The sequence below is a fragment of the Trifolium pratense genome, linkage group LG3 (genome assembly GCF_020283565.1).
Source record: "Trifolium pratense cultivar HEN17-A07 linkage group LG3, ARS_RC_1.1, whole genome shotgun sequence".
Lineage (NCBI taxonomy): Eukaryota > Viridiplantae > Streptophyta > Magnoliopsida > Fabales > Fabaceae > Trifolium > Trifolium pratense.
In genome coordinates this window covers 14970592-15255871 of record NC_060061.1, presented here as the reverse complement: position 1 = coordinate 15255871, position 285280 = coordinate 14970592, and the positions used below count along the sequence as shown (strand labels likewise).

Here is a 285280-nt window from a genome sequence, read left to right as displayed (position 1 = left end):
CCGCCTAAGTTTTCTCACTTCTTGACCTCCTCATACTCTGCTTCGGGTGCCTGTTCACCACCGCTTTGAGAACCTCCATCAGAAGGACCACCGCCTGAACCACCTGACATATGTTGTCCAATCTTGGACACAGCTTTGTTTGCGGCATCAAGCTTTGCCTTAATCTCATCAGCACTGTCACCTGCCATCGCCTTTCTCAAATCTGAAACCGCATCTTCGATCTCTTTTGCGACTTCACTAGGAATTTTTTCTCTATATTCTCCCAAGCTCTTTTCAATACTATAGATTGATGTATCAGCACTATTTCTGATATCTATCAATGCTTTCCTTTCCTGATCTCTCTGAGCATGCAACTCTGCCTCTCTAACCATTTTGTCAATCTCATCATCTGAGAGTCCTCCTGATGAGCGAATGGTGATTTGTTGTTCTTTTCCAGTGGACTTGTCTTTGGCAGAGACAGTAACAATACCATTGGCATCTATGTCAAAGGTGACTTCAATCTGAGGTAAACCTCTTGGGGCAGGAGGAATGCCAACAAGGTCAAATTCTCCAAGACTTTTGTTGTCTGCAGCCATTTCCCGCTCACCTTGAAGTACCTTGATACCCACTTGAGTCTGATTGTCAGCTGCTGTCGAAAACACCTGAAACAATAATGTCAAAATTTAGAATATACTTGTTACATTAAACATATCTGAATGGGATAAACATCTGATATCATAGAACTGGCTAAAACAAAAAAGGAGAAATTTGGTTATTTGCATTGGTTCTCATCTTTACCCCTGGAAGGGTGTTTTATCTGAAATGATAAAACTGGCTAAAACAAAAGAGAAATTAAATTAAATTTTTTGTTGTTGGGCGGGGGAATTTAATTAAGCAAATAATTGTGTTTTTTCAATGCTACATCACAGTCATCACTTTTGAAAGACCAAATTCACTTCCAGAATCTGGCAAGTAGAAAACAATGTCTGGAGTAAGTGCAATTAAGTACCTGACTCTTTTTGGTAGGAATTGTTGTGTTGCGGGTGATCAATCTTGTAAAGATACCACCCAAAGTCTCAATACCGAGAGATAGAGGAGTGACGTCTAGAAGCAAGAGCTCTTTAACATCTCCACGAAGGATACCACCCTGAATAGCTGCTCCCATGGCAACAGCCTCATCAGGATTTACTCCTTTGCTAGGACTCTTTCCAAAGATATCTGAAACCACCTGCTGGACTTTTGGTACACGAGTCATCCCTCCAACAAGAAGAACCTCATCAACATCCTTGATAGATATGTTAGCATCCTTCAAGCAGCTCTTACATGGTGCCTTGGTCCTTTCAATCAGGTTATTTACCAAAGCCTCAAACTTGGATCTAGTTAACGTGATGTTCAAATGTTTTGCACCAGATGCATCAGCAGTGATGAAAGGAAGATTTATTTCAGTTTGTGAAGTTGAAGAAAGTTCAATTTTCGCTTTCTCAGCAGCTTCTCGAAGCCTCTGCAAGGCAAGCTTATCCTTTGCAAGGTCAATATTCTCAGTTCTTTTGAATTCGCTCACTAGAAAGTCCAACAATGCATTATCAAAATCTTCTCCTCCTAAGAAAGTGTCACCATTGGTTGCTTTCACCTGAACAAATATGTTATCATCCATCATTTCCATTACTGTTCCCAACAATATAATAAAAAAGATGGAAGCAAAGAAGGAATAAGTGTTCATACCTCGAAAACACCATTAGAAATTTCTAAAATGGACACATCAAATGTTCCACCTCCGAGATCAAAAACTGCAATGAGACCCTCCTTGTTGTTCATCCCATATGAAAGTGCAGCTGCAGTGGGCTCGTTAATAATTCTCAGGACATCAAGACCGGCAATTCTGCCAGCATCTTTTGTTGCTTGCCTCTGAGCATCATTGAAGTAAGCTGGAACAGTAACTACAGCTTTAGAAACAGTCTTTCCGAGGTATGCCTCAGCAGTTTCCTTCATCTTGGTGAGAACAAAAGCACCAATTTGACTAGGCGAATACTTCTGTCCATTTACTTCAACCCACGCGTCTCCATTGGGTGCCTTAACAATATTGTAGGGTACCATTTTCATCTCCTTCTGTGTTTGAGGATCATCAAATCGCCTACCAATCAAACGTTTGGTGCCAAAAAGAGTATTTGTTGGGTTCGTCACACTCTGACGCTTGGCTGGTGTACCAACAAGAAGCTCTCCTTTCTGGTTGTAGGCAACCACTGATGGTGTTGTACGAGCTCCTTCAGAGTTCTCAATAACTTTTGCATTCTGAGAAGGGCATATAAATATTTAGTCCAGGAAAAAACCATGACCGAAAACCATGTCCGAAAACAATCAAGAGAATTAGAGCCTTACCTTTCCCTCCATAACAGAAACACATGAATTGGTAGTACCCAAATCAATTCCAATAACATCATTACCAGCTGGCTTAGAACTGTAGTACATAAGCAAAGCAATTTTACAATAAGCAAATATGATTCAAAATTGGAACTAACATATTGTACAGAACAACGACAAAACAAGGCACCTGAAAGGTCGAGCCAAACTTCCCCATTTTTGAGCTGCATATGATGTCTTGGTGTTGCCTGTCAACTGCACAACCACGCAAAAGCAAAAAAGAAAATTATCTTCTGAATAATGTTAAACCACATATAAAGACCAAAACAAGTCTAACAACAAACAACTATTCTATGAATGATTCCATGAAATCATAAATCATTAAATTATTCATATATTTACTACTACCCACAAATGGATAATCAATTCTAAAATTGTCAATAATGAAAAAACTAGACTATAACATAGTAATAAAGCAAATTGCAGAGATAATCCAGCAAAACTACATGACCTAATAATCAGCAACACAGAAAGTGATGGGCCAAATAAATAAGCAGTAAAATACTAAAATCTCAAAACAACCAAAATCCAAATATTGCAAGCGAGTTACTTCTTCAATATGAATAAATTGTAAAAAGCACCATAATCACACAGATTAGAGAATCTTATCTCAATCCATAGAAAACTTTTTTTCAATCTCAGATCTTAAAAACCAAATATGTGAAAAGTAGAAAACTTTCTTTCATCACATAAACCATAGATTGATTCGCTAACTCAACAAACATGAAAAAGACAACAAAGTTAAAAGGGAAGAAAGAGTGAAATTGGAAGTGGAAATCAAGTATGTACCGATCTGAAGGCAGAGACAGATGAAGAAGCAACGTCACGGCGTTGAAGAGCACGGCGGAGTAAGGCGGCCATGGTGAATCGGAGGAGAGAGAGAGAGAGAGAAGGAGGGGTTTTGTTTAGGGTTTTAGGGTTTTGGTAGTGACGAAATGTTAAATATGTGGTGGTGGATGATATATTGAGGAATGTATTCGTGTTCAATAAGGCAGCATAGAGTACATTATTTTACTTTTTTTCTTTTCGTTTTTTCTAACAGAATATTGCAGTGTGTGCTAAAAATCATGAGAATTTCTAGCTTTAGTTTGGACTTTGGACCAAACCAAATACTGTAATAATAATAAATATAAATATAAAAGTTAAATAAATTTTAGTTTTTTGTACCCAAAAAAATTTAGTTTTAAAAATTATCAATTTTTTTTAATGAAAAAAAGTGGCGTTCAATCGTTTCGACAATGCAACTCAAGTGATTTTTAAGATGTCACGAGCGATTGACAGTTGGGAGAAAACAAACATGACTAGTATAACTCAACAAAGAGATACTATTTTTATTGGCTAGAAGCAACCTCGAGATGGTTGGTTCAAGCTCAACTGTGATGGCACACACAAAAGTTCAATCAATCTTCTAGGTTGTGGAGGTCTTCTTTGAAACAGTAGCGGTGTTCGTCTTGTTAGTCATGTCCACAAAGTTGAAACATGTGATGCGCTACATGCGGAGATGTGGGGCATGTATTTTGGTATGGATTTGGCTTTGACACGTGAAATTAGGCACCTTCAAGTAAGTTGATAGTGACTTAGAGGTGTTAATCAATATGATAACAGGAAACTGCACCATTAACGGAAACATTCCTACCTTGATTCGACGTATTCGTGATCTAAAAATATATGAATTGTCAAGTTCATATCAACTATACTTGGTGTGAAGGAAACAAATTGGCTAACTAACTTAGTCTATCTTTAAACTATTTGATGTATGTGTTTTGGATGCTCCTCCTATAAATCTTCAAATGCTCCTTTTTATGACAAATATGGTGTGGACCTCGAAATGTTCCTTTAACTTTGTAATTTTCCTCTTTTATTCTTAGAGCTCTGCCACCTTTTTATACAAAAAAAAAAAAGCTAAATTTTAAAAAATTTAAAATTGTTTATCTATCTTTGCACTTTTATTTTTTTGAATAATTTATTTTAGCCATGTTTAGAATTTTTTTGTTTACATTAGCCATGTTTAGAATGTTTCTTACAAAACTTTATAATTTTTTAAAACGAAGAAAAATTAAATATGAAATTTTAAAATTTCAAAATTAAAGTTACAAATTTTTTGACTTGTGTAAATCAAATTTTTAGTGCTTTTCTTAAGAACTTTATATAATATTCAAAAACAAACACTGATTTAACAACATAATTAAAACTCCATGCATAATTTTATTTGTATGGACAAAAAATAAAATTTAGTAATTTTTTAAGGACCAAAATGTTTGTTTTTATCGTAGATCAAGGAAACAAATTTATTTAACCCTAAGAATAAATAAATACATAAATTTGATTACAAAAACATGTGACCTAAAATAGTCCTACTACTAGGTATTTCCTATAAATATATATTCATATTATAGGTAAGATACATCAATTATTCAATAGATCTAAAAATATATTTATTTTTTCATATTATGGACTGAATGGAATACTACCGAATTCACAAAAAAGAAAAAAATAATATACTTCGTCCCAAAATATAAGTAAAAGATGATTGAAGAAAGTTGATGCATTTGATTAAAAATTTGACAATTATAAAAATGAAGATAATTAACTTATACTTTCTACCTACTTACCTCGTCTTAGAATTTTAAATATTTGTTAAGTATTATATATTCCACCACCATATTATAATTTCTCAAAAAGAAAGTTCTAAAATAGTATATTTTTCACCAACATAGTATGACATAAGTGGTGGATATTTGAGTCCCTTAATCATTTGATGGTGGCTTCTCGACCGGTACGAATGGAGAAACATTTGTTGGGAGAGGTCAACCCTTAAATAAATCTTGCAACTGCGCATGGAGGATACATTTGGTTTTAAAAAAATAGTATATATATGTTTTTTGTTAGCAATTGTAAGCAGGACACATTAATTCCTTGAATCTAGTGCATATTTGAATTTATGATGAAATAAATCAACAGAATCACGTCTAGCCAGCCACCGCAATGCCAAACTCACTCTCATTCAAATATATATACTAGTATATATTAACGTAAAAAGATAAAATAATATTAGACAAAAAATGTAATTAAACTCTGTCTCTCTGAATTTGAGCATACTAATAAAAGAAATGAGGGCCAAATTAGTTTCTACTTCAATCCAAGCTAAATTAACCATATCTGCCCTTTTGTACTTGAACTCTAATCCTGTTCAATTTTCCTATAAATTAATTTAAAAATTAAATTAAATATTTAGGATTTTTTTCCCAAAATATACCCCTACCCCCCTCTTATTTCCCGTAATACCCCTCTCTCAAAATTATTTCCCGTAATACACCTCTCAGGAGACAAAATCTGACGACGCAGCAAGGGGGGAAGGGTAGCGCCATTCAGAATGGCTCCATTGCCTTTGGGTAGCGCCATTCTGAATGGCTCCATTGACCAAGGCTAATTTTTTTTGTCTTTTTTCTGTCGGGTCTGCATGCGCATGGGAGGGAGAGAATAACCGGGATAGTAAGTATTTTCTAAATTTTCATTGAAACGTTGAGTTCCCGGTGATTCAAATAGTTCGTCGTCGAAAATGAAAATACCGCGTAAATGAAAATTTTGCGAAAATGAAAATTCCGCGTAAATGAAAATTCCGCGAAATTTTTATTTTCGCAGAATTTTCATTTACGACGACCAACCATTTGAATCACCGGGAACTCAACGTTTCAATGAAAATTTAGAGTAAATGAAAATTCCGCGAAAATGAAAATTCCGCGTAAATTAAAATTCCGCGAAATTTTCATTTTCGCAGAATTTTTATTTACAACGACCAACCATTTGAATTACCGGGAACTCAACGTTTCAATGAAAATTTAGAGTAAATGAAAATTCCGCGAAAATGAAAATTTCGCGTAAATGAAAATTCCGCGAAATTTTCATTTACGCAGAATTTTCATTTTCGCAGAATTTTCATTTACGACGACCAACCATTTGAATCACCGGGAACTCAACGTTTCAATGAAAATTTAGAAAATGCTCACTATCCCGGTTATTCTCTCCCTCCCATGCGCATGCAGACCCGACAGGAAAAAGACAAAAAAAATTAGCCTTGGTCAATGGAGCCATTCAGAATGGCGCTACCCAAAGGCAATGGAGCCATTCTGAATGGCGCTACCCTTCTCACCCTGCTGCGTCGTCAGATTTTGTCTCCTGAGAGGTGTATTACGGGAAATAATTTTGAGAGGGGGGTATTACGGGAAATAAGAGGAGGGTAGGGGTATATTTTGGGAAAAAATTCAATATTTAGTGGATAAAATCAAGATGATAGCTGTGGTTTGTTGAGAAGTTTATGCCAAAGGAAAAAGTTGTTAACATTGAGAATATTAGAATTTGGGAGACCTATACTCACCCACAAAAGCTAGTTTGAGAGTTGTGGGACTTCTAACACACCCCTTACATAACAAGTTGGAAAACTGTTGCAAAAAAAAAACTTTACTTATAAGCACCCTAACAACAGAGTAGAGAGTAGAGATTAAATATGGAGAACAACAGAGACACTGAAACAGGACATGTTAAGGAAGAAGAAGATGAAGAGTCACCAATCGAGGAAGTCCGGTTAACGGTAACAAACACCGACGACTCAACACTTCCTGTATGGACATTTCGTATGTGGTTTCTAGGTCTTCTCTCATGCTGTCTCCTTTCATTTCTCAACCAATTTTTCGCCTACCGATCGGAGTCACTCGTCATAACTCAAATCACGGTGCAAGTAGCCACACAGCCCACACTCCCACTCGGTCGTCTGTCTCATGGCGGCCGTGTTACCTTCAAAGACGTTCAAGATACCGGGATTTGGGTCAAAGCTGTTTTCGCTTGATCCTGGTCCGTTTAACATGAAGGAACATGTCCTTATTACTATATTTGCGAATGCTTGGTCTGCTTTTGGGTCTGGTTCACCTTATGCTGTTGGTATATTGTGAATATAATTAAGGCTTTTTATGGAAGGAGTATATCGTTTTTTGCTGCATGGCTTTTGATTATTACTACTCAGGTTTTGGGTTATGGATGGGCTGGTTTGCTTAGGAAGTATGTTGTTGAACCTGCTCATATGTGGTGGCCTAGCACCCTTGTCAAAGTCTCTCTGTGTAGGTAAATTAATAAACATACATTATTTCAATTTTCTATAGTATTCATTTTGTAGATTAATTTGCATGTGCTTTGGTTTTTGTATTGTTCATAGTAATGTGATACTAGTGTACATATAATTTATAAATATTTTATCATGTTTTTTACAATGCTTTGGTTTTGTATGGGTATCTCAACTTGCAACTATGATGACTAATGTTTGTTTGAGTCAACTATAAAATTACACTTTTTAACCAACACACCATATAACACAATTGTAAACTAAATGCAAAGATCACATATATAGTCTTTAGAGGCAGATCATCAATCTGCTCCGCGCATGAGAAGAACCCCGTTCCCAAGAAATGAGATCTGATAATCCATAGTTCAACTGCGAAGTAAGTAAAATCTAACACAACACATTTAAAGACCAAATTACAAAGATATCCACAAATGTGTCTTTCATTAATACTTGTTTGGACAAATTGATTAACACAACACATACAAGGAGTGTGTCTTTTATTAATATTTGTTTGGACAAATTGACTAACAACAAATTTGAGTACCCGACTATCTAACTAACGCAAGACATATTTGAGACTCAAATTGATTAAGAAAAGCTACGTTTAAGGATCAAAATAAATATTTTATGTTACCATATTATAAATCTATTAATATTTATTATAAATAATAGTACATTAGTTTTATTATATTCCTATTTTTAGCCCTTATAATAAGTTTTTAGATCTTTTCCTCTTTATAAAATTAAGAGCCTATTTTAGAGTGTCTTATAAAATCAGGAGTGATTCACTACAAGAATCCTCTGCATTGCCTACAAAAAATTTCGTGGGAATAATGTCTATTTTCGTAAGAAATGTAGCATTTCCGACGACATTTCCTACCAAGAGCTTTGTAGGTAAAAAACTGACTATTCCTACCACATTTCCGACAGACTTCGTAGGTAAGGCATTTGTGTCAGTGCCTCCGTGAGTCAGCACATTACCTACCAAGCAGTCAGATTAATTTTTAATAACTGAAATTCACTTTCTTTTTTTTATTTTAAAAAAAACGTAAAAACTTAGTAGACTAATTATATTTACTTTTTGCGTAAAAAAAAAATTAAATTTACTTTTTGTATACAAAATAATTAAAAAAGTTTGTTATATAGTCCGTGTGAAATATGTCTCAAATATTCACACAGAACTAGAACTTTGATACGTAAAAATAAATAAATAATTGTAATAGAATTTTGATACTTCAATATGACCTAATTGGACTAACAAATAAATAAGAAATAGAATTTTGATCATCGGACTCCGGATGTATAGGTAGATCGTAATAACAGTCTCACTGGAAAGCTAGTTTTAATGAAAGGGTCGTGAAATTTGACTAAAACTATCGGTTTTGATTGGAGATTTCGAATTTTATCAATTTGACCGTTCAATATCACATTCATAGGACATGTTCACTCCGAGAGCGTCACCGACCATTTCTTGCATCCGGCCAAAGTTTCCACACTCCGCTTACGCTCCACTGCTCGAAGTGTCGACATTAACATCAAACTTCGATGAGATATATAATGATCTATCTCCTGCGTATATCGTTGACATTAATTCAATTTTTTTTTTTTATCTAACACGCCGTACACATTAATTAAATATATTTTTTCTAACTACGTAATTTTTTTTTAATAAACAACAAGTTTTTTTACTAACTAACATTTTTTTTTAATCAAAAACTATATATGGTATAATGATATTTATATTAAAAAATATTTTTTACCTCCACTTTTTATCAACTAAATTTTTTATGAATAACGATAATATTTTTTTTATCCCAACAATTTCAAATAAATTAGACAAACTAATTTATTTTTTAGTGGTAAGGGTGGTTGCAGCATTGATGATATTCATGACATTTTTTGATTTTTTTTTTAAATAAAACATTTCCTACCAAAATGTTGGTAGGAAAAGACCCTAAAAATATGATGTGTCGTTACAATTTCAATTTATTTTAAAAAATAAAACATTTCCTACCAAAATGTTTGTAGGAAACGTTTCTTGGAACCCATGTACCACAATTCAACGGTCAAAGTACTTGTTATGAATCATGGAATCGAAGGGATAAAGATCATAGATGTCGGCAAGATAGAGTGCATAAGAGTATTCATGAGGAAGATACTCATAGAAATTCATATTGAATGAATATAGATTGATAAAAGAAATCAGTAAAATGTACAATGAAGTAGCTTATTTATAGGACTATTTGGAGTAACTAACTCTCTAACTAACTTTCTAACCTCCTAACTAACTTGGTAACCTATCAACTAACTCTAGTTGATTAACTAACTATCTATATTCTTAACAGCCTCCCTCAAACTCAACATTGGAAAATTTACCAATTTGAGTTTGAATTACAATTATTTTCAACATTTATATTCAACATTTATCATGTGAAAAATTGCAACCTGAAACATAGAAAATTGTAGTGCAAGCACTGCAGTGGCACAAAATGACAGTAAAATCCTACAAGCTATGACACTAAGACTTAAGAGCCCAAAGAAAATTTCCACACTTGTTGTTGGCCTTGTGTGTCACGTAGCTTATACATGCCCAATTCTATTTTGATTCATCCTTCTGCAATGTGTTGCCCCTGCCTTATCTTCCTGTAGTTGAATGTTCACGAACATTGCACAATTGACAGAACAATTGAAGAGAAAATTGGTACAAAATATTGCACTGCACATGACACCTACAATTCGCTGTCATCTTCTTCCCTATACTCACTCAATCTCAATTGAATCTGAATGGAAGGAAAAAAACTGAAAACGAAATGTTATGCAGCAAGGTCCACACCATGGGAGAGTGAAATACAGTAACGAGAAAGGAACCGGGAGCAAAACAAAGAAGAATGAACTGAAACAGAAAAGTGAAACGCGTGTATGCGGTGGAGCACGGCGATATCGATGTACATGAGAGTTCCGCCGGGATCAAACGTCTTCCTCCCTCTATCCTAAGGCATCCACCATAGACGAAACAAAGTTTTGCAAAGGACTCTATAGATCACATAACCAAGAATCACAAATGTTGTTCCGCCGGGATCAAAGACAGTTTTGACGGCGAGAACGGCGATGCTGTATTTATCGTGGCGAGGATCATACATCATATGCGTTGATTCTGGAAAAGGTTCCTTCAATTTCATGATTGCTTCGGAGTATTGAATTTTCGGCACAGAAATGAGATGTTGAATTCTCTGATCTTGCATTTTCCCTTTGCACGCCGATTCAGTTTCATAGACCGATTGAAAACAATTGACTTCTCCGATTTTGACAGATCCTCCCCCTTCAACCAAAGGCTTGATGACAATCTCTGAAGTTGCTAACAAAGATGATGATGCAGAATCAAGATTCTTCGATTTCACATGTTCTTCCAAAGCGGCAAACTTAGATTCTTGGAACGCAGATTCCTCGACAATGCTGCAACATGAATCCGCAAGAATACATGTTATCTTGCCAATCTTGATGGAAAATCCATCAATTGTTGGCTTGATTGGAGTGATCAAAGCAGAATTAAAGGTGGAAGGATCTGAATCACCGAAACTGCCAAAACAGATTTGAACTTCTGCAGAAGAAAGATCTTCATCTTCCTCAATGGCTGAATCGAAATCGGCAGCGGAATCTTCATCTTCATCCCTTGGGTATCGCTCTGATACCATGTTATGAATCATGGAATCGAAGGGATAAAGATCATAGATGTCGGCAAGATAGAGTGCATAAGAGTATTCATGAGGAAGATACTCATAGAAATTCATAATGAATGAATATAGATTGATAAAAGAAATCAGTAAAATGTACAATGAAGTAGCTTATTTATAGGACTATTTGGAGTAACTAACTCTCTAACTAACTTTCTAACCTCCTAACTAACTTGGTAACCTATCAACTAACTCTAGTTGATTAACTAACTATCTATATTCTTAACAGTACTTACCTACAAAAAATCTGGTAGGAAATGTTTCTTGAAAGTCGCGCGACACTGTTCACCTACCAATCCAATTTTTGTAGGAAATGTTAGTAGGAATCACAAGTAGTGATTTGGTGGTTTAATTTTAATCCTTTTAAACATTGTATGCTTATCAACCAACTATGCATTGTTACGAGTGGAACTACACTATGATCCTTAAACAACAATAATTTGAGTTTAGTTTGTGGATGTAAAAAATCTGAGAGGCCTATTAAAGATGACCAACTATATTATAATTAGTTATCGATAAAGTTTGTTGATACTTGACACATTAACATGCATGGTTTAAACTCTTCATACATATCAACATAGCGTGACACAAGTGGTAGATATTTGGGCCTCTTAGCCATTTGGTCCTGGACTCGTCGGTGCGTATGGAGAAACATTTGTTGGGAGAGGTCAACCTCTCAAATGAATCTCAGTTACCCGAGGGGATTAATAGAATATAGCATTTTATCTTCAAATTATTTCAGGTTTATCACTATATGGCAATTATACATTTGTTTGTTTGTTTGTTTGTTGTGTTGACTAAGTTTGTGTATATATTATTGAGCTTATCAAGGGTACATTTTCATACCAATTGTTACCAAAACTTTTTATATATATGTAGGCAGAACTTTGCACGAGAAAGATGATGATCACCACAAATTTTCAAGAGCAAAGTTTTTCTTCATAGCATTAATAATATGCAGTTTTACATGATATATAGTCCCAGGATACTTATTCACAACACTTACAAGCATATCATGGGTATGTTGGGTATTCTCCAAGTCAGTAACAGCTCAACAAATAGGTTCAGGAATGAATGGTTTAGGACTTGGTGTCCTTACACTTGATTGGTCTACTGTTGCTTCATTCCTTTACAGTCCTCTTATCTCACCTTTCTTTGCCATTGTCAATACATTTGTTGGCTATGCCTATGCATTCGTTGTCTATGCTGCGATTCCTATAGCATATTGGGGATTCAATGTGTATGGTGCAAATAAGTTTCCTATTTTCTCATCTGATTTGTTCACAGCACAAGGCCAACAATATAACATATCTGCTATTGTTAATGATAAATTTGAGATTGATCTTGCTAAGTATCACGATCAAGGTCGAATTAATATGAGTATGTTTTTCGCGCTTACTTATGGATTTGGATTCGCCACCATAGCTTCCACCATTACACATGTTGTTTGCTTCTATGGAAGGTATATTGCTTTCTCTAGACTCATCATTACTCAAAGTCAAACTATTTAGTTATGGTTTAATTAATGATGTTTACTTGTTTATTATGTCATGTTATTAGTGAGATTATGGAGCGGTATCGTGCTTCGACAAAGGGCAAAGAAGATATCCACACAAAACTGATGAAAAATTACAAAGACATACCTTCTTGGTGGTTTTATTTGTTGCTAGGAGTAACACTTGTTGCTTCTTTGATGATGTGCATTTTTCTAAATGATCAGATTCAAATGCCTTGGTGGGGACTTGTCTTTGCTTCAGCATTGGCTTTTATATTTACTCTTCCAATTAGCATCATAACTGCTACCACAAACCAGGTTAATATATCTTCAAACTTTTGCATAAAAAGAAACAATTTGATTTAAACTAAATAATCTAATGCTTTTTGTATACAGACGCCGGGGTTGAATATCATCACTGAGTATATCTTTGGTCTCATTTACACTGGAAGACCAATTGCAAATGTATGCTTCAAAACCTACGGTTACATAAGCATGGCTCAGGCAGTATCGTTCCTCAGCGATTTCAAACTTGGACACTACATGAAAATCCCTCCAAGGTCAATGTTCTTGGTGCAGGTATATTTATTCACCTGTTATTGTTGTGTCGGAAAAGTTTTACTACCATTACATTTCTTCCATGTTATCTAATGTACTCCTTGTGTTTAAAAATGTTTAGTTCATTGGGACAGTGCTTGCCGGCACAATCAAATCAACATTGGTGTAGCATGGTGGTTGCTAGAATCTGTCAACAACATATGTCATAAAGATCTTCTCCCCGGAGGCAGTCCATGGACATGTCCTAGCGACCGTGTTTTCTTGCATCAGTTATTTGGGGACTAGTAGGACCTAAGAGGATCTTTGGTTCTCTTGGAGACTACTCGGCAATGAACTGGTTTTTCCTCGGAGGTGCCATAGGGCCAATATTAGTTTGGCTATTGCACAAGGCATTTCCAAAATAGTCATGGATCCCATTGATAAAATCTTCCGGTACTCATAGGAGCAACCGGAATGATGCCACCTGCAACAGCCATGAACTTCAATGCTTGGATGGTAGTTGGAACCATTTTCAACTTCTTTATCTTCCGTTACAGAAATAAATGGTGGCAGTATGTTTTATCCGCAGCACTTGATGCCGGGGTGGCTTTTATGGCTGTAGTGCTTTACTTTGCATTAGGATTAGAAAATGTAAGTCTCAATTGGTGGGGGACTGATGGTGAGCATTGTCCTTTGGCTACTTGCCCAACAGCCAAGGGTATAGTGGTTGATGGTTGCCCCGTCTTTTAGGCTATGTTTGGATTGATGAAATGAGATGAATGGAATGGAAAGAGATGAAATAGAATAATGTTTCAATGTTTGAATTTGAAAAATAATAATAGAATAGAATGAAATAGAATAGGATGAAATGAAATAATAATGTTTCATTTTTATATTTTTATTTATTTATTTATTAGAACTTATAATAATAAAAAATAAGAGATTTTATTAGATTATATTATCAAACAGTCCCAAAAGTTAATGGAATATAAAAACATTTACCAAATAACTTAAACTTTTTTTTTGTTTGTTTTTACCACCGGTTTAATCTGGTTTAGGAGTCAGTTCTGATATCAAGTAGCCCCAGCCCCTTTCGATCGCAGTTGCGAGGAATCGAATTGTAGTCATTCCTACCAAGTTCAGTGTCAATCATCACTGAACCAACTAACAATCGATAGTTAAATTTTATTTTTAAAACTCTCTATATCAACTTTAAGTTTAAAGCAACTTCTAAGTTTGATAAAAGCCCGGACAAACGTAACCTAACTAATTGATCAATTTTTGATAAGATAAACAATTATAATTATTGGCCAACTTATTAGTGAATACCCTTATTAAGAATTAATTGGTCAAATACCATAAATATATCTTTTTTTTTGTACATCCAGGTTTACTGATATGAGTTTACTGGTATAATGTTTTTGTTATAATAAATCCTAGTCTTATGGGATATGCCTAGTTTTCAGGAAGTTTAATTTGCATCTATTTTGTTGGTAGTTAGCATAGCATATAGCATATACCATGGTATCTTTGTACGGCTATTTAAGCCAAATTGAGCATCATTACCCCATAAACATATTATCGAAAAAACATTTTGACTTCCATATATCTCTCTCACACAATATATAAGTAAAGGACTTATAAGTGTCAACCTACTTTTGAAAGCTTAACAACTCCTTTAAATTTAAAATGAAAAACATGAAAAGCCTCTTTTGTTTTTCGATTCTTTTGCTTGTTATCTCGATGAATTTTGGTATAAAATATGATTATTGATTTTTTTTTTTACAAATTAAAGTTTTATGAGTTAGTGATGTTTTTACTAACGATGTTTATGTCCGGTTGGCTATTTATTGCAGGAAATCAAATGATGATGATCGAGGCAAAACCATGCTCAATCGTTAAATCTCATTTCTGTCGTAAATGGGAGGTTTTGATTTGCAAAGCATATTGCAAGATTGAATGCAAAACAATACATGCAACTGGAAAATGTCACGACGATTATTCGTGTAATTGTAATTGTTGTGCTAATTGATGGTATTATTATTACTACTATAATAATAACATTGGGAGTTGGTGTCTAGCGGCAACTTTATGGGTGTGTCTTCTATGGTAGTTTTGAAGTTGAGATGAGTTTTTCTAATTATGAGATTAGAAGTAGACCTCTATTAATTAGTATCTATTTTGATATTTTTAGGTTCCGTTTATATACGACGCCTATGTAGTTTCTCTTTCACCGGTCTATGTTTGTCTTCTGTGAGACCTGATTATTTATAATAACATTGGAAGGTTCCAATTTATTTTTTAAAACAATGAAGGTTCCACATTTTAAAGGTGTAAGATGGTGAACTAATAAATAAAATTGTTTCATTATACCTAGGTTTCCCTCGTTTTTAGTATTTAGTGTTTCTATGTTTATGTTGAATGTTGTAGTTGCGGAGAAGACCTTTTTCTCCAAATATATATTTTTTAATCTCTGGCTTTTTTTGAGAATGAGATTCCGTTAATTTGAATTTGATCCCGAAATAAATCGAACTTGATTTTTTTAAAATAATTCGCTGTTTGCTGGTTAAGCTCATTAACCGATTACAACAATCACTTAATTTTTCACCTTGACCAATTAGAAATCTAGGTGGTTCCCATGCCAAAACAAATCTCTTCCCAATAGGTGAGATTTGTGAGTTGAAGGAGTTGAGAGCTACAATTTTCCGCAATGCCCTTGTCCTTATTTTTGTTGAGGTTTAATATTAAACTATATTTGAATTTTAAATATGAAGGATAAATTTGTATTTTATCATTTTTTGAGTTGGGATATTCTCCATTTTCCCTCTTGATTACTATAGTTTTGAATAGTTTTCAAATATATATTAAATAGTTGGACCATAAAATGTCACATTATTGCATTTATATTCACAAAAGTTTAGTAATGGTAAAAATGGAGAAGATGAAAAATGGAGAGGATCTTGACTTAATTTCTCTCTATCCATTTTTCTATTCATCCAAACAATAAAGAATTTCCACTCAATTTCTCTCTTGTTTCTCTCTTCACTATTTATTTCTTTGGATATCCAACCACAATGTTAATCTTCAAGCAAAAAAAAACCTATTTAATTATTTACAAAATCAAATCTCATGACATATTAATAGCTGAATTGATTTTGAACCTATAAAGTCGTGTACCATTAATAGTGCCACTGAATCTTGACAAAGTTAGTCCCCCATTTTATAATAAAATAAAAGAAAATGAGTTCAACATTTTTTTTCTTTTACAAAAAGAATTTAATTTATATGTACCGTCAGTGTAAAGTTATTTTACACATGCGTCCAATAATATACCGACACATCATGTATGATATTTAAAAACACATAATGTGTCACATTCATTAAATGATGTGGTAGCGCTATGTGTAAACAATTTTTACACTGACAGCGCACAACAATTAAACTCTTTACAAAATGTAAAGATAAAAAATTAGGATACTTTTTTTTTTGTTTTTTTGACCAGGGGTCCATTTTATCTTAACTTTCAACTTTTCACATTTTTTCTTCCATTGGTTCTTCTCCTCCCACACGGTCAAACCCTTTGTTTATTTCTAGCGAGATCAATTCTTATGGCATCGGCGATGATGACAACTGATTTAACCGGAAAAAAATGACGTACAATGTACCAGATTCAAAGATTATTTTTTTTTGTTGACGTTAAGTTTCGTTGTTATTATAACCTTAACATTATATCATCCATACCACAAAATAGTTTTTTTTTTATCGAGTAGCCTAGTGATTGTTGAAACCAAAAATAAGTATATGCGAATTAATTAAGGATGCAAAGTAGAAGATAGCAAGAATAGAAGCCACTCACACACATTATTTAAAGTTGTGAAGTTCACAATAACTGACTGTAGGAAAAACAATTACAGCATGGGTATTAGAGCCTCAAAACTCAACAGAAAATAGACGCCACAGTTCTTCTTGCTCATGCTTTACCTTCTCGACTCTTATCACGCCCAGCATCAATTATCAGGACAGTCTATGGACACATTATGATAACACTACCGTCATTCTCCATATCAGATGAGGAATTGCAAGTGTTCTACAGTCATCGCATCCGCTGTCGCTGCCTCAATATATCCCCTTTTTTTTTTGCCACAAAATGATATATGATCACTTCAAGTGTCACAAGCCATATCGTCACTGATGATTTAAATTCATAAAGGAAGTTAGTAAATTTATCAAATGATATCATTTGAAAGACAGCAAGCCAATATTAGATATTCAAACCTAGAAACCATCATAAGGAACTTGCTGAATCCATTGGTTATACTCATCCATCGTTATTATGAAGGAGCTTGAACTTGCGGAACCTCCTCCGCCATATGCCTTCAAGTAGGAAGTGCAGAAAACTCATTAATGTGTATCAAACTGTTAAAAAAGTAATAAATATGTTAGACTATTGGTTTTATAAATTCAAACTCTACATGCTTTGCCAGATGCTATAACATCTGTCCATTCAGATGCCCTACCAGATGCTGTAACATATGTTTAGTTTTTTTTCTTATGTTTTAACAGTTAGCAGTTAGTTAGTTGCTGGTTGTTGAGTGCAGTTGCACTTGTGTTAGTTAGTTTGTTTTGTACAGTTGTAATTCAGCTAGTTTGATTTGTTATGCAGTTGCTTGTATTTGAAACAATAAACTTAAGATTTTTAGACTCTTTTCCTTTAATCACTTTCATAAAATTACTTTCACATTAGTTCATATTCTTTTTTTCACAATTAATGTTCATTGTTTAGGGTTAAACCCCAACGCAGACAACAAAAAAAAACGTACAACCAACCAGCACACACCTTAGCAACTTCAGAAGTATCAGTAGCACTGTCAGAGCTGCGCATGCACATTTTGAGACTATTTCGTTGCATGTATATGACAGCTCCTATGGACACCTGTCATTGATGAAAATGCCTGGTGGATCAGATTATAGAATTTTACAATTCTTTGACCAAATATATCCTGTTTTTTGGTACATCCATATGAAGTGGTTTACTGATATGAGTTTACTGGTATAATGTTTCTGTTATAATAAATCCTAGTCTTATGGGATATGCCTACTTTGTAGGAAGTTTAATTTGCATCTATTTTGATGGTAGTTAGCATAGCATATAGCATATACCATGGTATCTTTGTACGACTATTTAAGCCAAATTGAGCATCATTACACCATAAACATATTATCGAAAAACATTTTGACTTTCCATATATCTCTCTCACATAATATATACAGGACTTATACTCACAAGTGTCAACCCACTTTTGAAAGCTTAACTTAACAACTCCTTTAAATTTAAAATGAAAAACATGAAAAACCTCTTTTGTTTTTCCATTCTTTTGCTTGTTATCTCGATGAATTTTGGTATATGAAATATTATTATTGATTTTTTTTTTTTGTATAAATTAAAGTTTTATGAGTTAGTGATGTTTTTACTAACGATGTTTATGTCCGATTGACTATTTATTGCAGGAAATCAAATGATGATGATCGAGGCAAAACCATGCTCAATCATTAAATCTCATTTCTGTCGTAAATGGGAGGTTTTGATTTGCAAAGTATATTGCAAGATTGAATGCAATACAGTACATGCAACTGGAAAATGTCACGACGACTATTCGTGTAATTGTAATTGTTGTGCTAATTGATTGATGGTATTATTATTACTACTATAATAATAACATTGGGAGTTAGTGTCTAGCGGCAACTTTATGGGTGTGTCTTCTAATTATGATATTAGAAGTAGACCTCTATTAGTTAATGTCTTTTAAAGTATGAGATTAGTAGTAGATCTCTATTAGTTAGTGTCTATTTTGATATTTTTAGATTCCGTTTATATACGGCGCCTATGTAGTTCCTCTTTCATCAGTCTCTGTTTGTCTTGTGCGAGACCTGATTATTTATAATAACATTGGAAGGTTCCAATTTTTTTTTAAACAATGAGGGTTCCACATTTTAAAGGTGTAAGATGGTGAAATTAATAAATAAAATGGTTGCATTGCACAAGATTTTACGTTTCCCTCATCTACGACATGTTGGATGTTGTATTTGCGGAGAAGACCTTTTCCTCCAATTATTTTTTTTAATCTTTGGTTTTTTAGAGAGTGAGATTCCGTTAATTTGAATTTGATCTCGAATATGTTTATAAATCGAACTCGATTTTTTTAAAATAATTTGTTGTTTGCCGGTGAAGCTCATTAAACCGTTACAACAATCGCTTAATTTTTCAAATTTTAAATAATTCGTTGTTGACTTCAATATAATGTTGAATACCCGCAGGGAAGACATTTTCTCCAAAATTTAACATTGTATATAGTAGAAGCACCTTATTTTTTATGTGATTCAAACACTAACAATCAAAATGTGTCACTTTACAATAACTTTTCACTTGTTGAAATAGGGTTGTTTGGATTAATAGTCTACATTTTACCCAGTGTAAGAACATGTGTCTTGCATGCGCTCTTTAAAATAAAATATAGTGTATTTTATCAAAAAATAAAATAAATATAGTGTAAAGATTTATTTTGGTCCTTAATCTTCGAGAAAAAAAAACCTATTTAATTCTTTACAAAATCAAATCAGGACATATTAATCGCTGAATTATTGAATTGATTTTGATTTTGAACTTATAAAGTCGTGTATCATTAATAGTGTCACCGAAAGTCCCTCATTTTTTTCTTTCTTTCAGCAAAATGAAAAGATAAAAAACTAGGGTACATTTTATCTCAAGTCTCACCTTTTCATATTCTTTCTTCCGTTGGTTCTTCTCCTCCCACACGGCCACACCCATTGTTAATTTCTAGCGAGATCAATTATTATGGCATCGGCGATGATGATGACTAATTTAACCGGAAAAAATGACGTACAAAGTACCGGATTCAAAGATAAAAATAAGTTTCATTGTCATTATAACCTTAATTATAGCATCAACGCTGACATACCACAGAATAGTTTAATTATAGCCTCAATTTTGACCTCTTTGTTTTGGAGCCGGACGAAACATCCCACCCTAGAAAATAGCAAAGGATAGAAGTCACTCAAACACATTATTTAAATATTTTTACCAAAAGTTGTGAAGTTCACAATAACTGACTGTAGGAAAAACAATTACGGCAGGGGTATTAAAACCTAAAAACTCAACAGAAAATAGACGCCACAGGAATGTTATTTCCTTTTCATATATTTGCCACATCTTTTGTCCTTGAAATCAGTCTCCTCAAGATAAATGCCCTGTTCTTCTTGCTCATGTTGTACCTTCTCGACTCTTATCATGTGCAGCATCAACTATCAGGACAGTCTATGGACACACTATGATAACACTACCGTCATTCTCCATATCAGATGAGGAATTCAAGTGTTCTACAGTCACCACATCCGCTGTCGCAGCCTCAATATATCCCTTTTTTTGCCACAAAATGATATATGATCACTTCAAGTGTCACAAGCCATATCGTCACTGATGATTTAAATTCTTAAAGGAAGTGACTAAATTTATCAAATGATATCATTTGAAAGACAGCAAGCCAATATTAGATATTCAAACCTAGAAACCATCATAAGGAACTTGCTGAAATCCATTGGTTATACTCATCCATCCTTATTATGAAGGAGCTTGAACTTGCGGAACCTCCTCCGCCATATGCCTTCAAGTAGGAAGTGCAGAAAACTCATTAATGTGTATCAAACTGTTAAAAAATTAATAAATATGTCAGACACAAAAAAAAAAATTAGAACCAAGCAGCACGCACCTTAGCAACTTCAGAAGTATCAGTAGCACTGTCAGAGCTGCGCAAGCACATTTTGAGATTATTTCGTTGCATGTATATGACCGCTCCTATGGGCCTGTCTCAATGATGAAAATGCCTGATGGATCAGATTATAGAATTTGACAATTCTTTGACCAAATAAAAAATGCACAATATGAATTAGGAGGCAATTATGCCTATAAGAAGTTGCCAGGATAACATTTAGAATCTTCATTTAAACCCTAAGAACAGAATGAGAATACAATCAGAGGAAGAATCAAACAAATAATTGAATTCAACAATCAATATTCTCCGCGTATATACGCCAGCTGAATTTCAAGCCAAAATGCTGACAGGCGATTGGTACTAAACGATTGCATGTTTTTAATGGAAAAGAGCACTCCAGTGTAGGAGACAATCAAATGAATTTCATTTTTCAGAGACACTGGAACTCAGGAGGAACTGTTTTAGGTTATTTTAATTTCAAGGGCCTATGATAAGCGACTGTTTAGGATCGTCTTGAAAACAGGTAAAAGAGGAACTTGACCCTAACCGCGACCTGCCGGTAGAACCAAAGTTATCAAGGAAAAGAGGAACTTGACCCTAACCGCGACCTGCCGGTAGAACCAAAGTTATCAAAGAAAGTGCGACCCTAACCGCGACCTGCCGGTAGAACCAACACTATAAAGTTCTTATCTCAAGAACAATGTTCTTATCACAAGAACAAAGAAAAAGTTCTCACAAGAGAAACTCTCAAATTAGATTATATTCCAAGTTGTCCTTTGAGAAGTACATGATAGTCCTATTTATAACATATCCTTACATAGTAGGATTTATTGTCCACTATCATTCATTCATTATAGACCTTAGAAAATTCCCACTAACTTGCTTATAAATTCCTACTAGCCACTATAATGACTTAGTGCACCACTAGGAAGCATTTAGAAAGGCTAGAAGGAAGCTAAAGGTCATCTAAAAACCTTCTTAATACCAAAAACGAAAATTGCCATAAAAATAAAGAAAATTGGACTTAATTGTTTATTTATTTAGTCCAATATTATTAGACACAAAATAGTCCAATGATGCTTCTCAAGATGTGAATTGGGCTTCAAGTTGGGCTCAAGCATCTTCATCCAATTGTAAGAAATTGAGCCAAGTTGGTTCAGCCTCCGAAGGATATCGATCTTCTTTTTCTTTGATCTTGATGACTAGACTTTGTAAGGCTTGATTCATCCTCATAGTCTTGGACCTAGTCATAGGACCTCCTATCTCATGCAAAGGATCTTTAGATGAGTCGTGTTTCACTCTATGTTTTGGCTTTTTCCCTCTGATAATCTCACCACTCTTGCCTTTTACCACTCAACTTTTCCTTATGAGCTCTTGAGAAAAAAACCTTTGGGATGATTCAACACAACAAGAAACAGCAAGGAATCAAGTACTTAAAATTACTTGAACCAACAAGCAACGATGAGAAGAAAAGTTCAAATCAATGGAGAATAAAACAAATGAAATAGATTGATCAAGAAAAGAACAAGAAAAGTGAGAGTGAAAAAAAAAGTGAAAGTGAAAAAAAGAAAAGTGAGAGCGAAAAAAAAAGTGAGAGTGAAAAAAAGAAAAGTGAGAGTGAAAAGTGGACAATAAATCCTACTATGTAAGGATATGTTATAAATAGGACTATCATGTACTTCTCAAACGACAACTTGGAATATAATCTAATTTGAGAGTTTCTCTTGTGAGAACTTTTTCTTTGTTCTTGTGATAAGAACATTGTTCTTGAGATAAGAACTTTATAGTGTTGGTTCTACCGGCAGGTCGCGGTTAGGGTCGCACTTTCTTTGATAACTTTGGTTCTATCGGCAGGTCGCGGTTAGGGTCAAGTTCCTCTTTTCCTTGATAACTTTGGTTCTACCGGCAGGTCGCGGTTAGGGTCAAGTTCCTCTTTTACCTGTTTTCAAGATGATCCTAAACAGTCGCTTATCAGCCTAGTTATGAGAAGAATTTGCCATTTGTTTTTTGAAATGAAAACAGCTCATGCAAATATAAATAAGGAAGCATATGCTGAATTATGGATCTCTTGGGTCATAAATTATGTATTGCTGGGCCAAATTTGACTTTTCTAGTTTTCCGTTATTGCAAATTGTCACCTTAGTTGTTATGGCAAAAACTTACATGTAATGAATGATTATCCAATCACCATGCTCATGAAAAGTTTGGTCGAGCTACTGGTATATTCAAATTTTAATTAAAATTTTATTACTGCCAGACAACCTAATAAAAAAACACTCTTCTAACAAGATAATAAATATTTGAAATAAATTACCTCACCTCAGACCAATAGCAGCACTTTTCGCACTAAGAAGCATGCCAATTTCATCACTTAAGTTAGAGTTCCCGTCTGCCCGAACTCCCTACACAGTAACCATCGTAACAAAACTTGATTACATGTTTCAACCACAAAATGTGTTGGTGGGTGGGGGAATCAAACTAGTAATCATTAGTTATGCATAAGTACTAAAAAAAGCAGCACGCAGCAGAGAAAGTTCACGGTACAAATTCGAATTTTATTTATTATTATTATTTAGTTAAAACATCACATACTTGTAGTGAACGTCTGACTACATATTATTTTGGGGATAGTTCTTTTCTTTCTTAAACCAAAATTTATCATAGGAAGTGGCAAAAAAAGGAATTTTTTTCCACATTGAGCTCTCCCAAACATACACTAAATAAAAAAATTGCAGCATGTTAAGAAGAAGATATACTAAGATGAATATCTTGAAACATTACCAGGCACTCTCCATAAAATCCTCTACCCAGCCGAACCCTGAAAACCTTTTCCAGCAATTTACTTGCAGCATTCCGACGAGCTGAAATAGATGAATTTCCTTTAGCAATTAAGCCTTCAACGCTCAATTCCAGCAACTGCATAAGGGTTTTTTAAAGGATAGGAAATATTTAGCGGACACCAGAGATAAATTGACAATAATTTACATCATTCAAGGGTAATGAATACATATTTTTTGTTTTTTGGAATGTTACAGTAAGGCATGTAAAAGCAAGGCAGCAACAAAATAGAAAGTTGCTATAGTCTGAAATGTCACTGTACTACTTTATGACAGCGTAATAGAAAGGTTCTGAATTTGTAATAGTCATGCTCATTTCAAATAACCAATCAACTTATGAATTTGTGAGACGTGCCTTCAATGTCAGGATACACAGAGTTCTACAGTAGCTCAAACACAATCATTTTAAACTAGAGAAGAAACTATTTGACTAGGCTTAAGTAAATTACATTCTTTTGAGAAAAAGAAATCATATAGAAACACAAATTTATTACCTTATCCATGGTTTTCATATGGACTTAAATACATGTCCAAATTTTCAATTAGCAACAACGATAATAAGAAAACACATAAGCAGACAAGAGATAATCATACCTGCTTAAACATGTGTGGGTTGGAAATGCAGCTAAACCTTGACCGCCATTCACTCAGTCCAATGTTAAAGGGCTTAATGCCAGGCAAGCTCCACCGGCGAAGATCTCCGTCCTCGATATACTTAAGAATAAGCTCCACACGCCCTATGTCTTTTGGATCCAACAAACATGAAACCAAATCCTAAATGCAATTTAGACATCTTTCTATCTCAGTCATTGTTGAACAAAGATGTTGAAGAATTAAAGCGCATAAAAGAATTTTAATTCTCACTCACATCAGAACTTTTAACATCCTCGTGTTTGTTGGTAAAGTATTCATAAACAGCTCTAGAGCTACTCTTCTCATGGTTAACATTAATCATAATATTCTCAGTACACTCATTTGCAGAAGGGATATTGCTAAGTACTGATTTCCGATGATCAAACCCAATAATCCTAAATAGATAAAAAAAAATACTTACATTAATAAGCAATCAAAAGCACATGAGAAACGACTAAAAAAACAAAATACATATATAACCTACAAAGCACAGACACACTCCTGGTGTCGGACACATGTTAGTGTCACCGACACGACACCGATATACATATGATTACATTGAATTATAGCATTTTCTCGGTGTCTACGTGTCTGTGTCCGTGCTTCATAATATATAACACAAAGTGCAGCTGAGAAAATGAAAAATTGACAATAAAGTAGGAGAACATAAGTATTAAACCTACTTGCAATTTGATTGATGGGAAAGTTTGAAAAGGAATTCCTTTGGAGGAAGAAAGTCAAGCAGATAACATGTCTGAAGGCCTTCAATGCACAAATCTTCAACCCTATATCGTAGTAACAGACATGTAATTTTTTCTAAAGAGATAATTTAAAAACAAAAACTTTCCAATGACCCATTTCATCAATTTAAATTTTTCAAGCACAAAATAAAGTTTTAAGCGCATAAATTAAGATTTGTAGCACCCCCATTAAAAAAAATAGTGAGTTGAAGAATGAAAAACCTGAAAGCGAGGGAGGGAACAGAAGAGAAAGGTAATATAAGTGAAGGGAGATTGTGACGAGTGTGGAAGAGATGAGCAAAGAGAGCAGAAAATGCTCCAGAAAATGAAGGATAATTGTAGAGAACTATGTTGGGAACTTTATGTTCTGAAGCTTTGGCTATGGCTTCCAACGCTGCATCTGAACGTAAGCTCCTATGAAACGGAGAGATTGAGAATGTGGTGTTCCTCCTCCACAGCCCCCGTTTTCCAACAAACCACCATTTCATCTGAATGGGGCGTCGGTCTTTAACGTGGTTGCGACAGTCTTCAATGAGGTGGCACCGAAGTAGAGAGGTTCTGTGTTACGACGGTAGGACGGCGGAGGAAGCGAGAAAGAGGTGGCTGCGATAGCGTCAAATGGTTTCACTTCCTAATTTCACTTTTTTTTTTAGAAAAAATTCACTCGATTTCATTTTCTCATTTGAGAATGAGAGTTGAAGTCATTTTCGTTGACTAGACATAAAAATGATGAATATGCAAAAAAATCACAACATTAAATTAATATTATAAAATAATTTACTCATCATTATAAATAATTTGATAAAATTAAGGAGACTGAAATATTTATATTTTTGGATTTGCATCGTTGACAAACTTAGTCATATCTTTTAAGTTAATACAGGCAAACATTGTATGAAAACGGTAAATCAAACGAATACTGTACGAAAACAGAAAATCAAACATCGTCGCATTGAAACGACAAAATTACAAGGAAATTAGATTAAAGTACATTGAAAAAATATATATAACGGTGATTCCAAGTAAAAAAAAAAAACCAAAACCACCCTTTTTGGATAAAAAAATGAAGAAAATGTTAATATCTCCCTATTTCTTTAAGAAAATCTAATTATATCTTTTTAGTAAATTTTACATGTAAATTTAAATTAATTTTTTTATGTATCAATTTTGTATTAAAAATAAATAATCAAGACCCTAGTAATATCTATCTAGTCTATAAGAAAGTTGATTGTTCTGGAAAACTCCTAATTGTCCTTACTTAAGATGTTGCATGTGTTCAAAGTAAGGGCAATTGGTGTTCAAAAATTTGGTAACTAAACTAAAAGTACATAACTAACCAAGTTATCTAAGCCATATGACATTTTGTGAGTGAAAAAGAAAGGTATCATTGAGATTGGACCAAGTCATCTAAGCTAACCACATGAAAATGACACTTCAAGTTACAAATGAACCATATGACATGTGACATCACTAGTTTTGACTATTTTAACTTCTTCCAATTTCAGTTCCAAATGTATGACACCAAATTTCAAATTCAATTTTTTTTCACTCTCTTCACTTAATCAAAATTATACTATTCAATTGAATGTCTCTAAACAAATATTTTAACTATCGTAAGTGAGACAAATTATCATTGATAAAAAATTCAAAATAATTATCATATGTGAGACAAGTTATAAATAATAAAAATTTTAAAAAAACTATTTTACACGGGATAAATTATAACCGGTGTATAAATTTTAACTATCATATACCAAATAAATTATCACTGATCAAAATTTTAAAATAATTATCAATAGAAGGGAATTTTTGAATAAGTTGTGGTTGCTACCATAAATTCTCAATAGAAGGGATGCATATTAAATGGTCTCTTGTGGCAATACATTGTTCACATATGGAAATTATGTTTGTTTCACAGTCAAGACAAAACTTATGGTGAACTCAAAGTTTTTTTTTTTTTTAAAAAAAACGTATTCATTTTGAAGTTTTAATCTGAGCCATTAAAATAATTATGGATGATGAGAATACTATAACTTCGACCCTGCGGTGCACAGTTCTAATTAGCCTAATATGTAACAAAAAAATTGTAATATTAAAAGGTATTTAAAAAAACTTTATTGTAAGCAAAGAATGCGGGTTTGATTCTGACGGTAGACAAATTTATTTATTTTTTAATTTAAAACTGCAATAAAAAGAGAGGAAAAATGAGCGGGAAAAAAAGTTAGGTTTAGGGTTAGCGTATCGGAATAAGCTTAGAATATATAAGAAAAGATTATAAATGCATTTAATATTAGGTTAACATATTAGGATGGCAAAGGATGCGAGTTCGATTCCCACTATAGACAAATTATTATTATTTTTTATATAAAACTGCAATAAAAAATAGGGAAAATGATTAGGTTTAAGGTTAGCTTATCGGAATAAGCTTATAATACAAGAGATGTGACCATTAAAAATTTTAAAAAATGATCATATGTGAGATAAATTTTAACTAATAAAATTTTCAAAAAGACTATTTTACACGGGATAAGTTACAACTGACATAAATTTTAACCATCATAATCAACAAAAAAAAATTAACTATCATATACGAGATAAACTATCACTGATAATTTTTTTTTAAAAAAAAAACCTATTTTTTACCGGATAAATTATAACTGACATAAATTTGAATTATCGTATACGAGGTAAATTATCACTGATGAAAAATTCAAAATAATTATCATGTGACACAAGTTATAACTAATAGAAATTTCATAAAAAAACTATTTTATACGGGATAAGTTCTAACTAATATAAATTTCAAACTAACTATGATATATGGGGCAATTCTAACCATCATAAATTTTAACTATCATATACGTTGTAAACTATCACTGATAAAAATTTTAAAATAATTATCATGTATAGGACAAATTCTTGCTATTAAAAAGTTCAACATTTTTTGTATCCAAAATTACTATCATACATGAGACAAATTATACTACTGACTCATAATACTGATTAAATAAATTCATTTTTTTCAATTTTAATTAGCAAAATGTAACTGCAGAAAATATCGGTGTAACATTACGACCCGTGCGATAGCACGGGTCTATTACTGGTTATTTTTATAATGAAACACAAGTAAGTTTTATTTTTATAAACAAAAATTTGAAAGCATAACAATCAAAGTATTGTTATTATTTTTACAAAAACAATCAAACTATTTAAAATTTAAGAGATTTATTTGTCAAAAAAGAATTAAAAAGATTTAAGGGAGTCAATTTCGGCTCTTGTACAATCTCAATCCAAATTCGGCCCACTAAACCCAACCGGAGTCTATAAATAGGGTTGTTCCCAGTGGTGGAGCTAGAGTAAAATGTTAGGGGGGCCGCGATGGAGTTTAATTTTTTTTTTCTATGAGGAGCTAAAGATACATAAATAATTAATTTTGGTGGTTTTAAATAACATATCAAATGAAAGAGAAATTAATATAAAATAACACTTTAAGTTCACACATTTATTCAAAATCAAGAGAAACACAAGAAATTAGTTTTGAGAAATTTTTATAGAAAAAGTTAAATTCAATATAGAAATTCATAGACCATTAACATTCGAATAATGTTGTATCGTTTAATAACGTCTAAATTCACAGATAATCATGTAAATGTAAAATTTTAAGCAAATCTAAAATAATTCTGTTTTGTGAAATTTTACATGAATTATCTATAAATAAATAAATGTATGTATTGACCACTTCTTAACCGGAAAAAAAAAAAAAAACCCAATTAAAAGCTAAAACCCATATGTCAAACTTGCATCACAGCTTACAAAAAACCAGTTTGGCTACTCAGCAATGAACTGGTTTTTCCTCGGAGGTGCCATAGCCCATAGGGCCAACACTAGTTTGGCTATTGCACAAGGCATTCCCAAAACAGTCATGGATCCCATTGATAAATCTTCCAGTACTCCTAGGAGCAACCGGAATGATGCCACCTGCAACAGCGATGAACTTCAATGCTTGCATGGTAGTCAGAACCATTTTCAACTTCTTTATCTTTTGTTACAGAAAGAAATGGTGGCAGCGATACAACTATGTTTTATCGGCAGCACTTGATGGGAAAATGTAAGTCTCAATTGGTGGGGGACTGCTGGTGAGCATTGTCCTTTGGCTACTTGCCCAACTGCCAAGGGTATAGTGGTTGATGGTTGCCCCGTCTTTTATGGCTATGTTTGAATTGATGAAATGATATGAAATAGGATGGAAAAGGATGAAATAGAATAATGTATGTTTCATTGTTTGAATTTGAAAAATAATAATGGAATAGAATGAAATAGCATGAAATGGAATAATAATGTTTCATTTTTATATTTTTATTTATTTATTTATTAGAACTTATAATAATAAAAAATAAGAGATTTTATTCGATTATATTATCAAACAGTCCCAAAAGTTAATGGAATATAAAAACTTTTACCAAAAAACTTAAACTTTTTTTTTGTTTGCTTTCATCAACAGTTTAATCTGGTTTGGGAATCAGTTCAGACATCAAGTAGCTTCAACTCCCTTTCGATCACAGTTGCGGGGAATCGAACTGTGGTCCTCCCTACCAAGTTCAACGTCAATCATCACTGAACCAACTAACAATCGATAGTTAAACTTTATTTTTAAAACTCTCTCTATCAACTTTAAGTTTAAAGCAACTTCTAAGTTTGATAAAAGCCCAGGACAAACGTAACCTAACTAATTGATCAACATTTGATAAGATAAACGATTATAATTATTGGTCAACTTATTAGTGAATACCCTTATTAAGAATTAATCGGTCAAATACCAAAAATATATCCTTTTTTTTGTACATCCATATGAAGTGGTTTATTGATATTATAGTTTACTGGTATAATGTTTCTGTTATAATAAATCCTAGTCTTATGGATATTCCTAGTTTGTAGGAAGTTTAATTTACATCTATTTTGTTGGTAGTTAGCATAGCATATAGCATATACCATGGTATCTTTGTACGGCTATTTAAGCCAAATTGAGCATCATTACACCATAAACATATTATCGAAAAACATATTGACTTCCATATATCTCTCTCACACAATATATAAGTAAAGGACTTATAAGTGTCAACCTACTTTTGAAAGCTTAACAACTACTTTAAATTTAAAATGAAAAACATGAAAAGCCTCTTTTGTTTTTCGATTATTTTGCTTGTTATCTCGATGAATTTTGGTATGAAATATGATTATTGATTTTTTTTTTTTTGTACAAATTAAAGTTTTATAAGTTAGTGATGTTTTTACTAACCATGTTTATGCCCGGTTGGCAATTTATTGCAGGAAATCAAATGATGATGATCGAGGCAAAACCATGCTCAATCGTTAAATCTCATTTCTGTCGTAAATGGGAGGTTTTGATTTGCAAAGTATATTGCAAGATTGAATGCAAAACAGTACATGCAACTGGAAAATGTCACGACGACTATTCGTGTAATTGTAATTGTTGTGCTAATTGATGGTATTATTATTACTACTATAATAATAACATTGGGAGTTGGTGTCTAGCAGCAACTTTATGGGTGTATCTTCTATGGTAGTTTTGAAGTTGAGATGAGTCTTTCTAAGTATGAGATTAGAAGTAGACCTCTATTAGTTAGTGTCTTTCTAAGTATGAGATTAGAAGTAGAACTCTATTAGTTAGTATCTATTTTGATATTTTTAGGTTCCGTTTATATACGGCGCCTATGTCGTTTCTTTTTCACCGGTCTATGTTTGTCTTGTGCGAGACCTGGTTATTTATAATAACATTGGAATGTTCCATTTTTTTTAAACAATGAAGGCATTTTAAAGGTGTAAGATGGTGAACTAATAAATAAAATGGTTGCATTGCACAAGATTTTACATTTCCCTCATTTTTAGTATTTTGTGTTATATGTTTATGTTGAATGTTGTACTTGCGGAGAAGACCTTTTCCTCTAATTATTTTTTTAATCTTTGGTTTTCTAGAGAATGAGATTCCGTTAATTTGAATTTGATCCCGAAATAATTAAGTAAATTAATTAAATCTGACTAAAAATTGGTTTACTTATAAATCAAACTTGATTTTTTTAAAATAATTTGTTGTTTGCTGGTGAAGCTCATTAGCCGGTTACAACAATCACTTAATGTTTCAAATTTTAAATAATTTGCTGTTGTCTTTAATATAATGTTGAATATTACCCGCAGGGAAGACATTTTCTCCAAAGTTTAACATTGTATATATGGTCTTTTTGACAAGCCAAAAAAGCTAGCTTATAGCTTATGTCTTATGGCTTATAAGTTAAAAGACCTGTTTGGTAACCGTCTTTCCAAAAAAAGCTTATAACTTATTTTCCACAAGCTATTTCAAGTAGCTTCCGAGCTTATATCTTCTAGCTTATCATTTTTTTTTTTCCAATTTTACCCTTATAATTTTATTTTAAATACATTTTTATCCTTTCAAATTTATTACAATTGAAAACAAAATACGTATGTTATATACCGTATTATTTTTTTACGTTTGTCCCTATTTTTTTCCTGAAACGTTGCTGTAAGTACCCCTATATTATCACCGTTTTATTTTTGAGTGGTGCTATATACAGCGAACCACTTTCTCGCTAAATTTCACGAAATACACTTTTTTTTTTGTTACAACATCAAACACCCTTTAGTTAAATTTTATATTTTTTTTATTAAAAAAAGAGCACCGCTTCACCATACACCACTTATATTTGTATACTATTATAGTCCACTAAAGCTAACACAACAACAACCGCTTGCTGCAAATCTGAGAGGAAGAGTGGTGAAAAGTATTGTGACTAAGGAAGATACAAAAACTCTATTGAGAAACAAATGATTTGAGTGAGTAATAAAGAAAGATCTCAATTGAGTTCATGAGTTTGGGGGAGAAATTTGGAAGAAGAGAGAATCAGAATACACAATATTGCTGGTGGAGTTGAAAGAAGAAAGAGATAAGAAAGAGGAGAGAATCTAAATTAATTAAATTAAATAAGTGTAAATGAGCCAGAAGAGGAATTCATGGAAGGTATGTGATAAAACAACCAATGATAAACTGCCAACTCAATTCGTGAACTATTCGTGAACCATGTTTTCGCTGAAACTAGCATTTTCCTTTATTTTTATACTAGTATTATTGTATCATTACTTTTGATTTATCCTTTTATATATATGTTACTCAGTATAAGAAAATTGCTTGTTATTACCTGTACGTACCTATATTTGTTATAAAAACATAAAAAATGTTAAATAAATTTGTTAGTTATAAAACCTAAAAAATATTTTTTTACGGAATTTGTTTGTTATAAAATGTTTAATCTTTTTTTATAAAATATAATCATTGAAATAAAAATAAATTTAAAACAAAATTCCAAAGAATAAAATTAATTTAATAATATATAAAAGATATATTAAATTAATAAATTTAAATAACTAAATTTGAAGTATCTTAAATATTAAATAAATATAGATTTAATAAAAAAATTACAAGAGGTTTTATTATATATTAAGAATGACCTTTTATGTCATTTTACGTTTATCAGTCAGTTGAACCGCTAATTTTACCAAACACTTCAGTTAGCTTATCAGCCATCAGCTATAAGCTATAAGTTAGCTTATCAGTCAACCGCTATTTTTGCGAAACAAAGTCACAGTAGAAGCACCTTATTTTTTATATGATTCAAACACTAACAATCAAAATGTGTCACAACTAACTTTTCACTTGTTGAAAGGGTTCTTTGGATTAATAGTCTACATTTTACCCAATGGAAGAACATGTGTCTTGCGCTCTTTAAAATAAAATATAGTGTATTTTATCAAAATATAAAATAAATATAGTGTAAGGATTTATTTTGGTCCCTTAACCTTCGAGAAAAAAACCCTATTTAATTCTTTACAAAATCAAATCAGGACATATTAATCGCTGAATCATTGAATTGATTTTGATTTTGAATCTATAAAGTTGTGTATCATTAATAGTGTCACTGAAAACTCTCCCTCATATTTTTTTCTTTCGCAAAATGAAAAGATAAAAAAAACTAGGGTACATTTTATCTCAAGTCTCACCTTTTCATATTCTTTCATCCGTTGGTTCTTATCCTCCCACACGGCCACGCCCATTGTTAATTTCTAGCGAGATCAATTATTATGGCATCGGCGATGATGATGACGACTGATTTAACCAAAAAAAAATGACGTACAAAGTACCAGATTCAAAGATAAAAATAAGTTTTGTTGTCATTATAACCTTAATTATAGCATAACGCTGACATACAACAGAATAGTTTAATTATAGCCTCAATTTTGACCTCTTCGTTTTGGAGCCGGACGAAACATCCCACCCTTGAAACCAAAAATAAGTACATGCGAATTAAGTAATGATGCAAAGTAGAAGATAGCAAGGATCGAAGTCACTCAAACACATTATTCAAATATTTTTGCCAAAAGTTGTGAAGTTCACAATAACTGACTTTAGGAAAAACAATTACAGCAGGGGTATTAGAACCTCAAAACTAAACAGAAAATAGACGCCACATGAATGTTATTTCATTTTCATATATTTGTCGCATCTTTTGGAAATCATGTTTATGTTGAATGTTGTAGTTGCGGAGAAAGACCTTTTCCTCCAATTTATTTTTTAATCTCCGGTTTTTTAGAGAATGAGATTCCGTTAATTTGAATTGATCCCGAAATAATTAAGTAAATTAAATCTGACTAAAAATTGGTTTACTTATAAATCGAACTCGATTTTTTTTTAAAAATAATTTGTTGTTTGCTGGTGAAGCTCATTAACCGGTTACAACAATCACTTAATTTTTCAAATTTTAAATAATTCGTTGTCGACTTCAATATAATGTTGAATATTACCCGCTGGGAATACATTTTCTCCAAAGTTTAACATTGTATATAGAGTGTGTTTGACTAGCCAAAAAAGCTAGCTTATAGCTTATGTCTTATGACTTATAAGTTAAAAGACCTGTTTGGTAACAGTCTTTCCAGAAAGAGCTTATAACTTATTTTAATGGTTGAGGTTAACTTTCACAAGAGTATGCTGGTTGGGGTTAATATTCCTGAGTCTTGGTTAAGTGAGGCGGCATCAGCTTTGTGTTGTGAAGTGGGAAAAATTCCTTTCCTCTATTTGGGCCTTGCTATAGGTGGTGACCCGAGGCATTTAAGTTTTTGGGAACCGGTTTTGGCTCATCTAAAGAATCGTTTATCGGGATGGAGGAGTCTCTTCCTTTCTTTTGGTGGTCGTCTAGTTTTGCTTAAATCCGTGTTGACCTCTTTGCCTGTCTATGCTCTTTCCTTCTTTAAAGCTCCCTCATGTACTATATCTTCTATCGAATCTATTTTGATTAATTTTTTTTTGGGGGGGGGGGGGGGGGAGTGAGGATCTTAGGAAAATATCTTGGATTAATGGGAAAACTATTTGCTTACGTAAGGGGTGCGGGGGGTTGGGGGTTAGGCAGTTGAGGGAGTTTAACTTGGCCTTTTTAGGCAAGTGGTGTTGGAGAATGTTAGTGGATCGAGAGGGTTTGTGGTTCCGAGTGTTGGCTGGACATTACGGGGTTGAGAGAGGCATGTTGTGTGAGGGTCGAGCGTGTGGGTCTACGTGGTGGAGGGAGCTGGCGCACATTCGGCAGGGGCGGACCCAGACACAAATAACTGGTGGGGCTAAAAATTTTAGGCACTACTAAAAAAAAAATTCATTGATAATTCAGTCGAACAACAAACAATATATGAGATTTACTAATACAACATGTATGCAAAAAAAGAACAACAAATCAACGAACTATAAAATTTCTTTTTTAAAAAAACAAACATAAAAAAAAACCACAAAATTTCTATTCGAATAAGAAAAAGACTATAATTGTTAAATCATGCATATCACTATTGTTAGAGTCTTCACAAGATTCTACATTGGACCAAAATATATAGAACACAAAATTATACAACTAGCATATAGTTTATTTTGATAAACTAATTCAATTAGTTTATAACTTATTAATTTTTATTTCAATTTTACTCGTATTATCTTACTTCAAAAAATTAAATATTAATTATGTCATTTCATATTTATATTCCAGTTGAATTGGTAATTTTACCCAATACTACAAACTCAATTACTTATTTACCTTTTTTTGCCAAACAAAGTTAAAGTTAATTGTTATAAAATTAAACTATATATAGCTTAAAATAATACTTTACATCTAATGAAAGACATGAAATCGTCAATAATAGACTAGAAACTAATATTTGCACTATTAATTAAACTAATATATGTACAAGGGACTTACAGTCATCAATAATAAACTCTAAACTAATATTTACATTAATATTTGTACGAATATATATACGAAATTACCTAAAATTATTTATAAAATATTTATTTATTTTTTTTAGGAAAAAATCGGACTGGGCTGGTGTGACTATAGCCACACCAAGCCTTGAAGAGGTCCGCCCCTGGTATTCGGGAGGGTGGAGGTGAGGCAGGGGGAGGGTGGTTTAAAGAGTAGATTTCGAGAAAGGTGGGGGATGGCTCCGACACTTTTGTTTGACTGATCCTTGGGTGGATGGGACCTCGTTGAGGGAGCGGTTTGGGCAATCTCACCTGGATGACGTTTATACTGTTTGGGGTGCATATCAGCTTTTGACGACACAAGATGCAGTTGCTTTGGATGTTGCTTTAGGTCTTATTTGGCATCGTCAAGTTCCTTTGAAGGTTTCCATCTGTGCCTGATGACTCTTGCGAGACAGACTACCTACCAAAGCAAACCTGGTTACTCAAGGGATTTTATCTGCGACGTCCCATCATTGTGTCTCTGGTTGCAGAGAGGTTGAGTCGGCTCATCACTTGTTCTTTTCTTGCAGCACTTTTGGTGCCCTTTGGTCTCTTGTCAGCTCTTGGATTGACTCTTCTTTGGTGACGACTCAGAATCCTTCCGATCATTTTGTTCAGTTTACAGAATCAGCAGATGGTCTTCGAGCACGACGCTCTTTCATGCAGCTCATTTGGCTAGCTGTTTGTGTGGGTTATGTGGACCAAAAGAAATCACAAATTGTTCAGAGGCTCAGCAAACTCCGTGCATCATAAGTTGGACAAGATCAAGACGTTTTCTTAAGAGTGGTTGAAAGCGATGAGTAACAATTTAGCTTTGAACTAACATAGTTGGTGGTCTAGTCCTATGCTTTGTTTTGGCTTTGTATAGTTTCTTTTGGTTCTTGTATTTGACACCTCTTGTGCTGAGAAGACTTTATATATATATATATGTGGGAGAGATCAAATTACACCGGTGTAATATTTGAGTAATGTTACACCGCTCAATAATGCTTCAATGAATACAAATTTTACAAAATCCACCGTTGGATTGAAAGTTTATATCATATAGATCATTCATGTTTAATTCTATAAAAATCTAAAATCATTTGATATGTTATTGAGATTGATCAAACTTAACGGTATTCAATAAAAACACATAAAGCGTTAATCTTGATCGGTCTCAATAACATATCAAACGATTTTAGATTTTTGTAAAATTGAACATGGATGATCTAAATGATATAAACTTTCAATCCAACGGTGAATTTTGTAAAATTTGTATTCGTTGAAGCGTTATTGAGCGGTGTAACATTAGTCAAATACTCAAATGTTACACCGGTGTAATTTGATCTCTCACTATATATATATATATATATATATATATATATATATATATATATATATATATATATATATATATATATATATATATATATATATATATATATATATATATATATATATATATCGTTTTGGCTTGTTTAAAAAACAATTTTTTTATACTTATCTTATATTATTTCTATATAATAATAATAATAATAATAATAATAATAATAATAATAATAATAATATTAGTAGATAAAAAAAAAAAAAACTAAACGAACTTGTTTTTCCCTCGTTGAAATTTTGTTTCCCCGCTCGAAGTTCACCCAAAACAGGAACCCTAGAAGAAACACATTAATTCAATCCATTCTCTGTATCCATCGGAGAAGAGAAGAAGGCACTCACAACTCCACGGCGCCAACAACGAGGTATTTTATTTACATTCTCCCTCTCAATTATCAGACTTCAATATACTTTCTAGGTTTTCCCCAATTCTGTTTCCCTTTAAAATCAATCGCAACTTTACTTTCACTTCAAATCTCCCTTTATAATTCATGTTACTGAGTATTATTCCGTTTTTCTTTCATTTTCATGCTTAACCAACATAGAATGTCTGATTCTAAAGAAGAAAGCTTGATGATTCTGGAAAATATGAAGAAAAAAAGGCATTGTGATCATCAAAATGAAGACAGGCTCACTGACTTACCCGACGGTGTTTTGCTTCACATTTTGTCATTTTTGAAAACCAAACACGTCGTTCAAACTTGCGTTTTGTCTAAGAGATGGAAAAATTTGTGGAAACGTATTTCGACTCTTATGTTGCATTCCACTAATTTTTCCACTGTGAAGCGTTTTGCCACATTTGTGTCTAAGGTTTTGAATTTTCGTGATACCTCAACTGCACTGAACGCTCTTGATCTTTACCGTCATGGTGATATTGAGCCTCATCTACTTAAAAAGATTTTAAACTATGTTTCCTCCCATAATACTCACATCCAGAAATTAGGAATCTCTGTCAATGGTGATAGTGGTATCATTATGAGTTGTGTTTCTTCATGTCATGCTCTTACATCTCTTAAGCTTTCACTTTACCCTAGAGGTAGTAATGGTAATCATACACCAATATTATTTCCAAAATCTTTGAATTTGCCTTCATTGACCAGCTTAAATCTAACAAATTTCGCCTTTTGCGGTGCTAAAAGCAATTGTGTTGAGCCCTTTTTCACCTTTACTAAGTTGAATAGTTTGGTCATACGTAGTTGTAAGGTAAAGGATGCTCAAATCCTCAGCATATCAAGTGAGACACTTGTCAATTTAGCTATTGAATATCCTTTGGAAAAAATGAATTTAGCTATACAAACTGATTATTCTTCCAACTTTGCCGAAATCAAGTTATCTACTCCAAATCTTTATACCTTCAGTTTTACCGGTGACCTTATTCAGAAAATATGTCGGAGCGGACTTTCTTCTGTTAAACAAGTAAATATTGATGATTCACGACAAGATGATGCTTCGGTGGAGCATGGTTTGGTTATATTCAACTGGCTGCTTGACTTTGCCAATGTTGAATCAATGACAGTGACTTCAACTACTCTTCAGGTCCCTTGTCATGTTTTCAGGCTTTATTTTTACTTTCTTTTTAAGTTGCTTATTTATATTTGTAAAATTCAATTGACTTGCATCAAACTGATCTTAATTCATCATCATTGCTTAGATTCTCTCCTTAGTTCCTGATTTATTAGAGGTTAAGCTCCCTTCTTTATGTAACTTGAAGTCATTGGAAGTAGAATTGACACCACTTGATGAGGGATATTTATCCCAAACAATCAAAGATGCCATGTTAAAGAAAGCTGCTGCCAAGTCTGATGAAGAATTTTTTAAGTTAATAAAGGCATTTAACGCACGTATAGAGCTACCTCCCATACCTGATGGAATAGTTGACTTCTTGCGACAAAACTCGCCGTCGGCACAAGTTACCTACACAACAGAATTCCCACATCGTTTTCATCTTATGGAGGTAGTCATTTAAAAGTCATATGGGAACTGAGTGTGGTAGTTTTTTGAGAATCTGAGCTTAGATAATTTCAAATGAAACAACTGTTTGAAGAGTTTGTTATTTGTTGTTACTTGTTACTAAACAGGTTGAAGAATCTGACTCTGCTGCATCTCCCAATCTTTATGGTTGAGCTGAAAAGGTAAAACATTCATCACATGCATTTTGATAGATTCTCTTTGAGTTTCTGGTACTAAAATTTTGGGTTCTGTGGAGATTTCCATTTTTGTGATATTTCAAAATGAGATAGTATATTAGATAATTGTAGGAGCCGTTGTCTGCAATTTACTCAAGTAGAAATTGGTCAAGAATGATGACAGAGGCATCTATATTAATATTAAATCAGTTTTGAATCTTTCGTATTTATTTATTGTTTGTTTAGTTTTTTATACCTGTCAAACTTTTGTCATATGATTGATTTTGCAGCGACAATTGATATTGTTAATTTTCTTCCTGTAGGATGATAAATCATCACATGAAGATAAGGTGGAGAAGCACCAACCTAACTCCACCTCTCCACTTCTTGATAATGGGCAGTGAAGAGTTCTCAGTTTGGCTGACTTACTAAAACATGTTTTTTGATTTGACAATCATGACCTCTTCATCTAGCTGAAATTCTCCAGTTTGAAAGCCAAAAAGTATTATTCTTATGAGCTGTGATATTTCAATACTGTTTTCCAAACACATATTTGACATCGTAGATAAATTGAGTCTGTATTGGATACTAAATTGTAATGGACAAATCCTATACTCTGCCACTCGTATGTATGCTTGTACCTGTATGAACAAGTGTCTTTTGTTTATGGGTGCTTTCATGAATAGACCTCGTTTATCGATGACTTTTGGTTTTATGGATGGTGTGACTGATTGTAATAGTGTCATTACTCAGGTTTAAACAACTTGGAGTTGGTTTGTGTTATGAGATGGTAAATCAAGGGTGCTTCATTTTAGGGACCAATCTAGCGTGAGAGAGTTTGATAGGTCTCGTACTATGGGTGAGTATTTTTTATTTTTTTTACAGATATTATGGGTGATTATTGTTCATTGTCAGATTGTGAAATTCTAAAGATGTTATAATAGACCACCAACACCATATACATATCCTTTATCTCTCTTCTCATTGTTCTTGTGCTCCAACGTTGCATCACCACCACCACCACCACCCTATCCGACCTCTCCTGATAACCACCACCTCATAACACAATGTCGATCTGCATATCAAATAACATATAAATAACGGTTTATGAGTTTTATTAAATAATATTAATTTTGATAATTCTCAATAACATATTAAATAATGTTAATTTTTCTAAATTTTTATAGGATGATCTATATAATATAATCTTTCAATCCAACAGTCGATTTTGTAAAATTCATATTCGTTATAATGTTATCCGAGACTTGTGCATGATTCACCACATAAACCACTTGTTCATGTTAGACTTGGACGTCTCTCCCATCCTAAAAGGGGCCTTGAACCAAGCACAAATGATTTAATAGAGAAAATATAAAAAAGGTTGAACAAAAAATTCAAATCAATCATATTTTTAAATTATTATTCCCTTCTACCTTTCACTCTTTTTATTTTGTTCCAAGGACATATGAGAAATTTGGTACAAATGAGAAATAAGATAAATTGAGAGTTTTCGAGAGGAGATATTTGTTGAAATGTTCGATTCATTGATTGATAGGTTTTCAAAACGAGATAGAATGCCTTAAAATACAACCATAAAGGATAAAAATGTAAAATGACATGAGATAAACTATTATTTAAAGTAACCTACTTAATTCCTATAACAAAACCTCGCTTTATAATTGCTTATTTGCTTCTTCCGTTATATAACTGAATTATTCTTCCATTTTTCTTTTCTTTTTCATGATTAATAGTGAAAATGTGGAGAATATCTGATTCTAACGAAGAAAGCATTATTCTAGAAAAAATAAAGAGAAGAAGGCAATGTGATAATCAAAATGAAGAAAATGATGAAAATGAGGTAAGTGAAGACAGACTGAGTGACTTACCAGACAGCATTCTGCTTCATATTTTATCATTTTTGAACACCAAACATGTTGTTCGAACTTGCATTTTGTCAACAAGATGGAAACATCTCTGGAAACGTACTCCAGCTGTTACGTTGTATACTTCAAGATTTTCCATTTCTAAACAATTTCCCATCTTTGTGTCTAAGATTTTGACTCTCCGTGATACCTCAACTGCACTGCACGCTCTCGATATTGACTGTGGTGGTGTTATTGAGCCTCCACTCCTTAAAAAGATTTTAAACTATATTTGCTCTCATAATACCAATCTCCAGGAATTAGGAATCTCTGTCACTGGTGATACTGATCTCGTCATGAGTTGTGTTTTTTCATGCCGAGCTCTTACATCTCTTAAGCTTTCACTTTACCCTAGAGGTTGTTATAATTCTACACCAACATTATTTCCAAAATCTTTGAATATGCCAGCATTGACCAACTTGGATCTAACAAATTTCACCTTTTGCGGTGGTGAAAATGGTTGTGCTCAGCCTTTTTTGGCCTTTAGCAGGTTGAATAGTTTGGTCATTCGTTCATGTACTGTTAAGGATGGACAGACCCTCAACATATCAAGTGAGACACTTGTCAATTTAGCTATGCATAATAATTCACCTGAATTTGACAAAATTGAGTTATCTGCTCCAAGTCTTTGTACTTTTACTTTTATTGGTAGTCCTTATCAGCAAATATGTGGGGACGGTCTTTCTTCTGTTAAACAAGTAAATATTGATGCAAGACACTTTTTAACATGGGAGAAGCTTCCTATGGTTCTGTTGAGCTGGTTGCAAGACCTTGCAAATGTAAAATTATTGACAGTCTCTTCAATTACTCTCCAGGTATGTTGGCATGTTCTGAGGCTTTAATTTTACTTTTATGTTGAGATTCTTTAAGTTATTTCAAAATTTTGTTTAAAATCAGTTGACTTGCATAACTAATCCTATTCCACTCTTGTTCTTCATTGTATAGATTCTCTACTTAGTTCCTGATTTATTAGAGGTTAAGCTTCATTCTTTGTGTAACTTGAAGTCATTGGAAGTAGAATTGACACCACTAAATAGACGATTGGAATTACCCTTAATTAAAAATGTCATGTTAAAGAAAGCTGCTGCCAAGTCACGTAAAGAAGTTGCCAAGTTACGAAAAGCATTTAAAGCAGGTTTGAAACCACCTCCTATACCAGATGGAATAGTTGGCTTCTTGCTTCAAAACTCGCCGTCCGCAAAAGTTGACTTCACAACAAAATACCCGGGTACTTTTAAAATAAAAGCATAATTTAGGCATTTTCATTGTAGTTAATTTTTAGTTTCCTTGGTTTTAGTTGAGTGGTACTTTTGAAATATGCCTACTGCCTGCCTGGAGTCTATTTGTAAAACTATTGGATTGAGATTGATAAACGCTTCTTCATAATATCAGTGATTTTGTTGAAGAGTTTATCCAAACAAACATATATTATTCTTTATAATATGTTTTGGATTTGCTATATAAATGATTTGTGATTTGCTTAGTCAATGACTTGATGAGAAGAATGGACAATTGAAAATATGAAGCAAAGTAAACTTCAAACCACTAAAGAAGCCAAATTTTTATTTGCTTTTTGTTGTGCTGCATGTGATGTTGCTATGCTTGCAATTTGTGTTAATCCAAATTTTTAATAACAACATAATTTAGGCACTCTCATTGTGTTACCTTTGAGTTTCCCTTTTGATATATGCCTACTGCCTGGAGTCTATTTGGAAAACATTTATGGCAGTCAATTAGTTTTTCAAAACATCAGTGCTAGATGAATTTGTGTGCATTTGTTTCTATTTAGTTATTTGGCTTTTTGTGATAATGTAAATCCGGCCATAACTTGTGATTGATTGATCTTTGGCGAAGTTAATAATGGAGTTTCCCCTTCAAATCATACTGCTTCATTGCATTTTCATAAAACAATAAAACTATGCCATAGGATTTACATATTAAATTTCACATCAAATATTTATCATGTGCTCATGATTGATTATCAAATGCAACTGTCATTTTTTAAAACTTTCATATCCAGTTATTGTTCTTTTGCTTTTGGCTTAATTGCACTTTTAGTCCCTTATCTTTATTTTAGGTTTCAAGTTGGTCCCTTATCTTTTAAAAGTTTCAAGTTGGTGCCTTATCTTTTTTGCAGGTTTCATGTTGGTCCCTCCCGTCAATTTTTTCACTTTTTCCGTTAAATTTGGACACGTGGCAAACGGAAACCACACTTGGAAAAAGTGAAAATTTTGATGGGAGGGACCAACATGAAACATGCAGAAAAGATAAGGGACCAACTTGCAACTTTTAAAAGATAAGGGACCAAGTTGAAACCTAAAATAAAGTTAAGGGACTAAAAGTATAATTAAGCCTTTGCTTTTTTATACCTGTTGTCAACTTTTTTCATATGATTGATCATTCGTTTGCTTTTTTATACCTGTTGCAACTTTTTTCATATGATTGAATTTGCAGTGACAATTGATAGTCTTACTTTTTCTGCCTTTAGGATGATAAATTATCAAATGAAGATAAGGTGGAGAACCATCAACCTAACTCCAACTTTCATGAATCATTTAGTTGCTACTGGACCTTGTTTGTCGACGACTTTTGGTTATGCAATAAATTTGTTTTCTGGTCCTTATAAATCAAAATTTTCATTAATATAACTTGAACTGAAGAGTCCAAATTGCATCTTCACAATTTACACATTTCTTAATTGTTATAGGTTGTATAATTCCTTAATTTCGAACATAATATTTTCTGTTCAATCGATCATAAGAATGAGAAAATACAAAACCACACCATGCACTAGACAATATGATACGATCATTACAAATTTACAATGGGAATCATTGGTTTTTTTATTGTGCACCGTAAAGTTTCTGGAAATAACTACGGTTCTTGAAACATAATATCGAACTCCATTGGGACAAGTTGTTGAAAGATTTGATAAATGATATGCCAAATTGAGTACATGTATGCAGCTATGGTCACCTAGTACTGCAGACTTTAGCTCATTAGTTTATAATGAAATTAAGAAAAAACAGAACATCCTCAGTTTGAGGGAATACCAGAGATTTGGTTCACTGTTGGGGTTGTGGCTGCCTTAGCTGTAGACTGATTGGTTCATCATATCCATAGCTGATCCTAGTACTGTATGAAGGATTGGTTGTTGCATATTCCCTACGCCTTGCACCAATAACCTAATATCCAAATCTTAATTATTTATAAAAGTGGCTTTGACGATCATTTTACAACTGTACCAATTGAAATTGAACTTTGTCCGTTGAGATTACGAAGTCAAACTCTTACTACTGAGCTGACTCATGGACAATATTAAAATCTTCAATTAAGATTTGGCAAATTAAAGTAAACTTGAAGCCTTTAGCTTCTAGATAAATCAATAGAGCAGCCTGAGTATACCATAAGGTAATTTTTTATGTATGACACTTCAAACCCTCTCCCTATATTATGTTTGCAGGTTGCAGACTTTTTATTTATATGCATAATAATCATTGTTAAGCTAAAGAATGCGCGTCTTTCTTGATATGTTGTTTACCTTCTCTAGTTCTGCATTTTCCTCACCAATTTGGTCTATCTTCTTATGAAGTTCTTCATTTTCTTTACTACTAAGGCTTCCCTACAATGACATCAATGGAAATTGGTAAGAAATTTGGTGGAAAACCTTCAAGTCGTAGAAAGGAACAAATTAAGCTGATTCTTGAAACCTTTTTGTGTAATTCATTGATATCATCACTATAAATTTGACCCTGCAAGTACATAAACGATATGTTATATAAGACTAAAAATCAGGACCGCCAAGAGACTTAGACACTATCTCGAGTTTAATATCTCCTATATATCACTCATTTAGTTCAGTCCTAATGGATGCAAGATTAACCACTCACACACTCACACTTGAATTCTAACAAATACCTTTCTTGTGCGAATGCTTTTCAAACTCATCTCCAATTGGTGTTCTAGATGCCTCAGCTCATCAAAATCCAAACTAGATAGTTCTTGGCCCATCAATTGCCTGCATTTACCAAAAAGAAAGTGTGGAATCCTTTCTTGTGTCAAATCGGATTATTGCTGAGGTATGTTATAGGAATAACTATTAGGTGTTTAATATTTTACCTTTGGCTATCATTCAAGTGCTGCAATTGTTGCCTCAAGCTTGCTGCTTCTCTTTGCCAAAACTAGCCAATAGTAATAAAAATATGAGATGGATATATTATACTACTATTTAAGCAATGTACTTTTTGGATTTGTAGAGCTTATTTGAACTTATGAAATATATGCCTTTATGCGCAAGTCTTCGGCAAAACTTAAAAATAGATCATGACCTATCTTACTTAATTACAAATGAATATATTTGAGCAAGCTTTATCATTTCATTAAACTTTGTGAAAAATAAGCTTATGCACATTTAATTCAATTGTATACCTATGTGTCACATGTGTCCAGCAGTTTGTTAGTGGCTAGCTTGGGATTCAGTTTATGATACCGTGTGAATTTGTCTTTTATGTTTGTATCTTTGGTGAACTATGGTAAAGGGAGGATGATTTTCCTTCTAATATTACATGTTTATATGCCTATTTAAGAATTGAGGAACAGTTATATTTTTTCAAACTAGGTCGCTAAATCGGGAGGGGTCTGATATCACTTGATGCAAGAATTGACTCTCAAACTAGATTAGGCGGTCCAGTGGATCTAATACTGATGGTGAAAACCAAAAAAACTAGGTGCTAAAGTTTTGACCTTAGTGTAGAAAACTAAGTTTTTTTTATGGAAATGGTTATCGGGTAAGGTAATAAGGACGGTCTTTGCCTTTATTATGAATGGTATGTTAACCTAAATCACTGAAGCACGAAAATATGCCAAAATGACTTCCGAATTGTATCTAATATGTACCGATATGTCAATATACCTCGATACGCCGTCGATACGTATTAAAGGAGTATCCGGATTTATTTATTTTTTAAAATAAAAAATAAAATCTGATATGGCGTCGACACATAGGGTTGATTTAGACCTAGACGAATTCACATATTAGTCAGCCAATTCATCAAAAGACATAATAAAAAAGCAACGCAATGCCAGCCAATTCAGAAACATGTGGAAATAAGTCATGGGTTTTTAACTTTTGTCAAAAAGATTTTACAAGTTCTTACTCTAGATTAAAAGTCATTTGTTGAGAATTTATGGCACTGGAATTTGTGTGTTTCCTAATGTAAATGAGGAATATTTGTCTAAGTTGCAATCTATTGTAGAACCGGCTAGTAATAGAGTACAACCTAAGCATGTTATTTGTATTATTTGTTAGCCTTTTACTCGAATTATTGAAATTAGTTCAAATGGAAAAAAAAATCGGTTGATAAATGAATTCCAATTTGTTGACGATGTAATTGGACTAGTTTTAATATAATTTTGTTATTAAAAAAATGTCTAATTTTAATACTAAACGTATTATATCCTATATTTTTTAATGACCGAAGTATGATTGTAACGGATACATAACCGATATCCATATTGTGTTGTTGAAACCAAATATCAAATACAACATAGGCCTAAACATTATATCCTACAATCTATAAATACAATTAAGAGTTCCAAATCAAATATAAGATGATCTGAACATGAGTTTATAAGTAGAGACAATTATCACATTATAAGTCAATAGGATTGATTTAGACCTAGACGAATTCATATACTCTTTTAAAGATAAACTTCACCTTTTTCTATGGTTATTTACCTTGACATCCAAAGTAGGATCCACTGCTTGATGACGGTCCTCCATTAATTTGTTATAACGCTCGATAACAGATTCCATGCTGCAAAAAATGTTGATGCTTGTATTAGCAGATGTAAATTAATATTTTTATGAATCTAAATCAACATAGAGAACTCAACAAGGCGCATGTTCATGCATGATCTTCGAACTAGCAAAACAGAAGTAACAAGGAGTAGGAATGTGTCTAAGCCATGATTTTGAAATGTAGTTGTTTAGAGTATTTGGGAGTTGAGAAATGAAATAACATATTCTTTTAAAACCTTTCTACATATTATAGAATGTTGGACATGATATATATATCAATTGAAGTCACTTCTTGGACATGGTTCATAGCTAATTAATCCATTATCCATTGAAAATAATAATAAAATTATGTAGTAGTTCATGTTTCTGTTTTGAATTCTATAAACCCACTTGTTAAGTCTATATATTTTGTCCAATATTAGTCCTTTCCACTAATTTACATTTATTAAAAAATTTAAAACCTTTAATTGATTCCAATATGTGCACCAAAAGGTTTCAAGTTTCAACCATGTTTCATCCTATGATCAGGTTTTATTTATTTATATTTATTAAAATATTTTTTAATTGATTTGTAGATTATCAAGTGAGCTAGGTTTTCATTGCAAGTTTCAAATACCAACACAATATATGTAGTCCTTTATTTCAAACTTATGCTACCTTGTACCTTTACCTTGTACCTAGTTTAATAGAAAACCACAAGTAGAAAATAATTAAGCTCTAACAATATGAAGCATATTATTATTATTAAATACACAAATTTGTTAGTAAATTTTTCATCAAATAAGACTGTTTATTAGTAAGTACCTGGAGCTTGCATAGTCATAAAGCTTGTGAGTTGAAGAGAACAAAATTAATCCAACTTGTGCATCACAAAGAATGGATAGTTCTTTAGCTTTCTTCATCAATCCTTTTCTTCTCTTTGAAAAAGTTACTTGCCGGCTAGTCAAATTCTCAATCCTTCGTATCACAATCTTTCCTCTCCCCATCTCAATTTATAATTACTCAACAAATCAGCAAACTCTATTTCTACTAGCTAGGGTTCTTGCAATATTTTAATATCTTATTTTGGTTTGTCCCGTGAGCTGAATCTGAAATCCTGCTTCTAATCTTTAATATAAGAAAAAAAATTTAATTTTTAGATTCATGAAAAGATTTATGTATGTAATCTATAATATAGTTCAGATACATCAATATTTCAATAAATCTGAAAATAACTTTTTTTCTTATATTAAGGTAGTGTTTGGCCTCACTTATTTTCTACTTTATTATTTCTTTTAAGTGGAAGTAGGGCCAAACATAATTTTGAAAAAGTTCTTAAAATAAAAAGTGTCTTTTTTTTTGTGAAGAAAATATAATATAAGTGACTTAATAAAAAAGAAGAAAAAACCAACTTAAAACCAACTTATACGGATAATTCACTCTAGAGGTCTGCCCATCGATTCCCGTGTATGCCAATTTATATTTTATTTTATTTTGTCTGCACTGTTCCCGCTTTTTACCGTAAAAAAACGCACAATTCCCGCTTTTATTTTATTTTAGGCAATAGTTCCCGCTACAATTGTTTGCACTTTTTACAATGTTCTGACTGCTATATATTATTATTATGCTTTGCTTACACCACATGCCAAAACCCTAACGCCGCCTGACACTTGCATAGTTGCAGCAGGTATGATTTTCTTTTGGTGTGTGCTAGGTTGCCTTTAGAAAGGTGTGTGCAACTAGCACACCTTGATGTGGCACTAATGGAAAATAGCCATGTGGAATCCACTATTCATGTCACCATTATAACTTTGTTTTACAGATTTCTCAGTATTTTCACATATTTGCATGTTTACCCAATTTGCATTTAATGATATTGTCATACCCTAATTTTGTCCTACCCCATTTTTATCCTATTTTATTTTTTTATTATCTTATTATTATTTCAAAAATTCAAAAAAAAAATATTAGTTTCTTTTGTTTTATTATTATTATTATTATAAAAAAATCAAAAAAATAAAAGAAAAACAACACTTGCATCATGTGCACTCTCCACTCCCCTTACTTCAAGCTTACAATTTTAACTTTTTCCCTAATTTGATCAAGGCTTTACCATTGATTAAAGGTGGAGCTTTTCCTTCCTTTCTTGGCCACAAAAACCTTAATTTTCTAGTATAAGTAGAGGACGTTTTTCAGAGCAAAGGGAGGCGATAGTTGGAGGCAACAGAGAGGGAGAAAACCAAAATTTCATCTTTTCCACCATTTTTACTCCAAATTCGAAAATCAATAAAACCACCATAAACCTTCAATTTTCTTTAACAAAAACATCCTAAACACTTTCAGTAACGGAACCCACAAGAAAAAATACGAAGAAAAGCACCAGAGAAAGCATACCCGAAGCTCTAAAATTGCTAAGAAAAACTTGGGTTGGTTAACACAACTCGAGGTTCAAACCAAGTGAGTTTCAGTGTATCTATGTTTATAAACACGTTCTTAAGCTTTTCCAAACATCAATTTTGTGTGGTTTTGCTTGAGTCACGTTTTGGTTTTTTTTATGTTCTTAAGTTGTTGTTTCGGTTTTCGAATTATAAGCCTCCACTGTGAAATCTAAGCATAGATTCATGATCAGTGCGAAAAATTAAGCGAAATAGTGTATTCGTTTATGATTTTTGAGGCCAGAATGATTTTTTTCGAAAAGCTCCGTTTGAGCTTTAATGGAGGTTTTGTTCCTGCGAATTGTCGTGAGGAAGAGGATGTGAGGAAGAAGATGAGTTGTTACTCATTGCACCCCCTTTCTTGCTCAGAGCTCCCCCCATCCTTTTATTTTTAAAACCCATCCGTTAGATCTAGTGTAAGGCCGAGATCTGTTATAGGATTTCTTTAAATCCAAGCCACCTGATTGAATCAGAAGGCCCAGATCCGTGATAGCCTACCATGCACTTTAACTCTGACGCTGCACTAGAGTATTTTTGTTCTGTTATAAAATATTATTATAAATATATTTGTTATAAAATATAATTAAAAATATAATTCAACTTCAATATAACTTATATAATATCAATTGATTAGGAAGTAGCCGCAATATTTTTAATTAAGTAAAAATTCAAAATCTCCAGTAAAAATTGATAGTTTTAGTCAAACTTCGTGACTATTTCATTAAAACTAGTTTTCCAATAAGACTGTTATTACGATATCTTTATACATCCGAAGTCCGATAATCAAAATTCTTTCTCTCATTTGTTTGTTAGTCAAATTAGGTGATATTGAACGGTCGGATTGATAAAATTTAAAATCTTCAGTCCAAGTCGGTAGTTTTAGTCAAACTTCACGACTCTTTCATTAAGACTAGCTTTCGAGTGAGACTGTTATTATGGTATGTCTATACATCCGAAGTGCGATGATCAAAATTCTATTTCTCATTTGTTTGTTAGTCCAATTAGATGACATTTAACGATCGGATTGATAAAATTCAAAATCTCCAGTCAAAATCGATAGTTTTAATCAAACTTCACGACTCTTTCATTAAGACTAGCTTTCTAGTAATATATAAAAGTTAATATTACTACTAGTAATTTTATCAAAAAATTACTATAAAATAATAAATTTAATCTCTATATTTTTTTTTAATTACTTTCAAATTCACTAACAAATTTAATTCTACTATATTTGTTCCACTCAATCTAATATATTTTTATTTATATATCTACTCTTAATAATATAATAAAGTTAATTACTATCAAATTTAATGAGTTGCCTACATATTTTTAATTAAATTTTTAATTTAATAGTCCTGAAACGTTACGGGACAAGTGTTGACCACTAATACCTAAAAATTATTTTAACAATAGTTTCTCTCATATTTTTAAAATAATTCATAACAAATTTTTAAATATACGAATAAAGATAGGAACAAAATAAAAATATGAATCTATCTATGAAAATATGAATAAAATAAATAAAAAGCTTATACAAAGTTTAGCCAAAAAAACAAAATTATAGAGGAAAAAAGGGAAAAAAATAAAATTAATATATTATTGTTTTTTCCTTTTTTTTCTATATTTATTTTATTTTTATTTTATTTTATTTTTTCCTTTTTTTCCTCTATAATTTTGTTTTTTTGGCTAAACTTTGTATAAGCTTTTTATTTATTTTATTCATATTTTCATAGATAGATTCATATTTTTATTTTGTTCCTATCTTTATTCATATATTTAAAAATTTGTTATGAATTATTTTAAAAATATGAGAGAAACTATTGTTAAAATAATTTTTAGGTATTAGTGGTCAACACTTGTCCCGTAACGTTTCAGGACTATTAAATTAGAAATTTAATTAAAAATATGTAGGCAACTCATTAAATTTGATAGTAATTAACTTTATTATAATATTAAGAGTAGATATATAAATAAAAATATATTAGATTGAGTGGAACAAATATAGTAGAATTAACTTTGTTAGTGAATATGAAAGTAATTAAAAAAAATATAGAGATTAAATTTATTTTATTATTTTATAGTAATTTTTTGATAAAATTACTAGTAGTAATATTAACTTTTATATATTACTAGAAAGCTAGTCTTAATGAAAGAGTCGTGAAGTTGGATTAAAACTATCGATTTTGACTGGAGATTTTGAATTTTATCAATCCGATCGTTCAATATCATCTAATTGGACTAACAAACAAATGAGAAATAGAATTTTGATCATCGCACTTCGGATGTATAGACATACCATAATAACAGTCTCACTCGAAAGCTAGTCTTAATGAAAGAGTCGTGAAGTTTGACTAAAACTACCGACTTGGACTGAAGATTTTAAATTTTATCAATCCGATCGTTCAATATCACCTAATTTGACTAACAAACAAATGAGAGAAAGAATTTTGATTATCGGACTTCGGATGTATAAAGATATCGTAATAACAGTCTTATTGGAAAACTAGTTTTAATGAAATAGTCACGAAGTTTGACTAAAACTATCAATTTTTACTGGAGATTTTGAATTTTTACTTAATTAAAAATATTGCGGCTACTTCCTAATCAATTGATATTATATAAGTTATATTGAAGTTGAATTATATTTTTAATTATATTTTATAACAAATATATTTATAATAATATTTTATAACAGAACAAAAATACTCTAGTGCAGCGTCAGAGTTAAAGTGCATGGTAGGCTATCACGGATCTGGGCCTTCTGATTCAATCAGGTGGCTTGGATTTAAAGAAATCCTATAACAGATCTCGGCCTTACACTAGATCTAACGGATGGGTTTTAAAAATAAAGGGATGGGGGGGCGCTCTGAGCAAGAAAGGGGGTGCAATGAGTAACAACTCATCTTCTTCCTCACATCCTCTTCCTCACGACAATTCGCAGGAACAAAACCTCCATTAAAGCTCAAACGGAGCTTTTCGAAAAAAATCATTCTGGCCTCAAAAATCATAAACGAATACACTATTTCGCTTAATTTTTCGCACTGATCATGAATCTATGCTTAGATTTCACAGTGGAGGCTTATAATTCGAAAACCGAAACAACAACTTAAGAACATAAAAAAAACCAAAACGTGACTCAAGCAAAACCACACAAAATTGATGTTTGGAAAAGCTTAAGAACGTGTTTATAAACATAGATACACTGAAACTCACTTGGTTTGAACCTCGAGTTGTGTTAACCAACCCAAGTTTTTCTTAGCAATTTTAGAGCTTCGGGTATGCTTTCTCTGGTGCTTTTCTTCGTATTTTTTCTTGTGGGTTCCGTTACTGAAAGTGTTTAGGATGTTTTTGTTAAAGAAAATTGAAGGTTTATGGTTGTTTTATTGATTTTCGAATTTGGAGTAAAAATGGTGGAAAAGATGAAATCTTTTGTTGTTTCCTCTGGTGTTTTTAATTTTAAGATTTTGTTGTTTTTAATTTTATTTAAAAGATTCAGTTTTAATCCCATATTAGAAGCAGCCTTAACTTAATGAGGACTGAATCTATTAATTGAGAGTAGGGATGAATATGCAAATAATTAAACTTACACAGTAAAAATGTAAAATATAATTATAAATATGAGATAGATAATGGAGTACACATGTCTTATTTTTATTGGTGCCACATCATGGTGTGCTGTTTGCACACCTCTTTATGAAGGTAACCTAGAAAAAACCTTTTCTTTTTGATTTGTTTAATTCATACCATTTTGTTATTTTTTGTCCTTTTGTTGGTTAGTTTTGTTTTTTACTTTATGCCATTTATTTGAGATATACATCATTCAGTTTTTGCTTTCTTATTCCTTAGTTTCTATTAATTTTTTTTTTGTCTATTTGTTCTTTATCACCTATTATCTATCTTGTAAAATTTATTTATTTTCTTTACTATATATTTGCATTTTTTTCAAATGCAAAGAGATATGATTGAATTAATAATAGTTGTAAGTCATGCCTAGATCAATAAGAGTAGAACAAATAGCAAGCAAATTGCATGAAACAAGATGATCCATGTCTCGCATACAAAACCAATTTGGATCCTCTTCAATTTTCTCTCATGTTTTCTCTCATTTTTCTTAATCTAGGGGTTTGTAAATTACAAAGAATAAAAATGAGAGAAAATTAACCATTAGATTAAGAAAAAGGAGAGAAAATATGAAGAAAAATTGGAGAATGTCCAAATCCCCTTAATTAGTAGCAACCAATTAAACTCCCTATGAATAGCACAATAAATTGAAAAGAACAAACTAGGACCGAAACATAAATATATTTGATATAGATATTTTATTTATCATTTGATGATAAAGATATAGGCAACAAACTATATTGATCGGGTAGTTTAAATATTATATTGCAAAATATTAGTTTGCTTGTAATTATTTATGATTTTTGAAATATATTACAGTTATGGCTTCTAAAGAAAGTCATCCATGTAAATCTGAAAATTTTGAAAAAGCAAAGTGGAACATTCCATTGGATACCAAAATATTACTAGACCTTTGTATGGATGAAATCCGTAAATGTGGAAAGCCAGGAACTGGTTTTAAGCATAAGAAATGGGAAGAAATACGCGAAGAATTCAATAAACGTGCTAATAGAAAATATAACCAAAAGCAGTTGAGAAATAGAATGGATACTTTGAGAACGGATTGGACCACCTGGAAACAATTAATTGGTAAAGAAACAGGTTTGGGCTGGAATCACGCGACAGGAAATATTGATGCTGATCCTTCATGGTGGGAGGCTAAGATAAGGGTGAGTATTATGAATATTTAATTTTTTATCTCCTTAAAGTTGAGTATGAGGATTTGATTTGCCTAACTATTGCCTGTTATTGATTATGCAGGAGAATGTAAAATATGCAAAATTTCGCTATCAAGGTTTAGAATTTCGTGATGAAATGGAATTCATATTCGGGGAGGCAGTGGCAACAAGTCAATACCAATGGACACCGGCTTTGGGTGTTCCATCTGAATCTAATATCAATAATACAACGACAAATGTGCCACATGAAATTATTGAATCTGATGATAGTGGATATAATGATGAAGACCTTACCCTTGTGGAAAATACTCAATTCAAAAAGAAAAGAAAGATTGTGTCAAATATGGGAGAAAAGGCAGCAAAGGGTAAGGCAAAGGTTGGGACAGCATCAGCAATGAGAAAAACATTTGAGCGATTAGTTGAAGCAGCCGAAGATCATAATGATGTTGAAAAGGCTGGAATTGCTGCTACATCTCATGTCCATGGCCAATACTCTATTCCAGATTGTGTTAAATTATTGAAAAAAGCAAAGGATGAAGGTTTTTTGAATAGTCAACAATTTAGTTATGCTTTAGAAATGCTTAAAGATGAACAAAATAGAGTCTTGCTAATATCCTTAAAAGAATCTAAGGATGATTTGGTAGAGTGGATTCTATACAAGTATGCTGAAAAGAAATCATCCAATAATTAGCTTAAGCTTGAGATTTATGCTTTAGGTTTAGACCTTGCTTTATGCTTTATCCAATAATTAGCTTAAGCTTGAGATTTATGCTTTAGGTTTAGATCTTGCTTTATGTTTTATCCAATAATTAGCTTAAGCTTAAGCTTCGAATTAATTTGTTATTTTATTTTGTGGTACTTTTGTTGAGATTTTGCATTACTATTTATGCATTTGAGCTACTTTAATTTATATGTATTAACATTTGGTAATTTCATTGTTTTCAAATTATTTTCAGATGTCTTCTAATCAAATCAATGAGCATTCAAGAAAAGTTAAAAAAAGAAAATGTAAGTTTTATAAAATATGTTACGGGGCAGCAATAATTGCATATGACTATTATATGAAGTACCTATTGAAGCAAGGTAATAGATTTCTTTATTCTCATGGATGGACTTGGGTTCGAGAAACTCTTAACACTCCAGGTGAAAGTTATAACATGTTTAGAATGGAAACTCATGCTATATTGAAACTTGAAAAATTATTAGTGAGTAGGGGATGGTTGCACCCATCTAAAGAAATGACATCATTGGAGGCACTTGCTATGTTTCTTTGGAGTTGTGCGCATAGTGAAACTAATCGAAATATTCAAAATAAATTTGGAAAGTCGGGAGAGACCGTAAGTAGGAAGTTTACTGAAGTTCTAGAAAGTTTATGTTTACTAGCAAAAGAAATTGTGAAGCCTCCAGATTTTAACTTTGTAGAAATTCCCTCCAAAATCAAGGATGATCGAAGGTATTGGCCATACTTTGAAGGATGCATCGGTGCTATAGATGGAACACATATTCCTGCAATTGTTCCCACTAAAGATCAAATTCCCTATATTGGAAGAAAGGGATATCCAACACAGAACGTCATGTTAGTGTGTAACTTTGATATGTTAATCACTTTTGTTGTTGTTGGATGGCCTGGTACTGCACATGACACTCGTATTCTTTCGTCTGTTATTGAAGAAATGAAAAGTGTTTTCCCTCATCCTCCTGAAGGTACGACTAATATTTATGTTATAAATAAAATTTGTCATTTATATATTTATCAGAATCATTTTTTCACATAAACTAACTATAACTTTTGTTTTAAATATTTATAGGAAAATACTATTTAGTTGATGCTGGATATCCAAACATGAAAGGATATTTATCACCATATAAAGGTGAAAGATATCAATTTTAGTTATTATAAAAAATGCTATCTTTCATAATAGTACTAGTTAAAAATTTAAACTAGAATTATTATTTTTTTAAAAATTGTATAGTCAATTTTTTAAAGGACTTACGGCTGTCAAAAGGACTGATCCGGCCCGGTGACTTAGACTATATAAATGAGATGTTTTCTCTCCCCATCCCTCGTGAATCTTTTATTCCCCTGAATTTTAAATTTTACCCTTGAAAAAATTTTGGTTCGTAGAAACCGAAGTTTTTTTTTTACCTTGAAAACAAATTTTGGTTTCTAAAAATCGAAATTTACTTTGAATTTACACTAGTAAAAATTCGGCTTCTGCGAACCGATTTTTTTGCAAGGGAAAAATTGGAATATTAGGGGATATAAAAGATTCACGGGAGGTGGGAAGAGAAAACATCTATAAATGAGCTAGTTCAACCCGACTCAATTATTATTGGGCTATATATTAAAGAGTTTGGCCCAACCCGTATGGGTCTTGTGGGCTATTGTGTCAGCCCAATCCATTTCATTTTATTTTTGTTTAATTAATCTTACTTTATGTCACTTTGATGTATTAGTTTCTTATAATTTTATTGAGATATAATTGGATGCAAATGTAAATAATTTTTACATCAACATTAAATATCAGTTAAATTCTAGTTTGATTATTGTAAAAAAATTCAATCAAATTAATAAATTATAAACTTAATTTTTATAAAGTTAACCAAACCACTTCGAGTTTGAACGGATTGATTCGAATTGAACCCGCACTTGAACATATTCGGGTAAAATGCGGGTTGGATTGCGTCACTAAGTTGAACGGGTCATCCGTATCCATGAACACTCCTAATTAAATGCACAAATTCCATGAAGAAATTTCTTTATTAACATGCTTAATATACACTTCTTGTCCTATTTCAACACAATCTAACATTTTTTATTTGATCAATTTTGTTACACTTCTTGGCCTTCAGAATTTCTCACTTACTTTTGGTCAAGGTGCATCTTGGAAACTTGGACAAACAATCACCGGACATTTGGTGTAAAAAGTAAAATAATCCCAAAGGCTAAATGCCAACATTCATTTAAGTCTAATTTAACCAACTGTCAATAATATTAATATCCCATCCTATATACTGTAAAAAAAAAAAAAAAATTCCTATCCTTAAATATTTGCATAAAGACAAACATAGCCTATCAGTTTGTCAAAAAAAAGAAAAAAGAACTAAGCCTATCATATGATCCTAAAATCAAATATATAAATAACTAAAGGAATGAAATCAGTGTACGCATAAATTTCAACGATTATGCATGTATTATTTAGCTTAAGTGACATCCTTTTGCTATGGACCAAAATCATTGTAGTCATCGCTCATTCTTCTATGTTGCAACTTGCAAGAATGGAAGACAAAGAAAATATTATTATTAATAATAATGTCCTAGTTTCTAGCTGCTGCAACCATATAGTCTTACATATGATATATGATAATGTTCCAGTTCCACACAAATTTTTTGAACAAGTTACTTCCTCTTGCAGTCACAGATGACTCATTTGCATGTTAGTTTTCGCACTCGAACACTTGTTTTTTGTTATGCAATAGGAACCATTTCCACACTCCAAATAATCCATCTTGCAAACTCACTCTCATTTGATTACTCCAACTTTAAGAATGGTGATATCAATTGGGAAGGTGATGCTTCTCCTTATAAAGGAGCTATTCAACTCACTTCCAACACCATTGATCAAAACAACAACTATAGCATTGGTCGAGTCACGAGTTTTAAACAGATGCATCTCTGGGATATGAACTCTGGAAAACTCACCGACTTCACCACCAAATTTTCCTTTGTTGTTTTTTCAAAATCAAAGGATTATGGAGATGGAATGTCATTCTTCTTGGCTGATCCAAATCTCCCACTTTTGAAGAATATCAAAGAAGGTGGCGGTCTTGGCCTTGTGGATGGAGAACAAGTACTAAAATCAACTCAATACTCATTTGTGGCAGTAGAGTTTGACACCTTCAATAATCCATGGGACCCTTCAGGTGTAGGCACTCATGTTGGCTTGAATTTCAACTCTATGAGGTCTAACATAACTAAGCCATGGTTGACCAATATTATGAAATGGAGAGTTTACAATTGCAGCATTAAATACAATTCCAACACTCACAATTTGAGGGTGTCATTCACCATGTATGATCATGATGATAAACCAGTTAAAGAGCACATATCACATAAAGTTGATTTGAGAGATTTCTTACCTGAGAAGGTTATTGTCGGATTCTCTGCTGCAACAGGAGTATTCTATGAGGTGCATACTCTTCGATCATGGTCATTTAGTTCAAGTATACTAATTGATGAGAACATGTTTCGGATAGCGGCACCAATATCCAGTCCTATAATTTCTGAACAAGGAAACAAGATAGGATTGAAGGTAGCGCTTGGAATTGGTACAGGTTTGGCTGTAAGTTTATCAGGGCTGGTTTGTACTCTATTATGGAAAAGGAGTAGAGGGAGGAAAACAGAATTTGGTTTTGATCTCAACATGGATGATGAATTCCAAAAGGGATCTGGACCTAAGAGGTTTTTCTACAATGAACTAGTGAGTGCAACAAACAAATTTTCAGAGTCAGATAAGGTGGGACAAGGTGGTTTTGGTGGTGTATACAAAGGTTATTTGAAAGACTTGAACTCCTATGTTGCTATCAAGAGAATGTCAAAAGAGTCGAGACAGGGAGTACTAGAATATGTAACTGAAGTGAAAGTCATAAGTCAATTGAGACACAGAAATCTAGTACAACTTCTCGGTTGGTGCCACAGGAAGAATGATTTTCTTCTAATATACGAGTTTATGTCAAATGGAAGCTTAGATTCCCATCTATACGGTAAAAACAGCTTCTTGACGTGGACAGCGAGGTATAACATTGCATTGGGCTTGGCTTCGGCATTGCTTTACCTACAGGAAGAATGGGAGCAGTGTGTGCTTCACAGGGACATTAAATCAAGCAACATTATGTTGGATTCATGCTTTAATGCTAAGCTTGGCGATTTTGGTTTAGCTAGGCTGGTAGATCATGAGAAAGGGTCACAAACAACAATTCTAGCTGGGACAAGGGGCTATATTGCACCTGAATACTTCACATCAGGAAAAGCTAGTAAAGAATCTGATATATACAGTTTTGGTGTAGTGTTATTGGAAATAGCCACTGGAAGGAAAGCTATTGAAAGAGAAGAAATGGAGGGTCAAATAAGTATAGTTGAGTGGGTTTGGGATCTTTATGGCTTTGGAAAGTTCCTTCAAGCAGCTGACCCTAAGTTATGTGGAGCATTTGATGAGCAGCAATTCGAACATTTGGTGATTGTTGGCCTTTGGTGTGTTCATCCAGATTATTCATTCAGGCCTTCTATAAGACAAGTGATTCAGGTGCTCAAATTTGAGTCTCCTTTACCAATTCTCCCAGAAAAAATGCCTGTGCCCACCTATTTTCCCCCAACAATAAAAGCACTTTTTTCTTCAGTTTCACCCGCCCACTGGACGAAAAGTTAGAAATTTAAAGTGTAACAAATGAACAGTCATTGGAGAACTTAATTGTATAGAAGCAAAATATATAACATTATTATTTGCAACATATATGTGCAGTCGTTTTTTTTCCAGAGCAGATATGCATACGAATCCAAATTTATCTATTACCAAAAACCATATTAATACCATTCTTTTTTTCATTATTTTTAAAAATGATGAAACAATTGTATACCAATATCAGTTTGCTCTAAATAATATATAGCAACGACATTAAAATTGAGTGTCTCTCGTGCTCAACATGTTATTACATTCAAATATAACATTTTCTCAAATTATTACTAATATTGACGTATCAATATCAATGTCGTGTCTTTTATCATGACTGTGTCGGTGCTTCATAGTTAAATAATACACAAGCTTAGTGTGTGTAAGAAAATACCTTCAAAAGTCATTAGTTGAAAATTTAAAGGATGCATGTATAGCTTTTGAGAGAGATGAAGTGACAAGTGTCCTAAATTATGAAGTTTGATAACTTGTGGCCTAAGGAAAACATTGCAAAATGATATTACGTGTCTGTGTTTACAGCTTTGTTTAATACTCCTATCATTGACCTTAGCCAAAAGACAACTTTCTATATTTTTAAAATGTTACATCCTTCCCTGAACCAATTTACTATTATATTTAGTTGTATATATCTTTTATTGTCTGAATGTTTCTGTTATCCAACCCAACATAGTTTGTTCCTACTTAGTACAATATTACAACTTCAAACGTTGTTGTCCGTTAACTCTTAGGAGCATAATTGTGATCCCTCCTGCATAGTGTCCATCGACACAAGTTGTGGGTGTAGGAAATCTAGACATGTACAATGTGATAATTAAAATACATAATTTACATAGAAGAGGAAGTTAGATAAATGACAAATAAAGAACAGTAAATAAATAAGTACTACATGAAAGTGTTAGGCTTCAAACATGAAACTAAACAACTCTGATATAGCTAAGCTAGACAAATGGTTCATATATTCTGTTATGCAAGGGAAACAATTTTGCTTTTTCTTATAGTCCCTCTTGCACATGCTCATCCTGTGTCTTTTCATTACCCTAGGTTTAGCAATAATAGTAAAGATCAGCCAAGGCTTGAAGGCGATGCCACCATTGTAGATTCTGACTATGTTATTCGACTCACTCGGTACCCTGCTGACCCAGATAAGACTTCTGGTGTTGGCCGAGTCAGAAGTCCCGAACTTATCAAACTTTATGACAATAAAACAAATCAACTGTATGACTTTAGTACCAAGTTTTCTTTTATTATATTTTCAAATCACAGTAAGCATGGAGATGGTTTGGCATTCTTCATTGCAAGCCCAAAGCTTCCAACAACAAATCATATAGGAGGTGGAGGGGGTTTTGGTCTTATGAATGCAACGGAAGTTGCTATAAACTCTACTGAGTATTCATTTGTAGCAGTGGAGTTTGATACTCATCACAATCATTGGGACCCAACTGTCTACCATGTGGGAGTGAATATTAATTCTGTGGTGTCCGATAAACATATTGAATGGTCCGTGGATGTTTCAGAAAGGAAATTTTATCATTGTAGCATAGAATATAGTTCCAGAAACAAAAATCTGGATGTTTCTTTCACCGGAAAGAGATTGAATGAAGGGCAAGAGGAGCAGAGATTTTCACACACAATTGATCTAAGAGAGCATTTAACAGAGCATGTTATTGTTGGCATATCAGCTTCAACAGGATCTGCAGATGAGGAACATTTGCTGCGGTCGTGGTCTTTTAGTACTCGGCATGAAGATACTCCTAAGAAGAAACGGAACGTAATCATAACTAGATTATGTGAAGTATTAGGAAGTGGCGTCCTAATGATATCTTTGAGTTGCATAATAATATTCTTCATTGCATTGTGGAAAAAGAATAAAGCAAAAGAAGAACCTGCTACGTCAGAAACCATCTCTGATCAGAACATGGATGAAGAATTCCAATTGGGTGCTGGGCCTAAGAAGTTTAGTTATTCGGAATTATTGGATGCAACAAACAACTTTGAAGAGACACTGAAGCTTGGTCAAGGTGGTTTTGGTAGTGTTTACAAGGGTTATTTTAAAGACACAAACTCAGTCGCAGCCATAAAGAGGAGGATATCACCAATTGCTCGGCAGGGTAAAAAGCAATACTCAGCAGAAGTGAAGATCATTAGCCAATTGAGACATAGAAATTTGGTGAAACTCAATGGTTGGTGCCACAAGAAGAATGAACTTATCCTAATATACGAATACATGCCTAATGGCAGCTTAGATTTTCATCTTTTTCGTGAAGGTAGCATCTTGTCATGGCACTTGAGGTACAATATAGTTCTTGGGTTGGCTTCAGCATTGCTTTATTTGCAGGAAGAATGGGAAAAATGTGTGATTCACAGGGACATAAAATCAAGCAACATAATGTTGGACTCCAACTTCAATACTAAGCTTGGTGATTTTGGGCTAGCTAGGCTGATGGATCATGAGAAAGGGTCAGAAACTACAGTTGTAGCTGGAACCAGAGGTTACCTAGCTCCAGAATACATGGACTCAGGCAAGGCTAGAAAGGAATCTGACATATTCAGTTTCGGGGTTGTTTTGTTGGAGATAGCCTGTGGAAAAAAGGCCATACACTACCAAGAATTGGAGGGTGAAGTATCATTAGTTGAGTGGGTTTGGGAGCTATATGGATTGAAAAATATCATTGCAGCAGCAGATCGTAAGCTATATGGGCAATTTGATGTGAAGGAATTGGAATGTTTGCTAGTAGTTGGACTTTGGTGTGCTAATCCAGATAGCACATCAAGACCATCTATAAAGACAGTGATTAAGGCGCTAAACTTTGAAGCTCCATTACCAATTCTTCCACAAAACATGCTATCTCTAGCATCTCGGTCTGCCGCAACAAATGAGCAATTATTATCAGTTCCTTCTTTCATTAGGTTCACAGGTTAGTTTGAACCTGAAAGTAAACAGAATGTAGTCATTGTGATATTGATTATTCATATCCAGTCTGGGCATTTAGGTGCTGAAAATTGTAGCATTTTTCTTTTACCCATATAACAACTACTATTCTGTAAGGTTCTTTTTCCTATGACTAACTGTTCTATAAGTTAAATAATCTATAGCTCATACTTTTAATCCGAGTATCATTACAATGTTCCTTACTATTTTGAAATTCTTCATTGTGCTAATCGAAATTCTATGTTTTTGTATCACAATATTCTTAGTCCCAACTATATTACAGTGAAAATAAAACTCAATTTAACCAACTGGAAATTGGAATATATGGCTAATGCAAACTGGAATTCATTCACATAAGATTCTGGAAATTACAAAACACATACATGATTACAGTCTATCCTTTCATACACACACGCGCGCACACAATACACAAAACACACGCATTAGGATAAAGCAAAGAACGCCATTCTAACACAGAACTCGATTTAGTATTAATTAGTATCTAACCAGAGATATCAATGGTCTTGACTTCAGGCTTCTTAACTTCTTCTTTAGGAACAGTTACAGTCAGAACACCATTCTCAATATTCGCCTTAACTTGATCCATTTTAGCATTCTCTGGCAATCTGAATCTCCTCAAGAACTTTCCACTGCTACGCTCCACGCGGTGCCATTGATCGTTCTTATCTTCTTTTTCAACGCTTCTTTCTCCGCTTATCTGAAGAACTTTATCATCTTCGATCTCAACCTTCACTTCCTCCTTCTTCAGTCCTGGAAGATCTGCCTTGAACACGTGCGCTTCTGGAGTCTCCTTCCAATCCACACGTGTGCTCACGAATGCAGAATTTTCAGGAAAGGAAGCAGATAGGGAATTGGATAACGGAAAATCCTTGAATGGATCGAACACGTCAAGGGAGAATGGATCGAACACGTTGCTCCTTCTGCCACCGAAGAAACTTGGAATCAGCGACATTTTGTTCTCCGAAGTGATTTCTTGAATGAAGATTTGAAAGCTTTGATGATTGTTATTGAATATTGTGATTTTCAATTGTTTGATGGTTTGGAAGATGATACTGATGAGGAATTTATACCAAGTATAGGAGGAAACGAGTATTTGCTAGAAAATTCGAAAACCGTTTGGTAGTTTCCGCGCCAAATGTGTAGAAAGTTCTAGGTTTTCTATTTGGGGGTAAATAGAACGTTCTAGATATCTTCATATGAATGAAATCAATCACTCTGGAAGTTTTCTCTCCCGACCCCCCTCATTTCTTTTATACCCCCTGAATTTCCGTTTTTACCCTTGGGGGGTACTGCGGTTTATAAAAACCGAAGTCTTTTGACATCTTGAAACATTTCGGTAATTGCGAACCGAACGTGGTGTTGACATCGTTCGGTATCCACGAACCGAATGTAGGGTTACTTCGGTGGATATTAACCGAAGGAAGGGTTGATTCGGTTGATATTAACCGAAGTTATCTTACATATGAACAATTTCAGTAAGTTCGTTTTATTTTGAAAAACAAACCACAAAACTCCTCTCTTCCTTTCTTCTACACATTTGCGGCCAACTTCAACATCCAACTTCAAATCACATTTCATCAAGTAAGTTTGTTTCCTTTATTTGTCATTCTATGCATTCCTCATCACCATGACATTTCAAATTCATTTTTTGTTCTTCCCTATAAAAATTCCAAAATTTCAATATCTGATTATTGAGTTAAATTGTTGATTATGTTGTTTGAATCGTTGATTATTGGTTAGTTGTTAGATTGGTTACATACTAGCATGAATGAATGTTGCTAATTGAGTTAAATGTGAATATGAAGCTAATTGAGTTATAGTGTACTCTAAGTGTTTGTCAAAATGTACGAGTGAATATGAATGCATGTTTCCATTTGAATTATGTTTCCATTGTTGCAAGAATCATGTGTTCGATTGAATTATAAGTATGAATTTATCATAGATTAATTGTTTGTATTGACTGTGAATTTATTTATCTATGTATAGATATGGAAGAAAATCTACCTAGGGGTAGGCATGGAAAGGCAATCAATGCACATGCTTCCGCTCGTAGAGAGCTTGCTGCAAATCATCCGTCCAAACGAGGTCGTCGCAAAGGACCAACTCCGGGGCAAGGTACACATGATGCCGAGGCGGGTGGGTCGCATACACGTGGACGGACACGTCTAGGACAATCATTGGTGGTGCAAGATGAATTTGATGCCGACCAATTTTTAAATGCGTGTTTTGATTATGATGATCTTGGATCACCACAAGTCTCACCACAAGTCTCACCGCAACACTCACCGCAAGATGAACCGCAAGACCCACCGCAACAACCACCTCGACAACAACGGCGCAAACCAGTACGCCGAAAACCACCAAAGTGTTCACGTAATGATGATGAAGTAGGTTTTGGAGGAGGACCGACGGATTTGTCCTTGTTAACGGAGTACGATAAGCATATGGCTATTCCGATATGGTATGCAGACCCAAATGACAAAGAGGTAAACCAATTTAAAATACGACGATTATTTTATTAAAAATGTTGTGATTACGTTAGCTCGATAATTTTTTGTGTTATTTGAATTTTTCAGATTTTAGCGGTAAATTTACGTTGCATCGCCAGCGGAAAAAAAGTTATTAATATACAAAAACCGTCCCGCCGCACGGACAGATGGTTTTGGGATGTGGTTGAAGCATCGGGTTTGGAGCCGCTTACCCGGACTAATTTTAGCGTGCTTGACTACGGGCTCCTCTGGGCATTTGTTGAAAGATGGCATACGGAGACGAGTTCATTCCACATTCCATTGGGTGAGCTGGCCATCACATTGGACGATGTCCAGTGTCTGTTGCATATTCCGATCGAGGGAAAGTTTCTGAACCATGGCAAAATGTCAAGGGATGAAGCGGCTGACATGGTTAATTCATTTCTAGGAGTTGATCGGAATGTTGTTATGGGTCATTTTGCCAAAATGAACGGGCTCCATCTGAAGCATTCTGACGTGGAGGATATCTATAGTGTTAACCACGGATTAGCTGATAAAGCTGTTGCTGAAGGTAAGTCGGCGCATGAGATTAAGCTGTATAGGGACAGGTCCATACGGGCTTTCTTGCTATTTTTGGTCTGTTGTACCATATTTAGCAACAAAAGCAGTTACTACGTGGACGTAGTATACCTGCAGTATTTTCAGGATTTGTCGGCTGTCCGTGAATGGAATTGGGGTGCTGCTGCTCTGGTTCATTTGCAACATTATCTGGATGATGCGTGTTTGGTGACAGTGAATCAGATGGCTGGGTACATGTCTTTGCTTCAGGTAACACAAGCGTGCGCTTACGAAAATTATTCAACATGTATGATATGTAATGTCCGTCAATATAATGAAACTTGTTTGTCATGCTTTCAGGGCTGGATAATTTCTCATTTTCCGGGACTTAGCGTGTGGGCGCAGGATCCTATCTATTCTGAGGTCATGCCTCGAAATGCAAAGTTTGTTCCTGGAGCTGGACATAGGGAACCAAGTAGCTATAGAAACAGTTTGGATAATATTCAGACGTACGACTGCGTATTCAGTCCATATGATGATCACCGACACGTCCGCCCTTTGATAAATTCATGCTGGTTTTCTGGATGGTTGAGATGTGGTAATTTGAAAGCAAAGCATTTGCCTGAACGCGTGCTTAGACAATTTAAACATGTCCAAGGCATTCCTAGAAAACCGGATTTGTCTGCGACTCCGGGGATGAGCCTATGTGAGATTGATCGTGTTTTTATGGAGGAGTTGGATTTGAGGATGATTGCTGAAGAGATGAGGGGTCAGGCTGTGGTTAGCGCATGGGACCATGAACCTGGATACATGACATGGTTTTACAAAGTGTCGCATCCAGTTATGCGACCCGTACAAGCTCCGGCGTCACCACCAAGGCCACCTAACTTAGAGGTGTTGATAGAGGCCGCGGAAGCAAGGAATGACCCTAACATGCTTCAGGTATGCCGTGGTGTTAGGGATGAGGTGGAGAGGTCACTTCGCGAAGGTGAGGCGGTGGAAGGAACTCCTGTTCATGGTACTTTGCGGAGGATTTTGAATTTGCTTAACCCTGTTTTGACGTGTCGGCGACTTAAGCGGGGTAGAGGGAGACGGTACAACACTCGAGAGTAGGCTTAGCTAATATTGTAACTCAGTTGTTGTTTAATGTAATTTTATTATTTGAATTTGTCGAATTTGGATGTAGTCTGATTCAAACAATTTGGTGTATTTGACTACGTTTAATTACCCGTTACCTTTTTTAAATTTCCGTTAGCGTGATGTGTCTAATACTCAGCTATGTTATGATAGTTTATGATGTTACATAAACGTGCAAGACCCAAAAAACAAAAAAAAAAAAATTATGCAATTCATTTCGGTATCCAGTTACCGATATCTGGGTAGATTTCGGTATATGGTAACCGAATATACATTTCGGTAGCTTTATGCCGACACGACCTAATTCCAGTGAACCAAAGAAAATTTCGGTATCCAGGTACCGATATATGGGTAACTTTCGGTACCTGATAACCGAATATACATTCGGTAAATTTCTGCCGAATAGATCATATTCCAGTGAACGAAACAAAATTTCGGTATCCACGTACCGATATCTGGGTAAATTTCGGTACCTGGTAACCGAAATATCTTTCGGTATATTTCTGCCGAATACGTCCTGTCCAGTGAACCAATGAAAATTCCGGGGACTATGTACCGAAATCTGGGTGAGATTCGGTACACAACTGCCGAAAACGCTGTAGTTCGGTTCGCATGTACCGAAATTAACTAATATATTAAGAAAAACTTTAAACGTTCACCATTTGCGCGAAAACGGTTTGCAACAGAGGCTAGGGCGATTTTGGAGGTTTCAATCGCAAATTTAAGGTTTCACCGGTAGAACGACAATTTCTCTCTTCTAAACATTCAATTTCTCCCTGATAATCACCAAGCTCATATCTACAAGTAAGTTTTCAAACTCAACTCTCTCATTTTCTTGCTTTTTTTTTTTTTTTTTTTTTTTGATTTGTTAATGCTCGTGATTATTGTTTTGATTCCACTAAATTTGGGGTTGTATTTTAATTTAGGGTATATGATTGGACTTGTATAGGGTAATTTATTTTAGGGCATATGAATTGGATTTGTATTCTTGTTTATGTGCACCAAGTGTTTGACAAAATGCTTGTATGAGTATTGATTTATGTATAAAAATTGTTTGAATGAGTAACCGATGAATATTGATTTCGTAGATACTTATGGTGACTGTTTTCTTGTAGGAATCATGACGGACGACAAAGTTGGCCGAACAAGACGTGGCGGTGCAAGCAAAGCACATAGCTCTGCACGTAGACAGGCTGCGGTCAATGTAGATAAAATTCCAAGTCGAGCTAAAGGGAAAGCAGTTTCAACCACGATGGATGAGCCTCGACCGGAGGATGCAGAATCGCAAGATGAGAATGAAGACGTGGAAGAAAATATTTCTGAAGAAGGGGAAGAGGAAGGGGAGGAAGGGGAGGAAGGAGTGGATGAGGAAGCGGAGGAAGCGGACGAGGAAGCGGATGAAGAGGGGGATGATGATGGGGAAGAAGAAATTGATGAGGAAGCGGAAGAGGAAATGGAGGAGGAAGAGGAGGCTGAACAACCACCACCAGAACCTAAAAAACCACGGAAAAAGGTTACGCGAGTAACACAAGGAAGGAACCCACCACGAGTAAAACCACCACCAGTTACATGTTATGATGGTGGTCCGTCTGACTTGTCTTTGTTGCCGGGATTTGGAAAACATGTTGCTGTCCCGTTGTGGAAAGGAGAGGTAAGTTACGATTCAGATAACACTATTTATTTTCGATGTCGATTGTTATGAAGTGTAATGAAGTGTAATGTTTTGCAGCTCCAATCCCGGTATTTGAGGGTAATGAACAACGGGAAAAAAATCAACAATTTCAAGATATGTCCGAAAGAGTACTCGTGGTTTTGGAATGTCGTTAATGCGTCCGGACTCGAAACTCTGCGGCGGACAAATTACAATCACACCGATTGGGGTCTGTTGACGGCATTTGCAGAGCGATGGCATCCTGAGACCGGAACTTTCCATCTTCCTATTGGTGAGATGACTATAACCTTGGACGACGTGTCGTCATTGCTTCATATTCCGATTACCGGAAAAATGCTCGACCACAACGGAACGTCATGTACAAAGGAAGATGGTGAAGAGATGTGCGTAGAGTATCTGAACTTCCCTATTAGTAAGTGCAAGAAAGAGTTTCAAAAAATGAAAGGAGCACATATAGGGTTTAAGGCGTTGAAGGATTTGTATCTCGATAATTTGAAGGATGCCTTGAAAGCTGAAAGGTTAAAGAAGCCTGCTGAAGATGTGGAATTCCTCAGGGAATGCACCATTAGATGCTATTTGCTCTACTTGATCGGCGCAACCATTTTCACCAACAAAAGTATGCAGTACGTGGACGTCATTTTTCTTACCTACTTGCGAGACCTCAGTTTAGTTAACACGTGGAATTGGGGTGCTTCTGGGCTGGCATATCTGTACAACTACTTGGATGCTGCAAGCCGCCCGAGATGTGGAAATCATGGTGGTTATAACTGTCTATTTCAGGTATACATACAAACTCAAAATGCATTTTGCCTTTTAACTGAATGTCGGTTGTTATAATTAAATATTTTGCTTACCCATATCATGTGTTTTCAATAGGCCTGGATTATGGCGCATTTCAAGACTTTTGGTGGACGTTTTGTTGATGAGAGATACACCCACGACAATCCCTATGCGGCAAGATTTTTGCCTTTAAAAGGACCAAAATTTCCAGGGCAGCATAGGTCCGCATTGGATACAATGCGCATGGATGAAGTGGTGTTTTGCCCATATGAGGAGCACCGGCAAACCAGACCCTTTCAAGATATCAGTTGGTACACTGGTTGGATTATGTGTGGAAGTGCTATTATCAATCCACACTTGCCAGAGCGTGTCCTCCGACAATTCGGACATGTCCAGTCTATCCCTAGGCACCCTGATGTATCTGCAAAGGCTGGTATGAATCGGTTTACGATTGCTGATGCATTTGCTTCCTACCTGACTGCCAACTATGTGACGGAGGAGATGCGAGGTCCAAAAGTTGTGCGTGCATTTGATACCGTACCCGGATACATTCCATGGTTATACCGTGTTTCTCATCCGAAGATATTGCCACCGGTTGAAGCGGATCCACCAACACATGCTAACCTTGAGGAGGACAACGTGAGCGGTGAATGCGACGTGTCTGAAGTGACTAAGAAGGTTCGAGCGGATTTGAGGAAAGCGCTCGATGGTCAACTCAATTTGGCCGATGCTTTGGTGGTTATTGAAAAAGCCTACACTGATTTGGACCCTGTAGATGCATATTTGGTGCGACGGAAGAGGAGAAGAGACTCGGGTGAAGGAACAAAGAAGAGGAAGAAGAAGAAGAAGACAACAACGGAAGATGCCGGAACAAGCAGCTTGTAGTTTTTTATTTTTTGTTTTCGCTATGTTTTATTTTTTTTTTTTTAACCTACCGTGTACGATGGAACAATTTGTCCGTATAATTTCGTTTTGCCTGTGATGTATGAACATGGATTTATATTGAATGTGGTTTCCATTTTAATTTGTTTTTTAATTGGATTTGGATTGGAATGTATGAATTTCATTTGAAATACGATTATATCCGAACAGGTGATTTCGCGTGGATATGATCCCACGGATGATACACAGTTTAAAGTCATTTGTTGGGAAAAGATATATTTCGGTAAAACTCTGCCGAAACATACGAAAACAGTGAGCCAGAAAAAAGTTCGGGAGGATATTACCGAAATCTGGGTAATATTCGGGTTTCAGTTACCGAAATAACGAGTTCGGTAAAGTTGTGCCGAAATTACCTATTTCCAGTGAGCGAGTCAAAATTCCGGTACATAAATACCGAAATCTGGGAACAATTTGGTAATGTTTTACCGAAATAGTATTAATTATAACTTCAAGAAAATGAAACACACTTAGGCAAACTAAAAATCACAACAAAGATGAAAAGGAAAACACACTTAGGCAAATTAAAAAACAAAACGATAACAACACGGTCGCATCACTTAGTTTGCCTATTTGGGTCTTCCGGCCCAACAAGACAAGCAAGGATGGCTTCAACTGATCTTGTCAGTGTCGCATCTAGCTCGATAGGTCCCGTGGAGGAGTACTGCTCGAAGATTGAAAACATAGTTTCAACATCATCGTTGTTTTCAACAGCCATACGAGTGAAAGCAACGCGTCCGTCAGAACCAATTGATGGCTTTCGATACAGGAGATTTGATACCGTTCTATTGTCGTTCGGGTTGTTGACGGTGCGATTCAGTTGGTACAGCTGCTGTTTCAGACCTTCGAACGTTTCACCGTCATTGATTCGAAACAAATGCGGTTTTCCATCGCCGAAGTAAACTGCCGCAAGAGTAGATCTCATTCGTTGTATGAGTGAGACATCCATTTTCCCGTTATTTTTTTTCTGTCGAGTGTTGAATTCAACAAAACACGTGAATTTAAAGATGGGTTTGGTGCACATTATGGCGGTAGGTGAGCGTTAATGAGGTGGATTGGTAGTTAGCGGAGTTAGGTGGGCTTAAATGCGGTAGGTGGGTGTTGATTCGTTTGGCGAGCGTTTAGAAAATTTAGATGGAGCATAAAAAACGTGCAACATAAAAGCATTCATTAATTAAAAGGTCACATCAACATAACTGAAAAATAAGCGATAACGTAAACGAAAATGCAACGACAACATAACTGAGAATTCAACAACATGAGTAACCAAATTTCAGTTTGTAACTAATAAGGTAGCATACAAACGTGGATACTTCGGATCAACTTCTACCCCATTGAACATGTCGTTCACATCGTCATCATTTTTCAACTCCTTCCACTCGTATTTTCGGGGTTGCTCATCATATCCACCGACATTATCACTGGCCAGATCGATTGTCGATTCGTAATACGCAATTTTTTCTATTTTGATTTGTCTGCCGTATTTGAAGCGATACATGACTTCGATCTGGCGTTTAAGAGCTTGAATAGTCGTCAAGTTGTTCGACAGGTCAACGCAGAACAACTCGTCGTTACCGCGAAACTTAACTGAAAATGCATGAGATGTCGCCCTATTGTTATTAACAGACCGATTTGAAGCACTCATTTTGCGAAATTGTTCAAACGTGTTTTTCACAACTATACACATACGGCGGTTTTATACTACATTCAATCTAATTACAGCCACATAATTTCGTCGGTGTAATTTTAACCACAACTAAATGTCGGTGTAATCTTGACCACAAAAAAAAAATAAATAAATAAAAATAAAAATTGTCGGTCCAATCTCGACCACAAAAAGTGTCGGTGTAATCTCAAATATAAATTATATGACGGGTTCGTATCGATTAAGTTATTTATATGATTTTTAACAAGTTTTTAGGCATATGCTTACATCTTTTCTACCCCCCAGTTTTCTTTTATACCCCCAGTAAACAGTTGTAAATTTAAACACATTTCGGTTCGCATTCCCCGAAGTATACGAGTTCGGTTAATATTCACCGAAGTTGACTATCATACCCCCTTATTTCGGTACCAATCTACCGAAAATTTCAGTGGTTCACTGGAATTTGTACGGTTCGGCAGATGTTTACCGAAATTTGAATTCGGTAACTATTTGCCGAAAGAACAGCATACTTCGGTACCAATCTACCGAAAATTTCGGTTGTTCACTGGAAATAGGCTGGTTCGGCAGATATTTACCGAAATCTGGGTAAATTCCGGTACCTAGTTACCGAAATATATTTTCATGACAACCAATGATATTGTAACTCACGACCTTCCATGGAATGACATCCACGCGAAATCCATTGTTAACGCTGTTCATCCAGACACATTCATATTGGAAAAATTATTCATACAATTACACAACATCAAAATTACTTCAACCAATATCATTATATTGACACAAACAATTACACAACACCAAATCACTTCAATATATTTCATTACAAAATGGATGTCATTACATCTCGATTCATATCATTACAAAATGGATGTTCTTTACATCAAAATATATAACAACGTAAAATACATTAAAATAGGCCAAATGATCAGTCAATCACCAATGGAGTTTCTCTACTGCCTGCACCAACTATTTTGACGGGGACAACGTTCTCGGTGCTCATCATCTCCTCGAACCTATGTTGCGCAGCTATGAATGAATCTTCCCAACCCAAACTTTGTTTAGCACAATATTGCTTCCACGACTTGTTTGATTTGGGTATCGGACACCCAACTTTAAGCTTTACCAAAACATAGTGATCCGGTAACGCGCCAAGGCAAATAACCCTTGAAGACGGGTTTGGTGACGGAATGGAACGCAATGGGAAAAAAGTTTCACAAGGCCCGTTTTGAAGTATGGAGAGCTGAACAACTACTCTATCCAATATGGTGGCCACGATATGTCCCATATCCGGCAACGTGAACCATTTATCCATCGGTGCAACACTATTCCTAATACTAGTACGTTGTCTCGTCCTCGGGGGTGGGAGTAGTGCATCACAGATATATTGGTAACGCTCCTCGCAACCAAATATAGCAACATACATATCCTTATTCAATCGCAACTCCCTGCTCATGTTGCACCGTATCAGTTCAAAATCATCTTCGTTGCCTCTCTGAGCCAATGCAACGGCACGGTAACCACAATAGCCGTCGCCGTCCACGTTGGTGATATCTTCAATGAAGGGATGCATGAATTTTGGCATGTGGTTAATTCCAAAAATTTGAGATGATGAGGTTAGTGGCAATGGGTTGGACACAGTGAGCGGAGCTTCAGACACCGTAGGCATAGGGTTTGATGCGGTAGGTTGTGATGATGATGGCCTTGAGTGGGACGGAATTGACGGAGACGGCTTTGACGATTGCGACGCTTGTGTCTCCGTGAAATATTCTTCAACATGCTCCCATCGAGACTTATCTCTGCTGGTGGATCTTGTTCCACGGACCACCTTTTTCTTTTTAGCCCCTTTTGATTTTACATTTGTGGTCGGAGGCTCCACATCGGTGGTTGTAGGATACGCAATCTTGCGGAGTTGATCTCGGATCTCATTTTTCATGCTTACATCAGCTGTCCTCAATCGTTCCTAAAACAAACAAAAAAAAAAATGCCATTAAAAATTAAAAACCAACGCATAATGATCGTAAAATCGTAAAATAAGTGTATTATGCCTTTAATAAACACGCACCTGAATTGCTTGCCACTCTGCCGTGCACGCATAATCGTCCTCGACGTCGCCACCAACTTCTTCATCTTGGAAACAAATTATCTTCCAATGTTTGTAAACCTCATCGAGTCTAATAGGCCTATTGTGGTGCAGTTTCTTGGCAATCAAACACGCACATGGCAGCCCGTAGTTAGTCCTCATCAGACAACCACACTTCATGCTATCCATACCAGTAAACTCGACTCTTTTTGATTCAGTGTGGATGTATCTCATTGCACGTCTAGAGACTTTAAACATCAAAGTCGAGTAAAGTGTTTTCTTCCGGTATGTGTGTCCATACACAGACATGTTCTGGCCAAATTCAGTTTGCACTTGGGTGAATTGATTGCCTAACATTCTGTGAATCGATTCCCAACCCTTCACCAAATCATCGAGACCGTCGGTCAAGTAACTTTTCAAAACACCGTGTGCGCTTTCGGCTCTATTTGTCGTATGGTTGCCCATGTGCATATACTTGTCCACCCATGCACTCACGAGCTTCTCTTTGTCGGTGTCCAAAATTGTCTCTTCAACGTACCGAACAAATTTTGGCCACCTCTCACATAACTTCCTAAAAGCCATAACATTTTCAGTATACTCAGCCTCAGTAGACGAATCTAACACATCCTCGAACGCCAAACAGACTCTTTCCCTCATGTCCGCCGCCTTGACCTTTTCCCCATCCCTCACCTTGACCAGCTCGGCTGCCTTGGTCCTCACATTCTTCTTAACATGGAACCGACAAACCAACGCCGCCGCTTCTGGAAACACAGCCGGAATAGCATTCATCAAAGCTAAATCTCGATCCATCAAGATAACCTTCGGCAAATTTGTCTCACGCCTTAACAAACACCGTAGTTGTTGCAGAGCCCATATAAAGTTGTCTTCCTTTTCGTTACTGAGCCAGGCAAAAGCAACGTTGAATGTCTTCTCGGTCGAAGTGAATCCGACTATCTCAAACAGCGGCATTTTGTACTTGCTGGTTTTGTATGTGGAGTCCATCATCAGCACAGTATGAAAAGAGTTCAATAAAGTTATGGACCTCGGATGTGCAAAGAATATATCTTGAAGATGTTCTACTCCATTTTCAACAACCGTCCGATACTTGTAGTAGTACTTGTTATCATCAAGCTTCTTGCATAAGTGTTGCATCTCAGTCATGGACGCCCTCATTTTAACTCTGTACCTATGACGAGCGTTGTACACTTGCTTTGCAGAGGTCTTGTTTTCCGGATCTCTCTCCTTTAATGTGGACAATATGTTTTTTGGAGCCACCGCATTCCTTGTCATCTCGTCCATAAAATCCTTCTCTTGTGGTTTCAAACGCCCCGCCACGAGATGCCCTTCAAGCCCTTTGTCCAACTCGTGGTTATGCATACCGTTGACAACAGTCAAACGCCATAGTTTTGTTGCCTTGTTGTAATACCCACGGAGTCGGAAAGGACATTCGCATTTTCTTGTTCCGGAGGTATCGGATTTCAACTTCTTCTTGGCTGGAACATACTTCCCACTACGTTCACACTCTAACACCAATTGAGCCTTTCTCTTCTCGCCCGAATCAGATCGCCTAACTATAATTGCGAACCTTAAACTTTGCGACACGCTTCGAGCCCATTTGATCAACTCATCTCTGTCGTTCTCTTCCCTATCAGTCGCAAAATGAGACGATGTGTCAATTTCTATCGGCTGCGGCACATTAGGAGGACTTCTTGGTTGACCAGCTGGAACAATGCCCGTTGCAAAAAGGCCAAGCACAACAGGTCGCCTAACTTCGACAACTTCGTTAATTTCGCCTTCCGTAACTACAGCATACGCAAATGAAAAAACAATCAATCAACCACACATAATATTTACAATCCTATTACAACACTAATTAAACACATAGGACACTATGAAGTCAATATGAAGCCAAAATAAAGCCAAGTCAATATGAAGTACAGTTTATAAGTCAATATAAAGTCAAGTCAAGCCAAGCCTAAGCCTAACGCAGAGGATCAACATTTCGGTTCGTATAAACCGAAGGTCACATAACTTGACTTCGGTTTATATTCCCCGAAGGATTACTGTCAGAAACCTTGCGAGAACAGAACCTATGATAGCAAGAAAAAACGAATTTAAATCGGTGGTTACCTGAGTTTTGTGCTTTGGTGCGTGTTGAATCCATTAGATGATGCTTCAATCTCGATTTCAAGCCTCAAATGCGTCAAAAATTGATCTTCTTTCCGTAAGCTTTTCAAATTCTCGTTTTGTGAATAATAAGAACTGACAGCAGAGTATTTATATATAGAAACACTTCGGTTAACATTAACCGAAGTAATTTAGCGAGTGGTTTATATAAACCGAAGTCCATGGCCTGCGGTTTGTAAAAACCGAAGTATCTTGGCAAAATTTTTTTATACCGCAAGGGGCAAAATGGGATTTTCGGGGGGTATAAAAGAAATGGGGGGGGTCGGGAGAGAAAACATCATCACTCTGAGTTTGGCTTGGGCTTTGTAGCCCACGTCATTGGGCTAAAATGAAAGTTGGGCTGAGAGAGCTTCTTTAAGAAAATTTCTCATCCCACCTACCCACTTTCTCACCCACCCCCTGGAAATTTCATTTTTGTCCTAAAAATTTCCGAATTGTTTTTGCCTTAAAAAACAACTTCAGAATGTGTTTTCCGAATTTTTTCCAAATTTGAACTAAACAAAATTCGGAAAACGCGTTCCGAATTTTTTGACCAAGGACAAAAATGGAATTTCCATAGGGTGGGTGAGAAAGTGGGTAGTGGGATGAGAAATTTTCCTTCTTTTCGCCTCTATGAGTTTTCTTGCCCGATGCCTAAAATTATCAAAATATCTCTTTTATTATTTAAGTAGATGACGTGTAAAATCCTGAAAATATTATGTTAGGGGTAATTGTTTTTTCAAATTTCTCATTTTTATAACACCTGCTACCAAAAGTAACATGTAAAATCTTAGTTAAAAAAAAAGTACGTGTAAAATCTTAAAAATTTCATGTTACAGAGTGTTTTTTCTTCAAGTTTCTCATTTTTACAACAAATTAGCGAATGTTTAAAATCTTGAAAATTTTATGTTAGAAGCTTTTTATATTTATTTATCAAATTTCTCATTTTTATAACATCCGCTAGTTAAATAACTAAATGACGAAATAATAAAATAGAAAACGCCTGAAAAATATAGGTGCCACAAAACTCTTGTGCTGATGTTCATCTTCCACTTATTGTTCATACAAGAACAAAAATATACACTATTTTTGGGTGAAATTTTACACAGCTGAAAAATATATTTTAATCAATATGGTTTTTTTAATCAATGGTTCTAAGAAAGAGTTGCAACTTGCTTCCAAAAAACATGATTTTTAGATCATACTCAACAAAACATGATTTTTTTATTTCCGTAACTGAGATTTTAAGGCATACTCAACAAATAATTCTAAATTGTTTTTGGAAAGTCCCTCGATATTTCACTTGAAACCCATGGTGTTCACTTCAAATTGTTCCGATTGCCCCACAGTGGACACCAATTGTTGTGAATTCGTCTAAAATCACACCAATGAAAACTTGATGTGTGGAGCAATAGAACGACAACCAATATCAAGAGGAATAAGCAATAATAATAACCAATAAACAAGATAAAAGAGAAGAAAGAACACAATGTTTGTTTACCTAGTTCGGTCCAACAATGACCTACTCTGAGGGAGTGGCATTCCACTATAATCAAAGAGTCACTTTAGTGTGATTTTATTGACAAATTCACAACATGAATTAATCACAGGATACATAGTAGTTTTAAGGCTTAAATGCAGTTTTGGTCCCTTAAGTTTCACAATTGCTTGATTTTGGTCCCCCACATTTCAATTGCTTGATTTTAACCCCCTACGTTTCACAATTGCTTGATTTTAGCCCTCCAAGTTTCAATTGCTCGATTTTGGCCCCCCAAGTTTACCCCCTTTTACATTTGCTAGTCCCCCGTTGAGTTTTTTGACTAAAAATTGCTTATGTGACATTTAAAAAAAAAATTAAAATATGTTTTTTAATTAAAAAAATTAAAAAATAATAATATTTGCTTTTATAAAAATGTATTAAAAATTGTTTTTTTTAATAAAAGGTTTAATATTTCTTTTTTATTTAAAAAAAAGTTTACAAAGTTTTTAAAAAATAGTTCATAATTTTTTTTTACTTTTTTATATAACAAAATTATTTTATAAACTACATATAATAAAAAAAAAATATTTTATAATTTAGTTTTTAAAAAACAATTTGTAATTTATTTATATATTTTTAAATACTTATTTAATTTAAAAATGTCACATAACCAATTTTTAATCAAAAAGTTCAACAGGGGCTAGTAAATGCAAAAGGGGGTAAACTTGGAGGACCAAAATCGAGCAATTGAAACTTGGAGGGCTAAAATCGAGCAATTGTGAAACTTAGGGATTAAAATCAAGCAATTGAAACGTGGGGGGCCAAAATCAAGCAATTGTGAAACTTGGGGGACCAAAACTGCATTTAAGCCTAGTTTTAAATACATTCAAAAGAAAGAAACATGAATTAAGACAATTATTTTCATCTAGAACTAGAACACACAAGTGATTCAGAAGGAGAACCATCATCAGAAGCAGTGACACCATTTGAGTTTGTGTTTTGACTTTTCTCTGAACCATTTATGCTGAATGGAGTAGTGAATGACTTCAAAGGACCCTCAAGATATGTTGGCACAGGCATACTTGATGGAAGATTAGGCAATGTAGCTTCAAAATTAATCACTTGAGTAGCTTGTCTTATTGAAGGCCTATTATTAGGATCAGGATGAGTACACCAAAGACCAACAATCATTAAGCACTTAATTTGTTCCTCATCAAAATCTTCACCTAGTCTTGGATCTACTGCTTCAAGAATTCTCCCACTTCCATATAGCCCCCAAACCCACTCCACAATATTTATTTCATTTTCTTGAGCCTTAATGATAGGTTTTCTTCCACAAGCTATCTCTAAAGCAACAATTCCAAAACTATACACATCTGTTTCTTTACTAGACCTTCCTATGGTAGCACATTCAGGAGCCATGTATCCTAAAGTCCCTGCTATAGCTGTAGTTTGTGCACCTTTTGCATGATCCACAAACCTTGCTAAACCAAAATCTCCAAGTTTTACATTGAACTCTGAATCCAACATTATGTTGCTTGCTTTTATGTCTCTATGTATAACACATTGTTCCCATTCTTCATGCAAATATAACAATGCAGAAGCCAAGCCTCTAGCAATTGTATATCTAATAGCCCATTTCAACAAACTTTGTTCCTTGAAAAGATGAATGTCTAAACTACCATTTGGCATGTACTCATATACAAGCAAGAGCTTTTTTCTTTCATGACACCAACCTAATAGTTGCACTAGATTTCTATGCCTTAATTTGCTAATAATTGTTACTTCTGATGCAAATTCTTTTATCCCTTGACGAGAATCTTCTAACACCCTCTTAATAGCAACATAAGATTTTGTGTCTTTAAGAAAACCTCTATAAACACCTCCAAATCCTCCTTGTCCTAGCTTATGTTCATCTTTGAAATTATTAGCTGCATGTGCTAATTCTGCATATGTATACTTCTTAGGTCCTCCTCTTCCAAAATCCTCACCCATGTACTCTTCAAAATCACCATCTTCCTCTTCTTTTCCTTTCTTTAACTTCTTCCACAAGTAAAATGAAATAAAACCAAACACCGCAATGAAAACAAATCCACCAATTCCCAATCCTACTGCTAGTCCTGCCTTGGACTTTTTCTTCTTAGAACTAGGAGTAGGAGCTATGTTGGTATTTTCTATGTTTGTTTTGTTGTTATCTTCTTCTGCTTCCAAATTTGAGCTAAAATCCCAAGAATTGAGAGTATGAATAGCAGTTGCATTTCCTGTGGCAGCTGAGAAGCCAATAGTAACAAATTCTGGCAGATAAAGTCTGAGATCAACAATGGAAGATAGATATTGATTCACAGTGGTAGAAGTTACATTGTTAAAACCAGTGAATACAACACTTAGATTTAATGAACTAGCATTGTAACTTACCCAAGCCTCATTGAGTTTACCTTGTTTGATATCAGCCATCCATGTCACATTAGCAATAGATATCATTGAGTTGATGTCGATTCCGGCATGTTCAAGCGGTGGATCAAAAGAATTCTTATAGATATCAAACTCAACAGCAACAAATGGATTAGTTTGAGTTGAGTTCATTGCTCGGTCATCAAGTGTTAGACCCATAGAACGACCTTTTGTAGCATTAGGCATCTTTGAACCAGAAGGGGCAAGAAAGAATGCCATACCATCTCCATAATGTCTTCTATTCTTTGAATTTATGGTAAAAGTGAAATGGGATGTGAAATCTGTGAGATTTTTTGTAGTTTTATCCCACAAATGGATATGTTGGTAATATGTGGCTCTACCAATGCTTCCAAAGTTCATAGTAAGATCGATAGCCGATGATGACGGTTTTGCTGATCCTTCATAGATTATGTTTTTATCATTAGGATCAAAACTAGTGAAGTTAAAGGTCAATGAGGATACATTTGGAATAATCAAGTTCAAGAGTAAGAAAATAGATATCAAGAAATAATTGTGGAATTCAACATGCATTGATTTCGGTGCTGCAAAGACCATTATTGGGAACTAGTTTGCTGGGATTAGTTTACTTGATACTGCAAGAGTCAAGCTACTTTATGAGCTTCCTAAGCAGCCTTTGTTTACCAACTATTCTTCATTTCCTTGTCTTTTCGAAAATGAGTCTTATTGTATATTTTATAAGCTAGTTAGCTCAATGACGTGTTGCTAAACAACTTGCATGACATAGTGCTCTTTTGTATCGCAGTAAGTTTGCCAAAATCACGACGAGGCAGCCACCATGGTTTTACAAAAAGTCAAAAACTACAAATTGCTTGTTCCATATTATGGACGCGGCTAGAGAGTTTGACAAAATCACGGTGACTAATATAATTTTACAAAATCTACACTTAGTGATTGCAATATCTCTATTAACTGAGTTATATTCACAGCGGTGCCAATAATGTGTTTATCTTTGAGTGAAACAATTATTTACCAGAATTTATTTATAAACACAAAAAAAAAAACATGTGCAAGATTGTATAGTCTGCAAGTTGGGTTAATAAAGCCAGGTTCATTTAGTTGCTTGGAATATTAAAATACTATGTTCTATAACAAAACAAGGCTTTGTCTAACAAAACAAAGGACATAATTGAGTTTGACTCATCAGAAACGGTGATGGCTTCTGCACCACTTTGTTCTTCCCTCTACCTTTGCAACAACGAAGCAATGACGGAGAAAGTCCAAAAAAAAGTTAAGATGCTAAATTAAATTAGATATTCCTTTTGAGCACTGTTGAGATACTCAATAATTTGGCCTTCCTAGAAATTGTCACAAGGGTACATCCGTACATAACGAAATCCAAAAGATTTCTAGTTACACTACAGGTTACAAGCCCTTTGACAAAAGTAGTCATCACTTCTTTTTAAATTTTTAGATAAGTTCATGTTTAGTATTTTACTGTATGTATTTTCGAATCACGGTGATTCATGGTAATTTTGTAGAATGTAGAAGGTATACTCTGTAATTTATGCAAAAACACAAGAAATTTAGTTTATACAAAAATAATAGTGGTCACCGTAATTCTTGCATATTTACTGCGTTATACACTCACTGTGATATCCAATACACACTAAGTTTCCGTATTGTATCGCTCAATTAAAAAAAAAAACACACACACACATCGTTATTTCAATTTGATTACCTATCAGATGAACTTCTGATTATTATCAGAGTATCTCCCCTTAAAAATCGGACGGTTAATACCATTTTATTTATTTGTTCTTCCTTTCCTAGCATAACAAGCTCCAACTCTTTCATAAAACCACGGAAAGGGGGGAAAAAAAGTAGTAGTATATATGATGTGAATAATGTTGGAAGAATTATGTTCCCATCGAGGCGGCTCCAGACATAAATTATCAGTGGGGCTAATATTTTTGGTTCAAAATTAAATTATATTAAACTTACTAAAAAGCAACACAGTACTTGTTGGCGGGAGCTGTTCACAAAATCTCAAGAGCAAAATTAGGGGTTATAGTTATTAATTATTAATTTCCCTGTTTTTACTATAATTAGAAATAGGGTTTTACTTGTATATATATGTAACCTATTCCCTCTTGTAAAAGCACGCATATATTTTTACAGAAATAATATGAAACCAGTACCATATCAGTTTAACATGGTATCAGCCGCCAGGTCTTAAACCTGACCTGTGCTAACGTATCCTTCATTCTTCCTCCATGGGCGACACAGAATCAACTGCCGATGACGCTACCTCATCTTCTATTCTTGCTGAGTTGACGATGAAAATGACGGAAGTTCTGAACCGTGCTTCAGCCCCGTCACAAATTAGTTCTGACCATGCCGTGGCACCGATCGGCATCAAGTTAGATGGCAACAACTATCCCCTTTGGTCCCAGGTGGTCGAGATGTATATCTCGGGCAAAGACAAACTGGGATATATCAATGGCGAACTCCCGCAACCCCCTCAAACAGACCCTACCTTTCGGCGTTGGCGGACTGACAACGCGACTGTTAAGGGATGGATTATCAACTCCTTGGACTCCTCTCTAATCAGCAACTTTATTCGATTCTCCACTGCCAAGATGGTGTGGGAAGCAATTGCAACAACATACTTTGATGGCAGCGACACCTCTCAGGTGTATGACCTTCGGCGACGGGTGACACGTCTTACACAAGCCGGTGGTTCTCTTGAAAAATATTATAATGATCTCCAAGGACTTTGGCGTGAGATCGATTTTCGTCATCCAAATCCGATGACATGCTCAATTGATATCCAACACTACAATACCCTTCTCCAAGAAGAACGGGTGTATGTATTTTTGGATGGACTTGATGATCGCTTGTATAATATCAGAAGCGATGTTTTACAAATGAAACTATTCCCAACGGTGGAGCAAGCATATGCACATGTTAGGAGGGAAGCTCTTCGCCAGGCAGTGATGACAGACAAGGTGACAGACAACTCAAATGAATTATCTGGAGCGGTTCTCGCATCTAAGGGTCTCAAGTTACATAGCAGCAAGACAACTTCTCACTCCAAGCATAAGGAAGCATCTTATGGCACTAAGTGTTCTCATTGTGGAAGTACCAAACATATTCGTGAAGACTGTTTTAAGCTTAACGGCTATCCAGATTGGTGGGCAGATTTTCAGGCTCGAAAACGTCGTGATACAACTGATAGAAATGCGGGAAAAGCTGCAGTAGCTACCACCGAACCACATCTTTCCCTCATTCCGCCATCAAATTCCCACACCACTGAAGGTAATGTTCTAATTTGCTCTAATCATGATGATGATTGTAATGCATGGATACTTGACTCTGGAGCTACCGATCATATGACGTTTGACGTTGCTGATTTTTCTGAACGGTCAACCCCGCGACGCTCAAGTATTGCCAACGCAAATGGTGGTTTATCGTCGGTAACAGGGGCTGGAACTGTGATGTTATCACCAGCTCTTTTGCTTTCTAATACACTGCTTGTTCCCTCACTATCTCATAAGTTGTTGTCTGTGAGTCAAATTACAAAAGACTTGAATTGTGTTGTGCTGATTTATCCATCTTTCTGTTTCCTTCAGGATATTCTCACGAAGGAGATCATTGGGCGTGGTACTAAGAGAGGGGGGCTGTACTATATGGAGGATTTCAGTGTAGGCCGAGCGCACCAAATGCATGGTCCAAGAAACAACAAAGTGGAACAAATTTTACTTTGGCACTGTCGATTAGGCCATCCTTCATTTAGTTACTTGAAACATGTGTTTCCAAATTTATTTTCAGATACATCAATGTTGAACTTCAAATGTGAAGCTTGTATTTTAGCTAAGAGTCATCGAGTCAATTTTCCATTAAGTATGAATAAAAGTAATGTTCCTTTTGCTTTGATCCATTCTGATGTATGGGGTCCATCCCCCAAATCTTCTATCTCTGGTTATCGGTGGTTTGTGATATTTGTTGATGATTGCACTCGAATGACTTGGATTTATTTGTTGAAACAAAAAAATGAAGTGTTGCACATATTTCAACAATTCCATAAAATGATTCAAACTCAATATTCAAAGAAGATTAGGATACTTCGGTCTGATAATGGTGGGGAGTTTGTTAATCACCAATTCAATGAGTATTTCAAAAAACACGGACTTATTCATGAAACAACATGTCCTCAAACTCCACAGCAAAATGGTATTGCAGAACGAAAAAATCGCCACATCCTTGAAACTGCTCGTGCTCTCTTACTTGGAGCACATGTGCCTCACCACCATTGGACTGATGTTGTCACTACAGCAGTATATCTCATTAATCAGATGCCATCGAAAGTTCTTGAATTTAAAACTCCGCTGCAGACCTTGTCTACATTTGTAACGCTGCCCACAATACAAATGTTGCCACCTCGAGTCTTTGGTTGTGTTGCGTTTGTTCACTTACATAAAAACCAGCGTACAAAGCTTGATCCTTGTGCCATTCGCTGTCTTTTTTTGGGATATGGTGTACACCAGAAAGGGTATCGTTGCTATAACCCTATTACTCGACGCATATATGTGACTATGGACGTCACTTTCTTGGAATTCGACCTTTTCTACTTCTCTGCATCATCCAATTCTTCCCTTCAGGGGGAGACACCAGAAGAAGGTTCGAATTGGTTGACATTTGACTGGTTTAAGGATATTGATACACCATCAACTGAAATTTTTGATAATTCTTGTCAAACTCAAACAGATCCTATGGGAACTGAAGTCGAAGTATGTCCTCCTGAAGTTGAAGTATCAGAATCCCCTCTCTCTCCCGTACCCGATAATCCATCTCCTGAGAATATCATTGAGGTAAGTTCTCCTATCTCTCCTAACAATAATAATGTTGATATTCCTGTTAGATATGAACTACCTCACAGGCATAATCGGGGAAAACCACCGAAGCGATACTCCCCTGAAGAGGAGGATCATAGATCGAGGTATCCAATTGCTAATTATGTCTCTATGGAGAAGTTGTCTGAACCGCTCAAGAAGTTTGCAAATGAGCTATCTTCACACAGTGTACCTAGCAAGGTTGAAGAGGCCATTGAAGACCCTAGATGGGTTCAAGCTATGAATGAAGAAATGGAGGCATTAAACAAGAATGCAACATGGACTCTTGTCACCTTACCAAAAGGAAAGAAACCAATAGGGTGTAAGTGGGTCTTCTCTATCAAATACAAAGCTGATGGATCTATTGAAAGGTACAAAGCAAGATTGGTAGCTAAAGGCTTCACACAAACATATGGCATAGACTATCAAGAAACTTTTTTACCTGTGGCCAAGTTGAGCACTGTCAGAGTTCTTTTATCCCTTGCAGTAAACCTTGATTGGCCATTGCATCAATTAGATGTAAAAAACGCCTTTCTACATGGACACTTGGAAGAAGAAATATATATGGATATCCCTCCAGGATACATGACAAATTCTGAGACTAAGGTGGTGTGTAAGTTGCAACGCAGCTTGTATGGTTTGAAGCAATCTCCTCGAGCGTGGTTTGGGAGATTAACCTTGGCAATGAAAAAATATGGCTTCCAACAAAGCAATGCAGATCATACTTTGTTCTTGAAACATCGCCAAGGTAAGATCACAGCTTTGATTGTGTATGTAGACGATATGATCATTACAGGAGATGACTCAGAGGAAATAGCAAAACTTCAAAAACAACTAGCAACAGAATTTGAGATGAAAAATCTTGGTGGTCTCAAATATTTTCTAGGTATTGAGGTTGCTAGGTCGAAGAAGGGCATATTTTTATCTCAACGAAAGTATATCCTGGATTTATTATCAGAGGTTAGGCTACTAGACTGTAAACCGGTTGATACTCCAATTGTCCAGAATCACCAACTTGGAGAATATCCAGACCAAGTGTCAACAGACAAAGGAAGATATCAGCGATTAGTTGGCAAACTCATTTACTTATCTCATACACGACCCGATATAGCATATGCGGTAAGTGTAGTGAGCCAATTTATGCACAACCCGAGTAAAGATCACATGGATGCAGTAATTCGAATCATGCGGTACTTGAAGTCCTCGCCTGGAAAAGGCTTGATGTTCACAAAGAATAATCATGTACAGGTTGAAGGATATACAGACGCCGACTGGGCAGGAGATATCACCAACAGGAAATCCAGCTCAGGCTACTTTACCTTCGTTGGAGGGAATTTAGTTACATGGAAAAGTAAGAAACAAAAGGTTGTAGCATTATCAAGTGCTGAAGCAGAGTTTCGAGGGATGGCTAAGGGTCTTTGTGAGCTTCTCTGGCTTAAAAGATTGTTAACTGAAATTGGCTTTGCTCCAAATTGTGCGATGAACCTCTTTTGTGACAACAAGTCTGCAATTGAAATTGCTCATAATCCGGTTCAACATGATCGAACAAAACATGTGGAAGTAGATCGACACTTTATCAAGCAAAATTTGGAGACCAAGATAATTCAGTTTCCATTTGTTAAATCTGAAGATCAATTGGCAGATATACTAACAAAATCTGTATGCAGTAGAGACTTCTACAAAGCACTTGACAAGTTGGGCATTCGAGATATCTATGCACCAACTTGAGGGGGAGTGTTGGCGTGAGCTGTTCACAAAATCTCAAGAGCAAAATTAGGGGTTATAGTTATTAATTATTAATTTCCCTGTTTTTACTATAATTAGAAATAGGGTTTTACTTGTATATATATGTAACCTATTCCCTCTTGTAAAAGCACGCATATATTTTTACAGAAATAATATGAAACCAGTACCATATCAGTTTAACAGTACTTAGATAGTGTAGCAATGAGGCATCAAATGTTCATGTAGTGGATACATATATAAACTAGCATGATGGAGTTTCTTCAATCTTATAAACAATTTCAGTCAGGAAAGTAACCTACTGAATCAAGTGTAATATGTGTATATGTAATACACAAACTTTATCCTTTCAAACAGAGCTGTGCTAAGCCATGACATTTGAATGTTGAGGACTCTGAAGTTATCCACAGTGATACTTTTTGAAGCAATTATCAGTTTCAATCTTAGTGATTCACTATTTCAATTTGATGATCAAGATTTCATTATATTAATAGGACAGATTACCAACAGAAATGTTATTATGACACAATTTGTTTAAGGGGGATTGATGTGACACTGAACTGGCAACATTTAATTTAATATCTAAAATGAAATAAACATTGTAGATTGGGTTTGGGGGCTATATGGAAGAGGGAAAATTCTTGAAGCAGTGGATCCAAAATTAAGGGGAGATTTTGAAGAGGAACAAATCAAGTGTTTGATGATTGTTGGTATTTGGTGTGCTCATCCTGATCCTAAGAATAGGCCTTCAATAAGACAAGCTATTCAAGTGCATAATTTTGAAGCTCCACTGCCTAATCTTCCATCAGGTATGCCTGTACCAACATATCTTGAGGGCCCTTTGAATTCATTCACTGCTCCATTTAGCATAAGTGGTTCAGAGAAAAGTCAAAGCCAGAATATAATAAGCTTTAGTTCAAACACAAACTCATCTGGGTTTACTACTACTACTACTACAACTTCTGATGATGTTTCTCCTTCTATGTCTCTTCTGTATTCTAGAAGAAATTAATTTGATTTTAATCCATTTTTATTTCTTTTGAATGTATTTAGAACTTGTCTTGATGTATCCTTGTTAATCACATTTTTTTATGTTAGACATTTTTCATTTGTTTATTCAAATATCATTGTTAATTGTTGTTCATAGCATAGCAAGCTCCAACTCTTTAGACCCTTTCTCGTTTAACTATTTCATAAATATTACTATAAATTTTGATATGGATTGAATCTATCTCCACCTCAAAAGGACTCCAAATTGGGTTCATGAAGCCCAACTTACACATCGAAATCGGTGACAAATCCTACCCCTAGACAATCGGCGTCCGGCAGTTCATTCTTTCCCTTTCTTTTATAGGGTTCATTCTTCTCGTTCAATTGATACGAATTGAACCGGACTCTACCTCAAAACTATAGTTCAAAGAGGAGGATTGTCCAATGCTATATAAACCCTCACACTAGATTCATGACTTGTGATCTGGGGGACTCCAAATTAGTTTCATCAACTTTCACATGGAAATTGGTAACAAATTTCCATATAAAGAACATCATTATAAAACATTATAATACTTATTCATTGACCTTGACCTTGTAATGTATGATGATGTACAAAATAAAGCAAAAGAATTTTGGAAACGGAGGTCATTTTTACACGTATATGGATGGATTATTTGCAACATAGGATTCATAAACACGGATTGACCAAGACTAATTAAGAGTTACTATACCCATTGACTCATTCAACAATCCAACACAAACAATGAACCTTCGTTAATTATGATTACTACTATTACTACCTAACATACAACTAGGGGTGATCGTATCCGAACCAATCTAAAAGTAAAACCGCAAATCGAACCAAACCAAACCGAAAACCGTAAAAACCGCATTTGGTTTGGATATATTTGGATGGCTTTCTTACTGAACCGCAAACCGCAAAACCGCAAACCGCAAAAACCGCGGATAACCGCAAAAACCGCATTAAGTTACTATTATATATTTATATTCCAATATCGTAAAAGAAAATATATTTATATTTCAATATACATGCCCAATTACCAAGTCAGTCGACCAAATTAATCGAACTTCAAGTTGTTTTTATTTTTTGTACTAAAATTTTATTTTGGTGTTGTAAAATTTTGGTGTTGTAATGTTATTTTATATAAACAAATTTTATCGGTACCGTGATGTTATTTTGAAAATTCAATTTTTTTATATATTTAAAATTGTAAGTTACTATAATGTTATTTTGGATAAATAATTTTTGTTGGTACTACAATGTTATTTTGGAACTTCAATTTTATTTTTTTTTTTATGCTTAAAATTGTTCAGTACAATCGTTATGTTTTAAACCGCACCAACCGAACCGATCCAAACTGCATTGGTTTGGTTTGGTTTGGTTTGGATGACTTTTTAAAAATCAACCGAACCAAACCGAACCGCATGCATTTTTATCTCGCGGTTAGGATGACTTTTATGCTCAAAACCGAACCAAACCGCACCGCGATCACCTCTACATGCAACCACACTTCATGCCATTTTGTATATGATTCTATGTCCACACAACATCAAATTTGCAACCATGGCAGCATCTTGCAACTTTCAGAAAATCCATCTTCTTGCTTTCTTTCATTTAACATTATCCCTCTTGCTTCTTGTAACATCTCATGGAGCTCCATTATCATTCAACTATGATCAACTTGGTAGTGACAAAACAAAAGCCTTAAATTTTTCAGGTACTGATGTCTATCAAGACAACCAAGTCCTCCAACTCACAAGATACGAGAAAGACAGTCTAGGTAGAGTCACATATTCAAAACTGTTTCATCTTTGGGACATAAACACAAATCAAGTCACAGATTTCACTACTCGTTTCTCATTTACTATTAACACCCCTAACAAAACCAATCATGGAGATGGCATCACATTCTATTTGGCACATCCAAATTTTCCACTACCTGTTCCAAGAGATGGAAGTGGTATTGGTCTTGTAAGCCCTGTTAAATTGAATAATCCAAATTTCAGAAAAGAATATCCATTTGTAGCTGTGGAGTTTGATACTTTTGTTAATGATTTTGATCCTAAATATGATCATGTTGGGATTGATGTTAATTCTATAAGCACTTCTTACACTACACAATGGTTCACTAGCATGGATGAAAGAGGATATGATGCTGAAGTGAGTTATAATTCTAGTTCAAACAACTTATCTGTCACCTTCACAGGTTATTCAGATAACAAAATGATTCAACAGAATTTGTGGAGTGTTGTCGATTTGAGAGAAGTTCTACCTGATTGGGTTGAATTTGGATTCACTTCAGCAACAGGGTTGTTATGGGGGGAGTATCATACTCTTAACTCATGGTCCTTCAACTCAAATTTAGATTTTGAAGCAGAAAAAGATGGAACAAAAATAGGACTAGTTATAGGACTAAGTGTTGGTGGTGCTGTTGTTTTGATTTGTGTTATTGGGTTGGTTTGTTTTGTGAAATGGAAACTGAGGAATAAATATACGAACGATGTTTTGCATTCTGATCTTGCAATGGATAATGATTTTGAAAGAAGCTCTCTACCTAAGAAGTTTACCTTTGAAGAGCTTGCTAGAGCAACTAACAACTTTGCAAAAGAACACAAAATCGGAGAAGGAGGTTTCGGAGGAGTCTACAAGGGATTTATAAAAGACTTGAAAACTCATGTTGCTATAAAGAAGGTTTCTAAGGAATCAAATCAAGGAGTTAAGGAGTATGCATCTGAAGTTAAAGTGATTAGTCAATTAAGGCATAAGAATTTAGTTCAACTTTTCGGATGGTGTCACAGACAAAACGATCTGCTTTTAGTTTATGAGTTTGTGCAAAATGGAAGCTTAGATTCTTACCTTTTCAAAGGAAAAGGTTTACTAACATGGACAGTGAGATATAATATAGCTAGAGGCTTAGCCTCAGCATTATTATACCTTCATGAAGAGTGCGAACAATGCGTCCTTCATAGAGACATAAAACCAAGCAATATTATGTTGGATACTAATTTCAATACAAAGCTTGGTGATTTTGGTTTGGCTAGATTAATGAACCACGAGATCGAATCAAAAACAACTGTTTTAGCAGGTACATATGGTTATTTATCACCTGAAGCTGCTACTAGAGGTAAAGCTAGTAGAGAAGCTGATGTATATAGTTTTGGAGTTGTTGCATTGGAAATAGCTTGTGGTAGAAAAGCAATTGAACCGAGTCTCGTTGAAGATAATATTTACTTGGTAGATTGGGTTTTGGAACTTTATGGTAAAGGTGAGCTTCTTAAAGGAAGTGATTCAAGATTATATGGAGAATTCAATGAGAAGGAAATTGAGAGGTTAATGATAGTTGGACTTTGGTGTACTCATATTGATCATGTTCAAAGACCTATGATTAGGCAAGTTGTTCAAGTGCTTAATTTTGATGTTCCATTGCCTAATCTTCCATTACAGATGAATGCTTCTACCTATAATACATCATTCTATTCTGTGTCTTCTAAATCTAAGAGTCCTTCTGATTTTGCAACTAAGACTTCAACTTCAAGCAATAGTACCGTCACAGGGTCCTCCTCGCAATCAAGTACTGCCTTTGAAGTCATTTCTCCATCAGCTGCACTTCTAAATACATTCTAGTTTGATTTTATGTTATAATTATAATCTGTATTTCTTTCTTTTATAAGCTTTATCTTAGGAATGAATTGAGATTGTACATTAGTGTTACACATAATCTTTTGGCTCTTTTATATTTACTTGTCTAATGCATTTTCTTCTTGCAAGTTGCAACTTCAAGTTTTAAACTCACCTTAGTTTAGTGCCACAAATAATTCCTAAGTCCTTTAATATGTATAGGTCCAATGCTTTTTTATTTTTCCTGTAACATCAAATATAAAAGTTCTTGGGAAATCACTCTTTTGTCTTAATCTTCTCTAATTAAATATGTTATTTGACTGGTTTTCTAATTAAAGTCATATGTTGCATCTTTGGGACGAAGTAAAATCTATATGTAAATCTTTCTTTTCAAACAAGCTACCCATCTTTATGTAAATCCTTTTTCTTTTTACTTTTTCCTTTTTTCTTTTTTCTTTTTTCATAAGTTTCAACTCCTCAACACGTTGTCTCCAAAAGACAATTTGTTAAAGCAAGGTAAAAAGATATTTCCACACGTACATTATATTTTCAGGCTTCTAAGTTCTAACAATTGATTTCTTGTCAAACAAACAATTGACTTCTCAATATAAGTTTATTATTATGTTATTTCAAAAAAAGAAAAGAATATGAAATTGTATTCATATATTATATATTATTTTTAGGCATGCGGGAATTTTTATGAAGAAAGAGGTATCAGTGAACTTCTTGACAGACTCACAAGAAGCGAGATCGACACTTCGGTCAGCGGACGTTATGGTGTATGGATGGGTGGGAAACATGTTTTGTGTAGATTTAAATGGAGTTTCCTCACTTGTGGACTGTGGGCCGAAGATTTTACAGTAGCGGAAGGATAAAACATGAAAAACATAGGATGTGCGAGAAACACATACACAGGTGGGAAAAGAAATTCTCAAGTAAGAAACGTACCTAGTATGAATTCTTTAGTTTTGGCCCAATTCAAATGATGTGGGCTTCAAAGACCAACCCAGCCTCATGGTGATTTCATGAGATCTCCAGAACGTTCTTTTCAGTTATCACCCCCAAATAGAAAAAACCTAGAACGTTCTTTTACCACAATTGGCGCGGAAATGGCCAAACGGTTTTCGAATTTTCTAGCAAAGACTCGTTTCCTCCTGTAATTCATATAAATGCCTATCAATTATCCTCTGGCGAACCATCAAAGAATTTCAAATCAAAACATTCATAACAATCTTCAAAGCTTTCAAATTCAGAGAAGAAAAAGATGTCGCTGATTCCAAGTTTCTTCGGTGGCAGAAGGAGCAACGTCTTCGATCCATTCTCCCTCGACGTTTTCGATCCATTCAAGGATTTTCCGTTATCCAATTCACTTACTGCTTCCTTTCCTGAATTGTCTCGTGAAAATTCTGCATTCGTGAGCACACGTGTGGACTGGAAGGAGACTCCAGAAGCGCACGTGTTCAAGGCAGATCTTCCAGGACTGAAGAAGGAGGAAGTGAAGGTTGAGATCGAAGATGATAAAGTTCTTCAGATAAGCGGAGAAAGAAGCGTTGAGAAAGAAGATAAGAACGATCAATGGCATCGCGTGGAGCGTAGCAGTGGAAAGTTCTTGAGGAGATTCAGATTGCCAGAGAATGCTAAAATGGATCAAGTTAAGGCGAATATTGAGAATGGTGTTCTGACTGTAACTGTTCCTAAAGAAGAAGTTAAGAAGCCTGAAGTCAAGACAATTGATATCTCTGGTTAGATACTAAATTGATTTCTGTGTTAGAATTGCTTTATTCTAATGGATATGTGTTTTGTTGTGTACTGTGAGTATGAAAGAAAAAGAATGAAATCATGTAATGTGTTTTGTAATTTCCAGAATCTTATGTTATGTGAATAAATTCCAGTTTGCAATAAGTATGATATTCCATTTTTAAGTCAAATTTATCTCTCTGATGATATATGAAGTACTAGAAGAATATTAGTATGAATTTGAAATTAGCTGAATAATGTTACGGATGCATTCAATAATATATTCAGATAGAATAACCAACTTAATTAACATTTTGCATTTCTATGGATCATTCTAGAATATTTATAATATAATGACTTAATGATACAACCTTACAATTTTAAAGATTAACTAGCATGTTATACTGCTTACAGAATAGTAGTTGATATATGAGCAAATGAAAAATGCTACAAATTTTCAGCACCTCCAACTCATAAGATCCGAAACTGGATATGAATCATAGTAGTTTGACTGCAATCTGTTCACTTTCAATTAACCTGTTGCCTAAAGAAAGAACGAACTGAGAAAAATTGCCCATTTATTATGGGAGAAGACAGTGGACCTAGGAATGGCATGTTTTGGCGATGGAGCCGATTTTTACGGTGTCGTAGCAAATCGGTATACATTGTAACTTAGCTGTTTTATTTTGGGACTTCGTGTGGTTGACTCTATCAATGAGAATACTACGATATTTTCTCCTTTTGTGACCCTTTTCTGCGCCTATTTGTAGTTTCCCTTCGATCGGGACTTACCATTAAAAAAATGGCCGTGTATGGGTAAATGATAGTTGGCAATGGAGGAGGAACTACTTTAGTTTGGAGGAAGAGCTTCATAGGAGTTTATTGAAGGTTATTGGAGGTTTATCCATCACAAAAGGAGGACGACTCGTGGTCATATGCTAATGGAGGTGGGTTCACGGTTAGCTCTAACTACTTGTATTTATTAAAAATTATCTTCATTGGAATTGGTATCAGTGGGGGCTATTTCAAAAATTTGGGGGAGGGGCTCCGTCTAGTGTTCTCTTGGAAAGCGCTACTTGGTGGGTTACCAATGGGAGAAAATTTAGTAATTAGAAGCATGATTTCAAAATGTCGTGGCTGCTTCGTGTTCGCTATGTGTTGGGGTTAATGAAATGGAAAATCACTTGCTTTAAGTTGCTTATTTCATGTCCAATGGCTTGGGTCGTATGGTCTTTGGTACACCGGTGATTTGGAGTGACTACGGTATTGTCGATAGGGCCTGCCCACACACATGTGTCGGGTGTGAGACTACATCAAGTCTCAAAATTTTGAGGCGCTAGTTATATATATGTTTAATGTTCATAAAATATTAAATGTTTATCAATGGATTAGTGGTAGCTTGTAATGATTTTGAGTGTAAGTTCTTTTGTTCAAATTCTTATAATGTCTTTTTTTTGTATTATTTTAGTTTGTCTTTTTAATAATTGATTATGATGTATTTTTTGGATGTTATATACGATAATAATTATTATCTTTTTATATTATTTATAATTTAAATTTTTTTATATTAGTGATTTGCGAACAACTATAGAGATGCTTTCGTTAATTTTGTTTCTTAGGCAGGCCGCGGCCTGTCCAACCCACATGTAGCTCCGCCCGTGGACAGAACAATAAACAATCCAACTCATTCTTAAAAATTGAAGCTTTAAGAATGGTATTTTACAAAGTTGAAGCTTTTAGTTTAGAATAGTAATAACAATAACATGGATATCAGATTCATACAATACATGTTTAAAACCATGAACATATTTTGGTATTGTCATTCCATCCTTCTTTAAAAGTCCAAATATTGAAACTATATCTCATTATTCTATTTCACTCTTCGTATTTAAACATAACAATACATGTTTATATACTATATAAGATGCCATAGACACTACTAAATAACATTGATCACCTTCCAACATCTTTTATATTATAAGCTTGTATCCACAAGCAAACCCTAAACCCTAATTTGTTTTCCATGTTTTCCCTCCATTTTATCTTGCAATTTTTATTAAAAAATAATACAATTTTGTCTTAGCTATGATTCAAACCCGCAACCCTTCAATGCAAGGCAATATTTCCAACCACTATGGCAAGTATACGAATTGTGATTAAAATTATGTGCAATAATTGATAAGCACCATCAATTTTAAAAGTATATCATATCAAAATTATTGTTGACTATATTATTCATCACGAAATTATTGTTGACTATATCAAAGTTATTATCACGTGTGATTTGGAAAGTATATATATAGGGATCAAATTACACCGGTGCAATATCTTTTATATTATAAGCTTGTATACACAAGCAAACCTTAAATCCTAATTTGTTTTCCCTGTTTTTCCTCCATTTTATCTTGCAATTTTTATTAAAAAATAATACAATTTTGTCTTGACTAGGATTCGAACCCACAACCCTTTAGTGCAAGGCAATATTTTCAACCACTATGACAATTATACCAATTGTGATTAAAATTATGTGCAATAATTGATAACCACAATCAATTTTAAAAGTATACCATATCAAAATTATTGTTGACTATATTATTCATCACGAAATATTTTTATGTTTTTCCTGATCAATGATTTTTTTTCTACCGGATCATAAATTTAGAGAATAATTATCATGTGAGATTTGGAAAGTTATTATCACGTGTAATTTGGAAAGTTATTATCAAACTTAATTATGCTAAATCAATTTTTTTTTGCAATACAACCAAACACAACCATAGTCATGTCACTAATCACATTCATTATTTTAATTTTAACATTGCAGATTTAATATTAACCGATGATCAATTGATACAATATGCATTAGCAGACCAATTGTGATTTAAATTATGTCCACAAAGTGTTAAGCTCCATCAACTTTCATAGGAAATATTTCATACGACAATTAAGCACCATCAATTTTCATTGCACAATTTAAACAATTAAAAACCAATAATCTCTTATATTATAAGCTTGCTAACATAAGCTAACTCTAAACCAAATTTTTTCCCCTCTCATTTTCTCTTTCTTTTTATTGCAGCTTTATATTAAAAAAATACAAATTTGTCATCGAACCTGCATCCCTTACTTACAATAAAACCTTTCAACCGTTAAAACATGTGCTTTAATTATGAAAGAATTTAGGAATCCTAATATGTTAACTCTGTTTTTAATAAATTTGAACAACGAAATTAATCACAATTTTTATTTATTTATGGATGTCTACTTAAGTTTATGTTCTTGATTATGTCTTTAATTTTTTTTAACCTTTAATTATCATCAATTTTTTGACCTTTAGTTATCAGCAATTTTTTTTTAATAAATAAACAAAACGATGGGGGTCCAAAATTATTTAAAAAATATATAAAATATAAAATAAGCACATAAAACAAATATAGAATAATTAGTCCATGAAATTCCCTATACTACTCTTATTGAAAATGCTCTTAGAATTTTTGTATTTTATTTTTTATTGTTACATATTACACCTAATTAGACCCATGCACCGCATGGGTCAAAGTTCTAGTTTATAAAATTGTTATTGATAATGGTCATTTTGCACTCCCGCCATCCCATATTAGATGTTTGTTTGGACATTTCACACAATTTAAAAAAGTGTGATAATTAAATAGAGAGAATGCAACATTTATTTAATTGTTCTAAAATAGTACTGATGACTTATTTGAGAGTCATGACTCCTAAAAGTAGTAATGATTAAACAGTACAGTTGTAAAATAATATATTAAAAGTAGAATAGGTTAAATATTTTTAGGTAACATTTTTCAAAAAATACATGAAATAACTTTTAAAAAAAGAAAAGAAAATTAGATTAAATTTCAAAATATACCCCTACACAAAGCACAAGGCATGCACCACTTTAAATCCTTAGCAATAAATGGAAAAGTCGATCACTTTATTTTATCAATAATGTATAATTTCTCTACTTAAAAGTCGCCGGTTAGGGCAGACAACTTGGTCGACAATTGTTTGCTCTTAGATGTAGTAATCAGCGATTGTGCAGTGGTCATCTAGTCCGCCATCATGCGGCGCCTAAGGTTGAGGGTTGATTTCTCCCTGAGGGTTGAATTTTCTTGGATATTGTAACTGGCAAGAGTCATGTTGTCACGTAGATTCTCATTGTTGAACATCAATACTTGCTGGTGCACCGGTATTTTTTTCTCCTCAAAAATTTTCTTCTTCACATCGATTATCGTGTCTAAACAGTTAACCGATAGGGTAAACGGTCTCCGCCCACTCTTTATGAATATTTTCATCTACACCTCAATTACCAACACATTAATCAATCATAAAAGCAACCGAAAGAAGACAAAAAACCCATTGCAAAATTTATTACAGCACAACAAAGCAAAATAAAGGACACATGACAATACCTTAAGATGTTTATCGACAAAGTTTGGATCGGATGTGATTGTTTCCCATGACTTGCTCACACATTTGAATCGCACGATGTCTTTTACACTAAGCTGAGCTAGGATTCCGCCGATGAGTTCCATGGGGAGGAACGCTGAGTTATTTGCTGCATTGGATCGACGACTTCGCTTTCTAACCATAGTAGAAGAAGTTGAATAAACCCTAACTACGTAACACAACTCGATCAGTGAGCGCAAATTAATTAATTTTGTGAATAGAAAGAAAGAATTTGCGGATGTTACTTCTACTGTGCATCACAATTGACAACAAAAGACATCGTGAAACAAATGAAAGTAATATGGTCCGATCCAAAACTAGGAAACACTAACAACTCTTTTTGGCATTCACAAACTGATATATTTCATACAATTTATTTCTTACCGATATCAAATCAAAGCACATGAAAATATAAGGCCATGTAGCAAATAGCAAAATATCAGTCTTAATAAATGAAAATAATTTTGTTTTATACGTATTGATTTATAGGAACCAGGAAGTATCAAATCAAGATCAAATAATGAAAGGAAAAAACTCTTCCCAGAATGCACCCATGCATGGTGGTTGAGAAAGAGATGGGCACCAGGCCATGAGCAATTTAGGTTTCCAACTGGTAAGCGCCGGTAATTTGTCTTTTCATTATTGAATGCAATATTGGTATAATTTGAAACAACATGGAAAGAAAGAAACAACAAAGAAAATAACATACCGACGAAGAAGAGGAGGGAGATAGGACGGCAGCGATGGAAAGACGGAGTTGAAGAATGGGCTAACTAGGGCTCTTTTCTACTTAATTGTTAAGTTTTTTTTTTCCACGAATTTTGGTTTACATCTCCATAAAATAATCTAGTTTAGTTAGAGGCCCATACATCTCCATTTTTTTTTTTTTTTTAAACTCGAATCTATTAATTTTTATTTGATATTTAAGTTTATTATTATATTAAAGTAAAAAGATTATTTAGAATAAAATATTTTAAAAATTGATAAAAAAAATTGTTAAACTATAAAGTGAAATTATTGTGTTATTTCTTGCAAAAAAATAATTAAATCAATAAATTTATTTTTTGAAAGCTATTATCCCATCTATATTTATGTTTTTGGGTCAAGTAATCTAGTGACCGAAATTCCACTTTTTTTAAGTTGAAAAAATTAACTATTCAAGATTCAAACCCTAACTCCACTTTTATGTATAAGTTTAGCTCAACTTTTTTGATGTTATTAGATTGAAAACAAACTTTTCTGATTGTATTCTATATATTCTTGTATTATTTTTTTGTATGAAAACAAACTTTCTCACAAGTTATTTGTTTCAAAAGCACATTTGATTTTTTTCATTTTTTTATGGATTTTAGATTATATTTATTTTTTTATGGGTTTTATATTTTGTTTATTTTTTGTAGAATGTTAATTTAATTGTTCAACTCTCATTTTCTTATAATAACTAATGCAGGATTTTAATTTATTATATATACGATTAAAAACGTATACTATAATTTTTTTTTAAAATGCCTAGTCACCGATTCAATCCAATTTAATACAATAATTATTTTTCATATAGACCGAGACATACATCTGAGTCATCCGGTATCGACCAATGATCCAATGGTTCTACCAATAAACTAATGAATCAGCACCCTCACCGGTTCGATGAACGGTTCGATTTTTAAGATACTGGTTTATATCTACCTAAAAACCACTCAAAGTGATGATACTTGTATGGTTTTTGTCAACATTTAGTCACATATACATAAAAAACATACATATTATTTAATTATTTTTTCTTTGAGTGCAACCAAATTGGGACCAAATATTATTAATCGCACATGCAAGTATTAGTCATGATCCATTGTGATTTTTTGACATGTGTCTGGTTTAAATCATGCGTGTACTTTTTTTTATAGAAGACATGCCTTTTCAGAAAGAAAAATGATGGATATAAACATGTGTGTCGCAAAAAAATATATATATATATAAACATGTGTGTCACATATAATGCAAATATTATTTATTCTATTAAAAACCCATAGTTGTTTTATACTACTCCCTCCGTCCCAATTTAATTGACACAGTTGACTGTTGTGCACTATTCACACATGATGTTTTGACCTTATTTTTCTACTAATAAACGAAAATAAATATTAGCATATAAGATGTTGTTTGATTCGTCTCGATGAATATTTTCAAAATATTAAATTTTTATAATTTTTACTATTATACAATTAAAAATATTAATCGTCAAAATTATGGATCGGCATGCATGAAACAGCCAACTGTGTCAATCAAATTGGGACGGAGGGAATAGTTGTTTTAGGGTCAGTGTTATGGTGACCACATTCATAAGTGGTACATTTTGAATCACCATTCATTATTATCATATATTTTAACGAAGGTCGATAATTTTTTCTAAAAACAAAAATTTATGAATTTTATTGTTTTAAAATTAAAATATAATTGGTGTCAGTTCAATATAAGTTATATATATTTGTTTTTGTTATTTTAATCGAACCGGTATAAATTAATTCATTATCTAAATTGTAAAACTAAAGATGACCATAACTTGTATAAAATTCTAAAACTCGAAACTTTTCTTTTAATCAAAAAAATTCATTTTTTCAATGCTCGAATCCTATAATTTAAGCAACATGTAGAGACGTGCAAAAAGATAGAAGGGAATGAAAAAAAAAAATTCTCTTTAGTGTATACTCTAAAACTTCTCAAGTTTTCAAAACATGTTAAAAGACTTTAGATTATATTAAGGGGCCTAAAGAAAATGATGTTTACTTTTGTCACCCTACTATATTTTCGCGCGACCTACGAAATCATCAAAATATTCTCATCCGCTATTTAAGTAGAGAACATCCCAAAAAAACACCCTACCTTTATAATGTCCGCTACTGAAATAGTGGTAGGCATTTTTCAAAAAATCTCGTTTTTATAATGTCAGTTACTTAAGTAGCGGAAGAGTAAAAGAGAAAAGGTGTAAGGCGCACAAGTAACCGATAAGGTGGTAAAAGTAAACGTCGAAAGAAAATTTTCAAAAAAATCTGGTGAATATCAGCACACCTTTCGTTTTAACCCAACTTCATATTATGTGGGCCTAAAAGCCCAACTTCAAAATCATGGTGATTTTTTTATTTTTATAAGCTCAAATTGATTTGAAATGAAGATATCTAGAACGTTTTTTTTTTTTTTTGTAGAGATATCTAGAACTTTCTATTTACCCCCAAATAGAAAACCTAGAACTTTCTACAACATTTGGCGCGGAAACTGCCAAACGGTTTTCGAATTTTCCAGCAAGTACTAGTTTCCTCCTATACTTGGTATAAATTCCTCATCAGTATCATCTTCCAAACCATCAAACAATTGAAAATCGCAATATTCAATAACAATCATCAAAACTTTCAAATCTTCATTCAAGAAATCACTTCGGATAACAAAATGTCGCTGATTCCAAGTTTCTTCGGTGGTAGAAGGAGCAACGTATTCGATCCATTCTCCCTCGATGTTTTCGATCCATTCAAGGATTTTCCGTTATCCAATTCCCTATCCGCTTCCTTTCCTGAATTGTGTCGTGAAAATTCTGCATTCGTCAGCACACGTGTGGACTGGAAGGAGACTCCAGAAGCGCACGTGATCAAGGCAGATTTTCCAGGACTGAAGAAGGAGGAAGTGAAGGTAGAGATTGAAGACGATAGAGTTCTTCAGATAAGCGGAGAGAGAAGCGTCGAGAAAGAAGATAAGAACGATCAATGGCATCGCGTGGAGCGTAGCAGTGGAAAGTTCTTGAGGAGATTCAGATTGCCAGAGAATGCTAAAATGGATCAAGTTAAGGCGAATATGGAGAACGGTGTTCTGACTGTAACTGTTCCTAAAGAAGAAGTTAAGAAGCCTGAAGTCAAGACAATTGATATCTCTGGTTAGATACTAAATTGAGTTCTGTGTTAGAATTGCTTTATTCTAAGGGATATTCCATTTTGAATAAATTCCAATAGTTAGAATAAAGAATTCTGGTTGAGAACGGTGTTCTGTGTTTGAATAAATTCCAGTTTGCAATAAGTATGATATTCCATTTTTAATCAAATTTATCTCTCTGATGGTATATGAAGTACTAGAAGAATATTAAGTAGGTAATATGAATTTCAAATTATCTGAATAATGTTACCGATGCATTCAATAATATATTCAGAATTCAGATAGAGTAACCAACTTGATTAACATTTTGATAATATAATGACTTAATGATACAACCTTATAATATTAATGATTAACTTGCATCTTATACAACTTACAGAATAGTTGACTGCAATCTGTTCACTTTCAATTAACCTTTTGCCGTAAAGAAAGAGGGAACTGAAAAAAATTGCCCATTATTTATGGGAGAAGACAGTGGACCTAGAAATGGCATGTTTTGTGGAAGAATTGGTAATGGGGATTCAAAGTTGAGCACCTTAATCACTTTCTTTATAGATGGTCTTGATGTGTTATTTGGATTAGCACACCAAAGTCCAACTACTAGCAAACATTCCAATTCCTTCACATCAAATTGCCCATATAGCTTTGGATCTGCTGCTGCAATGACATTTTTCAATCCATATAGCTCCCAAACCCACTCAACTAATGATACTTCACCCTTCAATTCTTGGTGGTGTATGGCTTTTTTCCCACAGGCTATCTCCAACAAAACAACCCCGAAACTGAATATGTCAGATTCCTTTCTAGCCTTTCCTGTGTCCATGTATTCCGGAGCTAGGTAACCCCTGGTTCCGGCTACAATTGTGGTTTCTGACTCTTTCTCATGATCCATCAGCCTAGCTAGACCAAAATCCCCAAGCTTAGTATTGAAGTTGGAGTCCAACATTATGTTGCTTGATTTTATGTCCCTATGAATCACGCATTTTTCCAATTCCTCCTGCAAATAAAACAATGCTGAGGCTAACCCAAGGGCTATATTGTACCTCAAGTGCCATGACAAGATGCTTCTTCCTCCACGAAAAAGATGAAAATCTAAGCTGCCATTTGGCATGTATTCGTATATTAGGATCAGTTCATTCTTCTTGTGGCACCAACCATTGAGTTTCACCAAATTTCTGTGTCTCAATTGGCTAATGATCTTCACTTCTGCTGAGTATTGCTTTATACCCTGCCCTGAATCTGCTGATTTCCTCCTCTTAATTGCTGCAACTGAGTTTGTGTCTTTAAAATAACCTTTATAAACACCACCGAAACCACCCTCACCGAGCTTCAGTGTCTCTTCAAAGTTGTTTGTTGCATCCAATAATTCCTGATAACTAATCTTTTTAGGTCCAGCACTCATTTGGAATTCTTCATCCATATTCTGATCGGAAACGGTTTCTGAATTAGGTTCTTCTTCTTTTCCTTTATTCTTCTTCCACAATAAAATTATTAATATTGCTAATAAACACAAAGACAAACATACAAAACCAACTGCCAATCCCTCCCACAATTTCTTCTCATGATCAACTTCATAATTTGCTTGGCTTGTACTAAAAGACCAAAACCGCAACGTATGTTTCTTATCTACTTTTCCTGTTGAAGCTGATATGCCAACATACTCTGGTAAATGCTCTCTTAGATCAATGGTGTGTGAAGAGTTCTGTGGCTCTTTCCCTTCAGTCAATCTATATCCAGTGGCAGAAACATTTAGAATATTATTTTTTGAACTGTATTTAGAAACACTTAGATTACCATTTTTAAACGTGTAGAACTCCACAGACTCAGATGAATACTCAGTTGAGTTTAAAGCAACTTCGCTTGCAGGCACAAGAATAACCTCTAATCCATCTTCTAAATGATTTCCTTTTAGGAAATCTGATATTGCAAGGCAGCAAGTTGTGTTCATTAAAGCAACTTCATTTCCAGGCACAAGAACAAACGCCAATCCATCTTCTATATGATTTTCTTTTAGGAAATCTGAGCTTGCAGGGAGGAACGCAAAATCTCCATAAATACTGTAATATGAAAACTTTGTAGTAAAGTCATAAACTTGATTTATGCTTCTGTCATAAAGTTTGATAAGTTTGGGATTTGTGACTCGACCAACATCAGAAGCCTTATCTGGGTCACCAGGGTAGTACCCAGTGAGTTGAATAGCGTAGTCAAAATCTTCAACAGTGGCATCTCCATCAAATTCTAGTGGCTCTTCACGATTGTGAATAAACATAGGGTAATCAAAAGACACAAGGTGAGCATGTGCAAGAAGGACGACGAGGAAAAGCAAAATTTTTCCTCTTGCATAATAAAATATAGGAACCATTTGTGTAGCTTAGCTATGTCAGAGTTGTTTTGTTTCATATATGAAGCCTAAACACTTTCATGTAGTACGTATTTATTTACTGTTCTTTATTTGTCATTTATCTAGCTTCTTTCCTGTATATATTATGTATTTGAACTATTTCATAGTTTATGTCTAAGATTTTTATTATATCCACAACTCTTGTCGATGAACAGCAAGAGGGATCACAGTCACGCTCCTAAGAATTAACGCTCAGTGATGGCGATTTTCGCAAGTGTACGAAATCGTGCAAGTAATATATTTAAAACGGTAAGACCGAGTGTCGAACTCAAGGATCGCGTTATACTGTTGAATTGTGAAGTTTACTCGATTGAACAAAAGGTTTCAGTTTAATTGGTTGCAATAGCAATAATAATAATAACAACGAAAATTACTTTGTATTTGATAATAATAAAAATGTCAGGGATGAGTTTTACTAGACTACTATCTTAATGTAGTGACTTGATTATGACTATTGAAGGTATTTATCAAATTATTACCGAATTCCCTAAAGTATTCGTGTCCTAATTCCTTAGTGACAGAGTCGTTAATTCTAAAATAATTCCTAATTCCTTAGTGAATTTAAGATTAGAATTAAGCATGAATGAACAAGAATTCTAAATTGGTTTCAAGGGTTTGCATCTATTCCTAAATTACAAAGGCAAGAATGTCTTATATCAAAGCATTCATAAATTCAACTCCCGTATCACAATACGAATCGTAAATCAATTTAACGGTGATCAATCGATAAAAGCATTAAGCACAGATATAAGAAAAATAATCAATAGAATTCTTCAATAATCATAAATCAAATCATAAAATAAGAATAGTCATCTAGGTTTACTCATCCCTAACAATTGATAAATTAGCTACTCATAATATTGATCAGAGATAAAAATAGTATTCAAAATTACACATAAAATTGCGGTTGAATACTTGAATCACCAATTAGTTGCTCCGCTGTGCAAGCCGTCAGTCTCTCGTACTGTGTAACTTCTTCTCTCGGCGTGCGTGATTTTTTTAGGTTAATGAAAAGCACTTATTAATATATGCTTCAGAAATACAATTTGTCCACTAGAAACAAATCACGTGCTATTATTCCTCTGACACGTCATCCTTTAAATGAAGAGAACAAAGCTGCTGATGTCATGCTGTCATGCACGCTGATGTCATGCTTTGGAAAGTGGAAAATCGCGCCACTATTGGATCAGGCTGGGGACACGAGAAAAACAGAGAATGAAGCTTCTTTTAGCTTCAAAATATTGAGAGTTTTTCTAAGTCTTTTTCTTCTTTGGTCTTTTATCTTCAAACTCTTTTATGTGTTATTTTCTTCATAAATTCTTCTCTTTGACCATACAATACTCTTAAAAACTAACTAAAATACTATAGAATAAAAATTAAAAATACTCAAATGATGGAATGTCATCACAACCCCAAACTTGAACTGTTGCTTGTCCTCAAGTAACATTTCTGTCGAAAGAAAACTGTCAGTGAATTAACAAATTAATTTGAATGATAAAAATCTCAAAAAACTTTTTCTCTTCATCCGGCAATAGAACCACCGGTCTTAACTTCAGTGATCCTGCTCAATCAATGCTTTGGTTTTCAAGACTTCAATCAGCTTCGGTTCAATGATCATTCCACACGATGTTCAAAGTTCAACCTTATCTCTCACTCACTAATTCACTCAATTTTGACAGGGTATTCACTCCATCAACATGCAAATGCTATTTTACCATAAGCTTGAAAAAATTCTAAACCGTCAATCAAAGTAAATACATGACACACATTTTTGAGGTCTTAAAGGTTGTAACTTGGCTCGGGTAAATGGTGGGATAAATTTGGGAAAAATAGGCTAAATTGGAGTTAGGTATCAACTACTATTCCTTATTGAAAAATTCCATAACCGGGGCTCAATTTATTGTTGAATAGGTACTTAGAGAACTTATTTTTCATCATTTTTTTTTTTTTTAAGATGCCACTATTTTTCATGCTTAATGGCTCTTTATTCTTTTTTTTTTTTTAAGAAACTCAATTATTTTTTTGTGAGTCTCTATTATTCACTTTTTTTTTTTTTTTTTAGTTCTCTAGTACCCCTACCCCAAACTTAAGATGTTGCTAATTCCAGAAGCAACCCCAAACTTAAAATGATACCATGACAAGGAAATTTAAAGCTTCTACCTAACTCCAAGGAGGGTAAACAGATAAAAAATTTCAGGTCTAAAAGGCTTATAATTGAGTTAGTCACCGAAAGAAAGAGGATTATTTTTTTTTTTTGGCTCAAAGTGGTTTAGCAACAGATATATAATAACAGGGTAGCTTGAAAAGGCTCAGAGTACCAAACAAATGTGCCTCTATGTGTGTAAATGTAAAACCAATCAACAGTAGAGAATAGTCGCAAGTTCTAGAAAATATACAAAACATGGATACACTCATAAGATGTGAAAGAAATAGTATACCGTGGAATTTATTTGGCTCAAAGTGCTCACCAGCTGAGGTATCTGAAGGTTGAACTAGTACACCGTGCAAAACTCCATCTTTCCTATTCATCTCTTTGTCTCTTTAACCATTGCACTTTCATGAGCAGTCACACGTCCGTATTCTTTTATGTGCAAGTCTAAGAGATTTTCATCATGCAAATTCAGGTATTAACACACTGACAATTCTGAAAAGACATAAAAACATTAAACTTGATAATAAACAAAACAACAAAAAGATGAAACACAAGGGATTGTCAGCAGGTGACATCATTGATAGTCTTTTTTATTTTTCTTTTCTATTTTCTCTTCTTTTTTTTTTTTTTTTGAATGAAAAATGAACGGTAAAACATAATGGATGGGTTGCCTCCCATCAAGCGCGTGTTTAACGTCTTGAGCCTGACGCGCCACTTTGTCATGTGGACTTCAAAGGGATGGATTCAATTGGCCGCTCAGACTCTCCCCCATAATATGGTTTGAGTCTTTGTCCGTTCACCTTGAATGTTCTCGCGGAACCTGGATCTTTAACTTCAATGGCACCATATGGAAATACTTTTGTAACTTTGAATGGACCAGACCATCTTGATTTCAATTTTCCAGGAAACAACTTCAACCTGGAATTAAAAAGTAGAACTAGCTGCCCTTCTTGAAATTCCCTATTTTGAATCTTTTTATCATGCCAATTTTTTGTTTTTTCTTTATAAATTTTGGCATTCTCATAAGCGTAATTCCGAAATTCATCCAACTCATGGAGTTGAAGAACTCTGGATTCACCCGCTTTATAAAGATCAAAATTTAGGAATTTTGTGGCCCACAATGCTTTGTGTTCTAGTTCTAAAGGTAAGTGACAAGCTTTTCCATAAACAATTTGAAAAGGGGACATACCTATGGGTGTTTTGAATGCAGTTCTGTAAGCCCACAATGCATCATCAAGCTTTACTGACCAATCTTTTCTTGAGGCATTCCCAGTCTTCTCCAAAATTTGCTTGATTTGCCTGTTAGATACCTCCACCTGTCCACTAGTTTGAGGATGATATGGAGTTGCAATCCGATGATGCACATTGTACTTTCTTAGTAATGCCTCCAACTTTCGATTGAGGAAGTGGGTTCCCTCATCACTAATCAACGCTCTAGGAACTCCAAAGCGTGAGAAAATATTTTTCTTGAGGAAAGAAACCACTACTTGAGCATCATTGGTTTGAGTGGCAATTGCTTCTACCCACTTAGAGACATAGTCCACTGCCATTAAAATGTACATCTTTGAGTATGAGGATGGGAAAGGTCCCATAAAATCAATTCCCCACACATCAAAAATTTCTACTTCCAACATAGGATTTTGAGGCAACTCGTTTCTTTTTGAAATATTTCCTGTGCGTTGGCAGCGGTCACATCTCTTAACATAGGTAAAAGCATCCTTAAATAATGTAGGCCAAAACAAACCAGATTGAAGGACCTTTGCAGCAGTCCTATCTCCACTAAAATGACCGCCATAGCTTGAGTCGTGACAATGCCACAACACTTTCTCTTGCTCATCTTCCGGAACACACCGTCTTAACAATCCATCTACCCCCCTTTTATATAAAAACGGCTCATCCCACACATAGAATTTGCAATCATGGAGGAATTTCTTGCGTTGTTGGGAGGTAAAATCAGAGGGAATTGTACTTCCCACCATGTAGTTTGCGAAGTCTGCAAACCACGGTGCAACTGTCACAGCTAAGATATGTTCATCTGCAAAGAGGTCCTGAATTGGCCTCTTCTCTTCCGTCTCTTCCACTGTTTCCAATCGAGAGAGGTGGTCTGCCACAGTATTCTCTGACCCCTTCTTATCTCGGATCTCTAGATCAAATTCCTGTAACAACAATATCCACCTCAAAAGTCTCGGCTTCGATTCCTGCTTAGCAAACAAATACCTCAAAGCAGCATGATCAGTGTAAACAATAACTTTATATCCTAATAAATAAGATCTAAATTTATCAAAAGCATAAACAATAGCCAAAAGTTCTTTTTCAGTAGTGGCATAGTTAAGTTGTGCTGGATTCAAGACATGACTAGCATAATAAATTACATGCAACAACTTATTTTTCCTTTGCCCAAGCACTGCCCCAACAGCTATGTCACTTGCATCACACATAATTTCAAAAGGTAGTGACCAATCAGGTGCAGTGACAATAGGGGCAGTGACCAACCTGTGCTTCAAAATGTTAAAAGCATTTAAACAATCATCATTGAATTGGAAAGGTGTGTCTTTCACGAGTAAATTAGTAAGAGGTTTTGCTATTTTGGAAAAATCTTTAATAAACCTCCTATAAAAACCCGCATGACCTAAAAAGCTTCTAATACCTTTTTCATTAGTAGGAGGGGGAAGTTTTTCAATTACTTCAATTTTTGCTTGGTCAACCTCTATCCCCTTGTAAGAGATTCGGTGACCCAAAACAATTCCCTCTCTCACCATGAAATGACATTTCTCCCAATTTAGAACCAAATTAGATTTTTGACACCTTTCCAATACAAGAGATAAATTAATTAGACAATTATCAAAAGAAGAGCCAAAAACAGAAAAATCATCCATAAATACCTCGATTTGTTTTTCAATCATATCAGAGAATATCGACATCATGCACCTTTGAAAAGTTGCGGGTGCATTGCACAAACCGAATGGCATCCTCCTGTAAGCATATATCCCGTAGGGGCAGGTAAAGGCGGTCTTCTCTTGATCCTCCGGTGCTACAGCAATTTGATTATAACCGGAGTACCCATCTAGGAAACAATAGTAATCATGACCTGCCAACCTCTCTAGCATCTGATCAATGAAAGGTAATAGAAAGTGGTCTTTCCTTGTTGCAGTGTTCAGCCTCCTGTAATCAATGCAAACTCTCCATCCAGTGACTGTGCGAGTTGGGATTAACTCATTCTTTTCATTCATCACCACCGTAGTCCCGCCCTTTTTTGGAACAACTTGGACAGGACTAACCCACGAACTGTCGGAGATAGGATAAATAAGACCTGCTTCAAGTAGCTTAACCACCTCTTTTCTAACTACCTCTTTCATGGCTGGATTGAGTCTCCGCTGCGGTTGTATCACTGGTTTATGGTTGTCTTCCATCAAAATCTTATGCATGCAGAAAGTAGGGCTTATGCCCTTCAAGTCTTCAATGGACCACCCAATGGCACCTTTGTACTGTCTGAGGATTCTCAACAATTTTTCTTCTTCCAAAGAACTTAAATTTGCACTTATAATAGCCGGATATTCATCCCTCTCACCAAGGAACACATACTTCAAATGCGAGGGTAATTTCTTAAGTTCAACTACCGGTGCTTTCTTTGATTCTTCCATAACAACTTCTTCTTTGGGATGTAACTCCTCCCACCTAGTAGGGGTGCGACGGTTGTAGGATGGAAGAGCCTCCAACATAGTTAGAACTTCACATTCTCTAGGGTCTTTATTTTCTTGAACAATTTCTGGTGGCAAACTCAAAACTCTTTCAAGGGGTAGACTTGGAACTTGTTGTTTTATTTGTTCCCCAATTATTGAGTTCAGAATGTTAACCCTATAGCACTCCTCTTTTTCGTCTGGATGTTTCATTGCTTCAAGGACGTTTAACTTGACAACTTCATCATACACTTTCAAAGTTAAAGTACCATCTTCTAAATCAATTAAACATCTTCCCGTCCTTAAAAATGGTCTTCCAAGGATCAACGGGATGTCATCATCTTCCGGCATCTCAAGAACAACAAAATCCACCGGAAATATTAATTTGTCCACTTTCATTAGAACATCTTCAACAATACCGTATGGGTGTTTTATTGAATGGTCGGCAAACTCCAATGTCATCCTGGTATTATTAATCTTCCCAATACCCAACTTCTTGTAAATGGATAGCGGCATCAAACTTACACTAGCTCCAAGATCAATTAAAGCTTTCTTGAAAGTTCTATCCCCAATGGTACAAGGAATAGTGACACTTCCAGGATCTTTGAGTTTTTGTGGAATCTTCCGATGTAAAATTGCACTACATTGCTCTGTGAGTCTCACCTTCTCATCACCAATAGTTCTCTTTCTTGAGATGATATCTTTCATAAACTTTGCATAAGTAGGCATTTGCTCCAGAGCTTCGGCAAAAGGAATGTTGATTTGAAGCTTTTTGAACACCTCTAGAAACTTACCGAAATTCTTCTCATCTTTTTCTTTTTTAAGCCTTTGAGGGAAAGGTAACTTGATCTCTGGTTTCGGAAGGCTCTCTTTCTTTTGCACAATTGGTTCTTCTTTCTTTTCAAGCACTTCAACATCATCTTCTTTTTCAGTACTTCGAACTTCTAACTCTACCTCAACAAGTGTAGGCGATGACTCACTCCCACCCTTTTGTAAATTGGGTGATCGTGATTCATTCACTTTTTGACTTCTTGTGACAACAGCATTCACACTACCATGGTCTCTTGGATTAATAACAGTATTGCTTGGAAGACTTCCAGGAGCTCGTTGTGAGAGTTGTTGAGCAATTTGACCAACCTGAATTTCAAGATTTTTTATTGAAGCTGTTGTATTCTTTTGTGCAGCTCTTGTCTCTTGAGTGAAAGAGTTCATGTTTGTGGCCATTGCTTCAATAGCTAACTCCCAATCTGCCTTCTTTTGTGGAACTGACGATTGATTTGATGTACCTCCTTGGTAACCCCCTTGTTGTTGACTTTGAGGGCCACCTTGTTGGTTCTTCCATGAGAAGTTTGGATGATTCCTCCAGCCTGGATTGAATGTGTTTGAGTAAGGATTATTCTGTTGGCGATTTGTTTGGTTGCTGAGAAAATTCACCGCTTCTACTTGTGTTGCTGAGAAGCTTCATTCTCTGTTTTTCTCGTGTCCCCGGCAACGGCGCCAAAAACTTGATGGCGATTTTCGCAAGTGTACGAAATCGTGCAAGTAATATATTTAAAACGGTAAGACCGAGTGTCGAACTCAAGGATCGCGTTATACTGTTGAATTGTGAAGTTTACTCGATTGAACAAAAGGTTTCAGTTTAATTGGTTGCAATAGCAATAATAATAATAACAACGAAAATTACTTTGTATTTGATAATAATAAAAATGTCAGGGATGAGTTTTACTAGACTACTATCTTAATGTAGTGACTTGATTATGACTATTGAAGGTATTTATCAAATTATTACCGAATTCCCTAAAGTATTCGTGTCCTAATTCCTTAGTGACAGAGTCGTTAATTCTAAAATAATTCCTAATTCCTTAGTGAATTTAAGATTAGAATTAAGCATGAATGAACAAGAATTCTAAATTGGTTTCAAGGGTTTGCATCTATTCCTAAATTACAAAGGCAAGAATTTCTTATATCAAAGCATTCATAAATTCAACTCCCGTATCACAATACGAATCGTAAATCAATTTAACGGTGATCAATCGATAAAAGCATTAAGCACAGATATAAGAAAAATAATCAATAGAATTCTTCAATAATCATAAATCAAATCATAAAATAAGAATAGTCATCTAGGTTTACTCATCCCTAACAATTGATAAATTAGCTACTCATAATATTGATCAGAGATAAAAATAGTATTCAAAATTACACATAAAATTGCGGTTGAATGACTTGAATCACCAATTAGTTGCTCCGCTGTGCAAGCCGTCAGTCTCTCGTACTGTGTAACTTCTTCTCTCGGCGTGCGTGATTTTTTTAGGTTAATGAAAAGCACTTATTAATATATGCTTCAGAAATACAATTTGTCCACTAGAAACAAATCACGTGCTATTATTCCTCTGACACGTCATCCTTTAAATGAAGAGAACAAAGCTGCTGATGTCATGCTGTCATGCACGCTGATGTCATGCTTTGGAAAGTGGAAAATCGCGCCACTATTGGATCAGGCTGGGGACACGAGAAAAACAGAGAATGAAGCTTCTTTTAGCTTCAAAATATTGAGAGTTTTTCTAAGTCTTTTTCTTCTTTGGTCTTTTATCTTCAAACTCTTTTATGTGTTATTTTCTTCATAAATTCTTCTCTTTGACCATACAATACTCTTAAAAACTAACTAAAATACTATAGAATAAAAATTAAAAATACTCAAATGATGGAATGTCATCACACAGTCGTAATATTGTATTGATTACTCCCTCCGTAAAAAATATATGACAATTTTGTTAAATATGTTTGGATCTCATCCTGAAAAGCTAGCTCAAAGGGTGAGATTGCCCCCTCACATATTTATACACTTTACATCTTGGGAACCTAAGCAAAGTAAGACTTCAAACAAACCAACTGCACAACTACATATTTCAATACCCAGCCTCACGCCTAGCGTGGTCCTAGGTCAAATGCTCACATTGCAGTCCTTAACCCGGTTAGTGTTGTTGTGTTTGAAGTCTTATTGGAATATGTAGTTGTGTAGTTTGTTTGTTTGAAGTCTCACATTGCTTAGGTTCCCGGAATGTGAAGTGTATAAATATGTGAGAGGCAACCTCACCCTTTGAGCTAGTTTTTGGGATGAGATCCAAGTATATTTAACAAGTTTGACTATATACACTATTCACATGGCTGGTTCCGAAAATTTAGAGGTTCAGCACAAAAATGATCACGCTTCACAATTTTGTAATGCTTGTGTTTTTCGTAAAAAAGTTTGATCAGGCTTACAAATGGTTTGGTTGACTTGTTGGATTCTCTGAAAGAAAGAAACGGTACGATTTTTGCTCGATTCTTTGGTGGAGATGTTGTTAGACAAGGTGAAAAGTTTATCGTCGTGGTGCTTGAAGACTAGAAAGAAATTTTTTAATTATGATTTGAATATGTCATGGTTAGATATGTTGTTTATGATTTTGATTTAGTTTTTCATATTTTGATGATTTTGCACTTTTTGTAACCTCTTGTAACTCTAGTCAAGCAAATCATGTGCTTAACTTTAATTTAATAGCATATTTTTTGGCTTCTTTAAAAAAAATTAAAACTAATTCCTACAACATCAACTACGAGGGACACACGCAAATACAAACTTTCAAATTTAGGCATATATGCATACCTAAATAAAATTTAAAGATAAAAGAATTAATTGACATTGATGTGACAAAAAATTTATGATTTAATTTTTATTTCCCTAAGTTTCACAAAATTACAATTTTATCCCCTAATTTTTAAAATAGCACTTTTGACCTCTTATGTTTGACCCTTTTACAAAAGATTAATTTTAACCAAGTCAACACTGATGTAGCAAATCACTTAGATGACTCGGCTGCCATGTATAAGAAAAGTTAATAACCCTCGAAACTAGATAAGGGATTATTAAAAAAAAATTAAATCGCTTATAAAAAATTATGGGTCATGCTAAACAGTGCCCACTGACCATGTGGCTGTGGCATCAGTTAAACATGCTAAAAAAAGACACAAATAAAAAAGTTAATGATGAAAGATAATACATTTTTAGCATTTTCCAAAAAGTATTAATACGGGAACGTTTACTTTGATAGAATAGAATAGGATAAGGAAAGTTGTCCCATAAGTCCAAACGCAACTGACAAAAAATGTCGAAATTATTAGGCTGGACGTCGTGACCCGGGTTCGAACCCGAGATCTCACAATTATGTGAGTTTAATTTCAGTTGATTTACCACTTCTTCTAAGACAAAAAAAAAACAATATAAAGAAAATTAATAACCCTCGAAACTAGAGAGGTACTCCCTCCGCAGCAAAATATAAGTCACTTTATAATACTAAAGCATTTAATACTATTTTTTTTATGGTATTGTTAATTATTTATTACTCTATATTACTATCATATATTAATGAAGGACAATTTATAAACAAATTCATAATTTTTTTTTATAATTACATTTCTTAATTTGTGTAATATCGTAAAAATGATTTTATGAACTCAATATTATTTACAAGTTAATTTCACTGATGGACAAAATCATAAAAACAGTAACAAATAAATTTAGGTAGTGAATGTGTCCCATGATTTTAGCTCAATTAACATGACATTAAATTATTATGTAGGGGATCGGGATTCGAATCCCGGTCATTCCACTTATCTACCTTAAATGTTAAATTTCTAGTCATTATATTACTTGACAAAAAAGTATAGTGAATACTTAGTTACATTTTGGCACTTTTCAACGCGAGAAATGCTTTCTGGATATGAAAAATTGATGTCAAATGTGATGTTAAGAATTTTTAAATGTGCGTAAAGCGTAAAAACTAAAATAAATTTAAAATAATAATAAGAATAGAAGAAAAATAAATATAAACACATGTTTCTCACATATAATGTCACTATTGTTTTAGGGTGAATGTTATAACTAAAAATAACCATTAAATTGTATTGTATAAAATTCTAAAACTCATGTCATGCCTCATGCACCGATAACCACTTCCCGCCCTCGTCAGACTTGGGCGTTACATGTGGGAAAATCCCATTTGTGTTACCCTTTGTGTAATTGTTGCAGAATTCTTTTCAACTAATCTTATCGTAACCAATTTGAACACAACAAGTCCTTCGTCGGCTAACCCACCGACGAAGGACCGTGCGAAAATTTACACAAGAAAATTTAAACAAACTAAGCAAAAAAAAAATGCAACAAAACCTAAGTGGGAGAGGCGTGTGCCTTCTAGAGGTGCTCAAATCCAAACCAATCCAAAAAATAACCGAAAACCGATCCAAAAAAACCGAAAACCGCAAAAAACCGAATATTTTTGGATGTGTTTGGATGTCCTTTTGTGAAAACCGCTGAATCGGATCGGATTTTGGATTGATTTTTCAAAACCGATCCAAACCGAACCAAACCGCATACATAATTTTCAATAGTTATTTAACTTTTTATTAGTATGATATATTACATTAACATATTAATTGTTGGTTTTTAATTTTCTCAATAACACATATTAGTTCAATTTTATCTATTTCTTTTTACTATTTCATAGGTTTCAAATATATTTGATAATTGTCATTGCAAAATATTAATTTTTAACATATTATGTCTTATATTTTACATAAAATATATTATTTTATCATGTATTTATAACATTAATATTTAAATAAGTAAAATTTAATTTGTAATTTGGATATCCAAAAACCGATCCAAATTAAACCGCACAAAATTGGATCGGATTGGATCGAATTTTTTTAATTAGCCATCCAAAACCGAACCGAACCACACGTAATTTTAATTTTGGATCGGATGAATTTTTGCCACAAAACCGATCCAAACCGAACCGCGAGCACCCCTAGTGCCTTCAATTCGGTGAAGGTGGCTACCCACTTGGGTTTGTCTAGTGGTATTAGCTTGAGACTTAGGAGTGTGCTCTTTCTTAAGGTCTCAGGTTCGATTCTCTTTGATGTCAAATTGGGTGGGTTAATTTAGCTTCTTCAAAAAAAAAATAACGGTGAAGGTGGCTATTTATAGGCAATTTTGCCGCACCAAGGGCCAATTAAAATTGACCACTTGACATTCCTTTAACTAGTGCAGGTGCTTTAGACCACCAACGGTACCGCGACTTAGTTAACGGACTTTAAGGGGGAAATTACTCATTTTTAACCCAACTTCATAGCATGTGGGCCTAAAAGCCCAACTTCAAAATCATGAAGATATCGAGAACGTTCTATTTACCCCCAAATAGAAAACGTAGAACTTTCTACCACATTTGGCGCGGAAACGTCCAGAAGGTTTTCGAATTTTCCAGCAAGTACTAGTTTGCTCCTATAGTTCGTATAAATTCCTCATCAGTATGCCATCTTCCAAAGCATCAAAGAATTGCAAATCACAATATTTAATAACAATCATCGAAGCTTTCAAATCTTCATCCAAGAAATCACTTCTGGGAAGAAAATGTCGCTGATTCCAAGTTTCTTCAGTGGTAGAAGGAGCAACATCTTCGATCCATTCTCCCTTGACGTTTTCGATCCATTCAAGGATTTTCCGTTATCTAATTCACTTTCCGCTTCCTTTCCTGAATTGTCTCGTGAGAATTCTGCATTCGTGAGCACACGTGTGGACTGGAAGGAGACTCCTGAAGCGCACGTGTTCAAGGCTGATCTTCCAGGACTGAAGAAGGAGGAAGTGAAGGTTGAGATTGAAGACGATAGGGTTCTTCAGATAAGCGGAGAAAGAAGCGTTGAGAAAGAAGATAAGAACGATCAATGGCATCGCGTGGAGCGGAGCAGTGGTAAGTTCTTGAGGAGATTTAGATTGCCAGAGAATGCTAAAATGGATCAAGTCAAAGCAAATATGGAGAATGGTGTTCTAACTGTGACTGTTCCTAAAGAAGAAGTTAAGACGCCTGAAGTCAAGACCATTGATATCTCTGGTTAGATACTAAATTGAGTTCTGTGTTAGAATTGCTTTATTCTAATGGCTATGTGTTTAGCTGTGTACTGTGTGTGTAAAAGAAAAAGAATGAAATCATGCAAATGTTTTGTAATTTCCAGAATCTTATGTGAATAAATTCCAGTTTGCAATATTTATGATATTCCATTTTTAATCAAATTTATCTCTCTGTTGGTATATGAAGTAATAGAAAGATATTAACTTGGTAATGTGAATTTGAAATTATGTGAATAATGTCACTGATGCATTCAATAATATATCCGGATAGAGCAATCAACTTGATTAACATTTTGCAATTCTATGGATCATTCTAGAATATTAATATATAAAGCCTTAATGATACAACCATACAATTTTAAGGATTAACTTGCATCTTATACAACTTACAGAATAGTTGACTGCAATCTGTTCACTTTCAATTAACCTTTTGCCGTAAAGAAAGAGGGAACTGAAAAAAATTGCCCATTATTTATGGGAGAAGACAGTGGACCTAGAAATGGCATGTTTTGTGGAAGAATTGGTAATGGGGATTCAAAGTTGAGCACCTTAATCACTTTGTTTATAGATGGTCTTGATGTGTTATTTGGATTAGCACACCAAAGTCCAACTACTAGCAAACATTCCATTTCCTTCGCATTAAATTGCCCATATAGCTTTGGATCTGCTGCTGCAATGACATTTTTCAATCCATATAGCTCCCAAACCCACTCAACTAAAGATACTTCACCCTTTAATTCTTGGTGGTGTATGGCTTTTTTCCCACAGGCTATCTCCAACAAAACAACCCCGAAACTGAATATGTCAGATTCCTTTCTAGCCTTTCCTGTGTCCATGTATTCCGGAGCTAGGTAACCCCTGGTTCCGGCTACAATTGTGGTTTCTGACTCTTTCTCATGATCCATCAGCCTAGCTAGACCAAAATCCCCAAGCTTAGTATTGAAGTTGGAGTCCAACATTATGTTGCTTGATTTTATGTCCCTATGAATCACGCATTTTTCCAATTCCTCCTGCAAATAAAACAATGCTGAGGCTAACCCAAGAGCTATATTGTACCTCAAGTGCCATGACAAGATGCTTCCTCCAAGAAAAAGATGAAAATCTAAGCTGCCATTTGGCATGTATTCGTATATTAGGATAAATTCATTCTTCTTGTGGCACCAACCATTGAGTTTCACCAAATTTCTATGTCTCAATTGGCTAATGATCTTCACTTCTGCTGAGTATTGCTTAATACCCTGCCGTGAATTTGCTGATATCCTCTTTATAGCTGCAACTGAGTTTGTGTCTTTAAAATAACCCTTGTAAACACCACCAAAACCACCTTGGCCAAGCTTCAGTTTCTCTTCAAAGTTGTTTGTTGCATTCAATAATTCCTGATAACAAATTTTCTTAGGTCCAGCACCCATTTGGAATTCTTCATCCATATTCTGATCAGAAACGGTTTCTGAATTAGGTTCTTCTTCTTTTCCTTTATTCTTCTTCCACAAAAAATATATTAACATTGCTAATAAACCCAAAGACAAACATAAACATCCAACTGCCAATCCCTCCCACAATTTAATCTTGATTAAGTTTCGTTTCTTCTCATCTACTTTTCCTGCTGAAGCTGATATGCCCACATACTCTGATAAATGCCCTCTTAGATTGGTTTGTGAAAAGTTGCGTGGCTCTTGCCCTTCACTCAATCTGTATCTAGTGGCAGAAACATTTAGATTATTCTTTTCAGAAATGTATTTAGAAACAAGAATAATCCCTAATCCATCTTCTTGATTTCCATATAGGAAATCTGAGCTTGCAATGACAAACACAAAATCATCTTCAAATATACTGTAATTTGAAAACATTGTAGTCAAGTAATAAACATGATTTATGCTTCTGTAATAAAATTTGATAAGTCTTGGATTTTTGACTTGACCAACATAAGAAGCCTTATCTGGGTCACCAGCAGGGTACCCAGTGAGTCGAAAAACATAGTCATAATCTTCAATAGTGGAATGTCCATGAAACTCTAGCGGCAAATCACAATTGTGACTAAACATTGGATAATCAGAAGACACAAGATTAGCATGTGCAAGGACTGTGAGGAAAAGCAAAATTGTTCCCCTTGCATAACAAAATATAGGAACCATTCGTCTATAGCCTTAACAATGTTAGAGTTGTTTGATTTATGTTTGAAGCCTAACACTTTCATGTAGTACGTATTTATTTACAGTTCTTTATTTGTCATTTATCTAACTTCCTTTCCAGTGTATATTTTTATTTTAAGTTTTAACTATTGCATAGTATATGTAAAAAAAAAAACTATTGCATAGTATATGTCTAGATTTGCTATCCACAACTCTTGTCGATGAACACTATGCAAATGGGATCACAATCATCTCATAAGAATTAACGCTCAGCAACTTTTGATGTTGTAATATGGTGTTAATTACTAAGTAGTAGTACTATGTAAGTTAACTAGTTAATGAATTTCTCATTTGAAAAAATTCGGGTTCAATTCTTAGGAGAAATGATTTTTTTTTATTGAATTTTACTTATCTCTTACCGAATTTTAAATCATGAGACTTATTTCCTGCATATTAGAGAGTTAACACAAAACAAAAAAAAAAAACTACTTAAACTAACATACTATATATGTTGCATTGTTGTGTTGGTCTGTTGGATAAAGGAAATAATATATACTAGAATATAAAATTATATTTATTCATGCAGGATTTTAGAAATAGATAAATAAGTTTGGCCTTTTAACGAAGGTTAACGATGTATCATTTTATAATGTTTCCCTTAGACAAGATCGTTAACAAACTTCATAATCATTTGTGTTAATGACACATGAAGATTTTATTATAGATACCTCTTTCATCATTCTTGAACAATTTATACTTGAGTAAATTGCAGACAAGGGTTCCTACAATAATCTAATATGCAATCTCATCCTCAAATATCACGAAATGTAAATCTCCACATGAAACACCAAATGACATCCAAAAATTTAGAACATAAACCCAAAGGGTGTGGTGTGGATGTTACCTTTTCAGTGTGACAAAGATGAAAAGTAGGAGGTGCAGTAGAGGCACGTGCGGTAGCAGAAGCAGCTGCTGCAGAACCAGACTCAGCAGCAGAAGCTGGAACAGCAGAGGAGGCGGCAGGCGTGGCAAATTGCGAATGATAGCCGGTGTTCTTCCCGCCCTTTATAGACTCTTCCACCTGTATAGTAACAATCAATCACAAACTCTTATTGTTGTTTCATTTGAAACGTCTAAGGTAAGATTCTAAACAAAAATACCACACTCAGATCCCTTATGGTTTTCTAAATATCTACCCGCTTAAGATTAAAATGACTCGGGTAGTTTGTTACGATGTTAACTTCCGACGATGGCGAGTTTTGTCGCAAGAAGTCAATTATTCCATCAGGTATGGGAGGTGGTCTCAAACCTTCTTTAAATGCCTTTCTTAACTTTGTAGCTTCTTGACGTGACTTGGCAGCCACTTTCTTTAACATTTCCTTTTCCCTTAAATGGCGTAATCCTCCTCCATAAACATATGGTATCAATTCTACTTTCAAAGACTTCAAGTTACACAGAGAAGAGAACTTAACCTTGAATAAATCTGGAACTAAGGAGAGAACCTAAGCAATGAGGAATGAGTGTGAATTAGGATTAGTTTTATGCAATCAATTGAATTTTAACAATTGTTTTTTAATGCATCTTAAGAAGAAAGTATAAATAAAGCATGAAAACATGACAAGGTACCTGAAGAGCAAGTGAAGTGACTGTCAATGATTCTACGTTGGCAAGGTCTTGCAGCATGCTTAATAGAACCAAAGCACGCTCCATTGAAACTGCAACAGTAGGTGCACATTCTTCAGCATTGATATTTACTTGTTTAACGGAAGAAAGACCACTCCCACATATTTTCTGATCAGTTCTTGTGGGGAAGGTAAATGTACAAAGACTTGGAGTAGATAGCTCGACTTTGGCAACATTAGATGAATAATAATACATAGATAAATTGACAAGTGTCTCACTTGATATTCTAAGGATTTGAGCATCCTTTACCTTACAACTACCAATGACTAGACTATTCAACTTGGTAAAGGCGGAAAAAGGCTCGACACAGCCGTTTTCACCACCGCAAAAGGTGAAATTTGTTAGATCTAAGCTGGTCAACAAAGGCAAATTTAAAGATTTTGGAAATGTTTCTGTATAATTATCACCACCTATAAGGTAATGTGGAGGCGGGTAAAGTGAAAGCTTAAGAGATGTAAGAGCCCGACATAAAGAAACACAACTCATAATGAGACGACGAGTATCACAAAGAGATGCAAGAGCAAGAGCTCGAGCCCGACATGAAGAATCCCAACTTAGACAAGTATCAATAGAGATTCTTAATTCCTGGAGATGGGTATTATGGGAGGAAATGTGGTTGAAAATATTTTTAAGGAGTTGAGGCTCAATATCACCATAATGGTGAAACTGAAGATCAAGAGCGTAGAGTGCAGTCGAGATATCACGAAGAGTCAAAATCTTAGACACAAATATAGAAAATTTCTTGACAGTAGAAAAATCTGTGGAATGCAATATCAGAGTATGTATACGTTTCCAAATATATTTCCATCTTGTTGATAAAACACAAGTCCGAACGGCATGTTTGGAATTAAAAAATGACAAAATGTGAAGAAGAACACAATCAGGTAAGTCACTGAGTCTGTCTTGATTCTCTTCATTATCATGTCTTGCTCTCTTCTCAGACGGAATCATTGTTACCTCATCGATTGATTTAGACATTATTCAGTAAAGTCTTGAAGTACCTAAGTAAGCATAGAAATAAAAACAATATAGAATTATATTCTATATATTCTATAATATGAGACATAAAAGCAACTATGAAATTCTACACCAGGCTTTCAAGTCCAAGCAAAGTATTTGTCAGGTCTTTGTTCGTCTTGTGCCGATTATTATTAATAATATATTTGCCGTTGAAAAAGAAAGAAAAGAAAGTCCAAGCAAAGTAGTGTTCGGTTACAATGGAAAATTTGGGAAGATAGAAAATGAAATACTCGTACCTGTGAATCAGCAGTCGAAAATTGGAGTGAAAATCTGTGAGCACGAGAGGTGGATTGGAACCACTGCCGGTATATCTACGTTTTCTAGGGTTCGAATTTTCTAAATTTTGAGAGGGGGAAATGTGGTGCGATATTGAGGAAACCAAGATTAAGCACTCTTTTTATTGTCGAAAAAAAGAGATTAAGCACTTTTTGATATTTCCTTTAAATTTCAACGCGCGGCTACAAAAATCTCCCGCGGTTTTAAAAATTAAATTTTGATAAATCAGGTTTTTAAGTAAGTTAATTAATAGTTAAAAATTCATCACTTAACATGAACAAGGGATAGATAATAGATTTATTTAGGTTCAAACATCAACCCTACATATAAATTAAAATATAATATCCTTGCTAATAGATTTAAACTTTTATTTTAGTCAACAATTTTTTTATTCAATTATTTTAGTTTATGTATTATGTTTTAAATAATATTTTTTCCAAATTATATTGTTAAGATCATAAAGATTAAATAGTCTATTACTTTATTAATATATTAAAATCGATTACCGCCAAAATTACTAATTTATCCTTATAGCTTTTAACCACGTTGCAAGTATTATATCCTTCATTGTAATTTAATTAAAAAAATATAGAAAGAATATAAGATAAATACAAAAAATAAATATAGAAAGAATACAAGATAAATACAAAAAAATAATATAAGAAAAAGAAAAGATGATATCCTTAAAAATAGAAAGAAAAAATAAATAAATTATAGATTAGATCAAAACAGAACAATCTATGCTCATAAAAATAGCGAGATTAATACGATGAACTCAATAATTTCACTAAAAAAATTTGAAGAATAAAATAAAAGATAAATACAATAAAAAAAATTATATGCTTAAAACTAAGAATAAAGTAGATGATAAGAATGTAGAAATACCTTACCAAAAAAAATGTATAAATAAAAACATAAACAATATTTTTCATAAGAAAAAAACATAAACAATATACTATTAACTATTAATAATAATAATAATAATAATAATAATACAATAAACTTAATTACTATCAAATTTACTAAATTATCCAAAATATTCCGAATCAAATTTCTATATTTTTTTTATTAAAAAATATTAACGGGACCATTATTTGTGAAGGATACATAAAAAATTGGATAATTTATTATTGACAATTATAATCAAATTTACTTATTTAATAAGTTTTACAAAAAATAGCACAATAGTTTCACATATATTTTATAAATATTATATAACAATTTTTAAATATTTTATTCTAAATAAATTTTCTACCATAAAGTCCATAATATAATGACAAACTTAAATATCGAATAAAAGTCAATGACCCGTGTTCTTCGCACGGGTCTTTTAACTAGTTAAATTAATAATATTTTAATGTCATAATAATGATATGTAATTAAAATAAGTCATTTTGAATATTTAAATGAACTTTTGTAAAAAAAATAGGACTAAAATTAAAAAGGATTAGAGTTCGAAGAAAATTTTTAGATAACTAAAAGTAAATTTGATATATTTAGAAAAAACTTGTGATGATTAAATTTTCATGATGGTTATCTTATACTTGAAATTTTGTGATGGTTATCTGATACATGAACTTTTGTGGCCATTAGATTTTGATAAATTGTGGATAGAGGACTCTTAAATTTTTTTCTACCAGCCTCCGTTATGTCTCTCAATCCTCTATATAATACGAAGGAAAAATCTTTCAATCCTATAAGGGGAAGAAAACCTTCATTATTCAGATACTCAAAATCAACTAATAATGAAACTTAATCAAATAAATATGCTAGCTCAACTACCACAAAAAATACTTTGCCATATTGTCTTTTTTTTTTTTACAAAAAATTATTGAGTCTATATCAGAACACCATGTGACCACCCCAGTTTGGTGAAACTGGCCGAGAACGATCAACTGCAGCGAAGGTTCTTTCTACCTCTGCATCAGTGACATCTATGCAACTCCAGGCATAATACAAATAACAAGAATCAGAAGAAAAAAAATATGTAGATAGACTCTGACACCAAAAAAAGAAGAGGGAGAATGTATGCATGTTCACCATCACTTGCATCACATAAGCAGAATCTACAATTCTATCAATATGAATTCAAGTTATCATACAATTTCATAACAAAATTTTAAGAACAAAATATTCCATGAAAGCGAAATAAAAAGTTTAATAACATCACTATAAAATCCAAAGCAACACATAAAAACACACATAAAATTGTTCATCAAATAGCTAAGAGAAGAATATAACCATGTATACCATTAGCAAAATATCAAATGTGTCTCATCACTATCGCCACATATGCAAGTTTTATCTTTAAAGTCTAAATAGCCATCCACGTCTCCTATCATTAGACATGGCGATAAACATTTCCCTCCAATCAGGATCCTTAAACTTTTCAAGGGCTTTCCCAAATATGTCATCTGAAATGTCTCTTATCTCTTCAAGAGCAACCACACACTTAGTAAGAGAACAATCTACTGTTAAATGTGAAGAACTAGCCTCCACAATCTTGGCCTGTGCTACAAGGGCATCTCCCACCTGATGTGATGTAGACTCTTTCATGGATGTAAGATCTTTTACTTGAATTTTTTGCTTCCCACTATGAATGATCTGCTCCACTTGTATATCATTGTCTGAACTATCATTATCAACACGTGCATTATTCGCACTTTCAGTGTTCAAGTATTGATTATTGAGCTCATTTACTATGCTATTAGGTTGGTCTTGGATAGATGAATAATGAAGTACGTCAGTTTCATTATTTTTGTTGAATATGATTTCCAACAACTTATAATGGTCGCACCCTTTCTTTTGAAACTGAGATGCTTTATCATGTGTCTAAAATAATATAAGCATATGGTCAATACATTAACAACATTAAAATATAAAATCAATGTAAATCTACTAACAAAAACTATAAAAATTAAACCATACCTTAAGATAATTTTGCCAGACCTCTTCACTAGCAGTAACAGTGTTGGTTTCTGCATTCCACTGAAATCCAGTGTTTTGCAAAAGTGAATAGAACTCGTGAAACATGGCTCGTAGCCCATGCATTTTTTCCTGGAGTTGTTCCTTCTTATAGGAGCGCTTAGTTATGGAATTCAACCTAGTAGTCATTGAGGTCCATGTTCCTGTAAGAAACACACCATTTGGCATATTTCCTTTTGTAACTTCATCAACCATAATGTCAATGAAAGCTTTAGTTACCAAGTCAGGCCAAAGCATTGAATCACTGTTGTCAACATTAGTTGCCATCTATTATGAGGAAAAAACAAGCATTACAATTAGAGCAGTAAAAAAATGTAATTAGAGCAGTAATATTAGGGGGTGCAATGAGACGAATTTTTTTTTGTAAAATAAAATGATTTATTAACATTTTATTTAAATAATATTTATTTGATGGTTGAATGAATGGTATAATATTTTAGTTTTGTATTATAAAAAAATAATTAGTTTTGTGGGTGCATACACTCACCTTGCTCCTCAACACTAATTTTCATCTATCTTAAAAACAATAATGATAATTAGAGCAGTGCAACAAATTTATTGAGACACAACCTGGAGGCAGCCATGACAATAAAGCAAATCATATCCTATATCAATTTAGACAGTTCACTTCATAAACAGTGCTATTAACAAAGAAGATGAATAGCAATGTATATGTTTATTATAAAACTAACAGATAACAAAAGATTGCTATCAATATCAGCACAATGTACCAGTACAAACATATAGACATATAGTCACACCGTTACTCAGCAATATGTGATATTTAACAACAAATAAATGTTCCTAGATTGTTACTTAAGCAACTACCATTTCAATGTCATGCGTCTTAACTTCAAGCTAAGAAAATAAAATAGAAAGCAAGTGGTAAAAAGGAGCAGGGTGCAATTTTTTTATTTTATTTTTATAAGCGGAGCAGGGTGCAATTGAAGGACGCATGTCATTATATATGTCTCTGTTATCATTCTTGAACAATTTCTACTTGAGTAAATTGCAGACAAGGGTTCCTACAATAATCTAATATGCTATCTCATTCTAAAATATCACAGAAATGGAAATCTCCACGTGCAAACAACAAATGGCACCCAGAAATTTGGTAACAAAAACTCAAAGGGGATCCATTAAAATGCATGTGAGGAATAAATATTACCTTTGCAGCAGAGGCAGGTGCGACGGCAGAAGCAGACTCAGCAGCAGAGGCAGGGACGGCAGAGGAGGCAGGCGCGGCAAATTTAGAACAATAGTTGATGTTCTTCACGCCCTTTACAGATTCTTCAACCTGTTTAGTAATAACCAATCACAAACTCTTCTTATAGTTGTTTCATTTGAAATTATCAAAGCTCAGATTCTCAAGAAAAAAAAAATACCACACTCAACTCGCTTATGGTTTTTAAATAACTACCTGCTTAAGATTAAACGAACTCGGGCAACCTGTTGTGATGTTAACTTTTGATGCTGGTGAGTTTTGTAGCAAGAAGCCAACTATTCCATCAGGTACGGGAGGTGGTTTCAAACCTGCTTTAAATGCCTTTCTTAACTTAGCAGCTTCTTTGCGTGACTTGGCAGCCGCTTTCTTTAACATGACCTCTTCCATATAAAATAATAAAAATCCAGAATAAAGTGGTATCAGTTCTACTTCCAGTGACTTCAAGTTACACAAAGAAGGGAGCTTAACCTCAAACAGATCAGGAACTAAAGAGAGAACCTAAGCAACGATGAATAAGGGTGAATTTGGATAAGTATTATGCAAGTCAATTGAATTTTAACAAAATTTAAAAATAACAAGATAAAAAATGCATCTTAAGAAGAAAGTAAAAATTAAAGCTTGAAAACACAAGGTACCTGAAGAGTAGTTGAAGTGACTATCAATGATTCTACACTGACAAGGTCTTGAAGCCAGGTTAATAGAACCAAAGCATACTCCACCGAAGTTGCATAATCTGGTGCATCAATATTTACTTGTCTAACAGAAGAAAGTCCGTTCCCACATATTTTCTGAACAGGTATACCAGTAAAAGTAAAGGTAAAAAGGCTTGGAGTAGATAGCTTGATTTGGGAAAATTTGGATGAAAATCTATGCATAGTTAAATCGACAAGTGTCTCACTTGATATGCTGAGGATTTGAGCATCCTTTACCTTACAACCACGAATGACCAAACTATTCAACTTGGTAAAGGCGGAGAAGGGCTCAGCACAGTCGTTTTCACCGCCGCAAAAGGTGAAATATGCTAGGTCTAAGCTGGTCAATAAAGGCAAATTCAAAGATTTTGGAAATAACGTTTTTGTATAAGATTTTGGACAAACTGAAAGCTTAAGAGATGTAAGAGCCCGACATTTAGAAACGCAGCTCAGAATGGGACAAACATCAGCAGTGACATCGATTTCTAATCGCTGGATGTGGGTATTATGGGAACAAACATGGTTTAAAATCATTGTGAGGAGCTTAGTCTCAATAATGCCCCTGCGCTGAAAGTCCAGAGCATGCAGTGCCGTTGAGCTATCACGAAGAGTCAAAATCCGAGTCACGAATGTGGCAAAAAGCTTCACAGTGGAAAATGTTGAGGAATGCAATATAAGGGTTGGAATACGTTTCCAAAGATGCTTCCATCTCGTTGACAAAATGCAAGTTTGAACGGCATGTTTGGAATTCAAAAATGACAAAATGTGAAGGAGAACACAATCAGGTAAGTCACTCAGACTATCTTCATTATCATCACGCCTTGCTCTCTTCTTGGGCGGAATCATTATTACCTCGTCCACTGATTTAGACATTTCAGTAAAGTCCGTAAGTACCTAAAAAAAAAGTAGTATGTAATTATATATTTTACATTATAACAGAATAATAAGCAACTGTGAAATTCTACACCGCACTTTCGAGTTTCAAGCCCAAACGAATTGGTTTCTATTGGAATGGGAAAAATTGATTTACGATTTGGGAAAATAATTGAGTAAGTTTGAGGCAGGATAACGATTTAGGGGGAAGAGAGAAAGAAATACCTTGGCAATTGAGCTGTAAGTTCTGATTGCACGGGTGGTGGATTGGAACACTGCCCTTAGAACTCACTGTATATCCATGCTTTCTAGGGTTCAATTTTTCTACCTTTGTGCGAGGGAAAACGTGGAGGAAACAAATAGTTTAATTTTTTGGGAATATATATATAAACCCCAAAATTGGCCTCCACAGTCCACTCCACCCCTCCTCCCTCTCCTAATTTGGTTTTTATCCATTTATTTACTACTCTTCTATTGGTTGTCATTCAAGAGATATTTTTTGGTTTCAGATTGGTCACTTAAAGATATATCCGTTAATTTTTTTTTTGAAGGGGGATATATCCGTTAATTAGTTTGGTTCTATTCAGACCTTTTTTTTTTATTTAAGAGACCAATATGAAACAAAAAATGTCTTTAATGAATTATTGTCTATCTATATCTATATTTATAAAAATTAAAAAAAATTGGTATGTACCAAAATAAATTAATAAAAAAAAAAATTGGTGTGAACTTTTCATAATACCAATGATATTTTTGACTTTTTTTTAGCAGCAAAATTTTTTTATTAACAAACAAACCATAATATAAGTCATTTTTTTTTGTATAATTTTCATAATACCAACAATATTCTTGACCTTTTTTAGCATTAAAAATCTTTTATTAACAAACTCATCATAATATAAGACATTTTTTTTAACAGCAAAAATCTTTATTAACAAACTCACCATAAATGAAGATTAATGGGACCGACTAAAAGTGTGTCTTGTTAATTACTCAATCCGTTAAAGTTTATTTTTGCATTATACCCTATTTTTTTAATATATTATAGTCTAATTTTAATCCACTAATAAATTTATATTTTTTTCACACACTTTCTCTTTTAAAAAAATAAAAAAAATTATATGAAGAATTTTAGTAAAAAAAAAAATAGATACAATAAAAAAATTATATAAAATTTAGTCAATATAAAATTAAAAAGAGAATATAATAGATAAAATATAACCTTAAATATATGTTTTGTTTAGTTTTCAAAATCATGAACGAATGCACACAATTTCTATATAAAGAACTAAAATGGCATGTTTTGTCTATATATAACGTGACAAAAAACTAATGTAACACGAATAGTCATTCCTTCATGTTTGTCTTGCCGATGATTTGGTCATTGGTATATTCAATAATTGATTAAAGTTGATATGTTAATCTAAATCAAACAAACACTGCAACAAAATTGAAAACAAACAAGCACCACTTCAAGACACGAAATCAAACAATGCTGCATTCAGATGATTAAAAAATAATTTATATAAAAATTACTTATTTAAATTAAAGGAGAAAAAAAATACACAAGTGCTTCAGAGTAAAGAAAATTAAAAAAAAAATCATTTTCGACATATTTCTCATACTTTGATTATTTAATATTTTTTTTTTTTTTTGGTTTACAATGAGCTAGGGATCGAACCCGGGACCTACAACATACTACCCAAACCCCTCACCACTAGACCAATCCTAGTGGCTTCGATTATTTAATATTTCACACTACAATTACAATTGCATTCAATTTTAAAAAAAAATTAAAAATATTTTTTAGATTTCTTAGCAAGACACTTCAATTTATTTATATTTGAAATATCATCTAATATAACTTTTTTAATACAGAATATATATTTTTTTGAGTAAAAAAATAGAACTATATAAGTTTGTTTATATTTGAAAGAAGAGTAGAATGAATAGAAAATAAAATAAAAACAGAGTAAAAATAATCTCTGAAATGGTCTAAATCACCATAACCTCTCTATTCATCCGCATCCACCATCATTCTCATCTTCCTCTGTTCTCCCAACCCAACACTCACCGTCACAGTTGTTGCTTCTTCCGTCTACACTCCCCACAGACCCAATGCTATGCACCACCAACGCACTCGCATTATCTTTCTTCTTTCATTCTTTTCCCTTTTCACGTTGAGATAATAATAATAAGATCCGTTCTCGCCTCAGATGCAGACTCTCCTTCCTTTGTCTTGCATCAGAGGTTTCCTCTCATGAATCTCGCTCTCTCTCTCATCAATTTTCTCACCGATTTCGGATGTGGCTTCGTTCTCCTCGCCTGTCTCTCTCGCATTCTCAACATTCTCGGCATGCTTTTGATGTTAACTTTCTGTTACAGGATTCTTCACTTTGGTTGGCGTTTAAAGGGTACCCTACGTTTCATTTGTGATTTTGGTGGCGCACCCAGAATTCGTTTCTCTTTGGAAAACATTTTCTTACAAGTTTCTAAAATAAAGATTCCATCTTTGGAAAATGGGTCTGTCCCAAATGCCAATTCTTTGAATAAAAAGAATGCCAATGTTTCCAGAGAGAAAGGGAAAGATAGTTTGGAAGATGTGTCGGAAGGAAAAGATGATAGTGAATTGGAGGGTCGAGATGAGGACACGGTGTTTGATGTAAAGAAGCTGAGAAAGTTGATAAAGATTCAGCGTAAGAAAGCCAATGTAGCTGTTGCGGAGCTTGAACAGGAACAAACTGCGGCTTCTTCGTCTGCGGAGGAGGCAATGGCGATGATTCATCGGCTTCAGAATGAGAAGAGTGCGGCTGAAATTCAAGCCAACCAATTCCGTAGAATGGCTGAGCAGAAGTTAGAGTATGATGATGAGGTGATTGAGTCTTTGCAATGGGCGGTCACACGGCATGAATCTCATAGTAGTGTGTTGGAAGAGCAGTTGAGGGTTTATAGGGAAGAACTCATGCAATATATTGGGGAGGATGAGATAAAACAACTGGAAGCTTCTGTGAGTATGGATAGGATTGTTAAGAATCGTGAAGCGCGTGAGAATAAAGCAATTGAGATTGAAGCAGTCGAGGATGAAGTAGTTAGCTCTTCTGAAGATGAGAATGAAGCAGTTGATGAGAATGAAACGGTCCAGGATGAAATAGTTAACTCTTCTGAAGATGAGAATGAAGCGGTTGAGAATGAAGCAGTCGAGGATGAAGTAGTTAAGTCTTTTGAAGATAAGAATGAAGCGGTGGAGAATGAAGCAGTTGATGAGAATGAAGTGATCGAGAATAAAGCAGATAACTCTTCTGAAGATAAGAATGAAGCAGTCGAGGATGAAGTAGTTAACTCTTCTGAAGATGAGAATGAAGCGGTTGAGAATGAAGCAGTTGATGCGGATGAAGTGGTCGAGGATGAAGTAGTTAACTCTTCTGAAGATAAGAATGAAGCGGTTGAGAATGAAGCAATTGAGAAGAATGAAGTGATTGAGAATAAAGCAGATAACTCTTCTGAAGATAAGAATGAAGCAGTCGAGGATGAAGTAGTTAACTCTTCTGAAGATAAGAATGAAGAGGTTGAGAGTAAAGCAGTTGATAAGGATGAAGTGATCGAGAATAAAGCAGATAACTCTTTTGAAGATAAGAATGAAGCAGTCGAGGATGAAGTAGTTAACTCTTCTGAAGATAAGAATGAAGAGGTTGAGAATAAAGCAGTTGATAAGGATGAAGTGATCGAGAATAAAGCAGATAACTCTTCTGAAGATAAGAATGAAGCAGTCGAGGATGAAGTAGTTAACTCTTCTGAAGATAAGAATGAAGCCGTTGAGAATGAAGCAATTGAGAAGAATGAAGTGATCGAGAATAAAGCAGATAACTCTTCTGAAGATAAGAATGAAGCAGTCGAGGATGAATTCGTTAACTCTCCTGAAGATAAGAATGAAGCGGTTGAGAATAAAGCAGTTGATAAGGATGAAGAGGTCGAGGATGAAGTAGTTAACTCTTCTGAAGATAGGAATGAAGTGGTTGAGAATGAAGCAGTTGATAAGAATGAAGCGGTCGAGGATGAAGTAGTTAACTCTTCTGAAGATAGGAATGAAGCGGTTGAGAATGAAGCAGTTGATAAGAATGAAATGATCGAGGATAAAGTAGATAACTCTTCTGAAGATAGGAATGAAGCGGTTGAGAATGAAGCAATTGATAAGAATGAAGTAGTTATCTCTTCTGAAACCGGATCACAGATCTTGTAAGTTCCCATGGTTGTGTTATATATACAAAGAAATGCTTTTACTGGACTTTTTTCTTCTGACCTGTTTTGGTGTAGTGTAAATTGTATTAATCCATAATTTTAGTATTAATAATGTTGAGCACAATTGTATATATACATTGATTGATTTTTTGGCATGCTAGATTAGATTCCACTTTCAGGTTTTATTAGTGTAACTTTGTGAATGCATTTCATGGACTGGAACATTTCAATGGTGTAGGTTGGTAATTCTTACCATTTACTATGCAGTGGGGTGAGTACAATGGGCTAGGGTTAGTCTCTTAACTTTCAGGTTTATTAGCCTGTGTTTGGTTTGGCGGTTAAATACATTTTCTCGTGTCTCAATGTAAACACACTGAAAATTAGGAAACACATGGTGATGGGCAATCCCCGGTAAAAATTAGTATTGTTTTGTTGAATGAATTCCAGTCACAAGGACCCGGTTCCGATTCTTGCAGGCTAGGATATGCAGTTGTAAAGTAATGTACAGCTGTTTAGCCTCAAGGTTTAGGTTTGCTTTTAATTGTAGAATAACTTTGTTGAATGAAATGAATTCGATCCAAACACATATTACAAGGGTTATTTACAACATGCATATTAAGTAGGCTTTATTTTTCAGGTATTCTTGTGTAATTTTATAGTAATGAATTTTGTTGGAACAGATAAATCAAAATGTGTCTGTTAATAAAACCTCGGTCATTTTATTTTGTTTAGTTTCTTGGTTATAAATGGAAGTGGTTTTTGGTTGAGTGGAAGTTATTTTTCTGCCACTTCTATCTTTCTTTTCTTTGCTTTTGATAATTTTGTATTATAAAGCTCATTATGGTATTAGAGAGCATTCTTCCTTCTCACACTAAACTAGAATTCTAGGACTGCACTACTAGGGCCCCTTTCCCCTAGGAACCAGAGGGTTATAAACCAAAAAAAAATAAAAAATTCTAGGACTGCATGCATATTAACCTTTCTGTTAGGATCAACTGTGTTATTTTCATACTCTTCCTACTTGCACTTATGCGGCAAAGTGTTATGGTAATTACTAATACTTCAAAGATTGTTCAACAGTGGTGAGAAAATGTTTCTGTTCTTTGTTTTCCATAGGGATTAAATGAATATTATGCATCTATATGCTCAGAAATCCACTTCTTAACGAAGTCTTTTAAATAGCTCTCTACTAGGATAAAGAAATCAATAATCTCTTAATAACACTTGCACATGAGGCTACATAAGTTTCATAATCCCCTTTGTTTGGATTGATGGACGGCAAGTTCAGTGTCAAACTAATACAGTCCTAATCTCAATCCTCAATGCTGATATCTACATCACCCACAAGAACTTCTGTATAAAAACATATTACATGGTGGAGTTATTGTAAGGCTTGTCAAGTGAACTAGTTAGGAATTTGTCAAGTTAGACGTGATTTTCTAGCTTTTAATTTATTCTAAGATTATTTGGAAAGTTTTAATTAGATCCTTAAACTAAAAACATTTCAAAACTTATGCATAGAAATTGATACATTGCTCTTTGCATTTGCATCTTATGGGATTGAAGATTTGTACATGCTGGGGCCTTTTGCGAATGATAGTGAAATTTTTAAAGAAAGCAAAGAAACCAAACTTCACAGTAAACACCGTGTGTTTGTTGTGAACTTGTGAGTTTTGTTTATTCTAACTATTCTCTTAGATCATGAGAGTTTCATCTAGTGCCAAAGCTTGCCCATGAGAGCTTGATAAAACTTACAAAAATTTAGCAGAGAATTTAGTAGGATCGCTGCTATATTAGTTAGAAATTCTGGTGTTCAGAGAATTTTTTGTCTTTTTTTTTGCAAAAAGGTGCAGAAAGGAGCACCTTTAAAGTTGATTAACTAAAAAAAAGATAGAACAAAAAGAGAGAAGGGGGACATAAACCAAAACCTTCTCAAAATGAAGAGAATCTATAGTTTGGTAAACCAAACTTGTTTCTATGAAATTGCTCTCTAATTTCCAAAGGCAGATCATTCCACCAGATGGAATTGACAATAGTTAACCCTATGCTAGCTAGGATATCAGCACAATGGTTCCCTTCTCTATAGATACGGGAGACCATAAAATTCATATTTCTAGTCAAATATAAACAATTACTCCACCTATTCCTTAAGGACCAAGGGACGTTGGATATAGACTTAAAAGCTAAAATAACTAACTGAGAATCAAACTCGAGCCACAGGTTGTACCATTGTCTTGAAAAAGCAATCTCAATAGCCTTCATTGCACCAACTAATTCAGCATATAAAGCATTATTAACACCCAAGTTTTCTGCAAAAGCACCAAGAAACTCGGCTGAACTGTTTCGAAAGAGACCACCGCAAGAAGCTAAACCTGGAGTGCCTAAAGCAGCTCCATCTGAATTACACTTCACCCAAAAATGAGTAGGAGGTTGCCATATAATATCTTTAATGGTTGGAGCTTTAGGAGGATGAAGATGAACCTTGAAAGCTTTTAGAATCATGAAGTCCTGCATAGAGGAACGATAAACCAACTTTGTTCTATTACCGGTCAATGAGCTACAAGAAATGATCCAAGCAATAGCCGACTTCCAAGGAATGATTTTGTCATTAAACCTGCCTTGATTCCTTGCGTACCAAATTGCATTCAAAATGTTGATCATTGCAGATTTGATAACAATACTACATTGAGGAGTCCAATTCCTATCACCAAAAAGACTAAATATCTGATAAAGATGAAAAAGTGAAACTAGTGTTGACTATGTTGGTGAACCAGTTCCAAATTCTATTTGCATATAGACAATCAAAGAACAAATGAGGAATAGACTCAGCATAACTAGAACAAAGAGTACACATAGAAGGCAAATTGAAGCCTTTTTCTGTCATCTTGTCATCAGTAGCAATTTTATCATGCATCAATCTCCAAACAAATAATGATTTGGAATGAGGTATGTCTTTAGACCAAATCGACTTAGCCCAACCAAGTTTGTTACCAACAGGAGCTTTAAACAAAAAAGCATCTTTAAGTGAGAGCTCACCAGAAGTTGATTCTTTCCACAATAATTTATCCATTTTGTCTTCAATTGGAATGGTAACTTTTTGTACAATTTGCCTAAGATTAGGAAACGCTAGCTCTAAATCAATAGGCAAATTCCATTGGTAATTAAAGATGAAGTCACTAATTGGAGCATTGAGGGAAGAGTGTAAATGAAGTGGAATTTGCAGTAAATGAACAAGAGGCCTACCACACCAATCATCATTCCAAAAATTCACTTTCTCACCCTTACCAATAAGCCAAACAGAATTCTCAACTACAACATTAAATTCATCTTTGATTCCACTCCAAATAGAAGAAAAAATATGATGTGAGATAGGCTTATTAACTCCCAGCACAATTTTAGATTTGTAGCATCATTCAAACTAGACGTTGATCTAATTCCAAGACCACCCTCAGAAATAGGTCTGCAAACTTTATTCCAAGATACAGTGACTAGTTTCCTTTTGTTTATATCTCCACTCCATATGAAATTTCTGATCCAACCTTCCACAGTTTTAATCAGATTGACTGGCCAAGAATAAATAGACATTGTGTGATTAAGCATACCATAAACCACTGACTGGACTAGCTGCACTCTCCCAGCAATGGATAAGAGTGATGCCTTCCAAGCAGATAATTTAGCCTTAACATTGTCAGCAATAGGTTGAAAATGGCATGATTTTAAAATAACATCAATCCAGTCACAAAATTTTGAGTTAAAACCAAAGGATTTGAGCACTCTCAACAAAAAAACTCCACTCAAGAGTGTCGAAAACCTTAGAGATGTCTATTTTCATGGCCAAGTTATCTCCAAAAGATTTGTTATGCAAAAGATTCACAGCTTCAGAAGCCAGACAAATACAGTCTTTAATCTGTCTACCATGAATGAAGCCACTTGGAATTTTAGGAATGAGAACAATTGTATTGGCATTAAAGTTTGGCATAATCCAACCGGTTGTGAAAAATTCTAAGACTGCATTTGACACGTCAACGTAGAATTTGATAGGAACTAATCATAAATTTTTCCAAATATACAATAATTTAGTGATCTCATTCATAAAATGGCGCACTCATTGAAACTAGGAATCAATTATCAGTTGCTGCATGAGGCGATCATTGAAGGTGTTGTCTTACTTTCATTCTAAGCTTTTTATTTATTGTTCCGTTGAAAATGTCTATATTTGCTTGGAGATTATTCAACAATAGATGATCATCTAAAGAATAATTAACGTTGTCGTGACATTTTAAATATTGATTCCCAAGATTTGTGTTTTTGAATGTGACGTGATGGAAATTGTTAATCACTTATTTTTTTATTGCTCTTTTATGGGCGTGTGTTGTATGATATATGTATGGTTTAAAGACTACCTTAAACCATGCAGATAATGCCAAGCCACAGGGCTCATCTCGGAATTGGATCTGGTACAGTCGTTTTTTCATACAGTCGTTTAATAGCCGTCCAATCACGATCGGACGGTTTAAATAAATACAATCAATATATAATAGTTTAAATCATAACCGTCTGATCTTGATCGAACAATTATAGATATCCTAACTGCACGACTGCACCAAAAAAGCGACTGCACGAAATCCGGATCCCTCATCCCCATCTCCATTCTCTCTGATCACTCTGAGTCCTTGCCCTGCATATTTTTGGCACATGTTGCCACCACTAATAATATGACTGCAAATGTGTATATATTTCTTACATTTTTTTACAACTTGGCGTTGACGTTTACAAAGTAGTAGTACTACCACCAAATACTCACCCGTTCCTAATTATAAGCACCCTTTCAAAGAAAAAATTTGTTCTTATATATAAGCCATTTTCAATTCCCTAGACACATTTATTATTACTTTTCCAAACATAACCCTACTTTGCATTGAAATACATAAAGTTAAGTACAAATACATTTTTTCACAAAGGACAATATAGTAATTGTAATATCCAAATAGTATACATTTATTACACTACTAATTTTTTATAATAAGCGTGAAAAATTGCCAAGCGGATTATATTAAGGGACGAAGGGAGTATTGACAACTTCATTTCTAAAAAAAATTAATATTGAATTAAATATAAAAGTTATTAAGTTTAATTGGTATACACCGATTGGTAACAAAATGTTGTATACATTCATAAAAAAAATTAAAGGTGACAATTTTTAACAAGAGTTTAATTGATATGCACCGACGGTGTAAAATAGTTTTGCACAATCGTCTAATAAAAAACCATTATTTTGCCATGTCATATCAAGAAAGTGGGATGGAGTGAGGTGATGTGGCGGAAAACATAGTTGGTATTGATTGACAGTGTAAAATTATTTTACACCGTCGGTGCATATCAATTAAATCCTTTTAACAATATTATTTAATGATGATTTTTCTTACCAATATTTTGACCAATGCTTTTTGGTGTTTGCATCGACCAATACTTTTAAATGATGAATACAATATAAATATGCATACACACAATTATGTTATGAAAATTCTTTATGCGTCCTTGTTGGAACATAAAATTGGTTCTTATCCATTAGTCAAAAAAAAAAAAGGGTTCTTATCCTACTGTTTTTATTTTATTTTATTTTATATTTTATATAATATTATCCTCTACCATTTCATACGTGTGCAAGTTATTACGTTACTTGAGTAGTCATTGTTATTTATTTTTTTTATTAGGGTGCATGTTAATTATTCTCTTTATTTGGTAAAAAAATAAGTTAGTTAATAGCGGATAAATTTATAATGAATAACTTATAAGTTAGTTTTTAACTTATAGTGAATAATTAAGTTAATTGATTTAATTTATAGTGTTTGGTAAAATTAGCGGTTGAACTAGCTTATATAAGTATAAAATGCTTTTTGTCAAAAAAATAGTATGAAATGATATAAAAAAATGATATGTTTAATTAATATTTAAAGTAAGATGGTAGGGTAAAATTGGAAGAACAATAGTATGTTATAAACTTATAAACTACTTGAAATAACGTTTAAAAAATAAGCCATTAATTAATAAAATAAGCTATAAGCTCAAAAAATCTAACATTACCAAATAGAGCCCATTGATCAATAAGTTAAATTTTTTATTTCTTTTAAATAAAAATTTAAATAATTAAAACATTTTAACATTTTAATTTATTTAAAAATTTACATGAGACAATAACTTTAATAAAATAAATTGGACCAAACTTATATACAGTTCAATATACACAGTTCAATATACACAGTTCTTCCTGTGCTAGATATATGGGGGAAAATTATTTTTATTTAAAAACAATTTTCTTTTTCTTTTTTTTTTAATTAAAAAATATAAATAACTACCTTTTTGTGAGAGGAACAGGAAAAACTGTATCTAAAAAAATGCATATAAATTTTGTCCAAATAAATTTATAGGTTAAATAAATTTTACATAAAAAGTACAACAATTTCACTTATATTTTAACAATATTTTACGACATTAAATTTTCTACCTTAATATAATGACAAACTTAAATGTCAGACATCTGTGCGAATGCACGAGTATTTTACTAGTTTTTTTTTTTGTTGGTACAAGTATTTTGCTAGTTAGCCATACAGAAAAGTATTTGTTAGGACAAAAAGATTAGGAATGGAAGAATTATTAATTAAAAATTAAAAAATAATTAAATTAAATATTTTTTGTTACTATCAATCAAATCTTTTACTAGTAAAAGGAAGGTTGAGTTGCTCATAAACAAGCATTGTGATGATGTGGCACCTCTAAGAAAACTTCAATTATTTGATAAAAAAAAAAAAAAAAAACTCCACTTATAAATATTTAATTTAATTAAATTTTTCATAAGAATGAATTGCACAAAACATGTTTTTATATTATTTATAATTTTCCACTATCATAATCATACCATTAAGTATTTTCCACCATTACATTTCCTTAACCTTAGAGCTTCTTGCAAATGTAACCAACATAGAGTAATAAAAGAAATATTGCTTAATTTTCAGTTTCACTCTAACCTTTATAACCACCACTTATCACATTTTTTTTCATATTTGTTCTATACATTTGACACTTGCAATGGTACTCATGAGATCATATACATCTTCAGGTTGTACACTATGTCTACTATTGATAGCAATCTCAGCAAGATATGTAGACATTTTTTCAATATACCTTTGTTCATTTGTCTTTTATAGTAAACTTAATTATTGTACATTCTTTTGTTCTTTTGTTACTTTTATATTCATTTATTCTTTAATGTCATGAAGGGAAAACATGATTGATTGCTCATGTTCGGAATGTTCAGAAGATTTGAAGGAGAACTTAGGTGAGTTTTGTCAATCCCTTGAATAATTTTCTAACTTATCAGCTACACTCAAAACAATGTCAACAAGTAAGTAGATCACTTTTTTACCAACTTTTTATCTATTGTGTTTTTAAGTTTACATATTTGTTGTTTTTATATATGAACACATAGATGAAGGCATATGGTTTTATGGACAACCTCACCATTAACACTAATATTCATTGCAATTAATTATTGTACATTATTTTGTTCTTTTGTTACTTTTATATTCATTTATTCTTTAATGTCATGAAGAGAAAACATGATTGATTGTTCATGTTCGAAATGTGAGGAAGATTTGAAGGAGAACTTAAGTGAGTTTTGTCAATCCCTTGAATAATTTTCTAACTTATCAGCTACACTCAAAACAATGTCAACAAGTAAGTAGATCACCTTTTACCAACTTTTTATCTATTGTGTTTTTAAGTTTACATATTTGTTGTTTTTATATATGAACACATAGACGAAGACATATGGTTTTATGGACAACCTCCCCATTAACACTAATATTCATTGCAATTTCATGTTTTTCAATCGTTATCAGTGTTATGAAGAATGATATGTTGCTGATTGGAAAATGGTGTATGTATTGGTGCAAGTCAAGTATAATTTTTAATTTAGTTTTATATGTATAGTCCCATTCAATTTTTTTTTACATAATTGTTATATATTATTACTGTAATTTTTATTAAATATATGACTAATCTTTACTTTTTTTTATTCATTGCTAGCAACATCTCTATTTAATTTTAGGTACAAGTAAAATTCTAAACACGGAACTCAAGAGTCGTCCCCAAGAATTTTGATTATGTTAAAGCAAGCATAATCAAATTTATCCATCACTCATTCCACGAATTAGTTAATCAACACTCCTTTTTCTATTTAATTTCATTTATAGAATAACAAATTTAGTCAAAAAAATATTTTTATTTATTTATTTATTTATAAAAATAATAAAAGGTTCAAATTGATGAAAGGTCAATGAAAAGTCGTAAGTTACAAACTATTTATATTTTATTAAAATATCAATTGTTTACATTTTTTATTAATATAGTATAGGAAAAAAGTAGTTGAAAAATTGCACAAGTGAAAAAAAAATGATAAAAAAAAAATATAGAATAAATTTTAATAATAAATAAAGCTCAGCTCAACAAAGTCAATATATCAGCACAAGACAAGCATGACTACCTCTAACATACAAAAGTAAAAAAACAACGGTAAGAAAAAAAAAAGTAAGAAAGCAAAGCAAGTTGCGACTATACTTCCACGATGCATAAAAAGAAAATTAAGTTCTCATACTATTACACTATTATAATAAAATATAATGCACCTCTTCAAACTTATGAATATTAACAGATATTCACTAAAAATTATATTAATTGTCCTTAATATAAACAAATCTACTATGTAGGTTAATATTAAACAAAATCTTTTTTTTTTTAAATAACCTTGTTATTTTTAATATAGATTTATACTAGATATAAACATGTTACTATATTTAAAATATTAACAATCATTTAATTATATATGATTATACTTATCATAATTATTATTTTTATTGATAAAAAATATTTTAAATGTGTGTTTTAATCAAACCCATAAAATGAAAGAAAATAGCAAATCCTCTATAAAAAAGAGTACTGCATTCTAATAAGCATTACTAAATTAAATTGAAAATCCAAACAAAAAATTATTAAATAAAAAAATTAAAACCAAAATGAGCGGAGAAAAACCTCATGGAAAAAAAACCAAACAATAGACCAAAAAAATCGAGACTAATAAAATCGGGATAAAATTTCACCAAGTGAATAATTGATAAGAAACTTCAAGAGAACGAGAGGGAGGTAAGTAGATAAGTTATTTGACATCTTAAATTGTATAGAAGGGAGTAAACAGTAATGTTGCTATTTGATAGGTAATTTTCAGAACACGAGATCACGTGATAAAAAATGTCAAAACCACCACACTTCTTAGTTCAACATTACTCATGAACAATATTTTCACCAAGTATAAGTATGTATGACCTCTAACTCTTATTGAAAATAAATAAATAAGGAATACATTAAAAATAAAAAAGCAAAGTGATTTGTGACTAAAATTGTAACTCATATAATGAAAACTAAGATTTTATACGATGACACAATTAAAATAAAATATGATGCATCATTTCAATAAACATTATTTTAATTTTGAACAACTTTTTTGTTTTTTACACATATATAATATTGAATATAACCATATCGTAAAAAGTATTTAACAATGTATTTTAATCGAACGTGTGATTATACTTATCACAATTATTATTTTTAATTATGTATTTTAATCGAACCCGTGCAACTCACGGGTTTACCCTAGTTAAATTGAAACGAATGCATTGCCCTGTCAATTGATTTGTCCTTTCATTTATTTCTTATGTAATAAGTACCGAAACAACTTCGGATTATGATTAGTTGATTACACTGAGTGTATGCTGACTCAGTTTCTCGTCTTTGCTTCCAAACTCTAACATAACATCCTTAATTTCTTCAAACTCAATTCCTAGTACCACTCCACCATACGAGGATGTCGCAGCTTTCCATTCAACGAGGTAAGTGTACAAATCACTTCTTTTTCTTACACCCAGATAGATGATGATCGATCAAATACTTGAAATTTTGATTTTGATTAAGAAAAAATTGATTTTTTTTTTATTGGGTTTGCAGCAAAGAAGTTGAAGTTTTTGATGCCTCAGATCTCTGCTTTGGGAAGTTACCATTTCTCAACAGCGGCTCAATCATCTTCCATTAAACCCAATGCTCCGGTAAGTTCAACATTCATGTGATTCTTTTTTCTCATTCATTTTATTGTTTTTCTTCTTGTTTATAGCAAATTAATTCATAAAACTATATGTTAGATCATAATTTGTTATTAAGGTGTTTTACTATTTGCTTTTGATCATGATTTTATTTTATATTAATAAAAAATTTCAGGGTCGAAATTGACAATTACATAATTCAGTTATGCATGCTATCAGACTCATAACCATAAGCATTTTAATGAGTTTTTGTTGACCTTCTTTTGATTGTGTTCTATCAGAGAGTTCCAAATCTTATTGGGGGAAGGTTTCTTGAGTCAAAATCATCATCTTTCATCGATGTTATAAACCCGGTAAGTGATTTTTCTTTTATACCGAGTTTATTGTTGTATCTCTTTATTTTTATTTTTTTGATGTTTTGAGAAATGTAGACTTCTAATATTTCTCGAATCTGATCATAGGCAACACAAGAAGTTGTTTCACAAGTTCCATTGACTACAGATGAAGAGTTTAAAGCTGCTGTATCTGCAGCAAAGAAGGCATTTCCATCATGGCGTAACACTCCAGTTACGACACGCCAGCGTGTTATGTTGAAATTCCAGGAGCTCATACGCAGAGATATGGTGAGGCATATCACAACATTCTAGACGATGTGTTGCATTATTTTGTGATCAATAGATCATAGACATCCATGCTATCATGCTTACTGTTAAAAGTTTTCATCATATTTCAACTTTGTAATTGTTTTAGGATAAACTTGCTCTAAATGTGACCACCGAACAAGGAAAGACGCTGAAGGATGCACAAGGAGATGTATTTCGTGGTTTAGGTTGGTCTTTATAATACGTTGCTTGATAACATTTTGTAGTGAGATCGTAATTATGCTCATAATTTTGGAAATTTGATTCCTTGAATACTTAAATTTATATTATGTAGAGGTGGTGGAACATGCTTGTGGGATGGGAACTCTACAAATGGGAGAGTATGTTTCGAATGTATCACATGGAGTCGACACATACAGCGTTAGAGAACCAATTGGTGTTTGTGCTGGTATTTGCCCTTTCAATTTTCCTGCAATGATTCCGTTGTGGGTAAGCAGTTTTCTACCTTTGGGGTTGGCTGTTGAATTGATATTTTTCCTTTTGTAATTTAGCTCACCTTTATTTGTGGTCATCTCATTCAGAAACATTTAGCTAGAACAACTTTGGCTTGTCGCTATCCATATTATGTTATTTCTCACAGGAATGTGTTGTATTGTATTGGACATGATAATAAATTCTGAATGTATATTATTTGCAGATGTTCCCTGTGGCTGTTACCTGTGGCAATACCTTTGTTTTAAAACCATCGGAGAAAGACCCAGGTGATGATTCATACTTACTTTAGTCATCACATGGTGTAGAGAAATGCATTTGTTTGTAGTTTGATGTTATATTGTTACTCCCAATCACCCTGTGGAATAAGGCTCGGTTGATATTTGAATTTGTTGTTTTCTCCAGGTGCTTCTTTAATGCTTGCAGAATTGGCATTGGAGGCTGGTTTGCCTGAGGGTGTCTTAAATGTGGTTCATGGAACCCATGTATGCCATTACTCCTTTTTTAATTTAACTTTTGTTGTTCACCTTGTCACTATATGATGTATTAAGAAAGAAATAATTGTACTTTGTTTTTCTTGTGGTTTGATGTCCTTTATTATACAATTGGTGACAGGATATTGTGAATGCCATTTGTGATGATGACGATATCAAAGCCATATCATTTGTTGGTTCTAATGTTGTAAGTAATCTAATACCTGGTTTTTTCACTCCGTTGATTTTTTGTGATCTTATAATCTATTTTCTCTCTAGTGTATACATTTATTTGATGTTCTTATTTGTATTAAAGGCTGGAATGCACATATATTCAAGAGCAGCAGCTAAAGGAAAACGTGTTCAGGTAGGTGCATTTCGTTTTTCCTCCTTTTAGTGAAAATTTTGGTCCATGTAATGATATCAAGTTTGGCAATTAATAAACAACTGTGGTTTGCAGTCTAATATGGGTGCCAAAAATCATGCAATAGTCATGCCAGATGCAAATGTCGATGCTACTATAAATGCTTTAATTGCTGCTGGTTTTGGAGCTGCTGGACAGAGGTGCATGGCTCTCAGCACAGTTGTTTTTGTAGGAGGCTCACAACAATGGTATCATACGTCATTCTGTTTTGACTGGTTTCTGTTTATCAGGACTTCTTGATGGCTTTTTTTTTTTTGCTTGAGCAATTTAAAGCTCCTCCCAAATGTAGAGTTTTTTGCATTTTTGGATAATCACAAGTGGTGAATATTTTATCGTAATTTCCATATCAGTATAAACAATAAGTTATGTTCTTCCATTTCAAAAAAAAAAACTCAAAAGATTGTCTAGAGATAATCGCGTTCAGTATTTCAAAATTGGACTACCTTGTTTGTAATGCAGGTGTCTTAGTGTGCAGTTAGTTTCATTGATTTTAACTTTCTTATCTTTTGGCCTAGAAAATTTGATTTTGATTATGAACTTGAAGTTTTTAAATAATTGCACCCCTCAACAATATTTGTGTAGGGAAGCTAAAATCATAGAACGTGCCAAAGCTCTTAAAGTAAATGCAGGAACTGAACCTGATACAGATCTTGGTCCGGTTATCAGCAAACAGGTTAGCTTATGATTCTTCACTTACTTTTTCCATGGTGGATTTTAGCTAAAAATTTCAATAACAAATAACAAATCTCCAGTGTGTCATTCAAGAAGTACTGCTGTGGCTATTTAGCTATTTATGTTTCCTAAATATTCTTCCTGTCTTCACAGGCAAAGGAGCGAGTGAAAACATTAGTTCAATCTGGGGTTGAAAGTGGTGCCAAACTACTTCTTGATGGAAGGAATATAGTGGTAGTTATTACACCCTTAACTGCCTTTTTCAACTGTCTTATTATATTCTTTTTAAGCATTTTATTGCTTACCATTTGATTCTTTTTAAGCTCAACTTCTTGTGAACTGAAAAATACTGGGAAGATAAATTAAAACTTTGAATGGATATATCTCTTTTTAATAACCTTGTTAAAGTTCCAAGGTTGTCACGCTAAATAGCATATATGAAGCAAAAATACCCAAATGCATTAAATAAATGGTTTTGCGTAACTCTTAAAAGATTGCTTATCAATTCATACGTGCATGATAAATAGGTCCCAGGATATGAATCTGGCAATTTTGTTGGGCCAACCATCTTATCAAATATCAGTACCGATATGGAGTGCTACAAGGTATTTTCTTACCAATCTCCAATCTCAATGTGTCTAATAAAAGCTTTTCTTCCGAATAGAGAGCTGATGTTTTATATTGAACTTAACTATCTTTCACATTGTACACGCAGGAGGAAATTTTTGGCCCAGTTCTTCTTTTCATGGAGGTGTGTCAGTTTATTTCATCGTTGGTAGTTAGAATCTATAACATTTTCACAAAAATATAGTTTTGGGAAAATATTTCCTGATTAGAAACAATTAACTCCTTGATGGTTAATTATTTCTATGCTGATTTTTTTTCCACCTCAGACACATTTATCTTTCTTTTTTCGTTGCATTTTGACTATGCTAATACAGTGTTTTTCTGTTTTGTTTTTATCTTCAGGCTGATAGCTTGGAAGAGGCTCTAGACATTATCAACAAAAACAAGTATTTATTTAACAAGCCGCAGTTGTCATTGCCTTTTGTTAAACTGCTATATATTTATTTCTTATTACTCTAACCTTTCCAACAGGTATGGAAACGGTGCTTCTATATTTACTACTTCTGGCGTTGCTGCAAGGAAATTTCAGACCGAGATTGAGGCAGGGCAGGTAAATATTATATTTACTATTTCTTGGATATTAATAAATAATGCTGATAAATTTCAACCAGTATATGCATTAGGAGATGTTATTTATCAACCAATCATATTGCACTTTAACACGGACAAGATTCTGTCGCCAAATAGAAAAATGTATTATATAGTTAATTGATAGTGATACTGATTATGGATCTTGAACCAGGTTGGGATCAATGTTCCTATTCCAGTTCCTTTGCCATTTTTCTCATTTACCGGTAACAAGGCATCATTTGCTGGCGATCTCAATTTCTACGGTATTGTCGTTTCTCCAAAATCTGGCTCGTCTGCAATCAACCATTTATCACTTATAGTGTAAACGTGTTTGATTTGAACTTGATATTATGCATTTTTGAATTGCAGGCAAGGCAGGGGTTAACTTTTTTACACAGATCAAAACAATAACTCAACAGTGGAAGGATTCGGTAGGCGGTAGCAAGGTTAACTTGGCAATGCCAACCTCTCAAAAATCTTGATTGCCAGAGAGTCCTGTGTATAATTTTTTTCTTTTTTTGGAAGCTTTGTACTCTTCAATAAAATGTCATAGTTCCATCTCTTGTTTGTACATTTTCCTTATTTATTTTTTTCTGCTTTTGATCCCCAAATCCTTCTCTTGTGTCCATGTGACTATTATTTTCTAAAATGAGGGTATATATTTTAGGAGACGAATCCATTGATATTATATCCATCCACATAAAATTGTTCTATAAACTGCTTCAGGTTTACCTTGAAAGCTGACCTAAAAATAACTAAACTTGAAAACTTTTAGAAGATAGCATTTTCTAAATTCACTTTTAAAATATACTATTATCAGACATAACTCAACTTTTACTTAATCTCTTTTTAAATTTAATAATTTTAATGTTAACACATCTTGTGCTAAAGAGATTTTTTATATATTTATCTCATTTTGGCTTTTTCAAAAAAATAATTTTAATGTTAATTTTAACAAAATTAATTCTACAAAAATCTCAAACAAAAACAACTAATTGCAATGACTGACATTTATCACAGTGAATCAACATAGACCATATATTATTTAATAACACCATTATTTAGAACAAAATATTACTTAGTAAACTAATCTTATGATTATCGTCAAGATCAACAAGTGTTTTACATCATGACATCGATATATGATCATAACCAAAAACACAAGAATGAACGTAACCAGAAGACATCAACGCAAAATAAAGTTTCAAAGACAGTTTGGATTTTGATGTGGCAACCTAGGAGTTGGAATAAAATACGGGAACTCTGGTTGGCGTGACCATGATCCCTCTGGTCCATAATATGGAAATGGAACGCTTATTGGAGATGGTGTTGGTCCTCTGAAAGGTGTTGTTCCACTATGATATGGAAATGGAAATCCTGGTGGAGATGACATTGGTCTTCCAAAAGGTGTTGGTCCCCTGACAGCTTGTGTAGAAGGCGTGGCTCCTATGATATGAAAATTGAAATTCTGTGGTTTTTGCACCTTATGATCCATCACTACTGTTCCCTTCAACCCTTTGTTAACAATACCATCTCCATTCTTAACATTGGAATTTAACATATCGCTAAAATTCTTCTGTTTCACCTCCACTTTGGGTAGATAGATTTGCAGCTTCTGCGGAGCAGGTTGCTTCTTTGCTTTCAAAGCTGCTTCACAAGCAGCCTTGTGTTTCCTCCCATTAAAGTGGGAATTCAAGAGATTCTCACTTGTAGTTGTGAACAAACACAAAGCACATGTCCACTCTTTCTGCACTTCCTTTAGTGTAGAAGTAGAACTCTGAGGAACCTCTCCACCAACTGTGTCGCTCTCTGCTCTCCCTTTGGTTTCCACTGTGGCTGATGATGCAGTTTGACTTGGCCCAATTTTCGGCATGATAAGAATATCCTGCCACATCCAGATATTAGCATAGAGACTAAGTACTTCATGCAAGCGGACCCAATATAATCGGAAGAATACACATTTTTTTGAACATTTTCAACATATACTACGGTCTACGGTTAATGGTTATTACTCGTGTTCGTGCAGACAAGAGAGAGGATAATTCAATCTGAAGACCTACACTTCAGACAAGTGTGGTATCATTAAATGTACTTGAAAGCCTAAATCTTTCACAAATGACCTCTTAGTATGCCACAAGCCTAACATTTAATTTGTCCTTGGGAGATTTCTATTTTGAGTGAATATATGAATGAAGCCTTACTTGCTCAGTTGAAGGAGTGTCTTTTTTCTCAATAGCCTCCAAATCTTTGATGTCTTTGTGTTCTGTTTGGAGTCTTTCTCCATTTGTCTGCACAAGAAGCTCACTCATTAAGTATTCTAAATGTCACCATGAGAATGAGACATGCAACATTGACACATACAAGAACTATATTAATTTCACAACACTTAACATAAAAAATTTACCTTTAGTATTTCCTTATTATCAGTAGCTATGGGTTGGTTTTTCACTTCTGCATCCATTTGCTTCTGCAGAGCAGTCCTGTGTCTCTTCCCATTAAGGTGCATAGTCATGCTTTTCTCGCATGTAATTGTTAACAAACATAAGTCACAAGTCCACTGTTTCTGCACTTCCTTCTGTGTGGAAGCAGAACTTTGAGGAACCTCTCCACCAGTTTTGTCACTCTCTGCTGTTCCTTTGGTCTCCACCATGGCTGAATCTAATGATGCATTTTGACTTGGCTCAATTTTAGGCATGACAGGAATATCCTGCAACATCCAAATATTAGCATAGAGATTAAGCACTTCATGCAACCGTCCCAACATAATTGGAATAATACACTTTTCTTGAACATTTTCAATATATAAATATGGTTAATGGCTAATACTAATGCATACAAGGGAAGAGGATAATTCAATATGAAGAACTATACTTCAAACAAGTGTGATATCCTTAAATGTACTGGAAAGCCTAAACCTTTCACAAATGACCTCTTAGCATGCCATAAGTCTAAAAATTTAATTTGTCCTTCGGGGGATTTCTATTTTGAGTGAAATATGAATGAAACCTTACTTGCTTGGTTTCATGAATTTCTTTTTTCCCAACAGCCTCAAAGTCTTTTACGTCTTTGTGTTCTGTTTGGAGTCTTTCTCCATTTGTCTGCACAAAAAGATCACTCATATCATGTTCTTTTAATTTTTTGAAATATCCAATATATCAAAATATAGACTTAGCCCTCGAAAATCCAATTCACAAACAAAGCCTAAATGTCACCATGAGATTGAGACAAGTAGAATTGACTCATACAAGAACTTGTAACAAGAACTATATTAATTTCACAACACTTAAAATCAAAACTTTACCTTTAGCATTTCTTTATTACCAGTAGCTATGATTTCATTTCTCACCTCTGCATCCTTTTGCTTCTGCAAAGAAGCCCTGTGTTTCTTTCCACTGAGGTGGGAATTCCAGATGCTCTCGCTCAGTGCTGTTACCAAACATAAAGCACAAGTCCACTCTTTCTGCACTTCCTTCTTTGTAGAAGTAGAACTCTGAGGAACCTCTCCACCAGCTATGTCACTATCTTCTGTTCCTTTGGTTTCAACTGTGGCAGATAATGCCTGTGGACTTGGCTCAATTATAGGCATGACAGGAATATCCTGCAACATCCAAATGTTAGTATAGAGACCAAGTACTTCATGCAAGCCGACCCAATATAATTGGGAAAATACACATTTTCTGAAATTTTCAATATAAAACTATGGTTATTATTCATGCATACAATTGAGAAAATAAATTATGTTGTTTTCATTGCCTACAAATAGCAAACTTCAGAATTGCTCAGCCATTTCACTCACATTTGTCACCATCTGTTTCCCATATAGTTTCATTTTTCCTTGCTATCAAAAGAAAAGAAGAAACTAAAGAACACTATAGTAAAATATCCACTATTCAGAACAAACAGTAACAATCATTGTAGAATTAATGAAAACTTTGAAAAGTACAAGAAAAAACATAAGATGATACAACTAGTTCACACAGTTCAAAGAATGTCATATGAGTGGATATACATTGTATACAACCAACATGGCAATCATTTAAATAGGAGATTGTGACTATATTTTAGTTTTAGATGAAAATGCAGAAACACCTCAAATAGAAGTACAGTAAGTCTAAAATCACAACAAAAATCATGTCAACAACGAAACAATTTTTATGCATTGCAAGTCTAAACCTTTCAAAAATAACCTCTTAGAAAGCCTCAAGCCTAAAATATTTATTTGTCATTGGGAGATTTCTACTTGGAGTAAATTTGAATGAAGTCTTACTTGCTTGGTAACAAGAATTTCTTGTTTCTCTATAGCCTCCAAATTTTTGATATCTTTTTGCTCAATTTGGAATCTTTCTTCTCCATTTGTCTGCAAAAGACCAAGCTCCCTCATTAAGTATGTCACCATGAGACTAGGACAGGTAGACTTGACTCATCCAATAACTTGTAACAACAACTATATTAATGTCACAACTGACTTAACAACAAAACTTTTACCTTTAGCATTTCTTTATCATCAGTAACTATGATTTCATTTGTCACTTCTGCATCAGGCCTACACATTGTCTTCTACAATAGGAAAAAATAAGAATTAGCTAAAAATTTCAATTTTGTGCAGATATAAACATTTCACATACACACACATACTTCCCTATATACATTGTGTTCTTCCGTAGGATAAAAGAAGAATTGGCTAAAATTTCCAATTGCCAATGCAGATATACAAACATATCACATATACATACATGCTTCCCATTGTTCGAGAGTTTTAGTATTTGGACATTTAGCTATAATTACCTTGCTAGCAATGAGTTTCTCTAAGGCTTCAGTTCCATTCTCTTTCATATATCTCTCTGCATGCATTAAAAAGTTATCTTTATCAAAAAACCACTTCCTCCAGTAGTTATTATTTAACCTCCAAGTGACTATTTGCAATTTCATGGTGCGAATAAGGTTATTATAAACATAAGAAGCTCGTCCAAAGTCCGGTGTGGTGAGCCAGATGATGAACACTAGCTTAATGTACATCCAGAGCTGAAACCTGATATGAATCATGGGGATGAAGTAGTTAAAACTCTGCCAATTGGTTTTAAAAAAGAAACAAATCAAAAGGGAGTCATTTATTTTCATCAACTAAAATGGCAACTGTTTTGAAGCCTAGAGGGAATTTCATGCCCTAATTTTCAATTACAAATTTGGCATTTAGAAAGTGCATTGATTAATCTTTTAAGTTCAATTAGGTACTGATTCTCAATGAAAAAAAATGAACTCGGTCAATTCTTAGTGCGTCACCGTGGTTTTAATTGAGTGTGGCGGAATCGTGGTATGCTACCGTGGTTTTATCAAACTCAGCCAATTAGGGGTGAGAATATGTCAAATCAATCGACAGGGGCCTATAAAGTAAACTATCCTAAGTCAGACTAGACTTTGAGAGCTTCTTTTCTCACCCCTCACATGTACTTCTGATGGGTAAATCTGGGAAAAAAAAAATCATTTCTTGTCTTCCGGATGGTTAAACATCAAAATTAAGCTTAATTCCATTAGCTTATTAGCTCGTTAGTCTTTTAAAGATATGAAATAAGTCTTTAAGTAGGCTAGCAAGTCATACCAGACCTTTTTAAAAAGTCAGACCCTAGCCTAAAAATAAAGCTTATGACATGTAACAAGCCAAACTTAAGCATTGAATTTTTTTTACTAGCTCAGTCTTGGGGTCTTGCAAAGCCTGGCTCGACCTAGCTTATTCTCTGCCCCTACCGTCGTTTCATTCATACACTATACTTATTGTAAGGGTAAATATGTATTTAATCCCTATAAAATTTCAGATTTTGAGGGCAAAGAATTTACCATGGTAGAAGACTCATAAAAGCATACTCAAAGAGGTAAATTAATGAAAGAAGTATCCAATATGAGATCAAATGCTTAGTTTCTTCATAGGAATCAGTCTCGATTGCTTGTACGGAAGCACACCTATCCAAAAATCACAATCACAACAAAAAAAAAAGTCAAACAATAATCTAAAAGGTAGCAACTTTTTCAAACCCATATATCAAGAACTTACATAGGATACACCAGAGCAAGAAGAGGCCTACAAAATAGAAGGAGGGTAATGTTGATTAGCATGCATTGAAACAGAGGTGAAAAGGATCAACAAGAACAAAACCTTTCTACTAGTTTATACATGAAGCTAATAATGTGAAGATATATTACTTCCTCGAGTCACTATTATAAACAAAAAAACACCATTGTTTAGGTTAATCGAAAAAATATGTATCTAGTCAATAATTTAACTGTGGTCCTCCCTTTGCCAATCACCATCAAACTGACTATTGTAAGCGTTTTTTTCAAAAAAAAAAAAAAAAAAAAAAGAAGAAGGATGATTTGCATACCATGCGACATGATGAAGGGATTTGAAAGGCATTATTACGAGAAACCATGAAGAAGCCATATTTGAAGGTCTGAGTAGTAAATGGCTATTGCATTAGCATGAGTAGCGAAGCGATCATGTAAAAGGAAAATAAAAAGTAAAGTCGGTCGTTGTGAGTGAGTAAAATAATGAAGTTGGCAGGTGGAATGTACTAGGAAGTTGAAGCAACTAGCTAGGGAAGGAACAACATGACCTTTTCTGAATTGGGCTGATTAAACAACGACTAATAAAATAAAATTTTCCTTCTATATTAAGGTTCCATCTTTTGCTAAAAAAAATGACGAATTCTTACTACACGCTTATTCCTAAAGAAGAAATGACAAATTTTATAAGATTGAATAAAAAAATGAATTATTTTATAGTGAAGGAATTGCTATGTTTAGTGTGTGACTCGTTGGTTTTTTTGAGAGTGGTTAAAGGTGATACACTTAAAAATATGCTATTTATTTAGTTAATTTACTATTATATTTTATATGTTTTAATTTCGATTTCGAAATTTTATTATATAAATAGTTACTTATTTTTCGTATTTTAAATAAACAGATAAAAAGTGCAAGAATTGAAGAAAGGAGCAAAAATGGACTAAAAATGAGCAAAAACAGACGAAAAAGGCTACACAAGTGCAGCTCATAAGGACCACACCTGCATGGTCCAACATACAAGTTACACGTGTGCACCACCCCCTCAAAAGATATTTTCTCTCCGGGCCCCCATGTATCTTTTATACCCCCAATATTCCAATTTTGCCCTTGATAAAAACTTCGGTTCGCAGAAACCGAAGTTTTTTCTAGTTCAAATTCAGGGAAATTTCGGTTAACAGAAACCGAATTTTGTTTTCAAGGCAAAAAAAATTCGATTCGTAGAAACCGAAGTTTTTATTGAAAGGCAAAAAAGTAAAATCCAGAGGGTAAAAAAGAAAATATCCCCTCAAAATACTTGTGCTGCCCAGCACAAGCTTAATTGTTAAGAAAAAAAGAAAAGAAATGGGCCTCGCCCAATAGCTGTTGCCGTCACATGTCTTGGAGAAAAGCAAAATCATCCTAATGGCCATCAATGATCAAACGGTGCAGATTGCACCCGAGCAAAAGTCCCACATCGCTCAAGTATTTTGTTTTGTCTAAGTTGTAATAGTATAAATAGGTCCTTTTTCCATTCATTCATGGACACCAACATATAACCCTTGACTTGGAGAATTGAGAATTAGGCTTAGTACCACAAGGTTTTCTTCTCTAAAGTTGAGAGTTTAGTATAATTTTATTCTCCGTTGAGAATTTAATAAGTTTTTTTTATTTCCTACCGTTACGCTGTCAGAATTCGTACTTGAGATTTCTTTTTATTTCAGGTTTTTATTTTATGGTCTTATTTATTTTTTTCTTTATTTTATTGCTTTTATTTTATGCTTTTAATTTTTGTTTTTATTTTTATTATGTCTATTTATTTGCTTATTTTATTTTTATGTCTTTAGTTTTAGTTATGTCTAGCTAAATTTAGCGTTGCTAGGATGTGTAGTTAGTAGCTAATAGGGGTTCGGTAGTTAATTCGTGCTTAATAGTTTTCAACCACCAGTTTTAAATAAATACGTTTTCAAATAATTCGTCACGAGAGTGAGGATTGTTTTAAAGGCAATAAACCAACATTGACGAGAGTTGAGGTTTAGGGTCGGATAGTTAAAACTGATCATTAGTTCTAAAGTCCGCGAGAGTTATTTAGGATTAATGAGTTTTATATTGATTTTCAAAGGTACTTATATAGGTAAGTGAGCGCGTGAGAGCTGAGCATTTATTTTATCTAAGTATAACGCTAGTCAAGATTTGCGAGAGCTGAGATTAGTGTTTTTAAATCAAATATAATTCTTGAAAACTGGCGACTGTTTTATTTTCTTAAGCAGTTTTTAATTAAACGTTGACCATAATTCGTCACGAGAGTGAGAATTAATTAAAGTAAAAATCAATAGAGCGAGAGCGTGAGATTTCTACTAGATAGTAAAAACTGAACATTAAATCTAATTCGCAACGAGAGTTGGGATTAGAGTTAATTAAATTATATTGCTTTTCAAAGAGTATTTTATTAGCGGGTGTGAGGACGAGAGTTAAGCACCACCTTTATAATTTATAATACTAGTCAAGATTTGCGAGAGCTGAGATTGGTACTTTTAAATCAATATAGTTTCGAAAATTTAACAGTTTGTCTAGCGCGAATTAAGCATTGAACCCTCTGAAGCAACTAATAGCACGTCCTAGCAATATTTTATTTACATATAAAAAATATAAAAAATATTTATTTTTCTTATTTTAATTAATTATTCAATTAATCAAAATCCTTTAAATCATTAGCCTTAGATTTACAAAGCAACACTAGAATACGGTAGGTCGATTATTAGCCTTAGATTTACAAAGCAACACTAGAATACGGTAGGTCGATTATTGGTCATTTGAGTTCGATATCTTTTAAAACTACACGACACGACTGTATACTTGCAGTCACGTTGTCGCGTCCGATCATTAGGTCAAACATGCAAAAAGGGTTTTGCTGAGTTTTTCTAATTTATTGAGGAAAATTTTGTTTTGGAAATACAAATTGTTACCTGGCTTCGTCAATCTAATAGTACACTTACTTGTTTATAGATTATTTTTTTTTGGTAAGTAATTTGTTTATCTAAACATTTGTTTCTTACTACTTCCGTCACTAATTATAATAAGACATTATTATCTAACCACGTACGATAATGCACAATTTTTATCACTAATATCTTTAATTGTTTATTAGTAAAAATTATAAAAATTTAATATTTTGAAAATACTCATCAAAACAAATTGAACAAGATCTTATATGCTACAAATATTTACATTTATATATTATTAAAAAAATACGATCAAAACAAGGTAAATAAAAAATACATTTTTGTCAAATAGAATCTTATAATTAGATACGGGGTATTAAAGATACAGTTTAGAAATATATTTTGCCTTTATAAGTTTATAGGACAAAAAAAACTCTTTGGTAAATATTTTTAAAAGAGTTTATAGTTTTTTTTACTAACTCATAGCTTATTTTTTAGACGCTATTTTAAGTAGCTTATAATTTTTTCTTTCAATTATATCTTTGACGTCTTACTTAAACAAAAATTAAATATTAACTAAACATATTTTTTTTATGTCATTTCATACTAAAAGATAGTTCAACCGCTAATTTTACCGAACACTACAAATTCAATCAGCTAATTTATTCGTTATATATAAGTTAAGAGTTAGCTTATAAGATATTCACTATAAACTAATCCGTTGTAAATTAGCTTATTCGCTATACTCATATTAATATGATGGCCTATTTTTGTTTTGTTAAATATATTTAACTAATAAATTATATAAATTCAACAAAATAAAACTATTTTAAAATATTCAAAAATATATATATGGGCTAGCGCGGCCCGACCCAATTATTATTGGCCCATATGGGATAATGGGCCGAGCATTTCATTTTATTTTTTTCCCTTTTATTCTTTTTTTTTACATGACTTTGATATATTAATTTTTATTTGGGCTACATGAACTTGGACCAAAAAGACCCAATTTCATTTGGGCTAGGGTTTTTGAGGCCCGATCCATCCAAATCCATATGTAATGGGCCGACCTGTTAGAGAAGGTAAAGAGAAGAGAGAGTTTTAACAGAATTGTAATGTAATAAACTTTCTCATTGTTTATTTCAGTTTCATTGAGTGGTTACAATTGAGAGTGAGTCACTCTTATACACTAATTTATGATCCCTTCTAAAGTTCCTCAGCTCCTGCTTTCCCATGATTATGGAAGAGAAGAATCTCTGCCTCTCTCTGATTAGCGATAGGGGCGGGCTGTCAGTCAAGCCAACAAAGTGATGGGAGTGAGACGCCCAAATGTGGTTAGTCTTATCTATTAGACTTAACACACCTTTACATTAGGCTTAAGTTATTCTTAACTATAGTTAATACAAGTAAACTATATACACTTACACGACCCATTAGCTCGGGTCATTTTTTACACTCTAGTTACCCACACACAGAATATAATCCAAACTCTAATCATGCCGATTTTGAGGAATGAGTTTGACTTGAACCAGCCCTATCCATTCAGCGACATTAATTTAATTTTAATACTACTAGTTTGTTATTTAGTTTTGTTGAACCATCCCTTCCAAACTCTGATGGTGTCTTCTGATGACGCTCTAGCCTTCAAATCATCATTGATGTCACTGTGTTCTGTTTGGAGCATTTATCCGAGCTTCATCAATTATTCTAAATGTAAATGTCACCATAAGTCATTTGAGACTTTAGCATGTTTTAACTCCCTATAAAATCATTTAAACTCGCATGTTTTCACCTATCGATTCAAAAACTTAATTTTTTTAAAGTCAATTCAAAAGTTCAATTTTTTTTCTTTTCGAAAATTCAAAAGTCCAATTTTATCATATTAGTAATAAATACAATATATTTTTTTTAAATAATAATATACCCTCTCTATTTTTTTTTATATGCAAAAATTCATGGTTGGGTAAGTTGGATAATCGATTATCTGGTCTAAATTATAGACCAAATACATCAATTATTCACTGATCCTAAAAAACGAATTTTTGCTTATAAAATGGGACGGAGAAACAGAGGGAGTAGTATTAAGAGTTAGACATGTTTTTATGCATGTGTGCGAGAAAAAAATACAAAAAGAATAGATGAAAACAAGTGAGAAACAAAAAAAAAAGTAATTATATTTTGATAAAATAATATAATATTGCAATTTTTATACGATTATTTAAATACAATATATTTTTTAGATAGACGAAATGACCTCCACCTAGCAATTTCGATATCTCTGTCAGTTGAGCTAAGATTTATGGACAATTAAATATATTTGTGGCATTTAGATATAATGTTATTTGATAAGCAATAGATAATTTTTTTTAAGATACATAAAAAAAGATACATAATATAATAGGGGTTTCGTAAAAATAAAACAATAATGATTATACAATCACTTTGTCTTTAAATGATATATAATATTCAATCTCACATGAAATGCATGATTCAAATAGTTATATTTAATAATACGTGAAAAAACGATAGAGATATTATTTCTTTAAAAAATATATTGATGGACATAGTTGTTGTGTTATTTGTTATTAAAATGCATGACTATAGTCATATTTAACTAACGAGAACGAGAGAAAATCAAATAAGTGTGAATAATCTAATATTTAAAATTTATTTTTAATTTAAAATTAATAAAATATTAATTGTCATATTTTCTCTAATTAATAATCAAAACATTTAAATTTCTAAATTAAACAAGTTAAAGTATATATTATATATGTTAATTTTAATACGAGACAAACTTTTCGAGTTTTTAGAGTTTACGTTTCTATTTTTGACTGAATATGAATCAAGAAATTTCTTTCTTCTCATTAGTCTTCAAATCTTTGATGTCTTTGTGTTCTGTTTGGAGCCTTTCCCCATTTGTCTGCACAAGAAATTCCCTCATCAAACTAAATAAATGTCACCATGAGACAGAGACAGGTAGAATTGACTTACACAAGAAGAGTTATATATGTCGATCGTACCATGTACATTTTAATTATTAATTTTAAAATTTAGCAAACTCTCTGCAATTCAAGTTTACAATCCGAGTTGCAAACCAGATAATTTAACTAGAATCTCGAGATTGACAACTTAGACAAGAATTATATTAATTTCACAACACCTAACATCAAAACTTTACCTTAGGCATGTTTTATTATCAGTATCTATGATTTCATCTGTAGCTTCAACATCAGGCCTACACATTGTGTTCTTCCATTAGATAAAAGAAGAATTAGCTAAAATTTCCAATTGCAGAAGCAGATATACAAACATATCACATACACAAACATGCTTCCCTATATCATTGTTCTAGAGTTTAAGTATTTGGTCATTTAGCTGTAAAATTAGTTCCTTGCTAGCAATGAATTTCTCTAAGGCTTCAGTTCCATTATCTTTTATATATCTCTTCATGCATTAAAAGGCTATCTTTCTCAACAAAACACTTCCTCCAGAGCAATTTCATGGAGCGAATAAGGTTACTATAAACATAAGAACCTCGTCCAAAGTCCGGTATTGTGAGCCAGAAGATGAACATTAGCTTATAATGTACATCAGAGCTGAAACCTTATATGAAACTTTTTTTTTTGGGTAAACCATAGGTTATCCTTTGCGCATAACTGCAGAGACTAATCCCGTTAAGGTAACTGAAATCCATACACATCGGCCAGAGATTGAACCCAAGACCAAAATATGAATGGTAACTGCGCATAACTTTTTTGTTTTGCACACTGAATCATCTTTAATTAAACAATCTTAATTGTTGAATTAAGTAGGGATGGTTAAGATCTATAAATGTGTGACACATTTAATAGTAGAATCAATCATAACACCATCCAAAATCTATTCTATACATCAAAACAGAACAAAATCCAGAATCTTATCATTAAAAAACCCATTAAATCTGCCACATCTCTAGTTGAATGGATACATTTAGGACCACATTAATTAAACTTAACCAACCATAATAACAATACTGGTTGCTATATACTACTATTACATTAAAAGAGACCTAGTAGACTAGTCCCAAACTTGTAAACTACTACTACTATTACTAGTATCCATCAACAACATAAGAGATCAACCACGGCGGCGGGGATGAGGGCAGAAAGTGATCATGTAGCTAGCATTGGTGCAAGTAGCAATGCTGGTAGGGTCATCATAGGCATACGAGTAAGCTTTTGGACAAGCAGTTTTGAAAATCCTGGAATAAGCAGTTGGCTTACAGGTCTGTGGATTACCAAAGTTACCAGTACAACAATACCTAGGAGAATTGAAAGCAGAACAAGCACTTTTACAAGCAACAACGCGCTTATTATCGCTCGATCTCACCTGCAACCCAACCGGACACATCAAGTTCAGATCACTAACACATCCAGCGTAGCTACATTTTCCAGATCCCTTAAAAGGGGTAATGGAAATCGGCAAGTTGTAACCGTCAACGAGGCTAACGTCATAGAAATCAAGATCTTTACCGAATGTGAACTCGGCTAGAGTTGCTGGTGGTGTTCCACCGATGCCATTGCAGAAGAGAGATCCACCACAGTCACCAGTGGCGCAATGACCGTGTCCTGAGGCGTCGAAAGTGCAGCCGTGACGGCCCCAGAAACGTCCTGACCAGAGTGGTGGGACTTGGAGGGAATAGGCTTTGTTTGGTTGGAGGGTAAAGCCACCTTTGGCGAGAATGGGTTTTCCAGCTCCTGGTTGGATTGCTGGCCACACTTGGTGAGTACATTTGTTGTAAAATATTACTTTTGCTGCTGATACTTTCAGTACTGGTGTTAGTGAAATGAGGAAAGTGGTGAAAAAGAGAGTAGTGAGGAAGGGTGTTAACATTGAGGAGGCCATAGATGCACAGCTTGTTTGTTGCTTTTTCTAACCCTAATAAATACACTGCTTTTTATAGCCACCCTGATATGAAACATTGGGGATGAAGAGGTAAAAACTCCATTAATTTAATTGATTTTTAAAAATAGTCGTTAACCGGTTTTTACAGAAGTGGCCCTCCATTTTTATTTGTACTTTTGTACCTTACTTCCCGTTATACCCTTTTTCTCTCTTGTCTAGTTCTCTTTCAAAAATTTATTAAATGATTCTTTTTTTCTCATAGGATTCTTCAAAGTAAACACACCAAATCTAAAAAAAAAAGAGACTTTATGAATATTAAGAAGATAAACTTAATAATACAATGACATAGTAGTAATTGCTTTAAGGGAATGTTTGGAATCACTTATTTTTGAGCTTATGCAAATAAATAAGTTTTTATGTTAATTCAAAAATTCTAACTAACTAAAACTAGAGGAAAACGATGAATATGCGTTGATATGCAGTGAGATTTCAAGAAGAGAAGTGTAGGCTACGCGTGCAACAATGAGGGGACGATACGAAGGAAGTTTGATATAGAATTTGATATTTGATACGAGTGAGAGATATATATATATAAAGAGAGAATTTGATCGTTGATACTTATGTATCATTGTATCAATTCCTCAATTATTAATTGAGAAGTACTATAGTGCGAAACAATCTTTCATGAATCTTTCATGAATATTCGCAAACATTGCTGAACATTCCCATATAAACACCTATGTTTTAAAAATCATTGTTAATAGGATTTTTTCAACTAACCACATTTGCCTCAAGCTAAATTCCTTTTCATCTGTCATAATTCCACCCTCACCACTTCATCAATATCAAAGCCATTGGCCCAGTAACTGAAAGAAAGAAAGAAAATCAAATGTCTTTTGTTGATTTTAATTTGTTTATACTTAGAGGGTGAAAGGTTCTTTGTCTATAGTCCAGTAGAAGCACCATAACAGGATGCATAAGGTTGATGTGGGTTCATTATCCAAGGAAATTGAAAATTTGTAGCCAAAAAGTTATTCGTGGGGTTTTCGCGAAATTGAATTCTCTTACCATATAGTAGCATTTTTCTTATTAATTATCCATATCAAATATCATTGTACCAAAAGTTTTATTTGATATCTGATACAATGATATGTGTGCTAAAGATAAAAATTTTGGTATATTTTGTCCTCAGACCACACTCCTCACAGATATGCCCTTAATTTGGCTATGAACTTGATCATACACTCTGCAGCAAGACAACCATAATTTCTACCTCCACTCCTGCGATATCCTTCTTCAATTTATCATCGAAAAACTTCAAATTAGAGTAAAAGATTTTAACCAGCTTAGCGTACAGTGGATAACTCATCTTCATTCATTCCGGTCGGCAACACAAATTGACTACCACATAATTGTAAGTTTTGAAGAGATCATTGCTGGAGGCACCATGTTAAGCTAGAGTTACTGTAAATCAATTTATTTGGTACGAAAACAGTTCCATAACATAACATCAGGATCAATATATATGCACCAGAAGTGTGATTGGATAACCAGCAAATGCTGTCAAGAAGGATTTCTACATACTTTCAACTTTCAAGCAATGTCCCTGTGGCATGGCTATGATTCTAAAGTAACAATCAACTTTTCATATTAGACAAGTGCTTCACCCCTTTTATGTGAGAGGCCATGCACTCCTCACTTGGAAGCATAACATTACAAACTCTACATATTAATTTGGAATTAATCATCCTAAAAGGTTCTGGCAGGACGTTCTTTTGCGAAGCAGGTTGCTTCTTTGCTTTCAAAGTTGCGGATGCTGCTTCACAAGCTTCCCTGTGTCTCCTCCCATTGAGGTGGGAATTCAAGGTTATCTCGCTCGATGTTTTTACCAAACACAAAGCACAAGTCCACTCTTTCTGCACATCTTTCTGTGTAGAACTCCGAGGAATCTCTCCACCAGCTGGGTCTCTTCCCATTATTCCTTTGGTTTCTACTATGGCTGATGATACCTTTCGACTTGCCTCAATATTAGCATAGGTCATCTAGCACCAGCAACAATATATGGCAACAAAAATCATGATCCCTTCCACAGAATTTATATATAGTTGTAAGCCAAAACCTTTTATTGAGTGAATATATGTATGTAGTCTTACTTGCTTGGTTGCAGGAATTTCTCTTTTCACAATAGCCTCCAAATCTTTGATGTCTTTGTGTTCTGTTTGGAATCTTTCCCCATTTGTCTGCACAAGAAAGCTTCTTCATTAAGTATTCTAAATATGTCACCATGAGACAGGTAGAATTGACTCATAACATCAAAACTTTACCTTTAGCATCTCAACAGCTTTGATTTCATTCGACACGTCTGCATCAGGCCTACACATTGTGTTCTTCAATAGGGATAAAAATAAGAATTAGCTAAAATTTTCAATTGTCAATGCAGATATAAACACATATCACATGCACATAGAATTCTACTAGATGAACATTTTTAGATATAATTTACCTTACTAGCAATGAGTTTCTCTAAGGCCTCAGTTCCGTTCTCTTTCATATATCTCTCTGCATTCATTAAAAAGTTATCTTTCTCTACAAAACACTTCCTCCAGCATGTGACTATTTGTGGTTTCATGATGCGCATAAGGTTATTATAAACATAAGAAGCTCGTCGAAAGTCAGGTCTGATGAGCCAGAAGACGATCATTAGCTTAATGTACGGCCAAAGGTGAAACCTGACATGAAACATGGGAATGATGATGAATGAAGTAGTCGATGAAACATCGAATATATAGCAACATTTCTTTCCTGCCCTACTAGTCTCTATTAAAATATTTGACATATTAAAAGTGCATTGATGAATCTTAATTAAATCAAGAATGCAAACACAGTTAAAAAACAAAACTTGGTTTAACAAAAGGTAGAATTGAAGTTCAACAAAATCATTATACTTATTGTTGTAAAAAGAAGACTGTTTCCATATTTGAGGGCAAAGAAAGAAATTTACCATGGAATAAGGCTCATTAAAGCATAATCAAAGAGGTAAATTAATGAAAGAAGTATCCAATATGAGATCAAATGCTTAGTTTCTTCATAGGAATCAGTCTCAATTGCTTTTATGGAAGCACACCTAACCAAAAACCATAATCACATTAAATAAAAATACAAAACAAAATCTTGTCAACCATAAAGATTATTTCAAGATAAAGATTATTTCAAGAACTTACATAGGATACAACAGAGCAACAACAAGCCTGAAAAAAAAATGAAGGAAATAAAAGAAGGGTAAAAGGCCAATAATGTGAAGATATATGTGAAAATATTAATGAAGCAAACAAAGTAGGGATGTGTTGCATTTGAATACCATGCGAAGTGATGAAAGCATTTGAAAAGGAAGTTGAGAAACCACAAAGAAGCCATATCCCTGACTAGCTAGGAAGAAGAAACGATGAAGGGGAATGTCAGTCTCCTTGAAGATGAACAAGTAAAGTGATTGTTGGTGGGGATGGAACATGGGAAAATGAAGCTACACATGTATTTATTACTCCTCTCTCCTAATACATTGGGCTCAAATGGTTACTGTCTGGTTGACGGCCCAATTTAGCGCGACAAAGATAAAACTCAAATTAATCTTTAACATTTTTTTTATATCGAGTATATATTAGTTTCTGTTAGGGGATTAATTTTTTTTTTGTTTGACACAATTAGGGGATTAATTTGAATTTTTATTTTTTGTAAGAGACTGAATTGGACTGTGAAAAAATTGTGATGATGATAGGTGCCAAGTTTTATTTGATCCACCAATTTTTTCTTTTAATTTTATATATTATTTATATTTTAAACCATTTTATGCATTAATTTTATTATATTTATCGAATCAAATAACTATTTATTTTATAAACAATTGCATAGCTACTATTTCGTAATTTTCATTATTTATTTGATGCTGTAGCTTTCAATATTACTTATGAATGTTGCTTTATTGGCTAAAAATTCAACTTTTATGATAAAAAAGTGGGAAATCCGATGGTTCAAACTCTGACCTTTAAAGATAATTTCTAGCACTAGCCTACTTGACAAAAAAAAAAATTATTAATTAATGTGTATATTTTTTTTTCTGTTTTAAAAACTTTGTCCTCTGAATAAAATGTCATAGTTCCTCTTTTGTGCATTTTCCTTTTGTTTTTTTATCTGCTTTTGATCCCCCAAATCCTTTTTGTCTGTCCATGTGGACTACCTTGTTTTCTAAAATAACTAAAGGGTTTATATTTTAGGAGATTAGGATCCATTGCTGAATCAGATTAAGATTCTTTCAAGTAGATAAAAAATATATGAGGAAGTATTGTGAGAATTTAGACTATTGATATAAAGTAGAAATTATGTTGGAATTTAAAAATAAAACAAAAAAGTATGAGAAAGTTAGTTAAAAGTTGAGGTGTGAAAATTAAGAAAACATGAGATAGATGGAAAGAATCTAAGCATTTTCCATTTTAGAATCAGCAATGTTTTGGTACAGCTAATACAGTTTAGAAGGCTTGCCACACCTTTTTGCTTTTCAACTTTCAAGAAAGCAATGTCTATATGGTATCAACTTTTCATATTAGACAAGTGCTTCCACCCTTTTATGTGAGAGGCCATGTACTCTTCACTTGAAAGCATAACACTACACACTTTACATACTAATTTGGAATTAATCATCCTAAAAGGTTCTGGCAGGACGTTCTTCTGCGTAGCAGGTAGTTTCTTTGCTACTTTCAAACCCGCGGCTTCACAAGCCTTCCTGTGTCTCCTCCCATTAAGGTGGGAATTCAAGTCTTTCTCGCTCGAAGATGTTACCAAACATAAAGCACAGGTCCACTCTCTCTGCACTTCCTTCAGTGTAGAAGAACTCTGAGGATGCTCTCCACCAGCTGTGTCTCTCCCAGCTATTTCTTTGGTTTCTACTATGGTTGATGATGTCGTTTGACTCGCTACTATATCAGCATAGGTTCTCTAGCACCAAGAACAATATATGAAAACAAAAATCATGACCACATCCAGAAAATAATTATATATACTTGTAATTCTAAACCACTTCACAAATGATCTCTTAGGAGGAATTTGAATATGAATGAAGCCTTGGGAGAATTATATTTTGAATGAATATTAATGAAGCCTCCTTACTTGTTTGGTTGCAGGAATTTCTTTTTTCTCAATAGCCACCAAATCTTTGATGTCTTTGTTCTCTGATTGGAGCCTTTCTCCATTCGTCTGCACAAAATAAGCTCTTGCGAGTCAGAGTTCGCCTAGGCAAAACGAAATTACCTAGAATCTCGTCGAGTATGACAACTTAGACAAGAACTATATTAATTTCACAACACTAAACATAAGAAATTTACCTTTAGCATTTCTTTATTATCATTATCTATGATTTCATTTGTCACCTCTGCATCAGGCCTATGCATTGTGTTCTTCAATAGCGATAAAAGAAGAATTAGCTAAAACATTCAATTGCCAATGCAGACAGATATAGAGACATACACATTCTTGTGTTGCTATATAATTCTTCTAGAGTTAAAGTTTATGAAGGAATCCTTACTAGCGTTGTTGCAGGAATTTCTTTTTGCTCAATAGTCTCGAAATCTTTGATGACTTTGTGTTCAGTTGTGAGTCTTTCGCCATTTGTCTGCACAAGATGCTTCTTCATTAAGAAGTAAGAACTATAAGTGTCACCATAAAACTTCGACAAGTAAAATTAACTCATATCGTAACTAGAACTATAGTAACGCCGCAACTGACTTAACATCAAAACTTTACCTTTAGCATTTCATTATTACCAGTTGCTATATAATTCTACTAGAGTTTTAGTTATTTGGAAATTTTTAGTTGCAGTTACCTTGCTAGCAATGAGTTTCTCTAAGGCCTCAGTTCCATTCTCTTTCATATATCTCTCTGCATGCATTAAAAAGTTATCTTTCTCTACAAAACAATTCCTCCAGTATGTGACTATTTGCGGTTTCATGGAGCAAATAAGATTATGATAAACATAAGAAGCTCGTCCAAAGTCAGGCATGATGAGCCAGAAGACGATCATTAGCTTAATGTACGGCCAAAGGTGAAACCTGATATGAAACATGGGAATGTAGTTAATCAACTCCATTAATTGATTTTTAAAAATTCTAAAGGGAACCATTTAATTTGAAACATTTCTAGTATGGGTAATTGGCTACTCGGATTTTCTGGATTTATTGGGATTGCTACTAGCTTACAAGCCGAGCTTCATGCCATTTACAACGGTTTTTGCTTAGCAATGGACCGAAGTTTCAACAATGTGATTATTGAATCAGATTCTACAATTGCAATTGGTTTGGTGGAACATGATATCTCTCCTCTCCATCTTTATGCTCCTCTCATCAAGAATATTAGACAATTCCAAAACATGGATTGGACTATTGCTTTCCATCATACTCTTAGAGAAGGCAACGAGTGTGCAGATTGGCTTGCCAAGAATGGCGCTACCTCAGATGTCTCCCTAAAGATTTGACATAGTTGTCCTCCTCAGCTTAGTAATGTTTTGATAGCTGATGCTTCAGGTGTTGCTCGCCCTCGAGCCTAGTTTGCTTTCTGTTTTTGTTTCTTTTATTTTCTGATGTATCAAAAAAATAAACTAGCAACATTTCTCTTCTTATGAGCAAAATACATCCTAGAAAAAGTTCAATTTCATGCCTTAATCTCTATTAAAATTTGGTGAACACTCCGGTACACAAATTATGTGAATATGTATCAGTATACGGCTTAGGTGAATGATTGAACAAATGTTGCTACCATAATTTCGCCAAACTCATTGTCAAATATACTAAACTTATTGTTATGTACTAATGTACTATACTAGTTGTAAAAACAATTATGTTTCCATATTTGAGGGAAAAGAAATTTACCATGGAAGAAGGCTCATAAAAGCATACTCAAAGAGGTAAATTAATGAAAGAAGTATCCAATATGAGATCAAATGCTTAGTTTCTTCATAGGAATCAGTCTCGATTGCGTGTACGGAAGCACACCTGTACGAAAACCATAATCACATAAAACAAAAGGTAGCAACTTTTTCAATGCACCAAAAATCCAGAGAGCAAGAACTTACATAGGATACACCAGAGCAAGAAGAAGCCTAGAAAAATGATGGAAATAAAAGAAGGGTATTGTTGATTAGCTTTGCATTGAAACTGAGGCCAAAAGGATCAATAAGAAAAAGCATTTTTACTACTTTATACATGTGAGAAAATATAAGTGACTTTTTATTTATTTAACAAAAAAGTGATAATAAAAATGAGAAAGGGTGAAGCAAGTAAAGGAGGGATATGCATTTGAATACCATGCTAAGTGATGAAGGCATTTGAAAACCAGTTTGAGAAACCATGAAGAAGCCATAGTAACAAATTCAAATTTTCAATGGCTGGTGCATTAACATATAAGTATAGAGGCCAGATAAGAGAAGAAGAAACGATGAAGAAAAGAGAAAGTCAGTCAAGTAGTAATAATTAGTTGGTGGGTGGAAAGTGGGAAAATGAAACAACATAACCAATTATCAAGTTTTATTTTATGTACCATTTTTTCTTTAAATTTCGTCATTTTTTAGTTATTTTATGGAAAGAATATGAAATGGAGAGGATCCCAACTCGTCATTTTTATGCAATAACTTTGTTTTACCGTAAAAAAAAAAATCTTTGTTTTATTTATTTTATTTTTATCTGTGACCAAGTAACTAAATATTTTCACAATATTTTAGAATTTTCATTATTTATTTGACATATTATTGCCTTAAATATTTTTTTCCAAGATTGCTTTCAATATTTAATAGGGTAATTTAGGATGACCACTTTCTGATTTTAGTGCTTGATTTTATGGAAAATGATGGTCGGTGTCTCGGGGCACTAAATAAATTCAATAAATAAATTACAGTAAAATAATTTTGAAATTATGTACAAAAAAAAAAATTGAAATTTGTGTAGTTGAGGTTTATAAAATATAAAAAGTATTTTTATTTTTGACAATATAAAAAATATTGTTTTTCTCCATACAGAAAGTTACTTGTTTTTGCATAACCCTTATTTTATTTTGAAAAATTTGTCATTTTAGGGTGGGTTTGATCTACTAAAAAATAAGGAATTGAATAGGACAATTTTACTAAAATTATTTTAGTTGTACCGTATTTGATATTAAAACTGTTTTTAGGACTAAACAAACTACGGACCCAAGAACTAAACAAAAACTGAAATTTTATTCTTCACTAAACCACATAATAACTTTTTATCCGATGCACAATCACATTTTTTCCACCATTGTACATGATCAAATTTATTCAATAATACTTAAAATGTTTATCCTGTGTTATTCGATATTTATCTTTTACAAATTAAACGGACCAAGATTTCCCCTGCTAAAGTATTTTATGTCCACGTCAGATGATTTATGCAAATCAATTACTATTTAATGAATCTAAAAAATTGATTTTTATTTAGTAGAGAGAGTAAGATTTTAGTGCAACGCCAACATTCAATAAGTGAATGCAATGTAACCCACTAAGTTTGGTGTTGTAGTGAGGGGTTTGGTTTGTATGCATGAGGTTCTTGAGTTCGATCCTCTGCCTCCGTTGTAAAAAAAAAAAAGGGCTTGTCTAACATGCGCAATTTGTTTTAAAAAAAAAATAAGTATTTTCCTATATCCTCAAGAGCTTGAATACTTATCCACAAGTTTCTTCAAATCATGTATTGCCAAACTCACGGTGACAGCATTTTACCATGAATGCAAACAAAAGCTTAAAGATTTACACTTATCTATAACAGATAATCACAACAACAAAAAAAAAGACGAGTAATCACGGACAGGATGATCAAACAGGATGAAAGTTTTTCGTGCAAATACTTTCAAAACTATTAGGCATTTCCATATAAGAGTCATCTGCAGCAATTTAATGTACACAGCTGATATATAAACATGAGTCACTGAGGCTTGGAGCTTGCTACCCCAATTCCCTTTCAACTTAATTTCGAGCAACGCCAGTGTCTCTAAGGTTATTTAAACTATCAACATTGCTTTGCATTTTAGCCAAATGCTTCTTCCCATTTAGGTGAGAGGCCGCATTGGCCTCACAATGAAGGACAGAATTACAGACTAAGCACATTATTTGGAATTATGTATCCTAACAGGCTCAGACAGATTCTTTAGCACCTTATGATGCATCGCTACTGTTCCCTTCGACCCTTTGTTAACAATTCCATCTCCATTCTTGACACTCGAATCTAACTTATTGCTAAAACTCTTCTGTTTTACATCCTCTTTGGACTGATAATTTTTCAGCTTCTGCAGAGCAGCTTGCTTCTTTGCTCTCAAAGCTGCTTCACAACTATCTCTGTGTTTCCTCCCATTAAGGTGGGAATTTAAGTCTTTCTCACTTGTAGCTGTTATCAAACACAAAGCACAAGTCCACTCTTTCTGTACTTCCTTGTGCGTAGTACTAAGAGGAAGCTTGCCACCAGCTGTGTCACTGTCTGCTGTTCCTTTAGTGACTGATGATGCATTTTGACTTGTCACAATTTTAGGCATAAAAGGAATATCCTGCAATATCCAATATTATCATAGAGATGAAGTACTTCATATTAGCTGGCTCAATATGACTGGAAGAATGCACATTTTTTGAACATTTTAAACATATAACTATGTTTCAGGTAAGTGTGATATCATTATATATATTATATACTTGTTTGTAGGTTTAAACCTTTCACAAATGATCTTGAAGCATGCCTCAAGTCAAAAAAAGTTAATTGTTCCCTGGAGATTTCTATTGTGAGTGAGTGAATATGAATGAAGACTTACTTGCTTTGTAACATGAACTTCTTTTTCCTCAATAGCCTCCAAATCTTTGATGTCTTTGTGTTCTGGTTGGAGTTTTATTCCATTTGTCTGCACAGTAAGCTCCCTTATTAAGTACTCTAAATGTCAACCATGAGATTGGGACAGGTAGATTGACTCATACAATACAAGAACTATGTTAATGTCACATCTGACTTAGCATCAAAACTTTACCTTTAGTACTTCTTTATTATCGGTAGCGATGATTTCATTTGTCGTTTTTGCATTATTCCAACACATTGTGTTCTTCAATGGAGAAAAAGAAAGAAAAAAAGAAAAAGAATTAGCTAAAATTTTCTATTGTCAATACAGATATAGAGACATACACATGCATGCTTCCCTATATAATTCTTCTAACTTTTAGCTGTAATTACCTTGCTAGCAATGAGTTTCTCTAAGGCTTCAGATCCATTCTCTTTCATATATTTCTCTACATGCATTAAAAAGTTTTCTTCCTCAACAAAACACTTCCTCCATGTGTCTATTTTGGGTTTCATGGAGCGAATAAGGTTATTATAAACATAAGAAGCTCGTCCAAAGTCCGGTATAGTGAGCCAGAAAACGATCATTAGCTTAATGTACAGCCAGGGCTGAAACCTGATACATAGAAGCCATTTGCAACATTTATTTTCATTCAGTAAAATAGCAACAGTTTTTTAAGCAACATTTCTTTCCTTATAGAGAAAAACACATCCTAGAAGGAGCAACGAGGGTTGGGTCTAGCAGAAGGGACGAGATTCCCACAACATGCGTCGAACCAAGTTTCAAATTGTGGCTGGGAGAGGAACCACATTTAGTGCCCGACATGCCTCAGATAGGATTACCTCCAGGAATCTATCAGAAAAAAAAAAAAAAAAAAAAAAGACATCCTAGAAGGAATTTCATGCTCTAATCTCTATTACAAATTTGGCATAAAAAATGTGCATCGGTTAATCTTTAAGTTCAATTAGATACTGATTCTCAATGAAAAAAATAATGAACTATTGAACTTGGTCAATTCTTAGTACATGTTTGGAACAAAACCAAAAAAGTCAAACAATAATCTAAAAGGTAACAACTTTATGAATACACAAAAATCCTAGAGCAAGAAGAACTTACATAGGATACAGCAGAGCAAGAAAAGGCCTAGAAAAATGAAGGATCAAGAAGAACAAACCATTTTAGTACTTTAATAAGAAAACATATATAAGTGGCTTTTTGAAGAAAAATGAGAAAGATAGAATAATTTGCATACCATGCGAAATGATGAAGGCATTTGAAAGTGAGATTGAGAAACAATGAAAAAGCCATGATAGGAAATTGAAGTTGTGAATGACTTTTGTGTTAGCATAAGCACAGAGACCATAAGAAAATCAAAAGTCAGTCTTGGTGAGTGGGTGAGAGTAAAGTAGTATTGTATATAGGTGGAGGGAAATTCTAATATGGACACAATCCTAAATAATTTTATCTTAGGCACACTCACAACAAAGGTAAAAAATTAAAAAGAAAATGATTTAGGTGATGTTGATTGATATGATTATTTTATTTTTCTTTTAATTTTACAAATATATGTGTGTGTGCCTAAGTTTGTGTCTAAATTCCTTGTGCCTATACAAGAATACCTCGTAGAGGTGGAATGGAAAAGTGGGACCGACTAATATGGATGTATTGCCATGTCAAAATGATGATCACACTTCAAAATCCTATAGTTTGAGAAAGGGAAAATGTACAAATAGTATTAGTGTAGTGCTTATAAAATATTGGAATTGTGTTTTTTTTTTTTTATAATGAAATCATTATCACTAGTATACAATAATTGGCAAATAATTTTTTAATTCATAAAATAATCGTTAATTTATTAATTAATTGACTTAATGTACCTATACATTCGAATTTTTAAATGTATGGTAGAAATTCCTTATATTTATTTAGGGCCTGTTTGGTGCGCAGGATAGCATAGTGACAGGATAGGATATAAAACAGGATAAGGATGGGATAAGATAACAGCAGGATAACAGTTATACTCAGTTATCATATCCTGTGTTTGGTGCACACATGATAACAATCATGATAACTATTATATTTTGCTTTTAAACTCATAATAATATGATAAGATATATAACATATTCATTTGACAAAATTACTCTTGTAAAACAATTGTTATTTTTTTAAAATTATTTTGTAATACTTTGAATTTTATAAATAAAAAATATAAATAAGTAATCAAATAACTTTATATAATAATCATTTTACTTTAAAATAAAAAATATAAATCAGTTTCCTATTTGTCAATTTTTTAATAATCATTTTACTTTAAAATATTAATAATTTTAGTAAAATTTTGATTTTTTAGAATATATAAATTACAAAATTACTCCTGTGAGAAAATCACATATATATTTAAAAATTAATTATTTTATTATTTATATTTTATTAATTTTATTTTATGTATTTTAAAATATATTTTATAAAATAAATCAATAATTTTTTTTTTCTTATCTTATCCTGCTGGTAACCCAGCTCAAATTCAGGATAAGAATTATAACTAGAGAGACAGGATTGGATAAGCTTCAGGATTAACTTATCATATCCTGTTGTATCACCAAACACTGGATTGCGGCAGGATATGATACAGTTATCCTATCCTGTCTCTTATCTTGTGCACCAAACGGACCCTAAGGGTCACACAATGTGTGTATAAATTGATTTTTGATGTTTATTATTATCACAAGTCTCACAATATTGTCTTAATTTTCTATTTGTTTTACTATTAAACTTTTTCACAACTAATTTGATTAAAAATAATTGAAATTTAATAAATAAAAAATCATGATGATGGATCTTCGCGAGAAATATGGGAATCTGCAGAAATGTGATGGAGGAAGAATACTCCCCGGAATGAGGGAATGGGGACAGAGATGAAGTTTTTTTTTGTTTGTTAAGTAGCATAGCGACCGAGGTTCGAATCCCAACCCCACATATACAATGCAATGTCTATGCCAACTGAGTTAAGTTCACGACACTAAATGAGGCTAAATTGGACAATTGGTCTCTTAACTTATCTATTGGTTTCATATTGGTCTCTCAATTAATTAATGGTACAAATTAATCCCTTAACTTTAATTTTGTTTGTCATATTAGTTCTTTTTGTTAGTTTTTCTAAAAGAATGTTAACTTTGCTTTCTGTTATCCGTTATACAGTATGTACGCATAAATGATTTATTTATGAGTAATATTGTTAGCATGTGCTAATGAATATGATTATGAGTTCAAACATCTTTCTTAGACCGATAATAAATCCACTAACAACCTATCAAAAAGGAAGTGTTCTTGATGGGGAATTACTTTGGTAAATAAGTCTCATTAATTCCTTGCCACATTGACTTCCCTATTCACAATTCTCCAGATCTATGTTCTTTGTCTCTATTGCACTCTTAATTTCGATCTCTCTCATCATTGAAACTACTCCCTCCGGTCCTATATATAAGGAACACTTTGGAAGAAAAAAAAATTATCTTTTTTATAAGAAACACTCTTTAAATTTATTTTTTATTAAATACATAATCTCTTATATACCCTTATTAAATTGTATAAAATGCAATTTATTCCAATGTTATGCATTAATTACCAAGGTTATCAAAACCGAACTGGACCGACCGGTCGGACTGTGAACCGGTCATGAAAACGGTTCGGTTATGAGCAAAAAACTGATAGGAAACCGATCAGCCAAAAACCGCGTGAACCGGGACAAACCGGCGAACCGACGGGACGGTTCAAGCGGTTATGCAGATTTTTTTTTTTAAATAAAAAAAAAACAGGGCAAAACGACGTCGTTTTAACCTCTCTTTTTTTTAGTTTTTAACTTTTTATATCTAGATGAATATTTAGTTTTTAACTTGGCACTACGTTGCATTTAGCTTTGCATTTGACAATGGATGTTATGACACTAGTCTTTATGAACTTGATGAACATTTAGTTTTTGCTTTTTCACTTGGCACTTTGTTTTGGTAATATGTTGCCAATTGATTTTTTTGAAGGCAGAATGTTGTCAATTGATGCTATGATGCTATTTTGTGTTATTGAATTTAGTTTATTATATAATTTCTAATTTGGTTTGAATTATAAATTTTATTTTATTTTGACTTGTGATATTTTATCTTTTTAATGTGTGAAATTATGAAATATTGAGCAATTATTCATATATTTTATTTATATATTTAATTAAAAACGGTTCGACCCCGGTGGTACCCGGTCCGACCAATTGAACCTTGAACCGGTGAGCTCGTCGGTTCGATGACCGGTCCGATTCTGACAACCTTGTTAATTACACAGACACAATCCCAAGGTTAGTTTTGGAATAACATAACATTTTAGAATTTTTAATAAAAAAATATGCATCATTGATATGTGTGTTTTTCTCAATGTGTTCCTTATGGACTTGGATACAGTGCAGTCATTGTGATGCAGTCAGTGCATCACAGTCGTCTGATCGAAATCAAACGGTTCAGATTTAAATGCAGTTTAAATATAATAATTCTGATTTTTAAATACAAGTCGTCCGATCAGGATCCAACAGTTTTAAATTCACTGACTGCACATGCAGCCAAGGGTACTGACTGCACCCAATCCAGGTCCGTTCCTTATATATAGGATATTTTAAGAGCAAACATTAAATCGTGCATTAATTTTTTAAAAGTTAAAATTTAATTTTTCTCAATGCAAAACTTCCACTTTTTAATTTCTTAACATATGCTATTATATTTAGTAAAAAAAAAAAACATATGCTATTATATGTGTGTGTGTTCTTTTTAAGAACACATTTTAACAATACTCTAATTTATATAAAAATAAATTTAAATTTTGAATGGATTTTATTTATGAGATATCGCTGCCCAATCAAACTCTAAAAATACTAAAGAATTTTTATTTATTAATAAGAAAATGTTTAATTTTTTTGTCTCAAGTATAACAAAAACATTGGACATTTACGGTAAAAAAAATTGCACATTTAACAATATTTTAACTGATTATTTTAGTTTTATGACCTATTAATATTTAAATAGAAATACCAAAATTGTTAGTCTGAACGTCGTGACCCGAGTTCGAACCTGGGATCTCACAATAATCTGTGAGTTTAATTTAAGTGGATTGTCATTTCATCTAAAACAAAAACAAAAAATGCATTAGGGCTGAACAAAAAAATTGTATCCGGCCCAAATAACAGTTGAAGCTAGATGATGGCTTCTTTTTCCACCCCTTTTCTCCCCTCAAATTTTCTTTTTTGCCCTTGCAAAAAAAATTGTTGTGCATTTTTCAATTTTTTTTGCCTTGAATAAAAATTTCGGAATGTATTTTTCGAATTTTTCTCAAATTTAAACTAAAAAAACTTCGGAAAACACGTTCAGAAGTTTTTATTCAAGGGCAAAAATGAAATTTTGTGGAAAATAAAGAGTCATGGGGGAAGAAGAGAAAATATCAAGTCGGATATTTGTGGATCAGAAAATTATTGTTTTTCTATTGAATTTTTTAATTTCTATTTCCCTATTCTTTCTAATCTATGTAAATAAGTTATTTTCACATAGGTTGAGTCTTTTAGTTTTTTTTTGTTTTTTTTTTTTTTTTTTAATTTGTATTTGTGATTTTCACATAGGTTGATCTTTTTCTCTTATGTATATGTTGATTGTGATTATTAACATGATATATCATATGCTATTGCGTGTTTGTTACTTATCTCATGACAATATGATGAAGCACAAAAAGGAGAAATTGATTTATGTCTTGATCCTCTATGCCATGATCAACATATTGCACTAAAGTAATCGTGCGTCTAGGGGTATGCAATGATCTCCGTCTTATTTTCGCTAGTCATCATGTTAATTGTCATCCCGAGAGGGGGCGATTGCAAGTGGTTGTTCCATTATTTATAGCTTGTTTTAAATATTTTTTCTCATGACAAAAATATGATTGCATTGGATTATGCACTGTTTGCTTGTGATGACATCTAGTATCCTAAGATGATTTTTATTAGAAATGTATTAATTTGCTTGATCAAATCATAAAACCAATCAAACGTCCAATATTCTCTTCATATTTGTCTTAATTTCTATTTCCCCAGTCTTTCTAATCTATGTAAATAAGTTATTTTCATATGGTTTGAGTCTTTTAGTTGTTTTTTTTTTTGTATTTGTGATTTCGTCGTTCGAGTGCGGCGTTTGTGTTGGTGGTCGTCTTTGTACAGAGTTGTTTGATTTTTCGTCTTGTTGTGGTGTTCGTTTGGTTCATATTGAAATATTATCTTCAACTAAATGCAGATTCAATCAATGATTTGAGAATCAACTTTACAGATCCAGAAGCATGAACATTCCGGTAACTTTAATTTTATCATACTACTTATAAGCATTTTGTCGTTATATGCTATTAACTTGGATGTTATCCTTTTTGTTTTTAGCGATATTGAACTTGTATTTGCAATATGATGTACTCTATCAATTATTGGATGATATCCTTTTTGTATATATATTTATAAGTTGCTTTATCATAAATTATCTTGAAAAACTTATGATAATACATTTTTTTTTGTATAAATTGTTTTGTATAAACTCAAAAATAGTTAATTCAAACGAGCCCTTATAATACATAGATATATGGTGCGTTTGATCTGCTAAAAAACATAGAACTGGACTGAACAACTTTTTTTATATCCTGTTTGTGGGACGCGCCGGACCAGACAAAATAGGTAGAGCAAGCGACATGACAAAACCATGAATTTTTGTCCCCACTAAACTACGAGACAACTTTTTGTACACAGTACAACTATAGAAAATACGAAAATACCCATTTTATTTTCGAATATAAAAAATATTATCATCCGGTCCCTATCCGGTATAGTTTTATTTTATCCTGTCATTTACTATCTTGTTCTGTCTGATATTTGCGGCTTTGCAAATCAAGCGTACCATAAATATGTTAATAACCCTTCTAATTTACATTTATTAAATAACCGATGTATTTGATCTATTTTATGAACAAAAGTAATTCGATTGTTATAAAAGAGACATAATAGAGTAAAAATTAATTAATGTGTTTGATCTAAATTTTATATTAAATATATATCAATTTTTGCTTTATATGAAATTGTTCTTTAATGGTCAATTTATAAGAATAGTATTAATGATCTTTATATGAAGAATCATCAAATTATTACTACTATGAAGAATGTTAACATGTGCACCAAATGTATATGTTAAGAAAATAAATGTAGTAAACATTAAATGTTAAGTTTGTGAATTCAACTCTTTAAACATTAAATATTTTGTATCATTAAATGCTATATTTCTACTTCTACGTAGCTTAACATGTGCATGACCCTAATAATAATTACTACCGGTATTTGAAAGTGTTTAATGGTCAATAAAAATCCGTCAATATATATTCTGTCAAAAATCAAATGAATCCATTAGTAGTATTCCGTAAAAAAAATTCCATTAATATTCCGTCAATTTTTTTTTCCATTAATACCATAAATTACTAAGTTTTGTACCTTACTTCCCGTTATACCCTTTTTCTCTCTCTGTTGTCTAGTTCTTTTTCAAAAATTTATTAAATGATTCTTTTTTTCTCATAGGATTCTTCAAAGTAAACACACCAAATCTAAAAAAAAAAAAAAAAAAGACTTTATGAATATTAAGAAGATAAACTTAATAATACAATGACATAGTAGTAATTGCTTAAGGGAATGTTTGGAATCACTTATTTTTGAGCTTATGCAAATAAATAAGTTTTTATGTTAATTCATAAATTCTAACTAACTAAAACTAGAGGAAAACGATGAATATGCGTTGATATGCAGTGAGATTTCAAGAAGAGAAGTGTAGGCTACGCGTGCAACAATGAGGGGACGATACGAAGGAAGTTTGATATAGAATTTGATATTTGATACGAGTGAGAGATATATATATATAAAGAGAGAATTTGATCGTTGATACTTATGTATAATTGTATCAATTCCTCAATTATTAATTGAGAAGTACTATATAGTGCGAAACAATCTTTCATGAATATTCGCGAACGTTGCTGAACATTCCCATATAAACACCTATGTTTTAAAAATCATTGTTAATAGGATTTTTTCAACTAGCCACATTTGCCTCAAGCTAAATTCCTTTTCATCTGTCATAATTCCACCCTCACCACTTCATCAATATCAAAGCTATTGGCCCAGTAACTGAAAGAAAGAAAATCAAATGTCTTTTGTTGATTTTAATTTTTTTGTCTTTTGTTGATTTTAATTTTTTTTATACTTAGAGGGTGAAAGGTTCTTTGTCTATAGTCCAGTAAAAGCACCATAACAGGATGCATAAGGTTGACGTGGGTTCATTATCCAAGGAAATTGAAAATTTGTAGCCAAAAAGTTATTCGTGGGGTTTTCGCGAAATTGAGTTCTCGTACCATATAGTAGCATTTTTCTTATTAATAATCCATATCAAATATCATTGTACCAAAATTTTTATTTGATATCTGATACAATGATATGTGTGCTAAAGATAAAAATTTTGGTATATTTTGTCCTCAGACCACAGTCCTCACAGATATGCCCTTAATTTGGCTATGAACTTGATCATACACTCTGCAGCAAGACAACCATAATTTCTACCTCCACTCCTGCGATATCCTTCTTCAATTTATCATCGAAAAACTTCAAATTAGAGTAAAAGATTTTAACCAGCTTAGCGTACAGTGGATAACTCATCTTCATTCATTCCGGTCGGCACCATGTTAAGCTAGAGTTCATTGTAAGTTTTGAAGAGATCATTGTTGGAGGCACCATGTTAAGCTAGAGTTACTGCAAATCAATTTATTTGGTACGAAAACAGTTTTACATAACATAACATCAGGATCAATATATATGCACCAGAAGTGTGATTGGATAACCAGCAAATGCTGTCAAGAAGGATTTCTACATACTTTCAACTTTCAAGCAATGTCCCTGTGGCATGGCTATGATTCTAAAGTAACAATCAACTTTTCATATTAGACAAGTGCTTCACCCCTTTTATGTGAGAGGCCATGCACTCCTCACTTGGAAGCATAACATTACAAACTTTACATATTAATTTGGAATTAATCATCCTAAAAGGTTCTGGCAGGACGTTCTTTTGCGAAGCAGGTTGCTTCTTTGCTTTCAAAGTTGCGGATGCTGCTTCACAAGCTTCCCTGTGTCTCCTCCCATTGAGGTGGGAATTCAAGGTTATCTCGCTCGATGTTTTTACCAAACACAAAGCACAAGTCCACTCTTTCTGCACTTCTTTCTGTGTAGAACTCCGAGGAATCTCTCCACCAGCTGGGTCTCTTCCCATTATTCCTTTGGTTTCTACTATGGCTGATGATACCTTTCGACTTGCCTCAATATTAGCATAGGTCATCTAGCACCAGAAACAATATATGGCAACAAAAATCATGATCCCTTCCACAGAATTTATATATAGTTGTAAGCCAAAACCTTTTATTGAGTGAATATATGTATGTAGTCTTACTTGCTTGGTTGCAGGAATTTCTCTTTTCACAATAGCCTCCAAATCTTTGATGTCTTTGTGTTCTGTTTGGAATCTTTCCCCATTTGTCTGCACAAGAAAGCTTCTTCATTAAGTATTCTAAATATGTCACCATGAGACAGGTAGAATTGACTCATAACATCAAAACTTTACCTTTAGCATCTCAACAGCTTTGATTTCATTCGACACGTCTGCATCAGGCCTACACATTGTGTTCTTCAATAGGGATAAAAATAAGAATTAGCTAAAATTTTCAATTGTCAATGCAGATATAAACACATATCACATGCACATAGAATTCTACTAGATGAACATTTTTAGATATAATTTACCTTACTAGCAATGAGTTTCTCTAAGGCCTCAGTTCCGTTCTCTTTCATATATCTCTCTGCATTCATTAAAAAGTTATCTTTCTCTACAAAACACTTCCTCCAGCATGTGACTATTTGTGGTTTCATGATGCGCATAAGGTTATTATAAACATAAGAAGCTCGTCGAAAGTCAGGTCTGATGAGCCAGAAGACGATCATTAGCTTAATGTACGGCCAAAGGTGAAACCTGACATGAAACATGGGAATGATGATGAATGAAGTAGTCGATGAAACATTGAATATATAGCAACATTTCTTTCCTTCCCTACTAATCTCTATTAAAATATTTGACATATTAAAAGTGCATTCATGAATCTTAATTTAAATCAAGAATGCAAACACAGTTAAAAAACAGAACTTGGTTTAACAAAAGGTAGATTTGAAGTTCAACAAAATCGTTATACTTATTGTTGTAAGAAGAAGACTGTTTCCATATTTGAGGGCAAAGAAAGAAATTTACCATGGAATAAGGCTCATTAAAGCATAATCAAAGAGGTAAATTAATGAAAGAAGTATCCAATATGAGATCAAATGCTTAGTTTCTTCATAGGAATCAGTCTCAATTGCTTTTATGGAAGCACATCTAACCAAAAACCATCATCACATTAAATAAAAATACAAAACAAAATCATGTCAACCATAAAGATTATTTCAAGAACTTACATAGGATACAACAGAGCAACAACAAGCCTGAAAAAAAATGAAGGAAATAAAAGAAGGGTAAAAGGCCAATAATGTGAAGATATATGTGAAAATATTAATGAAGCAAACAAAGTAGGGATGTGTTGCATTTGAATACCATGCGAAGTGATTAAAGCATTTGAAAAGGAGGTTGAGAAACCACAAAGAAGCCATATCCCTGACTAGCTAGGAAGAAGAAACGATGAAGGGGAATGTCAGTCTCCTTGAAGATGAACAAGTAAAGTGATTGTTGGTGGGGATGGAACATGGGAAAATGAAGCTACACATGTATTTATTACTCCTCTCTCCTAATACATTGGGCTCAAATGGTTACTGTCTCGTTGAGAGCCCAATTTAGCGCGACAAAGATAAAACTCAAATTAATCTTTAATATTTTTTTTATATCGAGTATATATTATAGTTCCTGTTAGGGGATTAATTTTTTTTTTGTTTGACACAATTAGGGGATTAATTTGAATTTTTATTTTTTGTAAGAGACTGAATTGGACTGTCAAAAAATTGTGATGATGATAGGTGCCAAGTTTTATTTGATCCACCAATTTTTTCTTTTAATTTTATATATTATTTATATTTTAAACCATTTTATGCATTAATTTTATTATATTTATCGAATCAAATAACTATTTATTTTATAAACAATTGCATAGCTATTTCGTAATTTTCATTATTTATTTGACGATGTAGCTTTCAATATTACTTATGAATGTTGCTTTATTGACTAAAAATTCAACTTTTATGATAAAAAAAGTGGGAAATCCGATGGTTCGAACTCTCACCTTTAAAGATAATTTCTAGCACTAGCCTACTTGACAAAAAAATATATTATTAATTAATGTGTATATTTTTTTTTCTGTTTTAAAAACTTTGTCCTCTGAATAAAATGTCATAGTTCCTCTTTTGTGCATTTTCCTTTTGTTTTTTTATCTGCTTTTGATCCCCCCAAATCCTTTTTGTCTGTCCATGTGGACTACCTTGTTTTCTAAAATAACTAAAGGGTTTATATTTTAGGAGATTAGGATCCATTGCTGAATCAGATTAAGATTCTTTCAAGTAGATAAAAAATATATGAGGAAGTATTGTGAGAATTTAGACTATTGATATAAAGTAGAAATTATGTTGGAATTTAAAAATAAAACAAAAAAGTATGAGAAAGTTAGTTAAAAGTTGAGATGTGAAAATTAAGAAAACATGAGATAGATGGAAAGAATCTAAGCATTTTCCATTTTAGAATCAGCAATGTTTTGGTACAGCTAATACAGTTTAGAAGGCTTGCCACACCTTTTTGCTTTTCAACTTTCAAGCAAGCAATGTCTATATGGTATCAACTTTTCATATTAGACAAGTGCTTCCACCCTTTTATGTGAGAGGCCATGTACTCCTCACTTGGAAGCATAACATTACAAACTTTACATATTAATTTGGAATTAATCATCCTAAAAGGTTCTGGCAGGACGTTCTTCTGCGTAGCAGGTAGTTTCTTTGCTACTTTCAAACCCGCGGCTTCACAAGCCTTCCTGTGTCTCCTCCCATTAAGGTGGGAATTCAAGTCTTTCTCGCTCGAAGATGTTACCAAACATAAAGCACAGGTCCACTCTCTCTGCACTTCCTTCAGTGTAGAAGAACTCTGAGGATGCTCTCCACCAGCTGTGTCTCTCCCAGCTATTTCTTTGGTTTCTACTATGGTTGATGATGTCGTTTGACTCGCTACTATATCAGCATAGGTTCTCTAGCACCAAGAACAATATATCAAAACAAAAATCATGACCACATCCACACAAAAATTATATATACTTGTAATTCTAAACCAAACCACTTCACAAATGATCTCTTAGGAGGAATTTCAATATGAATGAAGCCTTGGGAGAATTATATTTTGAGTGAATATTAATGAAGCCTCCTTACTTGTTTGGTTGCAGGAATTTCTTTTTTCTCAATAGCCACCAAATCTTTGATGTCTTTGTTCTCTGATTGGAGCCTTTCTCCATTCGTCTGCACAAAATAAGCTCTTGCGAGTCAGAGTTCGCCTAGGCAAAACGAAATTACCTAGAATCTCGTCGAGTATGACAACTTAGACATGAACTATATTAATTTCACAACACTAAACATAAGATATTTACCTTTAGCATTTCTTTATTATCATTATCTATGATTTCATTTGTCACCTCTGCATCAGGCCTATGCATTGTGTTCTTCAATAGGGATAAAAGAAGAATTAGCTAAAACATTCAATTGCCAATGCAGATATAGAGACATACACATTCTTGTGTTGCTATATAATTCTTCTAGAGTTAAAGTTTATGAATGAATCCGTACTAGCGTTGTTGCAGGAATTTCTTTTTGCTCAATAGTCTCGAAATCTTTGATGACTTTGTGTTCAGTTGTGAGTCTTTCGCCATTTGTCTACACAAGATGCTTCTTCATTAAGAAGTAAGAACTATAAGTGTCACCATAAAACTTCGACAAGTAAAATTAACTCATATCGTAACTAGAACTATAGTAACGCCACAACTGACTTAACATCAAAACTTTACCTTTAGCATTTCATTATTACCAGTTTCAATACAAACTTACCATTTTAAACTTCTTAACATATGCAAATTTGTATAGAAAAATCCATAAAAAAAAAATAAGCGACTGCAATGTGACTGAGATGAAAAACAAAATTAAACATAGGTGACATGCTGGTGGTTGCATTGTACGCCGAGTATTTGCACATATAATTTGAACACAAATAAAAATACCAAATAATTGTTTTAAAAAAAAAATAAGTATTTTCCTATATCCTCAAGAGCTTGAATACTTATCCACAAGTTTCTTCAAATCATGTATTGCCAAACTCACGGTGACAGCATTTTACCATGAATGCAAACAAAAGCTTAAAGATTTACACTTATCTATAACAGATAATCACAACAACAAAAAAAAAGACGAGTAATCACGGACAGGATGATCAAACAGGATGAAAGTTTTTCGTGCAAATACTTTCAAAACTATTAGGCATTTCCATATAAGAGTCATCTGCAGCAATTTAATGTACACAGCTGATATATAAACATGAGTCACTGAGGCTTGGAGCTTGCTACCCCAATTCCCTTTCAACTTAATTTCGAGCAACGCCAGTGTCTCTAAGGTTATTTAAACTATCAACATTGCTTTGCATTTTAGCCAAATGCTTCTTCCCATTTAGGTGAGAGGCCGCATTGGCCTCACAATGAAGGACAGAATTACAGACTAAGCACATTATTTGGAATTATGTATCCTAACAGGCTCAGACAGATTCTTTAGCACCTTATGATGCATCGCTACTGTTCCCTTCGACCCTTTGTTAACAATTCCATCTCCATTCTTGACACTCGAATCTAACTTATTGCTAAAACTCTTCTGTTTTACATCCTCTTTGGACTGATAATTTTTCAGCTTCTGCAGAGCAGCTTGCTTCTTTGCTCTCAAAGCTGCTTCACAACTATCTCTGTGTTTCCTCCCATTAAGGTGGGAATTTAAGTCTTTCTCACTTGTAGCTGTTATCAAACACAAAGCACAAGTCCACTCTTTCTGTACTTCCTTGTGCGTAGTACTAAGAGGAAGCTTGCCACCAGCTGTGTCACTGTCTGCTGTTCCTTTAGTGACTGATGATGCATTTTGACTTGTCACAATTTTAGGCATAAAAGGAATATCCTGCAATATCCAATATTAGCATAGAGATGAAGTACTTGATATTAGCCGGCTCAATATAATTGGAAGAATGCACATTTTTTGAACATTTTAAACATATAACTATGTTTCAGATAAGTGTGATATCATTATATATATTATATACTTGTTTGTAGGTTTAAACCTTTCACAAATGATCTTGAAGCATGCCTCAAGTCAAAAAAAGTTAATTGTTCCCGGGAGATTTCTATTGTGAGTGAGTGAATATGAATGAAGACTTACTTGCTTTGTAACATGAACTTCTTTTTCCTCAATAGCCTCCAAATCTTTGATGTCTTTGTGTTCTGGTTGGAGTTTTATTCCATTTGTCTGCACAGTAAGCTCCCTTATTAAGTACTCTAAATGTCAACCATGAGATTGGGACAGGTAGATTGACTCATACAATACAAGAACTATGTTAATGTCACATCTGACTTAGCATCAAAACTTTACCTTTAGTACTTCTTTATTATCGGTAGCGATGATTTCATTTGTCGTTTTTGCATTATTCCAACACATTGTGTTCTTCAATGGAGAAAAAGAAAGAAAAAAAGAAAAAGAATTAGCTAAAATTTTCTATTGTCAATACAGATATAGAGACATACACATGCATGCTTCCCTATATAATTCTTCTAACTTTTAGCTGTAATTACCTTGCTAGCAATGAGTTTCTCTAAGGCTTCAGATCCATTCTCTTTCATATATTTCTCTACATGCATTAAAAAGTTTTCTTCCTCAACAAAACACTTCCTCCATGTGTCTATTTTGGGTTTCATGGAGCGAATAAGGTTATTATAAACATAAGAAGCTCGTCCAAAGTCCGGTATAGTGAGCCAGAAAACGATCATTAGCTTAATGTACAGCCAGGGCTGAAACCTGATACATAGAAGCCATTTGCAACATTTATTTTCATTCAGTAAAATAGCAACAGTTTTTTAAGCAACATTTCTTTCCTTATAGAGAAAAACACATCCTAGAAGGAGCAACGAGGGTTGGGTCTAGCAGAAGGGACGAGATTCCCACAACATGCGTCGAACCAAGTTTCAAATTGTGGCTGGGAGAGGAACCACATTTAGTGCCCGACATGCCTCAGATAGGATTACCTCCAGGAATCGATCAGAAAAAGAAAAAAAAAAAGACATCCTAGAAGGAATTTCATGCTCTAATCTCTATTACAAATTTGGCATAAAAAATGTGCATCGGTTAATCTTTAAGTTCAATTAGATACTGATTCTCAATGAAAAAAATAATGAACTATTGAACTTGGTCAATTCTTAGTACATGTTTGGAACTTGGTCGATTCTTAGAAGAAATTTGGCGGAAAGAAAGTGCATTGGTTAATCTAAACTATTATATTTAACCAAGTGATTAGTCTCAAGTGGTTAATGAGTTCCATCAGAAGAAGAATGAGAACCGAATTCAATTCCTGGATGAAACAATTTTTTGTCAAACTTTACTTACCTTTTGACCAAACACCGGAAAGTTAACACAAAAAAATATAAACTATTATCGTCTAAAATGTAATGTTAAACATCAAAATGTACCTTTGTCCAAAAAAAATAAATCAAAATGTACCTTAATGTCATTAGTCCATTAGTTCATTGGCATAATTAAATATACCTCAGATTATTTATTTAAAGACTTCAAGTAGAACACTAACATATTATACCAAGATTTCAAACTCACTCCTACCTAAAAATAAGTCTATGACAGGTAACAAGGTCAAATAGTCCGTACAAGATTTGATATTTTTTTTAGGGCAAAGAAAAGAAATTTACCATGGAATAAGGCTGATTAAAGCATATTCAAAGAGGTAAATTAATGAAAGAAGTATCCAATATGAGATCAAATGCTTAGTTTCTTCATAGGAATCAGTCTCAATTGCTTGTACGGAAGCACACCTAACCAAAAACCATAATCACAAAAAACAAAAAAGAGCATAACAAAACCAAAAAAGTCAAACAATAATCTAAAAGGTAACAACTTTATGAATACACAAAAATCCTAGAGCAAGAAGAACTTACATAGGATACAGCAGAGCAAGAAAAGGCCTAGAAAAATGAAGGATCAAGAAGAACAAACCATTTTAGTACTTTAATAAGAAAACATATATAAGTGGCTTTTTGAAGAAAAATGAGAAAGATAGAATAATTTGCATACCATGCGAAATGATGAAGGCATTTGAAAGTGAGATTGAGAAACAATGAAAAAGCCATGATAGGAAATTGAAGTTGTGAATGACTTTTGTGTTAGCATAAGCACAGAGACCATAAGAAAATCAAAAGTCAGTCTTGGTGAGTGAGTGAGAGTAAAGTAGTATTGTATATAGGTGGAATGGAAATTCTAATATGGACACAATCCTAAATAATTTTATCTTAGGCACACTCACAACAAAGGTAAAAAATTAAAAAGAAAATGATTTAGGTGATGTTGATTGATATGATTATTTTATTTTTCTTTTAATTTTACAAATATATATGTGTATGCCTAAGTTTGTGTCTAAATTCCTTGTGCCTATACAAGAATACCTCTATATGTGGAATGGAAAAGTGGGACCGACTAATATGGATGTATTGCCATTTGCCATGTCAAAATGATGATCACACTTCGAAATCCTATAGTTTGAGAAAGGGAAAATGTACAAATAGTATTAGTGTAGTGCTTATAAAATATTGGAATTGTGTTTTTTTTTTTTTATAATGAAATCATTATCACTAGTATACAATAATTGGCAAATAATTTTTTAATTCATAAAATAATCGTTAATTTATTAATTAATTGACTTAATGTACCTATACATTCGAATTTTTAAATGTATGGTAGAAATTCCTTATATTTATTTAGGGCCTGTTTGGTGCGCAGGATAGCATAGTGACAGGATAGGATATAAAACAGGATAAGGATGGGATAGGATAACAGCAGGATAACAGTTATACTCAGTTATCATATCCTGTGTTTGGTGCACACAGGATAACAATCATGATAACTATTATATTTTGCTTTTAAACTCATAATAATATGATAAGATATATAACATATTCATTTGACAAAATTACTCTTGTAAAACAATTGTTATTTTTTTAAAATTATTTTGTAATACTTTGAATTTTATAAATAAAAAATATAAATAAGTAATCAAATAACTTTATATAATAATCATTTTACTTTAAAATAAAAAATATAAATCAGTTTCCTATTTGTCAATTTTTTAATAATCATTTTACTTTAAAATATTAATAATTTTAGTAAAATTTTGATTTTTTAGAATATATAAATTACAAAATTACTCCTGTGAGAAAATCACATATATATTTAAAAATTAATTATTTTATTATTTATATTTTATTAATTTTATTTTATGTATTTTAAAATATATTTTATAAAATAAATCAATAATTTTTTTTTCTTATCATATGCTGCTGGTAACCCAGCTCAAATTCAGGATAAGAATTATAACTAGAGAGACAGGATTGGATAAGCTTCAGGATTAACTTATCATATCCTGTTGTATCACCAAACACTGGATTGCGGCAGGATATGATACAGTTATCTTATCCTGTCTCTTATCTTGTGCACCAAACGGACCCTAAGGTTCACACAATGTGTGTATAAATCAAGGTTGTCAAAACCGGACCGGACCGGCCGGTCGAACCAGTCGAGCCGTGAACCGGACCAAAATTCGGTCCGGTTAATGCTAAAAACCGTTGAGTAGCCGAACCGGATAAAAACCGTTTGAACCGGCGATAAACCAGTCAAAACCGGTAAAAACCGGTGACCCGGCCGGTCTGGGCGGTTCAACACTTTTTTTTTTTTTTACAATTGTAATTTTTTTTGTTATCTGGTCAAAAACTGCTTTTCAGATTTTTTTTTTTTAATTGAAACAAATAATCAGAAACAACAAACATAATTGATTAATTGGTAAAGGTTTTAATCTCTACAATTAGATGTGATCTTTGCATATTGCTATTTTATTTTTTTCAAGCATGAGTGATTCACCGCCAAAATCACTTTTGTGCTCTGTTGTGCGTTAAAATAACTCAACAAATAGATCTTCCATGTTAGAAATTGATTCATATCTTTTGTTGAACTTAAAAACACAGGTTGTGAATTTTTGTCAAAAAAAAAGTTGTGAATGTTGGTTTGAGTAGAATATATTGATGCTAGATGGAAGTTGATAGAATAGCAAGATCTCTTGTTCAAATAAAAAAAATAAGAAATAAAAAGGTGGGAGGAGAAGAGTTGTTGTTGGAGATGATAACTAAAAAAAGAGGCTGCTATTTATCTTCATCAAAATTTGAGAGAGATATAAATACTAGAATTTAGGGTTTACTATGGATTGGGCTTATAAAACAAGCCCATAGTGACTTTTTATTTACTCTAGTTCTAGATAAATATTAAAAATACCAAACAACATATTAAAAAGTATAAAATATTTAATAATGTGAAATTAATATTATTTTTTTAGTAAGTATAATGTGAAATTCAAATTAATATGATTTTAATAGTATAAAACTATGAATATTAATGTAATTTTTTATTAAATATTGTTTTATATATTATAAAATATATATTTAATCAAAAACGGTCCGACCCGGTTGAACCCCGGTCCGACCAATTGAATCTTGAACTGGTAAGCTCACCGGTTCGATGACCGGTCCGGTTCTGACAACCTTGGTATAAATTGATTTTTGATGTTTATTATTATCACAAGTCTCACAATATTGTCTTAATTTTCTATTTGTTTTACTATTAAACTTTTTCACAACTAATTTGATTAAAAATAATTGAAATTTAATAAATAAAAAATCATGATGATGGATCTTCGCGAGAAATATGGGAATCTGCAGAAATGTGATGGAGGAAGAATACTCCCCGGAATGAGGGAATGGGGACAGAGATGAAGTTTTTTTTTGTTTGTTAAGTAGCATAGCGACCGAGGTTCGAATCCCAACCCCACATATACAATGCAATGTCTATGCCAACTGAGTTAAGTTCACGACACTAAATGAGGCTAAATTGGACAATTGGTCTCTTAACTTATCTATTGGTTTCATATTGGTCTCTCAATTAATTAATGGTACAAATTAATCCCTTAACTTTAATTTTGTTTGTCATATTAGTTCTTTTTGTTAGTTTTTCTAAAAGAATGTTAACTTTGCTTTCTGTTATCCGTTATACAGTATGTACGCATAAATGATTTATTTATGAGTAATATTGTTAGCATGTGCTAATGAATATGATTATGAGTTCAAACATCTTTCTTAGACCGATAATAAATCCACTAACAACCTATCAAAAAGGAAGTGTTCTTGATGGGGAATTACTTTGGTAAATAAGTCTCATTAATTCCTTGCCACATTGACTTCCCTATTCACAATTCTCCAGATCTATGTTCTTTGTCTCTATTGCACTCTTAATTTCGATCTCTCTCATCATTGAAACTACTCCCTCCGGTCCTATATATAAGGAACACTTTGGAAGAAAAAAAAAATTATCTTTTTTATAAGAAACACTCTTTAAATTTATTTTTTATTAAATACATAATCTCTTATATACCCTTATTAAATTGTATAAAATGCAATTTATTCCAATGTTATGCATTAATTACCAAGGTTATCAAAACCGAACTGGACCGACCGGTCGGACCGTGAACCGGTCATGAAAACGGTTCGGTTATGAGCAAAAAACTGATAGGAAACCGATCAGCCAAAAACCGCGTGAACCGGGACGAACCGGCGAACCGACGGGACGGTTCAAGCGGTTATGCAGATTTTTTTTTTTTAAAAAAAAAAACAGGGCAAAACGACGTCGTTTTAACCTCTCTTTTTTTTAGTTTTTAACTTTTTATATCTAGATGAATATTTAGTTTTTAACTTGGCACTACGTTGCATTTAGCTTTGCATTTGACAATGGATGTTATGACACTAGTCTTTATGAACTTGATGAACATTTAGTTTTTGATTTTTCACTTGGCACTTTGTTTTGGTAATATGTTGCCAATTGATTTTTTTGAAGGCAGAATGTTGTCAATTGATGCTATGATGCTATTTTGTGTTATTGAATTTAGTTTATTATATAATTTCTAATTTGGTTTGAATTATAAATTTTATTTTATTTTGACTTGTGATATTTTATCTTTTTAATGTGTGAAATTATGAAATATTGAGCAATTATTCATATATTTTATTTATATATTTAATTAAAAACGGTTCGACCCCGGTGGTACCCGGTCCGACCAATTGAACCTTGAACCGGTGAGCTCGTCGGTTCGATGACCGGTCCGATTACACAGACACAATCCCAAGGTTAGTTTTGGAATAACATAACATTTTAGAATTTTTAATAAAAAAAATATGCATCATTGATATGTGTGTTTTTCTCAATGTGTTCCTTATGGACTTGGATACAGTGCAGTCATTGTGATGCAGTCAGTGCATCACAGTCGTCTGATCGAAATCAAACGGTTCAGATTTAAATGCAGTTTAAATATAATAATTCTGATTTTTAAATACAAGTCGTCCGATCAGGATCCAACAGTTTTAAATTCACAGACTGCACATGCAGCGAAGGGTACTGACTGCACCCAATCCAGGTTCGTTCCTTATATATAGGATATTTTAAGAGCAAACATTAAATCGTGCATTAATTTTTTAAAAGTTAAAATTTAATTTTTCTCAATGCAAAACTTCCACTTTTTAATTTCTTAACATATGCTATTATATTTAGTAAAAAAAAAAACATATGCTATTATATGTGTGTGTGTTCTTTTTAAGAACACATTTTAACAATACTCTAATTTATATAAAAATAAATTTAAATTTTGAATGGATTTTATTTATGAGATATCGCTGCCCAATCAAACTCTAAAAATACTAAAGAATTTTTATTTATTAATAAGAAAATGTTTAATTTTTTTTGTCTCAAGTATAACAAAAACATTGGACATTTACGGTAAAAAAAAAATTGCACATTTAACAATATTTTAACTGATTATTTTAGTTTTATGACCTATTAATATTTAAATAGAAATACCAAAATTGTTAGTCTGAACGTCGTGACCCGAGTTCGAACCTGGGATCTCACAATAATCTGTGAGTTTAATTTAAGTGGATTGTCATTTCATCTAAAACAAAAACAAAAAATGCATTAGGGCTGAACAAAAAAATTGTATCCGGCCCAAATAACAGTTGAAGCTAGATGATGGCTTCTTTTTCCACCCCTTTTCTCCCCTCAAATTTTCTTTTTTGCCCTTGCAAAAAAAATTGTTGTGCATTTTTCAATTTTTTTTGCCTTGAATAAAAATTTCGGAATGTATTTTTCGAATTTTTCTCAAATTTAAACTAAAAAAACTTCGGAAAACACGTTCAGAAGTTTTTATTCAAGGGCAAAAATGAAATTTTGTGGAAAATAAAGAGTCATGGGGGAAGAAGAGAAAATATCAAGTCGGATATTTGTGGATCAGAAAATTATTGTTTTTCTATTGAATTTTTTAATTTCTATTTCCCTATTCTTTCTAATCTATGTAAATAAGTTATTTTCACATAGGTTGAGTCTTTTAGTTTTTTTTTGTTTTTTTTTTTTTTAATTTGTATTTGTGATTTTCACATAGGTTGATCTTTTTCTCTTATGTATATGTTGATTGTGATTATTAACATGATATATCATATGCTATTGCGTGTTTGTTACTTATCTCATGACAATATGATGAAGCACAAAAAGGAGAAATTGATTTATGTCTTGATCCTCTATGCCATGATCAACATATTGCACTAAAGTAATCGTGCGTCTAGGGGTATGCAATGATCTCCGTCTTATTTTCGCTAGTCATCATGTTAATTGTCATCCCGAGAGGGGGCGATTGCAAGTGGTTGTTCCATTATTTATAGCTTGTTTTAAATATTTTTTCTCATGACAAAAATATGATTGCATTGGATTATGCACTGTTTGCTTGTGATGACATCTAGTATCCTAAGATGATTTTTATTAGAAATGTATTAATTTGCTTGATCAAATCATAAAACCAATCAAACGTCCAATATTCTCTTCATATTTGTCTTAATTTCTATTTCCCCAGTCTTTCTAATCTATGTAAATAAGTTATTTTCATATGGTTTGAGTCTTTTAGTTGTTTTTTTTTTTGTATTTGTGATTTCGTCGTTCGAGTGCGGCGTTTGTGTTGGTGGTCGTCTTTGTACAGAGTTGTTTGATTTTTCGTCTTGTTGTGGTGTTCGTTTGGTTCATATTGAAATATTATCTTCAACTAAATGCAGATTCAATCAATGATTTGAGAATCAACTTTACAGATCCAGAAGCATGAACATTCCGGTGACTTTAATTTTATCATACTACTTATAAGCATTTTGTCGTTATATGCTATTAACTTGGATGTTATCCTTTTTGTTTTTAGCGATATTGAACTTGTATTTGCAATATGATGTACTCTATCAATTATTGGATGATATCCTTTTTGTATATATATTTATAAGTTGCTTTATCATAAATTATCTTGAAAAACTTATGATAATACATTTTTTTTTGTATAAATTGTTTTGTATAAACTCAAAAATAGTTAATTCAAACGAGCCCTTATAATACATAGATATATGGTGCGTTTGATCTGCTAAAAAACATAGAACTGGACTGAACAACTTTTTTTATATCCTGTTTGTGGGACGCGCCGGACCAGACAAAATAGGTAGAGCAAGCGACATGACAAAACCATGAATTTTTGTCCCCACTAAACTACGAGACAACTTTTTGTACACAGTACAACTATAGAAAATACGAAAATACCCATTTTATTTTCGAATATAAAAAATATTATCATCCGGTCCCTATCCGGTATAGTTTTATTTTATCCTGTCATTTACTATCTTGTTCTGTCTGATATTTGCGGCTTTGCAAATCAAGCGTACCATAAATATGTTAATAACCCTTCTAATTTACATTTATTAAATAACCGATGTATTTAATCTATTTTATGAACAAAAGTAATTCGATTGTTATAAAAGAGACATAATAGAGTAAAAATTAATTAATGTGTTTGATCTAAATTTTATATTAAATATATATCAATTTTTGCTTTATATGAAATTGTTCTTTAATGGTCAATTTATAAGAATAGTATTAATGAGAATCATCAAATTATTACTACTATGAAGAATGTTAACATGTGCACAAAATGTATATGTTAAGAAAATAAATGTAGTAAACATTAAATGTTAAGTTTGTGAATTCAACTCTTTAAACATTAAATATTTTGTATCATTAAATGCTATATTTCTACTTCTACGTAGCTTAACATGTGCATGACCCTAATAATAATTACTACCGGTATTTGAAAGTGTTTAATGGTCAATAAAAATCCGTCAATATATATTCTGTCAAAAATCAAATGAATCCATTAGTAGTATTCCGTAAAAAAAATTCCATTAATATTCCGTCAATTTTTTTTTTCCATTAATACCATAAATTACTAAGTTTTGTACCTTACTTCCCGTTATACCCTTTTTCTCTCTCTGTTGTCTAGTTCTTTTTCAAAAATTTATTAAATGATTCTTTTTTTCTCATAGGATTCTTCAAAGTAAACACACCAAATCTAAAAAAAAAAAAAAAAGACTTTATGAATATTAAGAAGATAAACTTAATAATACAATGACATAGTAGTAATTGCTTAAGGGAATGTTTGGAATCACTTATTTTTTAGCTTATGCAAATAAATAAGTTTTTATGTTAATTCATAAATTCTAACTAACTAAAACTAGAGGAAAACGATGAATATGCGTTGATATGCAGTGAGATTTCAAGAAGAGAAGTGTAGGCTACGCGTGCAACAATGAGGGGACGATACGAAGGAAGTTTGATATAGAATTTGATATTTGATACGAGTGAGAGATATATATATAAAGAGAGAATTTGATCGTTGATACTTATGTATCATTGTATCAATTCCTCAATTATTAATTGAGAAGTACTATATAGTGCGAAACAATCTTTCATGAATATTCGCGAACGTTGCTGAACATTCCCATATAAACACCTATGTTTTAAAAATCATTGTTAAAAATCATTGTTAAATTCCTTTTCATCTGTCATAATTCCACCCTCACCACTTCATCAATATCAAAGCTATTGGCCCAGTAACTGAAAGAAAGAAAATCAAATGTCTTTTGTTGATTTTAATTTTTTTGTCTTTTGTTGATTTTAATTTTTTTTATACTTAGAGGGTGAAAGGTTCTTTGTCTATAGTCCAGTAAAAGCACCATAACAGGATGCATAAGGTTGACGTGGGTTCATTATCCAAGGAAATTGAAAATTTGTAGCCAAAAAGTTATTCGTGGGGTTTTCGCGAAATTGAGTTCTCGTACCATATAGTAGCATTTTTCTTATTAATAATCCATATCAAATATCATTGTACCAAAATTTTTATTTGATATCTGATACAATGATATGTGTGCTAAAGATAAAAATTTTGGTATATTTTGTCCTCAGACCACAGTCCTCACAGATATGCCCTTAATTTGGCTATGAACTTGATCATACACTCTGCAGCAAGACAACCATAATTTCTACCTCCACTCCTGCGATATCCTTCTTCAATTTATCATCGAAAAACTTCAAATTAGAGTAAAAGATTTTAACCAGCTTAGCGTACAGTGGATAACTCATCTTCATTCATTCCGGTCGGCACCATGTTAAGCTAGAGTTCATTGTAAGTTTTGAAGAGATCATTGTTGGAGGCACCATGTTAAGCTAGAGTTACTGCAAATCAATTTATTTGGTACGAAAACAGTTTTACATAACATAACATCAGGATCAATATATATGCACCAGAAGTGTGATTGGATAACCAGCAAATGCTGTCAAGAAGGATTTCTACATACTTTCAACTTTCAAGCAATGTCCCTGTGGCATGGCTATGATTCTAAAGTAACAATCAACTTTTCATATTAGACAAGTGCTTCACCCCTTTTATGTGAGAGGCCATGCACTCCTCACTTGGAAGCATAACATTACAAACTTTACATATTAATTTGGAATTAATCATCCTAAAAGGTTCTGGCAGGACGTTCTTTTGCGAAGCAGGTTGCTTCTTTGCTTTCAAAGTTGCGGATGCTGCTTCACAAGCTTCCCTGTGTCTCCTCCCATTGAGGTGGGAATTCAAGGTTATCTCGCTCGATGTTTTTACCAAACACAAAGCACAAGTCCACTCTTTCTGCACTTCTTTCTGTGTAGAACTCCGAGGAATCTCTCCACCAGCTGGGTCTCTTCCCATTATTCCTTTGGTTTCTACTATGGCTGATGATACCTTTCGACTTGCCTCAATATTAGCATAGGTCATCTAGCACCAGAAACAATATATGGCAACAAAAATCATGATCCCTTCCACAGAATTTATATATAGTTGTAAGCCAAAACCTTTTATTGAGTGAATATATGTATGTAGTCTTACTTGTTTGGTTGCAGGAATTTCTCTTTTCACAATAGCCTCCAAACCTTTGTGTTCTGTTTGGAGTCTTTCCCCATTTGTCTGCACAAGAAAGCTTCTTCATTAAGTATTCTAAATATGTCACCATGAGACAGGTAGAATTGACTCATAACATCAAAACTTTACCTTTAGCATCTCAACAGCTTTGATTTCATTCGACACGTCTGCATCAGGCCTACACATTGTGTTCTTCAATAGGGATAAAAATAAGAATTAGCTAAAATTTTCAATTGTCAATGCAGATATAAACACATATCACATGCACATAGAATTCTACTAGATGAACATTTTTAGATATAATTACCTTACTAGCAATGAGTTTCTCTAAGGCCTCAGTTCCATTCTCTTTCATATATCTCTCTGCATGCATTAAAAAGTTATCTTTCTCTACAAAACAATTCCTCCAGTATGTGACTATTTGCGGTTTCATGGAGCAAATAAGATTATGATAAACATAAGAAGCTCGTCCAAAGTCAGGCATGATGAGCCAGAAGACGATCATTAGCTTAATGTACGGCCAAAGGTGAAACCTGATATGAAACATGGGAATGTAGTTAATCAACTCCATTAATTGATTTTAAAAAATTCTAAAGGGAACCATTTAATTTGAAACATTTCTATATATTGAATTAAAATAGCAACATTTCTCTTCTTATGAGCAAAATACATCCTAGAAAAAGTTTAATTTCATGCCTTAATCTTTATTAAAATTTGGTGAACACTCAGGTACACAAATTATGTGAATATGTATCAGTACACGGCTTAGGTGAATGATTGAACAAATGTTGCTACCAGTGACGGAGCCAGAAACTTTGAGAAGTGGGGGCAATACTTAAGAAAATAAAAATACAATATTAAAAATATAACCTATTATTTTTAATATGTATACACTAATATGTATCGTAAATATCTTTTTTAGTTTTATTATTTCAAACATTACCAAAATTAAATAAGTGTTTCAAAAATATATTAACAATAATTTTTTTTAATTAATCCTTTGATTCTCGGGAGAAGGAGTCATTCGGTTGCGATGTAACTAAAGTCTGACTAATAATTGTTCCGCCAATTTTTATTTTATTGTTATTATTTGAAGGCAAATGCTAATAAGTGCCATAGAGATATTTATTAAGAAACTAAATATAAAAAAAAATCCTTTAAAAAAGTGTGTATTCTAACACCTTAAAAGTAAAAAAAAAAATCTTTTCAAGAGAAAATCCTCTTCTATTTTCTTTTTTAGATTCTTAATAATGGATACTTGTTAGCAATACCCTTATTTAAAATGTAAAAAAGAAAATTGTGCAAAAATATCAACTTTTAGATATTAAATTTTACACAAGTACGTTGTTGTGGTAATAATTAATTTTTTTTGACAAATCTAAGCATTGCAAGTCCCAGCCGCATGTACATATTACATAGTAGTAGTAGCAAATTCAAACTGAAGTGGGGGCTCCAGCCCACACAGCCATATACATGGCTCCGTCCCTGGTTGCTACCATAATTTCGCCAAACTCACTGTCAAATATACTAAACTTATTGTTATGTACTAATGTACTATACTAGTTGTAAAAACAATTATGTTTCCATATTTGAGGGAAAAGAAATTTACCATGGAAGAAGGCTCATAAAAGCATACTCAAAGAGGTAAATTAATGAAAGAAGTATCCAATATGAGATCAAATGCTTAGTTTCTTCATAGGAATCAGTCTCCATTGCGTGTACGGAAGCACACCTGTACGAAAACCATAATCACAAAAAACAAAAGGTAGCAACTTTTTCAATGCACCAAAAATCCAGAGAGCAAGAACTTACATAGGATACACCAGAGCAAGAAGAAGCCTAGAAAAATGATGGAAATAAAAGAAGGGTATTGTTGATTAGCTTTGCATTGAAACTGAGGCCAAAAGGATCAATAAGAAAAAGCATTTTTACTACTTTATACATGTGAGAAAATATAAGTGACTTTTTATTTATTTAACAAAAAAGTGATAATAAAAATGAGAAAGGGTGAAGCAAGTAAAGGAGGGATATGCATTTGAATACCATGCTAAGTGATGAAGGCATTTGAAAACCAGTTTGAGAAACCATGAAGAAGCCATAGTAACAAATTCAAATTTTCAATGGCTGGTGCATTAACATATAAGTATAGAGGCCAGATAAGAGAAGAAGAAACGATGAAGAAAGAGAAAGTCAGTCAAGTAGTAATAATTAGTTGGTGGGTGGAAAGTGGGAAAATGAAACAACATAACCAATTATCAAGTTTTATTTTATGTACCATTTTTTCTTTAAATTTCCTCATTTTTTAGTTATTTTATGGAAAGAATATGAAATAGAGAGGATCTCAACTCGTCATTTTTATGCAACAACTTTGTTTTACCGTAAAAAAAATAAAAAAATCTTTGTTTTATGGGTCATGCTAAACAGTGCCCCTGGGACACTAGTTAAACATATTAAAAAAGAAAATAAATGATAAAGTTAATGATGAGAGAGAATAACTTTTCACTTCATTTAAACATTGAATGCACAATTTACGAGATAAAACTTCTATATTTGTATCCTTAACTAGTGTCCCGGAGGCACTGTTTAGCATTTTCCTTGTTTTATTTGTTTTATTTTTATCTGTGATCAAGTAACTAAATATTTTCACAATATTTTAGAGTTTTCATTATTTATTTGACACATTATTGCCTTAAATATTTTTTTCCAAGATTGCTTTCAATATTTAATAGGGTAATTTAGGATGACCACTTTCTGATTTTAGTGCTTGATTTTATGGAAAATGATGGTCGGCGTCTCGGGGCACTAAATAAATTCAATAAATAAATTACAGTAAAATAATTTTGAAATTGGACTGGGCAATGGGCTTAAGAAAATATCCAGTAAGCCCAATTAGAGTAAAAAAGGATTATAAGCCCAAATCAAGTAAACCCAAAAATACCCAATAGGCGATTAGAAGCTAGGGCGTGACCTGCAACTCTAAGGCGACGCCAAAAAGGGTGGATTCTGTGTTACTGAAAATATCTTCTCCTTCCTTGTATCAACCGCCATAACTTGGAGACCAAGGTTCTCATCCCTATTTTCACGCCATACCACCGAAGAAGATGCTAAGGACCGGATTTTTAGGAACCCTTGCTTGGAGAAGAAGACTAGAAGCTCTATAAATAGCTCCATACTCTCATTTGTAAAGGGGGGATTTTTCTGACTTATTAAACTCCCAGGGTTGTTGGGATTGAACTGAGTGTAATCACACCATTTGATCAATAATACAAACCCCCTTGTTTTTTACCAGAACATTTTGGCGCCCACCGTGGGGCTGCGGTAAAATCATTTGATCCCAGCCTATCACAGCAACTAGACAAGAAATTAAACATCTTCACATGGCTGGAGAGCATGAAAACAACGATAGCTCTGGCGTTAACACCCTGCAAGCCGCCATCGTAGAGATACGGCGCTTACAAACTCAAATTGCGGCCATAGAAGCCGAAAGAACTAATGAGAAAGAGAAAGCGAAATTGATTTTGGAGGAGGAGGAGGGAGAGGGCGTCATGGACGTACAACCCTTAGCACAACACTTGTGGGATGCCCAAGTGGTGGAAACAATCAAGGTTCCTCACCTTCCTACCTTCGACGGAAAGACGGATCCAAGGGAGCACCTGATGGCAATTGGGACACAAACCGCCATAATCAATGCTCCGGAACATCTAAAGTGTAAATTACTAGCCGGCACCTTCAAGGATGTCGCCCTGCGTTGGTACATGAACCTTTCGAGAAATTCAATTGAGAGTTATGCTGACTTTCATAAAAAATTTATTCACCAGTTCGCTGGATCGAAACACGTGAAAGTCACATCAACCAGTCTTTTCTCCATCCGCCAAAACCATGGCGAGTCATTGCGTAACTTCCTCGCCAGATTTAGCGAAGCCACCATCAAAGTCTCAAATCCAAATCAGGAGATGTTCGTAGCAGCCTTCCACAATGGGCTAAGAGCGGGACATTTCAATGAGTCCTTAGCCCAAAAGCCAGCCTCGTCAATGCAAGAGGTGAACAAGAGGGCGGAATGTTATATAAAGGGCGAAGAAAGTAACGCCGAGAAAAGGCAAAGAGACGTTAAGGAGAAGGAATACGTGGGCCGTGCCACTAGAGCGCCCGAACACCCACGATCAAAATCGGGAGGCCAGCAAGGAGACCCGTGGCAGAGGCATCATGGGAAGCCCTACCGCCAACCGCCCAGAAGAGAATTCAGGAATCATCCCGCCAATGAAGACCTCACGCCATTAAACGCCTCAAAAGTTTACGTCTTAAATGAGATTCTGGCCACTGGTTTGGCAAACCTCCCCCCAAGGAGAACCAGTAACATCCCCATGGGGCTGGACGATAACGCCTGGTGCGCATATCACAGGTGTAGAGGTCACTCCACAGAAAAATGCTTCCGCTTAAGAGATTTAATCGAAGAACTGATAAAAAGCGGACACCTTCGCAAATTCATTGACGACGCCGCCCAAGGGCGGGTTGTCGTGCCAAAAGTCCCCCGACAGGAGCCAAGGGACCCTCCTGGGCCAAATAGAGAACCTCCCAAGGGGAGAATCTCCGTGAATACAATAGCAGGAGGATTCTCAGGCGGGGGCGAATCAAGCTCAGCAAGGAAAAGGTATGTACGCCGAGCTATCTCGGAAATATACCTCGTAAGTCAGCCTCAGCCATTAAACGTACCAGATTTGGCATTCACGGCAAAGGATGGTTTGGAGGTAGCACCCCACGACGATGATCCATTAGTGATACAAGTCCAAATTTTGAACTGTGATGTAAAAAGAGTATTGATAGATTCAGGGAGTTCAGCGGATATTATGTACTGGGAAGCTTTCAAGGCCATGCAATTAGCAGAAGAGCAATTGCAACCCTACTCCGGAACCCTGGTTGGGTTCTCTGGCGAACAAGTGGACGTAATGGGTTACGCCTCCCTTCTTACCACGTTTGGAGAAGGCAGCAACGCCAAAACTATCAAGGTGCGATACCTGGTAGTTAAAACTCCTTTTACCTCCTATAATATTATTATAGGAAGGCCCGCCTTTAACACATTGGGGGCGGCCATGTCCACTCTATACCTAGCAATAAAATACCCCCTTGATAATGGGGGAGTAGGGACGGTAAGGGGCGATCAGATTCTCGCCAAGAAATGCTACGAGTCTAGCTTAAAGATACGACACCGAAATTCCAGCGCAAGCGGGAAATTCGAAAGAAGACAAGCCGCAATTCCAGGCGGCATAAACATCATAGAGAGCGCAGACATGGATCCGAGGGAGGAATTTCAAGATCGAAGGGTAAGCCCTATAGAAGACCTGGAGCAAGTTCAAATCGGCGATCACCCCCACCAGACAACCAGCTTGGGAACAGCGTTGCCCAGCGAGGAGAGGAGACGAATCATCAAAATCTTGAAGGATAACGCTGACCTATTCGCATGGAAGCCTTCAGATATGCCAGGGATTGACGAAGGGGTGATAACACATAAGCTTTCAATATCACCCAACACAAAACCAGTCTCCCAAAGAAAGAGAAAGGTAGGAGAAGAAAGACGAGTCGCCATAGCGGAAGAGGTAGAAAAGCTAAAGGAGGCTGGATTCATCGAAGAAATAAAATACCCCTCATGGTTGGCAAACGTCGTCATGGTGAAAAAGGCCAACGGAAAGTGGAGAATGTGCGTGGACTTCACAGATTTAAACAAGGCATGTCCCAAAGATCCATATCCTCTCCCCAACATTGACAGGTTAATTGATGGCGCCTCGGGGTGCAAGAGGCTGAGTTTTATGGACGCCTACTCCGGATACAATCAAATAAAGATGAACCCCTCCGACGCCTGCCATACAGCCTTTATGTCGAATACCTGCAACTATTTTTACAACGTCATGCCTTTTGGATTAAAGAATGCGGGAGCAACATACCAAAGGTTGATGGACAGGGTCTTTGCTGAGCAAATAGGGAAGAATCTAGAAGTATATATCGACGACATGGTAGTAAAAACTTCCGAGGGAAGTCGCCATGATGATGATCTGTTGGACATCATGGGATCAGTAAGAAAGTACAACATGAGACTAAACCCAGCGAAGTGTTCCTTTGGAGTGCAAGCCGGAAAATTCTTAGGATTTATGCTCACCAGCAGAGGAATAGAGGCTAACCCCGAGAAATGCCAAGCCATCATAAACATGAGGAGCCCTACATCCGTGAAAGAAGTACAAACCTCGACAGGCAGAATAGCGGCACTATCCAGATTCCTATCATGTGCGGGCGAAAAGGGTTTCCACTTCTTCGCATCTCTTAGGAAAAATGAGAGATTCTCCTGGACACCAGAATGTGAAGAAGCCTTCAAACAATTAAAAGAGTTCTTGGCATCACCGCCCATCTTGACACGCCCATTACCAGGTAACACCCTTTACCTATATCTCGCAGTTTCGGATAGAGCTTTGAGTTCAGCTCTAGTTCAAGAAATAGAGGGCGAAGAAAAACCTATATATTTTGTAAGTAGAACCTTAAGGGGAGCAGAAATAAGGTACCAAAGAATAGAGAGGCTATCCCTCGCGGTAGTTGTCACAGCCAGAAAGTTAAGGCAGTACTTTCAAAGCCACCAAGTAGTTGTTAGAACAGATTACCCTATCAAGAACGTCCTCCGAAAGCCAGACTTGGCAGGAAGGATGGTAGCGTGGTCCGTGGAATTATCAGAATTTGACATCACCTTCTCGCCTAGAGGGGCCATTAAGTCACAAAGACTAGCTGATTTTGTATTGGAAATGTCTACTCCGCCAACAACAGAGAAAGCGGCGTTTTGGACACTCTCAGTTGACGGGGCCTCCAATGTGCGAGGAAGTGGAGCCGGAATAGTACTGGAAGGACCGGATGGCGTTATGATAGAACAATCACTACGTTTCGCCTTCAAAGCTAGCAACAACCAAGCAGAATACGAGGCTTTGATAGCAGGAATGAAGTTAGCAAGCGATATGGAGGTAAAGGAGCTAAGAGCCATGAGTGATTCCCAACTGGTAACCAACCAAGTATCAGGGAAGTTTCAAACGAAGGAGCCGCAGTTAATCAAATACGTGGAGAAGGTGCAAAACCTAGCTAAGCATTTCGATTCGTTCGAATTAGTTTATGTTCCCCGCGAACAAAACATGAGAGCAGATCTATTGTCAAAGATGGCGAGCACCAAAAAACCAGGAAGCCATAGAACCGTTATCCAAGAGACCATAAAAACTCCCAGCATCAACGGGGAAGAGGTAATGATGGTAATAGAAGAAGAAGACTGGAGATCGCCCACTGTCCGGTACCTCCAAAAGGATGAGCTCCCTAAAGAAAGGGAAAAGGCTTTTAAATTGAAGAAAATGGCGGCATGGTATTCAATGATAGGGGATAAACTATACAAAAGGGGATTTGCATCCCCCCTCCTTTTATGCGTCAGTACCGAAGAAGCCAAACGCATCATGACTGAAGTACACGAAGGATCGTGTGGCAGTCATATCGGTTCAAGAGCATTGGCAGGAAAGATATTAAGAGCAGGATTTTATTGGCCAGATATACATGATGATACCGCCATGTATGTAAGAAACTGTGACAAGTGTCAAAGACACGCCAACCTGCATCACGTTCCGGGGGAGCCACTAAAGTCAGTGTTATCCCCCTGGCCCTTTTTCATGTGGGGTGTAGATATCGTGGGTCCGTTCCCAGTTGGCTATAAACAAGCGCGATGGATCATCGTCGCCGTGGACTACTTTACAAAATGGATTGAAGCAGAACCGGTATCCAGCATTTCGGCGGAACAGGTAAAAATCTTTTATTGGAAGAAAATCATCTGCAGATTTGGATTGCCCAAATACATCGTATCCGACAACGGTACACAGTTCGCCAGCGAAAAGGTCGTTGAATTCTGTCGAAGCAAAGGAATCAAAAACACCTTTATATCAGTGGAACATCCACAAGCTAACGGACAAGCAGAGTCAGCAAATAAGGTGATACTAAGAGCCTTAAAAAGAAGGCTAGATAGCAAAGGCGAAGCTTGGGTAGCCCACATCTCACCCATCCTCTGGTCGTATCACACCACTCCCCAATCCTCGACAGGAGAAGCGCCATTTACAATGGTCTATGGTTCAGACGCGATGATCCCGGTGGAAATAAATCCTCCTAGTTGGCGCAGAGAAACCACGACGCAGGAAGAGAACGACAGAGCTTTGGAAGAAAACCTAGACATGATCGAAGAAAGAAGAGAAAGAGCGCATTTCAGAGAATTCGCCATAAAGCAAAGGGCCGCTAGGCGTTACAATACGAGAGTCAAACAAAGAAGCTTTCAAGAGGGCGATTTAGTGTTGAAAAGACCTATGGGAAAGGATAAAGGAGGAAAGTTCGCAGCAAACTGGGAAGGCCCCTTTCGGGTCCAAGAAGCTTTCGAAGGAGGAGCATATCGTCTAGAGACCATGGAAGGAAGAATCCTCCCCAGGACGTGGAACGTAGCAAACTTAAAGTTCTACTACAGCTAATCGCAGGGCATCATGTTACTGATGGAAGAATAAGTAAAACCATTCTCTTCTTTTAGCTTTATTTTTAATGATGTATAAGAACCGTTTTCATAAATGAATAAAAAGACAATGAGACACTCTTTTCCCCTGTTTTAACTGGGGTTTTTATCGAGGCTCATTGAATTTCAAAATTCTAGTGGTTTATATCTTCTTGCACATGTCAAAATATTTGCGTCAACCTGATTAAGTTACGGGCTCTGAATCAATAAAAATGGTTATCTCAAACTTGAGCTCTGAATCTTTATTAAAGATCAACTCAGATGTGAGCGCTGAACCAAAAACAAGGTTGCAAAGCCTTGGCGTTACCTGTAAGTCTTACGAGTTGGGTACGTCAGAAAAAGAAAAATTAAAAAGGTTGCAAAGCCTTGGCGTTACCTGTAAGTCTTACGAGTTGGGTACGTCAGAAAAAGAAAAATTAAAAAGGTTGCAAAGCCTTGGCGTTACCTGTAAGTCTTACGAGTTGGGTACGTCAGAAAAAGAAAAATTAAAAAGGTTGCAAAGCCTTGGCGTTACCTGTAAGTCTTACGAGTTGGGTACGTCAGAAAAAGAAAAATTAAAAAGGTTGCAAAGCCTTGGCGTTACCTGTAAGTCTTACGAGTTGGGTACGTCAGAAAAAGAAAAATTAAAAAGGTTGCAAAGCCTTGGCGTTACCTGTAAGTCTTACGAGTTGGGTACGTCAGAAAAAGAAAAATTAAAAAGGTTGCAAAGCCTTGGCGTTACCTGTAAGTCTTACGAGTTGGGTACGTCAGAAAAAGAAAAATTAAAAAGGTTGCAAAGCCTTGGCGTTACCTGTAAGTCTTACGAGTTGGGTACGTCAGAAAAAGAAAAATTAAAAAGGTTGCAAAGCCTTGGCGTTACCTGTAAGTCTTACGAGTTGGGTACGTCAGAAAAAGAAAAATTAAAAAGGTTGCAAAGCCTTGGCGTTACCTGTAAGTCTTACGAGTTGGGTACGTCAGAAAAAGATACAGCAAAGAAAGGCGAAATTGTCAACACCGCCAGAAGAAGCTTACACACAACCAAAGCAAGGCGATTCATTATAACGCCAAATGACAACAGGTATAAAGTATTTTTAACGATTCACAATTATTATAGAATGTCGAAGATATAACCGGTGTAGGGACAAAGTTTCCAAGGTGAGAATGACAGAAGGCATCACCTCACAACGTAATGCAAAATTCATCCGCAAAATTATGAAGAAAGAAGATCATTGTAAATAAAGGGATTAATAGAAACCCAATAAAGGGTAAATTGTTCAGGCCACAAAGGGGCATACAGAATAGTTACAAAAGCCACATAAGGGCAAAATTTAATCTATTACAACAAAAAAAAAAAAAGTCATTCACTGAGGAGGAACATAAGGGACGAGCTTTCCGTCAACTATCTGCTTCATTGCATCGGCCTCGCCCAGGCGCTCAGCATCCAAATCAGGAAAGAGCAACTTGACCTGCTCGATCGCAAAGGCGAAGCCTTCATCATATTGGTTGACAGTACCGCCTCATCCTTCTCCTTGGAAAGCTTAGAAAGTTTCTCGTCCTGAGCAGCAGCATTCTCTTTAAGCTTGGTCTCAGAAGCGGCATAGCTTTCTTTAATCTTGGCCAGCTTCTCCTCATACTCTTTCCTCAGCCTCTCCGCCTCGCCCTCCCTTTCTTCCTTCAACTTTTTGATGTCATCCTCCAGCTTCGCCTTAGTTTCAGAATACCTCTTCTCAATATCAGCGAGGTTATCATCAACCATCTTCACTTTCTGCCTCGCCTCCATAACCTCTTGCTCCTGGCGGTTTGTCAACAGATAATTAAGGAGAGTACCCTTGACTTCATACTCTAAGGCTTTCTTCCTCAGGTCTTCCGTCGAAGTGTTGGTGAAGCGAGTCATGTCACCCACCATGGTTACTCCTCTCTCAATAAACTCCAGAGGATCGAAGGAGCTCCAGGAAAGGGACGCAGCGGCTTCAGCGTCTTGAGAAGGAGGCTGAGAAGAACTGGAAGCCGCACCTTTGCCCTTGTCGGCACCCCCAGCATTTTGAGTAATTTTCTCTAATTTTTGTTTTTTGGGAGGAGGAGGAGCAACACCCTCGTTTCCCTCCGCTTCAGCAGCCGTTTTCCCAGGGATCTCAACACGGATCCGCCCTTCATGCTTCTTCTTGCTTCGCCCTTCCTTCGCAGCAGCTTCCTCCACTTGCAGCTGCTTCAACGGATCAATTACAGTAGCAACAGGTCTCGCCTTCTGTTGGCGAGCCTTTGCCAGAAACGCCAACCTTTCCTCATTCGAGATAGTTCTCATTCTCTCTACAAAAACAAGGAAGGCAAAGAAATACAAGTTAGTAACGAGGCGAGATCAACATTAAACAAATAAAGAAAGATACAAATTTACCACTTACGCAAATATTCTTCCAAGGCGCCACTATTACCCTCACACCTAAGAACGTCAGCGGTATCCATAAGGGCATAGGAATCAAGGAAGTTGACGGTATCTTGCTCAAAATCACTCAAAGCCTCAAAGATGGCTCCCTTGATAAGCCTAGGGTTTTTGGTCCAATAGAAAGGAAATAAAGGATCCTCAACCTCATCATACATCAGATCAGGAAATTTCTCATCATTGCGAACCCGAAAGAAAGAGTCTTTGAAGTTTTTGAAATTGGAGGCATATAGGCTTAGGAGACGACGGTTGGGTTGACTACTAAGGGAAACTAGAGATTGAGGTTTTAGGTTCTTTATTTGGTAAAAAGAGAAGAAAACACCAACAGAGGGATCCAGGTTAAAACCTGAACACATTACCTCAAAAGCTTTTATAAAGGCCCAACTATTAGGATGGAGTTGGGTGGGGGCGACATTAAGAACCCTCAACATCTCCGCCTGGAAAGAAGTGAAAGGCAGCCAAATATTGAGGGGCTGGATCACGCCAGTATAAAGATAGAAATAATCTGGCGGGGTAACATTCTGGAAAAACACGAACTCGCCCTCCTTGACGGGCTCGGTTATAATCAAATCTTCACGAGGAAGGGAATCAGAGAGTTTGACAGCTTTCCTAAAGCTCCTCACCATTTCCACACTAGTATACTTTGAAGAAACTTCCATGGTGACTGGAGTGTAGTCAACAACGACCAGATCTCGGCAGGGGTTCTTCCGCTTTCCTGTGAAAGAGGAAGGGGAGATTATGACGCAATCACTGTCATTACTACTATCACTACTGCTATCACTATCACTACTACTACTCCCAACATCAAAACCCCACAATTCCGAATAAAACCCCCGGCTATTAAGAACGCCGTTAGCCCTAGTATAGTGGGCACGAACTTGTTGCGCCCACTCGAGATAACTAGGAGAAGAAATAGGAACTCTCCCCTCATCCTCATCTAGCTCCCTCAAAATAACCATTTGTCCTAAACCTAATTAGAAAAATTAGGGTTCCTACTCAGAACAGTCCTAATTAACGAAAAGAAGAAAGGTATAAAGTGAAATACCTTATGAAACGGAGGAAAACTTAGAAGCAGGGAGATAAAAGTCGTCTTAAAATGGAGACCGTTGAAAACCTTTATCAAGAGAGTGAAGAAGAGAGCGTAAACTGGATCGGAATGGGAGTAGAAGATTTTGCAGAAGAAGTAAAGGGAAAAGAAAGAGTAAAACCCCTATTTTAAAGACTTTATTCCGAACAGTTAATTTGAAGTTGTAAGGTTCATCGTCAGATCACGTACGTGTCAAAGCGCGTATCTCGAGAATAAACCTTAGAAGATTTATCGTCAGATAACTAAATACGACGCCTACAGGCGGGTAGAGTGGCGCCCTTAATAAAACGATCACGCCAGGACTAATTATCCCGCCGGATAAAAAGATTGATTCACCTTTGGGGCGCAACAAAGATATCCATAACAACGCCAAACGAGAAAAAGCCAAAAATCAAGGAAAGACAAGACATAAAGTAATGCATTCTACTCAAGGCAAGAAAGAAAAATCTTTATTATTAGCAGAAAATGGAAAGTACAACGAAGAGAAACCAAGGCTACATGGAGAAATCCTAAAATCCTATCAATCAGACTCCGAATCCTTTTGCACAGGCCCAGGGAAAGTCATCTTGGATTCCACGGTGACCCGGGACCCCTCTTCTTCACTGGACGAGGAAGCACGAAGCTCAGGAGGAACATAGGTCTCCAGAAACGAAACATAATCCTCATCACCACTACCAGAAGCGGAGGTATCCGAGGAAAGAACGATAACCTCCACCTTTTTGACATCCTTAGACCTTCGGGAGCGAGCGGAGTTAGAGGTTGAAACCTCAACTCTTTTCTTCCTCCGCTGAGGCGGAGTACTTCTAGCAACAGGTTTTTTCGCATTATTATTTTCCATCTTAAAGATTCAAAACAAGATGATAAAAATTCGAGTTTTGAGCAGGTGATATTTATAGTCAATATTTAACCTTAACATCGTTATTAACGGTAGTAATAAATGCTTGAACGGTTGCAACCACCGAGTTTTGACCATCTCGAAAAATGTCACTTTTACGTTTCCAAGAAGTCAAAATTTGACCCATTTTAGTTATTAAAGACTGCAAAGGAAGGCGGTACTAAAAAGGACAGAAGAGCAACACATAAGTAAAGGAAATTGCTTAAATATTCAAATTCGTACAAAAGAAATACAACGGAAGCAAAGAAACAGAATAAAAATAACAAAGATCCCAAAATCCGGAAGCAAATTACAAATACTAGAAAGAAAAGCACAAAACGGAAAGATGAGCAAACAAAAGACTTCATGGCATGGTAGAACTCCCCAATTCACCAGCATCGGCAACGGCGATACGGTGCATTTCCTCCAATGCCCGTTTCACCCTCTTCGCCTTCACCATATTCTCGTCAATAGGCTTCAGATCCTCTCTTAGTTCGCTTTGTTTGTCCAGAAGGTCCACCAAAGAATGGCGCCGGGTAATCAACTTAGCAATGTCATCCCTAATCTCGCCTTGAAGAGCCCTCTTCCTCTTCACCAGCGGCTTCATCTCCTTATTCAGCATCGCCAGACGATCATCCACTCTGCGCTCCTCATTGAAGCATATCCCCAAGATCTCCTCTTGCACACCCATAGTCTCTTTTGTAATCTCTATCTGGCTGTCAACAGCTTCAGTGACTTCGGCGTGGCACTCCTTCACATTTTCCACAGCGATCACAAAGGATGCACTATCCTTCACTTCCTTCTCCAGACGCAGCACACTGTCAAGAAAACGTTTCTCTTCCTTGGTCAACCTCCAGCAATAATCATTAAGTTCTTTGACAAACTCCGAGAATTCACCAAAATCGTCCATTAAGTCCTCCGTACTCAGGTTCAGCGTACGGCGGAGTCGTTTAATGACGGGGGAAGCAGGAGACTGACCACATTCAAAGGGAAGGCTTTTAGGAGACATACTGCAGAAGGAAAGCTTTCAAGAGAGCAGGTGAGAATGTGACGAGTTGATTCTATCAAACACTCCATTTTATAGAGAAAATATCCCATCGTGGTATCAGTGAATGGAGAAGCGGTTGACAAACATGGTCCAGGAGTACAAGAACGTGCGCCAGAAAGTGGGGAGGAACGTGATGAAACTCTTCCCGCGCTACAGGTTTTAGAGGGAAAATTCGAACCCTACTCAAGCACTTCATTCCTTTGGACCTCGTGCTTGGGGGGCTGTGGACTGGGCAATGGGCTTAAGAAAATATCCAGTAAGCCCAATTAGAGTAAAAAAGGATTATAAGCCCAAATCAAGTAAACCCAAAAATACCCAATAGGCGATTAGAAGCTAGGGCGTGACCTGCAACTCTAAGGCGACGCCAAAAAGGGTGGATTCTGTGTTACTGAAAATATCTTCTCCTTCCTTGTATCAACCGCCATAACTTGGAGACCAAGGTTCTCATCCCTATTTTCACGCCATACCACCGAAGAAGATGCTAAGGACCGGATTTTTAGGAACCCTTGCTTGGAGAAGAAGACTAGAAGCTCTATAAATAGCTCCATACTCTCATTTGTAAAGGGGGGATTTTTCTGACTTATTAAACTCCCAGGGTTGTTGGGATTGAACTGAGTGTAATCACACCATTTGATCAATAATACAAACCCCCTTGTTTTTTACCAGAACAGAAATTATGTACACAAAAAAAAAAAATGAAATTTGTGTAGTTGAGGTTTATAAAATATAAAAAGTATTTTTATTTTTGACAATATAAAAAATATTGTTTTCCTCCATACAGAAAGTTACTTTTTTTGCATAACCGTTATTTTATTTTGAAAAATTTGTCATTTTAGGGTGAGTTTGATCTACTAAAAAATAAGGAATTGAATATGACAATTTTACTAAAATTATTTTAGTTGTACCGTGTTTGACATTAAAACTGTTTTTAGGACTAAACAAACTACGGACCCAAGAACTAAATAAAAAGTGAAATTTTATTCTTCACTAAATCACATGATAATTTTTTATCCCATGCACAATCACATTTTTTTCCACCATTGTACATGATCAAATTTATTCAATAATACTTAAAATGTTTATCCTGTGTTATTGGATATTTATCTTTTGCAAATCAAATGAACCAAGATTTCCCCTGCTAAAGTATTTTATGTCCATCACGTAAGATGATTTATGCAAATCAATTACTATTTAATGAATCTGAAAAATAAAGTCACTAGGTTTGGTCTAGTGGTGAGGGGTTTGGGTAGTATGTTATTGGTCATGGATTCGATTCCCACTCATTATAAACAAAAAAAAAATGAATCTGAAAAATTAATTTTTATTTATTAGAGAGTAAGATTTTAGTGCAACGCCATCATCCAATAAGTGAATGCAATGTAACCACTAAGTTTGGTGCTATAGTGAGGGGTTTGGTTTGTATGCATGAGGTCCTGAGTTCGATCCTCTACCTCCGTGTAAATAAAAAAAAGGGCTTGTCTAACATGTGCAATATTGCACATGTTAAAGCAACTAAAAATAGTAAATTTTTATTGAAAAACAATAATTATTTATTAAAAATGAATCATTTAATATAAGCTACACAAGTTTCAATACAAACTTATCATTTTAAACTTCTTAACATGCGCAAATTTGCACATGATAGAAAAATTCATAAAAAAAAAATAAGCGACTGCAATGTGACTGAGATGAAAAACAAAATTAAACTAGCTGGTGGTTGCATTGTACGCCGAGTATTTGCACATATAATTTGAACACACATAAAAATACCAAATAATTGTTTTAAAAAAAAAATAAGTATTTTCCTATATCCTCAAGAGCTTGAATACTTATCCACAAGTTTCTTCAAATCATGTATTGCCAAACTCACGGTGACAGCATTTTACCATGAATGCAAACAAAAGCTTAAAGATTTACACTTATCTATAACAAATAATCACAAAAAAAAAAAAAAAAGACGAGTAATCACGGACAGGATGATCAAACAGGATGAAAGTTTTTCGTGCAAATACTTTCGAAACTATTAGGCATTTCCATATAAGAATCATCTGCAGCAATTTAATGTACACAGCTGATATATAAACATGAGTCAATGAGGCTTGGAGCTTTCAACTTAATTTCGAGCAACGCCAGTGTCTCTAAGGTTATTTAAACTATCAACATTGCTTTGCATTTTAGCCAAATGCTTCTTCCCATTTAGGTGAGGTGAGAGGCCGCATCGGCCTCACAATGAAGGACAGAATTACAGACTAAGCACATTAATTTGGAATTATGTATCCTAACAGGCTCAGACAGATTCTTTAGCACCTTATGATGCATCGCTACTGTTCCCTTCGACCCTTTGTTAACAAGTCCATCTCCATTCTTGACACTCGAATCTAACTTATTGCTAAAACTCTTCTGTTTTACATCCTCTTTGGACTGATAATTTTTCAGCTTCTGCAGAGCAGCTTGCTTCTTTGCTCTCAAAGCTGCTTCACAACTATCTCTGTGTTTCCTCCCATTAAGGTGGGAATTTAAGTCTTTCTCACTTGTAGCTGTTATCAAACACAAAGCACAAGTCCACTCTTTCTGTACTTCCTTGTGCGTAGTACTAAGAGGAAGCTTGCCACCAGCTGTGTCACTGTCTGCTGTTCCTTTAGTGACTGATGATGCATTTTGACTTGTCACAATTTTAGGCATAAAAGGAATATCCTGCAATATCCAATATTATCATAGAGATGAAGTACTTCATATTAGCTGGCTCAATATGACTGGAAGAATGCACATTTTTTGAACATTTTAAACATATAACTATGTTTCAGATAAGTGTGATATCATTATATATATTATATACTTGTTTGTAGGTTTAAACCTTTCACAAATGATCTTGAAGCATGCCTCAAGTCAAAAAAAGTTAATTGTTCCGTGGAGATTTCTATTGTGAGTGAGTGAATATGAATGAAGCCTTACTTGCTTTGTAACATGAACTTCTTTTTCCTCAATAGCCTCCAAATCTTTGATGTCTTTGTGTTCTGGTTGGAGTCTTATTCCATTTGTCTGCACAGTAAGCTCCCTTATTAAGTACTCTAAATGTCAACCATGAGATTGGGACAGGTATATTGACTCACACAATACAAGAACTATGTTAATGTCACATCTGACTTAGCATCAAAACTTTACCTTTAGTACTTCTTTATTATCGGTAGCGATGATTTCATTTGTCATTTTTGCATTATTCCAACACATTGTGTTCTTCAATGGAGAAAAAGAAAGAAAAAAAGAAAAAGAATTAGCTAAAATTTTCTATTGTCTGCACAAGAAGCTCACTCATTAAGTATTCTAAATGTCACCATGAGAATGAGACATGCAACATTGACACATACAAGAACTATATTAATTTCACAACACTTAACATAAAAAATTTACCTCAAGTATTTCCTTATTATCAGTAGCTATGGGTTGATTTTTCACTTCTGCATCCTTTTGCTTCTGCAGAGCAGTCCTGTGTCTCTTCCCATTAAGGTGCATAGTCATGCTTTTCTCGCATGTAATTGTTAACAAACATAAGTCACAAGTCCACTGTTTCTGCACTTCCTTCTGTGTGGAAGCAGAACTTTGAGGAACCTCTCCACCAGTTTTGTCACTCTCTGCTGTTCCTTTGGTCTCCACCGTGGCTGAATCTAATGATGCATTTTGACTTGGCTCAATTTTAGGCATGACAGGAATATCCTGCAACATCCAAATATTAGCATAGAGATTAAGCACTTCATGCAACCGTCCCAACATAATTGGAATAATACACTTTTCTTGAACATTTTCAATATATAAATATGGTTAATGGCTAATACTAATGCATACAAGGGAAGAGGATAATTCAATATGAAGAACTATACTTCAAACAAGTGTGATATCCTTAAATGTACTGGAAAGCCTAAACCTTTCACAAATGACCTCTTAGCATGCCATAAGTCTAAAATTTTAATTTGTCCTTCGGGGGATTTCTATTTTGAGTGAAATATGAATGAAACCTTACTTGCTTGGTTTCATGAATTTCTTTTTTCCCAACAGCCTCAAAGTCTTTTACGTCTTTGTGTTCTGTTTGGAGTCTTTCTCCATTTGTCTGCACAAAAAGATCTCTCATATCATGTTCTTTTAATTTTTTGAAATATCCAATATATCAAAATATAGACTTAGCCCTCGAAAATCCAATTCACAAACAAAGCCTAAATGTCACCATGAGATTGAGACAAGTAGAATTGACTCATACAAGAACTTGTAACAAGAACTATATTAATTTCACAACACTTAAAATCAAAACTTTACCTTTAGCATTTCTTTATTACCAGTAGCTATGATTTCATTTCTCACCTCTGCATCCTTTTGCTTCTGCAAAGAAGCCCTGTGTTTCTTTCCACTGAGGTGGGAATTCCAGATGCTCTCGCTCAGTGCTGTTACCAAACATAAAGCACAAGTCCACTCTTTCTGCACTTCCTTCTTTGTAGAAGTAGAACTCTGAGGAACCTCTCCACCAGCTATGTCACTATCTTCTGTTCCTTTGGTTTCAACTGTGGCAGATAATGCCTGTGGACTTGGCTCAATTATAGGCATGACAGGAATATCCTGCAACATCCAAATGTTAGTATAGAGACCAAGTACTTCATGCAAGCCGACCCAATATAATTGGGAAAATACACATTTTCTGAAATTTTCAATATAAAACTATGGTTATTATTCATGCATACAATTGAGAAAATAAATTATGTTGTTTTCATTGCCTACAAATAGCAAAATTCAGAATTGCTCAGCCATTTTTATGGGCGTGTGTTGTATGATATATGTATGGTTTAAAGACTACCTTAAACCATGCAGATAATGCGAAGCCACAGGGCTCATCCTCGGAATTGGATCTGGTGCAGTCGTTTTTCCATACAGTCGTTTAATAGCTGTCCGATCATGATCGGACGGTTTAAACAAACACAGTCAATATATAATAGTTTAAATCATAATCGTCTGATCTTGATCGAACGGCTATAGATGTCCTAACCGCATGACTGCACCAAAAAAACGACAGCACGAAATCCGGATCCCTCATCCCCATCTCCATTCTCTCTGATCACTCTGAGTCCTTGCCCTGCATATTTTTGGCACATGTTGCCACCACTAATAATATGACTGCAAATGTGTATATATTTCTTACATTTTTTTACAACTTGGCGTTGACGTTTACAAAGTAGTAGTACTACCACCAAATACGTTCCTAATTATATAAGCACCCTTTTAAAGAAAAAATTTGTTTTTATATATAAGTCATTTTCAATTCCCTAGACACATTTATTATTACTTTTTCAAACATAACCCTACTTTGCATTGAAATACATAAAGTTAAGTACAAATACATTTTTTCACAAAGGACAATATAGTAATTGTAATATCCAAAAAGTACACATTTATTACACTACTAATTTTTTATAATAAGCGTGAAAAATTGCAAAGCGGATTATATTAAGGGACGAAGGGAGTATTGACAACTTCATTTCTAAAAAAAAATTAATATTGAATTAAATATAAAAGTTATTAAGTTTAATTGGTATACACCGATTGGTAACAAAATTCATAAAAAAAAATTAAAGGTGACAATTTTTAACAATATTCTTTAATGATGATTTTTTTTACCAATATTTTGACCAATACTTTTTGGTGTTTGCATCGACCAATACTTTTAAATTATTATATAAGATGAATACAATATAAATATGCATACACACAATTATGTTATGAAAATTCTTTATGCGTCCTTTTTGGAACATAAAATTGGTTCTTATCCATTAGTCAAAAAAAAAAAAAAGGGTTCTTATCCTACTGTTTTTTTTTTGTTACACTTATCCTACTGTTTTTATTTTATTTTATTTTATATAATATTATCCTCTACCATTTCATACGTGTGCATGTTATTACGTTACTTGAGTTATGGGCAAGTCATTGTTATTTATTTTTTTATTAGGGTGCATGTTAATTATTCTCTTTATTTGGTAAAAAATAAGTTAGTTAATAGCGGATACATTTATAATGAATAACTTATAAGTTAGTTTTTAACTTATAGCGAATAATTAAGTTAACTGATTTAATTTATAGTGTTTGGTAAAATTAGCGGTTGAACTAGCTTATATAAGTATAAAATGCTTTTTGTCAAAAAAAGAGTATGAAATGATATAAAAAAATGATATGTTTAATTAATATTTAAAGTAAGATGGTAGGGTAAAATTGGAAGAACAACTAGTATGTTATAAACTTATAAACTACTTGAAATAACGTTTGAAAAATAAGCTATTAATTAGTAAAATAAGCTATAAGCTCAAAATCTAACATTACCAAATAGAGCCCATTGATCAATAAGTTAAATTTTTTATTTCTTTTAAATAAAAATTTAAATAATTAAAACATTTTAACATTTTAATTTATTTAAAAATTTACATGAGACAATAACTTTAATAAAATAAATTGGACCAAACTTATATACAGTTCCATATACACAGTTCTTCCTGTGCTAAATACATGGGGGGAAATTATTTTTATTTAAAAACAATTTTCTTTTTCTTTTTTTAATTAAAAAAATATAAATAATTACTTTTTTGTGAGAGGAACAGAAAAAACTGCACCTAAAAAAATGCATATAAGTTTTGTCCAAATAAATTTATAGGTTAAATAAATTTTACATAAAAAGTACAACAATTTCACTTATATTTTAACAATATTTTACGACATTAAATTTTCTACCTTAATATAATGACGAACTTAAATGTCAGACATGTGCGAATGCACGAGTATTTTACTAGTTTTTTTTTGTTGGTACAAGTATTTTGCTAGTTAGCCATACAGAAAAGTATTTTGTTAGGACAAAAAGATTAGGAATGGAAGAATTATTAATTAAAAATTAAAAAATAATTAAATTAAATATTTTTTGTTACTTACTAGCAATCAAAATTAAATTGAAACGAAAAAGATTTGGTAAAATCTCACAATGCATTGACCTGTCAATTGATTTGCCGTTTCATTCATTTCTATGTAATAAGTACCGAAACAACTACCGGTTGGTTTAGTGGTGATTGATGCTGAATTTGATAGGGAAGACCGCGGTTCGATCTCCCTCAATTGCGATATGGAGAGGCTGAAACTACTTGATGTCAAAACTGACCGGCGAACCAGATTAAACTAATGATAAAAAAAAAAAAAAATGATTAGTTGATTACACTGAGTGTATGCTGACTCAGTTTCTCGTCTTTGCTTCCAAACTCTAACATAACATCCTTAATTTCTTCAAACTCAATTCCTAGTACCACTCCACCATACGAGGATGTCGCAGCTTTCCATTCAACGAGGTAAGTGTACAAATCACTTCTTTTTCTTACACCCAGATAGATGATGATCGATCAAATACTTGAAATTTTGATTTTGATTAAGAAAAATTTTATTTTTTTTTATTGGGTTTGCAGCAAATAAGTTGAAGATTTTGATGCCTCAGATCTCTGCTTTGGGAAGTTACCATTTCTCAACAGCGGCTCAATCATCTTCCATTAAACCCAATGCTCCGGTAAGTTCAACATTCATGTGTTCTTTTTTCTCATTCTTTTTGTTGTTTTTCTTCTTGTTTATAGCAAATTAATTCATAAAACTATATGTTAGATCATAATTTGTTATTAAGGTGTTTTACTATTTTCTTTTGATCATGATTTTATTTTATATTAATAAAAAATTTCAGGGTCGAAATTGACAATTACATAATTCAGTTATGCATGCTATCAGACTCATAACCATAAGCATTTTAATGAGTTTTTGTTGACCTTCTTTTGATTGTGTTCTATCAGAGAGTTCCAAATCTTATTGGGGGAAGGTTTCTTGAGTCAAAATCATCATTTGGCTTCCAAATCTTTGTAGAAGTAGAACTCTGAGGAACCTCTCCACCAGCTATGTCACTATCTTCTGTTCCTTTGGTTTCAACTGTGGCAGATAATGCCTGTGGACTTGGCTCAATTATAGGCATGACAGGAATATCCTGCAACATCCAAATGTTAGTATAGAGACCAAGTACTTCATGCAAGCCGACCCAATATAATTGGGAAAATACACATTTTCTGAAATTTTCAATATAAAACTATGGTTATTATTCATGCATACAATTGAGAAAATAAATTATGTTGTTTTCATTGCCTACAAATAGCAAAATTCAGAATTGCTCAGCCATTTTTCGTCACTCACATTTATCACCATCTGTTTCCCATATAGTTTCATTTTTCCTTGCTATCAAAAGAAAAGAAGAAACTAAAGAACACTATAGTAAAATATCCACTATTCAGAACAAACAGTAACAATCATTGTAGAATTAATGAAAACTTTGAAAAGTACAAGAAAAAACATAGAATGATACAACTAGTTCACACAGTTCAAAGAATGTCATATGAGTGGATATACATTGTATACAACCAACATGGCAATCATTTAAATAGGAGATTGTGACTATATTTTAGTTTTAGATGAAAATGCAGAAACACCTCAAATAGAAGTACAGTAAGTCTAAAATCACAACAAAAATCATGTCAACAACGAAACAATTTTTATGCATTGCAAGTCTAAACCTTTCAAAAATAACCTCTTAGAAAGCCTCAAGCCTAAAATATTTATTTGTCATTGGGAGATTTCTACTTGGAGTAAATTTGAATGAAGTCTTACTTGCTTGGTAACAAGAATTTCTTGTTTCTCTATAGCCTCCAAATTTTTGATATCTTTTTGCTCAATTTGGAATCTTTCTTCTCCATTTGTCTGCAAAAGACCAAGCTCCCTCATTAAGTATGTCACCATGAGACTAGGACAGGTAGACTTGACTCATCCAATAACTTGTAACAACAACTATATTAATGTCACAACTGACTTAACAACAAAACTTTTACCTTTAGCATTTCTTTATCATCAGTAACTATGATTTCATTTGTCACTTCTGCATCAGGCCTACACATTGTCTTCTACAATAGGAAAAAATAAGAATTAGCTAAAAATTTCAATTTTGTGCAGATATAAACATTTCACATACACACACATACTTCCCTATATACATTGTGTTCTTCCGTAGGATAAAAGAAGAATTGGCTAAAATTTCCAATTGCCAATGCAGATATACAAACATATCACATATACATACATGCTTCCCATTGTTCGAGAGTTTTAGTATTTGGACATTTAGCTATAATTACCTTGCTAGCAATGAGTTTCTCTAAGGCTTCAGTTCCATTCTCTTTCATATATCTCTCTGCATGCATTAAAAAGTTATCTTTATCAAAAAACCACTTCCTCCAGTAGTTATTATTTAACCTCCAAGTGACTATTTGCAATTTCATGGTGCGAATAAGGTTATTATAAACATAAGAAGCTCGTCCAAAGTCCGGTGTGGTGAGCCAGATGATGAACACTAGCTTAATGTACATCCAGAGCTGAAACCTGATATGAATCATGGGGATGAAGTAGTTAAAACTCTGCCAATTGGTTTTAAAAAAGAAACAAATCAAAAGGGAGTCATTTATTTTCATCAACTAAAATGGCAACTGTTTTGAAGCCTAGAGGGAATTTCATGCCCTAATTTTCAATTACAAATTTGGCATTTAGAAAGTGCATTGATTAATCTTTTAAGTTCAATTAGGTACTGATTCTCAATGAAAAAAAATGAACTCGGTCAATTCTTAGTGCGTCACCGTGGTTTTAATTGAGTGTGGCGGAATCGTGGTATGCTACCGTGGTTTTATCAAACTCAGCCAATTAGGGGTGAGAATATGTCAAATCAATCGACAGGGGCCTATAAAGTAAACTATCCTAAGTCAGACTAGACTTTGAGAGCTTCTTTTCTCACCCCTCACATGTACTTCTGATGGGTAAATCTGGGAAAAAAAAAATCATTTCTTGTCTTCCGGATGGTTAAACATCAAAATTAAGCTTAATTCCATTAGCTTATTAGCTCGTTAGTCTTTTAAAGATATGAAATAAGTCTTTAAGTAGGCTAGCAAGTCATACCAGACCTTTTTAAAAAGTCAGACCCTAGCCTAAAAATAAAGCTTATGACATGTAACAAGCCAAACTTAAGCATTGAATTTTTTTTACTAGCTCAGTCTTGGGGTCTTGCAAAGCCTGGCTCGACCTAGCTTATTCTCTGCCCCTACCGTCGTTTCATTCATACACTATACTTATTGTAAGGGTAAATATGTATTTAATCCCTATAAAATTTCAGATTTTGAGGGCAAAGAATTTACCATGGTAGAAGACTCATAAAAGCATACTCAAAGAGGTAAATTAATGAAAGAAGTATCCAATATGAGATCAAATGCTTAGTTTCTTCATAGGAATCAGTCTCGATTGCTTGTACGGAAGCACACCTATCCAAAAATCACAATCACAACAAAAAAAAAAGTCAAACAATAATCTAAAAGGTAGCAACTTTTTCAAACCCATATATCAAGAACTTACATAGGATACACCAGAGCAAGAAGAGGCCTACAAAATAGAAGGAGGGTAATGTTGATTAGCATGCATTGAAACAGAGGTGAAAAGGATCAACAAGAACAAAACCTTTCTACTAGTTTATACATGAAGCTAATAATGTGAAGATATATTACTTCCTCGAGTCACTATTATAAACAAAAAAACACCATTGTTTAGGTTAATCGAAAAAATATGTATCTAGTCAATAATATATACCAAATATGTTTACTTTTCAATGAACCTAAAAAGTTGTTTTTTAACTTTCACTACGGTTCGGAGTCAGTTATGGCATTAAGTGATTTCAGTCCCTTCCAATCGGAGGATTTAACTGTGGTCCTCCCTTTTCCAATCACCATCAAATCACCATCAAACCGACTATTGTAAGCGTTTTTTTCAAAAAAAAAAAAAAAAAAAAGAAGAAGGATGATTTGCATACCATGCGACATGATGAAGGAATTTGAAAGGCATTATTACGAGAAACCATGAAGAAGCCATATTTGAAGGTCTGAGTAGTAAATGGCTATTGCATTAGCATGAGTAGCGAAGCGATCATGTAAAAGGAAAATAAAAAGTAAAGTCGGTCGTTGTGAGTGAGTAAAATAATGAAGTTGGCAGGTGGAATGTACTAGGAAGTTGAAGCAACTAGCTAGGGAAGGAACAACATGACCTTTTCTGAATTGGGCTGATTAAACAACGACTAATAAAATAAAATTTTCCTTCTATATTAAGGTTCCATCTTTTGCTAAAAAAAAAATGACGAATTCTTACTACACGCTTATTCCTAAAGAAGAAATGACAAATTTTATAAGATTGAATAAAAAAATGAATTATTTTATAGTGAAGGAATTGCTATGCTTAGTGTGTGACTCGTTGGTTTTTTTGAGAGTAGTTAAAGGTGATAACACTTAAAAATATGTTATTTATTTAGTTAATTTACTATTATATTTTATATGTTTTAATTTCGATTTCGAAATTTTATTATATAAATAGTTACTTATTTTTCGTATTTTAAATAAACAGATAAAAAGTACAAGAATTAAAGAAAGGAGCAAAAATGAACTAAAAATGAGCAAAAACAGACGAAAAAGGCCACACAAGTGCAGCCCATAAGGACCACACCTGCATGGTCCAACATACAAGTTACACGTGTGCACCACCCCCTCAAAATACTTGTGCTGCCCAGCACAAGCTTAATTGTTAAGAAAAAAAGAAAAGAAATGGGCCTCGCCCAATAGCTGTTGCCGCCACATGTCTTGGAGAAAAGCAAAATCATCCTAATGGCCATCAATGATCAAACGGTGCAGATTGCACCCGAGCAAAAGTCCCACATCGCTCAAGTATTTTGTTTTGTCTAAGTTGTAATAGTATAAATAGGTCCTTTTTCCATTCATTCATGGACACCAACATATAACACTTGACTTGGAGAATTGAGAACTAGGCTTAGTACCACAAAGTTTTCTTCTCTAAAGTTGAGAGTTTAGTATTATTTTATTCTCCGTTGAGAATTTAATAAGTTTTTTTTATTTCTTGTCGTTACGCTGTCAGAATCCGTACTCGAGATTTCTTTTTATTTCAGGTTTTTATTTTATGGTCTTATTTATTTCTTGTCTTTATTTTATTGCTTTTATTTTATGCTTTTAATTTTTGTTTTTATTTTTATTATGTCTATTTATTTATTTGCTTATTTTATTTTTATGTCTTTAGTTTTAGTTATGTCTAGCTAAATTTAGCGTTGCTAGGATGTGTAGTTAGTAGCTAATAGGGGTTCGGTAGTTAATTCGTGCTTAATAGTTTTCAATCACCAGTTTTAAATAAATACGTTTTCAAATAATTCGTCACGAGAGTGAGGATTGTTTTAAAGGCAATAAATCAACATTGACGAGAGTTGAGGTTTAGGGTCGGATAGTTAAAACTGACCGTTAGTTCTAAAGTCCGCGAGAGCTATTTAGGATTAATGAGTTTTATATTGATTTTCAAAGGTACTTATATAGGTAAGTGAGCGCGTGAGAGCTGAGCATTTATTTTATCTAAGTATAACGCTAGTCAAGATTTGCGAGAGCTGAGATTAGTGTTTTTAAATCAAATATAATTCTTGAAAACTGGCGACTGTTTTATTTTCTTAAGCAGTTTTTAATTAAACGTTGACCATAATTCGTCACGAGAGTGAGAATTAATTAAAGTAAAAATCAATAGAGCGAGAGCGTGAGATTTCTACTAGATAGTAAAAACTGGACATTAAATCTAATTCGCAACGAGAGTTGGGATTAGAGTTAATTAAATTATATTGCTTTCAAAGAGTATTTTATTAGCGGGTGTGAGGACGAGAGTTAAGCACCACCTTTATAATTTATAATACTAGTCAAGATTTGCGAGAGCTGAGATTGGTACTTTTAAATCAATATAGTTTCGAAAATTTAACAGTTTGTCTAGCGCGAATTAAGCATTGAACCCTCTGAAGCAACTAATAGCACGTCCTAACAATATTTTATTTACATATAAAAAATATAAAAAATATAAAAAATATTTATTTTTCTTATTTTAATTAATTATTCAATTAATCAAAATCCTTTAAATCATTTGCCTTAGATTTACAAAGCAACACTAGAATACGGTAGGTCGATTATTGGTCCTTTGGGTTCGATATCTTTTAAAACTACACGACACGACTGTATACTTGCAGTCACATTGTCGCGTCCGATCAAGTTTTTGGCGCCGTTGCCGGGGACCAATTTAGTCGATATCGTAAACTTCAGTGTTACACCGTAGAGACTAAGGAAAATTTTATTTTTATTTTACCCCGATTAGTTCGTTTGTTGCATGCCAAGCACTCGCTCTAGAGGCGAAAGATTGGTGCAACTAGTTAGCGAACCCGAACGTCTTTTAAGACGTAGAAATTTAGAAAATCAATTAGAGATTCCTCTTCCCGATTTAGTTATGGCTGAAGCCCAACAAGAACGACCACTAAGGTCCTACGCTATTCCTTCGCAAGAAGAACCGCACAATAGCATCGCTGCCCCCGCTATTGAAGCAAATAACTTTGAGCTTAAACCTTCTTTATTGTCGGCCGTACAACAAAACCAATTCTCCGGAAACCCCACGGACGACCCCAATTTACATTTGTCCATATTCTTGCAATACGCAGATACCGTGAAGGCAAATGGTGTCAGTCCCGAAGCTATAAGACTTCGCTTATTCCCATTCTCGTTAAGAGATAAAGCTAGAGCCTGGCTCCAGTCTCTACCATCCAACTCAGTCGCAACATGGGACGAGTTGAAGAAAGTCTTTTTAGCAAGATATTTCCCGCCTAGCAAGACTGCTATGCTAAGAGCCCAAATCAATGGATTTAGACAAAGAGACAATGAGTCTCTCTTCAAAGCATGGGAAAGATATAAAGAAATGATTAGGATATGTCTTCATCTTGGGCTCGAAAATTGGCTAATTATCCACACCTTTTACAATGGTCTCTTGTATAATACAAGAATGACAATAGACGCCGCAGCTGGTGGCGCACTTATGGATAAACCATACAACCAAGCCTATCAGCTTATCGAGAGCATGGCTCAGAACCATTATCAGTGGGGAAACGAGAGAACAACAGTAGAGAAACCTCAAACGAAAGGTGGAATGTACGAAATCAGCAACATGAACCACATCAACGCCAAGTTAGATGCCTTAACTCAAAAGATAGAGAGTCTAACCAACGCACCCAAAGCTACCGTGGCTGCAACAATACAAAATTATGAGTTGTGCGGAGCTCAAAGTCATACTATCGCTGAATGTCGACTTCTAACCGAAGCTCCCACCGACCAAGTGAATTACACTCAAGGGAACTCTTACAACCAAAACCAGAGAAATCACCTGTACCTTTCGTACAATAGCAACAACGCTTTATATGCACCTGGCCAATCACATACTCCTTCGCCACCAGGATTCCAAAAACCTGCTCAAAATGCTCCTATGAAGTCAAACCTTGAATTGATGATGGAGAACTTCATAGCCGTACAAACTCAAACTAACAAGGAAGTCCTAAATCAAAACATACACACTAGTGAGCAAATTAAGCAATTAACAAGCAGGCTAGATGTCTTGACCACTCACAATAAGATGCTAGAGACACAAATTGCACAAGTGGCTCAACAACAAGCATCTACCTCTGCTCCTGCAGGCATATTTCCTGGCCAGCCTCAGCCAAACCCTAGGGGACATGTGAATGCTGTTATATTACGAAGTGGGACACAATACGATGGACCAGCTAATCCTAGAACTAAAAATCCTGCCATGCAACCCAATTCCGATAAGACAACCGAGAAGGAGAGTAAACCAAAAGAAAAGGAGGATAGTGGAGAGGAAACCAAAGAGAAAGAGAAACCTTACGTTCCTCCCCCACCATATAAACCATCCATCCCGTATCCTCAAAGATTAGTACAATCCAAAAACGTAGGGCAGTTTAAGAAATTTGTTGAGCTTCTACAAAAACTAAACATCACAATACCTTTTACGGAAGCTGTCACACAAATTCCCTCGTACGCTAATTTTCTTAAAGATATCTTAACTAATAAGAAAAAAATCGAGGAAGAAGAAACCGTTATGCTTACTGCCGAGTGTAGCTCCATACTTCAAAATAATATGCCTCCTAAGCTAAAAGACCTAGGAAGTTTTTCCATACCATGTGTCATTGGAAAATATGTCATAGATAGAGCACTATGCGATTTAGGAGCCAGTATAAGCTTAATGCCTATGCCCATATATGAAAAACTTAAGTTAGGAGAATTGAGACCAACTAAAATGTCAATACAATTCGCTGACCGTTCTGTCAAATACCCCCTAGGTATACTAGAAAACGTGCCAGTACGTATAGGTCAATTCTTTATCCCAACTGATTTTATAGTCATGGACATTAGGGAAGATTCCAATACACCCATAATTTTAGGAAGGCCATTCTTAGCAACCGCTGGTGCCATAATAGATGTGAAAAAAGGAAAGCTCACATTTGAAGTAGGTGAAGAAAAAGTTGAATTTATCTTAACACAATTCATGAACGCATCGGCCATTGAAGATAGTTGCTATATGTTAGACGTCGTCAAAGAATGTGGAAAAGAGATGGAGAAAGATAAAACCAAAAATTCTGAAATTCTAAAAACTCCCATCCCTCCGACTCATAAAAATGGCAATGACGACCTAGCTAAATGTTTAAAGAAAAGCTCTTGCTATAGACTCGACATAGCTGAAACAAATGTCGATAACACACCCTTTAAACGAGTACCTCCCGACATACTAAAAGCCCACACAGAAAGTAATATCTTCCAAAATAAAACATCTTCGTTTGCCTCCAAGAAAAAGAAAAGAAAAAGGAAAACACCTATGAGATGGTTTGACATGTTCAAATGGAGACCTAAGGATATTGGGCATAATTTTAAGAACGTGAGTTTGGAAGAGGCACCATACTAATCTAAAGGGTTAAGAAGTCGAGCTAACCGACGTTAAACAAAGCGCTGCATGGGAGGCAACCCATGAGTTTTCTTTAATTCTTGTTTAATTTTTGCTTTCTTTTATTTTTGATTTTTTTTATGACTATCCCTGATGATCCTGCGACTAATAGTGCTCCCACGCACATTTCTCCAAATACTGCTGCTGGTGGGGGCGCAAGCATCGTTCCACCTGCACACACTACACATTTTTCTAACACTTTTGCAGGCAGTTCTTCCTCATCAAGATAGAGTACCGTCGATGACGTGTTCTATGAAATGCGCGCTCTAAATGCTATCAACGAGGAGCGCGATGGACTCTTTTATGCGATGCATCAGCAACAAGAGGAGATGTTGGAACGAATGGAATTCATGCAAGCCCAATAAGCACAAATTCTTCAAAGCCAACATCAAATGCAGGGCTATCACAACCAATGAGAGAGCTCAGAAGAGCACCGTCAACAACAGTTCGACAATGTCATACAAGTGCTAGGCGGTTTAAGGCTTCAGTTCAATAATTTCCAAAATTATCAACAACCTCCCTCATGATATATCACATGTTTTACGCTCCAATTCTACTCTTGAGTCACAACAGTGAGGACACTGTTGAATTTAAGTTTAGGGGAGTATTCTACTATCTTTATTTACTTTTAGTTTAGTTATTTGAATTTTTATTAGTTTATTTTTCCTTTCGCATAATAAAAAAATTGAATTTATAGTATATTCTTTGGTTTTCTAAATTTTTCCTTTTCTTGAGCCAAATTAAAAATTTTTTCCAAAGACTTAGGATAATAGCTCACTTAGAAAGTATATAGGTTAAGAAAAGAGGAGAAGCTAAGTTAAGGAAATTATGGAATTTTACAACAAAATCGGTATTTTTCCAACACCCAGAAGTCTCCCTAGTATAGATATCAATTTGAATAACCATTGTGCCAAAATCTCCTGATTTAAATTTGTGGAATCCTTTAGTAGTTTATCTATCCAGTCGGACACCATCTATAAAGTCACACATTAAGTAGGTTTGTCGATGAATATAAGTGAATCATCTAAGCAAATTCTTAAGGTCATACTGTGGTAATACGGTTAAACCTTAAAGAAAAAAATATATATAAGGTCATACTGTGGTAATACGGTTAAACCTTGAAAAAAAAATATTTATATGATTGCTCATACAAAAAAATTTTGCATCATCAAGCTAATTGCGAGTTGAAAAAGATGAATAAAGACGCTAACCGGTTTTCTTACCATGTGTGTGACATAGATAAAGGGTCTTAATGTGACTGTCTAGAATGAAAAAGGATGAAACAAATGAGAAGATTTAGATTTTAGTACAACGGCATGATCCAAATTCGATATGTATAAGAGGGAGAACCTTGTGTGTCGTTGAAATACCCTTCTTGATTGTATAAAGAACCTAACTAATTAATCTTAGCCGATTTGAATTTCTGACCACGTATGAGTACTTGTGATGTTATTTTTCTCTAAGTCTGTGTGTGTGAGTTGCTTCGCATTTCAAATGTTTTCTATATGCAAGCTAAATTGCTTGAGGACAAGCAATGGTTCAAGTTTAGGGGAGTTTGATACACCTAAAAATATGCTATTTATTTAGTTAATTTACTATTATATTTTATATGTTTTAATTTCGATTTCGAAGTTTTATTATATAAATAGTTACTTATTTCTCGTATTTTAAATAAACAGATAAAAAGTGCAAGAATTGAAGAAAGGAGTAAAAATGGACTAAAATAGAGCAAAAACAGACGGAAAAAGGCCACACAAGTGCAGCCCATAAGGACCACACCTGCATGGCCCAACATACAAGTTACACGTGTGCACCACCCCCTCAAAATACTTGTGCTGCCCAGCACAAGCTTAATTGTTAAGAAAAAAAGAAAAGAAATGGGCCTCGCCCAATAGCTGTTGCCGCCACATGTCTTGGAGAAAAGCAAAATCATCCTAATGGCCATCAATGATCAAACGGTGCAGATTGCACCCGAGCAAAAGTCCCACATCGCTCAAGTATTTTGTTTTGTCTAAGTTGTAATAGTATAAATAGGTCCTTTTTCCATTCATTCATGGACACCAACATATAACACTTGACTTGGAGAATTGAGAACTAGGCTTAGTACCACAAAGTTTTCTTCTCTAAAGTTGAGAGTTTAGTATTATTTTATTCTCCGTTGAGAATTTAATAAGTTTTTTTTATTTCCTGTCGTTACGCTGTCGGAATCCGTACTCGAGATTTCTTTTTATTTCAGGTTTTTATTTTATGGTCTTATTTATTTCTTGTTTTTATTTTATTGCTTTTATTTTATGCTTTTAATTTTTGTTTTTATTTTTATTATGTCTATTTATTTATTTGCTTATTTTATTTTTATGTCTTTAGTTTTAGTTATGTCTAGCTAAATTTAGCGTTGCTAGGATGTGTAGTTAGTAGATAATAGGGGTTCGGTAGTTAATTCGTGCTTAATAGTTTTCAACCACCAGTTTTAAATAAATACGTTTTCAAATAATTCGTCACGAGAGTGAGGATTGTTTTAAAGCAATAAACCATCATTGACGAGAGTTGAGGTTTAGGGTCGGATAGTTAAAACTGACCGTTAGTTCTAAAGTCCGCGAGAGCTATTTAGGATTAATGAGTTTTATATTGATTTTCAAAGGTACTTATATAGGTAAGTGAGCGCGTGAGAGCTGAGCATTTATTTTATCTAAGTATAACGCTAGTCAAGATTTGCGAGAGCTGAGATTAGTGTTTTTAAATCAAATATAATTCTTGAAAACTGGCGACTGTTTTATTTTCTTAAGCAGTTTTTAATTAAACGTTGACCATAATTCGTCACAAGAGTGATAATTAATTAAAGTAAAAATCAATAGAGGGAGAGCGTGAGATTTCTACTAGATAGTAAAAACTGAACATTAAATCTAATTCGCAACGAGAGTTGGGATTAGAGTTAATTAAATTATATTGCTTTTCAAAGAGTATTTTATTAGCGGGTGTGAGGACGAGAGTTAAGCACCACCTTTATAATTTATAATACTAGTCAAGATTTGCGAGAGCTAAGATTGGTACTTTTAAATCAATATAGTTTCGAAAATTTAACAGTTTGTCTAGCGCGAATTAAGCATTGAACCCTCTGAAGCAACTAATAGCACGTCCTAGCAATATTTTATTTACATATAAAAAATATTTATTTTTCTTATTTTAATTAATTATTCAATTAATCAAAATCCTTTAAATCATTAGCCTTAGATTTACAAAGCAACACTAGAATACGGTAGGTCGATTATTAGCCTTAGATTTACAAAGCAACACTAGAATACGGTAGGTCGATTATTGGTCATTTGGGTTCGATATCTTTTAAAACTACACGACACGATTGTATACTTGCAGTCACGTTGTCGCGTCCGATCATTAGGTCAAACATGCAAAAAGGGTTTTGCTGAGTTTTTCTAATTTATTGAGGAAAATTTTGTTTTGGAAATACAAATTGTTACCTGGCTTCGTCAATCTAATAGTACACTTACTTGTTTATAGATTATTTTTTTTTGGTAAGTAATTTGTTTATCTAAACATTTGTTTCTTACTACTTCCGTCACTAATTATAATAAGACATTATTATCTAACCACGTACGATAATGCACAATTTTTATCACTAATATCTTTAATTGTTTATTAGTAAAAATTATAAAAATTTAATATTTTGAAAATACTCATCAAAACAAATTGAACAAGATCTTATATGCTACAAATATTTACATTTATATATTATTAAAAAAATACGATCAAAACAAGGTAAATAAAAAATACATTTTTGTCAAATAGAGTCTTATAATTAGATACGGGGTATTAAAGATACAGTTTAGAAATATATTTTGCCTTTATAAGTTTATAGGACAAAAAAAACTCTTTGGTAAATATTTTTAAAAGAGTTTATAGTTTTTTTTTTACTAACTCATAGCTTATTTTTTAGACGCTATTTTAAGTAGCTTATAATTTTTTCTTTCAATTATATCTTTGACGTCTTACTTAAAAAAAAATTAAATATTAACTAAACATATTTTTTTTATGTCATTTCATACTAAAAGATAGTTCAACCGCTAATTTTACCGAACACTACAAATTCAATCAGCTAATTTATTCGTTATATATAAGTTAAGAGTTAGCTTATAAGATATTCGCTATAAACTAATCCGTTGTAAATTAGCTTATTCGCTATACTCATATTAATATGATGGCCTATTTTTGTTTTGTTAAATATATTTAACTAATAAATTATATAAATTCAACAAAATAAAACTATTTTAAAATATTCAAAAATATATATATGGGCTAGCGCGGCCCGACCCAATTATTATTGGCCCATATGGGATAATGGGCCGAGCATTTCATTTTATTTTTTTCCCTTTTATTCTTTTTTTTTTTACATGACTTTGATGTATTAATTTTTATTTGGGCTACATGAACTTGGACCAAAAAGACCCAATTTCATTTGGGCTAGGGTTTTTGAGGCCCGATCCATCCAAATCCATATGTAATGGGCCGACCTGTTAGAGAAGGTAAAGAGAAGAGAGAGTTTTAACAGAATTGTAATGTAATAAACTTTCTCATTGTTTATTTCAGTTTCATTGAGTGGTTACAATTGAGAGTGAGTCACTCTTATACACTAATTTATGATCCCTTCTAAAGTTCCTTAGCTCCTGCTTTCCCATGATTATGGAAGAGAAGAATCTCTGCCTCTCTCTGATTAGCGATAGGGGCGGGCTGTCAGTCAAGCCAACAAAGTGATGGGAGTGAGACGCCCAAATGTGGTTAGTCTTATCTATTAGACTTAACACACCTTTACATTAGGCTTAAGTTATTCTTAACTATAGTTAATACAAGTAAACTATATACACTTACACGACCCATTAGCTCGGGTCATTTTTTACACTCTAGTTACCCACACACATAATATAATCCAAACTCTAATCATGCCGATTTTGAGGAATGAGTTTGACTTGAACCAGCCCTATCCATTCAGCGACATTAATTTAATTTTAATACTACTAGTTTGTTGTTTTGTTTTGTTGAACCATCCCTTCCAAACTCTGATGGTGTCTTCTGATGACGCTCTAGCCTTCAAATCATCATTGATGTCACTGTGTTCTGTTTGGAGCATTTATCCGAGCTTCATCAATTATTCTAAATGTAAATGTCACCATAAGTCATTTGAGACTTTAGCATGTTTTAACTCCCTATAAAATCATTTAAACTCGCATGTTTTCACCTATCGATTCAAAAACTTAATTTTTTTAAAGTCAATTCAAAAGTTCAATTTTTTTTCTTTTCGAAAATTCAAAAGTCCAATTTTATCATATTAGTAATAAATACAATATATTTTTTTTTAAATAATAATATACCCTCTCTATTTTTTTTTATATGCAAAAATTCATGGTTGGGTAAGTTGGATAATCGATTATCTGGTCTAAATTATAGACCAAATACATCAATTATTCACTGATCCTAAAAAACGAATTTTTGCTTATAAAATGGGACGGAGAAACAGAGGGAGTAGTATTAAGAGTTAGACATGTTTTTATGCATGTGTGCGAGAAAAAAATACAAAAAGAATAGATGAAAACAAGTGAGAAACAAAAAAAAAAGTAATTATATTTTGATAAAATAATATAATATTGCAATTTTTATACGATTATTTAAATATAATATATTTTTTAGATAGACGAAATGACCTTCACCTAGCAATTTCGATATCTCTGCCAGTTGAGCTAAGATTTATGGACAATTAAATATATTTGTGGCATTTAGATATAATGTTATTTGATAAGCAATAGATAATTTTTTTTTAGATACATAAAAAAAGATACATAATATAATAGGGGTTTCGTAAAAATAAAACAATAATGATTATACAATCACTTTGTCTTTAAATGATATATAATATTCAATCTCACATGAAATGCATGATTCAAATAGTTATATTTAATAATACGTGAAAAAAACGATAGAGATATTATTTCTTTAAAAAATATATTGATGGACATAGTTGTTGTGTTATTTGTTATTAAAATGCATGACTATAGTCATATTTAACTAACGAGAACGAGAGAAAATCAAATAAGTGTGAATAATCTAATATTTAAAATTTATTTTTAATTTAAAATTAATAAAATATTAATTGTCATATTTTCTCTAATTAATAATCAAAACATTTAAATTTCTAAATTAAACAAGTTAAAGTATATATTATATATGTTAATTTTAATACGAGGCAAACTTTTCGAGTTTTTAGAGTTTACGTTTCTATTTTTGACTGAATATGAATCAAGAAATTTCTTTCTTCTCATTAGTCTTCAAATCTTTGATGTCTTTGTGTTCTGTTTGGAGCCTTTCCCCATTTGTCTGCACAAGAAATTCCCTCATCAAACTAAATAAATGTCACCATGAGACAGAGACAGGTAGAATTGACTTACACAAGAAGAGTTATATATGTCGATCGTACCATGTACATTTTAATTATTAATTTTAAAATTTAGCAAACTCTCTGCAATTCAAGTTTACAATCCGAGTTGCAAACCAGATAATTTAACTAGAATCTCGAGATTGACAACTTAGACAAGAATTATATTAATTTCACAACACCTAACATCAAAACTTTACCTTAGGCATGTTTTATTATCAGTATCTATGATTTCATCTGTAGCTTCAACATCAGGCCTACACATTGTGTTCTTCCATTAGATAAAAGAAGAATTAGCTAAAATTTCCAATTGCAGAAGCAGATATACAAACATATCACATACACAAACATGCTTCCCTATATCATTGTTCTAGAGTTTAAGTATTTGGTCATTTAGCTGTAAAATTAGTTCCTTGCTAGCAATGAATTTCTCTAAGGCTTCAGTTCCATTATCTTTTATATATCTCTTCATGCATTAAAAGGCTATCTTTCTCAACAAAACACTTCCTCCAGAGCAATTTCATGGAGCGAATAAGGTTACTATAAACATAAGAACCTCGTCCAAAGTCCGGTATTGTGAGCCAGAAGATGAACATTAGCTTATAATGTACATCAGAGCTGAAACCTGATATGAAACTTTTTTTTTTGGGTAAACCATAGGTTATCCTCTGCGCATAACTGCAGAGACTAATCTCGTTGAGGTAACTGAAATCCATACACACCGGCCAGAGATTGAACCCAAGACCAAAATATGAAACTTTTTTGTTTTGCACACTGAATCATCTTTAATTAAACAATCTTAATTGTTGAATTAAATAGGGATGGTTAAGATCTATAAATGTGTGACACATTTAATAGTAGAATCAATCAAAACACATCCAAAATCTATTCTATACATCAAAACAGAACAAAATCCAGAATCTTAATATTAAAAAACCCATTAAATCTGCCACAACTATAATAACCAACCATAATAACAATACTGGTTGCTATATACTACTATTACATTAAAAGAGACCTAGTAGACTAGTCCCAAACTTGTAAACTACTACTACTATTACTAGTATCCATCAACAACATAAGAGATCAACCACGGCGGCGAGGATGAGGGCAGAAAGTGATCATGTAGCTAGCATTGGTGCAAGTAGCAATGCTGGTAGGGTCATCATAGGCATAAGAGTAAGCTTTTGGACAAGCAGTTTTGAAAATCCTGGAATAAGCAGTTGGCTTACAGGTCTGTGGATTACCAAAGTTACCAGTACAACAATACCTAGGAGAATTGAAAGCAGAACAAGCACTTTTACAAGCAACAACGCGCTTATTATCGCTCGATCTCACCTGCAACCCAACCGGACACATCAAGTTCAGATCACTAACACATCCAGCATAGCTACATTTTCCAGATCGGCAACAAGGCTAACGTCATAGAAATCAAGATCTTTACCGAATGTGAACTCGGCTAGAGTTGCTGGTGGTGTTCCGCCGATGCCATTGCAGAAGAGAGATCCACCACAGTCACCAGTGGCGCAATGACCGTGTCCTGAGGCGTCGAAAGTGCAGCCGTGACGGCCCCAGAAACGTCCTGACCAGAGTGGTGGGACTTGGAGGGAATAGGCTTTGTTTGGATGGAGGGTGAAGCCACCTTTGGCGAGAATGGGTTTTCCAGCTCCTGGCTGGATTGCCGGCCACACTTGGTGAGTACATTTGTTGTAAAATATTACTTTTGCTGCTGATACTTTCAGTACTGGTGTTAGTGAAATGAGGAAAGTGGTGAAAAAGAGAGTAGTGAGGAAGGGTGTTAACATTGAGGAGGCCATAGATGCACAGCTTGTTTGTTGCTTTTTCTAACCCTAATAAATACACTGCTTTTTATAGCCACCCTGATATGAAACATGGGGATGAAGAGGTAAAAACTCCATTAATTTAATTGATTTTAAAAAATAGTCGTTAACCGGTTTTTACAGAAGTGGCCCTCCATTTTTATTTGTAGTTTTGTACCTTACTTCCCGTTATACCCTCTCTCTCTCTTGTCTAGTTCTCTTTCAAAAATTTATTAAATGATTCTTTTTTTCTCATAGGATTCTTCAAAGTAAACCATCAAATCATCGCTGTGTAAGTTCTTGACTACTTTATGAATATTAAGAAGATAAACTTAATAATACAATGACACAGTAGTAATTGCTTAAGGGAATGTTTGGAATCACTTATTTTTAAGCTTATGCAAATAAATAAGTTTTTATGTTAATTCATAAATTCTAACTAACTAAAACTAGAGGAAAACGATGAATATTTGTTGATATGCAGTAAGATTTCGAGAAGAGAAGTGTAGGCGTTGCAACAATGAGGGGGCGATACGAAGGAAGTTTGGCATAAAATTTGATATTTGATACGAGTGAGAGATACATATACAAAGAGAGAATTTGATCGTTGATACTTATGTATCATTGTATCAATTCCTCAATTATTAATTGAGAAGTACTATATAGTGCGAAACAATCTTTCATGAATATTCACGAACGTTGCTGAACATTCCCATATAAACGCCTATGTTTTAAAAATTATCGTTAATAGAATTTTTTTAACTAACCACATTTGCCTCAAGCTAAACTCCTTTTCATCTGTCATAATTCCACCCTCACCACTTCATCAATATATTATATATGTCTTTTGTTGATTTTAATTTTTTTATACTTAGAGGGTGAAAGGTTCTTTGTCTATAGACTATAGTCCAGTAGAAGCACCATAACAGGATGCATAAGGTTGATGTGGGTTCATTATCCAAGGAAATTGAAAATTTGTAGCCAAAAAGTTATTCGTGGGGTTTTCGTGAAATTGAGTTCTCGTACCATATAGTAGCATTTTTCTTATTAATTATCCATATCAAATATCATTGTACCAAAATTTTTATTTGATATCTGATACAATGATATGTGTGCTAAAGATAAAAATTTTGGTATATTTTGTCCTCGGACCACAGTCCTCACAGATATGCCCTTAATTTGGCTATGAACTTGATCATACACTCTGCAGCAAGACAACCATAATTTCTACCTTCACTCCTGCGATATCCTTCTTCAATTTATCATCGAAAAACTTCAAATTAGAGTAAAAGATTTTAACCTGCTTAGCGTACAGTGGATAACTCATCTTCATTCATTCTGGTTGGCAACACAAATTGACTACCACATAATTGTAAGTTTTGAAGAGATCATTGTTGGAGGCACTATGTTAAGCTAGAGTTACTGCAAATTAATTTATTTGGTACGAAAACAGTTACATAACATAACATCAGGATCAATATATATGCACCAGAAGTGTGATTGGATAACCAGCAAATGCTGTCAAGAAGGATTTCTACATACTTTCAACTTTCAAGCAATGTCCCTGTGGCATGGCTATGATTCTAAAGTAACAATCAACTTTTCATATTAGACAAGTGCTTCACCCCTTTTATGTGAGAGGCCATGCACTCCTCACTTGGAAGCATAACATTACAAACTTTACATATTAATTTGGAATTAATCATCCTAAAAGGTTCTGGCAGGACGTTCTTTTGCGAAGCAGGTTGCTTCTTTGCTTTCAAAGTTGCGGATGCTGCTTCACAAGCTTCCCTGTGTCTCCTCCCATTGAGGTGGGAATTCAAGGTTATCTCGCTCGATGTTTTTACCAAACACAAAGCACAAGTCCACTCTTTCTGCACTTCTTTCTGTGTAGAACTCCGAGGAATCTCTCCACCAGCTGGGTCTCTTCCCATTATTCCTTTGGTTTCTACTATGGCTGATGATACCTTTCGACTTGCCTCAATATTAGCATAGGTCATCTAGCACCAGAAACAATATATGGCAACAAAAATCATGATCCCTTCCACAGAATTTATATATAGTTGTAAGCCAAAACCTTTTATTGAGTGAATATATGTATGTAGTCTTACTTGTTTGGTTGCAGGAATTTCTCTTTTCACAATAGCCTCCAAACCTTTGTGTTCTGTTTGGAGTCTTTCCCCATTTGTCTGCACAAGAAAGCTTCTTCATTAAGTATTCTAAATATGTCACCATGAGACAGGTAGAATTGACTCATAACATCAAAACTTTACCTTTAGCATCTCAACAGCTTTGATTTCATTCGACACGTCTGCATCAGGCCTACACATTGTGTTCTTCAAAAGGGATAAAAATAAGAATTAGCTAAAATTTTCAATTGTCAATGCAGATATAAACCCATATCACATGCACATAGAATTCTACTAGATGAACATTTTTAGATATAATTACCTTACTAGCAATGAGTTTCTCTAAGGCCTCAGTTCCATTCTCTTTCATATATCTCTCTGCATGCATTAAAAAGTTATCTTTCTCTACAAAACACTTCCTCCAGCATGTGACTATTTGTGGTTTCATGATGCGCATAAGGTTATTATAAACATAAGAAGCTCGTCGAAAGTCAGGTCTGATGAGCCAGAAGACGATCATTAGCTTAATGTACGGCCAAAGGTGAAACCTGACATGAAACATGGGAATGATGATGAATGAAGTAGTCGATGAAACATCGAATATATAGCAACATTTCTTTCATGCCCTACTAATCTCTATTAAAATATTTGACATATTAAAAGTGCATTGATGAATCTTAATTTAAATCAAGAATGCAAACACAGTTAAAAAACAGAACTTGGTTTAACAAAAGGTAGATTTGAAGTTCAACTAAATCATTATACTTATTGTTGTAAAAAGAAGACTGTTTCCATATTTGAGGGCAAAGAAAGAAATTTACCATGGAATAAGGCTCATTAAAGCATAATCAAAGAGGTAAATTAATGAAAGAAGTATCCAATATGAGATCAAATGCTTAGTTTCTTCATAGGAATCAGTCTCAATTGCTTTTATGGAAGCACACCTAACCAAAAACCATAATCACATTAAATAAAAATACAAAACAAAATCATGTCAACCATAAAGATTATTTCAAGAACTTACATAGGATACAACAGAGCAACAACAAGCCTGAAAAAAAAATGAAGGAAATAAAAGAAGGGTAAAAGGCCAATAATGTGAAGATATATGTAAAAAAAGTGGGAAATCCGATGGTTCGAACTCTCACCTTTAAAGATAATTTCTAGCACTAGCCTACTTGACAAAAAAAATATTATTAATTAATGTGTATATTTTTTTTTTCTGTTTTAAAAACTTTGTCCTCTGAATAAAATGTCATAGTTCCTCTTTTGTGCATTTTCCTTTTGTTTTTTTATCTGCTTTTGATCCCCCAAATCCTTTTTGTCTGTCCATGTGGACTACCTTGTTTTCTAAAATAACTAAAGGGTTTATATTTTAGGAGATTAGGATCCATTGCTGAATCAGATTAAGATTCTTTCAAGTAGATAAAAAATATATGAGGAAGTATTGTGAGAATTTAGACTATTGATATAAAGTAGAAATTATGTTGGAATTTAAAAATAAAACAAAAAAGTATGAGAAAGTTAGTTAAAAGTTGAGATGTGAAAATTAAGAAAACATGAGATAGATGGAAAGAATCTAAGCATTTTCCATTTTAGAATCAGCAATGTTTTGGTACAGCTAATACAGTTTAGAAGGCTTGCCACACCTTTTTGCTTTTCAACTTTCAAGCAAGCAATGTCTATATGGTATCAACTTTTCATATTAGACAAGTGCTTCCACCCTTTTATGTGAGAGGCCATGTACTCCTCACTTGGAAGCATAACATTACAAACTTTACATATTAATTTGGAATTAATCATCCTAAAAGGTTCTGGCAGGACGTTCTTCTGCGTAGCAGGTAGTTTCTTTGCTACTTTCAAGCCCGCGGCTTCACAAGCCTTCCTGTGTCTCCTCCCATTAAGGTGGGAATTCAAGTCTTTCTCGCTCGAAGATGTTACCAAACATAAAGCACAAGTCCACTCTCTCTGCACTTCCTTCAGTGTAGAAGAACTCTGAGGATGCTCTCCACCAGCTGTGTCTCTCCCAGCTATTTCTTTGGTTTCTACTATGGTTGATGATGTCGTTTGACTCGCTACTATATCAGCATAGGTTCTCTAGCACCAAGAACAATATATGAAAACAAAAATCATGACCACATCCACACAAAAATTATATATACTTGTAATTCTAAACCAAACCACTTCACAAATGATCTCTTAGGAGGAATTTCAATATGAATGAAGCCTTGGGAGAATTATATTTTGAGTGAATATTAATGAAGCCTCCTTACTTGTTTGGTTGCAGGAATTTCTTTTTTCTCAATAGCCACCAAATCTTTGATGTCTTTGTTCTCTGATTGGAGCCTGTCTCCATTCGTCTGCACAAAATAAGCTCTTGCGAGTCAGAGTTCGCCTAGGCAAAACGAAATTACCTAGAATCTCGTCGAGTATGACAACTTAGACAAGAACTATATTAATTTCACAACACTAAACATAAGAAATTTACCTTTAGCATTTCTTTATTATCATTATCTATGATTTCATTTGTCACCTCTGCATCAGGCCTATGCATTGTGTTCTTCAATAGGGATAAAAGAAGAATTAGCTAAAACATTCAATTGCCAATGCAGATATAGAGACATACACATTCTTGTGTTGCTATATAATTCTTCTAGAGTTAAAGTTTATGAATGAATCCTTACTAGCGTTGTTGCAGGAATTTCTTTTTGCTCAATAGTCTCGAAATCTTTGATGACTTTGTGTTCAGTTGTGAGTCTTTCGCCATTTGTCTGCACAAGATGCTTCTTCATTAAGAAGTAAGAACTATAAGTGTCACCATAAAACTTCGACAAGTAAAATTAACTCATATCGTAACTAGAACTATAGTAACGCCACAACTGACTTAACATCAAAACTTTACCTTTAGCATTTCATTATTACCAGTAGCTATGAATTCATTTGTGATCACTTCGGCATCAGGCCTAAGCATTGTGTTCTACAATAGGAAAAATAAAAATAAAGAATTAACTAAAATCTTCAACTCTATGCAGATATAGAGACATATCACACACGCAAACATGCTTTCCCTATATAATTCTACTAGAGTTTTAGTTATTTGGAAATTTTTAGTTGCAGTTACCTTGCTAGCAATGAGTTTCTCTAAGGCCTCAGTTCCATTCTCTTTCATATATCTCTCTACATGCATTAAAAAGTTATCTTCCTCAACAAAACACTTCCTCCATGTGTCTATTTTGGGTTTCATGGAGCGAATAAGGTTATTGTAAACATAAGAAGCTCGTCCAAAGTCCGGTATAGTGAGCCAGAAAATTATCATTAGCTTAATGTACAGCCAGGGCTGAAACCTGATACATAGAAGCCATTTGCAACATTTATTTTCATTCAGTAAAATAGCAACAGTTTTTTAAGCAACATTTCTTTCCCTATAGAGAAAAATACATCCTAGAAGGAGCAACGAGGGTTGGGTCTAGCAGAAGGGACGAGATTCCCACAACATGCGTCGAACCAAGTTTCAAATTGTGGCTGGGAGAGGAACCACATTTAGTGCCCGACATGCCTCAGATAGGATTACCTCCAGGAATCTATCAAAAAAAAAAAAAGACATCCTAGAAGGAATTTCAAGCTCTAATCTCTATTACAAATTTGGCGTAAAAAATTTGTGCATCGGTTAATCTTTAAGTTCAATTAGATACTGATACTCAATGAAAAAAATAATGAACTATTGAACTTGGTCAATTCTTAGTACATGTTTGGAACTTGGTCGATTCTTAGAAGAAATTTGGCGGAAAGAAAGTGCATTGGTTAATCTAAACTATTATATTAACCAAGTGATTAGTCTCGAGTGGTTAATGAGTTCCATCAGAAGAAGAATGAGAACTGAATTCAATTCCTTACTGGAACAATTTTTTGTCAAACTTTACTTATCTTTTGACCAAACACCGAAAAGTTAACACAAAAAAATATAAACTATTATTGTCTAAAATGTAATGTTAAACATCAAAATGTACCTTAATGTCATTAGTCCATTAGTTCATTGGCATAATTAAATATACCTCAGCTTATTTATTTAAAGACTTCAAGTAGAACACTAACATATTATACCAAGATTTCAAACTCATTCCTACCTAAAAATAAGTCTATGACAGGTAACAAGGTCAAATAGTGCCTACAAGATTTGATATTTTGAGGGCAAAGAAAGAAATTTACCATGGAATAAGGCTGATTAAAGCATATTCAAAGAGGTAAATTAATGAAAGAAGTATCCAATATGAGATCAAATGCTTAGTTTGTTCATAGGAATCAGTCTCAATTGCTTGTACGGAAGCACACCTAACCAAAAACCATAATCACAAAAAACAAAAAAGAGCATAACAAAACCAAAAAAGTAAAACAATAATCTAAAAGGTAACAACTTTATGAATACACAAAAATCCTAGAGCAAGAAGAACTTACATAGGATACAGCAGAGCAAGAAAAGGCCTAGAAAAATGAAGGATCAAGAGAAAAAAACCATTTTAGTACTTTAATAAGAAAACATATATAAGTGGCTTTTTGAAGAAAAATGAGAAAGATGAAATAATTTGCATACCATGCGAAATGATGAAGGCATTTGAAAGTGAGATTGAGAAACAATGAAGAAGTCATGATAGGAAATTGAAGTTGTGAATGACTTTTGTGTTAGCATAAGCACAGAGACCATAAGAAAATCAAAAGTCAGTCTTGGTAAGTGAGTGAGAGTAAAGTAGTATTGTATATAGGTGGAAAGGTAAGTGAGTGAGAGTAAAGTAGCACTGATATGGATGTATTGCCATGTCAAAATGATGATCACACTTCAAAATCCTATAGTTTGAGAAAGGGAAAATGTACAAATAGTATTAGTGTAGTGCTTATAAAATATTGGAATTGTGTTTTTTTTATTTTTATAATGAAATCATTATCACTAGTATACAATAATTGGCAAATAATTTTTTAATTCATAAAATAATCGTTAATTTATTAATTAATTGACTTAATGTACCTATACATTCGAATTTTTAAATGTATGGTAAAAATTCCTTATATTTATTTAGGGCACGTTTGGTGCGCAGGATAGCATAGTGACAGGATATGATATAAAACAGGATAAGGATGGGATAGGATAACAGCAGGATAACAGTTATACTCAGTTATCATATCCTGTGTTTGGTGCACACAGGATAACAATCATGATAACTATTATATTTTGCTTTTAAACTCATAATAATATGATAAGATATATAACATATTCATTTGACAAAATTACTCTTGTAAAACAATTGTTATTTTTTTTAAAATTATTTTGTAATACTTTAAATTTTATAAATAAAAAATATGAATTTGGGTGGGTGGGGTAGCTCAGTTGGCACTTGCTGACTGAGCAGGTGTAGGCTGTTGGTCAGGGGTTCGATCCTTGGCAGCAGCAATTGTAGTATTTTCTTTGTAAATAAGTTGGTGGTACTTATAAACCATCAACTTTTTTAAAAAAAAAAAAAAAAAATGTATAAATAAAAAATATAAATAAGTAATCAAATAACTTTATATAATAATCATTTTACTTTAAAATAAAAAATATAAATCAGTTTCCTATTTGTCAATTTTTTAATAATCATTTTACTTTAAAATATTAATAATTTTAGTAAAATTTTGATTTTTTAGAATATATAAATTACAAAATTACTCCTGTGAGAAAATCAGATATATATTTAAAAATTAATTATTTTATTATTTATATTTTATTAATTTTATTTTATGTATTTTAAAATATATTTTATAAAATAAATCAATAATTTTTTTTTCTTATCCTATCCTGCTGGTAACCCAGCTCAAATTCAGAATAAGAATTATAACTAGAGAGACAAGATTGGATAAGCTTCAGGATTAACTTATCATATCCTGTTGTATCACCAAACACTGGATTGCGGCAGGATATGATACAGTTATCCTATCCTGTCTCTTATCCTGTGCACCAAACGGACCCTTATATTCTTATACAATGTGTGTATAAATTGATTTTTGATGTTTATTATTATCACAAGTCTCACAATATTGTCTTAATTTTCTATTTGTTTTACTATTAAACTTTTTCACAACTAATTTGATTAAAAATAATTGAAATTTAATAAATAAAAAATCATGATGATGGATCTTCGCGAGAAATATGGGAATCTGCAGAAATGTGATGGAGGAAGAATACTCCCCGGAATGAGGGAATGGGGACAGAGATGAAGTTTTTTTTTTTTTGTTAAGTAGCATAGCGACCGGGGTTCGAATCCCAACCCCACATATACAATGCAATGTCTATGCCAACTGAGTTAAGTTCACGACACTAAATGAGGCTAAATTGGACAATTGGTCTCTTAACTTATCTATTGGTTTCATATTGGTCTCTCAATTAATTAATGGTACAAATTAATCCCTTAACTTTAATTTTGTTTGTCATATTAGTTCTTTTTGTTAGTTTTTCTAAAAGAATGTTAACTTTGCTTTCTGTTATCCGTTATACAGTATGTACGCATAAATGATTTATTTATGAGTAATATTATTAGCATGTGCTAATGAATATGATTATGAGTTCAAACATCTTTCTTAGACCGATAATAAATCCACTAACAACCTATCAAAAAGGAAGTGTTCTTGATGGGGAATTACTTTGGTAAATAAGTCTCATTAATTCCTTGCCACATTGACTTCCCTATTCACAATTCTCCAGATCTATGTTCTTTGTCTCTATTGCACTCTTAATTTCGATCTCTCTCATCATTGAAACTACTCCCTCCGGTCCTATATATAAGGAACACTTTGAAAGAAAAAAAAATTATCTTTTTTATAAGAAACACTCTTTAAATTTATTTTTTATTAAATACATAATCTCTTATATACCCTTATTAAATTGTATAAAATGCAATTTATTCCAATGTTATGCATTAATTACCAAGGTTATCAAAACCGAACTGGACCGACCGGTCGGACCGTGAACCGGTCATGAAAACGGTTCGGTTATGAGCAAAAAACTGATAGGAAACCGATCAGCAAAAAACCGCGTGAACCGGGACGAACCGGCGAACCGACGGGACGGTTCAAGCGGTTATGCAGATTTTTTTTTTTTTATAAAAAAAACAGGGCAAAACGACGTCGTTTTAACCTCTCTTTTTTTTTAGTTTTTAACTTTTTATATCTAGATGAATATTTAGTTTTTAACTTGGCACTACGTTGCATTTAACTTTGCATTTGACAATGGATGTTATGACACTAGTCTTTATGAACTTGATGAACATTTAGTTTTTGCTTTTTCACTTGGCACTTTGTTTTGGTAATATGTTGCCAATTGATTTTTTTGAAGGCAGAATGTTGTCAATTGATGCTATGATGCTATTTTGTGTTATTGAATTTAGTTTATTATATAATTTCTAATTTGGTTTGAATTATAAATTTTATTTTATTTTGACTTGTGATATTTTATCTTTTTAATGTGTGAAATTATGAAATATTGAGCAATTATTCATATATTTAATTAAAAACGGTTCGACCCCGGTGGTATCCGGTCCGACCAATTGAACCTTGAACCGGTGAGCTCGTCGGTTCGATGACCGGTCCGATTCTGACAACCTTGTTAATTACACAGACACAATCCCAAGGTTAGTTTTGGAATAACATAACATTTTAGAATTTTTAATAAAAAAAATATGCATCATTGATATGTGTGTTTTTCTCAATGTGTTCCTTATGGACTTGGATACAGTGCAGTCATTGTGATGCAGTCAGTGCATCACAGTCGTCTGATCGAAATCAAACGGTTCAGATTTAAATGCAGTTTAAATATAATAATTCTGATCTTTAAATACAAGTCGTCCGATCAGGATCCAACAGTTTTAAATTCACTGACTGCACATGCAGCCAAGGGTACTGACTGCACCCAATCCAGGTCTGTTCCTTATATATAGGATATTTTAAGAGCAAACATTAAATCGTGCATTAATTTTTTAAAAGTTAAAATTTAATTTTTCTCAATGCAAAACTTCCACTTTTTAATTTCTTAACATATGCTATTATATTTAGTAAAAAAAAAAAATATGCTATTATATGTGTGTGTGTTCTTTTTAAGAACACATTTTAACAATACTCTAATTTATATAAAAATAAATTTAAATTTTGAATGGATTTTATTTATGAGATATCGCTGCCCAATCAAACTCTAAAAATACTAAAGAATTTTTATTTATTAATAAGAAAATGTTTAATTTTTTTGTCTCAAGTATATCAAAAACATTGGACATTTACGGTAAAAAAAAATTGCACATTTAACAATATTTTAACAGATTATTTTAGTTTTATGACCTATTAATATTTAAATAGAAATACCAAAATTGTTAGTCTGAACGTCGTGACCCGAGTTCGAACCTGGGATCTCACAATAATCTGTGAGTTTAATTTAAGTGGATTGTCATTTCATCTAAAACAAAAACAAAAAATGCATTAGGGCTGAACAAAAAAATTGTATCCGGCCCAAATAACAGTTGAAGCTAGATGATGGTTTCTTTTTCCACCCCTATATATCTTTTCTCCCCTCAAATTTTCTTTTTTGCCCTTGCAAAAAAAATTGTTGTGCATTTTTCAATTTTTTTTGCCTTGAATAAAAATTTCGGAATGTATTTTTCGAATTTTTCTCAAATTTAAACTAAAAAAACTTCGGAAAACACGTTCAGAAGTTTTTATTCAAGGGCAAAAATGAAATTTTGTGGAAAATAAAGAGTCATGGGGGGAAGAAGAGAAAATATCAAGTCGGATATTTGTGGATCAGAAAATTATTGTTTTTCTATTGAATTTTTTAATTTCTATTTCCCTATTCTTTCTAATCTATGTAAATAAGTTATTTTCACATAGGTTGAGTCTTTTAGTATTTTTTTTGTTTTTTTTTTTGTTTTAATTTGTATTTGTGATTTTCACATAGGTTGATCTTTTTCTCTTATGTATATGTTGATTGTGATTATTAACATGATATATCATATGCTATTGCGTGTTTGTTACTTATCTCATGACAATATGATGAAGCACAAAAAGGAGAAATCGATTTATGTCTTGATCCTCTATGCCATGATCAACATATTGCACTAAAGTAATCGTGCGTGCGATGATCTCCGTCTTATTTTCGCTAGTCATCATGTTAATTGTCATCCCGAGAGAGGGCGATTGCAAGTGGTTGTTCCATTATTTATAGCTTGTTTTAAATATTTTTTCTCATGACAAAAATATGATTGCATTGGATTATTCACTGTTTGCTTGTGATGACATCTAGTATCCTAAGATGATTTTTATTAGAAATGTATTAATTTGCTTGATCAAATCATAAAACCAATCAAACGTCCCATATTCTCTTCATATTTGTCTTAATTTCTATTTCCCCAGTCTTTCTAATCTATGTAAATAAGTTATTTTCATATGGTTTGAGTCTTTTAGTTGTTTTTTTTTTGTATTTGTGATTTCGTCGTTCGAGTGCGGCGTTTGTGTTGGTGGTCGTCTTTGTACAGAGTTGTTTGATTTTTCGTCTTGTTGTGGTGTTCGTTTGGTTCATATTGAAAGATTATCTTCAACTAAATGCAGATTCAATCAATGATTTGAGAATCAACTTTACAGATCCAGAAGCATGAACATTCCGGTGACTTTAATTTTATCATACTACTTATAAGCATTTTGTCGTTATATGCTATTAACTTGGATGTTATCCTTTTTGTTTTTAGCGATATTGAACTTGTATTTGCAATATGATGTACTCTATCAATTATTGGATGATATCCTTTTTGTATATATATTTATAAGTTGCTTCATCATAAATTATCTTGAAAAACTTATGATAATACATTTTTTTTTTGTATAAATTGTTTTGTATAAACTCAAAAATAGTTAATTCAAACGAGCCCTTATAATACATAGATATATGGTGCGTTTGATCTGCTAAAAAACATAGAACTGGACTGAACAACTTTTTTTATATCCTGTTTGTGGGACGCGCCGGACCAGACAAAATAGGTAGAGCAAGCGACATGACAAAACCATGAATTTTTGTCCCCACTAAACTACGAGACAAGTTTTTGTACACAGTACAACTATAGAAAATACGAAAATACCCATTTTATTTTCGAATATAAAAAATATTATCACCCGGTCCCTATCCGGTATAGTTTTATTTTATCCTGTCATTTACTATCTTGTTCTGTCTGATATTTGCGGCTTTGCAAATCAAGCGTACCATAAATATGTTAATAACCCTTCTAATTTACATTTATTAAATAACCGATGTATTTGATCTATTTTATAAACAAAAGTAATTCGATTGTTATAAAAGAGACATAATAGAGTAAAAATTAATGTGTTTGATCTAAATTTTATATTAAATATATATCAATTTTTGCTTTATATGAAATTGTTCTTTAATGGTCAATTTATAAGAATAGTATTAATGATCGTTATATGAAGAATCATCAAATTATTACTACTATGAAGAATGTTAACATGTGCACCAAATGTATATGTTAAGAAGATAAATGTAGTAAACATTAAATGTTAAGTTTGTGAATTCAACTCTTTAAACATTAAATATTTTGTATCATTAAATACTATATTTCTACTTCTACGTAGCTTAACATGTGCATGACCCTAATAATAATTACTACCGGTATTTGAAAGTGTCCTTTAATGGTCAATAAAAATCCGTCAATATATATTCTGTCAAAAATCAAATGAATCCATTAGTATTCCGTAAAAAAAATTCCATTAATATTCCGTCAATTTTTTTTTCCATTAATACCATAAATTACTAAGTTTTGTACCTTACTTCCCGTTATACCCTTTTTCTCTCTCTCTTGTCTAGTTCTTTTTCAAAAATTTATTAAATGATTCTTTTTTTCTCATAGGATTCTTCAAAGTAAACACACCAAATCTAAAAAAAAAAAAAGACTTTATGAATATTAAGAAGATAAACTTAATAATACAATGACATAGTAGTAATTGCTTAAGGGAATCTTTGGAATCACTTATTTTTGAGCTTATGCAAATAAATAAGTTTTTATGTTAATTCATAAATTCTAACTAACTAAAACTAGAGGAAAACGATGAATATGCGTTGATATGCAGTGAGATTTCAAGAAGAGAAGTGTAGGCTACGCGTGCAACAATGAGGGGACGATACGAAGGAAGTTTGATATAGAATTTGATATTTGATACGAGTGAGAGATATATATATATAAAGAGAGAATTTGATCGTTGATACTTATGTATCATTGTATCAATTCCTCAATTATTAATTGAGAAGTACTATATAGTGCGAAACAATCTTTCATGAATATTCGCGAACATTGCTGAACATTCCCATATAAACACCTATGTTTTAAAAATCATTGTTAATAGGATTTTTTCAACTAACCACATTTGCCTCAAGCTAAATTCCTTTTCATCTGTCATAATTCCACCCTCACCACTTCATCAATGCCTTTTGGCCCAGTAACTGAAAGAAAGAAAATCAAATGTCTTTTGTTGATTTTAATTTGTTTATACTTAGAGGGTGAAAGGTTCTTTGTTTATAGTCCAGTAGAAGCACCATAACAGGATGCATAAGGTTGATGTGGGTTCATTATCCAAGGAAATTGAAAATTTGTAGCCAAAAAGTTATTCGTGGGGTTTTCGCGAAATTGAATTCTCTTACCATATAGTAGCATTTTTCTTATTAATTATCCATATCAAATATCATTGTAGCAAAATTTTTATTTGATATCTCGTACAATGATATGTGTGCTAAAGATAAAAATTTTGGTATATTTTGTCCTCAGACCACACTCCTCACAGATATGCCCTTAATTTGGCTATGAACTTGATCATACACTCTGCAGCAAGACAACCATAATTTCTACCTCCACTCCTGCGATATCCTTCTTCAATTTATCATCGAAAAACTTCAAATTAGAGTAAAAGATTTTAACCAGCTTAGCGTACAGTGGATAACTCATCTTCATTCATTCCGGTCGGCAACACAAATTGACTACCACATAATTGTAAGTTTTGAAGAGATCATTGTTGGAGGCACTATGTTAAGCTAGAGTTACTGCAAATCAATTTATTTGGTACGAAAACAGTTACATAACATAACATCAGGATCAATATATATGCACCAGAAGTGTGATTGGATAACCAGCAAATGCTGTCAAGAAGGATTTCTACATACTTTCAACTTTCAAGCAATGTCCCTGTGGCATGGCTATGATTCTAAAGTAACAATCAACTTTTCATATTAGACAAGTGCTTCACCCCTTTTATGTGAGAGGCCATGCACTCCTCACTTGGAAGCATAACATTACAAACTTTACATATTAATTTGGAATTAATCATCCTAAAAGGTTCTGGCAGGACGTTCTTTTGCGAAGCAGGTTGCTTCTTTGCTTTCAAAGTTGCGGATGCTGCTTCACAAGCTTCCCTGTGTCTCCTCCCATTGAGGTGGGAATTCAAGGTTATCTCGCTCGATGTTTTTACCAAACACAAAGCACAAATCCACTCTTTCTGCACATCTTTCTGTGTAGAACTCCGAGGAATCTCTCCGCCAGCTGGGTCTCTTCCCAGTATTCCTTTGGTTTCTACTATGGCTGATGATACCTTTCGACTTGCCTCAATATTAGCATAGGTCATCTAGCACCAGCAACAATATATGGCAACAAAAATCATGATCCCTTCCACAGAATTTATATATAGTTCTAAGCCAAAACCTTTTATTGAGTGAATATATGTATGTAGTCTTACTTGCTTGGTTGCAGGAATTTCTCTTTTCACAATAGCCTCCAAATCTTTGATGTCTTTGTGTTCTGTTTGGAATCTTTCCCCATTTGTCTGCACAAGAAAGCTTCTTCATTAAGTATTCTAAATATGTCACCATGAGACAGGTAGAATTGACTCATAACATCAAAATTCAAAACTTTACCTTTAGCATCTCAACAGCTTTGATTTCATTCGACACGTCTGCATTCAGGCCTACACATTGTGTTCTTCAATAGGGATAAAAATAAGAATTAGCTAAAATTTTCAATTGTCAATGCAGATATAAACACATATCACATGCACATAGAATTCTACTAGATGAACATTTTTAGATATAATTACCTTACTAGCAATGAGTTTCTCTAAGGCCTCAGTTCCATTCTCTTTCATATATCTCTCTGCATGCATTAAAAAGTTATCTTTCTCTACAAAACACTTCCTCCAGCATGTGACTATTTGTGGTTTCATGATGCGCATAAGGTTATTATAAACATAAGAAGCTCGTCGAAAGTCAGGTCTGATGAGCCAGAAGACGATCATTAGCTTAATGTACGGCCAAAGGTGAAACCTGACATGAAACATGGGAATGATGATGAATGAAGTAGTCGATGAAACGTCGAATATATAGCAACATTTCTTTCCTGCCCTACTAGTCTCTATTAAAATATTTGACATATTAAAAGTGCATTGATGAATCTTAATTTAAATCAAGAACTCAAACACAGTTAAAAAACAGAACTTGGTTTAACAAAAGGTAGATTTGAAGTTCAACTAAATCATTATACTTATTGTTGTAAAAAGAAGACTGTTTCCATATTTGAGGGCAAAGAGAGAAATTTACCATGGAATAAGGCTCATTAAAGCAAAATCAAAGAGGTAAATTAATGAAAGAAGTATCCAATATGAGATCAAATGCTTAGTTTCTTCATAGGAATCAGTCTCAATTGCTTTTATGGAAGCACGCCTAACCAAAAACCATAATCACATTAAATAAAAATACAAAACAAAATCATGTCAACCATAAAGATTATTTCAAGAACTTACATAGGATACAACAGAGCAACAACAAGCCTGAAAAAAAAATGAAGGAAATAAAAGAAGGGTAAAAGGCCAATAATGTGAAGATATATGTGAAAATATTAATGAAGCAAACAAAGTAGGGATGTGTTGCATTTGAATACCATGTGAAGTGATGAAAGCATATGAAAAGGAGGTTGAGAAACCACAAAGAAGCCATATCCCTGACTAGCTAGGAAGAAGAAACGATGAAGGGGAATGTCAGTCTCCTTGAAGATGAACAAGTAAAGTGATTGTTGGTGGGGATGGAACATGGGAAAATGAAGCTACACATGTATTTATTACTCCTCTCTCCTAATACATTGGGCTCAAATGGTTACCGATAAGCGCTAAAAACTACTAAATTTTCACATATATTTTAAGTACTTATTGACTTGTTTTATAAAGTTATTTCAAGTAAAAACCCCAACTATTTGTAAATATTAGTCTTTATGACTAAATTAGTATTTTAGCTATTTTAACTTATTATCCCTCACTTTTATAGGTTCTGTGAATTTATTGAGAAAATGGAGATTAAGCAAGTACTTGGAGACTAAGCAAGTTTATGATTGGACGAGAAAATAAAGAGGCAACTTTTGTCCTTTGTTTAAAGACACAAGAAGGTTTTCTAGTGGACCAAAATTAACAAAGTACAGCACCGTTTCTTTTGACTCTTCACTACTAAGTTGTCTTGGTTAGAGCAGTATCACATGTAGTCTGAAAAGCATGATCAAACCGCCTTGTACAAGTGGGATTAACATATACTTTTCAAGTCTATAAAAGGACTACCTTGTTGTGTTTGAAAATTGAATTCATTCCAAAACTCTCACACAACACGCCCAAACTAAAGAAACAGGGAGGACTGAAGCACGGAAGAAACGAGAGCAAAGCAAAGGTGGGATGCACGCCAACCGTTCGAGAAATCGACACCGGTGTTGTTATTTCATCTCTTTTCTTCTCACTTGTGTAAAGCTACCATGGTAATGAGTAGCTAAAGACACTTTTGTTGGGATTAGTGTAAATTACTCTATTAGTATGTGTTTCTATTAATCATGGTTTTATATATGGTTTTAGTTGTCTCTCAATATTGATGTTATCTTTGTTTTCGTTGTTTTAATCTTTGATTTGAATTGTTATAGACATATACCTTTTTGATCTAAGAACTAGGATAATATCTATTGAACTCTAAATTCTAGACATAGATTTAGGTTTAATATTCACTCAGAGTATCGAATCTTAATGCTATTGTATTGATTGACGATCCGAGACATCGGAGGTTAATAGATGCAATAGATATCTCGGCGTTATCTGGACACGGAAATGTTCGACGAGCGATACGTGATAATATTAATAGATGACTAGAACCTATGTAACTGATTAGGGGAATATGTATGAATAAGTGATTGAAATCTAATCCCAGCAATTTAATCTCTCTGTCAAATTAATCATCTCTATTACTTTCATATATTCGCAACTTTCGTAATCAACCATCTTTGAAATTCTTTACTTGAAATTATATTAATTGTTGAACGACATCGATATCGCATCAGTCCCTGTGGAGACGATAAAAACATACTTACTTTTGTACTTTCAACAAAATGGCGCTGTTGCCGGGGACTGGCGTTTAGATATTGGAGCATTGCAACAATTTGTATTCTTTTAAGTATTTGTACATATTTGTTTATATTGTATAGTTTGTTTCTTGCACTAATCCTTCTTTGCTAGTCAAAGAAATTTTTTCTTGTTTATTAAATCCTTTTTCAGATTCTTCATCACATATAGGACCATGGTTGATCGTGGTTATAACAACTTCTATACTCCAAATGAGTATGATTCATATCAACAGTATCCTTTAGGGATGGCAATGGGTAGGGTATGGGTAGGGTACTATAGTACTCATCCCCATACCCGCGGATTGAAAAAATACCCGTACCCATCCCCATACCCACGTGGGTAACAACTTTTGTCCCCGTCCCCATACCCTATGGGTACCTAGGTACCCATACCCGTACCCGTTACCCGCATTTTTATTAAAAATAAATTGATCAATTATAAAATATCATATAATTTTAATAGAATTAAAAAAATTTCAAAGATTTTAATATTGACTAATGAAAATTATAAACAAAATTATTACTAACCTTATGTTAAAGTTCATATTTAGGTTAAATATTCACATTATTTTTATATTATGTTATAAATAAACATTTTTATTAAAAATATGTAATAGTTTAGTAGAGTTGTATTGTTTTAAATTGATTTACATATATTATAATATAATAATATAAATAAAATAAATAAATATATATTATGCGGGTATGGGGCGGGGTGGGTACTAAGGTACCCGTACCCGCACCCATACCCATTCATTTTTGCGGGTAATTACCCATACCCGTGCCCGTACCCAAAATACGGGTTTTTACCCTACCCGTTGTGGGTAATTTTTGCGGGTACCCTCTGGGTATGGGTCAAATTGCCATCCCTAGTATCCTTTTGAAAATTATGGGCAGACTGCTTACTATTATCCTCCTGAACCAAATCAGAACTCAAATTTGGAAGAAATGATGAGTAAGTTCATGGAAATGCAAATGCAACAGAACCAACAACACCAGCAACTGATGCAACAGATGCAAGACCAGCACCTGCAAAATCTGAAAAACAATCTTGCACGGAGCAAAAATATGGAAAACCAGCTTGTTCAGTTGTCTAGACAGTTGGCCAATAACAATAACCAAGAAAGAACATTTCAAATCAACACACAAACCACTCCTGATGAGAAAGATAATAATCCAATGAAAAATGAGGAAAGTGGAGAGAGTGTGAAAGGTGTTGAAAACAATGAGAAAGAAAGAATGTTCGAAGGATGTGGTGTAAAGAAAATAGTGAAAGAAATAGATACACTGCATGAAGTTGAACTTCCTCAAGAATTGCCATATACGGAGGAAGCTAACACTGTCGATAAGGAACAAGTGATGATGGCTGCGGAGGAAAATGAAGGATTATTTAGCAAGGAAGAATCATGTGAACAAAAGAAGGAGATGGAAAACAAGGCAGAGGTTGATCGAGTCATAGACGAAATTTGTGTCTTGTTTAACAAAAAAGAATTAGGAAGGATATGGACTCCGCAACATTTATATCTAAAATTCATGGAGTTCCTCCCTAACCGAAGGAAAAAGACGGATGATGTACTTTCCGTCTCATTTTGGCCACCCTAACCAAAAAGGCGTCAAGCTAACGTTAAAAAAGCGCTTGTTGGGAGGCAACCCAATCTTCTATCTTTACTATTTAATTTTTGCAATTTATCATTTTAGTATATTTAGGCATGTTTTGAAAGATTTTATATATGAGCCAAAATTGAACCATTGCATCTGAAGGAAAAGTTCTGCAATTTTTTGCCTGTTTTCATGACTTCGCTAAGCGACAGTTTCTTGGCTAAGCGAAGAAGACTGAGTTTTGAAACATCCACACACTCCTTCACGTTAAAACCCTCAACTATTCTTCCCTCTCACGAATTTTGATCTTCTGTCACTCAAATTCATCCAATTTTACTCATCCCATCCAAAAAAAATCATCTTTTGACTCATTCAGACTCACAAGGGTTTGCAAAAGAATTCATCCATTTATTTAAAACCCTAAATTTCATCTCATTCTTCATCTTTTCACAAGTAAGTCTATTCTAATGCTTTAATGTTCATTATTATTGAAGTAGGTTTACTTAATTTGTGAATTTGAGATTCAATATAAATGAATTAGGGACTTTTGTGGTTTATCACTCTTCATGGAAAACGAAATTAGGATTTATAATCCTTCATTTTTATTTGGAAAATCTCTGTTTGAGTGTGGATTTACATGTTTAAGGTGTGTTACTTGGGTAATTAGACAAGAACAGGGCTGGTGTCTGTTTCCAATGAATTCATGTTTCCTTGCTTCACCTTTTCATGAAACTTACGTTTTTCATCACAACAATTGCACATAGGAATGCTTTGCACTTCATTTACTCTAGTTGGATATACTTAGTTATGTGATGAATTACAATGTCAGATTTTATTTTTTTTTCTATACCCAAAACAAAGCATGAATGGTGTGATGGTACTTTCATTGAAACTTGTTAATCACTTCCATATTTTAATCTTGGATTAATGGTGCCTTATTTTAAGAACAATAATCATGTGAACCAAGTGGTGAATGCTTTTTAGAACATTGATTATCACTTTTATATGCTAACCATCGAGCAAACAATTTTTAATGGCTATATGCACAGGTTTACTATGCATATGCAGCAAGGTGCAACATGTTAAATGGCCTACACCTGAGGTTTTTGCTGCATTTGTTAAATGGCCTGAGGTCAGTCCACATGTACCGGAGGAGGCAGCTCATCAAAATGATGTTGAAGTTGGAGTTAATAATGAGCAAGATGAAGCAGAATATGGAGCTAAAGCACACCATATACAGTGAACTTTTATTGTTTCAGTCATTAACATTCATGTTTTATGTTTCATTGCAAATGTTGACTGAAATTTTTGTGAACATACATGGTTTAAATTTTTGTGATCGCTAAATGTGCATATGAATTGAAATGTCTAGGTTTGTGATTAATCAAATTCAAATGCATGATTAGAATGAATTTTTCAAATTGCATTGCTTGAGGTGAAATCTTTGTGATTATCTTTGAATGATAGGATGAATTTGAACTAAGTAGCTTTATTCAATTTGATTTCATTCATTCCTTCTTAACATGATTAATTGATTATGAATCACGTAGACCTAGCCGGGTGAGATTGTGTGAACCTTCCATTGTTTATATATTTGAGAGCCGACAATTGTGTTTAACTCTGTTGATTTTAACTGAATCTTGCTATTACTCGATGTTTTTGATGTCATGGATATGATCAAGGCCTTGTTTCTTTTTGAGTGATAACTACTTTGGCCAAATATAACCTACCATGTGACTTGTGTGATCCTTTGCTACCCCCTTGAGCCAAACTTTTGAAAATTTGTATGTTTTGAACCCTTGAACCACAATAAAGAAAAACAATGACTTAACCCTTGTCTTAGGATGATTGAGCATTGAATTTAAGTAGGGTTGAAAACAAGTTGGGGAGAATGAGGTTATTTGTTTGTTTGCAAAAAGAAAGAAGTAGTTCAAAATGGTGATTGTGAAAAACAAAAAGAATTGTGAAAAAGATATTACAATCAAAAGAAATCATTGAAATTGAAAAGATTAAAGAAAAAAAAAAGATTGTGGCATACAAAAAGAATTACCAAAAGAAAGAAAAATGGGGAAAGTGAAAGAGGATAAATAGCTTATGTGATAAAATTCTCAAGAATTATGCTCTCTTATCCTTAAAGGCATTTTGAATCCAAAGAAAAACAAAGATTTCTTGTAGCCTAGCCCCATTACAAGCTTAAGAAAGACCTTAGTGATCCATGATTGATAACATGTTTTGTGATTATGTTGAGATGTATGTTTAAATTGATTTGTTGTGAACACATTGCTTGGATTGAGAGAAACACTACACCCTTTAGTTGAAACACTTGTGAGAATTGTGATTCTAGTTGATTGTCTTGTTGATTTGGAAAGTTTGAAATCTTACTTAAATTTTGAAACTATTTCACATTCATGCTTTGATTCTTTGATGATTATGAAGGTTTAATTTTGAACTTGCAATAAATTGAAAATCATGCCAACTTGAAATGATTGAAATCCAAAGTTTTTGATTGATCATAAATCTTGATTGAATTGTGCACTAATGATGTTTGAACCATGTTTTGAAAGTTTATTATGGACTTTTGTTTGAGGACAAACAAAGTTCTAAGTTGGGGAGAGTTGATAAGTGCTAAAAAGTAGTAAATTTTCACATATATTTTAAGTACTTATTGACTTGTTTTATAAAGTTATTTCAAATAAAAATCCCAACTATTTGTAAATATTAGTCTTTATGACTAAATTAGTATTTTAGCTATTTTAACTTATTTCCCCTCACTTTTATAGATTTTGTGAATTTATTGAGAAAATGGAGATTAAGCAAGTACTTGGAGACTAAGCAAGTTTATGATTGGACGAGAAAATAAAGAGGCAACTTTTGTCCTTTGTTTAAAGACACAAGAAGGTTTTCTAGTGGACCAAAATTAACAAAGTACAGCACCGTTTCTTTTGACTCTTCACTACTAAGTTGTCTTGGTTAGAGCAGTATCACATGTAGTCTGAAAAGCATGATCAAACCGCCTTGTACAAGTGGGATTAACATATACTTTTCAAGTCTATAAAAGGACTACCTTGTTGTGTTTGAAAATTGAATTCATTCCAAAACTCTCACACAACACGCCCAAACTAAAGAAACAGGGAGGACTGAAGCACGGAAGAAACGAGAGCAAAGCAAAGGTGGGATGTGTTAGTATCGAGCAATAATAATAGTAGAAGAAATGAGAAGAATAGAAAAAGAGAAAAAGGACACAAAGATATAACGTGGTTCAGCACACAGTGTGTGTGCCTAGTCCACGGTTGCACTAGAGAAGAGCTTTATTACTTGGTATTTAGAAGTTTACAAGATGTCTATATATATAGCACTTAATGAGACATAACAGAAATAAAATAAGCGATGTGGGACTAATTTAGACCACACAACTCTAACAATTCTCCCACTTGGGGTCTAAGTTTCAAACAACAACAACTTCTTGTAAACATTGAGCTCATCTGCTCATTCCCTAGTGCAACGCCTTCGTCTTCAATTATCCTCGAAGGCCAGCTGAGGTTATGCAAAGCCTCAGCTTGTCAGTAGTGACAATCTTGGTTAACATATCTGCTGGATTCTCTGATCCTGAGATCTTTAGCAATGACAACTCTCCATCATTTATTAGCTCCCTGATAAAATGGTATTTCAATTGAATATGCTTGCATCTAGAATGGAAGACTGGATTCTTAGCAAGAGATAGAGCACTCTGACTATCACTGAACAATGGAGCATCATCTTGTTCTTTCCCCAATTCTTTGAGAAAATTCTGCAACCAAATCATCTCCTTGGCTGCTTCTGAGATGGCTATGTACTCGGCTTCGGTGGTTGAGAGAGCAACACTATGTTGAAGTTTAGACTTCCAACTCACAGCCGTACCTCCCAAAGTGAAAATGTAACCGGTGGTGCTTTTTCGAGTATCTAAATCTCCTCCCAAATCTGCATCTGAAAAACCTTGTAAGGAGATATTACCTTTTCTGAAGCACAAACACATCTCTGATGTACCCTTCAAATATCTGAGTATCCATTTTACACCTTCCCAATGCTCCTTTGCTGGATTTGATAGGAACCTACTAACAACTCCCACTGCATGTGCTATATCAGGTCTGGTACACACCATAGCATACATCAAACTCCCAACTGCTGACGCATATGGTACTTTTGACATGTAACATTTTTCTTCATCTATCTGCGAAGACTGACTCTTTGAAAACTTCAAATGAGATCCCAGAGGAGTATTTCTGGTCTTGGCATCTTCAAGGCTAAATCTATCAAGTAACTTGTGTATATATTTCTCCTGAGACAATTTCAAAGTTCCTTCTGATCTGTTTCTGAGAATTCTCATACCAAGTATTTGTTTAGCTGGACCAAGATCCTTCATTTCAAAGTTTTCTGCTAACTTCTGCTTCAACCTGTTGATTTCTGCCATATTCGATCCTGCAATCAACATGTCATCAACATACACAGCAAGAATAATATAACTGTTAGCATATTTCTTAACATAGCAACAATGGTCCATGTTACATCTGTTGAATCCTGAGTTACTCATAAACTCATTAAACTTTTTGTACCACTGTCTCGGTGCTTGTTTCAAGCCATATAAACTCTTATTAAGCTTGCATACAAGATTCTCCTTGCCTGGAACTTCAAAACCTTCTGGCTGAGTCATGTAAATGTCTTCCTCTAAATCTCCATGTAAAAACGCAGTTTTGACATCTAACTGCTCTAAGTGAAGATTCTCTGCAGCTACAATACTCAAGATAACTCTGATGGTGGTCATCTTGACGACAGGAGAGAAGATCTCTGTGAAGTCAATTCCCTGTTTCTGTTGAAACCCTTTCACCACAAGTCTCGCCTTGTATCTTCTACTACCATCAGATTCTTCCTTTAACCTGTAGACCCATCTATTATGTAAAGCTTTCTTTTCTTTTGGCAACTTGGTCAAAGACCACGTTCCATTCTTTTCAAGAGATGTCATTTCATCTTTCATTGCTAGCTCCCACTTAATAGAGTCATTCCCCTGCATAGCTTCACTAAAACATTCTGGTTCACCAGCATCAGTTAACAACAAATAATGTAATGAGGGAGAATACCTATCTGGTGGTACTGACATTCTGCTAGATCTTCTCGGAGGAGTTGATGGTTCTGATTCTGACTCAACCTCAATACCTGTATTCTGGCTTTTAATGGCTATATCACTTTCTGAAATTTCTTCAAGTGTTGCCTTTTCAGGAAGTTCTGGTACTTTACTAGCACCCACAGATTCTGCAGAAAGTCTGTCCTTATAAAATAAATTTTCATTAAAAGTGACATTCCTGCTTCTGATGATTTTCTTGTTTTGGTCATCCCAAAACCTGTAGCCATACATGTCAGATCCATAACCAATGAAATAACACTTTCTTGCTTTCGGGTCCAGTTTATCTCTATTACAAGAGTCAATTAGTATATATGAAACACAACCAAAGATTCTTAAATGTGAAAGTTTTACCTCCTTTCCTGACCATACTTCTTCCGGCAATTGATAATTCAAAGGAACTGATGGTCCTCTATTGATGAGATATGCTGCTGTGTTTATTGCTTCTGCCCAAAATACTTTAGGCAAACCAGATTGGATCCGGATACATCTAGCTCTTTCGTTTAAGGTTCTGTTCATCCTTTCTGCAACACCATTTTGTTCAGGTGTTCCTGGTATTGTCTTAATCATTCTGATCTCATGTTCTGAACAGAAATCTTTAAACTCTTGACTATCATACTCTCCACCATTATCAGATTTCAGATTTTTAATCTTTAGACCTGTCTGATTTTCAACTTCTACTTTCCACCTTTTAAATACAGAAAACACATCTGATTTATTTTTAAGAAAATAAACCCATACCTTTCTGGTGGAGTCATCGATAAAGGTGATGTAATAGCATGAGCCTCCAATAGATTTCACCGGAGCTGGTCCCCAAACATCTGTATGCACCAATTCTAGCTTTTCAACTTTGGAATTCTTCCCTGTTCTTGAGAAGCTAACCTTTTTCTGCTTTCCAAAGATACAATGTTCACAGACACCAACATCAACATGCTTCAAGTTTGATAACTTACCCTTTGTTGCCATAAGTTTCATTCCTTTTTCACTCATGTGCCCAAGTCTTTGATGCCATAAGGATGAATTATTGACAACCTCAGTAACTGCTATCATATCTTCATCTGCAACCATGTAAAGAGACCCTTGCTTCTTACCACGAGCCACAACAAGATTACCTTTTGTTACCTTCCAAGCTCCATCTCCAAAAGTGGTGTAATGTCCTTCACTATCCAACTGCCCTATAGATATCAGATTTCTTTTTAAGGCTGGAATGTGTCTGACATTGTGCAATGTCCAAAGAGTTCCACTAGAGGTCCTGATGTCAATATTGCCCCTTCCGACAATGTCAAGAGGTTTTCCATCTGCAAGATAAACTTTTCCAAACCTTCCAGGAACATAATTAGATAACAATTCTTTACAAGGAGTGGTGTGGAATGACGCACCTGAATCCATAACCCATGAATCAACAGGACTATCCAAGCTACATATTAATGCATCATCAAATTCATCAGTTGCTGCATTTGCGGATTCATCATCATCATGCTTTTTATTTCTGTGACTCTTGTTCTTCTTTGGTGCCTTGCACTGATTGGTAAAGTGGCCTATCTTGTCACAATTCCAACAAACAATGTCACTTCGAAACTTTGTCTGACCTTTCCCTCTTGACTTTGATCTACCTCGACCATTCTGAGACTTTTGAGTTGTCCTTCCTCTGCTTTCAGTATTCAATGCTGAATTAGAAACATGACTGGAAGACTCCCTGAGGCTCTCCTGCGAACATCTTCGCTTAAGATCAAGTTACGGATGTCATTGAGCTTCAATGTGTTATCCCCTGTAGAACTACTGACTGCTGTAACAGTTGCATCCCAACTATCCGGTAGTGATGACAATAGGATCAGTGCTTTCACCTCATCCTCAAATTTAATCTGCACTGATTCCAACTAGGAGAGAATAGTATTAAATTCATTAATATGATTAGTTATAGAAATACCTTCTCCCATCTTGAGGTTGAACAACCGCCGCATCAAATATACTTTGTTGGCTGCAGACGGCTTCTCGTACATATCTGATAACGCCTTTATCAAACCTGCAGTAGTCGTCTCGTTCACAATGTTGAATGCAACATTCTTGGCCAATGTCAATCTGATCACGCCAAGAGCTTGTCGATCTAACAAAACCCAATCTTCCTGCTTCATGTCATCTGGCTTCTTCCCTGACAAGGGTTGATATAACTTCTTCTGGTAGAGATAATCCTCTATCTGCATCTTCCAGAAACTGAAGTCTCTGCCATCAAACCTCTCAATCTTCACCTTCCCTTCTTCTAACGCCATTGCTCGACTATCTCATCTAAACTGAGAAGACTCCCACTAGTTCCTCTAAACTAAGGAATTCCCTTGGAATAACCAAAGGCTCTTGATACCAGTTGTTAGTATCGAGCAATAATAATAGTAGAAGAAATGAGAAGAATAGAAAAAGAGAAAAAGGACACAAAGATATAACGTGGTTCAGCACACAGTGTGTGTGCCTAGTCCACGGTTGCACTAGAGAAGAGCTTTATTACTTGGTATTTAGAAGTTTACAAGATGTCTATATATATAGCACTTAATGAGACATAACAGAAATAAAATAAGCGATGTGGGACTAATTTAGACCACACAACTCTAACAGGATGCACGCCAACCGTTCGAGAAATCGACACCGGTGTTGTTATTTCATCTCTTTTCTTCTCACTTGTGTAAAGCTACCATGGTAATGAGTAGCTAAAGACACTTTTGTTGGGATTAGTGTAAATTACTCTATTAGTATGTGTTTCTATTAATCATGGTTTTATATATGGTTTTAGTTGTCTCTCAATATTGATGTTATCTTTGTTTTCGTTGTTTTAATCTTTGATTTGAATTGTTATAGACATATACCTTTTTGATCTAAGAACTAGGATAATATCTATTGAACTCTAAATTCTAGACATAGATTTAGGTTTAATATTCACTCAGAGTATCGAATCTTAATGCTATTGTATTGATTGACGATCCGAGACATCGGAGGTTAATAGATGCAATAGATATCTCGGCGTTATCTGGACACGGAAATGTTCGACGAGCGATACGTGATAATATTAATAGATGACTAGAACCTGTGTAACTGATTAGGGGAATATGTATGAATGAGTGATTGAAATCTAATCCCAGCAATTTAATCTCTCTGTCAAATTAATCATCTCTATTACTTTCATATATTCGCAACTTTCGTAATCAACCATCTTTGAAATTCTTTACTTGAAATTATATTAATTGTTGAACGGCATCGATATCGCATCAGTCCCTGTGGAGACGATAAAAACATACTTACTTTTGTACTTTCAACGAAATCCGTTATGACGAAATGACTTTCCGGTTGTAGTGAATTCTCAAGATCAATATATATATGCACAGGAAGCAGGACCTGTTCAAGGCTGGTGCGGCTATAGCCACACTAGCCCGTCCAAATTTTTCTAAAAATAAAAAATAAAAATTTTATAAATAATTTTAAGACTTTTTTTTATACATATTCGTACAAATATTAATGTAAATATTAGTTTAGAGTTTATTATTGATAACTGTAAGAATCTCGTATACATATTAGTTTAAGTATTAGTGCAAATATTAGTTCATAGTCTATTATTGATGATTTCAAGTTTTTGGTTATACATGAATTATTATTTTAAGTTATATAGTTTAATTTTATAATCATCAACTTTGACTTTTTCGTCAAAATATAATAGACCACTAATTGAATTTATAGAATTGGGTAAAATTAATAATTGAACTAGCATATAAATATGACATGACATAAAAAAAAGTTTAATTAATATTTAATTTTTTCAAGTAAGATAATACAGTAAAATTGGAATAAAAATTAAATACGGGTAAAATTGGAATAAAAATTAATAAGATATAAGTTGATTGAATTAAACAATTGATATGAATGATTTAACATATATTCAATAAATTAGTAGTTTTTTTTTTTCGAATTGAAATTTTGTGACTTTTTAGATATAGTTTGTTGGTTTATTTTTTTGAATAAATATTTTCCTGTTTGTTTTTTTTTTTTGGATATACATGTTGTAATAGTAGTAATTTCACATATTGTTTGTTATTTAACTGAATTATTATTGGGATGAAAAGAAATTGTAATGCCTAAATTTTTTAACCCTACTAGAAATTTATGGCTGAGTCCACACAAGACCGGTGGATAATAATAGTTAGCAAGTCACCGGAAGTGTGCACCTATGTTTCTTTGACATAGGTGATTGGATAAAATTTCAAAGAAACATTTAGCACAGATTCGTGCAAATGCTGCCAAAACTAATAAGCATTTTCCATTTTAGAATCAGCAATGTTTTGGTACAGCTAATACAGTTTAGAAGGCTTGCCACACCTTTTTGCTTTTCAACTTTCAAGCAAGCAATGTCTATATGGTATCAACTTTTCATATTAGACAAGTGCTTCCACCCTTTTATGTGAGAGGCCATGTACTCTTCACTTGAAAGCATAACACTACACACTTTACATACTAATTTGGAATTAATCATCCTAAAAGGTTCTGGCAGGACGTTCTTCTGCGTAGCAGGTAGTTTCTTTGCTACTTTCAAACCCGCAGCTTCACAAGCCTTCCTGTGTCTCCTCCCATTAAGGTGGGAATTCAAGTCTTTCTCGCTCAAAGATGTTACCAAACATAAAACACAGGTCCACTCTCTCTGCACTTCCTTCAGTGTAGAAGAACTCTGAGGATGCTCTCCACCAGCTGTGTCTCTCCCAGCTATTTCTTTGGTTTCTACTATGGTTGATGATGTCGTTTGACTCGCTACTATATCAGCATAGGTTCTCTAGCACCAAGAACAATATATGAAAACAAAAATCATGACCACATCCACACAAAAATTATATATACTTGTAATTCTAAACCAAACCACTTCACAAATGATCTCTTAGGAGGAATTCGAATATGAATGAAGCCTTGGGAGAATTATATTTTGAGTGAATATTAATGAAGCCTCCTTACTTGTTTGGTTGCAGGAATTTCTTTTTTCTCAATAGCCACCAAATCTTTGATATCTTTGTTCTCTGATTGGAGCCTTTCTCCATTCGTCTGCACAAAATAAGCTCTTGCGAGTCAGAGTTCGCCTAGGCAAAACGAAATTACCTAGAATCTCGTCGAGTATGACAACTTAGACATGAACTATATTAATTTCACAACACTAAACATAAGATATTTACCTTTATCATTTCTTTATTATCATTATCTATGATTTCATTTGTCACCTCTGCATCAGGCCTATGCATTGTGTTCTTCAATAGGGATAAAAGAAGAATTAGCTAAAACATTCAATTGCCAATGCAGATATAGAGACATACACATTCTTGTGTTGCTATATAATTCTTCTAGAGTTAAAGTTTATGAATGAATCCTTACTAGCGTTGTTGCAGGAATTTCTTTTTGCTCAATAGTCTCGAAATCTTTGATGACTTTGTGTTCAGTTGTGAGTCTTTCGCCATTTGTCTGCACAAGATGCTTCTTCATTAAGAAGTAAGAACTATAAGTGTCACCATAAAACTTCGACAAGTAAAATTAACTCATATCGTAACTAGAACTATAGTAACGCCGCAACTGACTTAACATCAAAACTTTACCTTTAGCATTTCATTATTACCAGTTGCTATATAATTCTACTAGAGTTTTAGTTATTTGGAAATTTTTAGTTGCAGTTACCTTGCTAGCAATGAGTTTCTCTAAGGCCTCAGTTCCATTCTCTTTCATATATCTCTCTGCATGCATTAAAAAGTTATCTTTCTCTACAAAACAATTCCTCCAGTATGTGACTATTTGCGGTTTCATGGAGCAAATAAGATTATGATAAACATAAGAAGCTCGTCCAAAGTCAGGCATGATGAGCCAGAAGACGATCATTAGCTTAATGTACGGCCAAAGGTTAAACCTGATATGAAACATGGGAATGTAGTTAATCAACTCCATTAATTGATTTTAAAAAATTCTAAAGGGAACCATTTAATTTGAAACATTTCTATATATTGAATAAAATAGCAACATTTCTCTTCTTATGAGCAAAATACATCCTAGAAAAACAATTATTTGGGGAACACTCTAGTACACAAATTATGTGAATATGTATCAGTACACGGCTTAGGTGAATGATTGAACAAATGTTGCTACCATAATTTCGCCAAACTCACTGTCAAATATACTAAACTTATTGTTATGTACTAATGTACTATACTAGTTGTAAAAACAATTATGTTTCCATATTTGAGGGCAAAGAAATTTACCATGGAAGAAGGCTCATAAAAGCATACTCAAAGAGGTAAATTAATGAAAGAAGTATCCAATATGAGATCAAATGCTTAGTTTCTTCATAGGAATTGGTCTCGATTGCGTGTACGGAAGCACACCTGTACAAAAACCATGATCACAAAAAACAAAAGGTAGCAACTTTTTCAATACACCAAAAATCCAGAGAGCAAGAACTTACATAGGATACACCAGAGCAAGAAGAAGCCTAGAAAAATGATGGAAATAAAAGAAGGGTATTGTTGATTAGCTTTGCATTGAAACTGAGGCCAAAAGGATCAATAAGAAAAAGCATTTTTACTACTTTATACATGTGAGAAAATATAAGTGACTTTTTATTTATTTAACAAAAAAGTGATAATAAAAATGAGAAAGGGTGAAGCAAGTAAAGGAGGGATATGCATTTGAATACCATGCTAAGTGATGAAGGCATTTGAAAACCAGTTTGAGAAACCATGAAGAAGCCATAGTAACAAATTCAAATTTTCAATGGCTGGTGCATTAACATATAAGTATAGAGGCCAGATAAGAGAAGAAGAAACGATGAAGAAAAGAGAAAGTCAGTCAAGTAGTAATAATTAGTTGGTGGGTGGAAAGTGGGAAAATGAAACAACATAACCAATTATCAAGTTTTATTTTATGTACCATTTTTTCTTTAAATTTCGTCATTTTTATGCAACAACTTTGTTTTACCGTAAAAAAAAACAACTTTGTTTTATTTATTTTATGTAACTAAATATTTTCACAAATATTTTAGAATTTTCATTATTTATTTGACACATTATTGCCTTAAATATTTTTTTCCAAGATTGCTTTCAATATTTAATAGGGTAATTTAGGATGACCACTTTCTAATTTTAGTGCTTGATTTTATGGAAAATGATGGTCGGTGTCTCGGGGCACTAAATAAATTACGGTAAAATAATTTTGAAATTATGTACCAAAAAAAAAAAGAAATTTGTCTAGTTGAGGTTTATAAAATATAAAAAGTATTTTTATTTTTGACAATATAAAAAATATTTTTTTCCTCCATACAAAAGTTACTTTTTTTTCATAACCCTTATTTTATTTTGAAAAATTTGTTATTTTAGGGTGGGTTTGATCCACTAAAAAATAAGGAATTGAATAGGACAATTTTACTAAAATTATTTTAGTTGTACTGTGTTTGATATTAAAACTATTTTTAGGACTAAATAAACTACGCACCAAAGAACTAAACAAAAACTGAAATTTTATTCTTATTAAACCACATGATAATTTTTTTCCCATGCACAATCACTTTTTTTTCCCACCATTGTACATGATCAAATTTATTCAATAATACTTAAAATGTTTATCCCGTGTTATTCGATATTTATCTTTTGCAAATCAAACGAACCAAGATTTTCCCTGATAAAGTATTTTATGTCCATCGTGTCAGATGATTTATGCAAATCAATTACTCCCTCCGTCCCATTTTAAATGACATATTTGACCATTTCACACACTTTAAGACAAATGCATAAATAAATGAGAAGTTGTACAATTACTAAACTGCCCTTACTTTTTTCATTACTAGTAGTAATGATTAAATTAGTTGAGTATGTCACACATAAACAGGAGCCGACATAAAGGGTCAAATTGGAAAAAATGGCTTTGAAAGTTGTATAGGTCATTTATTTTGGGACAAATCAAAAGTCATTTAAAATGGGACAGAGGGAGTACTATTTAATGAATCTAAAAATTTGATTTTTATTTATTAGAGAGAGTAAGATTTTAGTGCAACGCCAGCATCCAATAAGTGAATGCAATGTAACCACTAAGTTTGGTGATGTAGTGAGGGGTTTGGTTTGCATGCATGAGGTCCTGAGTTCGATCCTCTACCTCCGTGTAAATAAAAAAAAGGGCTTGTCTAACATGTGCAATATTGCACATGTTAAAGCAACTAAAAATAGTAAATTTTTATTGAAAAACAATAATTATTTATTAAAAATGAATCATTTAATATAAGCTACACAAGTTTCAATACAAACTTATCATTTTAAACTTCTTAACATGCACAAATTTGCACATGATAGAAAAATTCATAAAAAAAAATAAGCGACTGCAATGTGACTGAGATGAAAAACAAAATTAAACTAGCTGGTGGTTGCATTGTACGCCGAGTATTTGCACATATAATTTGAACACACATAAAAATACCAAATAATTGTTTTTAAAAAAAAAAAAGTATTTTCCTATATCCTCAAGAGCTTGAATACTTATCCACAAGTTTCTTCAAATCATGTATTGCCAAACTCACGGTGACAGCATTTTACCATGAATGCAAACAAAAGCTTAAAGATTTACATTTATCTATAACAAATAATCACAAAAAAAAAAAAAAAAAAAAAAGACGAGTAATCACGGACAGGATGATCAAACAGGATGAAAGCTTTTCGTGCAAATACTTTCAAAACTATTAGGCATTTCCATATAAGAATCATCTGCAGCAATTTAATGTACACAGCTGATATATAAACATGAGTCAATGAGGCTTGGAGCTTGCTACCCCAATTCCCTTTCAACTTAATTTCGAGCAACGCCAGTGTCTCTAAGGTTATTTAAACTATCAACATTGCTTTGCATTTTAGCCAAATGCTTCTTCCCATTTAGGTGAGAGGCCACATTGGCCTCGCAATGAAGGACAGAATTACAAACTAAGCACATTAATTTGGAATTATGTATCCTAACAGGCTCAGACAGATTCTTTAGCACCTTATGATGCATCGCTACTGTTCCCTTCGACCCTTTGTTAACAAGTCCATCTCCATTCTTGACACTCGAATCTAACTTATTGCTAAAACTCTTCTGTTTTACATCCTCTTTGGACTGATAATTTTTCAGCTTCTGCAGAGCAGCTTGCTTCTTTGCTCTCAAAGCTGCCTCACAACTATCTCTGTGTTTCCTCCCATTAAGGTGGGAATTTAAGTCTTTCTCACTTGTAGCTGTTATCAAACACAAAGCACAAGTCCACTCTTTCTGTACTTCCTTGTGCGTAGTACTAAGAGGAAGCTTGCCACCAGCTGTGTCACTGTCTGCTGTTCCTTTAGTGACTGATGATGCATTTTGACTTGTCACAATTTTAGGCATAAAAGGAATATCCTGCAATATCCAATATTAGCATAGAGATGAAGTACTTGATATTAGCCGGCTCAATATAATTGGAAGAATGCACATTTTTTGAACATTTTAAACATATAACTATGTTTCAGATAAGTGTGATATCATTATATATATTATATACTTGTTTGTAGGTTTAAACCTTTCACAAATGATCATGAAGCATGCCTCAAGTCAAAAAAAGTTAATTGTTCCCTGGAGATTTCTATTGTGAGTGAGTGAATATGAATGAAGACTTACTTGCTTTGTAACATGAACTTCTTTTTCCTCAATAGCCTCCAAATCTTTGATGTCTTTGTGTTCTGGTTGGAGTTTTATTCCATTTGTCTGCACAGTAAGCTCCCTTATTAAGTACTCTAAATGTCAACCATGAGATTGTGACAGGTAGATTGACTCATACAATACAAGAACTATGTTAATGTCACATCTGACTTGGCATCAAAACTTTACCTTTAGTACTTCTTTATTATCGGTAGCGATGATTTCATTTGTCGTTTCTGCATTATTCCAACACATTGTGTTCTTCAATGGAGAAAAAGAAAGAAAAAAAGAAAAAGAATTAGCTAAAATTTTCTATTGTCAATACAGATATAGAGACATACACATGCATGCTTCCCTATATAATTCTTCTAACTTTTAGCTGTAATTACCTTGCTAGCAATGAGTTTCTCTAAGGCTTCAGATCCATTCTCTTTCATATATTTCTCTACATGCATTAAAAAGTTATCTTCCTCAACAAAACACTTCCTCCATGTGTCTATTTTGGGTTTCATGGAGCGAATAAGGTTATTATAAACATAAGAAGCTCGTCCAAAGTCCGGTATAGTGAGCCAGAAAACGATCATTAGCTTAATGTACAGCCAGGGCTGAAACCTGATACATAGAAGCCATTTGCAACATTTATTTTCATTCAGTAAAATAGCAACAGTTTTTTAAGCAACATTTCTTTCCTTATAGAGAAAAACACATCCTAGAAGGAGCAACGAGGGTTGGGTCTAGCAGAAGGGACGAGATTCCCACAACATGCGTCGAACCAAGTTTCAAATTGTGGCTGGGAGAGGAACCACATTTAGTGCCCGACATGCCTCAGATAGGATTACCTCCAGGAATCTATCAGAAAAAAAAAAAAAAAAAAAAAAGACATCCTAGAAGGAATTTCATGCTCTAATCTCTATTACAAATTTGGCATAAAAAATGTGCATCGGTTAATCTTTAAGTTCAATTAGATACTGATTCTCAATGAAAAAAATAATGAACTATTGAACTTGGTCAATTCTTAGTACATGTTTGGAACTTGGTCGATTCTTAGAAGAAATTTGGCGGAAAGAAAGTGCATTGGTTAATCTAAACTATTATATTTAACCAAATGATTAGTCTCAAGTGGTTAATGAGTTCCATCAGAAGAAGAATGAGAACCGAATTCAATTCCTGAATGAAACAATTTTTTGTCAAACTTTACTTACCTTTTGACCAAACACCGGAAAGTTAACACAAAAAAATATAAACTATTATCGTCTAAAATGTAATGTTAAACATCAAAATGTACCTTTGTCCAAAAAAAATAAATCAAAATGTACCTTAATGTCATTAGTCCATTAGTTCATTGGCATAATTAAATATACCTCAGATTATTTATTTAAAGACTTCAAGTAGAACACTAACATATTATACCAAGATTTCAAACTCACTCCTACCTAAAAATAAGTCTATGACAGGTAACAAGGTCAAATAGTCCGTACAAGATTTGATATTTTTTTGAGGGCAAAGAAAAGAAATTTACCATGGAATAAGGCTGATTAAAGCATATTCAAAGAGGTAAATTAATGAAAGAAGTATCCAATATGAGATCAAATGCTTAGTTTGTTCATCGGAATCAGTCTCGATTGCTTGTACGGAAGCACACCTAACCAAAAACCATAATCACAAAAAACAAAAAAGAGCATAACAAAACCAAAAAAGGTAACAACTTTATGAATACACCAAAATCCTAGAGCAAGAAGAACTTACATAGGATACAGCAGAGCAAGAAAAGGCCTAGAAAAATGAAGGATCAAGAAGAACAAACCATTTTAGTACTTTAATAAGAAAACATATATAAGTGGCTTTTTGAAGAAAAATGAGAAAGATGAAATAATTTGCATACCATGCGAAATGATGAAGGCATTTGAAAGTGAGATTGAGAAACAATGAAAAAGCCATGATAGGAAATTGAAGTTGTGAATGACTTTTGTGTTAGCATAAGCACAGAGACCATAAGAAAATCAAAAGTCAGTCTTGGTGAGTGAGTGAGTGAGAGTAAAGTAGTATTGTTGGTAGATGGAATGGAAAAGTGGGACCAACTGATATGGATGTATTGCCATGTCAAAATGATGATCACACTTCAAAATCCTATAGTTTGAGAAATAGTATTAGTGGAGTGATTATAAAATATTGGAATTGTGTTTGTTTTTTATAATGAAATCATTATCACTCGTATACAATAATTGACAAGTAATTTTTTAATTCATAAAATAATCGTTAAATTGATAAATAAATTGATTTTTGATGTTTATTATTATCACAAGTCTCACAATATTGTCTTAATTTTCTATTTGTTTTACTATTAAACTTTTTCACAACTAATTTGATTGAAAATAATTGAAATTTAATAAATAAAAAATCATGATGATGGATCCTCGCGAGAAATATGGGAATCTGTAGAAATGTGATGGAGGAAGAATACTCCCCGGAATGAGGACGGAGATGAGTTTTTTTTTTTGTTAAGTAGCATAGCGATCGGGGTTCAAATCCCGACCCCACATATACAATGTAATGTCTATGCCAACTGAGTTAAGTTCATGACACTAAATGAGGCTAAATTGGACAATTGGTCTCTTAACTTATCTATTGGTTTCATATTAGTCTCTTAATTAATTAATGTTACAAATTAATTCCTTAACTTTAATTTTGTTTGTCATATTAGTTCTTTTTATTAGTTTTCCTAAAATAATGTTAACTTTGCTTTCTGTTATCTGTTATACAGTATGTACGCATAAATGATTTATTTATAAGTAAAATTGTTAGCATGTGCTAATGAATATAATTATGAGTTCAAACACCTTTCTTAGACCGATAATAAATCCACTACCAACCTATTAAAAAGGAAGTGTTCTTGATGGGGAATTACTTTGGTGAATTACTCTCATTAATTCTTTGCCACATTGACTTCCCTATTCACAATTCTCTAGATCTATGTTATTCATCTCTATCGCACTCTTAATTTCGATCTCTCTCATCATTAAAACTACTTCCTCCGGTTCTATATATAATGAACACTTTGGAAGAAAAAAAATTGTCATTTTTATAGGAAACACTATTTAAATTTATTTTTATTAAATAGATAATCCCTTATATACCCTTATTAAATTGTATAAAATACAACTTATTCCAATGTTATGCATTAATTACACAGACACATTCTCAATGTTAGTTTTGGAATAACACATAACATTTTAGAATTTTTAATAAAAAAATATGCATCATTGGTATGTGTGTTTTTCTCAACATGTTCCTTATATATATGACCGGAAGGGGTAATAAATAAATCAAAAGACAGTGAAATTAAGATAGAAATGGAGAAGGAGAGAAATGTAGAGAATTGAGAATGAGATAATCCAATTTATATGTCGTTAATTTTTAAAAGCAAACATTAAGTCGTGCATTAATTTTTTAAAAGTTAAAATTTTATTTTTCTCAATGTTTTTTTTTTTTGACAAAAGGGTGCTTATAGCATTTCATTAATTAAAATGTGTTCAATACAACTTGGAGCATGAACCAAGATCTGGAAACTAGCTGATAATGTGGCCGCCTTAGCTAGACAATGGGCAACCTCATTTGCTTGTCTTCACACAAACTCAACACTAGAGTTTCTATAATAATTATTAAAAACAAGATTACAATGATCCATAATAACACCAAATTCAGAGTAATCTTTAACTGAAGAATGGAAGCTATCAACCACTCTCTTTGAATCCAATTCAAAATCAACAGGACCTAGCTGGAGCTCATGTACCCACTTTAGCGCTGACAGAAGACCGAGTGCTTCACCAATGTGTACCTCGCATTTTGGTGTGAACCATTCCGTTTTAGCTAAAACGAAAGCACCATGTTTGTCTCTGATACAAATCTCAATGCCAACTCTGTCAGAGCTCGGCAAGAAGGAAGCATCTATGTTGCATTTCACTCGGCCGGTCGTCGGTCTACGCCAAGATCTTACCGCAGAGTCCTGAACAGTCGGGCCTGACTTGGAAGTGACAATACGGACTGCTTTCCAATCCTGCAACATATTAATAGCACGGGAAAAAACAAAATGTTGAGCATCAACTACATTATTCCAAATCTGATTATTATGTTGCTTCCAAATACTCCACAAAACACAAGCAAATACTGCTGAATCATCTTTCGACAGCTGCTGCAGAATTTGAAAGATAATGGCCAGAGCATCATTATTATTAGCTAAAGCATTTGAGACAACTTGAGAAAAACCAGCCATATTACACACATTCTGGCTACTTGGACAGTTAAATAAAAGATGTTCACTATCCTCATTATTACCAACACACAAGGCACATATCTGCGTACAATCAACTCCTTTATCTCGCAACCGGACACGAGTCGGGAAACACTTACGACAAACGCGCCAAACCAGATTTTTAACTTTTGGCGGTGCTTCAATGTTCCACACCAGATTCCAACTACCATTCTCAATGCTAAACTTCCACTTTTTAATTTATTAACATATGCTATTATATTTAGTGAAAAAAAAAACATATGCTATTATATATGTGTGTGTGTGTTTTTTTTTAAGAACACATTTTAACGATACTCTAGTTTATATAAAAATAAATTTAAATTTTGAATGGATTTTATTTATGAGATATCGCTGCCCAATCAAACTCTACAAATACTAAAGAATTTTTATTTATTAATAAGAACATGTTTAAATTTTTTGTCTCAAGTATAACAAAAACATTGGACATTTACCGTAAAAAAAAATTTGCACATTTAACAATATTTTAACAGATTATTTTAGATTTATGACCTATTAATATTTAAATAAAAATACCAAAATTGTTAGTCTGAACGTCGTGACCCGAGTTTAAACCTGAAATCTCACAATTATTTGTGAGTTTAATTTAAGTAGATTGTCATTTCAACTAAAACAAAAACAAAAAATTGATTGGGAGGACTACTAACATTAGGGATGAACAAAAAAAATTGTATCCGGCCCAAATAACAGTTGAAGCTAGATGATGGCTTCTTTTTCCACCCCTATATATCTTTTCTCCCCCCAAATTTTCTTTTTTGCCCTTGCAAAAAAAATTGCTGCCCGTTTTTCAATTTTTTTTTGCCTTGAATAAAAACTTCGGAATGTGTTTTCCGAATTTTTCTCAAATTTAACCTAAAGAAACTTCGGAAAACACATTCTGAAGTTTTTATTCAAGGGCAAAAATGAAATTTTGTGGAAAATAAAGAGTCATGGGGGAAGAAGAGAAACTATCAAGCCAGATATGTGTGGATCAGAAAATTATTGTTTTTCTATTGAATTTTTTAATTTCTATTTCCCTATTCTTTCTAATCTATGTAAATAAGTTATTTTCACATAGGTTGAGTCTTTTAGTTTTTTTTATTTTTTTTTATTTTTTTATTTGTGATTTTCACATAGGTTGATCTTTTTCTCTTATGTTTATGTTGATTGTGATTATTAACATGATGTATCATATACTATTGCGTGTTTGTTACTTATCTCATAACAATATGATGAAGCACAAAAAGGAGAAAGCGATTTATGTCTTGATCCTCTATGCCATGATCAGCATATATTGCACTAAAGTAATCGTGCGTCTAGGGGTATGCGATGATCTCCGTCTTATTTTCACGAGTCATTATGTTAATTGTCATCCCGAGAGGGGGCGATTGGAAGTGGTTGTCCCATTATTTATAGCTTTTTTTAAATATTTTTTCTCATGACAAAAATATGATTGCATTGGATCGTGAACTGTTTGCTTGTGATGAGATCTAGTATCCTAATATGATTTTTATTAGAAATGTATTAATTTGCTTGATCAAATCATAAAACCAATCAAACGTCCAATATTCTCTTCATATTTGTCTTAATTTCTATTTTCCTAGTCTTTCTAATCCATGTAAATAAGTTATTTTCATATGGTTTGAGCCTTTTAGTTGTTTTTTTTTTTGTATTTGTAATTTCGTCGTCCGAGTGCGGCGTTTGTGTTGGTGGTCGTCTTTGTACGGCGTTGTTTGATTTTTCGTCTTGTTGCGGTGTTCGTTTGCTTCATATTGAAAGATTATCTTCAACCAAATGCAGATTCAATCAATGATTTGGGCATCAACTTTACAGATCCAAAAGCATGAACATTCCGGTGACTTTAATTTTATCATACTACTTATAAGCATTTTGCCGTTATATGCTATTAACTTGGATGTTATCCTTTTTGTTTTTAGCGATGTTGAACTTGTATTTGCAATATGATGTACTCTATCAATTATTGGAAGCTATCCTTTTAGTATATATATATATAGAGTCAGGATCCGTTGACACCAACTAGTTTGACACCAAATGTTACACCTCTCAATAACGTTTTAACCGATATAAATTTTATAAAATCCACCGTTGGATTGAAAGTTTACATCATATAGATCATTTGTGTAAAATTTCAGACAAATCCAAAATCATTTGATATGCTATTGAGACACATAAAGATTAACGGCATTTAAAAAAATACAAAAACCGTTAATTTTGATGTATCTCAATAACATATCAAATGATTTTGGATTTATTTGAAATTTTACATAAATGATCTATATGATGTAACGGCATTCCAACGGTGGATTTTATAAAATTTATATCGGTTAAAACGTTATTGAGAGGTGTAACATTTGGTGTCAAACTAGTTGGTGTCAACGGATCCTGACTCATATATATATATATATATATATATATATATATATATATATATATATATATATATAAGTTGTTTTATCATAAATTATCTTGAAAAACTTATGATAATACATAATTTTTTTTTTGTATAAACTGTTTTGTATAAACTCAAAAATAGTTAATTCTAATGAGCCCTTATAATATATAGATATATGGTGTGTTTGATATGCTAAAAAACATAGAACTGGACAACTTTTTTTATACCCTGTTTATGGGACCCGGACAAAATAGGTAGAGCAAGCGACATGATAAAACCAAGAATTTTTGTCACCCACTGGACCACGAGATAACTTTTTGTACACAGTACAACTATAGAAAATACAAAAATACTTATTTTATTTTCGAATATAAAAAATATTATCATCCAATCCCTATCCGGTATAGTTTTATTTTATCCTGTCATTTACTATCTTGTTCTGTCTGATATTTGCTGCTTTGCGAATCAAGCGCACCATAAATATGTTAATAACCCCTCTAATTTATATTTATTAAATAACTGATGTATTTGATCTAAACAAAAGTAATTCGATTCTTATAAAAGAGACATAATAGAGTAAAAATTAATGTGTTGGATCTAAATTTTATATTAAATATATATCAATTTTTGTTTTATATGAAATTGTTCTTTAATGGTCAATTTATAAGAATAGTATTAAATATTTTGTATTATTAAATGCTATATTTCTCCTTTTAGGTAGCTTAACATGTGCCCTTGGTGCACATATTAACATGACCCTAATAATAATTACTACCAGTATTTGAAAGTGTCCTTTAATGGTCAATAAAAATCCGTCAATATATATTCTGTCAAAAATCAAATGAATCCATTAGTATTCCGCAAAAAAAATTCCATTAATATTCCGTCAAAAAAAATTCCATTAATACCATAAATTACTAAGTTTTACCTTAAATCCTGTCAAAAGAAAAAAAGTTTTTCCTTAAATCCCGCCTACAATGAACTGAAAGCAAAACGCAAAGGTCTTGAAACTTGAAAGTTAAATAAATTTTTAATCAAGTTAATCACATTCCACTCTAAATTAATATACATCGCTTTCAAAGGCAGATTCATGCGGTTTACCCCCTTAGTCCATAATACAGGACAGATTCATTTCACCACTTTATTAAAATCTCAACTTTTTTTGCCTTCTATTTTTAGCAAACAATACCAACTTATTATTTCCATAAGTAAAAGAATTAAAATCCGCAATAAAGCCACTTTTTGGTCATAACCAGGAGTCACAAATAGGATCCCAATGGCAATATCGTAAATAAAACAACAAATCATGTCTATTTTCATAACACAACCCTTTTAAAACCACAACGTTGTCATCCTCATTCTCATTCTCAAAACACAAACACACTTCTTGTTTCCTTAAAAACACAATCCCCTCTCTCTTTCTCTCTGTCACCTTTCACTTTCTCTCTCTAAAAAAATTTAGAGAGAGAAAGCTTCATCATAATCATCTTCATCATCACCATCTGCAAAAAAAAAAAATGGAGAAAATGGGTGGGAACAGTGGGAAGAGATTTGGGGTGTTGTTATGTGCAGATGATTCAGAATATGTGAAGAAAATGTACGGAGGGTATTTTGGGGTTTTTGTGAAAATGTTGGAAGAAGAAGGTGAAAGATGGGACGTGTATAAAGTGGCGCGTGGTGAATTTCCTAAAGATGATGAATTAATTCATTATGATGGTTTTGTTATCACTGGTAGTTGTAGTGATGCACATGGTAATGACACTTGGGTTTCTCAACTTCTCATTTTGCTTAAGAAATTGAACATCATGAACAAAAAAATTCTAGGCATTTGCTTCGGTCACCAGGTACTAATACTAAATTAAGTAAATAATGAATCACTGGTTAAAGTTAATTATTAATTAATTTAGTGAATTTTATTTCATTTTTAGTAACTTTTTATTTATATGGTAATGTGTGTGGTGGATACATTCATGAAAGAGCTGGCTACACGTTTTTATGTGCATGCTATGTCGTGCTAAAACTATGGTTTATGGTACATTTTTTTTGAAGGATATGGTTTATGGTACATGTGGTGTCCACTTTAGAATAAAGAATATTTTTTATAATTTAATGAATTTTGTCCGTAGATTTGTTTTTTATGTATTGATCTGACGGTTGGTATACTTCTAGGTATCATTCATGCAAAAAGTATAATAATTCTTATGTGTCACATTATGATAATTTAATATTTGACGTGTCCATGTTCTATGCCGTAAAGAAAATACGTTAGAGAAACTTAGGAATTTAGGATTGGTCATTAAATTGGAATATTTGACGCACTATGTAGCTTTTTTATTGGTTTAATTTTAATTTTATAGTATTTCATAGCTGTCTTTTACTAAACTTGCTGACCTATCAATTTTTTATTTAAGGAATAGTATGTGAAAATTGATCCAACTTTTTGTTTTGATGAAAGTTGATATTGTCTTGACTAATACGTAGATAATGACTTGACTTTACTATATATTAGTTGTTGGTGTCTATCTATATTATAATCACATTTTTATTAGTATAAGTCCACATAACTCCAAAAATAATACTAGTCCGTAATAATTAAAATTTTCTGTTTGAAGAATTTTTTATCATTTTATGTGACATATAAATCTCTAAAAGTATCACACTTGTTGGCTATGCCTATACCCATTATGAGAAAATGTTCACATGCATCATTTACGTAACGACATGGTATGGTATGCTATTGATCACTTCACTTATAATAAGTGCTTTAATTTGTTTTTATAGGTTTGTCATTTTTTGTGACCTATTATGCTAATCTAAAGCCAATTTACAACTATATTATTATTATTATTATTATTATTATTATTACTCCGTGCAAGTTTTTTCTTCAATTTTTAACGTTCATTGAATAATGATGTATCTGATCTTTATGTTAATTTGATTAGATACTTGGTCGTGCAATCGGAGGGAAGGTGACTAGATCTCCAACTGGTTGGGACCTTGGTGTTAGAAACATAACATTGTCACCATCTTTGCCATATCCTCTATCTTCTCTCAAAATTCCATCAAAGCTTTCCATTATTGAATGCCATAGGGATGAGGTGTGTACAATATTAATTAAGATTATCATCATATATATATATATATAGTCCCACATTATTTTAATTCATGGAATAATAATAAGATAAGTTAATTTAGTTGTTGGTATATTAATAATTTATTGTTTGAATTAAATTAATTATAGATAAGAGAGCTACCTGCCAAAGCTGAAGTGATTGCTAGATCTGATAAGACTGGAATTGAGATGTTTAGATATGGAGATCACATTATGGGAATCCAAGGTCATCCTGAATATTCCAAAGACATTCTTTTCAACATTATTGACCGTCTTATTCATCAAAAATTCATCACGGTATAACCATTTTCCTCAATTAGTTACTTATTAGTACTTTCATTTAATTATATTGTATCACTAAATTTAATGTTTGACTAAATAATTTTTTATTTTATTGGTTAATGTAACCAAGATATTCTTATATAATTCTCATTAGTTATTTGTTTATTAGTTGTTACTAGGATAAGTGATGTTTAACTGAATTATGTTTTGAATTATGATAGGAAAATTTGGCTATGAAAGCAAAGGAGAAGGCTGGTATGAAGGAGCCAGATAAGGAGGCATGGAAGAGAGTATGCATCACATTTCTAAAGGGTAGGTATAGTGAGAGAAATGGAATTGAGAAAATGAATATTGGTGGTATATTCTGAATTCTGAATGCATATGGAAGAAGAAGAAGAAGAAGAAGAAGAAGAAGTTAATAGGGAAAGATTAATGAAGTGTGTATCAACACTATGCACCTGCTAGCTATAGATTAGCTGCATAATAATAGTAATAGAATTAGGTGCAATCTATGTACCTGAAATTGTAAATATCTATTTTCAAGTAATAAAAAGGCTTTCAGGCTTCTTCTTCCATTTGAAATTGCAAATATTTATTTTCTTTTACTAAAAAGATTAATATTTAAATAAATTCAAAACATTCAAGTTATTTATAGTATAAAATAGTGAAATATACATACAATGTGACAAAATCAAAGTGATAATAATATTTATGCCTCTGTATTTGCAACATTGACGACCAAACTATTGATTTAATATGTAGTTTACCGAAGTTGATAGTTACGTCTATGAACCAAATTAAATAATAAGATGTGAAACAAACAACATTGTAGTAATATGACGAACAAAAAAATATTACACTGAGATGACAAAATCACCAAAGGAAACGTAATTTATGCGAGAACTGTTGGGAAATATAGGGGATCGTCGGAAGAAATAACGAGTCAATGTTTTAGGACCACAAGAGAATGAGACATCACATCTTCACCTAAAAACTTAAACATTAAGTATATAAGTCGCATCTCTTATATATCCAACAGTTTATCCATTATTAGTTGATGTGAGACTTAACTACTCATACTTCAAATCCAACAATCGATGTGTGATTTAAGAACTCATCGCACTTGAAACCCAACAATATCTCCTCAAGAGTGAGTTTTCACATCCTATAGCTAATCTACTACCAGGGTTCATTCCCGCACCAAAGCAAAGCTATGAGACCACTTGTTGGAGCGTCTAGAGGAGCGTCAAGAAAAAATTGCTTTTTAGGCCCCCCACAGTGCTCTTAAGCCCCCAAAACCCAAAAATACCCCAAATTTTTTGGGTCCAGTATGATTTGAAAAATACAATCCAAAGACTCCTAATTTTGGAACGTACATTCCAAAATTAATTAATTTCGGATTGTAACTTCCGAAATATAAAAAAATTAAAAATAAAAAGACAATTTTGGAACATAAATTATTAGTTAATTTCGGATCCTACAATCCGAAATTAGTTAATTTTGGAACGTACGTTCCAAAATTAACTAATTTCGGATTGTAACTTTCGAAATATATAAAAAGAATTGAAAAAAAGTCATTTCGGATTGTAACTTCCGAAATATCAATTTTTTTTAATAAAAATACATTTCGTAACGCAAATTCCAAAACCAACTAAGGGTAATTTGGTCAGGTTGGGGGGCCTTACAGCATCATAGGAGGGCCGAAAAAGCAATTTTCGCGTCAGGAGTAACAACAAGTCAATGCTCTCGGATCACAAGAAAAGTAGATATCACATCTTCATACAAAACTTTAAGACATTAGATATATGAGTTGCATATCTTATATCCAACAATTTACTCATTCATAATCGATACGAGTAAAACTTAACTACTCATTTGAAATATAACAATCAACGTGATACTTAACTACTCACATGTAACTACTTATTAATTTGAATTAGTAATTTATACACACAACTGACTCACATCTATATATCAATGTATTTAAACCAATTTCATATTCAAAATTTTACATAATCAATTGACTCAAATGTTTTTTTATCACAGCAAAACCAATTTCTTCATACTAACAATTAACAAATGTAGAAAGGCGTGGCAGTTATAAAGTGTGTCCAACAATGTGGAAAATCCCAATTTATGGTTTTGGCTTTTGGAAAAACAAGGACTGTTGTCCAATAACTATGATTTAGGCATTTCAAACGCAAGTCTTTCCTCTTGTATGTTTGGCTATAAAAGAAGCTAAGAAATTGTCTGGAAAAAAAAGTATTTGTAATCATTGAATAAAACAAAATAAGATGAACTACTCTCTTTAAGGGTGACTAACCATTTTATATTTGCAGGTGTCAAGGGAGAGACCCTAGTATGTAAACACTATTTGTTTTTTTCCTTTCCAAGAGTGAAGTTTTTAAGGTATATTTTGTCTTTTTCACCATTCTTTTTGTTTTTAATTTATTGTAAAATTTTGAAGACGAAATTTAGAAAACCTTTGATTATTTTGTTTTCCAGCTTATTTTTAATAGCAAATCAAACTTATTCCGATGGACCGATCATTTTTTATTTAAGATCGGGAGTCAGTAACGTCTTTATGGGTCGGATTGATATCTTTTCTGGTGGTCTGGAAGCTGATGAACATCTTTCTAAGAATGAGATTAGAAGTGGAGTAGACCTCTATTAGGTGGTTTCTATTATGTTATTAGGTAGATGTCTTTTTTCTCACATATTTGTTGTTACCAATTTTAGTTCTAATCTTTTAACAATAACAAAAAAACAATAACTAGTTTAAAGACATGGACATTCGCACGGGTCCATTGACTTTAGTTCGATATTTAAGTTTATCATTATTTTAATATAGAAAATTTATTTAGAATAAAATGTTGTTAAATATAAGTGAAACTATTGTGTTATTTTTTGTAAAACTTATTTATCCATTTTTTAATGTTTTAGTGACAAATAATGGTCCCGTATATATTTTTTAATCGAAAATTAGAAATTTTATTGGGAATATCTAGGGTAATTTAGTAAATTTGATAGTAATTAACTTTATTTTATTATTATTAATAATTAGTAGTAAACTTGGTAGTAATATTATTTATTTTTGATGAAAAATATTGTTTATGTTTTTTTTAATATAGTTATTTTTTGTTGAAACAATATAGTTATTGTTTATGTTTCTATTTCTATATTCCTATTTTTATGTATTCAGCTTATTTTTCTATATTCTTTCGATAATTTATTTTTATTGAATAAACTCTCTATAATTTTTATATTGTTTTTTTTCTCTATTTCTATGCGTAGATTCCTATATAATATTTTTTTTGTACTACTCTTATTCTTTCTATATTTTTTATTTATCTTATGTTGTTTCTATATATATATATATATATATATATATATATATATATATATATATATATATATATATATATATATATATTTTTATTTTATTTAGTAAAATCACAATGAAGGATATAAAACTTGCAACGTAGTTAAAAATATTAAGGATAAATTAGTAACTTTGGTGGTAATCGATTTTAACATATCAGTAATAGATGTCATTTGTCAAGTGAAAGTCCATGTGACGAGTTTCACATATTTTCGTTCTCAATGCAACGAAACACTCTTTTTTTTTAACAAAAAAAAGAAAGACAGTGATATAAAATTGATATTTAAAATTGAAAGTACTAACTAAGAAAATTGAAGAGTTGTGGAAAAACTCAAAATATATCTTAACTCAAAATTTAAATTAAATATATTTTGATATTTATTTATATTTAAAATCGAAAGGACTCTAATTAAGAAAATTAATGAAGTTGTGGAAAATATAGTACCACAAAAGTAATAAATTAGTCAAAGAAAAGATGTTGGAGGTCCTTCCATTGATATAGTATTAGATTAAGACGACACATTGCTAAAAAAATATCTGAAAGCAGAGTCCACAAAGAAACAATAATAGTTTAAAGGCATGCAAAACCAAAAAACCAATCCAAATCACTAAGCATTAGAGAGAAAAGAAAGTAAAAGATGACTCCTTCTTTTATCTTTTGCCCTTATTATTGAATCTATGTAATGTATGTATGTATATAGACTATAATTCCGTGACTATTCGATTTCTTGGGTGCTTTCCACTAAACCAGCACTTAGTAAAATGCACGTAATTTGTGAAACATTGCAATCTCACTTGTTAGCGTGATGAATGCAAACTGACCATCTGTTACCTTTTTGTTTAATCACTTCTCTTTTTTCTAATCCAATATGTTGATATAGATCATAAAGAGAGAAAAATGACGTAAAGAAGTGAAAAATGGATAATATTTTGCAAAAGACATTTATCAACAAAGATATGTTTGGTGTTTTAATGATATTGAAACTATCAGCCATCTTTTTGCTACATGCTCTATGTCCTTGGAAGTTTGCCATTAATTAGTCTTTAAAAATGGATGGATTGGCAAGTTTTCTATTGAAAGATCAATTTCAGTCAGTTGCAGATTCAATCAATGATTATAGTGGCAAGATCCGAAAGCATGGATATTCCGGTCACAATTTTAACATATTATTCATTTATTTGTAGTATGCAATTGGTTGTTGTATGCCATTAACATGGATGTTGTGAGTTTGTTCGCAGATTCATCATTTTACGTTTTTAGCGATGTTGAATATGTGATTGTATTTGTTTATTCTATCAGTTTGAATGAATGAATATCGTTTTGTTTCTGTCAACCAAAAAAAATTGGTATAGTGAGGTGGTGCCTAATTTAAATAAGCTTTTAGTCTATATCAATATTTTGAATTTTACTTTTAGTCTATATGAAAAAATTCAATAAGTTTTGATCTTCTAAATATTTTCTGTCACAATTTTGGTTTTTGCTTTTAAGTCTATTCATGTGTACTTTCATATTTTTTAATGAGATTTTATATTCATGTTTATAATTATATTATAAGAATAAGAACTTCTTCCTCACAAATTTAATATTTTAATTTTAATTAACAATTAAATATGAATTTTTAAGCTCCAAAAGCTTAAAAATTATTATTTCATGATTTCATCCCTTGTTAAAAAAAAATTAAACTTTTGCAAAAGAAATTTTTATAATGTATTAAACATGACTGCGAAAAAAAATTAAAATTTTGAATGATATACAGGATTTAACTTAGACTAAACGTCGTGACATAAATATTTATGGGATCAAAGCTTGCTAATTTTTTTTATATGAATTAAAAACAAAATTTAAAATATTTATAAGACCAAAAAATTATTTAATACTTTTTTTTTTAACACGGTTGTAAAGATAAAAATAGAAGAAATGTCTCGTTTGATTTGTCTAACTATGGGAGGTTCTAAGGCCCATTAATTAAATAAGTTTTTTTTTTTACAATCAATTTAAATAAGTTTTTAGTGTCTATCAATATTTTGAATTTTATTTTTAGCCTATAGCTATATGAAAAATTTCAATAAGTTTTGGTTTTTTAAATATTTTCTTTCACAATTTTAGTTACTATTTTAAGTCAACTTATGTGCAGTTTCACATTTTTGAATGAGTTTTGGATTCATGTTTATAATATTATAAGAATCTCCTCCACACAAATTTAAATTTTTATTTTTTAAGGTCTAAAAGCTTAAAAATTCATATTTAATTCATCTCTTGTTAACAAAAATTAAACTTTTGCAAGAGGGATTTCTATAATGTACTAAACGTGAACGCAGAAAAAAAAAATTCCCGAATGATATACACGACATGACTTAAAAATAAAGACTAAAAGTCGCGACGAAAATATTTGTGGGGTCAAAACTTACTATTTTTTTTATATGAATTAAAAACAAAATTTAAAAAGACCAAAAAATTATTTAATACTTCTTTTTTTTAACACGCTTGTAAAGATAAAAATAGAAAAAAATGTCTCGTTTGATTTGTCTAACCATGGGCGGTTCTAAGGCCCATTAAGCATGGACAGTTACCCAGATTATGACCAAAATTGTTAGTATTTTTAAAAATTAGGTTTAAGATCAAATTTTAAAAATTTATTCAATTATTTATATATTATATCACATTAAAATTTTGCTCAAGATAATCCCTAAGTCTAACAACTGCATGATGCATTTGGATGGAGCAGAATGATATACTTTTTAATTGGAAAGCACCTGACTCATATCTTTGTTTTGGTGACATAAGTGCATAACCCCACTAGCTTGTCTCAAATGTAGCTGAATAATTAGTATATTGTATCAAGAAATATAATATTAAACAATATACAACGTAATATATATCATCAAAAAACGTAATATATATCATCAACGTTTACATTTATGATTTATGCTTTTACCATTTGATTAAGACCCCACTTTAAAGAATCAAATGCAGATAGACAAATTATAGGGAAAAGTTAGATAATGCAAATGCAAATGAATACGTTGGGGAAAAGTTAGATAATTCAAAATGCAAATGTTACGTGTGGTATGAATATTAGCATAGCAATGGACGGAACCTATTGCCTAACAAAGGTTGTGCTTGACTGCTTCTATGTTCATCAGTTAATTGCAACATCACATTATATATATATATATACACTTCACTTATTTATTTTATTAGTGAAATTTTTGTAAGAGTTTTTTTTTTGACAACAAATTTTTGTAAGAGTTATTTCCAAAATATATAAACTTGTTGTAATACTGTTTATAATCATTGATATTCAGAATTATATCAGTGTTATTGAATGTGTTTTAGTGGTTGAGCAATGAATGCATGTGCATGGTTTGATTCTCACATTTTGTGGTTTTTGCATTTTATTTGTTGAATTGATTTGAATTATTAAAATTCAAATTTTTAGCAAAACTGTAATTGCAAGGAACCAAACACGCGTCCTTTGGTTACCAGCAAGTGGTATACATGCCAACACACTAGGAGAGCAATTATGGATTTATTTCAAATTGAATACATCAATAACGTTCAGAAGAGAAGTTTCTTTTCCTCAAGTAATAATCATTTCTCTATAAATAGAGAAACATGGAAACAGGAAGGATACGAAAAACTAAAATAACTTAGTCAATTCCTCTCCATTTACAATACTCTAAATCATCTTTCTTTTCATTAATGCATGAATGAATTGAAGGAATAATCTTTCTGTAAACTATTATCAAAGATAAGCTTGTCGTGTTAGTGCAAATCACTACAAAGGTGATCAAAGTATCCTGCAAGGTCGCCGTACATTCCAATTGCATCCAATACACATTATTGGTGAGGGCGAATAGAACCTAAAGGTTAGTGTGAAAACACGCTTTGAATCTTTACGTGCATCCATCGTCGACATCTTCTTTGTTCAAGTGTTGCAGTATCTTTCCCAACAAAAAATCTCCAACAATTTTTAGTTATTAGACTACTTGACAAAAAAAATTATGTTTGTATTAATTTACTTTTAGGGTGTTTGCGAAAACTTATGAAAAATATTTTGACATACAAGTGGTTACATATTTAAAAAATATTCATAAATACTCGGAATTGGAGATACTTTGATTTACAAAAGATAAATAATTCTCTAAAATTAAATATTATTTTTTGGTTGCAAACAAACACAAGTTGTTCAAGATCAATGGACGACACGATTGATATATATATTTTTTGTTTACAACGTTGTCATTGAGGATTAAACTTAGGATCTCATAGATACTATCCAAATTATTTATTACTAGACTAAATCTATCGGCTTAAGGCACGATTGATATTGTGGTATGAAATTACTCGTAATTAAATGTTAAGCATTAACCACCATGATCCAAACTTGAATCTCTAAATAATAATACCAAGTACGTATCGTGTGCGTCGTGAACCATGCCTCACGCGGATGACAAACCTTCAATTGAACACCGAAA

At 33.5% G+C, this 285280-nt stretch overlaps 38 protein-coding genes, 1 long non-coding RNA gene and 3 pseudogenes across 56 annotated transcripts in view; 18 read left to right on the top strand and 24 right to left on the bottom strand.

Annotated features, from left to right (window-relative positions):
- LOC123913776 (heat shock 70 kDa protein, mitochondrial) overlaps positions 1-3495 on the bottom strand; it is a 3713-nt gene extending 218 nt beyond the window's left edge. The window contains exons 1-6 of the mRNA XM_045964626.1: positions 3187-3495; positions 2528-2592; positions 2356-2434; positions 1702-2268; positions 989-1609; positions 1-641 (exon numbers count right to left, since the gene is read on the bottom strand). The exon at positions 1-641 is cut by the window's left edge and continues 218 nt beyond it. Coding sequence (XP_045820582.1) covers positions 15-641; positions 989-1609; positions 1702-2268; positions 2356-2434; positions 2528-2592; positions 3187-3258 — 2031 coding nt within the window. The 5' untranslated portion in view covers positions 3259-3495 and the 3' untranslated portion in view covers positions 1-14. The remainder of the gene's footprint in view (positions 642-988; positions 1610-1701; positions 2269-2355; positions 2435-2527; positions 2593-3186) is intronic.
- Positions 3496-6901: 3406 nt separating this feature from the next.
- Positions 6902-14023, top strand: LOC123916810 (annotated as a pseudogene).
- A 6294-nt stretch (positions 14024-20317) lies between these two features.
- Positions 20318-25963, bottom strand: LOC123918322. Of its 3 annotated transcripts, none has more exons than XM_045970331.1 (9): positions 25493-25963; positions 25214-25315; positions 24766-24925; positions 24492-24671; positions 23842-23976; positions 23380-23462; positions 21058-21151; positions 20853-20952; positions 20318-20708 (listed from the first exon to the last, which is right to left on the bottom strand). In XM_045970331.1, exons 1-8 carry the CDS (start codon positions 25756-25758, stop codon positions 20863-20865), a joined length of 1110 nt encoding a protein of 369 aa, XP_045826287.1. In that variant the 5' UTR covers positions 25759-25963; the 3' UTR covers positions 20318-20708; positions 20853-20862. The 3 variants fall into 3 exon arrangements, with proteins under 3 accessions (XP_045826287.1, XP_045826286.1, XP_045826288.1); XM_045970330.1 differs by having other exon boundaries at positions 20320-20765; XM_045970332.1 differs by lacking the exons at positions 20318-20708; positions 20853-20952 and having other exon boundaries at positions 23375-23462.
- An 11255-nt stretch (positions 25964-37218) lies between these two features.
- On the top strand, positions 37219-40005 carry LOC123912816 (putative FBD-associated F-box protein At5g22720). The gene is made up of 5 exons (XM_045963395.1): positions 37219-37363; positions 37544-38534; positions 38650-38952; positions 39077-39130; positions 39448-40005. The coding sequence occupies exons 2-4, from the start codon at positions 37545-37547 to the stop codon at positions 39119-39121; spliced, it is 1338 nt and encodes a 445-aa protein (XP_045819351.1). The 5' UTR covers positions 37219-37363; position 37544; the 3' UTR covers positions 39122-39130; positions 39448-40005.
- Positions 40006-40878: 873 nt separating this feature from the next.
- On the top strand, positions 40879-42297 carry LOC123914631 (putative F-box/FBD/LRR-repeat protein At1g78760). The gene is made up of 2 exons (XM_045965828.1): positions 40879-41861; positions 41992-42297. The coding sequence occupies exons 1-2, from the start codon at positions 40881-40883 to the stop codon at positions 42295-42297; spliced, it is 1287 nt and encodes a 428-aa protein (XP_045821784.1). The 5' UTR covers positions 40879-40880.
- A 1478-nt stretch (positions 42298-43775) lies between these two features.
- LOC123912815 (MADS-box transcription factor 23-like) lies at positions 43776-48008 on the bottom strand. Its single transcript, XM_045963394.1, has 7 exons — positions 47651-48008; positions 46784-46862; positions 45166-45227; positions 44965-45064; positions 44757-44798; positions 44588-44668; positions 43776-44231 (listed from the first exon to the last, which is right to left on the bottom strand). Exons 1-7 carry the CDS (start codon positions 47830-47832, stop codon positions 44112-44114), a joined length of 666 nt encoding a protein of 221 aa, XP_045819350.1. The 5' UTR covers positions 47833-48008; the 3' UTR covers positions 43776-44111.
- Positions 48009-53603: 5595 nt separating this feature from the next.
- LOC123912813 lies at positions 53604-54950 on the top strand. Its single transcript, XM_045963392.1, has 2 exons — positions 53604-54050; positions 54142-54950. The coding sequence occupies exons 1-2, from the start codon at positions 53703-53705 to the stop codon at positions 54748-54750; spliced, it is 957 nt and encodes a 318-aa protein (XP_045819348.1). The 5' UTR covers positions 53604-53702; the 3' UTR covers positions 54751-54950.
- Positions 54951-55020: 70 nt separating this feature from the next.
- LOC123914630 (putative nuclease HARBI1) lies at positions 55021-55950 on the top strand. The gene is made up of 2 exons (XM_045965827.1): positions 55021-55763; positions 55868-55950. Exons 1-2 carry the CDS (start codon positions 55121-55123, stop codon positions 55948-55950), a joined length of 726 nt encoding a protein of 241 aa, XP_045821783.1. The 5' UTR covers positions 55021-55120.
- A 1138-nt stretch (positions 55951-57088) lies between these two features.
- On the top strand, positions 57089-59799 carry LOC123912809 (L-type lectin-domain containing receptor kinase IX.1-like). The gene has a single exon (XM_045963387.1). The coding sequence runs from the start codon at positions 57482-57484 to the stop codon at positions 59483-59485; it is 2004 nt and encodes a 667-aa protein (XP_045819343.1). The 5' UTR covers positions 57089-57481; the 3' UTR covers positions 59486-59799.
- A 70-nt stretch (positions 59800-59869) lies between these two features.
- On the top strand, positions 59870-62665 carry LOC123912810 (L-type lectin-domain containing receptor kinase IX.1-like). Its single transcript, XM_045963388.1, has one exon. The coding sequence runs from the start codon at positions 60474-60476 to the stop codon at positions 62445-62447; it is 1974 nt and encodes a 657-aa protein (XP_045819344.1). The 5' UTR covers positions 59870-60473; the 3' UTR covers positions 62448-62665.
- Positions 62666-62779: 114 nt separating this feature from the next.
- On the bottom strand, positions 62780-63639 carry LOC123912814 (18.2 kDa class I heat shock protein-like). Its single transcript, XM_045963393.1, has one exon. The coding sequence runs from the start codon at positions 63427-63429 to the stop codon at positions 62959-62961; it is 471 nt and encodes a 156-aa protein (XP_045819349.1). The 5' UTR covers positions 63430-63639; the 3' UTR covers positions 62780-62958.
- Positions 63640-63695: 56 nt separating this feature from the next.
- Positions 63696-66745, top strand: LOC123912811 (protein MAIN-LIKE 1-like). 2 transcript variants are annotated; one of them, XM_045963389.1, is made up of 4 exons: positions 63696-64058; positions 64464-64963; positions 65054-65773; positions 65864-66745. In XM_045963389.1, exons 2-4 carry the CDS (start codon positions 64466-64468, stop codon positions 66614-66616), a joined length of 1971 nt encoding a protein of 656 aa, XP_045819345.1. In that variant the 5' UTR covers positions 63696-64058; positions 64464-64465; the 3' UTR covers positions 66617-66745. The 2 variants fall into 2 exon arrangements, with proteins under 2 accessions (XP_045819345.1, XP_045819346.1); XM_045963390.1 differs by lacking the exon at positions 63696-64058 and having other exon boundaries at positions 64462-64963.
- A 3842-nt stretch (positions 66746-70587) lies between these two features.
- LOC123914629 lies at positions 70588-70980 on the bottom strand. Its single transcript, XM_045965825.1, has one exon. It carries the CDS (start codon positions 70978-70980, stop codon positions 70588-70590), a length of 393 nt encoding a protein of 130 aa, XP_045821781.1.
- Positions 70981-72457: 1477 nt separating this feature from the next.
- Positions 72458-74151, bottom strand: LOC123912812. The gene is made up of 2 exons (XM_045963391.1): positions 73760-74151; positions 72458-73657 (listed from the first exon to the last, which is right to left on the bottom strand). The coding sequence occupies exons 1-2, from the start codon at positions 74132-74134 to the stop codon at positions 72623-72625; spliced, it is 1410 nt and encodes a 469-aa protein (XP_045819347.1). The 5' UTR covers positions 74135-74151; the 3' UTR covers positions 72458-72622.
- Positions 74152-78300: 4149 nt separating this feature from the next.
- On the bottom strand, positions 78301-80514 carry LOC123912808 (L-type lectin-domain containing receptor kinase IX.1-like). The gene is made up of 2 exons (XM_045963386.1): positions 79859-80514; positions 78301-79717 (listed from the first exon to the last, which is right to left on the bottom strand). Exons 1-2 carry the CDS (start codon positions 80427-80429, stop codon positions 78345-78347), a joined length of 1944 nt encoding a protein of 647 aa, XP_045819342.1. The 5' UTR covers positions 80430-80514; the 3' UTR covers positions 78301-78344.
- Positions 80515-88755: 8241 nt separating this feature from the next.
- Positions 88756-93005, top strand: LOC123912804 (L-type lectin-domain containing receptor kinase IX.1-like). The gene has a single exon (XM_045963381.1). The coding sequence runs from the start codon at positions 89013-89015 to the stop codon at positions 91107-91109; it is 2097 nt and encodes a 698-aa protein (XP_045819337.1). The 5' UTR covers positions 88756-89012; the 3' UTR covers positions 91110-93005.
- On the top strand, positions 92276-93005 carry LOC123912806 (18.2 kDa class I heat shock protein-like). The gene has a single exon (XM_045963383.1). The coding sequence runs from the start codon at positions 92368-92370 to the stop codon at positions 92848-92850; it is 483 nt and encodes a 160-aa protein (XP_045819339.1). The 5' UTR covers positions 92276-92367; the 3' UTR covers positions 92851-93005.
- Positions 93006-100745: 7740 nt separating this feature from the next.
- Positions 100746-103892, top strand: LOC123912807 (18.2 kDa class I heat shock protein-like). The gene has a single exon (XM_045963385.1). It carries the CDS (start codon positions 100746-100748, stop codon positions 101226-101228), a length of 483 nt encoding a protein of 160 aa, XP_045819341.1. The 3' UTR covers positions 101229-103892.
- Positions 101629-103581, bottom strand: LOC123912805 (L-type lectin-domain containing receptor kinase IX.1-like). Its single transcript, XM_045963382.1, has one exon. The coding sequence runs from the start codon at positions 103579-103581 to the stop codon at positions 101629-101631; it is 1953 nt and encodes a 650-aa protein (XP_045819338.1).
- An 11902-nt stretch (positions 103893-115794) lies between the features above and the next one.
- LOC123912802 (18.2 kDa class I heat shock protein-like) lies at positions 115795-116528 on the top strand. The gene has a single exon (XM_045963380.1). It carries the CDS (start codon positions 115898-115900, stop codon positions 116378-116380), a length of 483 nt encoding a protein of 160 aa, XP_045819336.1. The 5' UTR covers positions 115795-115897; the 3' UTR covers positions 116381-116528.
- A 286-nt stretch (positions 116529-116814) lies between these two features.
- LOC123914628 (L-type lectin-domain containing receptor kinase IX.1-like) lies at positions 116815-117897 on the bottom strand. Its single transcript, XM_045965824.1, has one exon. It carries the CDS (start codon positions 117895-117897, stop codon positions 116815-116817), a length of 1083 nt encoding a protein of 360 aa, XP_045821780.1.
- Positions 116927-121657, bottom strand: LOC123912801 (putative F-box/FBD/LRR-repeat protein At1g78760). Of its 2 annotated transcripts, none has more exons than XM_045963378.1 (5): positions 121461-121657; positions 120148-121205; positions 119718-120023; positions 119426-119602; positions 116927-118087 (listed from the first exon to the last, which is right to left on the bottom strand). In XM_045963378.1, exons 2-5 carry the CDS (start codon positions 121180-121182, stop codon positions 118073-118075), a joined length of 1533 nt encoding a protein of 510 aa, XP_045819334.1. In that variant the 5' UTR covers positions 121183-121205; positions 121461-121657; the 3' UTR covers positions 116927-118072. The 2 variants fall into 2 exon arrangements, with proteins under 2 accessions (XP_045819334.1, XP_045819335.1); XM_045963379.1 differs by having other exon boundaries at positions 117940-118081; positions 121461-121619.
- Positions 121658-123724: 2067 nt separating this feature from the next.
- LOC123912800 (putative F-box/FBD/LRR-repeat protein At1g78760) lies at positions 123725-127744 on the bottom strand. 3 transcript variants are annotated; one of them, XM_045963377.1, is made up of 7 exons: positions 127501-127685; positions 126640-127296; positions 126346-126498; positions 125906-126208; positions 125654-125782; positions 124429-124752; positions 123725-124332 (listed from the first exon to the last, which is right to left on the bottom strand). In XM_045963377.1, exons 2-7 carry the CDS (start codon positions 127273-127275, stop codon positions 123808-123810), a joined length of 2070 nt encoding a protein of 689 aa, XP_045819333.1. In that variant the 5' UTR covers positions 127276-127296; positions 127501-127685; the 3' UTR covers positions 123725-123807. The 3 variants fall into 3 exon arrangements, with proteins under 3 accessions (XP_045819333.1, XP_045819331.1, XP_045819332.1); XM_045963375.1 differs by having other exon boundaries at positions 126346-127296; positions 127501-127744; XM_045963376.1 differs by having other exon boundaries at positions 126346-127286; positions 127501-127679.
- A 1469-nt stretch (positions 127745-129213) lies between these two features.
- On the top strand, positions 129214-131689 carry LOC123912799 (aspartic and glutamic acid-rich protein-like). Of its 3 annotated transcripts, none has more exons than XM_045963374.1 (2): positions 129214-130379; positions 130626-131689. In XM_045963374.1, exons 1-2 carry the CDS (start codon positions 129536-129538, stop codon positions 131510-131512), a joined length of 1731 nt encoding a protein of 576 aa, XP_045819330.1. In that variant the 5' UTR covers positions 129214-129535; the 3' UTR covers positions 131513-131689. The 3 variants fall into 3 exon arrangements, with proteins under 3 accessions (XP_045819330.1, XP_045819328.1, XP_045819327.1); XM_045963372.1 differs by having other exon boundaries at positions 129214-130594; positions 130673-131689; XM_045963371.1 differs by having other exon boundaries at positions 129214-131689.
- A 9560-nt stretch (positions 131690-141249) lies between these two features.
- Positions 141250-146092, top strand: LOC123912798 (methylmalonate-semialdehyde dehydrogenase [acylating], mitochondrial-like). 2 transcript variants are annotated; one of them, XM_045963370.1, is made up of 19 exons: positions 141250-141452; positions 141568-141665; positions 141941-142012; positions 142121-142282; positions 142410-142488; positions 142596-142750; positions 142959-143022; positions 143159-143238; positions 143369-143434; positions 143543-143593; positions 143687-143838; positions 144233-144323; positions 144476-144556; positions 144850-144927; positions 145038-145073; positions 145292-145335; positions 145421-145499; positions 145692-145782; positions 145889-146092. In XM_045963370.1, the coding sequence occupies exons 1-19, from the start codon at positions 141428-141430 to the stop codon at positions 145999-146001; spliced, it is 1617 nt and encodes a 538-aa protein (XP_045819326.1). In that variant the 5' UTR covers positions 141250-141427; the 3' UTR covers positions 146002-146092. The 2 variants fall into 2 exon arrangements, with proteins under 2 accessions (XP_045819326.1, XP_045819325.1); XM_045963369.1 differs by having other exon boundaries at positions 141282-141452; positions 143369-143593.
- Positions 146093-146529: 437 nt separating this feature from the next.
- Positions 146530-220383, bottom strand: LOC123912783 (annotated as a pseudogene).
- LOC123912792 (thaumatin-like protein) lies at positions 158394-159461 on the bottom strand. The gene has a single exon (XM_045963366.1). It carries the CDS (start codon positions 159376-159378, stop codon positions 158611-158613), a length of 768 nt encoding a protein of 255 aa, XP_045819322.1. The 5' UTR covers positions 159379-159461; the 3' UTR covers positions 158394-158610.
- Positions 160894-162912, bottom strand: LOC123912790. The gene is made up of 7 exons (XM_045963363.1): positions 162737-162912; positions 162600-162626; positions 162380-162502; positions 161882-162107; positions 161703-161765; positions 161532-161618; positions 160894-161420 (listed from the first exon to the last, which is right to left on the bottom strand). Exons 1-7 carry the CDS (start codon positions 162790-162792, stop codon positions 161016-161018), a joined length of 987 nt encoding a protein of 328 aa, XP_045819319.1. The 5' UTR covers positions 162793-162912; the 3' UTR covers positions 160894-161015.
- LOC123912786 lies at positions 163837-170635 on the bottom strand. Of its 3 annotated transcripts, none has more exons than XM_045963356.1 (8): positions 170495-170635; positions 170359-170385; positions 166290-166412; positions 165248-165473; positions 164951-165052; positions 164751-164822; positions 164536-164622; positions 163837-164364 (listed from the first exon to the last, which is right to left on the bottom strand). In XM_045963356.1, exons 1-8 carry the CDS (start codon positions 170548-170550, stop codon positions 163960-163962), a joined length of 1098 nt encoding a protein of 365 aa, XP_045819312.1. In that variant the 5' UTR covers positions 170551-170635; the 3' UTR covers positions 163837-163959. The 3 variants fall into 3 exon arrangements, with proteins under 3 accessions (XP_045819312.1, XP_045819314.1, XP_045819313.1); XM_045963358.1 differs by having other exon boundaries at positions 164951-165037; XM_045963357.1 differs by lacking the exons at positions 170359-170385; positions 170495-170635 and adding exons at positions 166493-166519; positions 166724-166848.
- On the bottom strand, positions 168239-179729 carry LOC123912791. Its single transcript, XM_045963365.1, has 5 exons — positions 179622-179729; positions 169635-169857; positions 169435-169506; positions 169225-169311; positions 168239-168966 (listed from the first exon to the last, which is right to left on the bottom strand). Exons 1-5 carry the CDS (start codon positions 179636-179638, stop codon positions 168532-168534), a joined length of 834 nt encoding a protein of 277 aa, XP_045819321.1. The 5' UTR covers positions 179639-179729; the 3' UTR covers positions 168239-168531.
- Positions 181062-185884, bottom strand: LOC123912789 (zinc finger protein 385D-like). 2 transcript variants are annotated; one of them, XM_045963362.1, is made up of 7 exons: positions 185714-185873; positions 185578-185604; positions 185332-185454; positions 184207-184429; positions 181981-182052; positions 181766-181852; positions 181062-181589 (listed from the first exon to the last, which is right to left on the bottom strand). In XM_045963362.1, the coding sequence occupies exons 1-7, from the start codon at positions 185767-185769 to the stop codon at positions 181185-181187; spliced, it is 993 nt and encodes a 330-aa protein (XP_045819318.1). In that variant the 5' UTR covers positions 185770-185873; the 3' UTR covers positions 181062-181184. The 2 variants fall into 2 exon arrangements, with proteins under 2 accessions (XP_045819318.1, XP_045819317.1); XM_045963361.1 differs by lacking the exons at positions 181062-181589; positions 181766-181852; positions 181981-182052 and adding exons at positions 182811-183538; positions 183797-183883; positions 184007-184078 and having other exon boundaries at positions 185714-185884.
- LOC123912795 (receptor expression-enhancing protein 3-B-like) lies at positions 194365-197183 on the bottom strand. Its single transcript, XM_045963368.1, has 7 exons — positions 197082-197183; positions 196851-196877; positions 196648-196770; positions 195346-195571; positions 195168-195230; positions 195006-195083; positions 194365-194894 (listed from the first exon to the last, which is right to left on the bottom strand). The coding sequence occupies exons 1-7, from the start codon at positions 197135-197137 to the stop codon at positions 194490-194492; spliced, it is 978 nt and encodes a 325-aa protein (XP_045819324.1). The 5' UTR covers positions 197138-197183; the 3' UTR covers positions 194365-194489.
- LOC123912796 lies at positions 216226-217211 on the top strand. Its single transcript, XR_006811458.1, has 3 exons — positions 216226-216375; positions 216490-216587; positions 216862-217211. It is a non-coding gene; the product is annotated as an uncharacterized LOC123912796 (long non-coding RNA).
- Positions 220384-222308: 1925 nt separating the features above from the next.
- Positions 222309-225770, top strand: LOC123912782. The gene has a single exon (XM_045963348.1). The coding sequence runs from the start codon at positions 222335-222337 to the stop codon at positions 224963-224965; it is 2631 nt and encodes an 876-aa protein (XP_045819304.1). The 5' UTR covers positions 222309-222334; the 3' UTR covers positions 224966-225770.
- Positions 225771-232382: 6612 nt separating this feature from the next.
- On the bottom strand, positions 232383-233373 carry LOC123912793 (annotated as a pseudogene).
- Positions 233374-234855: 1482 nt separating this feature from the next.
- LOC123914627 lies at positions 234856-236783 on the bottom strand. Its single transcript, XM_045965823.1, has 7 exons — positions 236732-236783; positions 236414-236537; positions 236211-236333; positions 235712-235937; positions 235534-235596; positions 235372-235449; positions 234856-235260 (listed from the first exon to the last, which is right to left on the bottom strand). Exons 1-7 carry the CDS (start codon positions 236781-236783, stop codon positions 234856-234858), a joined length of 1071 nt encoding a protein of 356 aa, XP_045821779.1.
- A 175-nt stretch (positions 236784-236958) lies between these two features.
- LOC123912784 (S phase cyclin A-associated protein in the endoplasmic reticulum-like) lies at positions 236959-240230 on the bottom strand. Of its 4 annotated transcripts, none has more exons than XM_045963349.1 (9): positions 239978-240230; positions 239842-239868; positions 239596-239718; positions 238511-238733; positions 238292-238366; positions 238074-238175; positions 237878-237949; positions 237663-237749; positions 236959-237486 (listed from the first exon to the last, which is right to left on the bottom strand). In XM_045963349.1, the coding sequence occupies exons 1-9, from the start codon at positions 240031-240033 to the stop codon at positions 237082-237084; spliced, it is 1170 nt and encodes a 389-aa protein (XP_045819305.1). In that variant the 5' UTR covers positions 240034-240230; the 3' UTR covers positions 236959-237081. The 4 variants fall into 4 exon arrangements, with proteins under 4 accessions (XP_045819305.1, XP_045819306.1, XP_045819308.1 ...); XM_045963350.1 differs by having other exon boundaries at positions 238074-238172; positions 239978-240195; XM_045963352.1 differs by having other exon boundaries at positions 238074-238160; positions 239978-240194.
- Positions 240231-247506: 7276 nt separating this feature from the next.
- On the bottom strand, positions 247507-249559 carry LOC123914626 (receptor expression-enhancing protein 4-like). The gene is made up of 6 exons (XM_045965821.1): positions 249384-249559; positions 249247-249273; positions 249044-249166; positions 248545-248770; positions 248188-248274; positions 247507-248076 (listed from the first exon to the last, which is right to left on the bottom strand). Exons 1-6 carry the CDS (start codon positions 249437-249439, stop codon positions 247672-247674), a joined length of 924 nt encoding a protein of 307 aa, XP_045821777.1. The 5' UTR covers positions 249440-249559; the 3' UTR covers positions 247507-247671.
- A 2111-nt stretch (positions 249560-251670) lies between these two features.
- Positions 251671-254382, top strand: LOC123912794 (probable E3 ubiquitin-protein ligase bre1). Its single transcript, XM_045963367.1, has 2 exons — positions 251671-252923; positions 253520-254382. The coding sequence occupies exon 1, from the start codon at positions 251820-251822 to the stop codon at positions 252471-252473; it is 654 nt and encodes a 217-aa protein (XP_045819323.1). The 5' UTR covers positions 251671-251819; the 3' UTR covers positions 252474-252923; positions 253520-254382.
- A 7634-nt stretch (positions 254383-262016) lies between these two features.
- LOC123912787 (zinc finger protein 385D-like) lies at positions 262017-264476 on the bottom strand. 2 transcript variants are annotated; one of them, XM_045963359.1, is made up of 8 exons: positions 264317-264476; positions 264086-264112; positions 263883-264005; positions 263308-263533; positions 263011-263112; positions 262815-262886; positions 262600-262686; positions 262017-262423 (listed from the first exon to the last, which is right to left on the bottom strand). In XM_045963359.1, the coding sequence occupies exons 1-8, from the start codon at positions 264370-264372 to the stop codon at positions 262019-262021; spliced, it is 1098 nt and encodes a 365-aa protein (XP_045819315.1). In that variant the 5' UTR covers positions 264373-264476; the 3' UTR covers positions 262017-262018. The 2 variants fall into 2 exon arrangements, with proteins under 2 accessions (XP_045819315.1, XP_045819316.1); XM_045963360.1 differs by having other exon boundaries at positions 264086-264167; positions 264317-264339.
- A 1857-nt stretch (positions 264477-266333) lies between these two features.
- Positions 266334-269353, bottom strand: LOC123912785. 2 transcript variants are annotated; one of them, XM_045963355.1, is made up of 8 exons: positions 269189-269353; positions 269053-269079; positions 268826-268948; positions 267696-267918; positions 267496-267567; positions 267286-267372; positions 266770-267027; positions 266334-266628 (listed from the first exon to the last, which is right to left on the bottom strand). In XM_045963355.1, the coding sequence occupies exons 1-8, from the start codon at positions 269242-269244 to the stop codon at positions 266452-266454; spliced, it is 1023 nt and encodes a 340-aa protein (XP_045819311.1). In that variant the 5' UTR covers positions 269245-269353; the 3' UTR covers positions 266334-266451. The 2 variants fall into 2 exon arrangements, with proteins under 2 accessions (XP_045819311.1, XP_045819310.1); XM_045963354.1 differs by having other exon boundaries at positions 266334-267027.
- A 6023-nt stretch (positions 269354-275376) lies between these two features.
- Positions 275377-277994, top strand: LOC123912780 (gamma-glutamyl peptidase 5-like). The gene is made up of 4 exons (XM_045963347.1): positions 275377-275869; positions 276968-277123; positions 277267-277434; positions 277641-277994. Exons 1-4 carry the CDS (start codon positions 275543-275545, stop codon positions 277785-277787), a joined length of 798 nt encoding a protein of 265 aa, XP_045819303.1. The 5' UTR covers positions 275377-275542; the 3' UTR covers positions 277788-277994.
- The last annotated feature ends 7286 nt before the right edge of the window (positions 277995-285280 follow it).

Coding starts and splice junctions, on each gene's coding strand:
- LOC123918322 (XM_045970331.1), bottom strand. CDS start 25,758: ATGAAATGGTGGTTTGTTGGAAAACGGGGGCTGTGGAGGAGGAACACC. Junction 24,926..25,213: donor TCCCATCAATCAAATTGCAA/GTAGGTTTAATA, acceptor TTATCTATTTAG/GATTATTGGGTTTGATCATC. Junction 23,977..24,491: donor ACCCACACATGTTTAAGCAG/GTATGATTATCT, acceptor ACCCTTATGCAG/TTGCTGGAATTGAGCGTTGA.
- LOC123912816 (XM_045963395.1), top strand. CDS start 37,545: ATGTCTGATTCTAAAGAAGAAAGCTTGATGATTCTGGAAAATATGAAG. Junction 38,535..38,649: donor TGACTTCAACTACTCTTCAG/GTCCCTTGTCAT, acceptor ATCATTGCTTAG/ATTCTCTCCTTAGTTCCTGA. Junction 38,953..39,076: donor ATCGTTTTCATCTTATGGAG/GTAGTCATTTAA, acceptor GTTACTAAACAG/GTTGAAGAATCTGACTCTGC.
- LOC123914631 (XM_045965828.1), top strand. CDS start 40,881: ATGTGGAGAATATCTGATTCTAACGAAGAAAGCATTATTCTAGAAAAA. Junction 41,862..41,991: donor TCTCTTCAATTACTCTCCAG/GTATGTTGGCAT, acceptor TTCATTGTATAG/ATTCTCTACTTAGTTCCTGA.
- LOC123912815 (XM_045963394.1), bottom strand. CDS start 47,832: ATGGGGAGAGGAAAGATTGTGATACGAAGGATTGAGAATTTGACTAGC. Junction 46,863..47,650: donor TATGACTATGCAAGCTCCAG/GTACTTACTAAT, acceptor CATTTTTTGCAG/CATGGAATCTGTTATCGAGC. Junction 44,232..44,587: donor AAAATGCAGAACTAGAGAAG/GTAAACAACATA, acceptor TTTGGATATTAG/GTTATTGGTGCAAGGCGTAG.
- LOC123912813 (XM_045963392.1), top strand. CDS start 53,703: ATGGCTTCTAAAGAAAGTCATCCATGTAAATCTGAAAATTTTGAAAAA. Junction 54,051..54,141: donor GGTGGGAGGCTAAGATAAGG/GTGAGTATTATG, acceptor TTGATTATGCAG/GAGAATGTAAAATATGCAAA.
- LOC123914630 (XM_045965827.1), top strand. CDS start 55,121: ATGAAGTACCTATTGAAGCAAGGTAATAGATTTCTTTATTCTCATGGA. Junction 55,764..55,867: donor TTTCCCTCATCCTCCTGAAG/GTACGACTAATA, acceptor AAATATTTATAG/GAAAATACTATTTAGTTGAT.
- LOC123912809 (XM_045963387.1), top strand. CDS start 57,482: ATGACTCATTTGCATGTTAGTTTTCGCACTCGAACACTTGTTTTTTGT.
- LOC123912810 (XM_045963388.1), top strand. CDS start 60,474: ATGGTTCATATATTCTGTTATGCAAGGGAAACAATTTTGCTTTTTCTT.
- LOC123912814 (XM_045963393.1), bottom strand. CDS start 63,429: ATGTCGCTGATTCCAAGTTTCTTCGGTGGCAGAAGGAGCAACGTGTTC.
- LOC123912811 (XM_045963389.1), top strand. CDS start 64,466: ATGGAAGAAAATCTACCTAGGGGTAGGCATGGAAAGGCAATCAATGCA. Junction 64,964..65,053: donor CAGACCCAAATGACAAAGAG/GTAAACCAATTT, acceptor TGAATTTTTCAG/ATTTTAGCGGTAAATTTACG. Junction 65,774..65,863: donor GGTACATGTCTTTGCTTCAG/GTAACACAAGCG, acceptor TCATGCTTTCAG/GGCTGGATAATTTCTCATTT.
- LOC123914629 (XM_045965825.1), bottom strand. CDS start 70,980: ATGGATGTCTCACTCATACAACGAATGAGATCTACTCTTGCGGCAGTT.
- LOC123912812 (XM_045963391.1), bottom strand. CDS start 74,134: ATGTTAGGCAATCAATTCACCCAAGTGCAAACTGAATTTGGCCAGAAC. Junction 73,658..73,759: donor CAGAGTGGCAAGCAATTCAG/GTGCGTGTTTAT, acceptor TGTTTGTTTTAG/GAACGATTGAGGACAGCTGA.
- LOC123912808 (XM_045963386.1), bottom strand. CDS start 80,429: ATGGTCTTTGCAGCACCGAAATCAATGCATGTTGAATTCCACAATTAT. Junction 79,718..79,858: donor GATGGCTGATATCAAACAAG/GTAAACTCAATG, acceptor TTTATCTGCCAG/AATTTGTTACTATTGGCTTC.
- LOC123912804 (XM_045963381.1), top strand. CDS start 89,013: ATGATTCTATGTCCACACAACATCAAATTTGCAACCATGGCAGCATCT.
- LOC123912806 (XM_045963383.1), top strand. CDS start 92,368: ATGTCGCTGATTCCAAGTTTCTTCGGTGGCAGAAGGAGCAACGTCTTC.
- LOC123912807 (XM_045963385.1), top strand. CDS start 100,746: ATGTCGCTGATTCCAAGTTTCTTCGGTGGTAGAAGGAGCAACGTATTC.
- LOC123912805 (XM_045963382.1), bottom strand. CDS start 103,581: ATGGTTCCTATATTTTATTATGCAAGAGGAAAAATTTTGCTTTTCCTC.
- LOC123912802 (XM_045963380.1), top strand. CDS start 115,898: ATGTCGCTGATTCCAAGTTTCTTCAGTGGTAGAAGGAGCAACATCTTC.
- LOC123914628 (XM_045965824.1), bottom strand. CDS start 117,897: ATGTTAATATATTTTTTGTGGAAGAAGAATAAAGGAAAAGAAGAAGAA.
- LOC123912801 (XM_045963378.1), bottom strand. CDS start 121,182: ATGTCTAAATCAATCGATGAGGTAACAATGATTCCGTCTGAGAAGAGA. Junction 120,024..120,147: donor TCACTTCACTTGCTCTTCAG/GTACCTTGTCAT, acceptor CTCATTGCTTAG/GTTCTCTCCTTAGTTCCAGA. Junction 119,603..119,717: donor GTCATTTTAATCTTAAGCGG/GTAGATATTTAG, acceptor GTTACTATACAG/GTGGAAGAGTCTATAAAGGG.
- LOC123912800 (XM_045963375.1), bottom strand. CDS start 127,275: ATGTCTAAATCAGTGGACGAGGTAATAATGATTCCGCCCAAGAAGAGA. Junction 126,209..126,345: donor TCACTTCAACTACTCTTCAG/GTACCTTGTGTT, acceptor ATCGTTGCTTAG/GTTCTCTCTTTAGTTCCTGA. Junction 124,333..124,428: donor TCTGGCAAAATTATCTTAAG/GTATGGTTTAAT, acceptor ATATTATTTTAG/ACACATGATAAAGCATCTCA.
- LOC123912799 (XM_045963371.1), top strand. CDS start 129,536: ATGAATCTCGCTCTCTCTCTCATCAATTTTCTCACCGATTTCGGATGT.
- LOC123912798 (XM_045963369.1), top strand. CDS start 141,428: ATGTCGCAGCTTTCCATTCAACGAG. Junction 143,239..143,368: donor ATGTGGTTCATGGAACCCAT/GTATGCCATTAC, acceptor AATTGGTGACAG/GATATTGTGAATGCCATTTG. Junction 145,074..145,291: donor CAGTTCTTCTTTTCATGGAG/GTGTGTCAGTTT, acceptor TTTTATCTTCAG/GCTGATAGCTTGGAAGAGGC.
- LOC123912792 (XM_045963366.1), bottom strand. CDS start 159,378: ATGGCCTCCTCAATGTTAACACCCTTCCTCACTACTCTCTTTTTCACC.
- LOC123912790 (XM_045963363.1), bottom strand. CDS start 162,792: ATGGCTTCTTTGTGGTTTCTCAACTTCCTTTTCAAATGCTTTCATCAC. Junction 161,766..161,881: donor AGAAACTCATTGCTAGTAAG/GTAAATTATATC, acceptor TCCCTATTGAAG/AACACAATGTGTAGGCCTGA. Junction 161,421..161,531: donor AAATTCCTGCAACCAAGCAA/GTAAGACTACAT, acceptor TGCTGGTGCTAG/ATGACCTATGCTAATATTGA.
- LOC123912786 (XM_045963356.1), bottom strand. CDS start 170,550: ATGGCTTTTTCATTGTTTCTCAATCTCACTTTCAAATGCCTTCATCAT. Junction 165,474..166,289: donor TTTATGAGCCTTCTTCCATG/GTAAATTTCTTT, acceptor GTTTCATATCAG/GTTTCACCTTTGGCCGTACA. Junction 165,053..165,247: donor AGAAACTCATTGCTAGCAAG/GTAACTGCAACT, acceptor TTCTTAATGAAG/AAGCATCTTGTGCAGACAAA.
- LOC123912791 (XM_045963365.1), bottom strand. Junction 169,312..169,434: donor ATAATAAAGAAGTACTAAAG/GTAAAGTTTTGA, acceptor CTTACTGTGCAG/ACAAATGGAATAAAACTCCA. Junction 168,967..169,224: donor AAGTTCATGTTACAAAGCAA/GTAAGTCTTCAT, acceptor TGGATATTGCAG/GATATTCCTTTTATGCCTAA.
- LOC123912789 (XM_045963361.1), bottom strand. CDS start 185,769: ATGGCTTTTTCATTGTTTCTCAATCTCACTTTCAAATGCCTTCATCAT. Junction 185,605..185,713: donor TGCCTTCATCATTTCGCATG/GTATGCAAATTA, acceptor TCATTTTTCTAG/GCCTTTTCTTGCTCTGCTGT. Junction 183,884..184,006: donor ATAATAAAGAAGTACTAAAG/GTAAAGTTTTGA, acceptor CTTACTGTGCAG/ACAAATGGAATAAAACTCCA.
- LOC123912795 (XM_045963368.1), bottom strand. CDS start 197,137: ATGGCTTCTTCATGGTTTCTCAAACTGGTTTTCAAATGCCTTCATCAC. Junction 196,878..197,081: donor TGCCTTCATCACTTAGCATG/GTATTCAAATGC, acceptor TCATTTTTCTAG/GCTTCTTCTTGCTCTGGTGT. Junction 195,231..195,345: donor AGAAACTCATTGCTAGTAAG/GTAATTATATCT, acceptor TCCCTATTGAAG/AACACAATGTGTAGGCCTGA.
- LOC123912782 (XM_045963348.1), top strand. CDS start 222,335: ATGCCAAGCACTCGCTCTAGAGGCGAAAGATTGGTGCAACTAGTTAGC.
- LOC123914627 (XM_045965823.1), bottom strand. CDS start 236,783: ATGGATCCTAATCTCCTAAAATATAAACCCTTTAGTTATTTTAGAAAA. Junction 235,938..236,210: donor TTAATGAGCCTTATTCCATG/GTAAATTTCTTT, acceptor GTTTCATGTCAG/GTTTCACCTTTGGCCGTACA. Junction 235,261..235,371: donor AAATTCCTGCAACCAAACAA/GTAAGACTACAT, acceptor TTCTGGTGCTAG/ATGACCTATGCTAATATTGA.
- LOC123912784 (XM_045963349.1), bottom strand. CDS start 240,033: ATGACTTCTTCATTGTTTCTCAATCTCACTTTCAAATGCCTTCATCAT. Junction 237,950..238,073: donor AAATTCCTGCAACAACGCTA/GTAAGGATTCAT, acceptor TCCCTATTGAAG/AACACAATGCATAGGCCTGA. Junction 237,750..237,877: donor ATAATAAAGAAATGCTAAAG/GTAAATTTCTTA, acceptor TATTTTGTGCAG/ACGAATGGAGACAGGCTCCA.
- LOC123914626 (XM_045965821.1), bottom strand. CDS start 249,439: ATGGCTTCTTTGTGGTTTCTCAACCTCCTTTTCATATGCTTTCATCAC. Junction 249,167..249,246: donor GTTGCTCTGTTGTATCCTAT/GTAAGTTCTTGA, acceptor GTTTTTGGTTAG/GCGTGCTTCCATAAAAGCAA. Junction 248,077..248,187: donor AAATTCCTGCAACCAAGCAA/GTAAGACTACAT, acceptor TGCTGGTGCTAG/ATGACCTATGCTAATATTGA.
- LOC123912794 (XM_045963367.1), top strand. CDS start 251,820: ATGATGAGTAAGTTCATGGAAATGCAAATGCAACAGAACCAACAACAC.
- LOC123912787 (XM_045963359.1), bottom strand. CDS start 264,372: ATGGCTTCTTCATGGTTTCTCAAACTGGTTTTCAAATGCCTTCATCAC. Junction 263,534..263,882: donor TTTATGAGCCTTCTTCCATG/GTAAATTTCTTT, acceptor GTTTCATATCAG/GTTTAACCTTTGGCCGTACA. Junction 262,887..263,010: donor AAATTCCTGCAACAACGCTA/GTAAGGATTCAT, acceptor TCCCTATTGAAG/AACACAATGCATAGGCCTGA.
- LOC123912785 (XM_045963354.1), bottom strand. CDS start 269,244: ATGGCTTTTTCATTGTTTCTCAATCTCACTTTCAAATGCCTTCATCAT. Junction 269,080..269,188: donor TGCCTTCATCATTTCGCATG/GTATGCAAATTA, acceptor TCATTTTTCTAG/GCCTTTTCTTGCTCTGCTGT. Junction 267,568..267,695: donor AGAAACTCATTGCTAGCAAG/GTAATTACAGCT, acceptor TCTCCATTGAAG/AACACAATGTGTTGGAATAA.
- LOC123912780 (XM_045963347.1), top strand. CDS start 275,543: ATGGAGAAAATGGGTGGGAACAGTGGGAAGAGATTTGGGGTGTTGTTA. Junction 277,124..277,266: donor TTGAATGCCATAGGGATGAG/GTGTGTACAATA, acceptor AATTAATTATAG/ATAAGAGAGCTACCTGCCAA. Junction 277,435..277,640: donor TTCATCAAAAATTCATCACG/GTATAACCATTT, acceptor GAATTATGATAG/GAAAATTTGGCTATGAAAGC.